Raw genomic sequence first — 288,358 nt, 5'->3', positions numbered from 1 at the left:
TAACCGGTTTCTGCTTCGTCCCGCTGCAACAGTTCGGCCCAAACAGACTCCTCAACTCTGCGTTGTGTTGTGTTTTTAAGAAGACAAGGAGTCTCTGATCGATTGTTGCCACTTTATTTCCTGAATGGAAACAACGGTGTTTTATCAGTGGACAGGCTCGCCACACACCACTCCGCACAGCACACTTTAGATGTGAGAGGTAGTGATGGTCCGCTTGAAGCTGACGCTCCGGTGCGTGTGTCAAAAAGATCTTTTCTACAGTCAATGGTTTATATGCTCAGTTGAAAACCATTTTAATACTTGACATAATTTTCAGTATAATTACTATTTTTTTGTGAGAATTCAGTACTTGAGTGCAATTTATTGAATTATTTAGTAATAAATATGAAGTAAAAAGTTTTAATCACAAATGTGATTTTTCCTAAACTAATCCTTGCTTAACACTTCTAACCTGTTACTGTAAAGTTTATAATAAAGTCATAGTAACCTGATATTTAGAATCCCCATTTCCTTTATGCTTATATGTTGTCAAACAATGGCAGTAAAAAACATAGTGTTAAAATAGCTCTAAATAGCATTATTTCTTTAACCTTAAGATTAATCTTGAGAAGAGGTCAAAGGTCAGTTATCGTTATGGGGTCTTGCTATATGTTATGACACAAACATAGCAAAGTTGTAAGTATCATAGTTTCTAGGTTCTAAGGCTTTTTGTCAGTTTAATAGTGAGCTTTACAAGATTGATTTTCGTGCCAAAGGCTGGCTCGCTTATGACCACTAGAGCTGGAAACAAGACCTCAAGCAATTGCTAAGGCTAATTAGCATGGCTAGCATTTTAAAAACATTTGTTAAATGTTGTCATTGCTAACATATAACTGTTTAAAAGCATGGTGAGTAGCGAGAACGCTAAGTTATTGTTAGCTTTGAAAAGAAAAATGTGAAGACGTAATATTAGCATGAGCTATATGCTAATGTTAGTCACCAGATGTTTGCTTGAGTGATTTGCTGCTTTCTAATATCTGTGTTTATTTCCTGGTATACCTATACCTATGTGGTTAGTATACATGCTACATAAAGGCTGACAAAGGCAGTAAGTATAAATGATCATGAATTAAGTGTAAATTACATTGCGGTGAGCTCCATTGCTCCAACCTCAGCCTGTGGAAAGCCAAGTTTTGGAAAATATTTTTCTGAAAGCGGAGTTTACTTGCAAGCCACAACAAGTACTTCATCTTTGGATTGTTTGTACTTGTTTTTCATCTCAACAGCAAAGCCTGAAAATGGCTTGTCGTGGACCCCAACTCCTCGACAGTCCCCTGGACTTCGCTGCAGGTACTTTTAACATTTCTTCAGTTATTTTAAGAGTCACTAAATGACTGTAATAATTTAATAAGGTCCAGTGTGAATGTCACGTTTTAATGTTATCAAAATATGTGTATTCCAAGATTTTTCCCCGTAAATTGTTTGTATGCTTTAAATTTTCTGGGAGAGGTGTATAAATTATTAACTGTATGAATTTGAAAAAAAGTTGTTACTTTGATTTGAAGGCTTCAAATTTGACACTTTTTTTTTAATGAAATGGTTAAAAATACCTTAATGGACAAAAATTTGTAAAATGCCCCAAAATCAGTCTCTTTGCTAACAGCATCTTCAGGATGTCATGACGTCAGAACACACAGGTGTAAACACACCAGATCCCGGTCTTCTCCTAACATCCTGTTCTTCTCCGGATCAAAGGCTTTATTGAAATAAACTATAACTTTTTCCCTGCTACAAAACGTGATGATAAAAAATAATAAAAATAAAAGAATATAAAAAAGAATATGAAAACAGTAATCATAGTATAGTAGTAATAATGGTATTAAGACCTATCTTATGTTATGGTAATACTTTATAATATATCTTATTATATAGCAGACAGATATATTGTATTACACAGGGATAGCATGTGGTAAAAATATCTCATGTATCTGTCCTTATGGCAGATACAGTCCTTGTGCACATTCCTAATAATGCAGATTTTTTATTTGTTTGCTTTTTGCTTGACCATGGTTTTGAGACATACCTGCACAGCTTTGTGTGTTTGCAATTTTTACTTCTGCCAAGGAGGTTATGTTTTTAGTAACTTTTGCTTGCCTGTTATTTTTTAGTAAACATCATAGCTGAAAAAAATTGAATTAATCCTGATCAAACTTTGTAGGGGTGTAGAGTGGGGTTATGTAAATTTAGCTTACACCCACTTCAAGGTTAACTTTATTATTGGTCAAAAATGAACAAAAATCTTTATAATTTAGAAGCTATGATTCTTAAAAGTGTGGAGTCTGTGGTCAATATATAAAAGTACTGTGTAAAGATTTAAAATATCACATTACATCTGACCTCTCCTTCAAGGTCAAATAAAGTCAAACTTGTGTCATTCAGTCTGACATAAATGTAGCCTAAAATGCTTTTCTCTCATCATCTGCTGAAACTAACAAATGTAGCTCTGTTCCTTTAGCACTCGGTGTTTATTACATTCCTAATGTTATTTTAAACTTGTTTCCTCACATGTCGTCTTGACTACGTGGTTGAACGTCCCGCAGAAGAAGGCCTTCCTGAAGTCATCAGGATCCTGGATGACAGTCTCCCGAGCACCATCTCTTCTGATGAAGAACAGGACACTGATACCCAGCGTGTCAGTAAAGGTGAGTATGGTGAGTATATCCTTCTCTCATCCTCCCCCTCTTCTCACGAAGCTTCTCCTTCAACCTCAGTTCTCACCTCCTCAGCAAAGAGAAGCAGAGAAGACATCTGCACTGAAGAGGTAAGTGCAAAGAGGTGCAAGGTAAGTGATGGCACGTTCTGTGGCCCTTCTACGTCATCAGGTTCTTTTGGTGTCAGACGCTTCTGGGAAAGGCCTTTTAACCTTTCACTTGATGACAGTGACTCTGACTAGGTAATGTTAGAACTTGTTTTTAAACTTTAAACGTTTAAGTTGGCCTTTGCGTCTTGCAGTGTTTGTAAGACACTTTCTTGCTTTGAGGACAGCTTCTTGTAAATATCCTTTACTTTTTAATTAACTTTGTAATGTTTAAGTTAAGCCTTTGTGTCTTGTGATGTTTGTAACACAGCTAACTAAAAATATCTGACTTTTAAAGAATATTAACTAACACATGTGAAATGTATTGTTTTTTTCTTAATATGTGACATTGCCTGTGTTACTGTAAGGTAGTGTTTTAGGTGTTGTTACTTCTATTTTTGTTAATATCACAGGTAACTGTTTAAATGACTTACATATTTTTTCTCAAGCTCTAGCTCACCATGCAGGACAAAGGTAAGTCCGTACATAATGTCAACACAAATGAGTAGAAAAGGTTCAAAAATGATGTCGTGAACTGACTGTAGTCTCTTGTTTATACATAAGGTATAGCCTGTGGCTAAGGGATCAGAGGTAAGGTAAAAACACATAACAGAAGAAAAGTAAATTGAACAAATCAGTGATCTGTGAATTCATCCTTTTGTCTTTGTCTTTTTGTCTTCAGGTGCTTTACACTTGTCCTCTCCCAGCATTCCAGACGGCGCTAACACAGAGAGATGCTCTACCCAGAAGACAGCCTTACCCCAACCCAATGAGAAGGATGGATGACCAAATTACAAACTGGAGAGTAGTGCTGTGTTCCAGCTATGTAAGTTATTGCCTCACATTGGCTACAAACTGTCTTGAAGACTAAATCCTTCCAAAAGCTGGTATAAATCATCGTCCTACAGTACTGTAGGTCTAAGTTTATTTATAGTTATTGTGTATATATGTTGAGTTTAAAATAGCATTTTAACAACATGCTGCAGCTGCCAACAATGGAAATGCTGTTTTGTGTTAAAATTACGTCTTTCTTGTGTTATTGCTTTGCAGGGCAGCTGAGAGTGGACAGAGCTGCACAGAGGACCAAAGATCCACTCTCAGCACTTCATACCTGACTGGCCACAGCACCACCCCTCTTCACCCAGGGTGAGGAGGGTCCTGACCCCGCCTGCACAGAGGGAGTTGTGAACATGCACTTCTGTACCGGTGGGTTTAGGAGCCTCCTCACACACACACACGGATGAAGACTGTCACTGGAAGATGTCTCCATTGCATCAGCAGGACAGGACGTAAGCATTTGTATAATATTACAGTTTGTGATGTTTTATACATGTTTTTATTGCTTCATTTCAAACTAGGAGATATAAAATAAACCAGTTTTCATAATAGTTTCTGTCTCTTTAGTTGTTTTCTTAATAAGTTATTTGGAACATCATTGCAACCTGTCAGCTTTTTATTGATGATTTAGAAAGCTGCTGGTGGCCCGAGTGTGTACAGTGGGGTGTTGTTTTTGTCACATGGTGAAAGTGACCTCGGGGGGAGCAAAAAGAACAACTGAACAATTTTGGGATTCACAGACTTTGGTAATCGTTAAAAAAATGAAGAAAAATTGTTCTGTGTGAACAAGAAGCTCAAATATAAACCTTACTGACACAAATGATCTGCTATCTGTAAGCAGGAAAATGTTTTCATGAGCCTGGGTGAAGCTAATTTGTATGAGTTTAACCTCCTGGTCAAAAACTTTTAGAAGATTAATATGTTCACCCGCTGATTCTTACTTGGCCTGAATGTTTGAATGTTTGCAGTTTCAGGTCCTACTGATCAGTTTTAAGTACTGTAGAAAGTGAGCAGCAATTTAATTGAGTCCTGGGATGTAATGGGACAAAAGGGTAATGTGACAGACACATTAGTTCCCTCGTTTAACAACGTGTAAGCAGACTGCTTTAACCTGCAATTTACTGCATGTTGTTAGGCTGCATGGTACAACCACAGTCTGCTAACCACCCGTGGTGAGCGAAGGTTTTGAGGTCTTGCTCGAGCTACTGATGAAGTTTTATTAATGCTTCCCAACCACATTTCATCTCGATGGTCCAAGGCTTACATCTTTAAGCTCACAAATATACTTCTGTAATTAATCAGTAACCAATTTATTACTTCAAGTTACAGTGTGAGGGACATTGATTAACATAAATTAGATTTAACTGGATTATGTGTTTAGGTCAAGAGACACAGAACTTCATCTTCAAGAGGCTCTTCTTAAATGTCTGATCACGATGTTTGTGTTTGTCTGCAGCATCACTGGAGCAGAGAGGGTATAACACAAGGCCACAGTCATGTGGTATTCTGTCCTGCTATTAAGTGAATAAAATACTGAAAAAACATCTAGACACTAAATACAGTCACTGGCCACTTCATTAGTTACACCTTGCCAGTACTGTTTTGGACCTTCTTTCACCTTCAGAACTGCCTTAATTCATTGTGGCGCAGATTCAACAAAGACCTGGAAACATTCCTCACAGATTTAGTTTCATATTGACATGATAGCATCACACAGTTGCTTCAGATTTGTCGGCTGTGCATCCATGTTGCAAATCTACTGATCCACCACATGCCAAAGATAATCTGCTGGATTGACATCTCTTATAAGATGAGTATACTGTGGTCATAAAACGATGGGCATGGTCAGCAGCACAGCTCAGGGAGGTTGTACCTCTGGAGAGGCCCTATCCTACACCTGAGGTTTTTACCAGTGAAAAGAACTGAGGTTTCCTCACAGTGTTTCCTAGTGTTTAATCAACAAAGGAGAATTTATTCCTTAGACTGTGTAAAATTTCTTTCATGGTTATTCTGCTGCAAAGGTGAGCTCTGAGATGGGCCCAAGCCATGCTTGCTCCTCAGCAGTCTTTATTTAACCTGATATGTCAAACCCAATTATTGTTGAAGACTGCTCTGACTCTGGAGAAGAGTTATGCTTTCTGTTTTTTTAAATGAGCAGTAATGATACTTGTAATAAATGTAGCCTTTATGCAGCTCTGGAGGCCTGGATTGCTGAATTGGACACTTGAAATCCCACCCTTGAAAACCCCGTAGCTGGTCAGGCCCCTGTAGCCGGAGCAGCGGAAGGTGGCGTAGGCCCTGCTAACTGTCTCCCAGCAGGTTATCCTCAGCAGACAGGAAAACATGATGGCTGGGTGACGGTGAGGAGGGAGCATAGTCTTAAACAGAAGCCCTGGTACACCACCACCGTGTTCATGTGTCTAACTGTTTCCTCCACTCGGCGACACACCCGCCAGGGATCAAACTCTGGTAATTGCTGATTCTGTTCTGAGACACATGAAGACAGCAGCAACCATAGTCAATTGTCTTCCAGGGGCCAGAGCAGGCAACACTGAGGGAAATAAAACATGCTGGCTGAGGGTAAACCTGAATTCAGTAAAAGTATAATTCACATCAGCAATAATGACACCCGGTTACATCAATCAGATGTCACTAAAATCAATATTGAATCAGTGTGTAACTTTGCCAAAACAATGTCAGACTCTGTAGTCCCCTCTCCAATCAGACCAGGAGTGTCATGCGGCAAAGCATGTTCTCCTTAAATTGCTGGCTGTGTGACTGGTGTCCAAGAAACGATGTGGGTTTTATAGATAATTGGGAAACTTTCTGGAGGAAACTTGGTCTTGTTGGGAGACAATCCGACTTTGGATGAAGCAGCTCTTATTTCGCAGTGATGTTAAATTGGGGTGAAACGTCATCATAGCAGCTTTGACTGGCAGCTGCGGTCACGGAGAAACTTGCGTATCTCTGTTCGGGAATAGCAGATAGAGCGTAGGCTCTGAGAGGAGGGCCAGCGTTTACGTAGCCAGCGTTTAGTACATATAAAAGTGCAAATGGGAAAAAGGTTTTTGAAATGCAGTTTATTAAATTGGAATTCAAAAATGAATTTACAAATGCAGAATTTATTCTACAATTCATTATTTAAGCACAGAATTCTTTATTTCGATGCGCGTGGCTCTTATGGTCCTCCATACTATAGACCCCAAAGCGCTTTACACTACATTCAGTCATCCACCCATTAACACACATTCACACGCTGGTGATGCCGGGTCTTCTGACCACCACCAGTACGCAACCGGTGTCTTGCTCAAAGACACAACGACCAAGACTGTCGGAGCCGGGGTTCGAACCGGCAACCTTTTGATTACAAGACGAACTGCTAACGCTTAAGATTAGATTAACCTTTACTAGTCCCACACGTGGGAAATTTGTTGTGCCACAGCAGAAAGTGGACAGTGCAAATTTCAAGTATGGAGAAGGATACAAACAGCTCATAATCTAAAGCATATTCCACATTATCTGTCAAACATGATGGAAGCAATGTTATACCATACTGCCTGCTGTGGAATCAGGGCACTGGTTCCCCTCACATGATGTGACTGCTGATAGGAGCAGCGTGATGAATTCAGAAATGTGCAGCGAGTACTGTAATCTGCTCAAACTCAGAGATTTGGCTGATGTTGGTTGATTGGAAAGCATTTAAACAGTGTTACTACATAAGGACCCAAAGTGTACTGCAAAAACAACCCAAAATATCCCAAGGCAAAGAAATGGGATATTCTTAAATGTTCAAACCAATCACATGATCTGAGGCCAACAGAGCTCGCTCTTCAGTTACTAAAAACAAAACTGAAGGCAGAGACACACACACACACACACACACACACACACACACACACACACACACACACACACACACACACAAGCCAAAAAGTCCAGCAGAGCATTTAGACTTCAGTCAGTCACTGACTGCCAAGGATTTTCATCAAAGTTTTAAACACAATGATTTCATTTAAAGTCATATCAGGGTGTCAAAGGTACTTTTGAGCCTCTGAAATTGGGGGACAGTGCATGTCGTGCTGTCGTTTCTGAACGGTTAATGCACTTTGTGAAAGTCCTGGAATTAAAGGAAGAAGTGTGACAGCTTAATAAGGGACATTCCATCTGTTGCTGCTTCCTGTATTTTTGAATGAAACACACCACGAGGTACAGAAAGTGAAACAAAACACATCACTTTTTCTTTCTCTTCGAACCCACGGTCTGCTTTTCACGAAGCATGTTATCACTTTGTCCATTTTTAATTTTTATTTTTGTCGTAAGACAAGCTGAGACCAGCATGAGCACTCTGAACCAGCAGTATGATGAGAAGGTCCGTCCCCTCATCGACCTCATTGACTCTCTCCGCTCTCTCGGTGTAGAGAAGGACCTGGCGCTGCCTGCTATCGCTGTGATTGGAGACCAAAGCTCGGGGAAGAGCTCTGTGTTGGAGGCGCTGTCCGGGGTGGCACTGCCGAGAGGCAGCGGTGAGCTCAGAAACTTTCCGTACATTAGAAGTGTCAAAGTGAAGCAGATAACGGAACTGTATCAAGACTGGCAGAGAGGTGGGGGTGGTGCAGGGCGTGTATCAGGCAGCAAAACACATTCTTTGGGAACTAGCCTGTTCCTTAAAATCTATATTTAATGACTTGATTAATTTAATGACACGCTATTTTACTTTATTTCATTAAAATAACTAGAACAGGGTTTGAACTTTGAGTTGACAATTTCATGACTTTGTTTTGTTATTTTGAATTTTTTTAATGTACATAATGGTACATTTGAACTAAAATTACAAATGTGACAGATTTTCAGCTGAAGTGTTGCTGGTGATCCATAAGAACAAATATCAATTGGATCAAATAAACCATCATTACTAAGATATGAAAACATATGTGTGTGTGCGTGTGTGTGTATGAGTTGTACAGGAAGGAGGTTGGTCTGGGTTTGGGGCCTATTTCTTATAAATTGAAGTTTCAAACAAGTCAAAGGAGGGAAGGAAATGGAGACCACAGAAAAAACTAGTCTGAACCTGCAAACTCGTTAATGCTGAACAAAGTGCAGCTCTGTTTCAAGCTAACCTTGCTCAGTTTCACCTTTGGTAGAGAAACTCCTCTGCTTCAGACTAATGGAAAAGGTTTAGCCTAGGAGTTTTCTGCCAGAAACTTTAAGCTTTCTTTTCAGTTACATTTATGATTTTAGTTTTAGGAATCTAAACTACCTGGTTAGGTTAGGAGCTGCTTGCTGTTAAAGCAGCTCCTCCCTTCTGTCCATGACCTCCCCTCTGTTGTTAAAAACGGTTTATTTTAAAGGGTGAAGCATGGCTGGAAAACAGAATGCTCACAGGAAGCTGATTAGTCCAAATCACTCTGGCTGAAAGCATTTCGGCAAGATGGATTCTGATCTTGCACAAATCAAACCGTCTATCAGAGCATTAGACTCCAACTAGAAAAAAAACAACCTTTTACATATTTGTATCACCAAAATCACGGGAGGCTAAATGTCATAATAGAAAACATCGGAAATCGTTCATTAATTTGTCCAAAAAAGAGACAGAGAAATTGTCTGACACTCAGTGTTTTAAAATGAAGGTATTGTGACAAGATGTCCACTGGAACTGAAGATGACAAAAACAAAGGAAGGAGAGGCGTGGTATGGAAAGATAAGCTACCGCGACTTTGAAGAAAAGATAAAAGAGCCTGCACTCGTCGAGAAAATGATTCGAGAAGGTGAGTCTACATAATTCTTTCATGTCACTACTAAAAACCACGTAAAAGGTGGAAGCACAAAGTAGGCAAGTTAAATGTGTTGCTTGGGCATACGTGACACCATATTCTCTCTTTAGCTCAACTTAAATTGATCGGGAATGAGATGGGGATCAGCAGTGAGCTCATCAGTCTGGAGATTGCCTCCCCGGATGTTCCAGACCTTACTCTCATCGACCTGCCTGGCATTGCCCGGGTGGCTGTAGATGGGCAGTCGGCAGACATTGGTGATAAGGTATGATACCTTAGTCTCCCTCACAACTTTAAGGCCATTTCTTTGGTAGAAATTTCATCCAGTGAAACACAAACCCAGAGTTTGATAGGCATTGGCATGTTAGTGTTAAAAAGGGACAACACTGACACACCAGTGTGACTGCTGGTTTTTGGTATTATATGTATTTATTGTTATGAGTTTGCTACTTTATCTGGACATTCCTGCTTACATCAGTTATTTGGTTGTATTGTTCATAACTGCATTTATGCAATTTATGAAACAATATTTTTAATCTTTATACTTTATTTTGAATGGATACTTTCAGATTAAAACTATAATCCAGACTGCCATCAGTAAACAAGAAACTATCAACCTGGTGGTTGTTCCATGCAACGTGGACATTGCAACTACAGAGGCTTTGAATATGGCTAAGCTGGTGGATCCTGATGGAGAGAGGACTTTGGGTAAGCAAGTGTCTCTCTTAAGTCATTTAGTTTCTTTACTTTGGATTCTGTTTCTGCTGCCAAGTGATTAACATCATATGGATGCAGTGAACTACAAATGCAACACATCAGCCTGGAAGTTGGAGAAGGGCCACAGATAGCTCTTCCACACAGGCAATCACCCCATGCACATTTCCAAAGTTGTGGCCAAATCACTTTAGTACAAGTTGTAGTGGTCATGGCAAAGCCCTGTTGGTAATTCAATAGAAAATTTGGGCAGAAAAGAAAAAGCAGGTATAAAAACTGAGCCTCCAAATTTGACTCAGGTACACTAATATTCAAGAGGAACAAGTTAAAAATAGGACAGCAACTTATTGAGAGAGACTTTCAGAAGGAAATACATGTTTTTTCTATTGGTCATTCCATCTTTAGTCAATACAGGCCTTCTGTTTGACCATCTCTGATTTGCATGAAGATTTTGTGGTCCAAATCTTGAACCTACATTACCGGTCAAAAGTTTTAGGACACCCCACTTTTTCCAATTTATAATTATGAAAAATATTTATTAAAATTATGCAGTTTAATGTCTCATTGCACCCTGAAATTAAAACTAAGTCCAAATATGCAATTGGAGAAGAAATCATGGCATAAATTTATAGACAATCATTTATTCTAAACCGTTGACTCATCAAAGTTCTTTTCCTGAGGTAGTTATGGCATAGTTTGGACTTATGTTTTGGGTCATGATCTTGCTGTAGGATGAACCCCTGACCAACTGGACACATACAAAAGGGCATTGCATGGTACTGAAGAATGCTAAGGTAGCTGTTTTAGTTCAGGGTGCCTCTCAGTCTGTACAAGTCACCGACCCTGGATCCATCAAAACAGCCCCAGACCGTCACACTTCCTCCTCCATGTTTGGCAGGTGATGCCACACACTGTGGAACCATCCTTTCACCTACTCGACGGTGTACAAGGATCCTGCGTGATGAGCAACAGATTTCAAATTTTGATTCATCAATCTATAATACCATCTTCCTGTCTACAGTAGTCCAATGGTGGTGTTTCATGGCCCAGGCAAGCTTCTTTGTCTTATTCTGATGTCTTAGCAAAGTTACACAAGCTATTAACTCTCAGAAACCTGTCCTCAAATTCAGTTGGCTTTGGGTCTGCCAGACCTCTTCCTATCAGAGTTTGCCCCAGTTTCAGAGTGCCTTTTGATGGTGAAGGAAACTGGAATCACTGACACCTTGACATGCTCCAACACTGCTTTTATGCAGACAGAGGGGGTTGTAGGTAATCCAGAAAAGTTGGAACACATGTAGGAATTAGTAGCTTTCAAGGCTTGATCAACTTCCATTGCTGCAGAACAGCTTTAAATTGTTAAACCATTTTGTGTTCCCTAAAAAAGACCTTTTTGTATAATTCTGAAATGTACTTTTTTTCCTTTTTGGCTAACCTTACTCTTTTTTATTATTATTTTTTACCTCTGGCCTTTCTAACCATTCATCGGACCTGAACTACTTGAATTGCAAAAAATACCTGGGAAAATGGGGGTGTTCTAAAACTTTTGACCAATTTGTTAAAAACCTGTTGGATCCACTTACATTAATCACTGCAAAATGATATCTGAGGCAGTGTTTTAACATGTACATCTGAATTACTATTAAAGATAAAAGCATAAATGAATGGAGCGACAGCTATATATAAACCATTTAAAGGTAACATGTCAACTGACAGTAAAATGAAAGAAGGAATGCACTGTTAAATAAACAGTGCATTCCTGATGGATTTTAACTGACTGAGTACAAGCAATCACTGCCAGACAAACATGTCCAGTAATGTGAAACGCTGCATTTATATGTCTCCAAAACATTTCTGACATCCACTGGATTTCTTTTGCAAACATCTGTGATCATGTTAAAGATCCCTTTCCTGCTGAGCAAACAACGTTGGCAACATTTGATGACTGGCACCAAGCTCTGACTGGAGCTTGCAGTGATCAATACAAATTATCAGTCTTCTCATAAGGTGGGGAATCCAACACTATCTCTCTCTGTCAGGTGTCTTGACTAAACCTGACCTGGTGGACAAAGGCACAGAAGAGAACGTGGTTAAAATTGTCCATAATGAAGTCATCCCGCTGAAGAAGGGCTACATGGTGGTCAAATGCAGGGGTCAGAAGGAGATCACAGGGAAGGTTTCACTTTCTGAAGCACTAAAAAATGAGGAAGCCTTCTTCAAAGAGCATGCCCATTTCCAGTAAGTTTGCTCTTTTTGGAAATTATGCAAACAAGTGTTTGTGGTGTGTTAGGCTGTGTTGCTTATACTCTAACCTTTTGTTTGTACTGTAGGACTCTCTTTGATGAGGGCAAGGCCTCTGTTCCTAAACTGGCAGAAAAACTCACTCTTATACTGGTGCATCATATTCAGGTAAGTACTTATTACTGTTTTACCTTTGTAGGTCACTGGGGAGAGCTTTAACCCACTCCAACTTTGATGTGATTTGTCCATGTGATTTGTAGAAATCTCTGCCACGGCTTGATGAGCAGATACATAAGAAACTGGAACAGACTCAGGAAAACCTAAAAAAATTAAGGACTGGACCCCCATCTGATGCAACTCAGAGACAAAAGTTTCTCAGTGATGTGAGTAGAAGTGTAAGCAAAATGAATAAGAGCTTCTGGAAAACACACGTCCTGTTCATTTAATTGAATCTGTTCTATCTTAGCTTGTGTTAGCATTCACACAGGATGCTATCAGTCTGACCAAAGGTGAAGAATTAAAATGTGGATACAACTCCAGCATCTTTTTCACACTCAGAAATAGGTTTGAAGCATGGGAGAAAATCATAAAAGACTCTGCATCATCATGTAAGTTAATTAACCACTTTTTCATTCATCAGTTTTTAAGATTCCCTCTGTTGCTTACAAGCTACTACATAAAGTAACTCTAACATTTAAAGTAAAAAAAAATTACTGTCATTAAAAAAACATATTTTACATCTTCACTTAACTTTCATTGCACTGCAGTCAAAGAGTCTCAGTTTGAGCGCACGTACCGTAGAAGAGAACTGCCATTGTTTGTGAGCTACAGTACTTTTGAGTCCATAATCCAGAAGCAGATCAAACAGCTGGAGGAGCCTGCTATCCAGAGACTCAAGGAAGTGTCAGGCATGTTTTTGTTTTTTTTTCCATAATACTTGAATCTTACTTTGCAGGTAATCTTTCATTTGGTACATTTGACTAACTTATTATCGTTTTATTGCTTTTAGAGGTTGTGAGGAAAGAGCTGTTTGAACTGGCACAAAACAGCTTTGTGGGCTTTCCGAACCTCATCAATACAGCGAAGGTATCGTCTTCTTTATAATGTATTACTGTGCACATATTACTAAACGCTAATGAATATTTATTGATATTTTTTGTGTGATTTAGATGAACATTGAAACCATCAGGAATGAAAGGGAAGAGGAAGCAAAGTCCATTCTGGGGATGCAGTTTAAGATGGAGATGCTTGTTTACACTCAGGACAGCAAATACATCACAGAGATAAAAAATGAAATTGCCAAAAAAGGCCAGCTGTACTTTGGTGGGATGACCTCAAAGGAGATGATGAGACATTTTGAAGCATATTACAATGTAAATGTCACTCAATTGTTTTTTTAATGCTTTTGTTTAAAGCATGTGATTCATTGTATCCACATGTATCCCATTGAAATAGTTGACTTTAGTTTTTTTTTTAACATATTAAGAAAAGCAAACACTGAAACCTCGTAGAGAAAAAAATAATACCTAAAACTTACATATTTTATAATAATAATGGATTGGATTTATATAGTGCTTTTCAAGGCACCCAAAGCGCTTTACAATGCCACTATTCATTCACTCTCGCATTCACACACTGGTGGAGGCAGCTAGAGTTGTAGCCACAGCTGCCCTGGGGCAGACTGACAGAAGCGAGGCTGCCATATCGCGCCATCAGCCCCTCTGGCCAACACCAGTAGGCGGTAGGGTAAAGTGTCTTGCCCAAGGACACAACAACCAGGACAGAGAGTACGGGGATCAAGCCGGTGACCTTCCGGTTACAGATGCGCTTCCCAACCCCCTGAGCCATGGTCACCCATGAATCACACTTTTAGATGCATAAAATAAGATCTATTATTTTATGGTGTGATTAAATATGTCTAGAGTGACCTGAAATATTTTTTGATAACTACATGTAATTTGCAATAAAACCTTAAGGAATTTTTTAATAAGCGAAGTAGAAAATGTCTCAAATTCAGTCCTAAACCAGTGAGCTCTTTAGTACTTCTTATTTTTGTCTTCTCTGCTTACAGATTGCTGGTCAGCGTCTTGCTGACCAGATCCCCCTGGTGATCCGGTATCAGATGCTGCAGGAGTTTGCCAGCGAGCTGCAGAGTAAGATGCTGGACGCATTTTTGGACAAGGAAAGAAAAGAGTACCTGCTTCAAGAGGATAGTGGCACAAAAAATAAAAGAGAAGATCTTAAGATGCGCCTTGAGCGTCTCTCACAAGCTCACATTCTGCTGTCTGACATTCAAAACTTTCAACCAGATTCCTAACCTGGCAGCACAAAGCACGAGGTTGGACCTCACTGCAATCTCTCCAAGTATTACTAGAATTGAAAGGGTTGGGTTTTGCACCTATAGTCATTTATAAGAAAGGAATATTTCTATAAAGGTATCATAAAAAACAGATACTGTTGCACAAAGTAGTCTTAAGTGCTAGAAGAAGAAAAACAGAAAAACAACACACATCCAGAGTTTTCAGATTTCTGCTCAACTGAATCAGATTCTGTGTTTTGGACAGGAATACTTTTTCATTATTATGTGCTCTGTATCTTCACGTGTTTTATCATCTGTTATAGGTTTCCTATTCATCTTCAGTTGTATTAAATACATAAATTAATAAAATGCAGTGAAACAATAAAACTGATGTTTCTGACAGTATTCATTTTTGCTGAGGCTCCACATAACTGCACTGAACCACAGCTGTGTACATACAGATGTCACATTGCTTCTGGACAAAAATCAGGCCATGCAGTCAAAGGAACTCTGTAAACGTCAATAATGTGGTCATGTTCCTAGAATCGATAAACATGAACTAAAAAAAAGTTTGAATTAGCCGTCATCTTTCAAGATAGAGTGTCACATTCCCTCTTGACATCTGATTTTCCTCTAACCTTGACCCATTCCCTTTGTGGCTGGTTGAACCCTTACATGGTGAAACTTAGCTGAAATGTATTACAAACGCTTGTGTGCAGTAATTTATGCGCAACTTTTGAGGACTCTGACCACACTCTAAACTATTTTACAAACGCAAATTTCAAATTTGAATACATAGTGATCCCTCACGCTTTTACAATAGCCCATAAAGGTTAGTATTTAAACTACATAAGCTGCTGCGTTTCTAACACTATTTATTGAAAATTTCTCTCCGTAAATGTAAAGTCAAATAAAACTGGCAAATTAAAGTAAATCTCTACACCACACCAGCCTCTTTTATCCAGTATAGCCTCATAAAATCAGACAGCTGTGACATTAACCAAAAACACCAAGATGTACCAGAATAACAGGAAGAGTATATGTAACCGTATGTCTGACAATGAAAGGTAAAAAGAAAGACTTCCAAGTAAATAACTTGCCCACACCAGCTCCTCTCCCACATGAGAAGTGTAGAAAAGGGGAGAGGCCAAAGGGGTACAGGGTTGAACCAAAGAAGAAGAAAGGGATGAGGAAGGGCTCTAACTTATAATCAACATAACTACAGGCTTAGAAGTCCTAAAAGTAAGGTATACCAGGTACAGCTTGGGTTTCGAACACATTTTGTGTAATTATAACAATATGTCATTTGTGACCTGATTACATTCACCCCTCAAGAATTACATAAAATCCTGAAGAGCACACACACACAAATACAAAAAATATATGTATAAATACACCCACATTAACAAATAACACATGTGATAATAATAATAATACATGTGATGTCAAACAAATTCACATCACATGTACAATGAATTAGATCAGCAACATAACTACCTCCAAAGATTATAAATGATCTGAGACCTGCTCAGCGTCTAGAAAGATCCCAGGACACACTATAGACAAAATGAGGTGCAGTTTACACCACACAAAACAGACTATAATATCTATGGGCATCACCATAAAGCAATCAGACCTCACAGAGGTGCAGACAACTCTGTGATGTGATTTTCCTTTTCCAAAAACAATACCGATTGGCAACATACAGTAATGAACAAATTCACACATCAATAACCGCTGCTCGAACAGGTTCAAGCCCAAGAAGTGTTTCAGGTGGAGCCATTGATTCAATCAAGCGACAAACTGGTTTAACGATTCTACCAAAACGTGTGGTAAGTCCCTGATCCATGTCCACTTTTCAGGTTCAAGAGAATGAAAACTGTGGGACAGGAAAGCAGCAAGGGAGTCTGGGGAGGCCCCATCACCAGCCAACCCACCAAGGTCAGAAGCACCCATCATAGGAGGGGTTTGCTGAATGCTATCTATGCCTGGGTCCGCAGCGGGCTGCTGATGGTCATCACACTCACCAATGCGGGAGATGGAATCCACAGTACAGGCGGCGGTAGCTCCTGCCATTACCAGTGGTGAGGCATACTTGCTGGTGGATGGTGCCTTTCATCTCCATGTCTGACAGCACCTCTCTCAACTTATGATAGTGAGCCATGGCACTCTGCAATACAGAAAGGATGGTCGTCAGTGAGGTGCATACGATGGAGATATTACCATATAACAAAAAAGCCTCACACACAGTTGTGCAAAACTTGACAAAACAATGAAATCTGGGTGGAAAGAGATTAAAGTAGCCTAATGAAAACACCATGGAAAAGAAAAGAAAACATAGATGTCTCCTCTTAATTAAAACAGGCTTTAAAAGACATCAGTTGCTCAACAAAACTCTGGCTCGAAACTACCATTAAGCCAATATCACTGGAAAGAAAATGTGTGCATCTCAGTACTATAATCTCTGCTGAAATTCAGAGATTTGGCTGATGTCAGTTGATTGGAAAGCATTTAAACAGTGTTACTACATAAGGACCCAAAGTGTACTGCAGAAACAACCCAAAATATCCCAAGGCAAAGAAATGGGATATTCTTAAATGTTCAAACCAATCACATGATCTGAGGCCAACAGAGCTCGCTCTTCAGTTACTAAAAACAAAACTGAAGGCAGAGACACACACACACACACACACACACACACACACACACACACACACACACACACACAAGCCCAAAAATCCAGCAGAGCATTTAGACTTCAGTCAGTCACTGACTGTCAAGGATTTTCATCAAAGTTTTAAACACAATGATTTCATTTAAAGTCGTATCAGGGTGTCAAAGGTACTTTTGAGCCTCTGAAATTGGGGGACAGTGCATGAAAATGGCTGTCGTTTCTGAACGGTTAATGCACTTTGTGAAAGTCCTGGAATTAAAGGAAGAAGTGTGACAGCTTAATAAGGGACATTCCATCTGTTGCTGCTTCCTGTATTTTTGAATGAAAAAGACACCACGAGGTGCAGAAAGTGAAACAAAACACATCACTTTTCTTTCTCTTCCAACCCACGGTCTGCTTTTCACAGAACACGTTATCACTTTGTCCATTTTTAATTGTCATTTTGTCGAAAGACAAGCCGAGACCATCATGAGCACTCTGAACCAGCAGTATGATGAGAAGGTCCGTCCCCTCATCGACCTCATTGACTCTCTCCGCTCTCTCGGTGTAGAGAAGGACCTGGCGCTGCCTACTATCGCTGTGATTGGAGACCAAAGCTCGGGGAAGAGCTCTGTGTTGGAGGCGCTGTCCGGGGTGGCACTGCCGAGAGGCAGCGGTGAGTTGTCTTATTTCCAGCTCAGAAACTTTCCGTACATTAGAAGTGTCAAAGTGAAGCATACAGCGGAACTGTATGAGGAATCAAGGCTGGCAGAGATGGGTGGGTGGTGCAGGGCACGGATAAGGCAGCAAAACACATTCTTTGGCGACTAGCCTGTTCCTTAAAATCTATATTTAATGATTTATTAATTTAATGACAGCTTACTCATTTTATTTCAGTAAAATAAGTAAAACACGGTTTGACCTTTGACGTGACCATTCCATGACTTTGTTTTATTTTTTGAATTTTTTGAATGTACTCAATGGGAATTTTAAACTAAAATTACAAATTTGACAGATTTTCAGCTGAAGTGTTGCTGGTGATCCATAGAAACAAACATTGGATCAAAAGATCGATCATGTCTGCGTTATAAAATGTGGCACACAGAAGAAAAACTGACAGACTGTCACATCCTGGGTTGGAGCCAATTCTGTTTCTTCTTTCAGCTAATGGATTTATTGGGGGGTTCTTTTTCTTTGTGTGTGTGTGTGTGTGTTCAGTTCAGTTCAGTTCAATTGTAGAGGAGGGGGGTTGGTCTGGGTTTGGGGGCTATTTTCTTTAAAAAAAAAGTTTCGAACAAGTCAAAGGAGGGAAGGAACTGGAGAGCACAGAAAAAAACTGAAATAGATGGATTCTCCCCTGATCTCGTGAGAATCAAAATGTCTGTCAAAGCAGAGTTACTCAAACATACCATTAGACTCCAACTAGAAAACAAAACCTTGTTTCAATCTCTTACAATTCAGTTAAAATCTGAAATCGTTCATTAATTTGTCCAAAAAAGAGAGAGAGAAATTGTCTGACCCTCAGTGTTTTAAAACACAGGTATTGTGACAAGATGTCCACTGGAACTGAAGATGACAAAAACAAAGGAAGGAGAGGCGTGGTATGGAAAGATAAGCTACCGCGACTTTGAAGAAAAGATAAAAGAGCCTGCAGTCGTCGAGAAAATGATTCGAGAAGGTGAGTCTACATAATTCTTTCATGTCACTACTAAAAACCACGTAAAAGGTGGAAGCACAAAGTAGGCAAGTTAAATGTGTTGCTTGGGCATACGTGACATCATATTCTCTCTTTAGCTCAACTTAAATTGATCGGGAATGAGATGGGGATCAGCAGTGAGCTCATCAGTCTGGAGATTGCCTCCCCGGATGTTCCAGACCTTACTCTCATCGACCTGCCTGGCATTGCCCGGGTGGCTGTAGATGGGCAGTCGGCAGACATTGGTGATAAGGTATGATACCTTAGTCTCCCTCACAATTTTAAGGCCATTTCTTTGGTAGAAATTTCATCCAATGAAACACAAACCCAGAGTTTGATAGGCATTGGCATGTTAGTGTTAAAAAGGGACAACACTGACACACCAGTGTGACTGCTGGTTTTTGGTATTATATGTATTTATTGTTATGAGTTTGCTACTTTATCTGGACATTCCTGCTTACATCAGTTATTTGGTTGTATTGTTCATAACTGCATTTATGCAATTTATGAAATAATATTTTTAATCTTTATACTTTATTTTGAATGGATACTTTCAGATTAAAACTATAATCCAGACTGCCATCAGTAAACAAGAAACTATCAACCTGGTGGTTGTTCCATGCAACGTGGACATTGCAACTACAGAGGCTTTGAATATGGCTAAGCTGGTGGATCCTGATGGAGAGAGGACTTTGGGTAAGCAAGTGTCTCTCTTAAGTCATTTAGTTTCTTTACTTTGGATTCTGTTTCTGCTGCCAAATGATTAACATCATATGGATGCAGTGAACTACAAATGCAACACATCAGCCTGGAAGTTGGAGAAGGGCCACAGATAGCTCTTCCACACAGGCAATCACCCCATGCACATTTCCAAAGTTGTGGCCAAATCGCTTTAGTACAAGTTGTAGTGGTCATGGCAAAGCCCTGTTGGTAATTCAATAGAAAATTTGGGCAGAAAAGAAAAAGCAGGTATAAAAACTGAGCCTCCAAATTTAACTCAGCAGTTTGCCCCAGTTTCTGAGTGCCTTTTCACAGTGAGGGAAACTGTAATCACTGACACCTTGACGTTCTTTGAAATTTCTCCGTACGAAAGACCTACATTTAAGTGTTATGATGGTCTGTCTCTCTTAAATATTAATTGCAATACAGGAGAGGTGGAGGAAGATCTCAGCCTGGGTGTTTATTGTCTTATGTAGTCTGGAAGATGAGTGGATGGTGGGGTGGGTGCAGTTTTCTCTGTGGTGGGGTTGGGTGGACTGTCCCGGGCTCTGTGGGGCCGGGCGGCGCTGCTGCACTGGGCCCCGGTCTGGATGGGCCTGGGCCCCCCTTCCCTGGCGGGTCGCGGAGTGTGGGGGTGCCTACTGGGGTTAGCGGGGGAGCTGGCCCCAGGGAGGGGTCACTTGCCCCTCCCTTCCTTCCCTCCCCATCTCCAGCTGCCTCCCTCTTCCCGCTCCACCACAACCACCCACACATGCAGGGCCTTGGAGTAGGGGTATGTCACCAGGGTGCAGAGGAGGCTACCCCCCCCTCTGTCCCCTTCTGGCTGCCTCTGCCTCAATTTTATCCCACAACTTAGACATTCACATTACTCACACTCTCATTACACATACATATAGGATCTTGGGGGTGGGCACGATACACGGAGTCCAAAGTACCATCAGGGTGTACACCCCACCCCTGGCATCGTTGCCCACCTCTCAATTTTAAATACACGTAGACATTGAGGGCTAGCAGGAGGGACCATGCGCTTACCTGCTGCTCTCTGGCAGGTAGCTCCAAGCCCTCCTGGGTTTTAAATGCACCTTAGAACACACATGCATCAACACTACAATGAGCGGCTGGAGGGAGGTTTGGAGTCTTCTCTCACCCCCGTTCTCTGCGACCTGCTGGAGCGGGGGGGCTAGGAGGAGGAGTTGGCCGTCCGACTGCGGTCTGGAGTGTGGAACCTTCCTGCTGCTGCGGAGTCGGGGCGGTCTGCCTCCCCCCACCGCAGGGAAAAGGGAAACACCACCTGGGTCTGGGTGCAGTTCCCCCCTCCAGGGGCAACGGTACCTAGACCCGGTTTGTAGAGTACGCTTGGGGAGTGTGATCGTGTGTACAGCGTCTCTTTATGTCTGTCTCCACGTTGGTTGAGTGTGGAGTAAGTGCATATGAGAGCATGAGGGTGGGAATGGATGTTTGTATCTGTGTGTGCCTGTATGTCTGTGTCTATATGTCAGGTTGGGTGTCAGGCGCCACCTCTCTGGGGACATCTCAGGCCCTCCAAGGTTTGGAGGCCTATCTCCCCCTACCACCACTTCCCCTGCCAGTGGCGGACCCCCTCAAACATCGGTGCGTTGGTGGTTCTTTGTGTCCGGGGGTGGGCGTCCAGGTACACACCGGCTCACTCCTTGGCGGCCGCTTATCGGGGCCTGGAGCCTGGGGCTCGCTCGGGCCACTTCGGAGGTGGGGTGCCCCCGGCCTCTCGGCCTGGGGCTCGGTCACTCAGGCACAGCTGGCTGCTGGCGGAGCTCACGGGCGCGTCACTGCAACTCCCCCTGGCTTCTGCTCCGCGGGTGCTGAGTGAGCCCTCATCTGGGACAGCTCAGCTCTTTCCGGGACAGTGGCGCGGCTGCCCCTCTGTTGGTCTTCCTTGGTCTCTTGTGTTCTGGGGGCCTCTGGATGTCTGGAGTTTTGATCTCCTCCACACCTGCTTCATGCCCTGGAGGACGGGGCTGTGGCCCCCCCACACCCTCTAGCAGATTATTACATGAAGGAACCTTTTAAAAAACAAAAAACAAGCGCGTCCATGCTCACAGGTGTACACACGGGTGATCACACCCACAAACTACACCCTTTTTGGCTCCTACCTCAAAGCACACTGTGTTCTGTTGATCTTATGTGCTGCACAATAATGTTTAACATTTAGTATTTACTGTCATATTCCCATATATCATTGTGATGTTGTTTATTCTATTACTCTTGTTCTCTTCTGCTTGCTTTCTTTTTTCTTTCTCAGCAGGTGATCCAGGTGATTGATATATGCATTTTTTTTTTCTCTGCCCGTTCTGTTGGTTTATGTTTTTTGCCCTTCTCCCCCGTCCCTCTTCTCAGCTGTTTCTCTTTCCCTCTTTCTTTCTCCCCTTCTTTCCCCCAGTCAAGTCTGTCCCGTATTCAGTAAGTGAAAATAAAATAAACAATAAAAGGTGAATCAAATGGACCATTACGGCAAGGCTGGGATGGTCAATTTGGTAAAGTAAATCCGTTGTGCATCTTTGTTTGCCTTTAGACAACAATTCTGATGGCAAAAGAGCCAAACGGGACAGGCCAAAAATAAAAAAATAAAAAAATAAAAATAAAAATATTAATTGCCTTTTTCAAGCCATTTTTGTAGAGGGGGTTGTAAGTAATCCAGAAAAGTGGGAACAACTGTTTTGGAATGTACATTATTTTTCAGTTTTGGATAACTTTACTTTCTTTTCTTTAACATGTCCTTTCTAAACTTTGTATAGTATTTCAAACTATTTATTGGACTTGAACAACTTGAATTTTCTTCTGCACACTGATATCTGTGGCAATGTTTGAATATGAACATCTCAAAAACTTTTAAAGATAAAAGCATAAATGAATGGAGTGACAGCTTTATTAAACAATTTGAAGGTAACTGACATTAAAATAAAAGAAACAAAACCTTAAATAAACACTGCATTGTTGGTGGATTTTTACTGACTGAGTACAAGCAATCACTGGACAAACATATCCAGTAATGTGAAACGCTGCATTTAAATGTACTTTGTCGAAATGTCTGTACATTTCTGACATCCACTGGATTTCTTCTGCAAACATCTGTGATCATGTTAAAGATCCCTGTCCTGCTGAGCAAACAACGTTGGCAACATTTGATGACTGGCACCAAACTCTGACTGGAGCTTGCAGTGATCAATACAAATTATCAGTCTTCTCATAAGGTGGGGAATCCAACACTATCTCTCTCTGTCAGGTGTCTTGACTAAACCTGACCTGGTGGACAAAGGCACAGAAGAGAACGTGGTTAAAATTGTCCATAATGAAGTCATCCCGCTGAAGAAGGGCTACATGGTGGTCAAATGCAGGGGTCAGAAGGAGATCACAGAGAAGGTTTCACTTTCTGAAGCACTAAAAAACGAGGAAGCCTTCTTCAAAGAGCATGCCCATTTCCAGTAAGTTTGCTCTTTTTGGAAATTATGCAAAGAAGTGTTTGTGGTGTGTTAGGCTGTGTTGCTTATACTCTAACCTTTTGTTTGTGCTGTAGGACTCTCTTTGATGAGGGCAAGGCCTCTGTTCCTAAACTGGCAGAAAAACTCACTCTTGAACTGGTGCATCATATTCAGGTGAATACCTATTACTGTTTTACCTTTGTAGGTCACTGGGGAGAGCTTTAACCCACTCCAACTTTGATGTGATTTGTCCATGTGATTTGTAGAAATCTCTGCCACGGCTTGATGAGCAGACACATAAGAAACTGGAACAGACTCAGGAAAACCTAAAAAAATTAAGGACTGGACCCCCATCTGATGCAACTCAGAGACAAAAGTTTCTCAGTGATGTGAGTAGAAGTGTAAGCAAAATGAATAAGAGCTTCTGGAAAACACACGTCCTGTTCATTTAATTGAATCTGTTCTATCTTAGCTTGTGTTAGCATTCACACAGGATGCTATCAGTCTGACCAAAGGTGAAGAATTAAAATGTGGATACAACTCCAGCATCTTTTTCACACTCAGAAATAGGTTTGAAGCATGGGAGAAAATCATAAAAGACTCTGCATCATCATGTAAGTTAATTAACCACTTTTTCATTCATCAGTTTTTAAGATTCCCTCTGTTGCTTACAAGCTACTACATAAAGTAACTCTAACATTTAAAGTAAAAAAATTACTGTCATTAAAAAAACATATTTTAAATCTTCACTTAACTTTCATTGCACTGCAGTCAAAGAGCACATTCTGAGAGAAGAGTCTCAGTTTGAGCGCACGTACCGTGGAAGAGAACTGCCATTGTTTGTGAGCTACAGTACTTTTGAGTCCATAATCCAGAAGCAGATCAAACAGCTGGAGGAGCCTGCTATCCAGAAACTCAAGGAAGTGTCAGGCATGTTTTTGTTTTCTCAAAATACTTGAATCTTACTTTGCAGGTAATCTTTCATTTGGTACATTTTTTTGACTAACTTATTATCGTTTTATTGCTTTTAGAGGTTGTGAGGAAAGAGCTGTTTGAACTGGCACAAAACAGCTTTGTGGGCTTTCCGAACCTCATCAGTACAGCGAAGGTATCGTCTTCTTTATAATGTATTACTGTGCACATATTACTAAACGTTAATGAATATTTATTGACATTTTTTGTGTGATTTAGATGAACATTGAAACCATCAGGAATGAAAGGGAAGAGGAAGCAAAGCCCATTCTGGGGATGCAGTTTAAGATGGAGATGCTTGTTTACACTCAGGACAGCAAATACATCACAGAGATACAAAATGAAATTTCCAACAAAGGCCGTCTGTACTTTGGTGGGAATACCACAGAGGAGATGATGAGACATTTTGAAGCATATTACAATGTAAATGTCACTCAATTGCTTTTTTAATGCTTTTGTTTGTTTGAAGCATGTGATTCATTGTATCCACATGTATCCCATTGAAATAGTTGACTTTAGTTTTTTTTAACATATTAAGAAAAGCAAACACTGAAACCTCGTAGAGAAAAAAATAATACCTAAAACTTACATCTTTTATATTTAATCACACTTTTAGATCCATAAAATAAGATCTATTATTTTATGGTGTGATTAAATATGTCTAGAGTGATCTGAAATATTTTTTGATAATTACATGTAATTTGCAATAAAACCTTAAGGAATTTTTTAATAAGCAAACTAGAAAATGTTTCAAATTCAGTCCTAAACCAGTGAGCTCTTTAGTACATCTTATTTTTGTCTTCTCTGCTTACAGATTGCTGGTCAGCGTCTTGCTGACCAGATCCCCCTGGTGATCCGGTATCAGATGCTGCAGGAGTTTGCCAGCGAGCTGCAGAGTAAGATGCTGGAAGCATTTACGGACAAGGAAAGAAAAGAGTACCTGCTTCAAGAGGATAGTGGCACAAAAAATAAAAGAGAAGATCTTAAGAAGCGCCTTGAGCGTCTCTCACAAGCTCACATTCTGCTGTCTGAATTCAGTAGGAACACAACTTTAACTGAAGTCAACAACTTCAACTCAATGGAAAATTTTCTACCAAATTTTTAACCTGGCAGCACAAAGCACAAGGTAGAACTGAAGAAGCTTCTCGGATGAGAGGTGAAACGTCTTCGAGCAACTTAAAGAAGTCCAGACACTTTTCTCTGGATGACTGAGAACCTTCACAGACAACACACATCCAGAGTTTTCAGATTTCTGCTCAACTAAATCAGAATCTCTGTTTTGGACGGGAATATTTTTACATTATTATGTACTCTGTGTGTTCATGTGTTGTGTCATCTATTTTTTTCCTATTCATTTTCAGTTGGAGTGTATGAATAAATAAGTAAATACAGTGAAACAATAAGCTGACGTTTCTGACAGTATTCATCTTTGCTGAGGCTCCACATAACTGAACTGAACAACAGCTGTGTACATACAGATGTCACATTGCATATGGACAAAAGTCAGGCCATGGATTCAAATGAACTCTGTAAACCTCAATAATGTGGTCACGGTATTCTCTGATTGTTCCAAAGACAAATAAACATGAACTAGAAAACGTGTGCATTAGTCCTCATCTTCACATTCCCTCTTGACATCTGATTTCTTTACGACTTTGACCCATTGCGATCGTGGCTCAAGAGTTGGGAGTTCGCCTTGTAATTGGAAGGTTGCCGGTTCGAGCCCCTGCTTGGACAGTCTCGGTCGTTGTGTCCTTGGGCAAGACACTTCACCCGTTGCCTACTGGTGGTGGTCAGAGGGCCCGGTGGCGCCAGTGTCCGGCAGCCTCGCCTCTGTCAGTGCGCCCCAGGGTGGCTGTGGCTACAATGTAGCTTGCCATCACCAGTGTGTGAATGTGTGTGTGAATGGGTGGATGACTGGATATGTAAAGCGCTTTGGGGTCCTTAGGGACTAGTAAAACGCTATATAAATACAGGCCATTTACCATTCCATCAATGGCTGGTTGAATCCTTAAAATTGTGTATTCATCACCACCCTTAGCAGCAACAAATGCAATCAAGTTTTGCAACAGCTAACAACAACTCTTTTACAGTGTTGTGGAGCACAGTCATACTCCAAACTCCACTATGGCCAAGATCAAAGAGCTGTCAAAGGACACCAGAAACAAAATTGTAGACCTGCACCAGGCTGGGAAGACTGAATCTGCAATAGGTAAGCAGCTTGGTGTGAAGAAATCAACTGTGGGAGCAAATATTAGAAAATGAAAGATATACAAGACCACTGATAATCTCCCTCGATCTGGCGCTCTACACACGATCACGTGGGGTCAAAATGATCACAAAAACATTGAGCAAAAATCCCAGGACCACACGGGGGGACCTAGTGAATGACCTGCAGCGAGCTGGGACCAAAGTAACAAAGGCTACCATCAGTAACACACTACGCCGCCAGGGACTCAAATCCTGCAGTGCCAGACGTGTCCAGGCCCGTCTGAAGTTTACTAGAGAGCATTTGGATGATCCAGAAGACAATTGGGAGAACATGGTCAACCAAAATAGAAGTTTTTGGTAAAAACTCAAGTTTTCCCATAGATAAATCTGCCCAGCAACAGCCCCAAAACATTGTTGCTCTAGAGGAGATCTGCATGGAGGAATGGGCCAAAATACCAGCAACAGTGTGTGAAAACCTTGTGAAGACTTAGAGAAAACGTTTGACCTCTGTCATTGCCAACAAAAGTATTGAGATGAACTTTTGTTACTTATTTACACCATAATTTGCAAATAAATTCTTTAAAAATCAGACAATGTGATTCTCTGGATTTGTTTCTTTGCTCATTTTGTCTCTCATAGTTGAGGTATACCTGTGATGAAAATTACAGGCCTCTTTCATCTTTTTAAGTGGGAGAACTTGCACAATTTGCGGCCGACTAAATAATTGTTTGCCCCACTGTAAGTGTGACCAATATACACGAAAATAGAAACTCAGGAAGGGGAAAAACACTTTTTCAAACCACTGTGATTCCTCATGTTTTAAATTGGATATTAGATCTGTACACGTTACTTTTTTTTTAATTGTGAAGCATGTTGAAAAACAAACTAAGGCAGACTAGCTGTGTTATTTAAAGACTGCTTGAAAATAATCAGCAGTTTGGTGCATGACAAACAAGTGTCCTGTACTGTGATAGATTTACAGTCTTTTGGCCTGGTGCAGAGTGGTTGTGGTTTCATGGTTTGGTTACATTAAGTGTAGCAGAGATGAATTTGAAGTTAAACTGATGATGCTTACATTCAATCACTGAATCCCACCATTTAACTACAGCATAAGCAGTCAGTGTGTAGAGGATGGAAATAGGCTAGGACGACTCATGAAACATCTGCTTACATCTTTTTTAATTCAGCTGTGTACATCTACACAGAGCAGCAGTAGCCCAGATCAGCCGATCACAGCCTATCAAAAATCTACTGGAGTTCTCAATAGAAAGTTTTTGTGAGTTGTGATTCTTTTCCCTACACTCAGCCATTACAGACAATTTTAGGGTTCCCACACATGCTCAATTCAATTTTAACCCTTTCTGGACTCATTTTCCTGTTTAGAGGAAAAGTCAACCTTCTACAATGTAGGCAACAGAAAACAGAGCTTTTTTTTTTATCCTTCTTTTTCTTTGCTCATGTTTTGCTTACCTAATTCAAGCTGAATACCTATATTAGAATGAAAATTTAGACTAAAATTTTGTTTCCCATCTACAAGGTAACTTTGCACAAAAATCACTAGTAGAAACAAAGAGCTGCTTTTTACTTACTTTGAGTACATTTTTGAACCTGTACTTTTTCACTTGAACCAGTACTTCAGCTTTTGCTCAAGTATTTTTAATACTTGTATATGTACTGAACACCTGGTCAGAGGTGTTCTTTTGCCACCTTTGACCAGTCTACTGTGGTGAAAAGAAAGCTGAACAAGGCTATCGATCAATATCTGTCATTGATTTACGTCTTATAGTAATAGGGTGAGGAGCCTCGTCATTTGGAAGGGACTCAGAGCAGAGTTGCAACTCCTACACATCAAAATAGCCTGTTGAATTGGTTCAAGCATATTTGGGTCCGTTTTGGACACCACATAGATGAGGTGCTTTGGGCATGAGGGGACACACAAGTACACACTGGAGAGATTATGTTTTTGGGCTGGCTTGGGAGTGTCTTGACGTCTCTGTTATGACTTTAAATTTAGTGAAAAAATAATATGAATAAAATCAGTGAGTGTACATTTACAAAGAGTGTATTTTTTTTAAATGATTAACAACTGTTTTTTTCTGCTTCCTGCTTCAGATTGCTGGTGGCCAGGTTGATGGCTGATGGAACCCCACTGGTGATTTATGCTGCAAGAGTCATCCAGCAATCCTACTGCAGAGTGAGATACTGCAGATGCTTCAGGACAAGGAAAAGTTGGAGTTGTTGCTGATGGAGGATTCTGACACTTGCACCAAGAGGGCTGCTCTGCAGTCGCTTCAAGGTTTAGATGTGGAGGCTTTGCAGTTAGCGGTGATGGGAAGATGTATTATATGTACTATAACATGGAGTCTTTTCATTCACATTCATTAAGATAATAAATCTGAGGCCATCAATCCAAAATGTTACATATCTGTTCTTTGCTTAAACAGGAAATAGACCTAATAATAGACCTATAAGAGCTCATAGGTGCTATATATAGGTTATAATATATAGGTTTATGCTTAGATTATTTCCTTGCAGGTACTTAAACTGAATCACATTTTGTTGAAACTGTTTCAACAAAATGCTAGTGCTAACCACGGTGGCACGGTGGTTAGCACTGTTGCCGCACAGCAAGAAGGTCCTGAGTTCAATTCCACCATCAGGTCTTTCTGTGTGGAGTTTGCATGTTCTCCCCGTGTTTGTGTGGGTTCCCTCCGGGTACTCCGGCTTCCTCCCACCGTCCAAAGACATGCAGCTTGTGGGGATAGGTTAATTGGATAATCCAAATTGCCACTAGTGTGCGAATGGTTGTCTGTCCCTGTGTGTTGGCCCTGCGACAGACTGCCGACCTGTCCAGGGTGTACCCCGCCTCGCGCCCTATCTCGCCCAGCTGGGATAGGCTCCAGCGCCCCCCGCGATCCTGAAAAGGATAAGCGGAAGCAAATGGATGGATGGATGTTTAAACTACACATTATCTAAAGTTTAAATAAAGAGTCTTTTTTTGTCTTAATTTACCAGTCCATCTTAATTGTATCTGTAATATTACTTAATTGAACAATCTGACTTCTTTATTTATTTTTTTGAAGAATTAAAATGAATAAATAAACTGATCAGCTCATACTAAACTGCTCTATTTTCTTTTGGCTGAGATATAATGTTTATCTGTTCCAACTCCAAACAAAATTAAGTAAATCACTGAGATTCTATTTATATTATTGTATCTGCTTTCATCTCTCATGCACTTGTTAGATACTGGAAACTTTTTGACTATTCAAACACTTGCGCACTTTAGCTCCCCCTTGTGGTTTTACACAAATTTAAAATACAATATTATCAGGACCTTGGTCTTTCAAAAAAGGTTAACTTGGATTTTGGATTCTGTGAAACCATCACTTTGCATTGATTAGACTGTTTATGTGCCTACTATATGAGAAGCTCAAAAGAAAATATCAGTGCCGTATACCTGCAAAACTGTGGTTCGGGGAAATTTAGCAGCTATTATTATATGTTAGTTTGAGCTAAACTCCTGAGAGTGTGTATTCACGTAGTACCAGATACTGATCCTAAAAAATTGTGGGTTTTTAGGTTTGTTTATTTGCCATCCTTATGTGATGACAGTAGGGGCAAGAAATTATCTGTATTTTTTCTCTACTAAGAAGCACATCTCTGCACTGAAATGTTTTGTCTTTGTCAAATCTGAAGTGGTGTTTGCCCTGCATCAGGCTGGTCAACGCCCCCCCCCTCCTCCGCGCGACCCTGATAACGATAAGCAGAAGAGGGTGGATGGAGATGAAATGTCCACTGTGTGTTTAAATCAAGTGTGAAAAAAACAAAAAAACAAAACACGTACATATCATGCGTGCACATTAGTCCTGCTTCGTGTGGACACTGTGATATGCAGTTTCCTGATGTTCCAAATCACATTTCCCACACAGCTGCTGCAAAAACCAAAGATGTTGTCCCTTTTCAGCTTTAGAAAGTACAACCAATGAGTGATGTATTGATTTGAGGCAGTTCAAGTATTTATTTGAAAATCACCACAGCCATTTAACTTTAAATAGTAGCCTTTGTCAGTCAATTATCAATTACCATTTCATTGATCTGTTATAAATAATACAAAAGCTGGATATGTTTTGTGATTTCCCATTTTGACCCCTCAAGCTGAGCATCATGTCTGCTGACATCAGTTATAGTTTCAACACCATGGGCATGGGCTTCCTTGTTTCCCTCTCCAGAGGACTATAATTCAGAAACGGAACATTGTGCCAAAGTAAATACCTCTGAAACTGATTAAGGTATCAAACTCATCAGCAAAGCATTTACTGAAGTTAGAAATCATGAGCTTCACGGTACTTCTCTCATAGATTTACACACACACATACATCGAGAGAAAAACATGCTCAGGATAAGACTTAAGAATAAGTATTTTTCCTCTTCCGTGGACAGGATGCTGGATGACCCAAATCACTGTGGTTTAGCAACAGGAACTTTGCGTTTTGCCCAGCTTAAGGCTATCTCCCGTGATCTTGCAAGAAGTAGGTTAAAGTAACAGGAGAAATGAAAGAAATGAAACCTAACCGAACTCACTTAATTGCTGATTTAGGAAAAAATAATTTAAGTGAAGAATTGTAATGCCGCTAGGATAGGCTCCAAACCCCCTTATGCAAAAACCTGAAAAGGATAAGCGGAAGAGGATGGATGGATGGACTCTATAGTGCACACTGCACAGTCAATTAACCGCGAGTTAAAGAAAGTATCACTTTAAGAAGAAGCTGCCTCCTCTCTGTATGTTTGAATAAACAATGCGACAACAGATGCCAAGAAACGAAACTTATAGCAAACCCTTTTCCGGGTTAAACCAACAATTTTGATAGAGCAGGTTACAGTTCACACTGTCATTTTTACCTTTTCTACAAAATCATTTTTCAGGAGACAAACATTAGCTACCATGAACTCTTTGAACCAGCAGTATGAGGAAAAGGTCCGTCCCTGCATTGACCTCATTGATAAACTCCGCTCTCTTGGTGTAGAGAAGGACCTGGCGCTGCCTGCTATCGCCGTGATAGGGGACCAAAGCTCGGGGAAGAGCTCTGTGTTGGAGGCGCTGTCCGGGGTGGCACTGCCGAGAGGAGTTGGTAAGAAGACACTTATTTCCAGCTCAGCAAACTCACTGTTCATTAGACTCGTGACAGTCCAGTATATAAGTAATCCTTTCATACCTTACTTAAATAATATACCAAGGGCGTAGATTTGGCATGGACGGAAGGGACACGTCCCCACCAATATCCAGCGGTTATTGAATTGTCCCCACCAATAATTTGATCTCTTTGAGTAAAGAAAAACAAAACCGATAGAAAAAAAAAAGATCTGTCAATGTCTCATTCACCCAGCGGTGCAGAAAGAGTTAAATTACGTTCTCTGCTGGAGTCCTGTGGAACATAGGACTGCCATAATGAATTAATTAAATACACCATTAAATAATTAATTAAATGTGTCAATAATGAATTAAAATTGGAATTAATTAATTAAATAAATAGGTATGACACATGTAATTAATTAATTATTGACACATTTAAATAATTATTTATGTATTTCACATTTTTATTAATTATTGACACATTTAATTAATTATTTAATGATATATTTAATTATTTATGTATTTCACATTTTAATTAATTATTGACACATTTCATTAATTATTTAATGATATATTTATTTATTTCATTTTGGCGCCTGGCTCTCATCTTGAATTAATTTTATCTGTCAGCCTCACCCATCAAACCCAGGGGGCGGGGTTAACGCTGCCCATGCAGCTTCTCTAACATTTCATTGGTTGCCGTGCAAAGTAAGTGAAAACAGGTCGATCCTAGATAATCGATTGCTTGTGTAGACTTGGGGCAGCCAGGTATCCCAGAATGTATTTCAAATCACAGGCAGCAATGGTGGTGCTGTAGTTTTAAAATACCCCGTTTTTCTGTCACCAACTACACTTTTAACAGTGTTTTAGCCGCGAATGTCGCACCGTAATCTTCACATGTCTGGTCAGGTTGTCAACATAGAACATGTTTGCAAAAGTGCTCAGATGTTTTCAGAGATTTCACTAGCTCTGCTAACAGTCAGCATGCAGAGTGCACCCAGGGGGTTACGTTAACCGGTTTGTTTACATATTCCACTCTCCGTGTTCCACATGTTGCATTCACAGATTCTCATTTTCACCGAACGATCGTCTCTTTCCGCCTGGTCTTGTGTCTCTGTGCTTCTGTAACATAAAGAACGAGCTGACATTTTTCTCACGAAACCAGCGATCAGCTCAACAGACCCTCAGTTTACCTGCATGCATCCTCCTCCTCACCTGTCAGCTGTTTAACACCTGCTGCTAATTCAAGAAACACGCCTACGTTACCTGGTGATAGTCACAGTTTAACTGGGCAGCCGGTACTCGATATAAAGCAATGTCAGCGCATTTTTCTGCACAAGATAAGGAAATATAGTATTTTTCCCGAGCGCAGAGCTGCTGGAGCTTGTTTCCTTACAGAGCACTTTATAGGCGAACAGCTTCATCAGCGGCTGATGTCCAATCACCGGCACACAGCTTTGAAACCTCACCTGAGTTTTAGCTCTCAGTGGTTAAACGCTGGACTTCATTCACTCAGGTTCTGTCTGTCGGGTCACGTTTACTTCGCTGTTTTATTTACAACTGAGCAAATCGGTTTGGCTGAGGTTAAAGTTACGTTTCATAACTGCATAGTTTCACAGACCTTTAATGGTTCACTGGCACATGTGTTAGACTGAACTATTCGCTTTTCTTTATCTGGTGTGTTTTGGATTTAACAGTGAATTTTGAGATTAAACTGACTTTTAAAATGTTTTATACAAAGAGGAAAGAGAAGGCGCATTTCCACCGAGAGAAGCAGAGTTTGCAACAGCATGTTCATCATGAAGTCTGCAACCTGGACAGAAATATTATATCATCTATTTTTTAATAGTTATTCAACTGTATTCTAAGCACCAGCTATCTGTTAGAATTTTTAGAGTTTACTTAACTAAAAATAAATGAGGTTAACATATAATTTGTGTGATTTTTTTTCTCTCTCTCTCTTTTCTTTTTTCTTTTCTTTTTTTTTTTGTGCTTTTTCGGTCATGTTATGTTTAACTGTCAAAGTTTTGTTACAAACTATGAAACACATCGTGCAGACTTCTGGATGTTAGAAGAAAACTAATACTGCTCATGAATGAGACTAAAGGCAGGAAAGTGTCCTTTAAAACTAAACATGTTAGTAGGACCTCCCTATTTATATCATAGTTTATGATATAGCACGTGCATTTCAGTAATAGCCTACTGATTTCAGTGTAGTGGTGTCACACAACAGTCACACAGCTCACATGGTCATTATCTGTGATACTCCTTAACTATAATTTATCTAAGTTAACTTCAGTTAACCATTCAGACGGTTCTTTTGCAATGAAAAAGCTGTGTACCGGGGCCTGCGCTTTGTCGGTGGTAATAACAGCTTGCGAGGCGAGCGGGTCTATCCCAGGCTTTGCCGTGAGACTGGGCATCGAAGCACTTTTGCAAAGAGGCTGTATCTTGACAAACCGACCAGACATATGAAGATTAAACCACTACATTCTCGGCTAAAAAAATATTAAAACTGTATTTGGTGACACACAAACAGGGTTTTTCAAAGTTCAGTTCTGTTAGTTTCCACATGCCGGTTGTTGTGTGCTAAAAACAATGGCCACCAGGCCAAAGCAATGGTTTTGACTCGATCAGCGTTAACCCCGCCCCCTGGGTTTGATGGGTGAGGCTGACAGATAAAATTAATTCAAGATGAGAGCCAGGCGCCAGGACTGCCAAAGTGAAATAAATAAATATATCATTAAATAATTAATGAAATGTGTCAATAATTAATTAAAATGTGAAATACATAAATAATTAATTAAATGTGTCAATAATTAATTAATTACATGTGTCATTACTATTTATTTAATTAATTAATTCCAATTTTAATTAATTATTGCCACATTTAATTAATTATTTAATGGTGTATTTAATTAATTCATTATGCGAGGGGGAGAGGAGGATGGCAGCAAAAATAACCTGGATATAAGAAAGTATTTTTCAAAGAAACCTGTAAGTCACTTAAAGTCAAGTTCACTCATAAAATCTGTCCATCATAATAACGTTACAGGCTATGCAAGGCAATACATGCCAACCCTCCCGTTTTTTCTCGGACAATCCCGAATTTCAGTGCCCCTCTTATTACTCTTTCTGGGTTGCAAAATAAACTTTTAAAAACATTTCAGGCGAGAATGTAGCTGTGCAAACTTCAAATATCTGAACCGGGGAGAACAGCAAACTCCCAGCACATCGTTTTAGGCTTTGGCCCACATCAGTCTAAAATTGTATGTAACCATGAATAACGTGTTGCCATGTCCACCAGGAGAGACTGGACCGTATAGATGTAAAACCAATATGCCGGCAGTTTATCTCAGTTAACGAGAGGAGCAGGCCTGTGTTTGGCTCCTTCACATACTGGACATTAAGTTATTGTGTGGGACACCAGTAGTCCATGTCTGTTGCTGTAACAGTAGTTCATGTTTAGAGTAAAACATCCCAGCTCACTGATTTGATCGGGGCAATAGTGCCTAAAATGTTGCATAATTTTGCTGAGAGATCTGTTACTTTGTGGTAATCTTAGATGAGTAGTTTTATGGACAAAAACCACCAGGTCATTCAGTGTTCCCTTAGTGCTAATGTATAACAGATGTTGGTGTACTATAACTGAAGTAATGTTGTTAAGTCCTTAAAGTCATATTATTTTATTGTCATGACTGTATTTTAAGCTATTTTTATTTTTGTATGATATCTGATTTATATGAAATATGGCTGAAGTAAACTAAAGCCTAAAATACTTAGTCAGTCATTTGTTTAATAGTAACTTAACATTATATAATTCACATATAAAACTATAAATTGTAATTTTAAATGGTTTAAAAGCATGTAGAATAGCATATGTATAAGTATATTTCTCCTTTTTTTTAATCAAGAAGCAAAGACGAAAAGGAAAAAAAAAGAAACAGGGCAGGGTTCGGTGGCTGAATCATCCGTCCCCACCAATGCCAAAACCAAATCTACGCCCTTGTAATATACACTACTGGTCAAATGTTTTAGAACACCCTAATTTTTCCAGTTATTTTTTGCAATACAAGTCGTTCAAGTCCGATGAATAGCTTGAAATGGCACAAAGGTTAGAAAGGCCAGAGGTTAAAAAAGTTAATGTTTCCCAAAAATGAAAAAGAAAAAAAGTACATTTCAGAATTATATGTTACTCTGCCGAAACGGTGGGCCAACTCATCTCCCGTGCAACATATTTATTGGCCTTACCAAAAGAAAGTGTCTTTGAGTATAAAATAAAATGGGGGGCGGCTATTTTCATGTCTTTATCTTTATCATTGTGCCACATATACAAAAAGGCCTTTTTCAGGGAACACAAAATGGGTTAACAATTTAAAGATGTTCTGCAGCAATGGAAGTCGATCAAGCCTTGAAAGCTGGTGCTACTAATTCCTACAGGTGTTCCATCTTTTCTGGATTACTTACAATCCCCTCTGTCTGCATAAGGGCAGTGTTGGAACACACTGTGGTACCATACTGTTATAGCCCGTCTCGGGGTGGCCAGACCATAAGGGTGATCCATCCCCGTCTGACCCCAAGCAGCACATCACACAATTAGTACAGTTTGATGGTGATTTATTTACAATGAGTGGATTTAAAACAAAGGAAAGGAGCGGACTATAACTTTGGGGTGGACCTAACGAAAAAACAACAAACAAAAGGAGCCTATCTCAAGGATATATCAAACTTGCCTACTCAAAAGAATTAAACCAAACGACAGGAACTTACCTCCCCAACTAACAAAAACATGAGAAAACTGTAATCAAAGAAAAGGGCAGTCCACCCCTACATGCCCCTGTGTAAAACAAACATCACTAGACAGGTAACATAAAGTCTGCCAGTTAGGATGGGCCGAGGATGAAAGGCTCGCCGTCCATGGCGGTGTCATCAAATACGTTGTCTCCCGGTAGTTAGCCAATCCGCAGGAACTGTCCCCTGGATCCACCAATGACGAGAAGGCACCTACACACTTAAATTTGCATATGAGAAACAACATTACGACAGCAGTCGTTAACACATACCCTCGTGAGCATCAGTTGAACAGTATTGTACTGCAGAGAGTTTATTGTTACAAAAAAAGGTAATTAATAATGGAAGAGAGACAGGCCATCAGTTAAAAATGCACAGAGAAATTGCAAAGAAAGTCAAGGCGTCAGTGACTAGAGTTACCTTCACCATCAAAAGGCACTCAGAAACTGAAAGGATGAGGTCTGGCTCACCCAGCGCACAACTGAATCAGAGGATTTTGGTTTAGCTGTTATATCTGCCAAAGGTGGCGAGTCAAAAGTTTAGAATACGTTTTAGTCTATAAATTGATTCCATTATTTCTTTTTTTTTTAACTGAAGTTGCTTATTTGTAAGATGCTTTCATTTCAGGGTGCAATGAGACATTAAACTGCATCATTTTCAATAAAAACTGGAAAAATTGGGGTGTTCTAAAACTTTTGACCGGTAGTGTATATACATTTGAAATCCCTTACCTTTGTTTAATTGGCGTTATTTCTCTGTTCAAATTCAACTTGTAACAACTTGTTCAAATCAAATCCTTACAGTACTACCTGACCACTGGTCTTATCCTGGCATGGGCTCTGACGTGGTTCTATAGAAGTGCGTTTGAATATATTTGGATAAGCCGAGACAAATGTCGGGCTGGCTGGATAAATTTCAGTTTCTGTTTCTGTTTTCTTAGTTTCTGTTTTCATTCTTGTTGCTTTGAGTCTTGGTCTATTTGAGTTTCTGTTTCTGGGACCTTCACTGTTTCCCTCTCTGTCTTGTTTCATTTTGGTTCCTTTGCCCTCCCTTGTTTCCTTTTCTTTCTCATCTTGTTTATTGAATAATTTCCTCTGTTTATTTTCCAGTTACAGTGTATCTGCAAAGTATTCACAGCACTTCACTTGTTCCACATTTTTGTCATGTTCACTCTTATTCACCTTAGTCTGCACACAACACCCCATAATAACAAAGAAAGAAAAGTTTGCTTGAGATTCAATTTCTACAGACCTCCAAACATGGCCTTCAGATTAGCTCAAGAACAGAAAGTGAAAGTTTCATGGAATGGGTTTAGCTGGCTGAGCAGCTACATGCAAACCTCACATCATCAAGCATAATGTAAAGAGTCAGATGCATGGGTATAAACCACTGGACTCTGGAGTAGTGGAGACGTGTTCTCTTCAGGAAGAATGGTCAAAAATCCCCGTAAATCCAATCTTAAACCTTGTGGAAAGCCTTCCCAGAAGAGTTGAAGCAGCAAAGGGTGGGCCAACATCATGTTTAACCCTATGGATTAAGAATTAGATATTCCTGCAGACACATAAGAAAATGTGTTTGGCAATATAGTATAATGACTGCTTTTTTATGATCTTATCAAATACTCTGGGTATTCACTCAAATCTTTTCCTCTCTGTCTCACCATTCACTCATAAAAAACACAGGTATTGTGACAAGATGTCCACTAGAACTGAAGATGACAAGAAAGAAGAAAGGAGAGGCGTGGTATGGAAAGATAAGCTACCGTGACTATAATGAAGAGCTAAAAAAGCCTTCACTTGTGGAGAAAAAGATTCGGGAAGGTACAGCGTGAAGTATTCTTAAATGTCACTGTTATTGATGGAGGCAGAAGATAGGCCAGCTAAACTTATTGTTCAGGTGTGACTCAAACCAAATCCTCTTTTCAGCACAAGATAAACTGGTGGGGAATGGGACTGGGATCAGCAATGACCTCATCAGTCTGGAGATTGCTTCCCCTGATGTCCCAGATCTGACACTCATCGACCTGCCTGGCATCACCAGAGTGGCTGTCAGTGGACAATCAGAGGACATTGGTGAACAGGTAGCATTTGGTGGTAGAATGCATCAAGTCAGATTAAAATACAGCTCAATTCATCCCTGTCACATGTTTGCTGTTTTACTTTTGATTTTTAGAAAAGCAAGAAAGACCCCATCATAAATATATGCATGATTGCTATCAGTACAGCCCACAGAACACTATCCAAACCACAGCTCAATAATATAATCATATGATATATTTCTCTTGTGAAAAAATGAAAAGTATGGCTGTGATCTTTTATGGGTATTACATTCATTCACAACTTGATTTGAACAATCCTAATTTGGGCACGATTAGTTTGTATAACTTTTTGCAACTATATTTTTCCATTTCGTAGCTTAATATTTGTTACGTTACAAGCTAATACTTTCAGATAAAACGACTGATCCAGAATAACATCAGAAAACAAGAAACCATCAGCTTGGTGGTTGTTCCATGCAACGTGGATATTGCAACCACAGAGGCTTTGAGGATGGCACAGCAGGTGGATCCTGAAGGAGAGAGGACTTTGGGTAACTAGAACTGATTTTAAAAAGTGGCACCTGGCTTATAAGCAAATGTCTCTCTTGGGTCATTGATTCTCTATCCACTGAATAAATATAGTTGCTATGTATGCTTACTGCATACATTTATCATGTTGGTTCTGTTTTCACTGGTGAGGAAACTGTTGAATCTCATTTAATCTTTTTATTAGTTTGTCACAATGTGAGCAATATTTAATGGCTGGCACCAAGCTCTGACTGGAGCTCATTAATGATTATTATCATCATCATTATCCAGCTGCTTTTCTCATAAGGTGGGGAATCCAACACTATATCTCTCTGTCAGGTATCTTGACCAAACCTGACCTGGTGGACAAAGGCACAGAAGAGAACGTGGTTAAAATTGTCCATAATGAAGTCATCCCGCTGAAGAAGGGCTACATGGTGGTCAAATGCAGGGGTCAGAAGGAGATCACAGAGAAGGTTTCACTTTCTGAAGCACTAAAAAATGAGGAAGCCTTCTTCGAAGAGCATGCCCATTTCCAGTAAGTTTGCTCTTTTTGGAAATTATGCAAACAAGTGTTTGTGGTGTGTTAGGCTGTGTTGCTTATACTCTAACCTTTTGTTTGTGCTGTAGGACTCTCTTTGATGAGGGTCAGGCCACTGTTCCTAAACTGGCAGAAAAACTCACTCTTGAACTGGTGCATCATATTCAGGTAAGTACTTATTACTGTTTTACCTTTGTAGGTCACTGGGGAGAGCTTTAACCCACTCCAGCTTTGATGTGATTTGTCCATGTGATTTGTAGAAATCTCTGCCACGGCTTGATGAGCAGATACAAAAGAAACTTAAACAAACTCGGGCAAACCTGGACAAATTAAGCAATGGACCCCCATCTGATGCAATTGAAAGACTTGGTTTCCTCATTGATGTAAGTTCACCAGTTTTTTTAGGAGACAAAAAATTGCCAGCTGCAGGTTTTGCACCTCCTAAACAAAAGTGTAAGAAAAATGAATATGAGCTTCTGGAAACAACATTTCCTGTTCTTTGAAACCGTTCCTTCTTAGAGAGTGTCAGCATTCACACAGGATGCTATCAGTCTCACCAAAGGTGAAGAATTAAAATGTGGATACAAGTCCAGCATCTTTTCCTTACTGAGAGGTCAGTTTGCAGTATGGAGGGAAGCCATAGAGACCTCTGGAACAAATTGTAAGTGAATTTAAAACTTGTTAATTAGTTACCTCTAATATACCTACTGTTAAAAGATGAAATTATTAATTATTAATACTATTTTCCCACCACAACTACAACCATATTATAGTCAACTGGAATATTCAGAGAGAGGTTTCTCAATATGAACGAAAGTACCGTGGAAGAGAGCTCCCAGGGTTTATCAACTACAAGACGTTTGAGGCCATGATCCAGGAGCAGATCAAACAGCTGGAGGAGCCTGCTGTCCAGAAACTCAAAGATGTGTCAGGCATGTTTTTTATGATACCGCAATCATTGAAAGTGATCACAGAACATGTTACTTTGCAGGTATTCTTTCATTTTCTAATTTTTTATATAATTTTCTCTTTTTAGAGCTTGTGAAGAAGGAGCTCTTTGAGTTGGCACAGAGCAGCCTGGTTGGCTTTCCTAACCTCATCAGAACAGCAATGGTAACATCTCCTTTGCTGCTTGTTGTATATTTATTAATAAACACTGATAAATATGTACTGACATCTTCTGTGTGATTTAGCTGAAGATTGAAGACATCAGAACTAAACGGGAAGCTGAAGCAGAGGCCATACTGAGGATGCAGTTTCAGATGGAGATGATCGTTTACACTCAGGACACAACATACAGCCAGATGTTAGCAAAGAGGAAGAGGGAAGACGAAAAGGAGGCTGTAAATTCCCTGGTGAACAATAATAGCAGTGGGGCCACCCTGAAAGAGATGCTGAAACACCTTAAATCCTATTACCAAGTAAATGTTACTGAAACTCTGTTTTTTATGTTTGCATTTAAAAACATGATATAGTACATAAACTCTTGCCATGTCAAAAGATACATCCCACTGAAGTTTTCAATATAAGAGAAAAAGTAGACTCTTTGAAACAGTGACTACAGATAAGCAACAACAAAAAGAAAAGAAGAAAACTAAAACTAAAGCGGAAATTTAGAATGTATACAGTTAAATGAAATGAACACCTGTTATATTTATGACACAGTCACATAAAGCAACAAACAGGAAATTTGGGTTAGAGCCTGAATTTGCTCACTGCCCCAACAAACTCAGCTTGATGGGACAAAAATGGGCCACAAAGTAGAAACAAATCCAGTTTATCTGCCCATAGACATCAGTACAGAAGCAAATCTTTTACTTAGAGATGTTTGGCCTCAGTAACAGTAACAATGTTAGTTTGTTTTTGCCTAATAATTTATTAATACAGAATAAATGTTTTAATGTCTTCTCAAAGCCAGGTCCAAATTCAGGTCTGACAGTATTAGAGACACCAACTATATTTTTGTGATGGCGGCACATGAAGGATTTAGCTTTTTAGCGCATCCCTATTATCTGCTGGGAGGGTGGTTTTAGTCTTTGTTTTATTTTGTTTTAAGAATATTACTCAACTTTATTAAGTCTTAGTCTGGTATGACTTTTTTTCTGTTTTTCTTTAGATGTGAACACAATGTAACCAACTAAGTTGGTTACAAAATATCGAGATGTTCTATGATTTTGTTCACAGCTAATAATTTAATACAAAATAACAACCATGTTCAAATTCTGACATATTACAGACAGTAACAAACAAAAGCTTTTTACGTCCTTATTTCTGTCTTCTCCGCTCACAGATTGCTGGTCAGCGTCTTGCTGACCAGATCCCCCTGGTGATCCGCTATCAGATGCTGCAGCAGTTTGCCAACCAGCTGCAGAGGGAGATGCTGCAGATGCTTCAGGATAAGGAGAGAAAAGAGTCCCTGCTTCAAGAGGACATTGGCACAAAAATTCAAAGGGAACAACTTCAGAACGGCCTTAAACGCCTCTCAAACGGCCGCCTTTTGTTGACTGAGTTTAGTATGAACACATTCAACTTCAGCTCAGCACAAGGGCAAAGCTTAAAACCAGATTTCTAACCTGACAAACAAAATGATGGACGTCACTTCATAGAATCATAGAAATATTTCCCCAGCATTCGCTTTGCAATACATTTTGAGTGCCTTTATTATAGATTGTAATTGTTTTAGTGTGTGTGTAGATATATATATATATATATATATATATATATATATATAATATAACATCTTAAAGGGTCATACGCATGTATGTTGCTGTTGCAGAAGTATATTTTTTGTTTATTAAAAATGTTTTGAGTGTTAGAAATAAAAATCACTGGTAATGGTATGCACTCCATGTGCTATTTTGTTATATTGTGTGTTACAGTTTGTGTATACATTAACGGGGGAAATGAATAACTAAAATAAAGTGAGACATATACTAAAAGGCTGAATTTTTTGAAAGTGACATTTTTTTCTGCAAAAATATGATCAGAATGTATTAAAAGAACATTTCTCAACAACGGATTCATCTTCAAACTGGTACAGCCCCAAAATAAATGAGATTAGTTATACCACTGTACAAAATATGGAAACAGATACCAATTCACAATGACAGGGGGAAATTGGCACGGGGCATTGCCGTCCTGGGAAAAGCAAAGCATATGTTGGATCAGAAAGCACTGCACATTTTATACTGTGCTTTACTACTGCCATATATGAGCTACTGTGTAGAGGTCTGGGGAAACACATACAAAAGTAACACACAAACAATAACTATAATACAGAAAAGGGCCATTAGATTAATAAATAATGTAGGGTACAGGGACCATACAAATGCACTCTTTGTCAAAATGCAAGCTATTAAATTCCAAGACTTGGTGAAGCTTAAAACAGCGCAAATAATGTATAAAGTCAGAAATAAATTGCTTCCCAAAGAAATCTGTAAATTGTTCATAGAAAGAGAAGGTGGGTATAACTTAAGAGGGAAATGGAATTTAAAAATACAAAGTGCTAGAACAACTTTAAGAACTATGTCAATCTCAATTGCAGGAGTTAAATTATGGAACAGTCTAACAGAAGAAATAAAAGACAGTCAAAACATAAAACAGTTTAAAGTAAAATATAAAAACCTAATTTTAAATAAGTATAAGAATGAAGAAAACGGGGTTAACCCAGGACGGTAATGTTGCTGGTAATGGTGTTGCGGTTCTTTTTTGGTTGTTTTTTTGTTTTGTTTTGGTTTGTTGTTTTTCCATAACTTGTGTATCTGCAAATATACACATTCTGTATTTTTCATATGAAAGAAACTATACTGTGGTGGGGCTTGCTAATTTCTTGTTTTTGATATGTATGTTATGTTTTGTTTTACTTCATATGTTTATATGTTTCATATGTTGTTTGTTTAATTTAAGACAAAAAAAAATTAAATGAATGAGAGGTAAAACTTGAGGGGGTAGGGACAAATAAGTAAATACTTCAGCCTACTCCTTTTCAAACAAATAATGGAATGATATTTTGTAATGATTGTGAAGGCACATGTTTGAAATGTTTGAAATAAAAATGAACTGAACTGAACTGAACTGAACAGGCTTGGTATTATTTGCCCTCCACCCTCTAATCTTTGTGCCATCCTTAAAGTTTTTTGGTCATATAAATGAAACTGTTGCCAGAAATTATGGGGAGGATAAAGTTGTTCTGAGCCCCCTTTTTAAAACTATTTTTCTACTCATTAAAACATCAACATGAACTACATAATGTTAATAAAATATGCAGCGAAAGCTAGATAGAAAACAATACCTTAAATCCTGACAAGTGGACTGACCCTCAAATGCCTCAGAGTGGTATATTCCACTGCCTACAGTTCTCTTAATCCTTTACTTTGCAAAGGTGAACTGAAAACCAAGCATGTGTTGGACATTATCCTTAACTTCTACTCAAAAAGAACAAATTGTGTTTACAGCTGTAATCAGTCTGCAGTCTTTGTTACTTTCAATACCTTGAAAACTGAATCTTGTCCTTCAATGCAGTTGCCATACAAAAAACAAGAGACCAACATTTCCTAACGCATGTTTATGTTCATGGTTCCAGGATTTCACACCTGCAGGTCACCCGGCATGTGACCACTAGGTCTCCAGAAAGTCTTCTGCCTTTTTGTTTTCTGCAGCGTAAACTGTTGGCTAACGTTCATCATCACTCAGTTTGACACGCCTTATTAAATGCGTGCTCCGTCACTGAAACGACAGGATGGGCCAGTCTCTCTCTCATCATTTTTACACAGGCACCTGTAACGTACACGAAACTGAGGGAAAACGAAACTTACAGCCAGGCTGACGATTCGAAACTTCTCCGGTTCAGTCCGTCTTCTTCCGACACAACAGCTCACAAGCCACAGCGACTTTGTCACTTTAATTTTAGCTGCATTCATTTGTTCTTTCGAAGAGAAAAGCAATCACCATCATGAGCACTCTGAACCAGCAGTATGAGGAGAAAGTCCGACCCTGCATCGACCTCATTGACTCTCTCCGCTCTCTCGGTGTAGAGAAGGACCTGGCGCTGCCTGCTATCGCCGTGATTGGAGACCAAAGCTCGGGGAAGAGCTCTGTGTTGGAGGCGCTGTCCGGGGTGGCACTGCCGAGAGGCAGCGGTGAGTAAGAAAGAAGCAAATAAGGAATAATTATAAAGGTTCAAATGAAGAAATAAAGAATAATAAGGGATTCTGACGCAGCATTCACAGATTTTTTTAACCACGTCAAAAGACACACCGAGCTGATACATCATACTCCAGTGTAGACTGGGAATAATCAGGGAAATGAATAATCCTGGCTTTTAAAACGTTCACTCTGTTGTGCCTTCACTCAAGGTTCCAATATAGTTGAAACAAACTAGATTTTGCAATACCATCATGCAATGTGTTAGAGGTGGAAATAAAGAGCCACACTACAGCAATGGCCTCATTTACATTTGGAAACATTTATAATTGCTTCTCTTCCCTATTCATACTGTTACCAAATATTAAGATGTGCTGTTGACAGAGTATCAAATAACTCTTGTGCTGTCTGACACAGACTACTGTTTTTCATAATTTCATCAGATTATCTTTAATTTTTTCCCTTTTTTCTTATTCACATTTCATTAATCTAGGCATTGTAACAAGATGCCCTCTTGAACTCAAGATGAAGAGAAAGAAAGAAGGAGAAGAATGGACTGGAAGGATAAGTTACCAGGGCCACGAGGAGGAAATAGAAGATCCTACAACTGTGGATAAAAAGATTGAAGAAGGTACAATATACAAACACATAATTACTAAATCTGGTTGACTGAGCTACCGGATCTTTAAGGTTTCACTGATCAGTCCTGCAATCATTAGTTGTATCATGTTATGTTTGTCTGTTTGTACCTTCAGCTCAAAATGAAATGGCTGGGGTCGGAGTGGGGATCAGCGATGAGCTCATCAGTCTGGAGATCGCTTCCCCTGAGGTCCCGGACCTGACCCTCATCGACCTGCCCGGCATTGCCAGGGTGGCTGTAAAAGGACAGCCAGAGAACATCGGCGATCAGGTATCATAGTTGAGGGTCCCCCTGAAAAACTTCATAGGGACTTCTTTGGTTTTCATAGCACCTTGGGCAAATAACAGGTAAATAAGGCAGATGTGGTTTGCTCCATAAGTCTCTGGACGGTGACATTTTTGTAGTTTTGTCTCTGCACACTAACTACAATGCATAGTAAGTCAAGCATTCAAGTGCAGACTTCATTCAGTTTTAATTCAAGGAGTAAATAAAAGTATTGTTTAATAATTACAATCCCTCATTTTCAACAGTTCAAAAATAACTGGACAAACTAACGTCATTTTAAATATAAGGATTATTTTAATGCAAAGGTGAAAATCTTTTGCAGTCAACGACTGCTTGAATTCTAAAAGTTTGTGTGATTTTAGGTTTAGATGGGTGTTTTCACTTTAAGAATAGGAAGTACCGTAGAAAGAACTACATGCATGGTGTGAATTTATACTTTCAGATAAAAAGACTGATCCAGAAGTTTATCACAAAACAAGAAACCATCAGCTTGGTGGTTGTTCCGTGTAATGTGGACATTGCAACCACAGAGGCTTTGAAAATGGCGCAGCAGGTGGATCCTGAAGGAGAGAGGACTTTGGGTAAAAGGACCCCTTATAGTGTTTCATAAAGCTATAAAACTTCATTCCACAATCATACTGGCTTCTTTTTTGAACATATTTGCAAATTCCAACTCAGTCTTTTAGATGTGACAGGTCTAAGTTCACTTTAAAGTTGTCTTCTCTCTCTCTTTATCTCCCTCTCTCACTCAGGTATCTTGACTAAGCCTGACCTGGTGGACAAAGGCACAGAAGAGAACGTGCTTGAAATTGTCCATAATGAAGTCATCCACCTGAATAAGGGCTACATGATTGTCAGGTGCAGGGGTCAGAAGGAGATCACAGAGAAAGTGTCTCTGACTGAAGCCCTAGAAAAAGAGGAGATGTTCTTCAAAGATCATCCCTATTTCCAGTAAGTTTTTTTGTTTTGTTTTGTTCTTTTTTTGTTGTAGGTTTGTTTGGGTGCGAATCATCTAGTAAAGTACTGAGAACCTGTTTTATTCTTGCTCCAGCACTCTTTACAGTGAAGGCCACGCCACTGTTCCTAAACTAGCTGAAAAACTCACCCTTGAGCTGGTGAATCACATTGAGGTGATTTTTTTTCTGATTTTGCGTTCTTATAACAAACGTCCTGTACAACCAAGTGATTAGCTGTAAGGTGTGTGACCCTGCCGTTTGATTTACAGAGATCTCTGCCAAGACTGGAAGAGCAGATAGAGGATAAACTTGCTCAGACTCAGGCAGAGCTGGACAGATATGGTAATGGACCTCCTTCTGATATGGCTGAGAGACTCATCTTCCTCATCGATGTGAGCTTCCTTACCACCCATAACATTTATGTGACTACGTTCATTTCCTTGCATTTCTGCTTAACAAACATCAAATACCTCTAACACGTGTGTGCTGCAGAAAGTGACCGCATTCACTCACGATGCCATCAACCTGACTTCAGGAGAGGAGCTCAACTGTGGAGAGAGCTTGAATGTTTTTTCTACTCTCAGGCGAGAGTTTGGGAAGTGGAATGCCCACCTGGACCGCTCTGGACAAAACTGTGAGTCTTTTTATTTTTACTGAGCTGGTGTATAGCAGTCCATTTTCACATCTCTGATGTATACCATTCGTGTTGCAGTTAACAGGAAAATTGAAAAAGAGGTGGAGGTATATGAAGACAAGTACCGTGGAAGAGAACTACCAGGCTTTATCAACTACAAGACCTTTGAGGTCATGGTGAAGGAGCAGATCAAACAGCTGGAAGAACCAGCTGTCAAGAAACTCAAGGACATAGCAGGTGATGTTACAGTCTAGGCAGTACATATTGGATAATTACTCACTTTTTGTCCTAGTTTTGTGATTTTCTGAGTAGATGCTACATTGAATACCCATCCAGTGAGTTTTGATGCATTTGGCTAAATTTGAGCACACAGAATGCTTTTACATACCTCTGAATTTAGCCTGCTGCTTCAGACAGATATGAGATGGTCATTAAAGAGCAGCGTGTCAAATTCACAGTATACAGGTTCAGGCAAAAGTAGAGGCACTGCTGTGTTTTAACGGATTAGGTGGTGAACTTGAGACATTTCTATATAGAATGACTTTTGTTTCATAGCTTAATAAAACTTTGTTCCATAGATCTAATGGCTTATTTCCACGTGTTTTTACAAAATGTAGATGTTTGCCAGATTTGGAATAAGCGGTCGTGTATGCCTTCAATCTGAAAAGTGATCTCCACGGTTATAAAAACATTTTTCTTCACTGTTCAATGTTTTTAGTGCTGTCTATGTTTAACACTTACACTTACTACATTTTCTTGGTTTTGGCAAAGCAACTGACTTTGATATCTTGCACTTTTGCTTGTTGGACCTCTTTTTCTTTTTAATAATCCTCTCTCTAAAACTGAGGTTTGGCTGAAACTGAAACTATTGAAGTAGCCTGGATTACACAATAGATTTACCCAGAAATATGCTGCACCCATGATGCGATCACTTCAAGTTCTGTGGTTTTATTGTTTATATCTGTTTTCTCTAGATGCTATTAAAAGGGTGTTCCTACAGCTGGCCCAGAGAAGCTTCACTGGATTTCCTAACCTAATAAAAACAGCCAAGGTAGCAATCGTCTGAGTTTGCCTCTGTTTTACTGTTTAATCGTTATCAGCATTATGTCAAAGTATCATTTTTGTCATTTTAAGAAATGTTCAGACTGACTGAAAGTCTTTTTCCAGGCAAAGATCGAAGCCATTAAGCAGGATAAAGAGGCCACTGCTGAATCAATGCTAAGAACTCAGTTCAAGATGGAGCTGCTGGTGTACTCCCAGGACAGGACATACAGCAACAGCTTGAGTGAAAGCAAGCAAGAAGATGATGAGGAGGAACAACACAATCACAGAGGCAAGCTGCGGACACCTGTGTACACCAAGGATAACCATGCTACACTTCAGGAACTGATGCTACACCTTAAATCATATTACAAAGTAAGTTTACTTTATGTTTAGTGGAAAAATATATGGACAAAATCAGTGAGTGTTTACACAGAGGCTATTTTTGGAATTATTCATAACTGTCTTTTCTACTTCCTCTTTCAGATTGCTGGGCAGCGTCTGGCTGATCAAATCCCACTGGTGATCCGCTACCACATGCTGCAAGAGGCTGCCATCCAGCTGCAGAGGGAGATGCTGCAGATGCTTCAAGACAAGGAAAAGTTGGAGTTCTTGCTGAAGGAGGATTCTGACATTGGCACCAAGAGGGCTGCTCTGCAGAATCGCTTCACACGCCTCATGAAGGCCCGTGCATACCTGGTCGAGTTCTAGATGTGAATGCTCTGCAGTCAGTGGTGCCAGGTGATGGGAGACCGTTTATATGTACACATGTAGTGTAACATGTAGCACTCCATCCTAAATTATGTCTTTTAGGGCTTAAGGGCTCTGTAAACTCTCTGGTTTACTAGTGTGAGTAAATTCTACTAAAGTGCTTTTTGTTCTTGTTTAAATGATTTTGACATCACATCACATAACTTTGTTTAAATAAAGAGGGTTTTTTTCTAACTTGACCTTTCTGATTATATTTTAAGTGTCAGATACTTAATGACGCGTTCTAATTTCTGAGAATTCTATTCATTAAAAAACCATAACAAATCAAACTGAACTGCTTCGGTTTGGCTGAGATGTTGAATTCATCAGTTTTAACTCAAAACCTGAGTAAATAACTGGGGTGGCTGTGACTCAGGAGGCAGAGCAGGTAAGTTGCTTAAAAGTGCTTTGATTGTTCAGTAGAAAAACGAGATAAGAACCAGTCCATTACCTTTACACTTTGTAACTACTTAAATTACTTTAGCTCCCTCTTGTGGTTTCCCACAGTAAATTAAAAACAGCAAAACAAATAGTTATATTATAATTTTCGGATTATAATATTATTATTATTTAAGTTGAAGTAATCAGTTCTGTTTTACATAAATATACATCAACAATGTTAATATGAATCTAAAATTTGGTGAATAAATTAAACAAAGCAGCTGTGGACAAGTCAGCTTTATTCAAAATACATTTTAAAAAAGTATCAGAGACAACAAAATCAATTAAAATCAAGTTGTTTTAAATTCAGGATCTCCACATATTCACTCTCCGTTCTCTGCAGGGCTCTCCTGACTGTTGTCGTCATTGTCTGATTTCTCATCGTCTAGAAAACAGAAAGTTGATCAGCGAGGTGAGGTGACACCAAATGTGCTAAGATGCACACTTTAACAGCTACTTAAAACAAAAAGCACTCACTCTCAAGGGTCTGCTGAAGCTCCTGTATGGTACTGAGCAGCACATGGAACTGCTTCTTCCGCAACTCCAACTGAGTGGAACAAAAGCAAGATTTTAACAAGTAGGAATTTTTACTGCTAACTAAAAAAATATTCAAAGTTAAAACTAAAGCGTTTAAGAGATATTTTGGTTTTACCTTGGCATCCACATTCTCCTTAATGTGAGACAGCTGTTGGAGTTCTTTATCAAGCGCCTCAAGCTGCCTGCAAAGAACAAAGTAAAACTGAGCTCATAGCCAGATCATCACAAAAGCTGAAAGCACATACAGTTGTGGTCAAACGTTTGGAAAGAACATAATATCATGGCTCTCGAGTTTCCCGTTATTTCTACAACTCTGATTTTTCTCTGATAGAGTAATTGGATCAGATACTTCTTTGTCACAAAAAACATTCATGAAGTTTGGTTCTTTTATAACTATATTATGGGTTAACAGAAAAAAGTGATCACGTCTGCTGGGTCAAAAATATACATACAGCAGTGCTAATATTTGGTTACATGTCCCTTAGCTATTTTCACTGCAATTGGACGCTTTAGGTAGCCATCCACAAACTTCTGGTTGAATCTTTGACCACTCCTCTTGACAGAATTGGTGCAGTTCAGTTACATTTAATGGCTTTCTGACATTGTTTGTTCAGCATTGTCCACATGTTTTCAATGGGGTTTAAGTCAGGACTTTGGGAAGGCCATTCTAAAACCCTTGTTCTAGCCTGATTTAGCCATTCCTTTTACCACTTGTGATGTGTGTTTGGGGTCATTGTCCTGGAACACTCAACTGCGCCCAAGACCCAAACTTTGGGCTGATGATTTTAGGTTATGTTGAAGAATTTCAAGGTAATCTTCCTTCTTCATTATCCCATTTACTCTCTGTAAAGCACCAGTTCCATTGGCAACAAAACAGCCCCACAGCATAATACTACCACCACCATGCTTGATGGTAGGCATGGTGTTCTTGGGGTTAAAGGCCTCACCTTTTCTACTCCAAACATATTGCTGGGCATTGTGGCCAAAAAGCTTGATTTTTTTTTCGTCTGACCACAGAACTTTCCTCCAGAAGGTCTTATCTTTGTCCATCAGCAGCAAACTTCAGTTGAGCCTTAAGGTGCCGCTTTTGGAGCAAGGGCTTCCTTCTTGCACGGGAGCCTCTCAGTCCATGGAGATGCAAAACACGTTTGACTGTGGACAATGACACCTGTGTTCCAGAAGCTTCTAATTCTTGGCAGATATGCTTTTTGGTGATTCTCGGTTGACTCTTCCTCCTCCTGACCAATTTTCTCTCAGCAGCAGATGGTAGCTTGTGTTTTCTTCCTGATCGTGGCAGTGACAAAACAGTGCCATGCACTTTACACTTACAAACAACTGTTTGCACTGTTGCTCTTGGGACCTGCAGCTGCTTTGAAATGGCCCCAAGTGACTTTCCTGACTTGTTCAAGTCAATAATTCTCTTTTTCAGATCCATGCTGAGCGCCTTTGACTTCCCCATTGTACCATTTGTGGGCGTTTGTATCCAATGAGCCCTCTTTAACTGGCCTCAGAGAAGTCACCAGCTGTAGTCACTCATAATCACTCACAAGAAGTTAAGAGGTCATGCTATGAAGCTCCTTTCACTGACAACATTCTAAGTCACCAAAATTGCTAATTCATGTTGCTGTATGTATATTTTTGACCCAGCAGACGTGATCACTTTTTTCTGTTAACCCATAATATAGTCATAAGAGAACCAAACTTCATGAATGTTTTTTGTGACAAAGAAGTATCTGTTCCAATCACTCTGTAGGAGAAAAATCAGAGTTGTAGAATTAACGGGAAAGAGAGCCATGATATTATGTTCTTTCCAAGTGTATGTCAACTTTTGACCACAACTGTAAATTCGATGCATTTAATTTAATGCAAAGATCTGACTAACCAGAAGGCAAGGACTGACTTACTTTAGTGTTTCATGTCGGTCTGGGTGCTGCTGGATAACCTTAGCTAGAGCATCATACTCTGGAAAAAGTATGGAAAGAGAGAAGTTGGACAAGTTACATCTTATATACATAATGTACTGGTGAGCGAAACAGAGTTTTGTGAAGTAATAGAAGAATTTTAAGGTAATTTTATATTGTAATGGGAGCCAATGAAGTTCCTTCATCACTGGGGTAAAGTGGTCAAATTTCCACACACCAATTAAGACAGTAGCCGCTGCATTTTGAATCATCTAAAGACATCCTGATGATTGCAATAATCTGACAAACTTGACATGAACACATGGATCAAACACATAAGTCATTTTGAGATAAGAATTTTCTAACATTTGATATATTTTTAAGTAATAGAAAGAAGTTCTAGTAACCTCACTCATGTGGTTATCAAAACTGAAACCACCAAGATGATGCCAAGGTCCCTGATTTGCTCACTCTGTTTCAGAGAAACTATTTTTATGTCCCAGACTTTTGGGACCAACAAAAAGTGTTTTGGTTTGGGCTCTGTTCCGTTCTAAAAAGCTTTGAGACATCCAGCAGTTAATATCATCAACATAGCTCATTAGTTTTTTGCGAACAGACGTTAGATCGTCAGAGGAAAGTGATAAGTACAAACGTGTATCATCCGCATAACAATTGTAGGCTTTATTATGGTTCTTTAAGACAGCACCAAGTGGGAGCATGTAAAAGTTAAATAGTAATGGACCAAGGATAGACTCTTGAGGAACCTCTGATTGATCTAAAACTGCTAACTGAAACATTAAACTTCTACCCTTTAGATATGATGAGAGCCAATCAAGAGCTTGACCTGTTAAACCAACTTTGTCCTGAAGCCTATGAATTAGAATCTCATGGTCAACTGTGTTCAAAGCAGCAGTGAGATCAAGAAAAACTAAAACTTTCAGGGAATCATTATTGATCCTCGAGTCATTGATGACTTTAGTAAGAGCTGTTGCTGTGCCATGACTGGTTCTCAACCTTGATTAGTACTTATAAAAACTATGATTTGAAAGGTATTTATTCAGTTGTTTGTAAACTTTTTCTTCCAAATGCTTTGCTGAAGAATGAAAGATTACAATTAAGGCTAGAATTATTAATGATCAATGGAGCCAGGTTTTTTTCTCTCGAGTAGCAGTGTGATTACAGCACATTTAAGGGAAACGGTGAAACACACATTTAAATAGTTTGGTGGGGATAGGGTCAAGTAAATAGGTGTAAGGCTTTAACTGATGTCAAGATCTTTAGAATTTACAGGTGAGAATTGACAACAGCTGGAGGTATAGCTTGTAGAAGGGGTACATAACAAAACGTGAGTCTTTTGTCAATAGGACAGCTGACTGAATAGCTTTCTTACCTTGGCGATTCTTTCGTATCCTCTTTGCCCTCTGAATTTCTTTTTTGCATTCTGCTATCTTCTCATGTGCAGATGTAATGTTTTGTTCTGTAGTATGGGGACAAATTAACGAGTTGGAAAAGCAGGTAATACAAAATGTGACTTGTAAACAGTTGCGAAGATAAATGGACAGTCTCACAAAACCCAGTCCTACCAATGTTGGAGTAGATTTTCTCATAATTCTCCATTTCCCGAAGATTCATGTCGTAAACCATCAACGTCTTCCCCATGGAAAATTCACACTGAGCCAGAATGCCCAGCATCCTCTGATACTGTGTGAATCTGAACAGAATTACAGCACTTTTTATGACTCAGACCAAATTCTTCTAGGCGATTTTAGAGAAATGCGTGGCAACCGAGTTGGGTATGTAGAGCTCGCTTACCCTTCCTCCGGGGTCCCGGGAGAGTTGCACCATTTCGTGAAACTCTTCAGGAGCAAATTGATTCGGCGGTCATCTCCGGCTCCATCACCGTCAATGAGAAGGCGTTTCCGAATAACTTCATCTGGAATACGGGCGAAATAACAGCCATTCAGGTACAGCAGGTAACGCGAATACACCGGCTAACAAGGCTACTTGATGTTAGCTGTATCCAAAATAACCCACGTCTCCATGCACAACTGGTTCGTTTTTGACGGGTATGGGTATGTGCCTGGGTATAGTAGTATTTCTAAAGGTTTAGATAATTGTTACTACTCATAGGTGGTATGACTAGCTAATATAAATGAAGAGAACGGTTACTTACCATCTGTAACAGCCCCCATGTTTGTGCTGCGGCTTTGCAAAACTTTATTGAGCAGCAGGAAGTGGACAGTCTCCTGCTCTTCTTCTGGGGTTTAGTCCTCGGTTGGCAAGCTAGTTTGAAAAATTACTTCCACCAACCGGACTGGAGTGGGCAAAAATAGGTGCCATTGGATATTTTTATGAGACAAGTGAAACCTTTAGTTGGAAAAAAAAATGCAGAGCGTTTTCTTTTTGATAAAACTTTATATGATGAGTTTTTTTTTAACTTTGGGAAGAGCAGAACAACACGGAAGTATATTGTTAAAACCATGTTTTGGTGATGACATGATGACTGATGACATTTATAGAGTGTCTTAATTTGTGTCATGAACCATCGCACTAAACTGATTTTTTTTTTTTCTTCAAACAGACGTATAACTTTCTTATATGTTTTGGAATAATATCTGCAAAGTGCTATAAGTGTGATCTATTTTTCTTTTTTTTTTTTTCAACATTATGTTTATTAAAGTTTTACATATATACATATATAAAGTACATACACAAACAAATTTACACAATAAACGAAACACAAGGTACATTCAATGAAAGCACTTGAGTCCATGAGACCTCTGACAGATTTTAAAGAATAACTTTCAGATTGCAGCATATGGTTGTAGTCCTGTACAGGAAATAGCTAGGCTGTCCCTGTCTCACACAGTAAACCAGATAGATCTTTATTCCCAATATACTGGATGTAGCGCCCCCAAATTTTCTGGAAAATTTCTTGTTTATCTTTTAGAGTATATGTAATTTTCTCTAATGGTAAACATAAAGACAATTCTTTGAACCAATGTGAAATACTTGGTTTGCCAAGACTCCTCCAAGTTAGAGCTATCACTCTCTTTGCTTGTAGTATTCCCATGTTTATGAAGATTTTTTCAAAATGATTTATGTTACACCCTACAGGATATAATCCCAGTAGGAAAAGTTTGGGATCCATCACAAGTTTAATTGACAAAATCTCCTTTATCATTGCTCTAACCTCTTCCCAAAACTCCTTTATTTTTGGACATGACCATAAACAGTGGAGCAATGTGATCTATTTTTCTTAATTAGCTTGCATATAATACTGTGCGAAACTCCTAAACCACCCCTCATTTATTTATATTGTGCTGGAGAAATGAGAAGTAGCTACAGTTGTTTATTGAAATGTGTGCAAACATCCATGGAAATATATTATATAAGGCAAACACTGAGTTTTACAACGCCAATTCCAATTTTACAATTGCAGTTGGCTTGTCTGTCAGTGTATGATTGCCTTTATTCTTCAAGATAGCCTGAACTCTCTAAGGTAAGGTTTCCTCTGAATTTCTTTGAGCAGTCTTCAGGAATAGTTCTCCAGGTTTCTTCAGAGCTCTTCTTTGGATGTTGGCTTCCTTTCTTTCTGTTCTCTGTCCAAATGATATCACACTGTGTCAATAATGTTGAGGTATGGACTCTGGGGAGGCCAGTGTATGACATGGTGTTTCATTTTGTGTTTTTCTATCCAGGTATACTTTTACTGCACTGAAAGTGTGTTTGGGATCAATGTCATGCCGGAGAAAAAAAAGTTGTTTGTCAATCAGACCCTTTCCATATGGTGGTGCATGGTGAATCAAAATTTGACAGTACTTTTATGTATTCATATTTCCCTCGGTTTTAACAAGATTCTTGACACCACAGGCTGAAATGCAGCCCCAAACCATAACATTCTCCAATGTGTTTTACTGATGGCTGTAGGCACTCGCTGTTTTAACTCTCTCCTGGCCTCCTCCATACATAGTGATGATTTGAACCAAAATTTCAACTTTGGGTTCATGACTCCATAATATCCGTGCCACTACTTTTTCAATTCAGTTCTTGTGTAATTTGGCATATATCGTCTTGTGTCAGGTCTTTGCATTTTTTCCTATTTCTGCAGAATATGTCTCTTATCTAGTTCTCTCTACTTTTTTAAGGACACTGCACGTTTTGACACCCTGCAGCCATGTTCAAATTCCCAGGGACTCTTATTTGGGCAGGTAGTTTGAAGCATTCGCTGATATGAAAACTGCAAATAGAATCATCAATCAAACCTTGTAATAAAAAAGTCCTTTAAGAGTGTTCTGACTTTGCACCGAAACTAGGTTTTAACCCCCCCCACCATTGCTTCTGTTATAGATTTTAGTTCAGGATTCTTTCATTCCCATATAATAGTTATCTCTGTTTTTGCCCGCAATTATTAGTTAATCGATTTAAATCGTTTAAATCGAATTAAACATATGTTTGGTGAACGTGTTGTAGTATTTTTTTATTTATTAATTCTTTTAAATTGCACATGTTAATTGTAATGATTTCCCCTATCACATATCTCCCAGGCTTCATGCAATTGTAAATACTGCATTTAACAGGGGGAATAAAATAAAAATAATAAAGAAATAAATTTAAATAAATAAATAAATAAAATCTCCTGGTGAAGAAGTTCGGCGGTGCCATGCAGTCATTGGTCAGTTCGCGCTTGCGTCGTGGCGCGGTGACGTTTTTCTCTGTCCCAGAATGCAGTCTGGTAAACAGACATGGAAGCACCAGGTGAAGACCTCCACAGAGGCTGAGCACTAAACTCGCTCTTTTCCACCGTCTTCTGTCTCCTTCACCCTGTGCATCCAGTTGATATATATCAGCCAGGTGTCAGACTTACGTCTACAGGATCCAGAGCCTTGGTAAGAGTGAAGTTGTTGTCGATATGTGACCGCGGCTAATGACTTCTGCTGGGCTGTCAGGCTGCTGTCAGCTTCCTCGCTGGCGCTAGTCATGGCTGGCTAACGTTAGCCAGCTAGCAGGCTAACGTTAGCCATCAGTGTTGTTTAGTAACGTTTGTACCAGTCACAGACCCACACTAGATTGAGCTTAATGTCATGACACAACGGCTTATAGACATTTGGTCTGTTTTCAAATACCGTATTTCCGGTGAAGGTTAATGTTGTCTTTTTTTATTCAAAAAAATAACCACGATAGTGTAATTAGTGTCGAGTAGAAGTGGCAGCATTTCTAGCCAATACGAATTCTGGTTCCTGTGTTCTCTCTTATCTATGTGTCAGAGTTGCACCTGTCTGCCAATGACAACAACTGTTTTTCTAAAGAAGTGACATAATGCTATGTTCTTCCACTCATGGCCTTTAACATACTCATTTCATAAAGTCAAAACCACAACCGAACTAAGGCTAAGCTACGGGTACTGGTATGTTTATATTCCGTAAGAATGTTATTAACATTGTTCTTAACCGGTATAGGCCTTTTCAGTGAATCTATATAAAGGTGGAAATCCAGCATAACCAGTTCCCCAATCCAATCATTGTGATAATTGGATCATATCTTTTCTGTCTGAATCTCATTTTATTTCTCATGTTTTTATGTAGCTTTTGTTATTTAGCCACCCAGTTGAGAAAGATAAAACAACAAAAAAGAATAAATAAATTAAGCAGATAACACAACAGATGACATCGGCTGCTGCCACCGTAAACATAATCTTACATGCTGGTCAGAAGTCAGTGTTACTGATGTTCAGATGATATATTAGTGTATTCTAGGCAATTTTTCTGATATAATGACAAACATGCCCGTATTAATACTGTGACACCGTAGAGGCCAACGGCTATAATGGTGGCACTAGCTCTTTGCCACTTTATCAGTGTTGGCATTTATGACAAAGATGTGAGAATTGTCTGTTAGTATTGTTTGACAGCACATGCATACAGAATCAAATATAATACTAATATTTTAGTTCTGCTGAAACTTTTCCCTTCTGCATTGTCACAAGTCAGAATTTTTGTTGCTGTCGAAAGGTTAAATAGCATGTTCCACAGACACCCATATGCAAGCGTTTACATAATACTCTGTAATTGTTTCCCACTCTAACTTATTGAAAGTTAACAGGAAAGTATTGACTTCTAGATGTCTATACATATAGATAGATAGTCTATATGTATTACATGTTGTCGAATGTGAGAATAGCGCAGATAGTACTGTGGTGAATTTTCACTGAGTGACTGTGTCCTCAATCTTCCAGCCAGGCAGCTTGTTCACCTAAACCACACTAACTATTAACAATTAATAATCTTCTGCTGTGAGCTAGCTGTGAGAAGAGAAAACACTGGACAGTCTCCTGACCTGACTCTCTGAACATTTTCCAGACTTGATGTGTGAAAATAGTTTCGGACTGCCACTTTTGCAGCAGTAAGATTCTTATTTTTCTTTCTGCTTTTGCTAAAAGTTGTTGTGTATATTAGCAATACACTTTTTTAACGTGTAGCACCAGTAAATCCTGGAATTCAGGTCGCCGGCAGTGAATTTATTTTGATTTCATGCTCATCATAACAGATTTTTGACATTAGATAACTTAAACTTAAGATGTGTGGTTTAGTTTTGACGGTATTTAGGTTGTAAGTTTTAAAGGGTTGCAAAGCAACATTTGACTAACAAATGTAAAGTTGGTGGTACCATATGGTACAGTACACCACTGAATAAACAGCAATATGCCTTAAATGTATGAAGACAACAAAAAATATAAAAATGTCTGCATGTCTTTAAAATGGATTCCTGTAGATGTATGTGTTTCTTTATGTTGACTAAGTTGATGGATGGTAAATGAACTGGTTCTTGTATAGCACTTTTCTACTCATCTGAGGACTCAAAGCGCTTTACACAACTTGTGCATTCACCCATTCGCTATAAAGCACATTTTTCTAAGTGCTTTATAGCTAACATTCACACATTCATACTCCGATGGATGCATCAGAGTGCAATTTGGGGTTAGTATCTTGCCCAGTGATATTTGGCATGCAGACTAGGGGAAGCCAGGAATCGAACCACCAACCTTCCAATCAGTAGATGACCTGCTCTACCACCTGAGCTACAGCCACCCCATTGATCAGTAAGGGGACAGGAATGAAAGTGTTTTTTTACACATAATTCAAAAATTCCACCTACTAACTATAGAAAGGAAAAGGTGTGGTATAGTTACATCTTCCCTCAATGCATGTCTGTGTATGTCTCCAGATTTCCTATCCAGTGTGTGTGTGCCAGCCAGGAATCACCCAAACTGATGTGGATCATCTGATTGAGTTTAAAGATAAATTCCTTGTTTCTTGTTTTGCCAAGGTAAGATCTTGCTGCTGTTCATTTCAAAACTGTATTGACATGTGGTGGGTTTTTTATGTTTCCTCATAGCTGCAGAATAATCATACCTAGTCATGTAGTACTTCCATTACACCGAATACAGTTTCTATTGTAAAGTATTCAGTATCAAGGAAGTGTTCAATTACAGCATCAGTGAGTTGCATCTGAGGATATGCTTTATACTACTTGTTGTATTGGGCTTTAAGATTAGGTTTTTCTTTTTACTATATGTGTATGAATTGTTTGAATTTAAAAAAAAAAGGCCAACAGTGCAGCTGCCCCTCAGTAAGTATCAAGGAAATTACAGAAATTGTGTAATTTCAAGACTTCTATGTTGGACTACCTAATGTTACACAGGTCTTCGTTACTACAGCATCTGTTCTCTGTATGTTGCTTAAAAGATCCAACATCAGCTGGCTGATCCAGCGTCCGCTAATCTGCTTTGTTCTGTTCTTTGAACTCACAATAGATTTTGATTAGACTCACTGGATTAAATCATCTGAGATGATTACACGCTTCTGCTGTGTTTGACCAAGTGGCAAATTTTGGGCTAGAAAATGAATCCAACATGGATGTGCTAGATAAATAAATGGCCATTTGAGACTGGCCCCAAAAGCAAGTCAATCTTTACAGGCTGTTATGTTAAAATGTCCAAGTAAATGACGGTAAGACATCTTTATAGCCTGGTACAAATAAACAGTTTATGCCTCATAGACAGGTAAGCCTCTTTCATAATGCATGGTCACTTTGATTGGCAGGTGTGTGGTGCAGCCTAATCTAGACGTTTGTGGTTCAGTTTTGGTGAGTGAAATTCTAGTGTTTTATTAGTCTTTTACTTAGTAGTAATAAGCAGATATCTCTGTCTGTGTGCTCCATCTGTACAGCAGGGCTGTTCCTCGTAATACCAGTAAAAATCTTCATATGACAAAAAAGAAAAAAAAGGTGTCAAAACATCAGCAATATAGCAACACCATGCATTTGCATCCTCCAGCGTGCACTATAACAAAGAAAGGCCAGGCCTATCTGAGAGTGAGAACTGTATATCCGTCTCTGATGGTGATTTTAGTCCAGATAGTTACAATCTATATGTCAGGAAAAGCAAACAGTGGATGAGGATTACTGATGTAGCTATGTTGTAGCTGGTACAAGGTCTCTTGGTGACAATATTGGTCAGGCTCTTGATGCTTTACAAGGTTAAGTTAATTGAGTTATTGTTAAATGAAGGTATTAAGCAGTTATTTTATGATTTAAATTTTCTTTTGGCTAGCTTTGGTTTACATTTGGACTAGAGTGCTACTGTTGCTGGCACCTTGTTTCAACATATTAGCACTTCAATTAGGCAGTCTGTCATCAGTGACAGTAACTCATTAAAAAAGGGTGGAAAGTACTCTTTGTTTCATTTAAAAAACAATAATAATAATAATGGCACTGTGTGCAAACGGCAGTAATTAAAAAGAAAAAAGTATTCAGTATTTTCTTTACAATGTCATAAATATTATCTCAGATTTCCTGGAAGTATTCTGAAATAATACTGAGTCCAGCTAGCATTAGCTGATAACTTATCACTTTACCCTTTCATTCACCTATGGGAGTTTCTGTCTCTAAAAACAATAATGACATCATGATTGCTTGTTCCATCTTTATATACAGTCTTACAGTCTGGACATGGGTATTGATTCTGAAAACGAAGATAAACTCAACAAAAGCTTGATGCGACTTGAGGACCAGTGGGAGTGTTCAATTTTTCACCTTACTAGAGCAAAATCTTCTGTGAGAGGGCAATCTGGAATTAACTAAGAGTATTTACTTAAAGGTGATTTCATAAAAACGGCAAGAACATGAGGAGGGGGTCAAACTGATATTGTTTTTTGTTTTTAAATGTGCTTACAGAGCAAAGTAAAGCATAAGGTAGCCAAGTAGAGTAGAAATGTCTGCTGTGAATCACGGTGTAAAACTGAAAGGGACAGGAAAAAAAAATCTTAAAGAACATAAAACTAGGGAAGACCAGCTGGGCTGGACTAGGCTCCAGTTGAAGAGTTGGCTCTCTACCAAAATATCAATCACCATATACTGGAGTGTATAGAAAGGGGAATCTCTTCTTCCAAGCCACAGGAAAGATGCAGCAGTTGTGACCTCTTTCAGGTACAGTAAGCTTGACGTTCTTGTGTGTGTCAGAGGCATGTTGTCACTACCTTTGTGATGTTATTGCTTTTACTCAGCTACTAACATATGGTGCTAATAAGTTACATATGCAAATTATTTCCTCTCCAGTGAAGCAGTAGTTCTCTAAAATTAATGAGTGAGGGTACGTGAAAGGATGACGGTAATCACACAGTCCTCCTCCTCTTGAAATGCTCTTGTTATGATCAGTGCACTAATTGTTAACTGGTTCCTCCCACAAGAATGTCACAGCTATGCTGGGCAGAGTTCCTGAAACTACACTATTGCGATCATTTTGCTTTGACCTTACAGATATGATGCTATGGCAATAAAGGCAACAGATGTTTTGAAGAAATGAAAAATCTGAGGGCATGTCAAATAACTATATCCAGTTAAAACATTAAACCAACTGGCATCAAGGTTGTTAAATTGACATTATTGTAGTTTCAGTGTTAAAAAATGCTCTTCATCACAGTGTTTGAGCACACACACAGCCAGCACATTCAGGATGATGTTTTTAATTTGCATTTAAATGCATGATGGTAAAATTGGACTTTCAAACAGATTTTTGAGATCACAATTTACTAATACTGTTTTTTTTTCCTTCCTTTGTTTGCTCATTTTGTCTTTTCTTTTATTTATTACCATTTTGTGCTAAAAGCAAAGAGAAGTTTTAAATGTACTTGAACTATTTAAGCTCTTCATCACACCGTGTGATCACCTGATTTATTTGACGCAGCAGAAACCAATCAGCATTTGGTAGGTGATAGCAGTCAGGAAGACTGACACCAGTTGATACTGATGTTCATCTGATAATATCAGTGCATTCCTACACTAAACTCTGTACTCGAGAGGGCCAAGGCTTTTTGGAGTACTTGCCAAATTGGAGTAAGAATTTCAGGTAGAGGGGTAAAATGGGTACACAGAGTCCAACACTGCATGATTAATATTAAAGATTAAACACCACAACAGATGAGATGTGCCATTTATAAGTAATTTCAGTCAGTGTGTTACACCGTCTTTATAAGACATCTGTACTTTTCTAGGTTTTGTTTCTGGCAAGAATGTAAAAGGATCCCAGTTCTAGTTTTGTTTCTTTTTTCTCTCTCCTTGTTCAGCTTTACTTAGGCGAGCACATGCTGTCTGGGTAGAATGAGAAATGTTTCATTTTGAAAGTGAAAGTAAACTTGGTAGATTATAACAGACTTTGTAAATCTGAAATGCTTAGAAATTAAAAGGTTTGTGCATGTCATTCAAAAATCTCTGAAGTCTTGCATTAATACATCTTAGACACGTGTTTAATAGTAACATGACCCTGTTTTTATTTTAAATGGAATCTAATGTAACTGACCGTAATCCTTTTATACAAAGTCAATATCTCTAAATGTATTTCTCTCATATTTTTCAAAATATTGGGAAGCTAATGCATACATTCTAAACATAAAGTCATTATAATATAGTATTTCACTCATAAGTCACCAGTAGAAAGTCTATATATTGATATCAGCTTTATGGCTCATACATTTAAGATGTTAAAGCTCACATTTTCTTAGTATGGGAAGAAAACAAAGAATCAATAATAAATTATAAATATGTTATGGTCAGTCATCTTCTAATGTCACACCCACAATTACTAAAAAAGTATTTAGTATATCTTACAACTGTTTATATGGAGTCAAATCTCAAAAGCGATCCTTATTAACTAATAACTTGTGCATTAAATTAGTATTATTACTGTTGTTGTTCATTTATAATCAATCACAAATTTGCCTCAAAGCACTGTATTTGATCGTTATTCTTAAGTATAGTTTACAATTATTAAATGTAATTTACATTTCTAAATGATACCTAGCGAGTAAGCCACAGCCAAGGGAACCAGCAACCTTCAGCTGAATCGCCAGCCGGCCTATTTATTCGACGTTAAACAGTATGTTGTGTAAGCTTTGTACTTGTAACGTCAAGTTACCACACAGGGCGATTTTTTTTTTCTGAGAGGCGGGTTTGCTGAAAACAACACGCGTATGCCCGTGTCAATCAGTATAAAGTCCTCCTATCCCGAGCTCTACCAGCGCTGACTCTCGTGTTGTTACATTGTAGCGGAAAGAATGTCGGAAAGGGCCGAGGATGACGTCAGGGGGGAGCAGCGCCGAGCGGCCAGGCAGCAGCTGAAGCAGCAGCAGATCCAGCGGGGAGAAGGCTCCACAGCAATGGCGACTGTTGCAGAGCGGAGATCGTTGCCTAGTCCAGAAATAATGCTGGGACAGCCTTGGAGCAGCTGGGTCGACGCCGCCAAACTCCACGGCAACGACGGTGAGTTCCCCAGCGTGCCGTATGTTTGCGAGGAAGCGAGGTAGAGCGCGACAGTTGCCAGTCCTGTCTTTTTTTTTTTTTTTTTTTTTTTTTTGGCCGAGTGCATGCAGTTTTCGGTTGAATATGAAGAAACGCTATTGGTAGCAACAGCACGGGCAGGGAAGCAAGTGCAACTATTCATTTGTGTGTTTCGGATCGCCTCATTTTTTAGGTGCTGAATCGGAGGAAAGTTTTAAAGACTTCGGGAAAAATCGAGAAGCCATGCGTTTGTGCAGAGAAGGTGAGTGTTTTTTTTCCCTCTAGGGCCAAAGGTGTATTTTGGTTATGGGGGTTAACACGCATACATACATTCACTCACGCTAACATGGATTCAAACACTTTACTCGTGTCGTTCTGCAAAACTTATAGTAAAACAAGCGCACCCGGATATAATCAGTCAGACGTGTCGGTAATTCATGTGGTGACATTTGCACATGAACCTAAAATAACTTAACGATTAGCAACTTGGACTTGCTGACTAAAGTGATAATGCGTATTTCATTGGATGGTGTGTTTAAAGGGCTTTGTTTCGCATCCATATTTCTCCCATTTTGCAAAACTTCCATGTTTCACATCTCTCCCCTTACCTTAAGACATTGATGTTTGTTGCTAAGAGAAATGCAAGTATAAAGAAGTTAAAAAGTTACTTCATAGGCATAGCTCTGATTTTTCAAAACAAAAGCCAGCATAATAATGTTAAACTACTGCTGTTAAAAGAGCAAGTTGGACTTTTTGTACAATATATTTAAGTTAAAATGTTAAGTTGTGTTTTTGCTTACTTCAGTTTAACAACCAACATATGATGTTAACCAATGGTAATAGTTTTACTGTTTATTAAGAAAAATACTCAAAAATATTTATTTATTATTTATTGGCCTTTTAAACCACCAACCAGTATGCATGAGCTATTCATGTATGAAACATATAAAACCCTGAATAGGATAAAAACAATCAACCAGGCTACACTGATCTTGATATGACTGTTGTTCTGCTAGTAGGTGTGGTTCCAGGGTTAAAACATAGTAGGTTTAACTAATAAACTCTTAAAGGACAATTGTAAAATCATGTCAGAGGGCATCATCTTAAACAGCAGCTAAAACTCAATGTACAACACACACATTGCCTGGCTTCTGAGCTAGAGAGAGGTGTTTCAAAGCAGTTTGTACTGCAGTTTTATTTTTGGAAACACCTCGATTAGCTTCAGCTGATTGGGCCTGCTGGCAGGCCTTGATTTAGAATGAATTTCATCACAAAGGTAAATTGTTATAAAAGTAAAATTGCATTTTGTTTACTTAAGACTAATGTGATGCTTAAGTTTCTAAGCTGAAATATAACACGCCAGACCTCAAGATTGAAATAAGGATGAGTCTGCTGGCGAAATGAAGTGAGGACTAACCTGTTCATTTGAGGCACAAGTAAATCAAGTGATGAATCAACTTTGTCACTGTGGTGATTGTAAGCTTAGCTTGTCCTATGAAAGGCGTTATGCCGAGCTAATGATGTACATTGTCTTGAGTTATTAATTAGGCAGTCTACTTAAAAGTGTATACCTATGGATAGGACATGTTTGTTCTTGTGTTTTATACATTTCACCACGATGTAGTTACTTTCTAAAAAGGAATTTTATCTCCTGCTGACGGAGAAACAAGCAGGGCATGTCATGTATGACCTTGCTGTTAAGGAGCAGTTACTGCAGTAGGTAGGCCAACAAGATTAAAATGCATTCTTTTGTTTAAGCTTCTTTTCAGAACTAAATGTGGACTAAAAATAATAATCTCTGTTTTGAAATTGTTTTTACATGGATCATTTTAGGGCTGCTCAATTAATCGAATTTTAATCACGATTACGATCTGGGCTTTCAACGATCAATAAAAATGACTGAGCCGATTATTAGCCCCTCCCTAATTTATCCGCGACACCTTAAAGGCCGGTCCGTGAAAATATTGTCGGGCATAAACCGGTCCGTGGCGCAAAAAAGGTTGGAGACCGCTGATTAAGAGGACCCGAGGGAAGCTCGGAAAGCTAAGCAGAAGTTATTTGGAGAGTGACTGCCGTTGGTTGAAAAGAGAGTTTAAAAAAAAAAACTTCAGTGGTGTTGCACACTATTTTATATTATTTTTTTAAAGTCATTGTTAACCCTTTAAAGCCGGTCAGAGCAGCACGCTCCGTTTTGCGTAACTATTTTTAAATCCCTGTAGAACCTGAACCGTGTAAGCTAGCGCAATAATTTGTTTTGCATATGAAACCGGAGGAGTTGTACTTGCATCTGATGCCATCAGCTTGTCCTCGGTCATGGTTTCGTTCCACATATAGCTTTGCAAAAATTGCATAAAAAGCGCTTGCAGGAACAAAAACATAATATTCCAGAAACACGCTTTGCCGTTCCTATCAGCTGTTCGTAACACTTCCCACAGTGAAATGATGCACATGCTGTTTTCTTTGCAAATTTGCATCATAGGATTGTTTTTTGTTTTTCCTGCAGTATATAAAAATTGCTGTATCTCCAAAATAAAACTATGAAGACACTCAAAATAAATTTCCTATGGTGGGAAACTATTTTTTGCAACTTTATTGTATTTAAAGTTTTGAGGGATAAACCTCTTAAATTTCTCCAAGTAGAAATATATGTAAACAAAACAAAAGCGATTTTCAATTTTTTTTGTAGTTTATTGCACTTTTTTGCAATTTATGTAATTACTATGGACTTAATGCATACATATTATTAAAATATGGGCTATAACAGTTGTATTGATGTATAGCAACTTGAAATGCTCCCACAAATGGCACTACAGCATGTAAAAAAAATAATATAAGCTCTGGTGGACTTGGTTCTATAGTAGGTCTTAAAGGGTTAAATAAATATCGTCAAATAATCGTGATCTCAATTTCAGTGAAAATAATCGTGATTATCATTTTTGCCATAATCGAGCAGCCCTAGATCATTTTGGTCAAGAGAAAACGGTGCTAATCAAGCAAAAACCACAAGAAGCTCCTTTAGACATCAACACCATCAATAATTCTCCGGCCAGCTATGAATCATTCGCTGTGGTGTGCTTAATCATCAAAAGAATTTAACAGGGTTCTGACCTAGGTGATTCACATTGTGAAGGCACAAATGTTAAATTTTAGTAGTTCGCATTCTCATCGTTGTTGTTAAAGCATTGATCGACATATTGGATGGACAGTATTTTTAAGTCATTTCACATACGGCTATGACGTAACCTATAAAAGTGGCAATTGCTGGTGCCAGCATTCGAATTTGCATGTGATGGGTTGTTATTTGCCTTGCGGTCGTGCCCTCTTGTTTTATATGTGGCGCAAGCCATGATGGTGACAGATAAGATAGCTCGGACGTTTTTCCCTCCTTGGGTCAAACATATTTGTCTGTCAAGTTTTTCCACTTATTTGAACATTTCCTCAAATCTATACTAATAGTTTCAGAAGTGTCCATCCAGGAATTTGCTAAAATCTGCGATTTCCTATATTGAGGCGATGATGATTATTCTGTCACTGATAAATTCAAAAACTGGAGTGAAAAAGTGCCCAGAAACACATTGGCCTGTTTACTACTGTCAAATCTTCCAATCACTGTAATTGTTGACTGCATCAGTTTGACGTGCAGTTACATTTCTCAGGAAGTGATCATCAGGAAACGGTGTAGTTTACATCATGACATTGAAGATTTAAGACAGAAGTATAAATTCATCTTAAGGCCCAGTGTTTGAGCCCTCACAGACTGATGATGTTACCTGTTTAGTGGTTGTGTGCGAGAGGTTGGGCACTCAAAATGGTATATACAGGAATAGGACGGCAGGTTTGGGCTTACCATGTGATATTACATTGATGGCTCAAAAACATATTTGTTGTTTGGGGCATTTTATGTTACACTGTTTATTTTCTGCATGGCCAAGGCTGAGCCATTCATGTGAATTGAACATCTTCTCGGCAGTAGCTTTAAGAAGTACTAATTCACTTGCTTTTGACAAGCAGCAACAAAAACGAACACAGTATGAACAGATGACGAATAGATGAACACATTATATAGCATTTGGTTCATGTTAGCGTTTTTTCCTCTTTCCTTCCTTTGTTTATTTACTTTTTTAATGTTTTCAGGCTTTCCCCCTTAACCCGCAGTTTAACGTCACAACACTATGAACTGTGGGTAATTCCCTATGGGAGTGTTTGCAGAAATGCAGTGTGAGCATAAAGGGCTCACAAAACCTGAGAGAGCCCTTGTGTGTTTGAGAGTTTAACAGTGGGACAGCCCTAAGGCCTCACTGTCTTAGTAGTAATGCACTTTGAAGTCACACTTTGAATGAGTGTGGAGATTGGCGGTTCAGCCTCTCTTCGTTTTTGGCACATTACTTTGTCCCACACTTGTGTCATCATTGCCTATCCAACTTTATTTGGTTTTCCTCCTTATGTGTTGAATAAAGGAGGGGGTTTATTGCAGACTGCTTCACAGAGGACTTATCTAATATTGCCTTTTGTGTGTGTGTGTGTGTGGTCAGCAGTGTCCTATGTGCTTGATGCTATGATGCTCACATGTGTTGGGCAGATAAGGGAATAGTTTGAGTAGGAAAATGAAGTAAGTCGTATGCTTGGTTAGCTACCCCTTAAACCGAGTTGAACTCTTACGGGAGATAGTTAGATGCTGCTCTCGATCGCTGTCAACAAAACACAAAATGATAGATTATGTCTCGGAAAATTTCTGTCCTGTGTAGAGTTCATGAAACTTGGAGAATCAGCGCCAACGTGCAATGGAGCGGTGTTGATGGTACGAGACGTAGGACACCACTAAGTCACTGTATCTTTTCATCTGTCAACCATTTAGAACATTTTTCTGCATAAAGGACAGAGACAGAATGCTCATCTGAAATTCAAGGATGCGGGGTCAGTTGACATTTCGCTGTCATGAAACATGTCTTTATCATGTTGCGGCGTCTGTCAGTGACTGTTGTTTGTGTCATGGGGCTCATCAACACATGCTGCTCGTGGCAGAAGTCTGTCTTCATAGAAAGCCTGTGTGTGCGCGTGCGTCTGGTAGGGGTATTACAAGTGGATGACTACATCGCTCTGCCATGACTCACCACCAGATTCCTTCTGTGGCGTTACTGCCATTCTACCACACGCAGATGAATAACATGCACGCACACAGATTATAAGAATGTATGGTACTAGATGACTGATGAATTCATCATTCTGTCACGCTGTTGATAAATTTTACAGTGGCACTGTCACAGTCAGGGAAGCTGGGAAATGTAGTGACACTGTCAGCCACAGGTCAGATGCAGCCAGCATGTGCGCTACTCATCGGCAGCCAGAGCTGCTACGATTGCACCTAGCTCGTTCATCACTGCCACGGATGAGGATGCTGAAATTAACTGGACTCTCATTCTCTTCCCCTGCCTCGTGCTCTCAGGCTCTCTTTTCCTCCTCCTTCAAGCGTATGTCCTTTGCTCACTGCCTCTTTGTCTCGCAGAGGCCTCAGACGGCTTCTCTGTTCGTTTACTGCGACTTTGTTCCCGTTTTGCGCTCTTTTCCTTTTGTCTTAAATTCACCGTTCTGTCTTATTTCTTGTCTACATTGACTTTCTTTCTCTCTGTCTTTAACACCTCATGTTTGAAAAAGAAGAAAATGGAGGTTGAGACGAGGGCAGACACAGTGGCGTTAGACCACTTTTGAAGTCGGACAGTTTTAGCAGTAAAGGCCATTTAGTGCTATGGCACTGAATGTGGAGTAGCAAAGCTGTATAGCATGTCTACTTTCATAGTTGAGCATCCCATTAGAAAAATACTAATGAAAAATACTGCACGTGAACTGCTGCAGCAGTTTGGAAACGAGTCTTGTTTGACCTTGCTATTGATCCAGTGAGGAAATGTGGTTGGATGCTGCAGTTCCTGTCCTGTTTCAGTAGATTTGAGAGAAAGGCGTTTTTAATGAAAAATACACAGGAAGTTATTGATTTGGCAAATATGTTTGCTCTCTCATTATATCTGCAATTTGCTACTTGGATAAGCAAATTGGGTAGAGACAGAATAGAATTAAAGTAGATGCGTTGAACATAGAAGTTGCCTACGCTAGCATTTAGCTATTGTTTTGATGGCTTGTTCTTTTGCAACTGGCATAGTGAATACTCCATGTCACATTTTACCACTCGTAATTCACATGCCTTTGTCCATTAAGTGAAGATATTTTCCTTCCTCTTTGTAGCAAGCAGATACTTTGAAAGCAAGTCTTTTTGGTCCATTGCTGTTGAAGGAGACACTTGGCAAAATAGCTTCAGACAATTGAAACACATTAAGTAGCATTGGACTTGTCAATTCATCCACACACGATTGCCTCTGACCTCCTTGAGAGAGAATCTGCCAGGTACATCTTTTATACGGTCTTTGCTTAATGGCCCTCATCCCTTCAAGACTTGGCCAGTGATGTTTGGAGAACCCTTGATGGTCCTGGCGGAGTACATATTGAACAGGGGCTCCACTTCTCTGCTCTTGTATCCTCTCCTCTTCTCATCTCATCATAACGCCCCAGGCAATCTCTTAATTAGCCTCCTTAATTAGGTGGTTTCTGGTTCTCTCCGCCAGAGTAAATTTTGATCACATTCTGCTGAGAAACAGCACTTCCCTCTGATTCGCCTTGGAGTGCCTTTAAAGCGTGAGGTTTGTCATTGGGCAGAGGTTCTCCAGCTGAAGACACCTTTGCATTCTTGCTTTTTATGGTTTTCTTTGTATTTGCCTATTTACTATTGGGAAATTCTTGTTTTTACAGTTTTATCCAGGGAGAAATGCATCATGATCCATGATGTTGTGTGCGTCAGCATTTTAATTTTAACCCTATACTGTCATCTTCATGGAAATATGACCTGACTTTAGGGATCAGGTTTCACAAGGTGGTAACCTACATGACTAGTTTAGTTAAGCTGCATTTTAAGCATTTCTGTACACCTGGGACTGCCAGCTTTTACATCTTGAAAAACACCATAAATAACTCCATTTAGTCTGCCCAACTGCAAAAGTAATTCATTCTTTATAGGTTAATTTCATAATTACTTTTACCAATTAAATCAATCAATTAAATATTAAAGCCATGTTTGACAGAGAAAACCTCAAACAAGCGTTGCGACCTGGGCGAGATTCAGAATTTCATTTGGACCTTTTGCAAAACTGCCCCTTCTCAGAATATCTGGTAGTTTCCCTTGGTAGCTCAGAGTGTGGCATTCCAAAAGGCAGACTTTCTTTGTTTCTTAATAACAACATAGAAAGCACTAAGGAGATGGCACCCACCTTATTAAACCTGATTCCTTAGTGATATCTCCTAATTATTGAGTCAGAAATGTCGCACGCTCTAAGCCAGTCCTGGGTTTGTTTATATCTTGGAAAGGCAACCTTTGGATTGGTGCTTATCACCAGTACTTGTTCTCCATGGTGAATAAGGGCTCATAAGTGATCTATATTTACAAATCACTCCTGGGTTGCATGTGTACTTGGCCAAACTGCTTTCCTGAGCTTGTTAATTTTTTTAAAATTCCTATTATGGATTGTGTTACAAATTTATTTTGTCTAAGCTGTTGAACAAGAGCACAGTTTCTGAACTTTGCCTCTGTAAACCACCACAGTGGATTTCTAATAAAGTAGCACTGTGTGATATATTGTGCAGGCTCTTGCTACAGCAGTGCTTTACATAGTTCATCTATTTCAAAGGTTCAAAAGAAATTGGACAGTTAACTGATATGCAGTTTCGTGGCCAGGTGTGGCCTGTTGTTTCATTTTAAATTAAGAAGATAAAAGGCCAGGAGTTGTTTTCAAGTGTTAAATTAGCATTTAGTAGTTCATGAGTATTCTGACCAGCGAGGCGTCATTTAGGAATGAATGTTGATAAGATTTTGTTCACACCTGCTTCAGTCTTTATCGGTTTCAGTTTTCTGTGTGCAGAAAAAGTAGGTTTACACAGGTTTTTATTATCTCAGTCACTAAACCAATACTGCCTCCTACTGTCTGTACTGGAGGACATTGAGGGTACAAAGGACCCCCTGACTGTTAAAGGCCAAACAGAGCAGTTTCTTCAGGTCACTGCCTTCAATGCAGATTAGTAGAACACAAGCCACTGCACACAGCCTCAGCATGGAAAGTATGTAGCTCCAGAAGCACCTCAACTCTGGCTACTTTATAGGTTCTCTCACTGACTGGCTGAAAAGCAGATATTGACTTTAATGTATTATTTATAATCTGAAAATGTTAGAATTATGTTAGTTTGTCCACTGAACTTTGAGACCGTGAAATGTAGGAGCTATGTAAAAGAATATCTACCATTGCTAAATGGGTGGGGCAGTATTTTGTACCACTTGAATTTAACTTGAGTCTACATTTATGACTCTGTGATTGCTAAATTTCCTTTTCTGCTAGGATGGAGTAGAAAAGGACAATTCTGAAAAGTATGGCCTTGTTCACACATTTATGGATCCTACTGTATGTGTTGGGCAATAATTCAGAATTGCTGTTAGGGCTCAGCCAAGAATGCATTTTCTTGTGGTCTGCTGCGTTTGTCTATTTACCCCTCGGCCCACTCCCCAACAAATGCACATTAAATATAAAACAAAGTAAGCAGTTGATGTTTGGTTGCACATTGAACAGTGTGTATTTTGCAGAGTCTGCTGCCAACTGTGGCATCGGTCACGCTTTTATTTATTCTCCTTGAGTTGAGCCCCATCTGCTTCTATCTTCCCGTTTACAGACATGTCCATATTTGGCCAGTGTCCCGCACAGGACGACTTCTACCTGGTGATGTGCAGCCACTGTGGTCAGGTAGTCAAGCCACAAGCCTTTCAAGCACACTTTGGTAAGTGATACACACGCACACACACGCCTTGATGTATCTATATATTCAGTTATTTTTCATGCAGCTGGGGTGCAGAGCTAGATTTCCTAGATTCACGTAGTAGCAATAATCCACTACAACAATGAGGTGGCTGTTACTGCAGATACTCAGCAAGGTTTGGGAATAAAAAATTGGGGGGACTCTATATCCATACCCCCCCATACCAAGAGTAATGTGATGTTTCTTTGATTAACACATTCCTAGTAGTGCTTCTTCTTTCTGTGTACCCCCCCCCCCCCACCCCCCCCCCCACCCAGTTTTCTACTCCACTCCACTCAGTAGCCTATTTATTTACTGTTTGTGTGTTATAAATTCTTGTGTTAATATTTGATAGGTCTCTCTCAAGTCTTTCCAGTAGTGGGCTGTTTTAACAGATACAGCTCAGTTAAGATTTCTAGTACTGTTAAGACATTAAACTGGGAATGTTTCAATGGCCACTAAATAGGGCTGCTCAATTAATCGAATTTTAATCACGATTACGATCTGGGCTTTCAACGATCATTAAAAATGACTGAGCCGATTATTAGCCCCTCCCTAATTTATCCGCGACACCTTAAAGGCTGGTCCGTGAAAATATTGTCGGGCATAAACCGGTCCGTGGCGCAAAAAAGGTTGGAGACCGCTGATTAAGAGGACCCGAGGGAAGCTCGGAAAGCTAAGCAGAAGTTATTTGGAGAGTGACTGCCGTTGGTTGAAAAGAGAGTTTAAAAAAAAAAAACTTCAGTGGTGTTGCACACTATTTTATATTATTTTTTTAAAGTCATTGTTAACCCTTTAAAGCCGGTCAGAGCAGCACGCTCTGTTTTGCGTAACTATTTTTAAATCCCTGTAGAACCTGAACCGTGTAAGCTAGCGCAATAATTTGTTTTGCATATGAAACCGGAGGAGTTGTACTTACATCTGATGCCATCAGCTTGTCCTCGGTCACGGTTTCGTTCCACATATAGCTTTGCAAAAATTGCATAAAAAGCGCTTGCAGGAACAAAAACATAATATTCCAGAAACACGCTTTGCCGTTCCTATCAGCTGTTCGTAACACTTCCCACAGTGAAATGATGCACCTGCTGTTTTCTTTGCAAATTTGCATCATAGGATTGTTTTTTGTTTTTCCTGCAGTATATAAAAACTGTATTTCCAAAATAAAACTATGAAGACACTCAAAATAAATTTCCTTTGGTGGGAAACTATTTTTTGCAACTTTATTGTATTTAAAGTTTTGAGGGATAAGCCTCTTAAATTTCTCCAAGTAGAAATATATGTAAACAAAACAAAAGCGATTTTCAATTTTTTTTGTAGTTTATTGCACTTTTTTGCAATTTATGTAATTACTATGGACTTAATGCATACATATTATTAAAATATGGGCTATAACAGTTGTATTGATGTATAGCAACTTGAAATGCTCCCACAAATGGCACTACAGCATGTAAAAAAAATAATATAAGCTCTGGTGGACTTGGTTCTATAGTAGGTCTTAAAGGGTTAAATAAATATCGTCAAATAATCGTGATCTCAATTTCAGTGAAAATAATCGTGATTATCATTTTTGCCATAATCGAGCAGCCCTACCACTAAATACCTGGAAGTGCCTGTTCTCTGAAGTGCAGCAGCAATTACACTTATCAAGGTCAACCACAAGAGGGAGGTATAGCAGCACGTGGCTTCTAGGGTAAAACTGTCCTTGGAACTGTGTGAACATCACTCAGAGACTTCTCCATCATTGTTAAACAGTATAGATATATGGGTGTCTCTGAAATACAGCCTCTATTTTGAGGTGTCAGGGGGTTTTGAAGGAACTGTAGATAAACACTGGATGGCAGTACCAAGTGTAGAGTAAAACAATCATTATCAGAACATGTGGCTTTACTCCATATACAGGGGTTGCATTGTTAATGCAGACTGTGCTCTGCTTGGTCCGTGGTGTAGAAGCACCCAGAGATTTACAGTGATTTCATCATGTTTCTTGATATTTGTTTCTTCAGCTGTTTGCTGCTGCTGATTCTTTGTGTGAACAGATTGTCTGTAGTGTGTTTATCATAATGAATGCACCAGTCTCTTTTTCGTCTTTTGCAACATCTTTAAGTTCTGTTCTCAAAATCAGGCGGTGAAGCTAAACCCAAAGATTCCCCATCACAGTAAATCTTCCGATTTGAGCCGCTGGATGCAAATAATTACTTTTTTTTTAAAGAAGCTTTTAAACTATGCAATATCAAAATTATTTTAAAAAAAACAAGTTTCACTTAATGAACTTATTGCATCAGCTATAACCACACAGTCTAAATCTAAGTGAAACTCTGTAGCCATGTATGTGTGGCCATACAGAGCAGCAGTGCTCTTGCTGTGTTTTACCCCATGTCCTCTCTGTGATGTCATTATGGGAGGACCCGTGCAGCGTTAACGTGGGGAAAAGGCACTGATCTCAGCACCATTGAGATGGTCTCAATATGATATTAGCGTGCTTCTTTGAGCCCATCTGTCTCCCTTTAGGTGTCTGTGCTTCTCGGCTGAGGCTGAGCCCAGCAAGGGTGACACTCACCACGGAACGGGAAGCTGCTGCTTTGCTTGGCGTTTTATGCATTTGTTTATGAACTTGTCTAACAAAGACTCCTCAGAGATCGAGACATACAGAATTTTACACTCAGTGTCTTGAGCTCAAATGGTAAAAGAAGGGAACCACGGTGGATTTGAGTTTCTGGTTAACTCAAGGTTTTAGTTTTACCTTTTTTTTTTTTCTTTTCTTTTCTTTTCTTTTTTTTTAAATAGGTTACACTTTGTCTTTACTTAAACATGATGTCTGTGGAGTTTGTAGTACGGCCATTACACTTCTTGATTTTCTTTCTTTTTTTCACTTCTGCAGGCTGGGATTCCCCCATGCCACTGAGCCAGCTGTTTGATAATATGAAACATGATATTAAGGCTCCTCCTATGTCTTGTGTCTGTCTGTCCTTTTTTTTTTTTTTTTTTTTCCCTTACCTTTTTTCCTCCCCTACATCAGTTATGACTACCATTGGTGCTGCTGTTGGCTTTCGTTGTTTTGTAGACAGAGCACCACTGTCTCACTTGGATATCTTGTTGTGAGTTTGTGTGCAGAGGTTCGCTGTTGACTGGGACAGGACAAGACAGTGAGAGGAAGTGGGAGGGAGGCAGTGAAAGAAAAGCTTTTGGGTTGTTTGGCTTCTTAGAAGTGGGAGGGGAAAATATCTGGAGTGTAGGTTGAATGGATGTGCGGGAGAGGCCCCTAGGTGTGGAGAGGGCACGCTTAAAAGCACTTTTTTCCCTTTTCTTTCAGAAAGCAGAAGTTTAACAGTTAGGTGTGTGTGTGTGTGTGTGTGTGTGTGTGTGTGTGTGTGTGTGTGTGCGCGCGCGCGCGCGCGCGTTCTTGAGGAATATAGCTGAAGGCAAATGGGAGTGGTACCTTTTTTGAGCATTCGTATTCTTTGTAGCCACTCCACTTTTTTTTGTTACCTGTGACAGTGAGTTTTGTCCCACAACCCACTCCCCAGCTTTACCATATAGTTAGCTATAATCACACAAAATGGGACTAAATCAAAAGACTGTTGAGAGGTGAGTGCACACATAAGCAGATTTGGGGCAGAGGGTCTAGGTGACCATACTTAGCAGAAGACCTTTCATGTTATTTTTTTATTTTTTTATTTTTTGACCATTTAAGAAGCTTTGAAAAAAAGTTAAAATACTTTTTCCTATAATCCTGGTGGTTTTCCTTTGGCCAAAACCTCTTTCGTGGAGGTGCCTGTTTTTATTTATTTATTAATCATGCAGGAAAAACACTGGTGACATTAGCCAGCTGACACAGATTCTTGGTAGAAAATTACTAATGCTTCTGGTGCTGATGCACCTTTTATCTCTCATTTCTTTTAAGCATGCAGTTATTTTCTGTCCTGTCTTTCGTTGCTGCTTCTCAGAGCTGACTATGAGTGTTTAGTCAAATGTTTATTTGCCGTCTCTCTTCTGAAATTCTCGTTAGTCACCTTTGTATTTAGTATTTAGTATTTATTTATTTATTGTCATTGTCAAGAACAATGAAATTGCGTTTGGGGCTTCCATACAACCCAAAAAAAAAAAAAAAAAGAAAAGAAGAAAATAATAAATACCCCTTAAAACCCAAGTGTACATATTTAACCCAGTGTGACTCCAATGCAATAAGACAATCCTTAGCAATAATGTTCGTAGAAATTCAGACAAAGACCTGAGAAACATGACAAAATACAACAATGCAACCCATTCAATATTATTGTACTGTGAGATATGATATCAGATATGATAGTTATCTATTTAAGAAAGAGGGGGGGGGCAGGAGGGGGAAGAGAATAAAGATATGATGCACCAATGCAGACCAGTTCATTGCTATTAAGAAGTTGGATATGGTTATTGTCCGTGAGAGGGGGGCAGAGAGTTCAGGAGCCTCACAGCCTGTGGATACAGGCTGTTGGCCAGTCTGGATGTTCTGGCCTGTATAGACCTGTACCTTCTCCCTGAGGGCAGCAGATGGAAAAGGTGGCGCGCAGGGTGATGTTGGTCCCGCAGGATACTGTGCACCCTCCTCAGACAGCGAGTGGGGAAGATATTACTGATCTCTGGCAGACTTGTCTGTCTTGTTCCTCTGTATATCCTTCAGTTTTGCTCACATGCAGCTTCCAGCAGGAGATTCTCTCCATGTCAGATGTTTCCTCACTGCTGAAAATTCTCAGTTTGGTTTAGGTGAGGGAGCTCCCTGGATTGAGCGTGATCGAGGCAGGGCGTATGACACCCACGCTCACGTCTGTCAGTCTCTCTTTCTCTACATGTAATCAGAGCAGCAGGAGTGTATGTCGGTCTGTGTCACCCAGAGCGCCCACTATTTCTGTTAGAGAGCTGCTGCTTTTGCCAAGATTCAGATCTCTCTGCTTCATGCTTCCAGTCATTTCTGAATTAAAACAAAAAATCCTTCATGATGTTTTTGTCTATCTTTTTCTTTTTAATTGTTTATGCAGTGGCAACTAATCAACCTTAAACTATGAAGTGCTTGTGTAGTGGTGACATTGGGACAGCAGCTTTTGTTGTACGCTGTTACTAAAAATAGGATGTGATGTGAGCCTTTTTTGAAAGTAGATCTGTAATTGTCTTGTGTAAATGTGTAATTGGTGTGATTTGTGTTCACACAGAGTTTGTTCATTTTAGAAAGCAGTGTGCTTAAAGACAGCTAGTTTTGGATTTAAGCAGATGAGCATTTCCCCCCCCTCCAAGTTCTATTTTTGTCTTTCCATCCACAACTAAGCATCACTCTAACCTTTTCTGCTGTCTTACTGACTTTCATCAGTTTGCACAGCAGCTGTTATAAGAAGCTCAGGCAAGAAAGAAAGCTCTTGACCTGTTGGCCAGTTCTATTTCAAGATGCAGCGCATGAATCACCAATACTGCTTATTAGCTGTTCAGCTAACATGCTCACAGCTGTTAGAGGGAGATTTTTAATGTTTCCATTTCTCTCTCTCTTTTTTTTTTTATATGAGTCACAACTATGTTTAGTCCTATAGTAGTGTTGGATTATAATTAGTGTGTTAACTATTATGTTTTAATGCCTTTCTGGTTTGTTTGTTATCATTTTAGAGAGAAGACACAGTTCGGCTAGCAAACCAGCGTCCACCTTGCCGTTTCCTGCGTCTGCCAGGAACCGGAGCAGCGGCAGTGGGATTGGGCCCGGGGTGGGCTCGGTGTCCGTAGCTGCAGTGGCTACCGGAGGCATCCTTGGTCGACCTTCAGCTGCTAGCTCAAGCTTACCCTCCTCTTCATCGTCGTCCTCCAATCCCAAACTTGTCAAACCAGCCAAAGAGAAGCTGCCAGGCGTTCAGCGAAGACCCCCCTTTGCCCCCTTCAGGATGAACCAGCCAGAAAAGATGTAAGTTTCACTCTGCACAGGTGCAGGGTTGTTACAACCACATTTCTGGCAGACATACTAAAGTCTAATTTAAAAAAAACTATTTTGAAATGGAGACTACTTGTAATAGTTTTTGTAGCAATACTAGTACTTGAAAATAAGGTACTACTGCTTATTGATGGTTTATGTGGCAGTCAGAGCTATTTGCCTTTACTGCTTGTTTCTCGGTAGAAATCTGATTCAGTCATTTATACGCGAGTGTTGATTTTGACCTTTTTCTTCTTTTGAAGGTGTTTTATATATAGCGGAACATTAGTAGTGATTGTCCTCGCAGGGCCATCCATATGTCCACATCTGTCTCTTACCATACGCTTGTCACTGGCTCACTGTTTCTAACTCTCAGCTTCCTCCTCACCACCCTTTTCATCGCTGTCATCTTCTCTTCCAGCCTTCCAGCTGTCAAGATGGACAAGATGCATCCGAAGCCGGACACGCCAGCTAAGCCGGCGCAAGCTCCATCTGCCCCCGCCACCACCTCATCCTCCTCTACATCCTCCTCTAGCACCACTGTGAGCTCCAACACTACCGCCATCACGACCTCCTCATCAGCCCTAAAAGCAGGCCTTAACTGTCCCTCCATACCAAAGCCTCCATTACTGGCCCCAGGCCAGATTCCCAATGGCAAGGGCCACCTCACTGTCCTCTCGGAGAAGAAGCAGGACAGCAGCAGTGCGAGTAGCAGACGTCACGTTAACAAGAAAGTCACAGGTCAGCTGGAATGTGGAACGAGGGGGGACTAGTTACATTTTGTCATTTTTTCAGAGTATTTAAAAGTCTCATACAGCATTACATGCTTAGCCTGAATGTTTTTGTTTTTTATAACCTTGCTTTTTAATCTATTAGACGAACCTCCCATTAGGTTCCTATTTTATTGCCTATGAAAGAGTGTAACTAGCAGACATCATTTCAGAATGTTGTCAGCAGCTTAAACAAAATGTCCCATACATTATCTTAGAGGGGAAAGGCTTATGTAATGTTAATGTTTTGCATAACACAACTTGTCCCAAATTATGAAGGTAACAAATGTTTTTCTCCTCCCCCTTTGCTCTGCCATCAGAACGTGAGTTTAATCCAGATATCCACTGTGGCGTTATAGATGTGACATCTCGAAAACCCTGCACAAGATCCCTAACATGCAAGGTAACAAAGTCCCTGCTTTGCATGCTGCAACTGAGCTGTATAAATGCATTTTATTTTTAAAGAGAATTGGGCTGGTAATGCTCAGCAGTCTTTCTTGTTGTCAGCAATGAGGATCAAAGCAAGATGATCTAACGTGTTCTTGACATACTTGTGGAGGCAGCAAGCTTCAAACCTCTGGGTGAGCGTTTCCCACGGCAGCCACAGGCTGACAATTGAGGGCCGGTGTTTCTAGGACACATGCTGTCAGCTCAGATGGTTTGCCACAAAGAGGAGCACAGCGTAACTCTGAGGAGCCTGTAATGATGAACTCTACTGTGAAATATAGGAAACTACAATGTCTGTGTTTAATGAAACTGCAAAATGCCGTCACTCGTTGTGTTTTAATATAAGTGGAGCACTTTGGCATACAGTTCAATTATGTCGTATTATTCTATTTAATGTGTAGAATATTACCAAAGTTATTATTTGCATTTCAAAGGATGGTTGTGATTGATTGTAATTGATGTTGTAAAAATTTGTTAGAGCCAGAGCTGCCAAGTATAAACAGCAATAAAAAAGGAAATTAAGAGCGGTTCTAAGGAGAACTCTCTCTCCAGCTCTTACCATAATGAAAATTCTATTGACTTTGTCTCAACAGACACATTCCTTAAGCCAGCGGAGAGCGGTGCCAGGGCGGAGGAAGCGCTTTGACACATTGCTGGCAGAGCACAAGAACAGAACAAGGGAGCGGGAGAGGGAGCGAGAACTCCACCAAAATCATTCCCAGCAAAACCCCCCTCTCAGGGACCCACACCCCTCTTCCCACCTCACTTCTGGCCATGATGCCCACCAGGTGGCTCATGGAAACGGCCCAGCCCTTGATGCCACTAAGCCTTTGCCAATTGGAAAGCCCAAATTTCACAGCCCTGGTCTTCCACGGTAATTGCTGTGCCACACTTTGATTTTTTGCTGTGCTTGTATTGTGTCTGTGTGTAGCTTTGCTCACACAGGCTTAAAACAGACAGTTTTAATTTGATTCAGCTTTGATGAATATGGTGAAAGTGACTGGGCACAATTTCTCTCCATTAGACTAAACAGCAGTCACGGAGGTGGTATTTCTGGAGACTCTGCAGCAGTCCACGAGTCGCTACACCATCCCCAAACGACCCCCGATGGCTTTTCTAGACCATCCAGTGATGAGGGAGAGAATGAGGAGCGTGAGGACAATGCTGAGAAACTGGACTGTCACTATTCAGGTTATCATCCACGACCGGCAGCTGTAAGTGCACTTCATCTGCTGTTACCCCCAAGGAACTTTCCTTTTTTTATTACACTGGTCAAGCCATTAAAGATTACAGTTCTCATCTGTTCTTCCCTTCTATTCCCAGTACTGTACTTTTGGGAGTCGACTGTTTGGGAGAGGCTATTATTCCTTTGACCGGCGATGGGACAAAGTGCGATGTACCCTCACCACAATGATGGAAAAGCATGTCAACTCCCAAATGTGGAAGTAAGTCAGTCTTGGACTCGTCCTTTTTTCTTTTTTTTTCTTTTTTTTTTTAAATTTATGAGTCAAGTTAATAATTGGCTAATTTCTGATATTCTTTGCTTCAGGAAAATCCCCTTAGCCTTGGAGAACTCCTCCTCTGTTGCACCCACCTATAGGACAAGCACAAATTCCCACTGTAGCACTCCCTCTTCAGGCTTCCTGGGCCCTCCTGCCACCTTGCCGCAGACTCCTTACAGCCAATCCTACGAGGGCAAGTCAGTGCTCTCCTATGGGACCACCTTAAATGCCCGCAGCTCGCCGCAGGGTGGGGCTGAGCACCCGGCCTATGGCACCACACAAGCCCGACAAGTGTCTTCGTCGCCGCAGATGCCTTCAGCCCACTTGTCCTCATCCTCTTCTTCTTCAGCTCCTTCCCTAACCTCAGGCCGGGTGCCTAAGTCCCGTTCCTCTGGCAGCAGCACTACCAAATCGTCATCATCTTTTAAGCCCAAGGAGAGCTCGTCTGGCTCCTCCATAACCGTCATCCCCAACGCCACCAGTGGAGGAAGCACTGGAGCCAACAATACCAGTAGCGGCGCTAGCTTCAGCTCGGGGAAGAAGAGGAAGAACAGTTCTATCCTCTCTTCATCCCATGGCTCCACTGAATCTTCCTCTTCCAATGCCAACTTCTCTTCCTCCTCTTTTAAGAAGAACTGTGCAAATGTCGGCAGCTCAGGGAGCACCTACCACCACAGCTCATTAGGTCCTTCGTCCTCATCGTCATCCTCCTCCCATAGTGGGGTTCACAGTGTGGGGCTTAACTGTGGGCCTACTGTGCGAACAAACTCCCTTAGCCTCAAGGCCGAGCTCTCTGGCAGTTCCGCCGGTGGCTCCTCTGGGCCACCAGCACGAGGTCCTCCCTCGGGCAGCCCTGCAGAGTCCATCAAGCGTATGAGCGTGGTAATGAACAGCAGTGACTCAACACTTTCATTGGGACCTTTTGTCCACCACCAATCCTCATCTGACCACCACACCAGCTTTAGTCACCACTCCTCAGACGGGCGCCTGGAGGCCAAGAAGCGCAAAAGCTCTTCTGCCTCCAGTGGCGTAAATAGCGGAGGTGGGGAAGGTGGGCTCGGAGTAGGAGGTGGGGGGCCAGGACCAGGTAGACCCAAAGTGGCCAAGTCACCTGCCATTAACAACATCCATGGGAAGCATGGGCGGAGTATACCAGGGACACCGGGTCTACCCAACAACTCTCATTTACATCAGGTTGGTTTTTGAGACACATTCAGGATGTGTTTTCGTTTTCACTGATTGCATCTTGTGAAAGATTTCGTTTCTTTCTCAGTTCACTGCACTTAAAATTTGGGGATGTGGGTCATCTTAGGATAAGGATGGATATTATTAAGATTTTAAGGATACTACATTAAACCATGATTACAGTTCCACATTTTTCAGATATATATTAGGTCACGGCAATTTTCTTATTCTGAACACAGACTAATAAAAGTGTAGTGTATTACTTCAAAATAAATGAATAAAGTATGACTATGAACACCTCACAGTTCTGAGCTATCATGCACATAAACTGCATCCTCCAAGCAAAGTGCCCAAGTGGTATTCAGCCATAATCCTTTTTAAAAAAAACAAAAACTTTTTTCTTTTGTTTTTCATGTGAATTATCAAAATGAATGAAATGAAATATTAAAGAACCTGAAGGGCTGATATAAACTGAGTAAAGATGAGGAAATGAGGTATTCATAGTATTTGATATATAATGCCAAAACTATCAGGTGATAAGACATTTCTGATTACATTCAATGATCTTGACTGACATTTGAATCTCCCGATTTAAAAAAAAAAAAAAAAAAAAAGACAAAGAAATAATTCTTGCTAGAAATTAAAGCCTCATCTTAAACTGCAAAACTAGTTTATGGACTGATGACTTTACAGCCATTTTAAGATTATGTTTTTCTCCTCTCCTTTTCCAGCCAAAGGCTCGTCCCTGACAGTGGTGTCCGGCTTCAGTGTATGAAACTGGCAGGCGGGCGGGAAATAATCCAGAGTGGTCCGCATACTGCTCTGGAATGCATGAGGCCTTCTGAAATCAAATCCACATTACTCTCAGCTTCCCACAATCCTCAGGGTGGAGATAATTTGGACTGCCCAATGATGTATATGTGGTCCTTACCGTTTCTCCCAAAGCCATGTGTGTGTGAGGTGCGGGCAGGGGGAACTGAATGGGGGATAGCGTGGAGCGCCAGGGATCTAATGCGCAAGCCAAGGATCCCCCCCCACGCCACTGTTGTCCCAGTATTCTGAGAGGTCTTCCTGTTTGGTCGGAGGAACAATTGCAACAGCCATCGGTCTCTTATCCTGTAGTTCAAAGGTCATTGGGTTCAGGTTAAGGGCTGCTGCAACAAGCCGTCATGACACTGAGCAACTGGGGAGACAACGAGCAGATCTCTTCCGTGTTTGTTTAAAAAAAGAAAAAGGAAAAAAAAAAGACTGTGTGAGAGTGTGTGTGTGTGTGTGTGTGTGTGCTTATGTGTGTATGAGTAATGTTTTTTCTCATGTCAAATTCTGCTGGACTACTGGAATTTCCAACTTAATTACACCCCCAGCGCCTGATCTCAGAAGCCTTGCAAGCAAAGCAGTAGGAGAAGCAAACTGTTACTTGCAAAAACCTTAAGAAAAATACACACAATCACCTTGTTTCACTTCTTGTTAGTGTGATTCTCCCTGGTGACATGTTGAGTTACCTCGGGTAACATGCAGTAGCCTGAGACGAGCCCGTAGGGATGATCTGGTCACTTCTTTTATTACCCGGAATAATTATGCAAGTGTTACCTTTCTATGATTTCTTATGATCTTTTTACACTGAACTACAATGGGGCTTTGTAGACCTGGTGAAGACGGTTGTGCTTTTAAATGTGAAAAGGACACCTGATGTGCCCATTCGATTGGATCTTTTGTCAGAGAGGGAGAGCTCGGTCTCGAGGAAGCCTGTTAATTTTCGGAATCTTTTCAGCGTGCAAAATGATAGCCACAGTAGACCTACCCCCAACTGTGAACAGCACTAAATAACTACTTTCTCCACAGGCACTGCTTTAGTTGTCCACAAAGCAAGCCAAAAAGCTGCTATCAGCTTTGCCAACTACTTTTATTTTTTATTATTTTTTTTTTTAAGTAAAAGGTGGGCAGTCTTGCTTATGAAGCGGTGATGGCGCATTTGTGGATTGAAGAAAATCTGTGCAAGCTGTATAACTATAGCCACAAGTTACTTACACCGCTGAGTGAATTCCACAGCTGTATGTGGGCAGATGTGAATTGTATTTTATTTTATTTTTTAAACATAGGGAATCAGGTATGGTACGTCTTAACTGGAGCAAACTTGCACGTCACCTGTCTTCTGTGGGTATGATTGTCCCTCCTGTGTGTAACCACTACCCAAGCTCTGGACGTTACAGTTTGAATGCCTCGCAGTAACACTATGTTCAGAAGAGATTTGTCACAGTAGACGAGGCATTGTACTCTTGTTCCGCTGTCAAAATAGTCTTAAATCAGGCAATACTTGCCCCACTCGTTGGGAAATAGCTTAGGTCAAGAGGTCTCGGGGACGAGCGTTACAGTGTGAGATTCATGGAGATGGCTTCACTGGATATAGATCTTAGATCTTTTGGCAACACCTGTTTTATGGAACCTCCACTGATGTCAATTAGTGTGGAAAACCTAGTAGACTTTTTTTTTTTAAAAATCTTCAGTTAGCTTTTTTTTTCTTGTAGCCTATGTATCAAACAAGTATTGAAGTATCCCTATTTGAGAAAACATATTTTGTTAACAAATTGTACATAGTTCAAATATGTATTTTTGCACAGGCATTTTTTTTGTACACGCAGAATTTTTGGTACAATTTTGAAAAATCATTATTTATTTAGTAAAAAACAAAAAACAAAAAAAAGAAAGTCAGAGAACATGACTATTTGAAGTGGTTCACTGCCAAGTCTATATAATGCAATATGCCTATATGTGGAAGCTGAAGCATCTCATGAATCGTGTACTGGGATCCTTTAGGGAAAGAAGTGTTGTCACTGTAGCATGTGTCAGTATGACAGGAAACCTTTATTCACTTTTCAAGGTCTCAATCACATGTGCTTTTACAACACATTTTATGTTGCCTACGAATTAATAAAATAAGTTACTCTGTGACCCAATTAGCCTGTGATTCTGCGATGTCGTGCAGGCTCGAAGCTGTGCCCCCGCTGTCTAACCATCTTTTGTGGACTCTTCAGTCGTAACACTTTGTAAACCTTAAACACATTTCATGATTGAAACATGTTCTTTTATTCCGAAAAAAAAGAAAATAGGCTGAAGGGACTTCAGAAATTATTGCAAGGAATAGGAACATTTTTACGGTCCAACTGCTCGCGTCGTTGTTGCCAAACGAGTAATTTGAATCACAGCTTTTAAAGAACGCGTTGAGCAGCTCTTAAAAGAAATATCAAATTAAGAAAGTGCCTGAATTTGTTTCATCCCAACTGTTTGAGGACAGTATTCGTTGGGTTGTTTTTCCCCTTACTTGAATGTTCAAAGTATTTAGGGGATTTGGCTTTAAGTCTGCCTCTGAACCCTAAATGTAGTGGAACTTGAGCTTGTCAGCTGCCCATTGCGAAACACTTGTTCTGTTTTTGTTTTCCATTGAGATTTTCTTAGCATCGGTGTGTGGCCTAAGCCCCCTCCGGGTTATTAGGGTTTGTATTTAAAAACTTCACTCAAGTGTTTTGTTTACCCTCAATCTCTACTGACATCTCGACTTTGTTTCCAGTACAAGGAAACATTACGAGGATGTTTTCTTTCTTAGCACCGTAGACTTGGAATGTGAAAGTGAGAGAAAATACAGCTTGTCTGGGAAGAAAAAAATAAAACCACCATTCATACTATGTAAAAGCGTGTATAGTTTTTTTTTTTGGTTTTGTTTTTGGGGTATACATTATCAGAATCATTTTCAGCTGGACTTATGTATTGGCTGCTATGTAATTCATGAACAAAACATAGGTTAGAATTAATATTTAAAGTAAAGATTGTATAGTATATTTGTTTTGTAACAAGTTTCTGTAAATAAAATAATTTATACTGCTATTTATAAGAAACGATGTGTCTGCCTCTTTCTTAAAACAAACAGGTGATGCAATGTCAACAGTTAAACAAGTTTTATTTACACAACTGAAGAGTTACTTTGACAAACAAAAGGTCTCAGTATGCCAAAAAAGAATAATACAAGCCCCTTGCTTTAATGAAGATGGCGGCCTCCGTGGTTACATGTTAATAACTCTTGACAGCTTCTGGACTCTGTTGAGAAGCAAGTCGCCCTTCTTGATGGTCTCCTGGTACTGCCAGTTTTTGCTATCCGGTCTGCATGCAAGAACAGGACAAAATTTTAGTGCTCTGGGAATTACTCGAAGTATTGTGGTTTCGATGATAGTTTCATTACCTGTTAGTTTCCACAATTTCATTAACTTTGTCAATTTTACAGTGGAGGCGGCCAGCAGCTATGAATCGGGACAGTTCCCTGTGGGAAGGAGATGGGCATATGTTGCGTTAGCCAGGACCAAAAAAAACCCAACACCAGCATTCCCTAAAATCTGAACAGGGAATTTGGACAACTTTATTTTGACAAATGTTTTCTGTGAATTATTTAGGAACTTAATGGTGACACAAATGTCCAAGAAATACTACAACAACCAACTGCTGCCCTGTAGCTTCATCATATGTAACAGGCATTAGGAGCAAGAATCGCCCCCCAACAGGAAACATAGCATTAACTCCCACATTTATGCTGATAACACCCAGTTTTACATGATGATCATCGGCCTATAGACTCCTAATTATATTCTTGAGCAGAAGTAATTCTGATTTAGTAAGTTTCCAATGTACCATCCTGATAACTGTTCTAGACAGATGGTCCAGTTTGAATGTAACAATTTATAGCACAAGTTATTCCAAGACACTAAACCTCATCTATATACATATACATCTTTTCAAGCATGTATATTATGTGATATGTACTTTGCTTTCTGTTTACAGTGTAATTTGTGCTTACTTTATATTTACGTGTTCAAAATAAAACAATCAAAGCATACCAAGAAAAATAAATTTGCACACTCAAAGACCGACAGTTAAGTTTTTCAGTGTTGCCTTCTTGGATGTATTGGCACTCAATAATATTTTCCAAATCTTGCAGAGTTACATAGTATATGCACAGGTGTTTAAAAACAAACAAACTCACTGGTCAATGAACTCTGTGCTGACACCAAATGCCTCAGCCATGTATCCCAAAGTAAGAGATCGGTAGGACTCTAGCAGCTGGCTGTAAGCCTGAATCCTCATCTCCCTCACGTAGTAGCGGTAGTGTGGGGCAAAGAGCCAGTCCTTCTTCATCTCCTGCTCCACCGTGGCTGTGGCACAAAGTTTCACATTTAATATTTATGTTTTCAGAATATGGCAAAGCACCAACACAAGCATAGATAATGGCTGTAAGTACAGTCTCTTCACATTCAGATGTTTTTCTTGAGAATACACACACAACAACAACAACAACAACAACAAAAACCTCACCCAGGGACTGGAAGAAGACTGAGTAACGGCACTCGTAGAGTGAGAAAAGGTACTGGCGAACAGAGGGCAGACTGTGGAGCACCTCCAAGATCTCTGCTCCCTTTATAACCTACAGAGAAACATATTTAGTACATTTACCAGCAGACATGTTGCCAAGTTACACATCTTGTGAGCAGACACGAGTCTCTCTCCTACCTTTTCACGGAGGTCAGGCCTCTTGAGAGCAATCATGCAAACATAAACGGTGTAGGTAACAAACGTCTTGTAGTCCATGAGTTCGTAGGAAGTGAAGGTGGAGACTGTGTCGAGGAAGAGCTCAGCAGCTTGCTTGAAATCCCTGATGGCCACACAGTACAGGCCCTGGTAAACCTTCAGACGATTTCTCCTGTCCCAGTCTCCCCCCTCCTCGATAAGGCTGCGGTGAACAGAGATGCACAGACAGATGAGTATTAAATAGAAAAGGAAAAAAAAAAAAGTGCTGACAGATTTGTTTCAGAACAAAGCTTTAAGAGCCTTTACCTCTTGGCTTTCTCCGAGTTGCGTGTGATGAGATCACTATCCATATAAAAGAGGCCAATCCTCAGGAGGTAGAAGACGATGTCTAGTCTGTGACCCAGAGCCACAGTTTTGTCATAAGTCTTCCTGAATGCAGTTAGGGCGCCCTCCTGTGGTGACATCAGATAAGATCAGGCAATAGCCAATCTTACTTTTTGTACATATAACTTTGAAGTGGCAACTGTGATAACCTTCATGCAAACAGCTCTAAGAGAATAAAGGGAAAACAAAATTAAAAACTCATTTCCAGCAATTTAACTGCTGTAAACTTAGTGTTGACATCAAAGGGAATTGTCAACCCCTTTGCTGTGATATCTGGGAACTCCAAGGAGCAGCTATTGTTGGAAAAATTCTGAAAACTAAACTTTATTCAATATGTTTCACCCAAAACACTTAGAAGCAGATATGTGTTGTAGAGTGTTAAAACTAAAAAGATATTCCAACATGCACAGGCATTAACAGTGTTCATTTTCCTACCTGGAAACTTGAATATTCTGACTGCTCTGAAAACATACCTTGTCTCCAATTCTGATGAGATACTCTGCCTTGGCCATCATAGCGTCTCGGATCTCACTCTCTCCCAGGTTCTTCTCTGCATCCTCCAGCACATCATCCAGGCGCTTCAGCTCCTCCTCGTTGGCCTTTTTCATTTTACTCAGCAGGTCACTATCCAGTTGCCACTTCAGCTCCTTGCACAGACTCTCGTAATACGGCGCCATATCTGAAACACAGAAAGCAGGTGGTGTAAAACGTGAAACATCGCTAACTTATGTGACTGGAGTTTTAGAACTTTTATGCTATTTGTGGCTTTTTTGCTGCACTTTTTGAAACTTATTCTTTTTAAACTGTATTGCTTATTGCACTGTAGAGGCTGGTGAGAAACAGTATTTCATTTCAGGCTGGGTAACACCATACGAAAATGACAATAAACGTCTTGAGTCTTAACACGCAGCGTACACCTTTTACGTCTCATATTAACGAACCGGGAAAGGATTTTAACATGACATCGCAAAGGTTGTCACCTTAGCTTAAGGGAAATGTAAAGGCTTAAAATACTGCATAGTGAATGTAAACTCTCTAACTTGGTAATGCTATGCAAAATAGACTACACAGTGAGTTCCACAGTTGACGTCTTCTGTTATCGTTAGCTAGCATGCTAACTTTCCTGCGCTGCCCGTCATTTATTATAAGTTAACATTTTATACATGAGTCACATCTATGGAGCATTTATGTGCCCGGTGTCTTGATGAAGAGACAAAATCGTGCACTGTGAGACTCGTGTTTCCAATGAAACATCTTTTACTGGATGAAATGCTAACTCACTGTTAGCTTTGATAGCGTCCATGAGCTCCGTCTTCACTTTAGCATCCTGTCGGTGACCGTCCATTGTGAGCAGGAACTTCAGCTGTGCTATCCTCAGGTCGGGGTTCTTGGGAAGACCCTCTTCCTCTAGATTCTCTAACGGCATTTTCGGGCTAAATTATATAAACAAATGAACAAACTCAAGCCTTTATTTGAGTAGACAAAGCCTACAACGACTCGCCTTTACGCTAGTGAACGATGACTACGGAAAACACTGGACTCTGCTGTTTCCGCCGCAGCAGCTTTCAGCAAAGGGAGAAAAGAGCGGAGACAGACTGAAAGCTAACAAGAGACTTAGAGAAGTGCTGCCCCCTGTTGGAGATTAGTGTGAACAACGCCACTGTTATTGTGCGATTCGTTAATAATATATCTAAATATTAAAGCTATATACACACCATTCTTGAAAGTACTGACCATTTTCATCACTGTATTCACAGTTTTGCTCTCACTGTAAACAAAATCCAAGTCAAAGTCAAAGTCAGCTTTATTTAAAAAAAAAACGTGTACAGATCATCCACAGGAATTTTAAATTGCAATGCTCCCACAGCCCTCAGTGTACACTAAAACAACATAAAGATAAAAAGATAAAAATAAAATAAAAGTCTAAAGCGGGTGCAATAGGTGTCCTGGAGGGAGGGAAAAGAAACACCTACGATCCTCTCCGCTGCTCTCACTTCTTGTTTTATCAGCATGTGTAGCTTCCACAAACAGGAAGGGACACAGTGTAAACGTGAAGGGGTGTGTTGTCAAGTTATATTACTTGTTAAGGCAAATATCTAATCAGCAACAGCTCAAGATGGAAGAAAGGTGATTTAAGTGACTTTGGTCTTGTTCGTGCCAGACATGGCCAGACATGGAGAATGGCCAGACTTGTTCACGCTGATAAAGAATCAGAATCGTGTTTATTGGCAAAGTATATGTGCAGACACATACAGGGAATTTGGTTCCGGTAGATGGTGGCTCTTAAGCACAGCAATGTAAATCACACACACGCACGCACGCACGCACGCACACACACACACATACGTGTCTATATATACACATTACACATACATACACAAAGCTGTGTAAACCAACTATAAATAACGAATCTAAACTTATATACATAAAATACAGAAATGAATGAGGTGGAATGAATACTACAAAATGTACATAAGGTGCAGCTGCAGTCTGGCAGTGGGAGCAGTGTGACAGGTCAACTGTTAAGAAAGAAAGAAACTGTTCCTGTGTCGGGTGGTCCTGGTCTGCAGGCTTCTGTACCGTCTGCCAGAGGGCAGCAGATCAAAAAGTCTGTGTGCAGGGTGTGAGGGGTCTGTGATGATTTTCCCTGCCCGTTTCCTGGTTCTTGAGAGGTACAGATCCTGGATGGAGGGCAGGGGCGTGCCGATGATCCTTTCTGCTGCCCGTACAGTCTGCTGCAGTCTGCTCCTGTCCTGTTTAGTGGCTGCTCCATACCAGACTGTGATGGAGGAGCACAGGCCAGACTCAATGACCGCAGTGTAGAACTGGATCAGCAGCTCCTGTGGAAGACTGTACTTCCCCAGTTGTCTCAGGAAGTACATCCTCTGCTGGGTCTTTTTGAGGATGGAGTTGATGTTGGTCTCCCACTTCAGGTCCTGGGAGATGGTTGTACCCAGGAACTTGAAGGTCTTCGCAGTTGACACAGGGCTGTATGATATGGTGAGGGGGAGCAGAGTTGAGGGATGTCTCCTGAAGTCCGCTGTCATCTCTACAGTCTTAAGAGTGTTCAGCTCCAGATTGTGCTGACTGCACCAGAGTACCAGCCGCTCAACTTCCTGCCGGTATGCAGACTCATCACCATCTTGAATGAGGCCAATGACAGTGGGGTCATCTGCAAACTTTAGGAGTTTGACAGCCGAGTTCTTGGAGGTGCAGTCGTTAGTGTAGGGGGAGAACAGTAGTGGTGAGAGGACACATCCTTGAGGGGCACCAATACTGAGGGACCGGGTTTCAGAGGTGATCTCCCCCAGCCTCACTTGTTGCTTTCTGTCTGTCAGGAAGCTGGTGATCTACTGACAGATAGCTGGTGACACGCTGAGCTGGGAGAGTTTGGAGGAGAGAAGTTCAGGCACAATGGTGTTAAAAGCCGAACTAAAGTCCACAAACAGGACCCTGGCATAAGTTCCCGGGCGGTCAAGGTGTTGCAGGATGTAATGCAGCCCCATGTTCACTGCATCATCCACCGACCTGTTTGCCCGGTAGGCAAACTGCAGAGGGTCCAGCTGGTGGCCTGTAATGTCTTTCAGATGGGCTAACACCAGTCGTTCGAAGGATTTCATGACCACAGACGTCAAGGCGACAGGTCTGTAGTCATTCAGTCCTGTGATGGTGGGTTTCTTGGGAACAGGGATGATGGTGGAGCGTTTGAAGCAGGAGGGAACTTCACACAGCTCCAGGGATCTGTTGAAGATGCGAGTAAAGATGGGAGCCAGCCGTTCAGTACAGGTTTTGAGGCAGGAGGGTGAGACGCCGTCTGGTCCGGGGGCTTTCCTGGGCTTCTGTTTCTGGAATAGTCGGCTCACATCCTGAGTGTGTATTCTGAGTTTCAGGGAGGAGGAAAGGGGGGTGAGAGGTGTGGTGGAGGTCGTTGAGTCTGGATTGGAGTGGGTGGTGGTGGTCGTTGAGTCTGGATTGGGGAGGGTGGGGGTGGTCGTTGAGTCTTGATTGGGGAGGGTGGTGGAGGTCGTTAGGTCTGGATTGGGGAGGGTGGGGGTGGTCTTTGAGACTGGATTGGGGAGGGGCAGGGTGAAGGGGGGAGAGGTGGAAGTTGTGTTGGAGGTCAATGTCTGAAGCAATGTCCCTGGGGAGGGGAGGGTGGGGTGTGGGAGTCTGTCCGTCTCAAACCTGCAATAGAAAGTGTTTAACTCGTTGGCCAGGTCTTTGTTTGCTTCAATAGTGGGTGGGGGGCGTCTGTAGCTGGTGATTTCCTGCAGGCCCCTCCACACTGACACAGGGTCGTTGGCTGGGAGCCGTTCTTCCAGCTTCTGGGAGTAGATGCTTTTAGCTGCTTTGATCTCCTTGGTCAGTGTGTTCCTGGCTTGCTTGTACAGGGCCCTGTCACCACTTCTGTAGGCGTCCTCCTTGCCCTTACGAAGATGTTGGAGTTAAGGAGTGAACCATGGTTTATTGTTGTTGTATGTGCAAAAGGTCTTTGTTGGCACACACACGTCTTCACAGAAACTGATGTATGATGTCACAGTGTCCGTGAGCTCATCTAGGTTCTCAGATGCAGCTTCAAAAACAGTCCAATCAGTGGAGTCAAAACAATCCTGCAGTTCCTGCTTTGCTGCGTTAGTCCACTTCTTCACAGTTTTGACTACAGGCTTGGCACGTTTGAGTTTTTGCCTATAAACTGGAATAAGATGGACCATGCAGTGATCAGAATGTCCCAAAGCTGCCCGGGGCACAGAGCGATAGGCATCTTTTAGAGTGGTGTAGCAGTGATCCAGTATGATGTTGTCCCTGGTGGGGCAGTCTATATGCTGTCTGTATTTAGGGAGTCCGTAGTTTAGGTTTGCTCTGTTAAAATCCCCAAGAATAATTGTAAAGGAATCCGGGAATTTCCTCTCCAGGGTAGTAATCTGGGGCCTGTTCTTCGTACCTCGCTAAGTAAGTTAGCTGGATTAGATTGTTGACGATTTTGCGTGATCCTGGATCGTTCGGTTCCCCGAAGCTCATCCGGGACTTGCTGTCATAGCAACAGAGCCGTAAGCGTAAACCTGCTCGGGAGCAGGTTTACTTTATGTAAACAGGATTAGATCGCGGCCACGCAGGTATGTCCGCTTCATTTATACGAAAGCAACAGCGATATTCCACCACTGTTTCACCATAAATAAATAACATCAATGTAACTAAAGATAATGCAGCACTTGATCCTTTTATTGATGTCACACAGATACATACAGGTCATTTCCTAAAAAAGGGAAATGTACTATTAACATTCTATTACATGTATGTGATTATTACAGATGTAATTCATATTTCAGAGTAGTAATTGTAAATTACTTCGTGTAATCAAGATGAGAGACCACGGCTATAAAAGCGAAGGTGGATTTGGGAAGCCTGTCGCAGCCATGTCCTGTCCGTATACGCGAGCCACCCATTGCGGAAGGTGCAAGATTGATAAGGAGAGTCCTCAGAATTCAGCGTATATTGCGGGATAGACAGGATCCTTTAGCTCAGCGCGACAGTGTGCTCATTGAGAGATATCGATATTCCCGTGAGGGTATTATTTACTTAACCAACTTGTTGACGAGGGGGTGCAGGACCACCACCTGTCTTTTTTTCCTCTGCCCTTTTCTTGGTTGCTGTTATGAACAAACTAACAGAGTATTACAGGCCAGTATTACCTTGCCAAGAGACGAAAAGCAATCTAAGAGATAAATATTACCATTCTGTAGAATACTCCTGTATTCCACTTTTACTTGTTCCCATGTTCTTGTGGGTCCTGTTGTGGCTCTAATGTGAAAGGGGATATAATCTAACATATTATAATATAATATAATGCCATATGATATTGGACAATATAGTGTCATATGATAGATCTACCCTACCGCCTACTGGTGTTGGCCAGAGGGGCCGATGGCGCGATATGGCAGCCTGGCTACAACCGTAGCTGCCTCCACCAGTGTGTGAATGTGGGAGTGAATGAATAGTGGTATCGTACAGCGCTTTGGGTGCCTTGGAAAGCGCTATATAAACCCAATCCATTATTATTATTATTATTAAATTACCTACGAGTTTGATTTGTCAGCAACTTTCTGCCAGCCCTCTCTCCTTGCTTTTGCAGCCTTTGCAGTGTTCTCTTGCGTTTTAATTAAACTCTGAAACTCCTGAAATCCCTCACTCATGAGTTCTTGCTCTGCTGCCGGAAAATACCGTGCACGCCCCTTCGACATTTTCGCCGACCAATCAGCGGGTTGCCGATCAATGTTTCTACTATCGATGCGTAGCCCCTTTTACGACACCCAGTGATGTCACATTACTGCGTCCAGCTGTACTAATCGTCAACAGCAGGTGTGTTCGGGGAACCGGATTAGCGAGCTCACGGTTAGCGCGATGGTTTGGTCTTGGATGTGTCATTTGATCTTGGATGTAGTAAGCGACGTACGAAGAACAGGCCCCTGGTCAGCCAGCTCGCACAGTGCGTTGTTTGCGTTGGCCTGTGGAGGGATGTAAACTCCGACCAGCATGAAGGAAGAAAACTCCCGCGGTGAATAAAAAGGTTTACAGTTGATGAAAAAACTTTCCAAGTGTGGGCTGCAGTGTTTCTGTAACACTGTGACATCAGTACACCAACCTTCATTAATGTAGAAGCAGACTCCACCACCCTTTGTTTTCCCTGAGAGCTCTGTTTCGCGGTCCGCCCGGTGAAGTTGGAAGCCCGGCAGATTTAAGACAGCGTCTGGGACTCGCTCACTGAGCCAGGTTTCAGTGAAGCAGAGGGCAGCAGAGCGTGCAAAGTCCTTGTTAGTCCGGTTTAAGAGCAGTAATTCGTCGACTTTGTTTGGAAGAGAGCGGAGATTCGCGAGGTGAATGGAGGGGAGTGCCGTGCGGAATCCTCGCCAACGTAGTTTCACCAGCGCGACTCCCCCGTCTACGTCTTCTCCAGGAGCCACAGAGAGCTGCTGCACCTCCAACTAAAATCTCCAAAAAACTTTCCAGGTTTGTGAAAAATGGATAAGAACTATAGTGAGATGACTGCCTGATGTTTAGCAGTTGATCTCTGGAGAAAGTGATGTGGTCTGAGTGACCAAAAGCGCAGAAAATAAACAGCATCTCAAATAACTACTCATTTCAACCAAGGTATGTGGAAGAGCTTAACAGTATGCACACTACACATACTGAAGTTTAAACACCACACGGGGTGCCACTCCAGTCAACTTAGAACAGGAAATCACCTGGTCTTGATTTCTGCTTCAATATTCAGATAGTAGGCTCAAAATCTGGTGTAAACAACATAGAAAAGTGCATTTGGAGATGGGCAGGATCCCTTAGTAACAAAAGTGAAAAAAAGAGAAAAAAGAAAAACAAGGGATCTAAAATTAAACCTTGAGGGACACCCCAGTTAATTCTATAGCTGTTGTATGATTGATCCTCCATACGAAGAATTCTTAATTAGTGAAACATCATAAAGTGAGCCTTCCTTTCACTACTACGTTTTCTCTGAAGCGCTCCTTTTCTCCAACTTTGCTGTTGGCTAAACTAGTGGCATTTAAGAGCATAGTGTTTGGGCATATGGAAAATTGCATAATGATATTATGCCATTACCTGATGATTACTTAATACTGTATCTTAGAATTGTAATGGAAGCCCATTATGCAGGTTAGTTGTTGTCAGAGATGGGCAGTAACGCGTTACTGCCGATTACTTAAGTAATCCGATTACTCTTTTCAAGTAACGAGTAAAGTAAGGGATTATTATTGAAAAAATGACTCTGCGGTGGTTGGATGCATCAGCAGGGATGATGAGACAGAGTACCGGGCTGTGGTCGACTCCTTTGTCACGTGGTGTGAGCAGAATCATCTGCAGCTCAACGTGGCAAAGACCAAGGAACTGATCGTGGACTTCAGGAAGACCAGGAAACACTTGACCCCTGTTTCAATCCAGGGGGTCAGTGTTGACATTGTGGAGGACTATAAATACCTTGGAGTACACATTGACAATAAACTGGACTGGGCTAAAAACACCACAGCACTTTACAGGAAGGGCCAGAGTCGTCTCTATTTTTTGAGGCGACTGAGGTCCTTCAACATATGCCAGAAAATGCTGAGGATTTTCTATGAGTCTGTTGTGGCCAGTGCAATCCTCTATGCTGTTGCATGCTGGGGGAGCAGGCTGAGGGTCGCAGATGCCAACAGACTCAATAAACTAATCTGTAAGGCCAGCAATGTTGTGGGGATGGAGCTGGACTCCCTCAAGGTGGTGTCGGAGAGGCGGATGCTGTCCAAGATAAAGACAATGTTGGATAACACCTCCCACCCACTCCATGACATGTTGGTCAGTCACAGGAGCTCGTTCAGTGAGAGACTGAGATTACCAAAAAGCACCACTGAACGACACAGGAAATCTTTCCTGCCTGTGGCCATCTCCCTGTACAACGCATCCACTTAACACACTGTTTGCTGCTATAACTACACGTTTCTTTTTCAGCTATTTATTTATGAGTGACTTATGTATGTATGTATATATATGTATATATTGTACTATTCTTAGTTAGTGTATTGTCTGTCTTGTCTTAATGTTGGTTTATAATGGAGCACTGTAACAAAAAATAATTTCCCCCAGGGATCAATAAAGTATTCCGATTCTGATTGAAAAAATGGTAATTAGATTACCGTTACTTTTCCGTAGGAACGCTGCGTTACTGCGTTACTAAAACCGTGATTTTTTTTGTGTGAATGTCGCATGACAGTGACGTAAGCAATTGCAACGTTCCTGACAACAGCTGTGTGCAGATCAACAATGGATAATATATCGAGTGCGGGAGAGAGTATGAGCGTGCAGCGTTTAAAGTGTGGAAGTACTGACCTTACTTTAAGTTTGATTCCATAAAAAGTGACAAAAACATTAGCGTCCATTAGCATTGTGCGTGGGAAGAAAACATTTTTTTACAGCGAAAAAAATCCCCTAAACTTCCAAGCAAGCACCGAGTGCGCTACGATGTAATGGGGAATTCACAGAAAAACTCGTGGATTCTTCAACTGACCTCTGCGGCACACCTGCACCAGGGTAAACCTCCGCCTACCTCACTCCTGCTTTACAGGTGAAAATAGAGCAAAAGGACCGCTAGTCTTTGACTTTATTTATTTTGTGCTGTGTTTTACTTGCATCTATTTGCTTGATTCATAAAGTTAAAAGACTAAAACTAATAAAACAAGTTTTAAAAAGGGACTTTTCCATTTGATTACATTTTGTATGATGGATTATGTAGAAAAAGTAGAATTGGGCTGAAAGATCTATCGCTTTATCACCTATTCAGGTTGTAAATAGTGTTTTTAAAAAGTAACTAAGTAATTAATTACCTTTGGAAATAAGTAATCAGTAAAGTAACGGGATTACTTTTTTTGGGGAAGTAATCCGTAATTAGTTACTGATTACTTTTTTCAAGTAACTTGACCAACACTGGTTGTTGTTAGTTGTAAAGAAACGTGGGCCAAGAAAAAACTTCGTACAGGATCTGATTGCACAACAGTCACCTTTATGGACAAACAGAAAATAGCAGAAGCAACTAAAAAGCAAAAACTGAAGTTGGAAGATTCCAAATTTTGGGAATTGTAACATTGTTTAATGTCATTGTGAGTCATTTATTTGCAAAGCATGTTTTTTTCCACAGTCATTCAATCTTGTCCTGAAAGAAAAATTGTTTTTTCCCTCATGTTTTTTGCTGTAGCTATACGTGGTCCTCATCACAACCTGGTCTCTGTTCTCGTTTCCTCTGCAAAGGATTTCCCACAGACGGTGATGGCTTTAAACTCCTCTGAGATCTCCAGCAGGGTCTTGCCTTTAGTCTCAGGCAAAAGGAAGAAGGTATAAAGACTACCCAGCATGCAGGCAGAGGCAAACAGCACAAATAAGTACGAGCTGAGAGCATCCTGGGAAAGAAACGACATTCATAATTTCAGCACAACATATAGATCCCTGTGGGTGTTATAGTGTAATGCGCTGCTTATTTTCAGTTTGGTCGTACGTACAATGAGGAATGGAAAGACCAGGCCCATCACTGCAAACATAAACCACCCCTGCAGCCCTGTGAGGACGAGTGATGCCATTCGATTAGACTGAATGAAGAGCTCACTGTTGAGCGTTGGTGTGGCTCCTCCTGTGAGAATCAGAGAAAGAACAGGGAATTGACCTTGTTATCTTTGCATATAGACACGTTTTCCATAACTGCTACAGGTGTGATGTACTGGATACTAAAAACGTTACGCTACATACAGTATGTATAAGTGCTTTATGCTTACCAGGTCCTCCACAAAAGAACATGATGAAGACAACCATCAAACTCACAGTAATGTATGGAACCCAGTAGCTGGAATCCTGTGTGAAAGACAGTTTTCAATGCATATATTTGATTTTGCATCAGATTAATTTCTATATTTCTGCCTTTTATCATCACAGCAGTGATAGCTTATACACATTTTCCCCTTTATGAAACAGGTCATCTTCAGTCATATTGCCAATATTGTTACTAGTGTACTTTCCAGTGAAGGCTACACAGACAGTTGTTGTCCCAACCGTCACAGACATGTACACCTCCAGATGCAGGAAGAGGCCTACCTGTATCATGAAGGACCCCACTCACCAAGCACACACACTCTTTGTCCTGCTCCCCTCAGGCAGGAGGCTGAGGAGCATTAAATGCAAAATACTAGACAGAAACAGCTTCATTCCAGAAGCTGTGAGACTTCTCAATGCATAAATGGACAAGAACTGTTATACTACTGATACTTTACTGACACCATCACTTTATTAATGCTGGTCATCATGCCCTCTTGCTGCTAAAATGTTTATACCTATATTTCTATATTTATACTCCATACTGGTACTCAGGTTGTTGCACTCTACTTATATTGTATTATTTCATTACTTGCTATTTGTTAGTTTCTTCGTTATTCTGTTTCTTTTCCCTTCTATGGATAACCGGGACCGTGTGTACGTAATTTCATTCCACCTCATGTAAACGTGTTGCAAATGAAAAGAAAACTTCCTTGATCCTTGATCTTGACGAGTAGAAACGGTGTCATCTGTGATTTTCCAGTCTTTAGGTTTTGTTTAGGTGCCTCTCCTGTGTTCCGTGTTATGCCCACTCTGTGCCTTCCTGTGCCAACGTTTCAGGTCTCTGTGTTCATGTATTTCCTGTTTTACTTTGAAAGTCCGTGTTTTATGTCAGTGTATTCTGTTTTGCTTCCTCCCTGTCTCATCACTTCTAATTAGGTTCAGCTGTATCTCCCTCCTATTCAATTTAATTCAATTCAATTTTTTTTATATTGCACCAAATTACAACAACAGTCAACTCAAGGAACATCCTGTTTGCATTTCCATCGTTACCTTGTGTGTATTTATTGTGTGTACTTCCCTTTGTCCCTTGTTGGTCCGTCTGCTTGTTTTCTTCCATGTTGCTTCTGTATTTCTTCTGTCAGCTTTACCCGCGTTTCCTGGTCTCTCTTTTCTGGCCTGTGGTTTCCACCCTCAGGTTATATGTTTATGCATAGTTTTTCCCAGTTTAGGTTTTGCTTAGTTTTCTCTGTTCCACCTGTTTGTAGTTTTTGTTCAGCTGTCCATAAAGGCTCGTTTTTTGTTATCATCCACCCTCGTCTCAGTTTGCCTGCACTTGGGTCCTCAGTCTCTTCACACACCTGACATTTGTTGTCTTTAACAAATCAACTGTTTTTGTTTTGCTTTCTTTACATTGCTTTTACTTTTATTAATATTATGTTGCCCACCACTGGTAATGGTTTACCTTCAGGTTGAGTGTGACAGTGACAAAAATCCAGCAAGCAGACATGACACCGTAACCGCCGAACAGCAATGGTCTTCTCCCTGTGAGGTCAATGAGAAGACCCTGAAATTGAGGAAGGGAGAAAATAATGACAGACTTGTCATAAGAAGATTGTCTCTAATAGTAGAAATGAAAGGATGTATACACTTAAAATGCTCATTTACACAGATGAGCTCAGGCACAGACTGAGTGTTTGCTTACACAGGTGAGCGAGGTGAGAATTTCAGCCACTCCAAGACCGAGAGTGATATAGCGGATCTTCTTCTTTGGTATACCTGCCTCCAGGAAGATGTCATAAGTAAAGGTACTAATCTGGGAAGAAAAGAGGCACTATTAGGCTATAAACAGTCAGCATGAAATCTGATTTATATTTTAGTCTATTCTGTTGATAGAAACTTGATATGGAAGGAACAATGAAGTCTCATATATACAGATATCAATAGATATATTGATCTGTAGTTATACAGATATGTCATGTATGCATGTGCGTGAACCTCCAAAAGTCACAAAATTGTTGTAATGTATCATTTTGCAATTTAGCAATCCTATATCATATATCATATTGTATCATATGGTATTATACTAATACTATATGGTATTGTTCATACTGTAGAAATGCCCGACAGCTGGTTGCAACAGTAGATGGTGGAGATGGTGATGACCTGCCATCGGACAGTCCTGTCTCTCAGCAGCTGCAGAAGGCTCACTGGTGGGGCTGCTTCAATGGCTGCCTGCTCAGTCAACATCTCATCCATTTCTTGTTGGTAGTCACCTTGGCCCCACAGACTCTGGAGAGCTGAAACCAGAAAATCCCAAATCACGGAGGGGATAAGAACTGAAAAATGTGCAACTTTGCTCAAATACAAAACACGCAGGGACTGATTGACTTGTAATTTCACAAGACTATCATTTATCTTTAACTAGTATGTGTTTGTAGAACATTTTCATAAACATCTGGGGTCGTGTTTGATACATAAACTGCGCAAAGCTACTAACCTTTTTTGCATGCCTTATCATCACCTTTCTCTATGAGTAAATATCTTGGCGTCTCAGGAAAAAAAGGCAACATCACAATCTGAACAAAGGAGAAAAGTGCAGCGACACTAAGGAGAATGTCCCACGTGTCCTCGCGGCCAAGGATCTCGCTGAAAAATCAAAATGAAATGTTGTGTTTAATTTGTAATCTATTGTCATAATATGCTGCAGTAGCTTTTGACAATGGGTTAAAGCCCATTTTTCTTTTTCATATCAACTTCAGGTGCTTACCTCAACCCAAACGTCTGCCCAGACACTTTCCCGAGTGACAAAAAAGTGGCTAAGGTCAGAGTCACTATCCCTCTTATCTTTCTGGGTGAAATCTCCCCAAGATATATTAAGTGAGTGTTCATTCCCAAGCCTGCAGGTCACATAAAGCAAGCATGGTGAGTATAGGTGGTGAAAACATATTAATAAGGAGTCTGTAGAATATGGCAACTTACCTGCTGAGTAACCAAACAGAAATCTTGCCACAATGATCATTTCGAAAGAGTTGACATTTTTACTTGTCAGCATGAATCCTGCTGCAAGAACAGCAATGAAGCTGTTGCAGATCATTGCCTTTTTTCTGAAGAAGGAAAGCTCATGACTTCAGGTCTCCGTAGGCTATACAGCTTGGTACAACATCTGTCTTCATACTCACCTTCCCAGCAAGTCGGAGATAAATTTGACACTGATGGCACCGAAGAGTCCCCCGACAGCAAACATGGAAACAATAAGAGACCAGATCATTGTGACCGTCTGCGGATGTGGAGGCTCTCCGTATCTGTCATACCAGCTGCTGTTGATGAAGCGCTGGATGTACTGTGGAGATAGATCTAAACTGTTATTAAATGTGATCCAGATAATCGAGACAGAATGGAGAAGAAATGATAAAGGCGACGTGTCTCACCGGCGAAGGAGAACTCAGTCCAGTGATATGGAAGCCGACCTGAAAGCTTCCTCCTAATCCCAAAACAAGGATGAGGAATAGAGCGTTGCCATGGGTCTGAAGTAAAGGAGAGAAATCCGATGAATCACTTTTATAAATGTGTTTACTATCACCTGTAAAGATGCTGCCTATATTTTTAAAGTCACAGTCAAACTTTTGGAGAATGGGTATTAACAAAGATTTCAAACATGTTTAAATGAGTGAGAAAATCTAGATTTTAAAATTGGATTTACTGATTTTTTTTTTAAACACAAGTTGTGAATAAAACAAAGATTAGATTAGACTTAAGTTTACCCTGTCTGATTCATAAACCGTAACTGTTTCATTTCTAGCTGTGTCTGAAAGTTCACAGAAAAACAATAATAATCACCTTTTTTGAATCTTTTCATGATCACACTTCAGTCATAGATTGTAATCATGTAAATTTGAGCTCAGTGTCATGTTAGCTGTACCAGCGAAATGGTTTAATAACTGAGAGAGTAGTGTGACTCAGCTGAAACTGTGGTTTAGATAACTCTCCTGAGTTCAGGAAATAAAAAAAAATTGTAAAAAATAAATAAATACAATTTAAAAAGAAAATTATCCGCATTACGCATAAAATTAGACATGTGCAATGTGACAGATTTGTCACGAAACATTTTAACAGAAACGTAAATTTTTTTATACATTTATATATAAATATTATATTTAAAATCCACATGTACATATTTACAATACATGTATTAACTTTTATGGCGCAAATATAGGAAAAATCTTACCAGCTGCTGAAACAAAGTTTCCATTCTCTTGATACACGGACCTTAACAGCACATATGTCCTAACAGTGGGGACACAGTTCAGTGTTTCACCCTGCTTATTATTAACTTTTCAGAAATAAAGTAACTTGGTGTCATCACACCACCCTGACAATCACTGGATCATTTCTAACTTGCAGCTATTTCAGACTGAAAACAATATAAACTGAATGAGTTCACAGTCACACGCAAGCTAATGTATAGATTTAACCATAATGTCAAATAAGGACATTATCAGTACATTTTGTGCACAACACTGGTGCTGCATATGTTTTTATAAGTGATTCGTCCTTGTGGTAGGACTCGACTTAAGCGGTCAAAGAAGTGCAGGAGACTGATGCTGCCCAGTGTAGCAAGTGATTTATTCACCATTTTGTGGCCCAAACAATATTTACAAAAAAACAAATAAGAAACTCAACTCTATAATTAACTCAGTTCAAATAAACATAACTGAACTTAAATCAACAGAAATTAAGGTCAAACTGCACACAGCTACACTGACCTGACCCTTTCTCCTCTGAAACACTTCAGAGTTCTTCTGCTTAAATAGTCCACTTAACCAAACAATTTCTCCTCTGGACTATTCCATTCAGTAGGTAGGTAAGATGAACATGATTATATTCAAACCTCTACTACTCCTCTTTACTGGCAACATAAACTCTGGTGTAATCAATACATATTACAACAATAAATCTATCTCTTCATAAACCCTCTAAAATCAACTTTATTAAATTATAAGAGTTCTTCCCCTTCTGCACTTGGTCTCTTCCTGTGACCTCAAATGAACCCAGAAGGTATAAAGCAGGAAGTAAAACTACATTTCCTCCTTTTGTTTCTGCAAGACAGGTAGGTAAGGTAAGTTCTAAACAATACAAATTAACAGTTGAAATAAAGAACATGTTAACTTAACAAACTTGTATGAATTGATTTAAACCAAGATGTTATATTATATAATCTGTAAAAGTGCAAAACATAAACAAACCCGGGATAGTAGATGTTTGCCTATCCGGTTGTTCAGTCTGACATCACTAGCCGTGTCTGGGTCTAAACTCCGCTGCAGGTCCATATATCAAACGATCACTGTGGCATTACTGAGAGTTGAAAAACTGTCTAAAGTCTTTCATCTTTAATAAAATGATCAGCGTTCTGCTCTACCAGGTGTAACAATTGAGTTTAACATCCAGGCATCCATGAAAACAGAATTTATGACATTTAACGGAGTTAGAAGTTAGCAGGGAGTTAGCTCGCTAGCTTCTATCTAAATACAATATAGCATGTCCTGACTGCGGGGTTTTGGAAACAAATTAAAACGTACTGAAGGAAACGGTTTCCAAGGCCTAATCCGTGGATCGACTTCCTTCGAGGCGTGGACGTCTATCAGCAGAGAATGTCCCTTAGTCTGTAACACAGCCAAATATATTCTCAAGTAATATTCAAGCATGCCATTCAGCGTGTTAGTACGAGCTCGGGAGCAGCTTGGGAGAACAAGAAAACAGAGACTGCTTCAGGTTGTCTTCCCAAATTGACTCAACTTTATTCACAAGTACAACAGTTTATATAGAGGGTAAAATTCATGAGACAGCAGATTATCAGTTTAAACCAGTACAGACCAAGATAAGGGAGCGTCTTCCTGCCCTTGGGTGAAGAAGCATCCTTTGTGTAGTTTATTAGTTCAGCTACAATTGTGATTATCTCAGCGACATATTTTCAAGGCACAAAACAAAGAGTTCTTTCATTAGTGAAATCTGAAACAAACCATTTGGCCTTCAACAGGCGTCTAAAAGATTAAGAAACTAATGTAGCTGAGGGAGTGATCTCTGTGGTATTTCAACCTTGTACCAGCCTGTGATTCTCACACATCAATTCTTGGGTCAAAGAGAAAAATAACTAAAACAAAGGGGCCTTATTGAATGACAGAGTTTTCCTGCATAATGTCACTATAAAACAATATCCAGTAAATGCTACCATGGTACTAAAATACCTAACACGTACAGCTCTGTTATCACTTCCAGCATAAATGAAGACAGAAAACTAAACAGCAGTGACGTTTGTAGGGTTACTGAAGTTGGGCTAGCTGGTATATAATGATGTGCTACGTGACTGCTAGCGACACAGCTATGTTAGCATAATATAAACAAGCTAACTTTTTTTCCCACTCGATAAAAGTTAACGTGAGTGTTGTTGGTGGTCAGAAACAAATGTAATCGCATGGCAGGATGCTGTAAAAGGACCAAACTTCAGCCAGGAGAACAACTGAGATAATCCATCCACAATACGAGGTTAGTCATTCATATACTGCTGCATGGGCTGGGCTGTAGTTAGATCCTAAGGTTTTAAAAACTGAGCTTAAATAAATGATTAGCAGTAATAAAAGCCGAGGGAGGTCAACAGTGATCACTGACTGTTTTAGGAGCTTTTTGAGATCAAATAGAAGAAAATACATAACATTAAACATGTTAACAACACAAAAGCCATATTAAACGCAGACTACTTTAGACCCGGAAGTAGGATTCGTCGCGTCATCACTGAACAACCGGATTGCAGATTACATGTGAAATATGGTTAACTCAAAGCAAGAATGTTAACTAAGAATGTAGACAAATGGTCTTCTCACCCACTTTGTCACAGTCCTATTGCCAGTAGCTTGATTTGTTTTTCTCTCTGTTCCTGTTTCTTCTTATTCTTCTTATTTAAATCACGTGGAAAGATAAACTCTATTATTATCAGACCAGCAGAGTTTAGACGTAGACTAAGAACTGTGGCTGTCTATGAACATTTGAAAAAGGAATACACTCAATAAATTAAAGCAAACACTGCTAGCTATGATTTGCACTGGAAAAACTGTTGAATCTTCATCCTATAGAAGAAGAAACTACTTTTTTTTTTTTTTTTTTTGGCCTGTCCCGTTTGGCTCTTTTGCCATCAGAATTGTTGTCTAAAGGCAAACAAAGATGCACAACGGATTTACTTTACCAAATTGACCATCCCAGCCTTGCCGTAATGGTCCATTTGATTCACCTTTTATTGTTTATTTTATTTTCACTTACTGAATACGGGACAGACTTGACTGGGGGAAAGAAGGGGAGAAAGAAAGAAAGAGGGAAAGAGAAACAGCTGAGAAGAGGGACGGGGGAGAAGGGCAAAAAACATAAACCAACAGAATGGGTAGAGAAAAAAAATGCATATATCAATCACCTGCTGAGAAAGAAAAAAAGAAAACAAGCAGAAGAGAACAAGAGTAATAGAATAAACAACATCACAATGATATATGGGAATATGACAGTAAATACTAAATATTAAACATTATTGTGCAGCACATAAGATCAACAGAACACAGTGTGCTTTGAGGTAGGAGCCAAAAAGGGTGTAGTTTGTGGGTGTGATCACCCGTGTGTACACCTGTAAGCATGGACGCGCTTGTTTTTTTTTTTGTTTTTTTTAAAGGTTCCTTCATGTAATAATCTGCTAGAGGGTGTGGGGGGGGCCCACAGCCCCGTCCTCCAGGGCATGAAGCAGGTGTGGAGGAGATCAAAACTCCAGACATCCAGAGGCCCCCAGAATACAAGAGACCAAGGAAGACCAACAGAGGGGCAGCTGCGCCACTGTCCCAGAAAGAGCTGAGCTGTCCCAGATGAGGGTTCACTCAGCAGCCGCGGAGCAGAAGCCAGGGGGAGTTGCAGTGACGCGCCCGTGAGCTCCGCCGGCAGCCAGCCGTGCCTGAGTGACCGAGCCCCAGGCCGAGAGGCCGGGGGCACCCCACCTCCGAAGTGGCCCGAGCGAGCCCCAGGCTCCAGGCCCCGATAAGCGGCCGCCAAGGAGTGAGCCGGTGTGTACCTGGACGCCCATCCCCGGACACAAAGAACCACCAACGCACCGATGTCTGAGGGAGTCCGCCACTGGCAGGGGAAGTGGTGGTAGGGGGAGATAGGCCTCCAAACCTTGGAGGGCCTGAGATGTCCCCAGAGAGGTGGCGCCTGACACCCAACCTGACATATAGACACAGACATACAGGCACACACAGATACAAACATTCATTCCCACCCTCATGCTCTCATATGCACTTACTCCACACTCAACCAACGTGGAGACAGACATAAAGAGACGCTGTACACACGATCACACTCCCCAAGCGTACTCTACGAACCGGGTCTAGGTACCCTTGCCCCTGGAGGGGGGAACTGCACCCAGACCCAGGTGGTGTTACACTTTTCCCTGCAGTGGGGGGAGGCAGACCGCCCCGACTCTGCAGCAGCAGGAAGGCCCCACACTCCAGACCGCAGTCGGACGGCCAACTAAGAAGAAACTTCTTGTAATAATAACAGGCCACCATGGCAGGTAGCGTTGCGTAATTTTGACACAATCCCAAAGAGATCCGTATATCCTCCTAGAATCAATGCTGGGAGCTTTTACTTGTTAGTTACATGTGTACACCACTACACTATGGAGCAAATGTTGAATCTCCAGCTTATACTTAAGCAGTTTGTATTTTTCATTTTAAAATCTACAGTTTTGTGTCAACTAACAAGCAGATTTGTCATCTGCATTTACATTTTAAAAAATCCAGGTAGCCAAAATGTGCAAAATATTCTTTAAGGCAGGCTGACATTGTGACCGACATGTTGGTTTTCTATTAGTTTGCAGTGTCTCACACTTTCATAGTCAGACTCAGCCACTCAATCTATTATGCCTGATTTCAAAGCACCAATATGGCTACTTCATGATGTCCATCCTTTATGTATGGTCTACAGCTGGCATAAGAATACTTCAGTGACATTACCTGTCACAATAGTTGCATGGTGGTGGCTGTAGCTCAGGTGGTAGAGCGGTCGCCTGCTAATCTGAAGCTTGGTGGTGCGATCCCTCCAGTCTGCATGCCAAATATCCTTGAGCATGATAGCTACCCCAAGCTGGGGCCTGTTCTTCGTACGTCGCTTACTACATCCAAGATCAAATGACACATCCAAGACCAAACCATCGCGCTAACCGTGAGCTCGCTAATCTGGTTCCCCGAACACGCCTGCTGTTGACGATTAGTACAGCTGGACGCAGTAATGTGACATCACTGGGTGTCGTAAGAGGGGCTATGCATCGATAGTAGAAACATTGATCGGCAACCCGCTGATTGGTCGGCGAAAATGTCGAAGGGGCGTGCTCGGTATTTTCCGGCAGCAGAGCAAGAACTCATGAGTGAGGGATTTCAGGAGTTTCAGAGTTTAATTAAAACGCAAGAGAACACTGCAAAGGCTGCAAAAGCAAGGAGAGAGGGCTGGCAGAAAGTTGCTGACAAATCAAACTCGTAGGTAATTTAATAATAATACTAATAATAATGGATTGGGTTCATATAGCGCTTTCCAAGGCACCCAAAGCGCTTTACGATACCACTATTCATTCACTCCCACATTCACACACTGGTGGAGGCAGCTACGGTTGTAGCCAGGCTGCCATATCGCGCCATCGGCCCCTCTGGCCAACACCAGTAGGCGGTAGGGTAGATCTATCATATGACACTATATTGTCCAATATCATATGGCATTATATTATATTATAATATGTTATATTATATCCCCTTTCACATTAGAGCCACAACAGGACCCACAAGAACATGGGAACAAGTAAAAGTGGAATACAGGAGTATTCTACAGAATGGTAATATTTATCTCTTAGATTGCTTTTCGTCTCTTGGCAAGGTAATACTGGCCTGTAATACTCTGTTAGTTTGTTCATAACAGCAACCAAGAAAAGGGCAGAGGAAAAAAAGACAGGTGGTGGTCCTGCACCCCCTCGTCAACAAGTTGGTTAAGTAAATAATACCCTCACGGGAATATCGATATCTCTCAATGAGCACACTGTCGCGCTGAGCTAAAGGATCCTGTCTATCCCGCAATATACGCTGAATTCTGAGGACTCTCCTTATCAATCTTGCACCTTCCGCAATGGGTTGGTCGCGTATACGGACAGGACATGGCTGCGACAGGCTTCCCAAATCCACCTTCGCTTTTATAGCCGTGGTCTCTCATCTTGATTACACGAAGTAATTTACAATTACTACTCTGAAATATGAATTACATCTGTAATAATCACATACATGTAATAGAATGTTAATAGTTCATTTCCCTTTTTTAGGAAATGACCTGTATGTATCTGTGTGACATCAATAAAAGGATCAAGTGCTGCATTATCTTTAGTTACATTGATGTTATTTATTTATGGTGAAACAGTGGTGGAATATCGCTGTTGCTTTCGTATAAATGAAGCGGACATACCTGCGTGGCCGCGATCTAATCCTGTTTACATAAAGTAAACCTGCTCCCGAGCAGGTTTACGCTTACGGCTCTGTTGCTATGACAGCAAGTCCCGGATGAGCTTCGGGGAACCGAACGATCCGGGATCACGCGAAATCGTCAACAATCTAATCCAGCTAACTTACTTAGCGCGGTACGAAGAACAGGCCCCAGGTCTCCAATGCTTCTATCAGATGATAAATAGCAAGAGTTTAGAAAAAGTGCTTTTGTGAATGAGGCAAGTCCATTTACCACTACCATTTGGATTTTAATGAAATACTCCATCATGGACTATTGAAACAAGACGCTGCAGCTCATTACATGAATAGATTCTTTAGTTATTTAGCAAAAGATTTTGGAGATTAGTGTGAACAACGCCACTGTTATTGTGCGATTTGTTAATAATATATCTAAATATTAAAGCTATATACACACCATTCTTGAAAGTACTGACCATTTTCATCACTGTATTCACAGTTTTGCTCTCACTGTAATCAAAGTCAAAGTCAGCTTTATTTAAAAAAAAAAAAAAAACGTGTACAGATCATCCACAGGAATTTTAAATTGCAATGCTCCCACGGCCCTCAGTGTACACTAAAACATAAAGATAAAAAGATAAAAATAAAATAAAAGTCTAAAGCGGGTGCAATAGGTGTCCTGGAGGGAGGGAAAAGAAACACCTACGATCCTCTCCGCTGCTCTCACTTCTCGTTTTATCAGCATGTGTAGCTTCCACAAACAGGAAGGGACACAGTGTAAACGTGAAGAGGTGTGTTGTCAAGTTATATTACTTGTTAAGGCAAATATCTAATCAGCAACAGCTCAAGATGGAAGAAAGGTGATTTAAGTGACTTTGGTCTTGTTTGTGCCACACATCAGAGGAGAATGGCCAGACTTGTTCAAGCTGATAAACAAGCAACAGCATCTCAAATAACTACTCATTTCAACCAAGGTATGTGGAAGAGCTTAACACTATGCACACTACACATACTGAAGTTTAAACACCACACAGGGTGCCACTCCAGTCAACTTGGAACAGGAAATACCCTGGTCTTGATTTCTGCTTCAACATTCAGATAGTAGGCTCAAAATCTGGTGTAAACAACATAGAAATGTGCATTTGGACATGGGCAGGACCCCTTAGTAACAAAAGAGCATTGTTTTAATGCCACAACCTACCTGCAAAATGGTACTGACCATGTCCATCCCTTTACGATCAGTGTACCCATCTTCTGATGGTTGTATCCAGAATCATCTCAAACTGAACATGACAGTCACCAGATCAGGCCAACAGAGCACCTTTGGGGTTTAGTGAAACATCATAAAGTGAGCCTTCCTTTCACTACGACGTTTTCTCTGAAGCGCTCCTTTTCTCCAACTTTGCTTTTGGCTAAACTAGTGGCATTTAAGAGCATAAAAGAAGAACTTTATGCATGTTCTCATTACTAGGATATGTATTTATGTTGGTGTTTGGGCATATAGAAAATTGCATAATGATATTATGCCATTACCTGATGATTACTTAATACTGCATCTTAGAATTGTAATGGAAGCCCATTATGCAGGTTAGTTGTTGTTAGTTGTAAAGAAACGTGGGCCAAGAAAAAACTTCGTACAGGATCTGATTGCACAACAGTCACCATTTATGGACAAACAGAAAATAGCAGAAGCAACTAAAAAGCAAAAACTGAAGTTGGAAAGATTCCAAATTTTGGGAATTGTAACATTGTTTAATGTCATTGTGAGTCATTTATTTGCAAAGCACGTTTTTTCCACAGTCATTCAATCTTGTCCTGAAAGAAAAATTGTTTTTTTCCTCATGTTTTTTGCTGTAGCTATACGTGGTCCTCATCACAACCTGGTCTCTGTTCTCGTTTCTTCTGCAAAGGATTTCCCACAGACAGTGATGGCTTTAAACTCCTCTGAGATCTCCAGCAGGGTCTTGCCTTTAGTCTCAGGCAAAAGGAAGAAGGTATAAAGACTACCCAGCATGCAGGCAGAGGCAAACAGCACAAATAAGTACGAGCTGAGAGCATCCTGGGAAAGAAACGACATTCACAATTTCAGCACAACATATAGATCCCTGTGGGTGTTATAGTGTAATGCGCTGCTTATTTTCAGTTTGGTCGTACGTACAATGAGGAATGGAAAGACCAGGCCCATCACTGCAAACATAAACCACCGCTGCAGCCCTGTGAGGACGAGTGATGCCATTCGATTAGACTGAATGAAGAGCTCACTGTTGAGCGTTGGTGTGGCTCCTCCTGTGAGAATCAGAGAAAGAACAGGGAATTGACCTTGTTATCTTTGCATATAGACACGTTTTCCATAACTGCTACAGGTGTGATGTACTGGATACTAAAAACGTTACGCTACATACAGTATGTATAAGTGCTTTATGCTTACCAGGTCCTCCACAAAAGAACATGATGAAGACAACCATCAAACTCACAGTAATGTATGGAACCCAGTAGCTGGAATCCTGTGTGAAAGACCGTTTTAAATGCATATATTTGATTTTGCATCAGATTAATTTCTATATTTCTGCCTTTTATCATCACAGCAGTGATAGCTTATACACATTTTCCCCTTTATGAAACAGGTCATCTTCAGTCATATTGGCAATATTGTTACTAGTGTACTTTCCAGTGAAGGCTACACAGACAGTTGTTGTCCCAACCGTCACAGACATGTACACCTCCAGATGCAGGAAGAGGCCTACCTGTATCATGAAGGACCCCACTCACCAAGCACACACACTCTTTGTCCTGCTCCCCTCAGGCAGGAGGCTGAGGAGCATTAAATGCAAAACTACTAGACAGAAACAGCTTCATTCCAGAAGCTGTGAGACTTCTCAATGCATAAATGGACAAGAACTGTTATACTACTGATACTTTACTGACACCATCACTTTATTAATGCTGGTCATCATGCCCTCTTGCTGCTAAAATGTTTATACCTATATTTCTATATTTATACTCCATACTGGTACTCAGGTTGTTGCACTCTACTTATATTGTATTATTTCATTACTTGCTATTTGTTAGTTTCTTCGTTATTCTGTTTCTTTTCCCTTCTATGGATAACCGGGACCGTGTGTACGTAATTTCATTCCACCTCATGTAAACGTGTTGCAAATGAAAAGAAAACTTCCTTGATCCTTGATCTTGACGAGTAGAAACGGTGTCATCTGTGATTTTCCAGTCTTTAGGTTTTGTTTATGTGCCTCTCCTGTGTTCCGTGCTATGCCCACTCTGTGCCTTCCTGTGCCAACGTTTCAGGTCTCTGTGTTCATGTATTTCCTGTTTTACTTTGAAAGTCCGTGTTTTATGTCAGTGTATTCTGTTTTGCTTCCTCCCTGTCTCATCACTTCTAATTAGGTTCAGCTGTATCTCCCTCCTATTCAATTTAATTCAATTCAATTTTTTTTATATTGCACCAAATTACAACAACAGTCAACTCAAGGAACATCCTGTTTGCATTTCCATCGTTACCTTGTGTGTATTTATTGTGTGTGCTTCCCTTTGTCCCTTGTTGGTCCGTCTGCTTGTTTTCTTCCATGTTGCTTCTGTATTTCTTCCGTCAGCTTTACCCGCGTTTCCTGGTCTCTCTTTTCTGGCCTGTGGTTTCCACCCTCAGGTTATATGTTTATGCATAGTTTTTCCCAGTTTAGGTTTTGCTTAGTTTTCTCTGTTCCACCTGTTTGTAGTTTTTGTTCAGCTGTCCATAAAGGCTCGTTTTTTGTTATCATCCACCCTCGTCTCCGTTTGCCTGCACTTGGGTCCTCAGTCTCTTCACACACCTGACATTTGTTGTCTTTAACAAATCAACTGTTTTTGTTTTGCTTTCTTTACATTGCTTTTACTTTTATTAATATTATGTTGCCCACCACTGGTAATGGTTTACCTTCAGGTTGAGTGTGACAGTGACAAAAATCCAGCAAGCAGACATGACACCGTAACCGCCGAACAGCAATGGTCTTCTCCCTGTGAGGTCAATGAGAAGACCCTGAAATTGAGGAAGGGAGAAAATAATGACAGACTTGTCATAAGAAGATTGTCTCTAATAGTAGAAATGAAAGGATGTATACACTTAAAATGCTCATTTACACAGATGAGCTCAGGCACAGACTGAGTGTTTGCTTACACAGGTGAGCAAGGTGAGAATTTCAGCCACTCCAAGACCGAGAGTGATATAGCGGATCTTCTTCTTTGGTATACCTGCCTCCAGGAAGATGTCATAAGTAAAGGTACTAATCTGGGAAGAAAAGAGGCACTATTAGGCTATAAACAGTCAGCATGAAATCTGATTTATATTTTAGTCTATTCTGTTGATAGAAACTTGATATGGAAGGAACAATGAAGTCTCATATATACAGATATCAATAGATATATTGATCTGTAGTTATACAGATATGTCATGTATGCATGTGCGTGAACCTCCAAAAGTCACAAAATTGTTGTAATGTATCATTTTGCAATTTAGCAATCCTATATCATATATCATATTGTATCATATGGTATTATACTAATACTATATGGTATTGTTCATACTGTAGACATGCCCGACAGCTGGTTGCAACAGTAGATGGTGGAGATGGTGATGACCTGCCATCGGACAGTCCTGTCTCTCAGCAGCTGCAGAAGGCTCACTGGTGGGGCTGCTTCAATGGCTGCCTGCTCAGTCAACATCTCATCCATTTCTTGTTGGTAGTCACCTTGGCCCCACAGACTCTGGAGAGCTGAAACCAGAAAATCCCAAATCACGGAGGGGATAAGAACTGAAAAATGTGCAACTTTGCTCAAATACAAAACACGCAGGGACTGATTGACTTGTAATTTCACAAGACTATCATTTATCTTTAACTAGTATGTGTTTGTAGAACATTTTCATAAACATCTGGGGTCGTGTTTGATACATAAACTGCGCAAAGCTACTAACCTTTTTTGCATGCCTTATCATCACCTTTCTCTATGAGTAAATATCTTGGCGTCTCAGGAAAAAAAGGCAACATCACAATCTGAACAAAGGAGAAAAGTGCAGCGACACTAAGGAGAATGTCCCACGTGTCCTCGCGGCCAAGGATCTCGCTGAAAAATCAAAATGAAATGTTGTGTTTAATTTGTAATCTATTGTCATAATATGCTGCAGTAGCTTTTGACAATGGGTTAAAGCCCATTTTTCTTTTTCATATCAACTTCAGGTGCTTACCTCAACCCAAACGTCTGCCCAGACACTTTCCCGAGTGACAAAAAAGTGGCTAAGGTCAGAGTCACTATCCCTCTTATCTTTCTGGGTGAAATCTCCCCAAGATATATTAAGTGAGTGTTCATTCCCAAGCCTGCAGGTCACATAAAGCAAGCATGGTGAGTATAGGTGGTGAAAACATATTAATAAGGAGTCTGTAGAATATGGCAACTTACCTGCTGAGTAACCAAACAGAAATCTTGCCACAATGATCATTTCGAAAGAGTTGACATTTTTACTTGTCAGCATGAATCCTGCTGCAAGAACAGCAATGAAGCTGTTGCAGATCATTGCCTTTTTTCTGAAGAAGGAAAGCTCATGACTTCAGGTCTCCGTAGGCTATACAGCTTGGTACAACATCTGTCTTCATACTCACCTTCCCAGCAAGTCGGAGATAAATTTGACACTGATGGCACCGAAGAGTCCCCCGACAGCAAACATGGAAACAATAAGAGACCAGATCATTGTGACCGTCTGCGGATGTGGAGGCTCTCCGTATCTGTCATACCAGCTGCTGTTGATGAAGCGCTGGATGTACTGTGGAGATAGATCTAAACTGTTATTAAATGTGATCCAGATAATCGAGACAGAATGGAGAAGAAATGATAAAGGCGACGTGTCTCACCGGCGAAGGAGAACTCAGTCCAGTGATATGGAAGCCGACCTGAAAGCTTCCTCCTAATCCCAAAACAAGGATGAGGAATAGAGCGTTGCCATGGGTCTGAAGTAAAGGAGAGAAATCCGATGAATCACTTTTATAAATGTGTTTACTATCACCTGTAAAGATGCTGCCTATATTTTTAAAGTCACAGTCAAACTTTTGGAGAATGGGTATTAACAAAGATTTCAAACATGTTTAAATGAGTGAGAAAATCTAGATTTTAAAATTGGATTTACTGATTTTTTTTTTAAACACAAGTTGTGAATAAAACAAAGATTAGATTAGACTTAAGTTTACCCTGTCTGATTCATAAACTGTAACTGTTTCATTTCTAGCTGTGTCTGAAAGTTCACAGAAAAACAATAATAATCACCTTTTTTGAATCTTTTCATGATCACACTTCAGTCATAGATTGTAATCATGTAAATTTGAGCTCAGTGTCATGTTAGCTGTACCAGCGAAATGGTTTAATAATTGAGAGAGTAGTGTGACTCAGCTGAAATTGTGGTTTAGATAACTCCCCTGAGTTCAGGAAATAAAAAAAATTGTAAAAAATAAATAAATACAATTTAAAAAGAAAATTATCCGCATTACGCATAAAATTAGACATGTGCAATGTGACAGATTTGTCACGAAACATTTTAACAGAAACGTAAATTTTTTTATACATTTATATATAAATATTATATTTAAAATCCACATGTACATATTTACAATACATGTATTAACTTTTATGGCGCAAATATAGGAAAAATCTTACCAGCTGCTGAAACAAAGTTTCCATTCTCTTGATACACGGACCTTAACAGCACATATGTCCTAACAGTGGGGACACAGTTCAGTGTTTCACCCTGCTTATTATTAACTTTTCAGAAATAAAGTAACTTGGTGTCATCACACCACCCTGACAATCACTGGATCATTTCTAACTTGCAGCTATTTCAGACTGAAAACAATATAAACTGAATGAGTTCACAGTCACACGCAAGCTAATGTATAGATTTAACCATAATGTCAAATAAGGACATTATCAGTACATTTTGTGCACAACACTGGTGCTGCATATGTTTTTATAAGTGATTCGTCCTTGTGGTAGGACTCGACTTAAGCGGTCAAAGAAGTGCAGGAGACTGATGCTGCCCAGTGTAGCAAGTGATTTATTCACCATTTTGTGGCCCAAACAATATTTACAAAAAAACAAATAAGAAACTCAACTCTATAATTAACTCAGTTCAAATAAACATAACTGAACTTAAATCAACAGAAATTAAGGTCAAACTGCACACAGCTACACTGACCTGAACCTTTCTCCTCTGAAACACTTCAGAGTTCTTCTGCTTAAATAGTCCACTTAACCAAACAATTTCTCCTCTGGACTATTCCATTCAGTAGGTAGGTAAGATGAACATGATTATATTCAAACCTCTACTACTCCTCTTTACTGGCAACATAAACTCTGGTGTAATCAATACATATTACAACAATAAATCTATCTCTTCATAAACCCTCTAAAATCAACTTTATTAAATTATAAGAGTTCTTCCCCTTCTGCACTTGGTCTCTTCCTGTGACCTCAAATGAACCCAGAAGGTATAAAGCAGGAAGTAAAACTACATTTCCTCCTTTTGTTTCTGCAAGACAGGTAGGTAAGGTAAGTTCTAAACAATACAAATTAACAGTTGAAATAAAGAACATGTTAACTTAACAAACTTGTATGAATTGATTTAAACCAAGATGTTATATTATATAATCTGTAAAAGTGCAAAACATAAACAAACCCGGGATAGTAGATGTTTGCCTATCCGGTTGTTCAGTCTGACATCACTAGCCGTGTCTGGGTCTAAACTCCGCTGCAGGTCCATATATCAAACGATCACTGTGGCATTACTGAGAGTTGAAAAACTGTCTAAAGTCTTTCATCTTTAATAAAATGATCAGCGTTCTGCTCTACCAGGTGTAACAATTGAGTTTAACATCCAGGCATCCATGAAAACGGAATTTATGACATTTAACGGAGTTAGAAGTTAGCAGGGAGTTAGCTCGCTAGCTTCTATCTAAATACAATATAGCATGTCCTGACTGCGGGGTTTTGGAAACAAATTAAAACGTACTGAAGGAAACGGTTTCCAAGGCCTAATCCGTGGATCGACTTCCTTCGAGGCGTGGACGTCTATCAGCAGAGAATGTACCTTCACCTATCAGCAGAGAATGTCCCTTAGTCTGTAACACAGCCAAATATATTCTCAAGTAATATTCAAGCATGCCATTCAGCGTGTTAGTACGAGCTCGGGAGCAGCTTGGGAGAACAAGAAAACAGACTGCTTCAGGTTGTCTTCCCAAATTGACTCAACTTTATTCACAAGTACAACAGTTTATATAGAGGGTAAAATTCATGAGACAGCAGATTATCAGTTTAAACCAGTACAGACCAAGATAAGGGAGCGTCTTCCTGCCCTTGGGTGAAGAAGCATCCTTTGTGTAGTTTATTAGTTCAGCTACAATTGTGATTATCTCAGCGACATATTTTCAAGGCACAAAACAAAGAGTTCTTTCATTAGTGAAATCTGAAACAAACCATTTGGCCTTCAACAGGCGTCTAAAAGATTAAGAAACTAATGTAGCTGAGGGAGTGATCTCTGTGGTATTTCAACCTTGTACCAGCCTGTGATTCTCACACATCAATTCTTGGGTCAAAGAGAAAAATAACTAAAACAAAGGGGCCTTATTGAATGACAGAGTTTTCCTGCATAATGTCACTATAAAACAATATCCAGTAAATGCTACCATGGTACTAAAATACCTAACACGTACAGCTCTGTTATCACTTCCAGCATAAATGAAGACAGAAAACTAAACAGCAGTGACGTTTGTAGGGTTACTGAAGTTGGGCTAGCTGGTATATAATGATGTGCTACGTGACTGCTAGCGACACAGCTATGTTAGCATAATATAAACAAGCTAACTTTTTTTCCCACTCGATAAAAGTTAACGTGAGTGTTGTTGGTGGTCAGAAACAAATGTAATCGCATGGCAGGATGCTGTAAAAGGACCAAACTTCAGCCAGGAGAACAACTGAGATAATCCATCCACAATACGAGGTTAGTCATTCATATACTGCTGCATGGGCTGGGCTGTAGTTAGATCCTAAGGTTTTAAAAACTGAGCTTAAATAAATGATTAGCAGTAATAAAAGCCGAGGGAGGTCAACAGTGATCACTGACTGTTTTAGGAGCTTTTTGAGATCAAATAGAAGAAAATACATAACATTAAACATGTTAACAACACAAAAGCCATATTAAACGCAGACTACTTTAGACCCGGAAGTAGGATTCGTCGCGTCATCACTGAACAACCGGATTGCAGATTACATGTGAAATATGGTTAACTCAAAGCAAGAATGTTAACTAAGAATGTAGACAAATGGTCTTCTCACCCACTTTGTCACAGTCCTATTGCCAGTAGCTTGATTTGTTTTTCTCTCTGTTCCTGTTTCTTCTTATTCTTCTTATTTAAATCACGTGGAAAGATAAACTCTATTATTATCAGACCAGCAGAGTTTAGACGTAGACTAAGAACTGTGGCTGTCTATGAACATTTGAAAAAGGAATACACTCAATAAATTAAAGCAAACACTGCTAGCTATGATTTGCACTGGAAAAACTGTTGAATCTTCATCCTATAGAAGAAGAAACTACTTTTTTTTTTTTTTTTTTTGGCCTGTCCCGTTTGGCTCTTTTGCCATCAGAATTGTTGTCTAAAGGCAAACAAAGATGCACAACGGATTTACTTTACCAAATTGACCATCCCAGCCTTGCCGTAATGGTCCATTTGATTCACCTTTTATTGTTTATTTTATTTTCACTTACTGAATACGGGACAGACTTGACTGGGGGAAAGAAGGGGAGAAAGAAAGAAAGAGGGAAAGAGAAACAGCTGAGAAGAGGGACGGGGGAGAAGGGCAAAAAACAAAAACCAACAGAATGGGTAGAGAAAAAAAATGCATATATCAATCACCTGCTGAGAAAGAAAAAAAGAAAACAAGCAGAAGAGAACAAGAGTAATAGAATAAACAACATCACAATGATATATGGGAATATGACAGTAAATACTAAATATTAAACATTATTGTGCAGCACATAAGATCAACAGAACACAGTGTGCTTTGAGGTAGGAGCCAAAAAGGGTGTAGTTTGTGGGTGTGATCACCCGTGTGTACACCTGTAAGCATGGACGCGCTTGTTTTTTTTTTTGTTTTTTTTAAAGGTTCCTTCATGTAATAATCTGCTAGAGGGTGTGGGGGGGGCCCACAGCCCCGTCCTCCAGGGCATGAAGCAGGTGTGGAGGAGATCAAAACTCCAGACATCCAGAGGCCCCCAGAATACAAGAGACCAAGGAAGACCAACAGAGGGGCAGCTGCGCCACTGTCCCAGAAAGAGCTGAGCTGTCCCAGATGAGGGTTCACTCAGCAGCCGCGGAGCAGAAGCCAGGGGGAGTTGCAGTGACGCGCCCGTGAGCTCCGCCGGCAGCCAGCCGTGCCTGAGTGACCGAGCCCCAGGCCGAGAGGCCGGGGGCACCCCACCTCCGAAGTGGCCCGAGCGAGCCCCAGGCTCCAGGCCCCGATAAGCGGCCGCCAAGGAGTGAGCCGGTGTGTACCTGGACGCCCATCCCCGGACACAAAGAACCACCAACGCACCGATGTCTGAGGGAGTCCGCCACTGGCAGGGGAAGTGGTGGTAGGGGGAGATAGGCCTCCAAACCTTGGAGGGCCTGAGATGTCCCCAGAGAGGTGGCGCCTGACACCCAACCTGACATATAGACACAGACATACAGGCACACACAGATACAAACATTCATTCCCACCCTCATGCTCTCATATGCACTTACTCCACACTCAACCAACGTGGAGACAGACATAAAGAGACGCTGTACACACGATCACACTCCCCAAGCGTACTCTACGAACCGGGTCTAGGTACCCTTGCCCCTGGAGGGGGGAACTGCACCCAGACCCAGGTGGTGTTACACTTTTCCCTGCAGTGGGGGGAGGCAGACCGCCCCGACTCTGCAGCAGCAGGAAGGCCCCACACTCCAGACCGCAGTCGGACGGCCAACTAAGAAGAAACTTCTTGTAATAATAACAGGCCACCATGGCAGGTAGCGTTGCGTAATTTTGACACAATCCCAAAGAGATCCGTATATCCTCCTAGAATCAATGCTGGGAGCTTTTACTTGTTAGTTACATGTGTACACCACTACACTATGGAGCAAATGTTGAATCTCCAGCTTATACTTAAGCAGTTTGTATTTTTCATTTTAAAATCTACAGTTTTGTGTCAACTAACAAGCAGATTTGTCATCTGCATTTACATTTTAAAAAATCCAGGTAGCCAAAATGTGCAAAATATTCTTTAAGGCAGGCTGACATTGTGACCGACATGTTGGTTTTCTATTAGTTTGCAGTGTCTCACACTTTCATAGTCAGACTCAGCCACTCAATCTATTATGCCTGATTTCAAAGCACCAATATGGCTACTTCATGATGTCCATCCTTTATGTATGGTCTACAGCTGGCATAAGAATACTTCAGTGACATTACCTGTCACAATAGTTGCATGGTGGTGGCTGTAGCTCAGGTGGTAGAGCGGTCGCCTGCTAATCTGAAGCTTGGTGGTGCGATCCCTCCAGTCTGCATGCCAAATATCCTTGAGCATGATAGCTACCCCAAGCTGGGGCCTGTTCTTCGTACGTCGCTTACTACATCCAAGATCAAATGACACATCCAAGACCAAACCATCGCGCTAACCGTGAGCTCGCTAATCCGGTTCCCCGAACACGCCTGCTGTTGACGATTAGTACAGCTGGACGCAGTAATGTGACATCACTGGGTGTCGTAAAAGGGGCTATGCATCGATAGTAGAAACATTGATCGGCAACCCGCTGATTGGTCGGCGAAAATGTCGAAGGGGCGTGCTCGGTATTTTCCGGCAGCAGAGCAAGAACTCATGAGTGAGGGATTTCAGGAGTTTCAGAGTTTAATTAAAACGCAAGAGAACACTGCAAAGGCTGCAGAAGCAAGGAGAGAGGGCTGGCAGAAAGTTGCTGACAAATCAAACTCGTAGGTAATTTAATAATAATACTAATAATAATGGATTGGGTTCATATAGCGCTTTCCAAGGCACCCAAAGCGCTTTACGATACCACTATTCATTCACTCCCACATTCACACACTGGTGGAGGCAGCTACGGTTGTAGCCAGGCTGCCATATCGCGCCATCGGCCCCTCTGGCCAACACCAGTAGGCGGTAGGGTAGATCTATCATATGACACTATATTGTCCAATATCATATGGCATTATATTATATTATAATATGTTATATTATATCCCCTTTCACATTAGAGCCACAACAGGACCCACAAGAACATGGGAACAAGTAAAAGTGGAATACAGGAGTATTCTACAGAATGGTAATATTTATCTCTTAGATTGCTTTTCGTCTCTTGGCAAGGTAATACTGGCCTGTAATACTCTGTTAGTTTGTTCATAACAGCAACCAAGAAAAGGGCAGAGGAAAAAAAGACAGGTGGTGGTCCTGCACCCCCTCGTCAACAAGTTGGTTAAGTAAATAATACCCTCACGGGAATATCGATATCTCTCAATGAGCACACTGTCGCGCTGAGCTAAAGGATCCTGTCTGTCCCGCAATATACGCTGAATTCTGAGGACTCTCCTTATCAATCTTGCACCTTCCGCAATGGGTTGGTCGCGTATACGGACAGGACATGGCTGCGACAGGCTTCCCAAATCCACCTTCGCTTTTATAGCCGTGGTCTCTCATCTTGATTACACGAAGTAATTTACAATTACTACTCTGAAATATGAATTACATCTGTAATAATCACATACATGTAATAGAATGTTAATAGTTCATTTCCCTTTTTTAGGAAATGACCTGTATGTATCTGTGTGACATCAATAAAAGGATCAAGTGCTGCATTATCTTTAGTTACATTGATGTTATTTATTTATGGTGAAACAGTGGTGGAATATCGCTGTTGCTTTCGTATAAATGAAGCGGACATACCTGCGTGGCCGCGATCTAATCCTGTTTACATAAAGTAAACCTGCTCCCGAGCAGGTTTACGCTTACGGCTCTGTTGCTATGACAGCAAGTCCCGGATGAGCTTCGGGGAACCGAACGATCCGGGATCACGCGAAATCGTCAACAATCTAATCCAGCTAACTTACTTAGCGCGGTACGAAGAACAGGCCCCAGGTCTCCAATGCTTCTATCAGATGATAAATAGCAAGAGTTTAGAAAAAGTGCTTTTGTGAATGAGGCAAGTCCATTTACCACTACCATTTGGATTTTAATGAAATACTCCATCATGGACTATTGAAACAAGACGCTGCAGCTCATTACATGAATAGATTCTTTAGTTATTTAGCAAAAGATTTTGGAGATTAGTGTGAACAACGCCACTGTTATTGTGCGATTTGTTAATAATATATCTAAATATTAAAGCTATATACACACCATTCTTGAAAGTACTGACCATTTTCATCACTGTATTCACAGTTTTGCTCTCACTGTAATCAAAGTCAAAGTCAGCTTTATTTAAAAAAAAAAAAAAACGTGTACAGATCATCCACAGGAATTTTAAATTGCAATGCTCCCACGGCCCTCAGTGTACACTAAAACAACATAAAGATAAAAAGATAAAAATAAAATAAAAGTCTAAAGCGGGTGCAATAGGTGTCCTGGAGGGAGGGAAAAGAAACACCTACGATCCTCTCCGCTGCTCTCACTTCTCGTTTTATCAGCATGTGTAGCTTCCTCAAACAGGAAGGGACACAGTGTAAACGTGAAGAGGTGTGTTGTCAAGTTATATTACTTGTTAAGGCAAATATCTAATCAGCAACAGCTCAAGATGGAAGAAAGGTGATTTAAGTGACTTTGGTCTTGTTCGTGCCACACATCAGAGGAGAATAGCCAGACTTGTTCAAGCTGATAAACAAGCAACAGCATCTCAAATAACTACTCATTTCAACCAAGGTATGTGGAAGAGCTTAACACTATGCACACTACACATACTGAAGTTTAAACACCACACAGGGTGCCACTCCAGTCAACTTGGAACAGGAAATACCCTGGTCTTGATTTCTGCTTCAACATTCAGATAGTAGGCTCAAAATCTGGTGTAAACAACATAGAAATGTGCATTTGGACATGGGCAGGACCCCTTAGTAACAAAAGAGCATTGTTTTAATGCCACAACCTACCTGCAAAATGGTACTGACCATGTCCATCCCTTTACGATCAGTGTACCCATCTTCTGATGGTTGTTTCCAGAATCATCTCAAACTGAACATGACAGTCACCAGATCAGGCCAACAGAGCACCTTTGGGGTTTAGTGAAACATCATAAAGTGAGCCTTCCTTTCACTACGACGTTTTCTCTGAAGCGCTCCTTTTCTCCAACTTTGCTTTTGGCTAAACTAGTGGCATTTAAGAGCATAAAAGAAGAACTTTATGCATGTTCTCATTACTAGGATATGTATTTATGTTGGTGTTTGGGCATATGGAAAATTGCATAATGATATTATGCCATTACCTGATGATTACTTAATACTGCATCTTAGAATTGTAATGGAAGCCCATTATGCAGGTTAGTTGTTGTTAGTTGTAAAGAAACGTGGGCCAAGAAAAAACTTCGTACAGGATCTGATTGCACAACAGTCACCTTTATGGACAAACAGAAAATAGCAGAAGCAACTAAAAAGCAAAAACTGAAGTTGGAAAGATTCCAAATTTTGGGAATTGTAACATTGTTTAATGTCATTGTGAGTCATTTATTTGCAAAGCACGTTTTTTCCACAGTCATTCAATCTTGTCCTGAAAGAAAAATTGTTTTTTCCCTCATGTTTTTTGCTGTAGCTATACGTGGTCCTCATCACAACCTGGTCTCTGTTCTCGTTTCTTCTGCAAAGGATTTCCCACAGACAGTGATGGCTTTAAACTCCTCTGAGATCTCCAGCAGGGTCTTGCCTTTAGTCTCAGGCAAAAGGAAGAAGGTATAAAGACTACCCAGCATGCAGACAGAGGCAAACAGCACAAATAAGTACGAGCTGAGAGCATCCTGGGAAAGAAACGACATTCATAATTTCAGCACAACATATAGATCCCTGTGGGTGTTATAGTGTAATGCGCTGCTTATTTTCAGTTTGGTCGTACGTACAATGAGGAATGGAAAGACCAGGCCCATCACTGCAAACATAAACCACCGCTGCAGCCCTGTGAGGACGAGTGATGCCATTCGATTAGACTGAATGAAGAGCTCACTGTTGAGCGTTGGTGTGGCTCCTCCTGTGAGAATCAGAGAAAGAACAGGGAATTGACCTTGTTATCTTTGCATATAGACACGTTTTCCATAACCGCTACAGGTGTGATGTACTGGATACTAAAAACGTTAAGCTACATATGTATAAGTGCTTTACCCTTACCAGGTCCTCCACAAAAGAACACGATGAAGACAACCATCAAACTCACAGTAATGTATGGAACCCAGTAGCTGGAATCCTGTGTGAAAGACAGTTTTAAATGCATATATTTGATTTTGCATCAGATTAATTTCTATATTTCTGCCTTTTATCATCACAGCAGTGATAGCTTATACACATTTTCCCCTTTATGAAACAGGTCATCTTCAGTCATATTGGCAATATTGTTACTAGTGTACTTTCCAGTGAAGGCTACACAGACAGTTGTTGTCCCAACCGTCACAGACATGTACACCTCCAGATGCAGGAAGAGGCCTACCTGTATCATGAAGGACCCCACTCACCAAGCACACACACTCTTTGTCCTGCTCCCCTCAGGCAGGAGGCTGAGGAGCATTAAATGCAAAACTACTAGACAGAGAAACAGCTTCATTCCAGAAGCTGTGAGACTTCTCAATGCATAAATGGACAAGAACTGTTATACTACTGATACTTTACTGACACCATCACTTTATTAATGCTGGTCATCATGCCCTCTTGCTGCTAAAATGTTTATACCTATATTTCTATATTTATACTCCATACTGGTACTCAGGTTGTTGCACTCTACTTATATTGTATTATTTCATTACTTGCTATTTGTTAGTTTCTTCGTTATTCTGTTTCTTTTCCCTTCTATGGATAACCGGGACCGTGTGTACGTAATTTCATTCCACCTCATGTAAACGTGTTGCAAATGAAAAGAAAACTTCCTTGATCCTTGATCTTGACGAGTAGAAACGGTGTCATCTGTGATTTTCCAGTCTTTAGGTTTTGTTTAGGTGCCTCTCCTGTGTTCCGTGTTATGCCCACTCTGTGCCTTCCTGTGCCAACGTTTCAGGTCTCTGTGTTCATGTATTTCCTGTTTTACTTTGAAAGTCCGTGTTTTATGTCAGTGTATTCTGTTTTGCTTCCTCCCTGTCTCATCACTTCTAATTAGGTTCAGCTGTATCTCCCTCCTATTCAATTTAATTCAATTCAATTTTTTTTATATTGCACCAAATTACAACAACAGTCAACTCAAGGAACATCCTGTTTGCATTTCCATCGTTACCTTGTGTGTATTTATTGTGTGTGCTTCCCTTTGTCCCTTGTTGGTCCGTCTGCTTGTTTTCTTCCATGTTGCTTCTGTATTTCTTCCGTCAGCTTTACCCGCGTTTCCTGGTCTCTCTTTTCTGGCCTGTGGTTTCCACCCTCAGGTTATATGTTTATGCATAGTTTTTCCCAGTTTAGGTTTTGCTTAGTTTTCTCTGTTCCACCTGTTTGTAGTTTTTGTTCAGCTGTCCATAAAGGCTCGTTTTTTGTTATCATCCACCCTCGTCTCCGTTTGCCTGCACTTGGGTCCTCAGTCTCTTCACACACCTGACATTTGTTGTCTTTAACAAATCAACTGTTTTTGTTTTGCTTTCTTTACATTGCTTTTACTTTTATTAATATTATGTTGCCCACCACTGGTAATGGTTTACCTTCAGGTTGAGTGTGACAGTGACAAAAATCCAGCAAGCAGACATGACACCGTAACCGCCGAACAGCAATGGTCTTCTCCCTGTGAGGTCAATGAGAAGACCCTGAAATTGAGGAAGGGAGAAAATAATGACAGACTTGTCATAAGAAGATTGTCTCTAATAGTAGAAATGAAAGGATGTATACACTTAAAATGCTCATTTACACAGATGAGCTCAGGCACAGACTGAGTGTTTGCTTACACAGGTGAGCGAGGTGAGAATTTCAGCCACTCCAAGACCGAGAGTGATATAGCGGATCTTCTTCTTTGGTATACCTGCCTCCAGGAAGATGTCATAAGTAAAGGTACTAATCTGGGAAGAAAAGAGGCACTATTAGGCTATAAACAGTCAGCATGAAATCTGATTTATATTTTAGTCTATTCTGTTGATAGAAACTTGATATGGAAGGAACAATGAAGTCTCATATATACAGATATCAATAGATATATTGATCTGTAGTTATACAGATATGTCATGTATGCATGTGCGTGAACCTCCAAAAGTCACAAAATTGTTGTAATGTTGTATCATTCTGCAATTTAGCAATCCTATATCATATATCATATTGTATCATATGGTATTATACTAATACTATATGGTATTGTTCATACTGTAGAAATGCCCGACAGCTGGTTGCAACAGTAGATGGTGGAGATGGTGATGACCTGCCATCGGACAGTCCTGTCTCTCAGCAGCTGCAGAAGGCTCACTGGTGGGGCTGCTTCAATGGCTGCCTGCTCAGTCAACATCTCATCCATTTCTTGTTGGTAGTCACCTTGGCCCCACAGACTCTGGAGAGCTGAAACCAGAAAATCCCAAATCACGGAGGGGATAAGAACTGAAAAATGTGCAACTTTGCTCAAATACAAAACACGCAGGGACTGATTGACTTGTAATTTCACAAGACTATCATTTATCTTTAACTAGTATGTGTTTGTAGAACATTTTCATAAACATCTGGGGTCGTGTTTGATACATAAACTGCGCAAAGCTACTAACCTTTTTTGCATGCCTTATCATCACCTTTCTCTATGAGTAAATATCTTGGCGTCTCAGGAAAAAAAGGCAACATCACAATCTGAACAAAGGAGAAAAGTGCAGCGACACTAAGGAGAATGTCCCACGTGTCCTCGCGGCCAAGGATCTCGCTGAAAAATCAAAATGAAATGTTGTGTTTAATTTGTAATCTATTGTCATAATATGCTGCAGTAGCTTTTGACAATGGGTTAAAGCCCATTTTTCTTTTTCATATCAACTTCAGGTGCTTACCTCAACCCAAACGCCCATCCAGACACTTTCCCGAGTGACGTAAAAGTGGCTGAGGTCAGAGTCACTATCCCTCTTATCTTTCTGGGTGAAATCTCCCCAAGATATATTAAGTGAGTGTTCATTCCCAAGCCTGCAGGTCACATAAAGCAAGCATGGTGAGTATAGGTGGTGAAAACATATTAATAAGGAGTCTGTAGAATATGGCAACTTACCTGCTGAGTAACCAAACAGAAATCTTGCCACAATGATCATTTCGAAAGAGTTGACATTTTTACTTGTCAGCATGAATCCTGCTGCAAGAACAGCAATGAAGCTGTTGCAGATCATTGCCTTTTTTCTGAAGAAGGAAAGCTCATGACTTCAGGTCTCCGTAGGCTATACAGCTTGGTACAACATCTGTCTTCATACTCACCTTCCCAGCAAGTCTGAGATAAATTTGACACTGATGGCACCGAAGAGTCCCCCGACAGCAAACATGGAAACAATAAGAGACCAGATCATTGTGACCGTCTGCGGATGTGGAGGCTCTCCGTATCTGTCATACCAGCTGTTGTTGATGAAGCGCTGGATGTACTGTGGAGATAGATCTAAACTGTTATTAAATGTGATCCAGATAATCGAGACAGAATGGAGAAGAAATGATAAAGGCGACGTGTCTCACCGGCGAAGGAGAACTCAGTCCAGTGATATGGAAGCCGACCTGAAAGCTTCCTCCTAATCCCAAAACAAGGATGAGGAATAGAGCGTTGCCATGGGTCTGAAGTAAAGGAGAGAAATCCGATGAATCACTTTTATAAATGTGTTTACTATCACCTGTAAAGATGCTGCCTATATTTTTAAAGTCACAGTCAAACTTTTGGAGAATGGGTATTAACAAAGATTTCAAACATGTTTAACCCTTGTATGGTGTTCGGGTCTGTGAGACCCGTGTTCAGTTTTTTTTCAAAAGAAAAATTAAACAATTAATTATTTTTTCACGTGTAAATGTGTTGTGTCTTTCCACTCACTCCACTTGATTATAACTGATTTATTTATAACATTTTATATAAAAGAAAAACGAGAAGCACATTAATTCATAAATGTGATCTAACAAAGGTAAAGGGAAAAAATTAACCATGTTTGCTGTTCATATGTCTTGTAATTGGGATGAAGTAAACATCTGTTGAGTAATTTAACATAAAATTGTTTGATAGTGTTAATTTGGAAAGCCAAAACTCTAGCGGGTCCACCAGACCCATGAACACTGGCTGAGTAACAAAAATACGAACACCACACAAGGGTTAAATGAGTGAGAAAATCTAGATTTTAAAATTGGATTTACTGATTTTTTTTTAAACACAAGTTGTGAATAAAACAAAGATTAGATTAGACTTAAGTTTACCCTGTCTGATTCATAAACTGTAACTGTTTCATTTCTAGCTGTGTCTGAAAGTTCACAGAAAAACAATAATAATCACCTTTTTTGAATCTTTTCATGATCACACCTCAGTCATAGATTGTAATCATGTAAATTTGAGCTCAGTGTCATGTTAGCTGTACCAGCGAAATGGTTTAATAACTGAGAGAGTAGTGTGACTCAGCTGAAACTGTGGTTTAGATAACTCCCCTGAGTTCAGGAACTAAAAATAAGCCACTCTGATTTTGTAAAAAATAAATAAATACAATTTAAAAAGAAAATTATCCGCATTACGCATAAAATTAGACATGTGCAATGTGACAGATTTGTCACGAAACATTTTAACAGAAACGTGAAAAGAATATTTAAATTATATTTAAAATCCACATGTACATATTTACAATACATGTACATACAATACATTAACTTTTATGGCGCAAATATAGGAAAAATCTTACCAGCTGCTGAAACAAAGTTTCCATTCTCTTGATACACGGACCTTAACAGCACATATGTCCTAACAGTGGGGATACAGTTCAGTGTTTCACCCTGCTTATTATTAACTTTTCAGAAATAAAGTAACTTGGTGTCATCACAAGGACATTATCAGTACATATTTGTACACAACACTGGTGCTGCATATGTTTTTATAAGTGATTCGTCCTATTGCCAGTAGCTTGATTTATGTTTTTCTCTCTGTTCCTGTTTCTTCTTATTCTTCTTATTTAAATCACGTGGAAAGATAAACTCTATTATTATCAGGCCAGCAGAGTTTAGACGTAGACTAAGAACTGTGGCTGTCTATGAACATTTGAAAAAGGAATACACTCAATAAATTAATTAATTCTTAATTCTCATTTAAACTTGCAAAAAAACAAACAAACTCCCCAAAAAAGCCATCAGTGCAATCCAGCTATTATGCAATATAGTATCATGGCTCCAGCAATAAGTCATCCAATACTTTTCTCAGTCCAATGAGGCACAAATGATTGAAAGATGCACCACAAAGTCTTACATAATGTTCAAACATGTTTTGTTCTGTTGGTCACTGTTACGTCCCTCTGCAGCCCCTAATCTCTTCAGTGGGTTCAGCTGTTGCTAATTGACCACACCTAGTCAGGTGTGGATAAAAGGATACCTGTGATGCCGTGATTTTGTTTCCACAGTTTTCTTTAGACATGTCAATTTGTGGCAAACTTGCTATCAGGCTTGGCTGGGTTTGTACACCTCAGAGTGTATATATAATATAACCTCAAAGGGACTATTTTGTTAAAAAAGAAACTTCAGCTGCTTTGACAATAGGAGACAATTAGGATAAAAGTAGTTTGTTTGTTTGTTTTTTTTGAAGAAAGAAGAGCCATATACAGCAACAGCTCTTGGTGTTATGGCAGTGTGTTAAGTGCAGCAAGCATAATAGCATCCAGACTATTTTGTCCTTTTCTTATATGTTTTGTCCTTTTTTTCTGTTTCTGATTGAAGACAGTGATCAGATTGTTTTCACACGTGGCTCTGCTGCCACCAACAGATCAAGAATTGAGGCATTTTTATGCATGATACTTTTGACCACATGCTTTATAACCAAGATGGACATGACCTCCTGGTCTGAAAAAAAAAACCTTCCTTTGGTCGCAATTTATAGAAGTCTATTATAAAACACCAACCTCATTTTGGCTGCTCCCTTATTCACAAGTGGTCGCCACAGTTAGTAGCTCCCCATACTTAATTTGGCAGATTTGAATGATGGATGCCCTTCCTGACACAACCCTAGGTATATTTGTCTTATTCTGGGGTTAGATTGGGGATCTTTCGTCTGTTGGTCAAATGTGTAAGTTGTTAAAATGTCAATTATGGTTCCATGTTGAGTAAAGTACATGATAAAACAGGATATGCTCCAGGGTTTGTGATCGACATGTTGCTATTCATACTGTATGTCTGTGATTTTTCTAAACTTTATATGCCACGTAAAGATCAAGAGAAACTTATTCATGCATTCATCACTTCAAGACTAGATTATTGTAACTCTCTTTACTTGGGCCTCCAATCTTCCCTCCTTCATCGATTGCAGTTGGTCCAAAATGCTGCAGCATGTCTCTTAACTGGCACTAGAAGGTATGAATCTAATTGTTTACTTATAAAATCCTAAATAATATGGCACCTGATTACTTTGGGGATCTCCTCTGTCTGTTCGCCTAAGAAAGCACTAAGATCATCGGGTCAACTGCTCTTAGTGCAACCTAGGTCTCGGCTGAAGACCAGAGGACACCGTGCCTGTGCTGCCGCACCCAAATTATGGAATAATCTTCCTCTTGACATTCGGGCATCAGATTCTATTCAATCTTTTAAATCATGTCTAAAAACGTACGTGTTTAACCTGGCATTCAAGGCGAATTAGTGTAATTTTCATCTGGCTCTGCATTTATATTATGTAATTACTTTATATCTGTAATTTAGATTTTATATTGTGATTTTATCTGTATCATGGTTTTACTGGAAAGCACTTTAGTGTACTTTGGTCTTTAAATGTGCGATACAAATAAATTTGATATGATATGATATGAGATCCCGTTTCAAGAAATGAGGCTTCATGATTGAAGGATTTATATTAATTAATTAATTACTTAATTTATTTGTTTTTACATTAGACATTCTTTTAGTCCCTGAATCAGCCCAGGTTAAACAAATAGCTCTTTCTGTATTACTGATCTACTACATCACATGCACATTTATTACACTAATTCATTAAAAATAAATAATTAAAACTGGAAATGAAAAACACATAATTTATTCAATGCTATAAATGAAATGAATTGACATTTAATGAATGTATTATATAGTTAATAAAATAATTATTTCAATTTTTTATTAATTAATAACACATTAGATGGATTATTTGATGACATATTTATTGAATTCATTTTGGCACTCGTGGCTCTCCATGCTTATTAGTTTACAGCCATAAGGACTTTTATTGATTTGGATGCATCCTTCTTCCTTTGGTTCCTTTTAGCTTTAGTGAGAAGTTTTAAGAACAACACAGGTTGTGATGTCCGTTTATATGATGTGACCTCCATAATGGATTTTGTTAATAGTCCTAATAAAAATCTAACATGTCACAATGTTTTGTGACTCTTCATCAGAACCTGAAGCTGTTTAAAACCAGTGGTGAATCTGCCCGACTGAGCTAATTTCCCTAAATATTTTATGTGACTGATATTAAATTTGGCGGCCACTGATCCATTGACATTGTCATTAAAAAAAAATTACAGATGAATTAGCTAACACAGCAACAACCAAAAGCACAGAGCGAGCAACTACTCTTTTTAACATGATATAAATATGATATGTTGATTTTATTATTATTAGTATTTCTAACCCGTTTTGAACAGAAAAAAATCAGAATAACCTTCTACACATTTTATTGGGCAAGATTTCATTTTTTATTCATACATTTTCATCACTGTCCTTGTTCTTATTATTGCAGGCAGAGCAAATCAAATTGAATTCCTGGCCTGTGAGTTTTCCTCACCTCCGTTGGGCTCTTTGAGTGGCTGTGTATGGCTGGTTATGATGATGTACATAACAAGTGTCTTCTTCCTTATCACAAACCAACAGCTGCTAGCAGCCACGGGGTCTTCATTAGCTGTTAATAACACTCTGCCCACAGTTCAGCACTCTGGTGGTCCACGTTGTGATTGGCAGTATCCTGGCTGGGCTGATCATTCTGAAACGATACCATGCTGTGCTTTGATAACAACGAGGGAGGAGTAATTAAACAACTAATTGGAGCAATCTTTGTTAACATTTCTTACTTGCAGAGCTATTTTGAAATATTCACGTCAGCAGGTGGCGATATTAGCTTTCTGCTGGGAGGCAGTAACTCGACGGAGCATGCACACCAACCCAGTGCAGTTACTGTAGCCCAGAGCAAACAGGACAAATGAACTAAATCTGGTTTTCATAGATGCTTAAATTGAGGTAAATAAAGGCTTTACATATCTATTATCATTTATTGTCATTATAGTTAATTAGTAAATAAATATTTCAGACATTTTTGACCCATTGATCAGAGAGAATTCACTGTTCATCAGCACATGTCAAATTCTCCACTTGCAACTGTTTCCTCTGTGTCTGATTGTTTCTGAGATGTGTGGAGTTCAAAACGTAGCTTGGCCACTTAGCGATACAGTGTGCCTCTTTTGATGTTTTGACCGTGGTGTTTTTGCCTATAACTTCATTGAAATTCAAAATGGTTAATTCACATACATCCGTCTTATTCATATTACGTATCTAATGGGGAAAAAAGAAGAGAAAGCTTTTCATGGTTTACACTTAAGCATTAACTATTAAGTAAATCCTCCTCCAGCAGAGCAACAATGCAAATTGAAGAAGGGGTGAAATGAGGGCCATCGTTCAGCCATCACTCTGCCTGGCAACACTGAGCTCACAGACAGTACTGCAAGTCAGAGTAGAGTGAACACAGCTGCATGTGTTACAGATTAAATGAATCATTGTCTTATAAGTCTCAAGATTTTGGGACAAGCTGGTTTCTCCAGGTTTGTTCTGTCTGAGTCATGTGGGTAGATTTATTAACCTCCTAGGACCCTCCGTCCACATATGTGGACATCGCATTCTTGGTTATTTAGAACCAAATCCTCAATTTTGCTCTACAAGGGCCTGATATCCACTTACGAGGACATTATACTGCTACTGTTCTATTGAAATTTTAAACGAATATCCTCATTTGTGGCTCTCATTTATCTTAGAAACAAATATTGGGCAAAAAAAAAAAATCCGGTACTTCTTTGTTTTTACATTCATCGGGCCCCAATCAGCCCAAATATCAAAGAGAAATTAAAAATGCATGCCGTGGAAGAGTTCGGGTCGTAGGAGGTTAAATGACACAATGCTTTTTAGTGCATGGCCTGAACAAAAAACATTCCACCTGATTAAACTGACCATTGTGTGTGAAGATTATCTAATTTTTCTAAGTGGAAGAGAATGAGGAGCGGATGACAGGGGAATTAGCAGGTCATACCGATACCAGTCTCTCGCTTTACCGAAGGACAGCTTCAGTTCGTGTTAACAAAACCTGCTCAACAACTGTGTACAAGAAGCTTTTCACTTTACAAATAGTGTCAGACTGCAGTTGTAACACTTGCTTGCTCTGTCCTTGCAATAAGGTCATTAACAATAAAAAACCCCCCACATAGTTTGTTGTTCATAGTCAAGCACATTGATGGACTTTTAATGTGCAGTAATCGACTTTCTTTTAATGCATACAATGGCAGTGAATGTATTGCATAGTGGAAAATATGGGAAATTTTGATGGATGTTGTGTCTGCATTAATTAAATGAAAAATGTATTTCTATTTAACGTTTATTCAACTTATTTTTATATTTGCTAATCTAATGTCATTGTATTTTTCTTTTATAATGATGATAAAGAACCCTGAATCTTGTATCCAGTTTACACCTGAGGTTGTCCAGATCGGCCATTTCTGCGATAAAATCTGCAATGTCGGCAGAGACTTGCCACCAGACTACACATTTAGAGGATAGTTTAAAAAGCACATTTTGCGGTGAACCACTCTGGACTGCCTTCCCCTTCATGGTCTCGTCCCACTGGTGGAGCGAGCTCATCAGCTAGTATTTATTTCGCCAACTGCCATTTACATGCAGTGCGTAGAAAGCGGCAGTGTTTGTCTGAAAAGGGGCTTTCCTAGCTCCAAGACCACCTATGCTTCAGATACAGCTGAAGGCCTAATCAGTCTATCCATCATCTGGGCTAAACAGAGACAGAAAAAGATGTGGGTAATAGGAAAATGAAGAGAGAAAGGGCAGTGAAGAGATGAACACAAGCATTGAGCTTAAATTGTGTTGATGCAGGATGCATTAAGTGTTGCTTTCAGAGGGAACTTCCTACAGGTGGCATGCAGATGGGATCCCTCCTGGGAATTATGCTTCTTAATGAGTCACAGTGGTGAAAACGGGTAGAGTGAGCCGATACCATGAACTCATTGGCAGTGCAGCACTAAAATACCCAGCATGCTGTTCTCCATTATGGCGGGGTTCCCCTCCGAGCTGTTGGATCTGCAGATTAATCCAAACCTGGCAGCATTTCACTGCGCCACGTGTCATACTAAGCAAACACTGAAAATGAAAGATTATTTTGTCTCACTGTGGCTGAATGACAACAATAAGGCCTAATGACGGCCCCCACAGAGGCCTTTTATGGGCTCTAATTAATAATACAGTGCGTGTCATGAGTCCTATTTACAGCGCTCTTTAAAAACTTGCCGTCAAGTCTATTAGCACAAGGAATTAGTTTGAGAAGTGAAGGCAATCCGGGTATAAAGTCTTGACCAGCCACACTTGAAGCCAGTGGAAAGGACAAAGGTCACACAGCCTTAAGTGGGTGAGAATGAAGTCTGAGATTAGCGGGTTTAGTCAAGGTCTACAAGTCTAATGCTGGCCTGTGACACTTTGGAGCTCCTTAAATTAGAGGAGCAAGGAACTTGTTGGAGATAATTCAATTTGGGTGTGGTAGCCATGTTTTCTTGGTGAGTAGAGCAGAGAAAAGACAGATGGACAGCAGGGTTACTGTCACATGATATTAGCACATCCACTTTGTGAGAGAAGTGACCCTGTCACACAGGAGAGTGAGGCTAAACAGAAACGACTGCGAGAGTCATAGATCAGGGTAGAAATGTGCTGTAGAATAATCATAGAAAAGACAGTATGCATCAGCAGTGGCCTCCCCCACCATCGCGACGGTCTCTCACACTATATTGCTAAAACCACTAATAAATGCCCAGGGGAACAGGAGTCCACAGAGCACTGATGTGGTGTCCAGACTCACTAAATCCTAATTCTGAGTATTACAACACACCACAGGCCAACCCAAAAAGTCCTAACTAATCCAGAGCTGTGGCATGAAGGGGACAGGCAGGTGGTTTTAATGTGGCTGATCTGTTTAAAAGCTACTACGGTCTCAGAATACGGGGATTCACAATCCACTGGACAAGAAAAAAAACTTCCCGAACAACATAACAAATCTTCTAAACTTGAAGATCTGCCACGGGTGATTTTCAGTCACTTGAGAAAGTGATTTTTGGCACAGTGATAACTGTATTTATGCATTCTTTCCACACTAATTGAACACACATGATAGAGCTGTAGGAGAGTAGCTGGCTGGTAAGGCCTCAGTCAGACTTGTCACGCGTCTTCTATTCAGCAAGGCCAGTGAACATGTGTGCGTATGTGTATATGCGTTGGAGTTTGTATCTACTTGCGTGCCAGCGATAGCGAGCTGGTTGCGTGTGCATGTGCGATAGCACGTTGGCATTCTTCATTTGTAAATAACTGAATCAAGCTATTTTAGTTTGCTCAGAGTGCAGCTGTAATTTGCAGCCATTCTGCTCTTAAGGACCGGTAATTACAGCTTTTAGAGTCTCCTAAAACAACTCCAACTGTTTCAACCCATGACAGCCATGCATGTGAGCCTTCACACACACACACACGCACACGCGCGCGCACGTGCACGTCTGGCTGTTAATGAAACTGTTGCATTTTCTAAATGAAGTGGCTTTCAAGGCACAAATACAACATGAGGACTACTAGGATGCATGTATTACAAGGGCACTTTTTTTTTCTTGTTAAACCTTTATCGAGCATTTTGTAAATTTACTGTGTGGCAGACAAAAAAAGAAGAGTAGAGCTGGGATTAGACAGAAATTTGTACTCCTTTTCAAACAGGGCATTTGTAGCCCCAGATGTTATTAATCCAAGTTTGTATGTAATAACTGAAATGTACACCTGCTCAAACAAAATAAGAGGGTAAATAGAAATGCTTTTCATCCACATGATCTGGAGAACATTATTGTTCAACACTGACAATGTCAGTCATGATCACGAAACGATTAAACCTCTTCTTCCTGACACCTAGTTCGACTATCACCAGACTGTAACTTCTTTGTACAGCGAAGACACCTAACCGCTCATGGCTCTAAATTACACGCTTGGCTGACAATATGACTGTCACAACTGGAAGCATCCAAACCACTCGAGGATTATCTCCCCACCATCCGCTATCTTGAATACGGCACAGCGCGGGAAGCATATGGCTGCAATCTGTGGCACCCTTCAGTGTACGGCTTCCATTTGCTTTTAATTAAACACTTGGAGACTCCCCCCCCACACACATACACACACACACACACACACACACACACACGGGTGAGGGACTAATAAAGAAACAAACTAATATGGGCAAGCAGTGATGATGTAAGGGAAGCTCGTGTTTCAAGAGCAATAATATTCACGTTATTGAAGGCAGACCAAAGACTCTGACTCTCACTGTATGTCTCAGTACCTTTTAAGTAAAAGGATTTGAGTGACAGACACCCCAATGATATACAGTCTGCAACATGAAAGCTTAAAGCAGCAAAGTCCATATTTACTGGCCAGGCCATCAGCAGCAGTCAGACATAATGTGACTCATATTTTTGCAGCTGGCTTTGCGGTATAATGACAGACTAATTCAGATCCATTCCTTCCCGTCAATGAGTTATCTGCACATCCCCAAGTAAACATGAAAGCTGGGCTACACGCCTTAGTGGCTGAGTTCAGGTGAGGCAAACATACTAATGTGACCATTATGCCAACAACATTAGAGCTTCAATGGCTCCAAGTCAGGAGACTGGCATTTGCACACCTTGTTCCAAGTGTGTATGTGTGTGTGTGTGAGGGGAGGGGTGGGATTATGGGGCTAGCAGCAGTAATCCCCAGACCACATGGACATTATCAGTCCAATTTACAGTATGACTTTGCTTAACACTTTCCAATACCACCTGCTCTACTGTACAAATAATTAACCTTTCTGTGCATGTCTTGTTGTTTCTATTACCATTTTAAATCTTTTCTCTTTAGTCAGAGTATTCAAAAAGTAAAATACTTTTGACATTGCAGATTTGTTTTGAATTTAAGTGGACTTAAGATGAAATAAAAACTGTCAGAGCATCCATCAAGATGTTGCCAGGAAATCTAACGAACAGGTTTTCAAGCATGGCTGAAGAATCTTACTTGGCTTGAGTCAGCAAGTTTCCCTCCTTAGTACCATTTCTCTGGAGGTGGCCACAGTTGGAGGGGGGGTGTAATTGGAAGTCCCCCCGTAGTGCTCATTAGCAAGCAAATATACATCATCTGATATGTCCTCCAAATTGCTCATTTCATGTAGCACATTGTGTTCCTCTGCTTGGTAATTCATGAGGTATGGCACTAGTTACCTTAACAAAGTACAAAAACAAACACAAAGTAAAGTAAAATCCATCCATCTTCTTCCATTTATCCAATTCAGAGTGGAAGGGGGCTTATTCCAGTTGCCATAGGCCAAGAGGCAAGGTAACCCTAGGCTGATCTGTCTCTGTGTGCTCTCTAACTGAAAACCATTCACAAGCCCACAATCTCTGGGTCTTCAGCCAGCTATAAGAAGAATTTAGCTTAGTATTCTTACTACAAACATCATGGCAAAAATGAGGAGACACAGAAAGAGGAAGGCAAAGGGAATGATACAAAGCATGAGGGTGTAAAGAGTATATTGTGGACTGGCTTTCAGTTGGTAAGAGAGCTTTACACAGGATGTACGATGGATGTCGAGTTGGCCTTGCCTTTGGATTAATAAAATATTAGCCAGTGAACCATATCTCGCGTTGTCGCAGTTGTTTGATGTTCGGCTGCTAGTGATTGCTTACCGTATTTTCACGACCATAAGGCGCACTTAAAAGTCTTAGATTTTCTTCAAAAAGTGCGGCGCGCCCTATAGCGCGGTGCGCCCTATGTGTTGTAAGGAGGACGTAGTAGAGAACACCATGAGAACGTTAAAGGGTGAAGTGTGGGCGTTGATCGTATATACCGGGACAATCGCACATACCTGTATAAAAGAACAGGTATGTGCATTATGCAGGACATCGTTGTTTTAACAACCCTGAAAATGGCAAAGAGACACGCTTATGAAGCACAGTTTAAACTGAAGGCCATCAGCTACGCGGAGGAACATGGAAATCGAGCAGCGGCGAGAGAATTTAAGATTAACGAATCGATGGTTCGCAAATGGAGGAAGCTGGAAAACAAGCTCCGGCAGGTCAAGAAAACGCAGCTGAGTTTCCGCGGACATAAGGCGAGGTGGTTCGAGTTGGAGGAAAGACTCGAGCGGTGGATCATCGAGCAAAGAGCGAGCGGGAGAAGCGTTTCGACGGTCACCATTCGGCTAAAAGCAGTTTCACTTTCACTTTTTATGAAACTGTGCCATTTTTCCATCCGGACCAGGACTACGGTAGCGCAGCAACTTCCAGCGGATTATAAGGAAAAGCTGGCCATCTTCCGCTTCTACTGCAGCAAACACATCGGCGACAAAAACATCCAGCCCAGCCACATCACAAACATGGACGAGGTCCCGCTCACTTTTGACATCCCGGTGAGTCACACTGTGGAGAAGAAGGGGACCAGCACGGTAGCGATACGCACAACGGGGTATGAAAAGTCTTCTTTTACTGTTGTGCTTGGCTGCCATGCTAATGGACAGAAACTGCCGCCTATGGTGATTTTTAAGAGAAAGACTTTGCCTAAAGAGAAGTTTCCAGCAGAAATCATCATTAAGGCAAATGAAAAGGGCTGGATGGATGAGGAAATGATGAAAGACTGGCTGAGGGAGGTGTATGTAAGGAGACCAGGTGGTTTTTTCCACGCATCACCATCGCTGTTGATCTGTGACTCTATGCGTGCCCATCTCACAGCCGATGTGAAAAAACTTGTGAAGCAAATGAACTGTGAGCTTGCTGTCATTCCGGGAGGCCTGACAAAGGAACTCCAACCGCTGGACATCGGTGTGAACCGCCCGTTCAAAGTAAGGCTGCGAGCGAGCGGCCTGGGAGCGATGGATGACCGATGGAGACCACAGTTTCACCAAGAGTGGAAGGCAGCGCCGGGCGAGTTACGCCACAATTTGCCAATGGATTGTAGATGCTTGGGCTAACATGTCTGCTGGCACTGTTGTTCGAGCTTTCGCAAAAGCCGGCATCATTTCCGAGGAGCCGCACGGCACGGAAAGTGACTCTGACGGTGAAGACCAGGGCTGCCCAATCCCAGTCCTCGAGAGCTACCGTCCTGCAGCTTTTAGATGCATCCCTACTCCAACACAGCTGAATCAAATGAATGGCTTGTTATCAGGCCTTTGCCAAACACGATGGCATGCTGAAGAGGTAATCAAACCATTTGATTCAGCTGTGTTGGAGTAGGGATGCATCTAAAAGCTGCAGGACGGTAGCTCTCGAGGACCGGGATTGGGCACCCCTGGTGAAGACAGTGAACCTGGCATGTTCAGTGGCGTGTCTAGAAAATTTTTGTTGGGGGGGCCAGGTAGGGGCACAGATTTGGAGAAGGGTGGCAGATTTAATTGGCAGATAATGTTTAAAAAAAAAATTCTACCAACCCTTAACCATAATTCAATAATCCTATAAACCTAATAACCAAATGCACTTTTAACTCTTATTAGAATGAGATTTTAACCACTACGGTGCAAAGTTTTTAGATACTGCGTTGATAAAGTACAAGAGATACAATCAGTGCTTTGTCAGTGTTTACTCAGCATTCAAGGACAGCAATATTTGCATAGTATTTTTACTGATATATAGTGCACATATGTTTTGGGCAAAAACATTTTTGAAAATTAAAATACGAACATTTGTAACAAACAATTGACAAATTAGCCAATGCCAATGCAAAACTTTATCTGCCTGTTAAAAAAAGAAGATAATCTTCTCACAAACTGGTGTTTGATTTTGAAACAGGAAAAAAGTGGGGAAACAACTGAAAAGACTAACATTTGAATAAAACCTGAAAGTAGAGCTGGGCGATAGAACGATAACGATATGTATCGCGATATAACTTTTACTCGATAGAGAAATTAAGCTATCGCGATAGACCTCGCCGCTCTTGTCCTCTAAAAAAAAAAAATTTAAAAAAAAAAAAAAAAAAAGGTCAGCCAATCCAAATTCAGTAGCGCAGAGCCGAACCAATCACAGCCGCAGCGTCACGTCGCGTGACTTGTTACGTACAGCACAAGTGCCAAGCCGCACGTGTGTTTGTTTGGGAAGCAGCCAGCGCATAATGGAGGAAATGAGTGTGCCGACTAGAAAAATCAACCGAGCGTGACTGAAGAGAAAACAGATGATGGTTCCAATGCCGAAGAGATTGTCGAACGGAAGAGCCAAAGAAGTTCCGTAGTGTGAAGGTATTTCGGCTATTTCAAGTCTGACAAAAAACAGAGTAGCGTGCACTGTAAATTGTGCCGAAAGCAAGTCTGGAAATACAATAAACTGGTGCATGCGTCACACTGTGCGCCGCGTTATTGTTTCGGTGAAATGAATTTCTACAATACTGTTACTGTTAATTCTACTCTCTGCAGTGTTTAAATGCTTACATATACACACAGTTACTGTCCCTCCACACATACGACTCGGTTCTGCTTCTATGCCCCAGCTTTGTTTACTTTTTCCCACCGAGGCTTCTAGACTTCTGATTGGCCAACATTTCTGCACGGTTAGGAATCTAGCGCCACCTGCTGCTTTGGCATGTTCATAGCAGCGTTTTCCTTCATTTCTGCCTTTATGTGTGGACGGGATTATTTTTTAAAACGAAAACGGAAAATCTCCGTTTTCAAAAATACCCGTGTACGTGTGGACGTAGCCTCAGTCTCTGACTGGAAGCGCTAATTCGTCATTCGGCTTTTGTCAGACTAAAGTAACTGTTAAAACTGTTTGAAAAGCTAAGCTATACAACAAGGAGAGATTGAGAATTTCCTTTTAGTTCTCAGTTTATTTGATATTGACAAAAGTTAGTCAGTTTTGTCTATTCTTCTGTAAAACAAACTAAGATTTATTTTTAGAATTAATATTTTGTTTCCAAGTGGAATTGACAATTTAGTCTGTTTCGTTTGTTCTATTTTGAAACTTAAACGCTTTAGCGGCTGCCTTTTGTGTAGTTTGCAATATTTGCCTTTATTTATCTGAAAAAGTCTCATGTTCCTTAAGTACATCTACCCTGTTGAACTTATTATGGGAAATAAATATTTAAAAACAAGCTGCTGATTATTTCACATTTTACTTGTGAGCAACGGCACATTTAAATCTTACAAATATAGTTATTTGGCTTATATCGTGATAGATATCGTTATCGCCTGAAATGAAAAAAACATATCGTGATATGAAAAAATCTCATATCGCCCAGCTCTACCTGAAAGCAAGTAAATACTTTCTATGCTGCCTTATCGTAAACTTTGGTAATATTGATAAAGAACAACACTGGCTGATGATAAAATACAGTCAGCTGGCATGGTGACACTGCCAGTATTAACCTGCAGGGCTGGACTGGGACAAAAAAATTGGGCATTTTTACTACAGACCGACCCACCAGGTAGTAAAGCCATAAAGACTTTGACTGAAAACAAACCCTGTTGTGACAGTGATGTACAGTCTTGTTGGTATATGTATGATTTCTATACATTTTACGTCAGATAAAAACTTTGGTTGTAAGATTTAGATAATTATTTAATAAAAACTAGGTATTTTAAATGAGAATAAGAAAGAAAAGTATTTCTTTGTGCCCACCTTTCCCTGTTAATGCCCTACCTGGCCCCCTGGCAAAACTTTGCTAGACCCGCCCCTGCACAGTTACCAGCTGTCAGCTACATAAAAAAGGATCCTGGTGTTATTTGTCTCTCAGAAACCGTTCATAACTTCCCTTCAACTCATTCATGTCACCTAAAAGGTAAACCTGTTTCTCCATCACCTGTTCAGCTCTGATGGTTCAGTAAGGACATCTCCTGGTTTCATCTTCATGTTTCCCTCTCACCACATATCTAAACAGACATCATGACCAGCAGCTTTACAGCTGTGGCTCCAGCAAACATCAGCTGATACTAGAAATTAATATTAAATACATTCTAACAACAGCTGATCAAGCTTAAACGTGCTGCTGTTGTTTAGCGCAACATCTGCTGGTTTCCTCTTTCTGGCGCAAAGTGGGCGATAAACAAGAGAGAAAAGCCGATCAGCTGATCATTGATCAGTTTAATGATTGAAGTAGCAACAGGAGAGGCAGGGGGAGAGAATGAGAGGAGAAGCAGCAGCTGTGCCGCATAACGACAGAATAAATCCAGCTTTGTGTCTTTTTTCCATTCTAGCTAAAGTCCGGGACAAACTGCGTCTCTTCTCAGCTCAATACGAAACGTGTAATATTTTCTCTGAATGAGGGACCATTCCATTTTTTTAAGGAGCCGTTGGCAACTCTACTAACTAACCTTATGAATAAAATAAAGTTCACTATCAGTAACATCATAGCACCCACCCAGCTGTATAAAAACTCCGTCAAACTGGCTAGAACGCAGTATGAGTTATTGCAACTGACAGTAAAAAGTCAGCAACATGAAAATAAACTCCACCTAAACTTGGTTTATATCTGACCCAGATAGACTGCAGGTCATAACTTCTTACCTGAAGTTCAGTTCACCTGACACTCGGACTGGTGGCTGCTTCGGGTCTCTCCTCCTGCCTCCCCTTCCCTCATCCACCTGTTGCCTCTGTGGAAGCCCCGTCATAGCCACCACCAAACAACGGAGTTATTTCTACACATCGACCTGCATCTGGCCAATCCACCACCTCTCATTGTTCATGCCATTACAAAAAAAATAAAAAATAAGTCACTGGGGATATTCCCGGTATGCCCGATGGCCAGTCCAGCTATGTTAACCTGCAACCAAATCTGCAGCTCCATACAGCAATGTTACGACTTAGATTATATCTTATAACTCATAACTCTTATGTTAGCTGCCCTCAGTAGCATACTGTCTGAAATATTCGACGGCTGCAATAATTCTTTAAGTGTTATTTTTTCCTTGGGATTCTAATTTCACCGAAGTTTACTAAACTCAACAAACTTGATATTACTTACCGGGACATTTATTCTGTCCTCATTTTCTTTCACCGAAAAATTGTTTCCTGCAGTGCCGTCTTTCGCGCTTGGCTCTCCTACCTTTGCAAACGTGATGCACATAGCGCAGAAGCGATGCTGCATTCACTTACACTCGGATATCTGAGCGTCACCGTGAAAACATAATCGGACATTTGATATTTGATTGAATTTTATTGTTTTGCCTTTGGGGTGGCCAGTCTGGTTTGGGGGGTGGCCTGTGCCCCCCCAGGCCACCCCGCTGGACACGCCATTGGGCATGTTTGATGGAGATTTAGCGCAGCTGTTCAATTCAGACACAGAGGATGAGGACTTCGATGGGTTTGATTGATGATAAAAATGTGAGTACCAAACTTTGTTTTGCGCCTGCTTTATTTTTAAATACGCACACTTGTATGCTTGTGTGTTGTTGATGATGACGATTACCGGCAATAGAAATGTGAGTAAGGTACCGAATTCAGGTTTGCTCCCGCTTTATTTTTAAATACGCATACGGTACTTGTATGCGCCCTATGGTCCAGTGCGCCTTATGTGTGTGTTAAATACAGTAAGGGCACACATAACTGAGACTGCGCCTTTTAGCACAGTGCGCCTTATGGTCGTGAAAATACGGTACTAGCCAAGTTTTTAATCCTGAGCTAAATTAGCCCATTTCAACAAGTGCCTTTGATGATGCTAGCAGACTTGCTACATTGGTACACCTGGTACATCTGCTCCTGTTGGCTATCTTGTAGAGCCGTACCTTGGCTTCTAAAGATGTGTTTGCTATCAACTTGCACTGCTGTCCTTCATGTCCTTCAACATGGTAAACTTTGAATAATGTTTTATTGGCTATAATGTTAAACTATTTCAGTATGTTCTGATGTTAATAAGATACCAGGGAATGATTGGCCCTAGAAATGGCCCACATGTGCAGCTTTCTTTTGGGCTCTGAATCAGGGCGAGTCGGGCTGCCTCAACATGGCCACAGGTTCACATAATATGGGCCAGATGTCAGGTGCATTGTGACATTTGGGCCATATTTGCCCCTGAATGAGACGCAGATGTCATATGTATTCCAAATTAGACACAAGTGTGTCTGGTTGAGACTGAATATGCAGCTCACCCTCACAGAAATGTAATTAAATGTCAGTGTCTTAGGCATCATGAAAACCAGCTTTTAATTTGGCCAATTTCAGGAACAACAATGTCTCAGCCACCCCATTAGCATGGGTAACAAAGAATATTTGTAGCATCACCAGGTTTCAATAACTAAATCCCTAGACCTTTGTCAGCAGTTTCCAACTTGTGCAAGCTGATACAATAAACCAGAAATGCAGTGGCATCTGTTTCCAGGACAATGGACCTCTGTGTGTTTGAATATGAGTGCATACACTGTCGAACAATTCATCTGAGGATGACTCTAACTGGCTTCTACAGCCCACTGTCATTCATTTATTTATTAAACAGATGGACAAAGTGACTCTTTTGCGCACTTCCCCTATCTCTGGAGAGAAATACAGGTCACTCAGTGAAACTCACTGAAGTACTCTTTTATTCCAAATGCAGGACCAGGTCAGCCAAATAACACATGCATAACGTTGTTTTGGTCATTTTTCTATCTCTACATTATAGATATTTAATACATAAATGACTCCAGCTATACAAATATAAAAATATGTGAGGCTTCATTTACAACCATATGTACACTGACTTCATTAACTTAAGTGAAATTATTAATTCTTTTATCTATTTACATACTATTAAACTGAATTCAATAGTACATTATATCCTATATCTAAATCACATTGCATGAAAAAGCAAAACTATACCAATCTGGTAGTGTACACTCGTTTGCTGCGTGGAAATTAAGTTTAAAAAAAAAAATTGCACCTCAGCTTTTGATAAACATTGGGACTTGACAAAACTGCACATGTAACTGTTCGCCTTAATAATCAGGAGTTATTGTGAAAAGTTAAAAAAAAGGGGAAAAAAACATGCAAACACTTGTTTTCTTTACTGTTAACTGACTGTAATTCATCACTGACTTTCAATTACATCATAATCAATGATGGAGTAGGTGATTTTGTTTTTGTTCCAGATGGAGAATTTTAGTGTACACAAGGTGAACAACAGCCCTTTTCAGACATGGGATATATGTAACATTGCTAGCTTCATGAATTTGTTTAAGTCAGAGGGTTCTGTCATTCAGATGTAAGTCCATTTTACATAAATGTTCTCATGGCTTCACTCAAAGCACTGAAGGAAGGAGACTGTCCTCATGTCATATATACGTAGTAAAATCTTTAAAACTTTCTGTCTGTAATCAGCTCTCATTTAATAAATATATATATGTCTGCCAGGTCGATTTGTAGTCATGGGAATACATCCACACATTTTTGTAAACAGATTAGACACTTTATAAACTGTAGCCTAAAAACTATAACAGGTCATTTGTCTAAAGTCTACAAGGTCATCATCCCTGTCTCCACGTTAAAGATAATTTATTGTAATTTAAAAACCAAGTGCCACAAAAATCTTGCAGCTAACTTACTGCAGGTATGTAATATGCTCAGAAGAAAGACTTCCATAAACAGCTGGAAGCAAACTAACTTGTTTACATTGCTTTTTAATAATGTTTTCTGAACAGGTCAGAATGGGTTAAAGTCATCATTCACAGTCTATCTTCAGTACGGTATGTTAAGATTATATATACATGAAGTCACTGGTCCATGAGGTATGCACTGACCAGCATTGGTGCTTAAATGTGGAAAATGCAGGATATTAAAACTTTTTCCGGTGTGTGGGGGAAAAGGTCAGTTTATTGTGTTTAAGTTTTTTAAAAAAGGAATGGGTTTGTGGCTTCCTTGAACAGAGTGAGACCATGAGACACCTACTGAGAACTGGTGTCTGATTTGCCAGTTACTGGCTTTTTAACTTCCAAAATAATCATGTCCGTTAGTGAGCTTAACAACTCAGAGCAGACACACATAATCCCTACTATTGTCCAAGCCAATCCATTAATATTACGGCATACTTTCAAACTTATCCAGTGCTTTGTAAGATTGGCACTGCTGAAGTAACATGTTCAGATGTTGCTCGATTAAAGGTAAGGAATGCATGTCTGAAAAGGGCTAAAAAGTTATATAATGAGCAAATGTCAAGTTATTAAGAGATAATGCAGTTCTTGCTTTTTCTGCGTTTGCGGGTGTGTAACTGCCCACTACGGTTGGGTCCTCCCATTCCTGCGTTGTTATACTTGTGGACCAGCTCCTGGTTGCTGAGGTAGCGCAGCTGGATGGGCCTGGGTATCGGTTCACCCAAGAAGTAACCTTCATCCTCTGATTCTGAGGATGATGAGCAAGTGGAGCACCAGTCATCGTCATCATAATCATCCCAGGAGTACTGATTCAAGCCAGTGCGTCTGTTGGCCCCAGGGTTTTGTAGACTCAGGTCTGAAGTGGTCCTGGGGCACTGCCTGAAGAGTTGGGGCTGGTATCTTCCCCCTCCTCCTCTTCCACCAAACTGGTCCCTTGCACTCCTTGGTGGCGGGAAACAGTCATAATCCTCTCGGACATGTAGCTGTGGTCTTTCTTGAGGCCTTTGTCTTTGCTCTGCCACCAAGTGGAGAGCGTTTTCTGAACGAGAACGACGGGATCTCCGAGAGCGGTGATGGTGGTGCCTACGCCTCTGTGGAGTCTCTTCTGGGGCATCTATCCGGATACTGGCTCCCCTTCCTCCACCTCCACCACCACCTCCACCCACCCTGCGCTCACTAATGGGAGGCAAGCGTGAAGCGTTGGCGTTGCTCACCAAACTAAGCCCATCTTCCTCCTGAAAGGTGAAGCCAGGTGGTAAACGAGTAATGCCCATACCCATGCCAGAAGGGTCACAGTACTGCATCTGGTATTGAGTGGGTCTGCGAGGGTTCATTTCCATATAGGACTGACCAGCAGTGAGACTGTGAATAGACTCAGAGCTGCGAAACTGCCCTGAGGAGTTGAGGGTGTCCACATGACTTTTCTCAGACACATTCATTCCAGAGTCTTTGCTCAGGTCCGGCATAGAGAACCGTGAAAGGTGCTCCTGACGCTTTCCCCCAGCATCTGAGTTGCCTGTAAGGAAACAGAGTAGAATTTGGAGAAATGACTGCCTTTTACTCACTGTCACTTTAGCTTGAGGAAACATCTTAATATGCAACAACATGCAAACACCAAACAGAAACTGTAAGTCAAACCAAGATCTAGTGAGTACTACTACCACACCAACCTGTAGCATTGGAGAGAGCCAGAGACTCCATGGATCCTCTTGGGGTCTGCTCTAACGGGGTCAGTTGCTCTGTCAAGTTAAGTGCATTTATTGGATTCCTGCTCCTTGCTGTTTGTTGGGTAGTTGCTGAAGGCCCCGCATCTCTGTCCCTCTGAAAACCGTGCAAACTAATCGAACGCTTGTCTGAGGAGAAGCCATTGTGTTTTTGAGTGCAGTGGGACACCTCAGTGAAGCTCTTTTGGGTCCTCAGTTTGGATGGATAGTACTCTTCTGGAGCTTGCTGTTGGAACCACGTCTCATTCAGAGAGTGGCCTTTCATGGCTGAAATAGGCGGTCGCTTTAAACCTCCATTCTCCTGGATCCTGTAATCCTGCTGTTGATTATTCTGTCCAGAGCAGGTGGGGTTATAGACACTTCTGACATTGCACTGGCTAAGAAGCTGGAGAGGTGTGGGATTAGCAGTTGGATCAGATTGGGATTCATAAGTGTAACCATCGCCTGCTTGCTCCTGGTTCTGCCAGGAAGGTGGCTCACGAGTCAAACTGGGTGTTTGGCTGGACAGACTCAGAAGATCCATTTGTAAAGATAGTGGGTCCACTTCCCCTGAACATCTTTCAGTCTGCACCCCGCCTCCCCCTCCATTCTTTGCTGTTTTAGAGCTGCGTCTGGACTCTCTAGTGGAGCGAGCACTTTGAAAGGCCGAATCAGAAGAGTCGGAGCCATTAGGCTCTTCCCCTAGACTGCATGAGCGGGAGCAGAAGATCTGACCTTGCTTGGGCAGGAAAGGCCGACCCAGCAGAGAGCGTTTACAGCGTGCACAGCAGAAGCAGCCTTCTGTAGCATGCCAGTGCTGCCCGTCATACGTCATCTGGCCTTGATCAATACCTGCAGGAAAGATAAACACATAAATGACAGATACTCATACACATGTATTCAAAGGGCATAACATTTAAAAATTTAATTTAAACCAGCTGTGTTGTGTAAAATTGCAGCATACTGCAAGTAGCTTATACAGTAAGAAAATGGAAAATTGAGCTAGAGGCGGCAACTTTGCTGTGTTTCAGGGTAAACTCATTATGACGCTCGCCCAGCATTGTATAAACACATAGCATTTTGAGAATGTTTCCAGTTGTTGCAGGGGAAAAGAAAACCAGCTATTTGCTAATGACTGCCATCTGGATTGAGAGTGCTTTCTGGTGGTTTTCATTTGTAATCAGTTTTATTTTTGAGGCCAAATACTTTTCTGTATCCTGTCTGACTAATAATTACAGCGCAAATCTGTAGAGAAATATGTGCCAAAAATCACACCTGGGCATCCTGTCCTGGGAAACACACACGTACGTGTGCAGTTACACATGCATGCACATGAGCACAAACTCGAAGACAGAAAAATTGCTTATAGGAATGTTTCCAGCTGAAAAATCCCCCATTTTCTTCTCTCGCTGGGGTTGTCTCTACACTTATCTGGCACTTTATGCCTTTATAAACTTAAAAAAACAAAAATAGCAACCAAAAACTGGCCCATAATTTGAAAAGTCACGTGATAGTCATCCCTTTGCCCTATGTTGAGTTCCACACTGCATGATGTATATTGTATACAGTTCTGTGCTTTGTAAAGGTAAGTCTGTGGTGTTCAGTTTTGCACCCCTGCCACAAATATTCTGAACTTTATTCCATGAAAAAATGCTGAAAACAAGACCACAGTCATGCTACTGTAACTCTTTTCTTCTCTGTGCAAACTTGCATCTGAATCCTCTTATATATAAATTATGTATTTGGAACTTTAATAACCTTTCAGCAACCAATTCTTTGCATGAGCTTCTAGTCATTAATGCAGTCTATATGAACAGTGATGGAAACAATAGAGGGAAGTGATGGATGATGGGGAGTGAGGCAGCATACCAATATGTTCCCCGCAGGAATCGCAGTACTCTGCATACAGGGACTCGAAGCAGGAACAGCAGTAGGGCCGTCCCTCCTTCATGATGTAACGCTGACCCCCCAGCACCGTCTCGCACTCAAAACAGCAAAAGTGCTTCATATGCCAGTGACGGCCCTCTGCCTCGGTGCACTCATCTGCAAAGATGATCTAAGAACAAAGACATAAGAAAGAGTATCGTTTATTGAAAGTCCATAGAGATAAAACCTCAGTTGGGTTATTACTGCGTGCTGAATGACAGGACAAAGACTGCTTGCCCTCCCACTCCATACCATTTTCTCCTCTGCAGCTTGGCGCTCTTAGATCATTCTTTGTCGCCAGTTCGTGTAGGAGGCTAATGTGTGTGAGGAACTGAAATCTTGGTGGTGCATTTGCTTTTAATTACGCTGCTGTTAAACCGCTGGGATGCATTTAAGTGCCAAAAGAGTCCTTGTCCCCATTTGCAGAGTAAGAGTCGGCGTTAATGGGCTGGGAGATCAGGATATTGAAACTCAACCCCTTTAAACTGGATAAACCTCAGCAGACATTAAACTGTGACGGAGTGTGCTGTGAACTCGTAAGCGTCGTATGACAGCAATTTGGTGTGTATATAGGCATGTGTAAGTGCAGAGTGCATGTGTGTAAACACTATAAATAGCCCTGCTGGCACAGTTACAGGCACAGCTTGTCCAAGGGGGTGACGTGTACCTATTAAGACATGACCATCCGCGTGTAGCCTTGTGTGTCTGCGTGTGATGTGCGTTTACCTCATCGCAGGCAGTGCAGCGTGGCTTCAGCCTCTCGGCGTGGTGCCGGCCGCAGTAGATCTTTCCATCCTGGTAGAAATAAATGAGGTCCACCAACAGCTCGTTGCACATGCTGCACACGAAGCACGCAGGGTGCCACCACACACCGTGACCTGCCCGGGATGCGAACACAGCGATGTCTCCGCCGTTTATCTGGCCTCCACACTAAACAGAAAATGAAATGAAACAACTGAATGATTGCTGGGTTTATTTGTCACAATTTACCAGCTTTCTCTTACTGCACTGTTTCGTTTCTTATTTAAAAAGTGTCTAAACCTCAAAGTACAGAATTGAGTGAAACGCTTCTTTGATACAATAATGTAAAATCTTTGCATGTGAAAAAAAAAAAAAAAAAAACACCCCGTGAGACTCATGTGTCATGATCCAGCAAGAAGTCACATGGCTCAAATTAGTTTTTCAAAGCATAAGGAAAGCTGAAAGTCCATGCCTGCAGAGCTTTTTTTTTTTTTTTAATGAGCAGACAGGCCAGCATCCTGATTTGTTGTATGGCATCACTGATTGCTTAATGTAAAGTAATTCCTGTTAAAACGGTTCATTGGAAACAGGACATAAGACAGTCTAATCCAATTTGCTCCATTTAGAGGGATGGAATTACAATCTAATCTGACAGGAAGTGAAAAACTGTAAAATTGATTTAAATCTGGGATGAAGTCCATTTATTGGACCTTTAGTCAAACTTACTGGAGCATCAGAGGATAAGGGCCGCAATTCCAACCACTGTCATCATCACTTAATATCACCCGTTACTTAATTGATAATACAATTGATAGATTGGTCTACAAAAAGTTACAGTCAAGTAATACATATACTAAAGCAGAAGTTAATAGCTGTAAATTGGTTGTTCTGTCCAATCAATGGCTGGAAAAGACAGTTTAGCCTCACAAAAGACACCAGAAACCATTCTGTTAACTGAAAATGTTTCACGGATTAAACAGTCACATCAGCGCTACAGAAGATGCAACAAATAAAGAGATTTCCATGAACTTAAAGTCCACCTTCTATTGGATCTCTAATAAGGTCAGGCTAGTGCTGATACCAATCGAACATGCCGGATCAGTAAATCTCTGTCTGTAACACAATTATGCAAGTCGAAAAGGCTGCGAGCACAAAGGTGTGTTCAGGAGGTGGGAACCAGAGAGATAAAGAATTTGAAGGGCTGGTGGAGGACACTGGTGGGACAAACGATAGATTTATTAACGGAGAGATATGTAGGGAAGATTAAAAAAAGTGTGATAGAGGCATGGAGGTGTACAATCAGAGAAGACGGGAAGATAAACGAGCAGCAGCACCAGTAAGACGAGAGGAAAGGTCAGGCAGGCAAAGCAGATTTAGAGGGGTGGGAAGGTGGAGACGGAGGTAGAGTTGCAATCAGGTTATCTAACTGGCACAAAGCCTAGAGCTGCAAGAAACCAAAGAGAGGGGGGGAGAATTCAATCAATACAAACTCTCCCAACAATCCACTCCCTCGTGTGTGTGTGTGTGTGTGTGTGTCTGCTAACTGGATAAGAAACATGAGCTATAAAGCAGCTGTACACCCGGAGCACCAGCACAGCACTGAGTATCTCCACCTTGTTTGAGCTTGTTGTAAATAAAATGACAAACGGCCAGTGGATGCATTAAGTGTGTGTGTTTATTGTTAAACGGGAATTCCATTCAGCTCCAAACTTCCATTATATAAGAGTACAAACACTAAGCATCTAGAGAATTTAGAGCAGTCTAACTCAACTATAATGAACTCAGCTGTATTTCAGAATTTTTATAGTTGGTGAGGCATAAAAAAAAGAAAATAAAGTGCGGGCACCATACCCACACACATCACTTTAAGAGTTTGAAGTGAGACAAGGTCACAATAGTAATTTAACTGCATCTCCCTCATTTATATACGTCAACATTAAACCCTGCTGACATGCCAGCAGGTCGTTCCATATGTCTGCCACATCACTCACTTCTGTCACTTCTCTGTCCACATAGAAATGACATTTATAAAAAAAATAAATCAATAAATAACACGGAGGTCAAATGTATATTTTATGCTTTCGACATTTCTTTCAGCTACCTGTTCGCAGATCGCCCCCATCATCGTCACGGGGAGTGGGCGGACGTTGCCCCGACCCAGGTTTTCGCGCTTCCGCTGGTTACTGAAGAGCTTCAGCTCTCGCTTCTCCTCATCATCCAGACTGTTACAGTAGCGCACCTGGATGAAGATCACATGCCCATGAAACCACGAGAACATGAACTGGAGCGGTGACAGAAAATGGATGGATGGATGAATGAATACTACTTAAAGTGAATAGAAGTAGTTTTTTTTTAAGATTTCAATATCTGTATAATGTTTGCCAGGTCAGTGACTGATCCCAGAGTTGAATTAACTGTCATCATGTTTTTGTCATTGCTAAGAAGTGCTGATATTGTGCTCTGCTTTTGCTGGGTGCAAATTGTGAATCAGGATTAACCAGGAACCACGTCACCAAACGAATAACTGGCTCTCAGATCGCAGCTGACGAAACGACTGACCAATCAGATTAGTAGGTGGAATTAAGAACCCACCCACTACCTGACCACAAATTGGTTCTGTGAAGTCCCACTTAATAAAGTGAAAAGAAATAACAGCTCAGGCTGACTGTTATCCTAAACTAAGGTGGGAAACAGAGCCGACCTTCACGGGGATCCTGTCTTTTAATCTCTTCAAACAAACTGTGGTAATAATTTATTCATGTAACCAACTTTAATAGGCAGCGATAAACACTTCCCTATCTCACCCATTAGGGAGACAGACTCCATTTTTAAAGCATCTGTCTTCTCCCCGCTCCCCCTCTTATCTCTGTATTGCCCTGAAGGAGGTGAGGTGATGGATGGATGGATGGATGGATGGATGCATGGAAGGTGGTGGGGGAGGGCATCTGTTTGGACTCACCTCATTGTCGTGGGGCGGGAGCTGATTGAGCAGCTGTTTGATCCTGTATTTCTCCCCTGGGCTGTTCACGTAGGGCACCTTGTCCTCAGGCAGGGAGCTGTAGTACTGATGAACCTGAGGGAGAGACGGAGAACATTTGGACTGAGGGGCTGTTTTCATTACCAGGTAAGTGCTCAAATATTCTGCAGTAAGTGACTTCTTTCTTTTGTTGTTGTACCATCTACAAAAACTGAGAAATTTCAGCCTTTATTTGATATTGTTTTGATTTTATCATTTCAGGGCTAAAAAGGTAAAACTGTGCAAGGACCAAAGTATCAAGATCTGCCACTGGGAGTCAGTCTCTCTCTCTCTCTCACACACACACACACACTTTGATTTATGGCCCACCAGTAGAGACTTAATGGAACCCCACCTCTCCATCTCTGCACACTGACAAGGGAATGCATTACTGACCTGTCACAATTACACACACACACACACACACACACACACACACACACACACACACACAAGAAAACGAAATAGTGTTCAACACGTATGCCCCCAGCAATGCAAGCGTGTGGCAGCAGATTAATGCTAATCTGGACATTTCAAATTACTTGGACATTCTTTACATCACCACAGCAGACAATGAGTGTCATTTCTGTGTTATTTATTACACTCTTTTTATTACACTGTAATGAGGGGGGGCTGGGGTATAACTGAGGTCAGGCAGTTATATATGAATGTGACTGGCGAGGGGGGCAAATGAAGAAAGCCACAGGGTTTTTAAAGAGAGGTTTGAGGATAGATGAAAAAGAGAGAACGGGTGAGAGGTGGAGGAGGAGACATGAGAGGGAAAAAGTTAAAAAGATGTGAGTGTAGAGGAAGATATCTTTGTGTGCGGAGAGACGCAAAAATGGGCAAAATGTACACAGAGGACTTTATGAGAGAGACAGCATGTGTGATCGATGCTTGCTGACAAGATCACGTCTCTCTTGATGGCCTACAGGTCATCAAGATGGCGCCGAGTATGGCAGCCTCGTCGCGAGCTCCCCCAAGCAACGGCTTTCTTCTGTGTTTAATTTTACTTTTCCTTTATTTTTTCACGAGCAGCACTTGTCTCCTTGTGTACGACTGACAAACCTTACTGGACATAAAAGACGGTCTTTCTTATAACTTTCCGGAGTTCAAGTTTTGCAACACGGACGCTCCGTTTGCAGACCCCCCATTCATCTCACCTGAGACGCCTTTGTTCTCTGGCCCTGGAGGCCGCAAACGCCGACGCAGAGGGAGAAGATCTGGCGTTCTGGTTCGACTGAGACGGCGCACTTACAGACCACCGTTACCCAGTTTATTACTGGCTAATATGCAGTCTCTGGAGAACAAGCTGTGCGAGCTTCGGGCACGGATCTCATTCCAGCGAGAGATGCGGGACTGCTGCGTGATCTGCCTCACAGAAACCTGGCTATCGGACAAAGTACCGGACTCCGCAATACAACTGCCGGGGTTCTCTGTGCACCGCGCGGACAGGTCACAGGATCTTACTGGGAAAAGCAGAGGCGGTGGTGTGTGTTTCATGATCAACAACAGCTGGTGTGATTATGCGAACGTGCACCCGGTCAAATCCTTCTGCTCACCGGACCTGGAGTACCTGATGATTAAGTGCCGGCCATTCTGGCTACCGAGGGAATTTACAGCAGTGATTATTACGGCCGTTTACATTCCCCCACAAGCCGACACTGACCGTGCACTCAGGGAACTGTACAGCGCGATCAGCAGTGAGGAAACCGCACACCCAGAGGCAGCGTTTATCACAGCCGGAGACTTTAATAAGGGAAACCTGAAGAAAGTCTCACCAAAACTCCATCAACATATCCTTTTCAACACACGTGGAAACCGGCAACTCGACCACTGTTACACCTCTTTCCGGGATGCGTACAAAGCCCTCCCCCGCGCCCCATTCGGCCAATCAGATCACTGCTCCATCCTGCTCCTGCCCGCCTACAGGCAGAAGCTGAAACAGGAAGCTCCAACCCGGAGGGCGGTGCACTGTTGGACGGACCAATCGGAGTCTGCGCTGCGGGACTGTTTTGATCACGCGGACTGGGAAATGTTTCACGTGGCCGCCAGAGACATTGATGAATACACAGACTCAGTCTGTGGATTTATCAGGAAATGCGTGGAAGATGTCGTCCCATCCAGAACAGTCAAATCCTTCCCAAATCAAAAACCCTGGATTAACGGAGATGTTCGCGCGGCACGGAACACATCGGACTACAAACACGCACATTACCAACTCCGGAAGACGATCAAAGCAGCCAAACGTGAGTACAGGGACAGGGTGGAACAACAGTTTGACAACCCTCGGAGTATGTGGCAGGGACTAAACACGATCACAGACTTTAGAGGGAAAACCAGCACACCGCAGACCACGGCCTCTCTGTGTGAGGATCTAAACGTATTCTACGCTAGATTCGACACAGCGAACACCATGAGACCGGACAGTGTGCGCACCGCGGATGACGTCAGTGCGCACACTGTGTCTGAGGAGGATGTGCGGAAGTGCTTCAGGAAGGTGAACGCACGCAAAGCTACTGGTCCGGACGGGATTCCCGGCCGCGTCCTCAGGTCATGCGCGGCTCAGCTGGCTGGAGTGTTCACGCACATCTTCAACCTTTCCCTCTCTCTGTCTGTAGTCCCAGCCTGCTTCAAAATGGCCACCATCGTCCCTGTACCCAAATCCTCCACCATCTCCTCATTGAACGACTGGCGACCTGTAGCCCTGACCCCCATCGTAAGCAAATGCTTCGAGAAGCTGGTCAGGGACTTCATCTGCTCTGCACTACCCGACTCACTGGACCCTCTACAGTTTGCATACCGCCACAACAGGTCCACTGATGATGCCATAGCCCTGACACTACACACTGCCCTGTCACACCTGGAGAAGAGAGACACGTATGTGAGGATGCTGTTTGTAGATTACAGCTCAGCATTCAATACCATCGTTCCCTCGAAGCTGGACAGGAAACTGCAGGATCTAGGACTGAGCAGCTCCCTCTGCAGCTGGATCCTTAGCTTCCTGTCTGACAGACGCCAGGTGGTCAGACTGGGCAGCATCACCTCATCCCCCATCACACTGAACACTGGTGCTCCACAGGGGTGTGTACTGAGCCCTCTCCTGTACTCACTCTACACCTACGACTGCACAGCCACTAACAGCTCCAACATCATTGTGAAGTTTGCGGACGACACTACAGTGGTGGGTCTTATCACCAACGGTGATGAGACGGCTTACAGGGAGGAGGTCAGCGCCCTGACCCACTGGTGTCAAGACAACCATCTCACCCTCAACGTCGCAAAGACAAAGGAGTTGATAGTGGACTTCCGGAGGTGCAGAGAAGTACACACCCCCATCACCATCAACGGCGCTGCTGTGGAGAGAGTGAGCAGCTTCCGGTTCCTTGGCGTACACCTGGCTGAGGATCTTACGTGGTCAGTACACACAAACAAAACAGTGAAGAAGGCCCAGCAGCGCCTCTTCTTTCTCAGGAGACTGAAAAGATTCGGCATGAGCCCCCGCATCCTCAGGACCTTCTATCACTGTGCCATTGAGAGCATCCTCACTGGATGCATCACCACCTGGTATGGCAACAGCACCGCCTACAACTGCAAAGCTCTCCAGCGAGTAGTGCGGTGCTCTGAACGGATAATTGGAGGTGAGCTTCCCTCCCTCCAAGACATCTACAGGAAGCGGTGCCTGAGGAAAGCGGGGAGGATCATCAAGGACTCCAGTCACCCCAGCCATAAACTGTTCAGACTGCTTCCATCAGGAAGGAGGTTCTGCAGCATCCGGTCCCGTACCAGCAGACTGAGAGACAGCTTTTTCCATCAGGCCATCAGACTGCTGAACACGTCATAGACACCTCAGCTTCACTACTGGAACTTTAACATTATGCACTCCACACTGTATATAAATGCCACTTGTTTTGCACATATTCAACTCTGTATATTTTATATATTTTATTATTATTATTATTATTATTTTATTTTTTTACTATTTAATTTGTAAAAATGTGTGTATACACACACACACACACACACACACACACGTAGGAAAATATTTAGTATACACATCCAGAAATGCATACACTATTATATATTGTACATATATTTATTAGTTTCAGGTTGGCCATTCTTGTATTTTGCTCGTTTGTGTTGTTGTGTTTGCACATCTCTGTTGCTTGTGGGGCTCGCACACAAGAATTTCACTCGCATGTGCTGTGCCAGTGTGCCTGCACATGTGATGTGACAATAAAAGTGATTTGATTTGATTTGATTTGAATGGATTTACCGACTAGCCTTGTCCTTGGCAATAACACAGTCTGATGAGACGGCTTACAGGGAGGAGGTCAGCGCCCTGACCCACTGGTGTCAAGACAACCATCTCACCCTCAACGTCGCAAAGACAAAGGAGTTGATAGTGGACTTCCGGAGGTGCAGAGAAGTACACACCCCCATCACCATCAACGGCGCTGCTGTGGAGAGAGTGAGCAGCTTCCGGTTCCTTGGCGTACACCTGGCTGAGGATCTTACGTGGTCAGTACACACAAACAAAACAGTGAAGAAGGCCCAGCAGCGCCTCTTCTTTCTCAGGAGACTGAAAAGATTCGGCATGAGCCCCCGCATCCTCAGGACCTTCTATCACTGTGCCATTGAGAGCATCCTCACTGGATGCATCACCACCTGGTATGGCAACAGCACCGCCTACAACTGCAAAGCTCTCCAGCGAGTAGTGCGGTGCTCTGAACGGATAATTGGAGGTGAGCTTCCCTCCCTCCAAGACATCTACAGGAAGCGGTGCCTGAGGAAAGCGGGGAGGATCATCAAGGACTCCAGTCACCCCAGCCATAAACTGTTCAGACTGCTTCCATCAGGAAGGAGGTTCTGCAGCATCCGGTCCCGTACCAGCAGACTGAGAGACAGCTTTTTCCATCAGGCCATCAGACTGCTGAACACGTCATAGACACCTCAGCTTCACTACTGGAACTTTAACATTATGCACTCCACACTGTATATAAATGCCACTTGTTTTGCACATATTCAACTCTGTATATTTTATATATTTTATTATTATTATTATTATTATTTTATTTTTTTACTATTTAATTTGTAAAAATGTGTGTATACACACACACACACACACACACACACACACACACGTAGGAAAATATTTAGTATACACATCCAGAAATGCATACACTATTATATATTGTACATATATTTATTAGTTTCAGGTTGGCCATTCTTGTATTTTGCTCGTTTGTGTTGTTGTGTTTGCACATCTCTGTTGCTTGTGGGGCTCGCACACAAGAATTTCACTCGCATGTGCTGTGCCAGTGTGCCTGCACATGTGATGTGACAATAAAAGTGATTTGATTTGATTTGATTTGAATGGATTTACCGACTAGCCTTGTCCTTGGCAATAACACAGTCTGCCACACAAAAACAGATTAACGCAGACGTGCATCAGTGTGTAAACACCCGAATCAAAACTGAGCAGCTTTCGAAAACTCTCTTTAAAGGTGCGGCATCACATCCAGCATCAAAGACGATCTTCATTTCCTTGAAGTATCCACTTGTACAAGCGTATTTGTTACTGGGATGAATTTATAGCAGGAGACTCTTTGCTGTAAATGTAACCCAATTCCTTCTGCTCTGCTTTTGTTGGCTGTCTGCTTGCGTTGGCAATGGACACGAGATCTGTGCTCAGGAGCACAATTTAGGACGGGCATTGAGGGTGGGGTGGAATCTCTGGATAGTCCCGAAACGACCGACTGTGGTCAAGTGCCGATATATTACACAGCACTGACAAACAAAAAAGACAAACTCGTGATGCACGCACACACCCACTGTTAATGATAAATTACAAAACATGCTTCCAAGAACAGCAGGGTTACAATCTGGAGGTGAAAGGCACACTGCCCTGAGGAAAAGATCTAAAGAAAGATACACACACGTACACGCATGCATACGCACGACACACACAAATATTCCAGAGCGAGCTAGAAGAAGCAGCTTGCGATAATAACTGTAATCGAAAACAGACGGAAGTAAAGACAGGGCAGAATTTCAAACTGTACTGAAGGGAGTGTTTTTTAAGGCTGAAGCAAATGGTAGGACTTACAGATGAGTGACAAGAGAGATTGCTTCACACAGCTGGTTTCTATTGCTGTTAATGGCCAGGCAGGCAGGGGAAAAAGACACCACCAGGCACCAGTTCTGACATTCTCACAACAAGCCACTTTGCAGCGGTTAGTAGACACAGATATTATATAGCTGAGAAAATACTGGTAGCTATAGTCAAACACTGCGGAGGAAAAAAAGGGTGTTTTTACTGTGAAGAGAGAGGATTTAACAGCAGTTTTCATTCATTTCCCTCCTGTTCTCACGTCTTTGCTGACATGTGTGAATGCCCATGGTGCAAAACTGTGCCAAACACCGCTAACATATGACACCTAAACACAAAGCAGAAGTGATGTTTATAGGAATATTACTAGCTTTAAAGATACGTGATCATGATCCATGAAGTAATAGAATTTGGACAGCAGGGTGGCACTAAATTTAATTTTTAGAATCGCAGCCATCTATCGATGTCAAATTCAGCAAATATCAATCTCGCTGTGGTGCAACAAAGGTAAAGCGAGGAAGGTAATTCAAGTCATTAGTCCTCTTCATCCTCCAGGGACTATGGATTTTTACACATTTTCTGTCAAATACCCAACTAGCTTTTACATCCACTGACCCATCATTTACTCGTCCTTCACGGCTGCTGGCTGCAATCAAGTCAGAGGCTGATGGTTTTATTGTTCTTGATCTCAGATCGGAATGAGTCCAATTGCCCTCTGGTCTATTTTGGAAAAGGTCAAACTGCCCTCGCTTCTTTCTCTACCTGGCGCTTTTCTATTTAATTCATCTACTTCAAGGCTCTCGGCCCATGTTAGAACCTGACAGAGATACAAGTTTGCATGAAAAACCTAAAATTGAATTTCTATATAGACATGGCACATGGAATTGATGCCTAGCAGAGTTTCAATATTAGACTGCAGCTCTTACACATGAAGAAAACGCTTATCTCTCACAGACCACTGCTAGTTATCATTCTTGCCCTTGACAAACGGTAACTTGGCAACATCCAATAAATCTATTTTAAACGATGAAGAGGAGAGAGCGAGGCGACTAGCGAGGGAGGAAAATGGCCCAATAACATGTCAAACGCACAGAATAATGGCTCCATTTGTTGCTAAAGATTCTTTTGCCGTGTCTGCATTTCAGCACCCTGATAGTGGAAAGTAGAGCTGACGGCACTGTTTGGTTGACAGAAACAATCCCAAGTTATCCCTCAGACACACCTGACTGACCCCAGTCCTGCTTAGAAATGTCTCATTACAGAATAGCAGTACATCACTTGAGGCTGAACAGGAGACAGATACAGTTCTGCGGTTCAAAGCAGGAAGACTCTTGATCTGCAGTTTTTAACCTGAAGTTTTAGCTTTATGTCCACTCTCCTGAAAAAAGTCACACCAGGCCTCCACAGCTTGAATGATTTGTCATGTCAGGGTTGGAAGACAGAAACTGCTACAGCTTCTGGCACATTTCATGTGCTGCCTGCTGCTAGGTTAAAGCTAGAAGTGATTCAGTTTAACAGTCTAATATTCTTTCCATTCTGATGATCAAGTCAATCAAGTATTAAAAAAACAATCCTGAATCTCTTCTCTAGGCTGTTTAGCATTCTGGTCTTGCCATACTAATCAGCCCAGTCCTCTTTATTTCCTGAATGTTCCCGAGGTTATATTTTCACCAAATGAGAACCTAAGTGACTACGGAGTTGTAAGCATGATCCTGGAGAGGGATGAATAATAGCTGGTCTCAGTCCTTTGAGGTCGAAACAGTGTGCCAACAATGTACTGACCAGCTCAGCTCATCAACAAAATGAAACCGGCTTCAATAAACGTTGTTATTGTCCCATAAAGCTGGAAACCCTCCCACGTGTGCGCACCTGCAGTTAAGTGAAGTATTGTAATAGAGGATTTTCTGCACGGGTCCATTTTATGTGCTTATGTATTAACGCAGGCTTAGCTTTGTGGTTGTGAGGGCAATGTAACCTACTGTAAACATGTTTGCAGGGAGAAGGAATTGGAGATTAATTTAACTGCTGGAAGCACATAATCCTTGTTATCCATTAGCTGGGAGAAGGTGCAGTCAGCATGTAATATATGTCGACACATGGCGACATGCAGGTCTAAACGAATAGTTGGAATTTGTATTAGATTTCTGATTATTGTACTAAAAGTGTGTTATATATTTGAACTAACACCTGGCTGTGCATATCTCTGAAAGACTAAGCTTTAACCCATGATCATATTTTACAACACCAAGCCTTATCCTAATTCACTGTATAAACTTACACTGCTCAACTGCCACTACAGTGTATGGTGAAATCGGAGCTTTTGAAAGGGCGCTGTAATGTGATCCCACGTCTTCCGTCATTTCATTCACGTTCAAGCTTTAATTAGCCTCTGTGTTGTATTCTCTACACTGGAGGAAACGAAAAAGCTGTGGATTCAAATGCTCAACAATTAATTTCTTACAAAAACTTCAGCTTCACATGATAAAAAAAAATAGATGAAAGGATTGGACCGGTACACACAATTACACATATTTTACAAAAAAGGTGACAAGAGAAGTGATAAGATGGCGTTACTAACAAGACTGAAATGCTGGAAGACCGTGTGCTCCATAGCAGAATAAGACTAAACATACCTGTTCAGGTTTGAGACCCGGTGGAACCCAGGCGTACTCCTCCAAGGCACAGCCTGAGTCATCATCCGAGGTTGAGTTCCTCTGGAAGTCGTACATCAGTTTGGTGACCGTCTTCTCCATCTCTACGGGCATGGCTGTCACTGCATGCTCCTCACGACGACACTTACAGTGTACACAGATCTTCCTGCCGGTGACAAACAAACCCCCCCCCCATCTGTCAGTTCAATGTCACATGTGTGCTTACATGTGCAAATTAAGGACAGATATAATGGTCTAGGAAAAAAGCAATCGTCTAAATGGTAGCTTTAAAGTCTGGTTCATAGTTTGGGCAGTGTTGTGCATCTAAACCTCATGATATCCCTGATCATTATTAAACAAGTTCTGTGTTTGATAGAGTGATGTATAAAGAAGAACAAGAGGTCACATGGTGTGAGCCTCTAGCATCCATCATTAATAATCGAAAATAAACCATTAAAAAAAATCTTTTCTTTCAAAATTAGTCCAAGAAACACAAACTCGAAGTCTGTGAAACAACTTTTCCCCCTCCACAGGCACTCTTATTCATCTCAGTTGAAATGTCGAGGATTCCCACTGTGGGTTCCCCAGTAAAAGAGGGTGCCACAAATGCAATGCTCATCACTCGTCTGCGGTATGAAGATCTACTGTCAAGCGTGCCTTGGAAATAAGCCGAATACAGCCATCGACAGTGATGGAAAACAGCACTACACAAACACAATACACAGGCACTTTGCTATGTACAAGGTTAGCGAGAACCACTTGCAGATGCTTTGCGAGGACAGTGCCCCACCCCCATTAGCCAAAGGGATCCACCCATCTATAACAGGGAAAGCAATCTGTGTGAGAATTCCCACAGAAAACTTAGATGCAAGAGCAAGGTCAAATTAAGGCACTAGGGGGTCTATAATCATTTGAGCTGCTCTTTCCTATAATTTTCCTAACCCAAGTTAGAATATCGCCCCTTCATTTCCATAAAATAATTCATCACCAATCACAGTACCACTGTCTGATTTTAGCTTCAACACCAAATACAGCTCATTTAATCATTACAGGATTGAAATTAAGCTTATAAAGAATGATTCTGGGTTTGACTGCTCACCTGTCTTGTTGATTTAAAAGCCCATAACATCATTGCTGTTCATCAAAGTAAAGCTGTATTTTTGCAGACACCTCAGCTTGTAACTGTGCTACTATTGGAGTCAGCTGTGTATGAGATGGCTCAGAAAAGGATCGCAATATATGGGTTCAATACTTGAGTGCATGGGCCAAAATGAAAATGTAGCCCAACACTACCAGGTCTGCATTCTGATGCAAAGCATAGAGACAGTGCAACCATACAGATCGCCGTGTCCTTGACAGCTCTAAACCCTGCAAATAGAAACTGGGTGGGCAACGAGGTCACATCCCACTAACCCTTGCTGCCGCTCAGGCGGCCAAACCGGTGAGACAATCCCATTACCTTCTCAGAGGGATGCTGGCTTGTCTGAGAGACAGCCCTATGGAGGAGCTTAGGGGCAGTCAGGACACTGTAACACATCCTCAGCCATCCAAGGTGTCAGTCTATCCGAACAAATGAATGCAAAGTAGTCTGCAATATCTGGCTTCTTGTGAATCAGTTCTTGCAGTGTGATATATTCAGCGTGTAACTGCTCGATATTTCTTGCAGACTTAATTTTTAAACCTTACGGTACTTGTTGAACCTGTTCCCACTATAATGACTACTGAGCAATTAGGTCTGATTGGAATTTCAATCTAGGTACATGTGCAGAGTCAATCCTATTTTCAAACACTGCCACTGGATATGTCCGTAAGCCTTTCTTAACTTTGCTCTGTACTGTAGCTGTGGACTCTTGAGTCTGTTGAGCTCACCGATGGGTGATGGGTGCAGGGCTGCGAAGCTAAGACTCAGTCACAATAACAGTTGGCACTGTCCCAGCGTTTGTGTCAACTACCTGTTAACGTAAAGTGCTCTGAGCCAAACGGCTATAATGCTTCATCGTGTCTCTCCCTGAAAAAAAGCACTTCTTGTCCAAGGGTTTAGCCTTAGTTAACAAAGCTCAAAATCCAATTTGACTTAGCAGTGATTGATTTGAGTGATGAGATAGACAATGAAACACATGGAGCTCACTTTATTTAGTTCGAGCAAAACGTCTTACTGGCATGCCACAACTAGCCACATGCCTGTAATATATGTATATATACATAGCTGAAGATGGATGAGAGATTATTTAGCGACAGGCAGAAGCCTAAAAAGCTCATGCTTTGAGCTCCAGCTAAAGAAGGACCTCTAAACTTCTGTTGTCATTGTGCAAGGGCAGCCACAGACTTCACACACTCACTACATAAATATTAAGAAAATGCCTGAAGTGGGCAAATATCCCTGTCATGAATATTGATGACCATGATAAACAGAACAGATGTAGATGAAGTCATCAATGAGCTGTCAAGCAGGCAGACTGGGAGAAGGGTGCTTAGCAAATCCCAGTCCCAAGAGGATGATGCCATAGCCGGAGGCAAAGCAGCTTGCCTCAGTACAGCCCAGCACTTTCACAGTTATTACTGATTTAAAGATGATTTGCTGGATGGGAACAGAATCTCATGAATCTATGAGAACATACACAATCACAATGAAAATGGTCAAAGCACAAGGTGGATCCACCACACGAGATAAAGCACATATGAACACTTAAAGGCAGGTATTTGGGCTAAGAAGGATGAAACCTGAAAGAAAGCCTCTTCACACCACACCTTTCATGTGTCCACTCAGAAGGAGGTGACCCACATCTGTACAGATGTGGGTCAGAGAGACTTCAGAGAGACCTTCCTCCAAACACGTCCTGATTTTCTCAAATCAGAAAAAGCAGAGAGTCTGTAGACCTTGAGGGTCCGTTTCCCCTGCTTTCCCCATGATTTACATTCTTCATGGACATGCCTGGGATTTCCCCTCAACTGAAACGTAATCCCCGAGCTTCCCCGTGTAAGCTACATGAGTTCAATTAAATCAGATTTAGAAACTCTGGTAAAACAAGTCAAGCGCATCACTGACGCCTCATAAATGACTGAGATATAGGGAAGGAAGTAAAGAGGCTTGTTATTTTTTTCAAATGTGACTGGGCTTCTTTTTTTTGTCCCCTGGGAGAGCTGATATATCATTGGTCAATCGGAGTGAGGGTTTTATCAAGCCCATGGGGTGGTTGGGATATGTTTGTGGTTCGCAATGATGTCAGTGGACAATGGTTCTTATTTCAAGTTAATTATAATCATTATTCACCGCTGCAAGATGAGCACCGTATCCCAGGTAACGGGTAATTTTAATACGTAACTAGGGTCTACTGGGCTGCTCTACAATTGCGTACAGTTGTTTTAACTGTTGTCAATCAGTGCAGCAAGCTCTTTAGCAAGCACAGTCTCACAGTTTAATGAAACAGGCTGTAAGATTAAGTTGAATATCTGAAGACAAAACAAAAGTGGGCTCAATGAATTTATTTATTTTATTGATTTTAGAAGCCTGAAATGTGGGGTTAGGCTCTAGTGCTGATTTAAAGGTGATTAAGTTTTAGGAAGGTAAGTTAGGTACTAAAAAAAACCCCATCTGATAAAGAGCAATTCACAGAAGTGCGTCTTTTGAGCAGAAGTCGTCATTTTCTCCCGAAACCACTGCAGCTTTTCCATGGTATCAGAAGGTCAGATTAAAATCTCATCTTTAAATGCAAGCTCTACACAAAAAGCAGAGGTTGCATGATAAGAAGGGAGAGCGGAGAGGACAGGACAGCTGGGCGCAAGGACACTCCAAGTGTTTTTTTTGTCCCCCCCCCTCTTCTTCTGCTTTTGTTTTCTTTGGAACAAGAAGCGGAAGAAGATAGTCTTTTGTCTTTAACGGCCTCTTGTTAAGCAAATGCAAGCTTTCCGGCAGTAATATTTGAAGATAAATTTTAAAGGCGCTTTGAGAAACAGCCCTGCTTTCACAAATTATAGCTATACAAGCTACACAAGCAAACAAAGTCGTACCTATGGTCTACATTTTCGACTTCAGAGCTATTAAGAGTTAATCACAGGCAAACACGACTGAGGTGTCTCTGGCATAACCCAGGCTTGATAAAGGCATTTTCCATGTGTGGCCAATTAGCAAGAACCTGCTGCAACATGCTGCTGATGGCCAAGATTAGGCCCGCACCCACCTGTCATGGCCACTTATAGATTAGCCTGCTCTTTTGAACTAGGCCCTGGTCTACACTAATGGGCAACATTATTTTACAGCATGTTCAACAAAAAAAAAACCCCAAAAAACTATTATGTTGGCACTGAATTTTGACAGTGTGAGCTGATTTTTTAGTAGATGATTGACAAGTTAACACAGCAAGGGCACTTTGAATTGTCACAAGCAGCAAGAGCACCTGCAAAACCAGCTGTCAAAGTCTGTAATGGCCAAAGTTTGAAAACATAACTCAAGGGATCTTGGATATTTTAACAGTTGTATTATGGGAAATGTAGGCCATCATATTGGACCTGAGTTGGTCCAATATGAAACGGAAGGATAAAAGGAGACTGTGTTTGCATAACATCACACTGGGACACTTTTTTACTATACATGAGATAGGCTCACATTACTCAATGTGAATTCTCAATAAATTGACAATACTTTCGATGGGATGGGAGGTCATGGAAGGGTCAAACTTGCATCAATACAGATGTTGTTTTGGAAGCACTCTGGTGACAGGTCGTTAGTCATTCTCTTTCAGTTCCCAACACACATTAAATGGCCTTGATACACTCTCAGAGAAAGTACAATATTGCTGTTATATCACGCTGACTTTTCTTTCAAAGCACCAGTGAGGAAAAGGCAGGAACCAATGAGCATCCGAATCACCACACCCCCAAAAGACAGTTGTGTATGTCAGAAATGATGTTGGACAGGCGTTTAGGTTCCTGTCAGTCTGCTCTCGGACCAGAGGTGCACAGCGATCCTGCAGCCAGCTGCCACACATTATTCCACATTATTCATTGTCGCCCATTCATGTGCTAATCCAGCGGCGCTTTTCACTGCTAAAAGTAAGTAAGTAATAAGTAAACTATTTTAACAGATCAATTAATCTGCATTGAGTTGTGTAATGCAAAGCCACAAAGACGTACAGTCAGCAGCAAACTTCAGGAGAAAAAACGACATAAATAATCAGACAAAGAAAAATACAGATCCTTCTTTAATGCAAACTGTCGAGAAGAAAATACTAATTTGCAGACCTTTACTCGGGCAGACTATTGTCTGTTGTGTCAGTTCAAAATACAATCCATATGTCACACAGCTACACGGTCCACAGCACACATTACTGGTCGGACCAGTGCGCTACAGGAGGTGGGGTGGGGGATATAAACCAGGGAGAACACGTCCACAGAGAGAAAGTTCAGCAATCTGCATTCAAGTGTTATTTACAATCGAAAAAAACACCCACTTGTGAAACAGAAGAGTGCAACACCCTATAAAAATCTTGTAGAGGGTTCAACTTGTTTATACATTTAAAGAAAAAAAAAAAAAGGCAGTGTGCTTTAACAGTCCTGCGATTATTTTACGCATAAATTCAAATCAGGATTAAGCCAGACAGGACTAAAAGTTCACGACCAGACTGGTGGCGCATTCCCCAATCAATCGAGCCTTTAAAGTCCCCGTCTCCGTTTGCGCTTTTACACAAGAGCTACCAAACAATAACACAAACACTATCAATAATGTGCCCCTTACCTTCTTACAAACTGCAACCGAGAGAAGCCATTACCGTGACCTCGGAGGCTTTGGTGTTGCGGGTTTTAAAATACGCGTTCCTCATTGCAGAATTTGTCACACAACTCCAACTCCAACAGCTTCGCCACGAAAACACGCCACTCTCGCCCGCTGCGTGATCCGCACCCCTCTGCTACATTTATCCCGGCCGTTTAAAAGCCTTTTGTCAACCCTCTCCTCTTCGCAAATACACTCTGGGGGGAGGGGGGGGGGGGGCTCTGCAAACGAGGAAAAGCCCCAACGAAGAGCCAGTATGAAGTGCGTAAAAGCGGATTCCTCTTTTCAGTATGTCCAGTAAGTGCGCAAATTCCACCAGAGGGAGAAAAAAAACAGATTTTGTCGCTCAACGAGAATAACAGAGCTCTCCTTTGGCAGTAACGTTAAACACTGCTGCCGAGTCTCAGAGAAGATCGGCGCGGACTTTCGGTGCGTAAAAGCCCAGAGCGCTCCAAGAGCTCTGCTTTCTGCTGACAGAGCCACACAGCAGCAGCGCTTTAATCCTCCCCCCGTTTGTCAAGTGCGCTTAGATTAATAGCTCGATTCCGGTTTACCCTTTCAAAATAGAAGCATGGCGTCAAAAGTTTGGTTCACTGGTCGATCTATTATTTTCTTCCTCGTTTGTGTTTATAGCATTTATTTACGCATATTCAGTTTTATTTACTGAAACGCTGTTTCTTCTCTTTTTGACATCAAATTAAAGTCCGTTGCAGTGCAAATGATTCTGTGAAAAGAAGGCCAATGGACCTTAAGTTCTTATTTATAATAACATAACTAAAAATAAAAGTTTGCATGTAATTATGAAACCCACCGATAGCATGGGGGGCATCTACTTTAGTTTTTTCCCTCTTCTTTGTCAATTCATACCGTCCGTGATGAATGAGTAATGAGTATACAAATTTACTATTTTGTTCAGATATTGAGTAGCAAATATATTTGTTCTTCATGTAAACGTCATCACTTTTAGCATTTTATTTTCACATTTTGTTTCAAATTACAGCACAATGTCAACTTTCTATTTGAAGGCAGATTTGTTCACTTCCTGTGTTATTGTGGGCCCTCTCTGGTCTCCTTTCATGTGGCGCGCGCGCGCGCACACACGCACTTTTCTCCTCTGTCCTGCATGCTAATATGCCAGTGTGATGTCAGTAAGTCAGCATCCCTACACTAGTGTAATTAGCAGCATGAATGACTGGTGGTCTGGCAGGATTTGCATGTGAATCAAACCACTTGCCTGACTCAGTTGCTGGGGGCAAAAGAGAGACAGAAAGGGAGGCAGGAAAGAGAACAGCAGCAGGACGCTGACTTGGTCATGCAAGGACATGAGCGCTCATCCAGAGAGAGAGAGGCAGATAAGCTCTCTTTAACATGAGAAACAGACGTTAGCTGAAACAAAAGGACAAAAGACTTAGAGAGCAATGAAAATCCACTGTATGAAAAATGAATTTAGAGATCTTTAAGAGTTTCATGTCACACGTGAACATTTTGTTCCCTTAAAAAAAAAAAAAAAAGATCTAGCTCACCAAAATACAGTGGACAATTGTTTGACGGTGTGTGTCTGTGTGTTCATAGTGCTGTGGCCTGAGACAGTGACCTCAGTCAGTACGCACACACATGCTAAAGTTCTCCGCTAATATGTCTCCTGCTGTAGCCAATAGTTCTCTAATTAGGCACGAATAATCCAAGCAGGTATCGTGTTGTGTTTTGAACCCACACAAAAAAAATGCAGCTTGCTAACCAAGTTATCTACAGTTAGCACTCAACCAGTCTTGTCAGAGTTCAAAACGAGTGGGTGATGTCATGATGCCTACATTCATCTTTTATATACAGGCTATGACAAACATTTGCAAAAGTTCTCAAAACATCCTGTGTTGTACTTTCTGTTACAGTAGGCATCTGCACAAGAACATCTGCCACGATGGCACTCACCCTCTCTCTTACACACACAAACATGGTAAATGAGAGATGAGGTGAAAAAAAAAAAAAAAGGTTTATAAAAGCCTGCGCAGACATTGTTGCTGATCCTTTCAGATGTGGAGGATGAATCTTGCAGCATTGCGTCTATAACTCCTTTAGAAATCTAAGAATACTACCGTAGTAACAGCTCAGGCTGTACTCACAAGCACTCCATAAGATTTTATAAGCCCTAAACGACTGTGTCCTGTACTCGTAACAATCAGGTTACGGGTCAGCTGGCTCGGGCCCAGCCGCTTTCCTCGATCAGTCATTCCCTTTTTCCTAATAAACTGCTCCCAGACCTGCAGTGAGCTGTTTCAAATGCCACAAGAGGACTGAATAAAAGTGTAGGGGCCAGCTTAAGGGACATACCACAGATAGCATTGCCTGCATAGGCTGTTGGCATGCACAGAGAGCCTTTGCTTGGTAATTTTAGACAGTGAGCCAAACGGGTTTACTCCCTTCCTTCCTAAGTATGCATATTGTGTTTTTTTGTCTTTATCAAAGCACAGGATGAGCAAAACTGTAAATACATTAACCCCTGGGCTGGGTGCATATCTGAAATTTGTAAGAAAGTTTTACTGGCTCAAAGGATCTTATCCTACAAGAACATTAGTCAGGTCTTACCAGAAGGAAGGAACTGATTTATATAATGTCTGATATGGTCAAAAGGCATTCCTGATAAATCAGTGTCTTTATCTAGATTTGAAACATAGCCAAGATCCCAACATGGCCTCTGCATCTTTACTTCTCATCTGCTTTTTTAGGAACACTAGTCTCCTCTCCTTTCATGTGGCAAATGCTGATGGCTATCACCGTAGAGTCAACACACGAGGCAGCTGGGACTCAACCCAACAGCTGATAGCTCTGACATGCTGGGAGGGAGGTAGAGAACCAACTTCCCATATAGCCTCACTTCCCACCACTGCAGAAGGTTTCTTAAGTAAGTCACCAACTAATGTAAAAGCCCATTCACGGTCTGTGAGTGGTCACAAGGGTCCACGTGAAGTAATTTCGTTAACGGCCTTAATTCGCAGGGGTGCCCTTGGTTCCCTGCGTGGACGCCATTGTGCAGTTCCATACTGTCTAGACTACAAAATATGTCAAGTGCACATGTAACACAAAAGTGAACTGCACTATTATACTGTCAATCACATGTACTCTGTAATTTTTTTTACTTTACTTCTTTACGGTCTGTATCTTTATAACAAATGCATAAACACAAGCACGCAGCATTAACCCAGTCTGAGTTACTAAATGTGTTTCCCCTCTCATTAAGACCAGGTCATAACCTGAATAAAGCTAAAGTTATTTTAAAGTTTATAAAGTATATATATTACATTTCTTTCTGAAAATAATCTGTTTATAATAATCTCTATTGCTACAGTTTAAAAAAAATATTTTAAATTATCTTTCTTACTTGTTCTGTCGCTATATTTATTCTATTGCGTTGACAAGTAAATTTCCCAAGAGGGGGGGTCAATAAAACTCTTATCTGTCTGCTACAGTTAGCTCAATATTAGAAGCAGCTTTATAACACCAAAAGTTTGGTGCTGCTAGATCTCCAGTCAGGCAGTTTGAAAGAACAGTTTCAATGAGATGATGAAAAGGCTGGCAGTCACACGACAAACTGGTTAATTTAAGGAACACTGCTGTTATCTATACACTGTATATAAAAGATGGACAAAGACACTGAGCTGTCACCCACTGGTTAGCCACGCTCTGCTGCGAACCCTCTGATGAACGAGGGGTAGATCTAACTGAAAAACTGAGAGACACAATGTGGTCACATGGTCTGGACTTACCAATCATAAGGTAGGCCCACCCTAAACATTATGTCCTGTTCAACAGGACCTGAAATGAGTGACTGAGACAATGAACGGACTAGAAAAGCATTTACTGAGGCCACAGATCCAGGAAGCCAAAGCGAAGTGTCGCCATAGACTTCTTTATCAAACAGAAAAGCTCCCCTCCTCCACAGGAGTGGACGCTTCAGTGGACATTTATATCAGGATTCATATTACGCAATTGTAAAGTCTCCTTTTTACTGCAGACTGTCAAATATCACACTTTGCAACAGCAGGATTTTAACTCCGCCTCCCTGTGTAACTGTTCGGATCAGCTATACACACTTTAGATGTGGTGACACTCTCCTTGAACTGGTGACTTTCAAGTGTAACCCAGTCTAAAAGAAAACCAGGAGCAGACAGGGGTTAATTTTTAATTCTTGCACTTGGTTACATATTAACAAATGAAGCATCCCTGGAGAGTGCATGGCACTTTGGAGACGATGTGGAAATTGTTGTCAAGCAATCCAGATAATCCTGGTAAGCTGAGGACTGCTTTCAATCTTTATTTTTGTTTGCTTACATCCCCCCACGCTACATTAGGGGTGTAATGATTCATGGGAACACTTGGACTCTGTTAGAAAAGAAGAGGAAAGAGAGGCCAGTGAGTATAAAAGGTTCAGTGGGCTGATATTCAGTTAGAGCACATCGACCTCCCTTTTTCCAGGGGCTATCAGTACTTTGGCCCAACTACTCTGCCTAGAAAGCAGATTTAGTGACACACAGCACTGGGCCCAGCAGCTCCTCTGTACCCTTGTTCCCAGCAGATAAGTGGCCATTATTCATCCCGTGTTGAACATTAACTGGATTAATTCTGCACGAGTTGAGGGGTGAAATTGTATTTGTCCGAAGGGAGGGAAATGGCTAGGAAATGAGGAGAGCAGCCAGCTTGGCTGAAATTCTAATTAGCTCGAGGGTTCGTTAGCACACAAACTCTACTCCTGCTGCAGAAGCCTTGCTGATACAGAGGCCTGTGTAAGCCATTAAGCCGCAGAAGGAAAACGGAGAGAGACTGAAAGAAAGAAAAAAGACAGGAGGGAGGGAAAAGACTGAATATGGACACTCAGCTTCACGCATAAAGGCCCAGGGCAAGGAGATGACCTTAGAGAGTTACTTTTCAAGGGGACTGGAAACTATTTTTGCTACTCCTGCCCCACTTACTCAAAGGCACTTCAGCACAGAAGAAAAAAAGAAAACAACCACCAAACCCTCCACCTCTATCCAACTGATCTATCCATCAGGCCATCAATCTCCACTCTAGCCAACCCTCTCCAGGACGATGTGGCTCAGTTTCCAGCTAGCTGTGCCCAGCGACGACAGTTTGTCATTGAGCATTTCTCACTCATAATCCACATGTGGAGTTTGATTCAAAACATAATTAGGTCACGCTGTGGTATGAAAAAAAAGCAGTCGGGGAAAGAGTAGTAAAAAAAAAATAAAATACTGTAGTGTATCCAGTGGGATATGACAAATGGGTAAGGAGAGGCAATATAAATACATTTTGATATGAGGGGAAATATAGAAGGATTTGTGAGAGGGCGTGTCTGCTCAGTCTTCCCGTCTGCGTCGAATACCACAATGTTGCAAAATAATGCATAAAGGTCTCATTTCTCTCTCAGCAGCACATAAAGCCACAACTCCACAGATGATGAACCTGCGACTCCATGAATGAACCACCCACCTCCAGTAGGCCCACATCCACAACCCCGCAGCAGTTTCTCTGACTCAGCACTCTCAGTCTCCACTGATGTTCCAGCTCGCCACCTTGTCATCATGTTCACGAGAAGCATAGGTGTCAGTACTGATCAGCCCACACACTCCACACAACAAAGCTGCCAATCTCTAGAGACATGTGATTAAAATAAATAAATAAATAAACCTAACTAAAATTAATAGAAATGTGTTAAGTATGAGGTCACAATCATGAACAAGGAGGTGGAGAATGAGGAGACTGTAAAATGCCTTTGTGATTCAGACATATTCTGTGCACTTTCTCCAGAACCCTTCTGTCATGGTTTAAGCTCAGACTTTTAGTTAAATAAATCCAACACTCAGTTATGAAAAGCTCAAATATTTAACTTCGGAGGACTTGTGGGTAGAGTAGTGACAGACAGGATAAGTCTATCAAACGGAGCTCAGCCCGAGGGCATTAAATCCATTCTGAAGTACACTTGGAAAATGTACACAAAACCGGACGCTGAGCTTATGCAAAACTGTGCCACGAGTTTAGTTTGTAACTTGTTTTCCACACAACTCATGTGACTGGAAAGAAGAGTATTCTTTTAACTCTATTACGAACTGTGTCTGCGTGTTCCCATCAGGAAACCAGACTCTGTTTCTGTGCACAGTTTGTGGTAAAAATAATTAACGGCAACAAAAATGCTTCAGCATGGGTCATGATAGTCATGTGGGAATACACCTTGAGGTTGGGTTTGCTGCACTTATACTGTCTCCGACTTTAAGATGCAACATAATTGTGGTGGGAGGAGTAGCACTGTTCGGCATTGTTCAAGGCTCTTTAGTCTTTCCACGCAAAGCATTTAATTGGCAACTGAAGCTTGAAGGACGACTTTGTTTCACATACATACACACACACACACACGGACCTATGAAACGCAGACATACCCAAACAATACATTTAGAGGCTGTTAGATGAATCAGTAAAACGGATGGGAAAACTATATTTATGGGGCTTTAAAAGGTATCAGGGAAAATATGGAACTAGAGGCAGAGCATGTTGTTCAAAAGTCACGGAAAAGTTTTCAAATCCATTTCTAATTTGTCTGTTATTTCCAGCTTCGCCGTCAGACTGAGAACAGTGATATAGGACCTTGTCAACTATAAGCAACTTATTGAAAGAAGTTTTTTTTAGAAACTTATTCAAAATCTATTGGAGAAAATGACAAAATGACAAGACTAGGAGATTAGATTATGTCTATATGAGCTTGTTTGGTATATTAAATAATAAACATCTGAATCTAAAAGAAGATCAGACACTGAAAGCCTGTAGTGAGTGACCAAAGTCATATTTGAGCCATTTAATCTCCCTCAGTTCATCCCGTTACCATGTTTACCTTACGGGAATGAATGAATAGTAGATTTCAATCACATACACAACACGCCACTCAGTCAATACAGCCGCCGCAGCCCTATCCCCACATGGTCCCAAAGGCCTGTGGACGTTATGGATTGGAGGAGAAATTGCCATTTCCAGGACGTGACAGACTTGCTGTGTGTTTCATCACGGGGGTCGATGAAAACGGTGAGTTTGAAGTGTTATTGACCGATTGCTGCTGAGAGCTGAGATTGTAGGCAACAAACACATACACGCAAGGACAGACAAAGCTGCAGGAGAAGGCTCAGGAGGGATGAGTCACAGCAAACAGCACACACGCACACAGACAGACAAATCCCATTAAAGAACTTTTATCAAGCGGAGGTCAAACCTTCCAATTGAGCGCGTCTCTGAGTAAATGCAGACCTTCTACTACATTTTAAGATGTACTGCAGGCGTCTTCTGAATGCCGGGTCTGAGTAATTATTTTTACTCATAAAAAGGTAGTCATGTTGGAGTCTCTGCCCACTTGTAGCTTTCTCTTCACCTAGTTCACTCCCCTCTTACAGCTGCTCCCCTTCGTTACCCTTTTAAAGCATCATTAAGAATATGTGAAAGAGAGCATTACCCCAAGAGAAAAATCATCCCGGTCTGCTGCCGTTTATGCCAGACCTGGCCCCGCTGCTTGAGCCGCTGTTTATTTAAACTGTGAACCTCCATGCCAGGTGTGTGTGAAAGGAAAAGTGCAAGCGTATGTCTGTGTGTGTGTTTAAGTGTGTGAGAGAGGGAGCATGTGCACGGCAGTGGCAAAGAGGAGGGAGCGGTTTCACACAAAACGCAGCGTCTCGCCCTCGGATTTCATTCACACCTTTCTTAACACGCGTTTCACAGCATTTTTATTCGCCCCGCGGGCTCCTGGTCCTGCAGGCCACAGACGGGCCTCTGTGTAGCCCGACTGGGGCCGCAGTGATCAGCCACAGGGAAGCCGAAAACAGACTTCTTACCCCCACTGTGGAGCTCCAGACACAATAATATTAATAATAATGTCCTTCTGCTGACCTGCATCTGACATCACAGCTTGGTTCGGGCATGTTCACATACTCGCACACAAACACAGACATTCACACATGAGCAATTGTATGCATGTATAGCGATTTCCATTCAGACTAAGGTGATTTCAGACACACACGCACACACACAAGGAAACAGTAATGTTAGTGTGTGATTAGTTAGAACTGTCCCAGGCAGGAGCAAAGGATAAGAAGAGCTGAGAATCAATGAAGTCAGTGTTTAAAAACTGCTGACTGAATGAGAGGAGGAAGAGGACTATATAAGCCTTCAAGTATTCAGACATGAAGACAAGGACTCACTAAAGATAGACACTTATATATGTGTGAAATAAGAACACAAACAAAGAAAAGAGAGCTGGCCATGTGTAATTTGTTGTCCTTAATGAGGCATTCTGTTGCTTTCAGTATTATTTGTGTGTTTGGCTCTAAGCGGCAACCATGAACATACCGAAATGACAATAAAGCTCCCTCTGTGTGTGTGTGCGTGCGTGTGTGAAGAACCTCTAAACAGAAAGACGGCACGAGAGGACAGGAAGAAAAACAGCCAAAGGCTGGTTTGAGTTAAAGGAATGACAAATCAGTGCTCATCAGCATTACATCTGCTAGTTTTCATACAGGCTTAGGAATGACCAGTAGAGTGGCTCTTAAATCACTTCCTCAAAGTTAAAAATATCAAATCTTCTTCATGACACAATGAACAGGTTATCACTGCATATTATCCTTTGGTTTTGGGGGGGGGGGGTTGAGTCTGTTGATGGGCTCAACATGTGTTGCTGGCAATGGTTGCACATAAATACCTTTGACTGGAGAGAAACACACAAAGACACAGTCACACACTGTGTGTGTGTGTGTGTGTGTGTGTGTGTGTGTGTGTGTGTGTGTGTGCCAAAAAACACATGTGCGACATTTCTTTACACTCCCATACTCACAACCATGCAAACAATTGTATCAGTCTTTACAAGCTACCGCTTTCCACAAAAATCAAGCAAAGCCCTCAGTCACTGGTAGTGTAACAGAGAGTGACATACTAATCTGTAAAAAGGCACAGTCGATATCCGCCATGTCTAATCACATCACAGCGCTGCAGCTCAAGTGTGTTCGGTGCCTGTTCTGACTTCCGTCTGGTATCTGGGGCAGCATACCAGCCAGTAGAATAAACTCCGGACAAGAAAGGCTGCTGTGTATATATATATGTGTGTGTATGTGTGCAAGCGCATGTGTCACGATGTGTGTGTGTATCTGCATGCCAAGACTGTGCCAGCCACAAGACTGATTCTGGCGTCAGAATGAATCACATTCAGTCTGCTCTTCCATCCCAGCAACACACCAAGCGGCTCTCAGAGTGAGAGAGACACAGAGGGAGAGAGAGGGATCATAAAAAGAGATCATAAAACCAACATCAATGGGTGATAGACCGAGCGAGAGGGGGAAACATAAAAGGGAAAGGCAGGAGGCTTGTGAGACAAAGCTTGAGAGGGAAACACAATGAGGAGGAGAAGGCACACAGCGGGGAGGAGGAGCACATGGTAACACCAAGCCCATCCATCTGCAGCCAAACCTCATGCCAATACATTTACGAATACTCTGGAATTAACCTATAACCCTGACTGTATGCAAGCATTAGAACAGAGTGTCAGGGAGAACTGTTTATGTATCATGACCACTGGTCACAAGCTATTGCAGCAACACCAATAATTGGGCAGAACCTCCTGCAGTCCCATTTAGTTGCACATGTCTATCTGTTCCCACCTACATTTAAATTACCATCATTTTGTGGCAAGACTAATGTATTCTGTTTGCTGTGTTTATAGAAGATTACCTCGCAGACCCCAATTAAATCTGAGCACCACAACATGCAGGCATATTTTGCTCTACCAAAATTCTGCCGGCTTCAGTCTGCATTTACCGTAAGCTGGCTACATTTTTTTTTACATGGTTTTAAAACAAAAAACAACACGTCCAAATATCAGGTGTTTCTGCTTGCTTCAGCAAATACCTGTGTCCATATTAAACAATCAAAAGCAGGTAAGGCACAAAATGCATAAGACTTGCCAGACAAGCAAGTCAGCCACACAAACGCAAAAGGATCATAACGTTTTTTTTTATTTTTTACATTTGGATTTTTGAAATACTTAATTTCACAAAACTAATTTAAAATTAATGTTATGTGTAGAGAGATGTGAAGCTATAAACCTTTGGGAGGAGAATCAAGGGGAGGTAAACCAGAAAAGGTCTGGGTGGAGATCATTACAAAAAAAGTAACAAACATTCACCTTTTGCAAGATGTGGTTTCACTGACAAAATCTTCACATTGCCACCCTTTATTTGCTCAGCATCTACTCTTAATACCCACTGGATAAAATATCATCTTCACAGAGTGGAAAAAGAAACATATCAAGAAGCTCCAATACATTTGGTGTGGTATGAATGTCGTGTATATCGTGTCTGCTTTACTGAATATTAGCGTCTGTAACTGAAACAGCTTACTATAAGCTGTCTGCGGTGTTTATACTCATTTACTGTCAGTCTTTCTAAGCTGATTTAGTGTTTAGCAGCTGCCGCTTCTTCATATTCAGATGCTTTTTTTAAAAAATGTAAGAGTTTCTCTTTTTTTAATTCTTTTTTTATGAAATCAAAGTGCTGTTATTTGAGTTATCCTGATTTAATGAGAAAAAGTCACATTACTAAAGCTAGTCATTCAATTTTAGCTCTGTTTGCAGGTACTAATAACGCCTTTCTAGTCTTGGAGATACAGACGTAAATCTAAATTTACTTGGCTTTGTGTGGGCTCGAGATGGCAGAAGGTAGGTTTCCAGCCTCGAGGATCAACCTCTTGACACAGAAACATTGAGAAAAGCTCATGAGCTGTTTTGCATTTAGCTGCTTGTCCATCTGATCCCCTGATCTTACTGAGAGATCAGCGTGCCGTTTATCTATTGTGAACTTTATTGATTACGAATAAAAAAATCAAGGTGAGAGTTTGAACGGACACAGCGGGGAGTCAGACAGTCGCTTTCTCAAACAATATTCAATCAATACATGGGATGAGTCAGCTGGATTTACTGAAAATAATCACAAGCCTCCCCGGATCTTAATTGGAAAATGAATAGACGCATGTGTAGTCATAAACAATAGCTCATGAAAATGTCTCCCGTGGTGGGACGCCGATATGAGCGAGAGCAGAGTTTTCTGATGACACAGCACAGATCTCGGGGTGCAGACAGAACAGCGTGAACAACACATGAACCCCATCACATCTGGGACACATTTGGTGCCCATGTGCAATGTATTACATATTTCTGGAAATCAAGCCACGCTCAAGCCTGTAATCTGTTGATGGGATTTTATTCCCGTTGTTCATGGTTTTGTCTTTTGCGACTTCAGCATTGTAAGAAAAGTTTTTTGTTTTTTCCTGAAGGGAGCTGACAAAAAGTGATTGAGGGGTGCGGAGAAAAGTACAGACTTTCAGCTGAAATAATTTAAATTTGTCTGCTAAAGAGAAACAATGCTACAATGTCAGCGTAGCTGTTTTACCACTGGGCTTTCTTCACTGCTGTAAATGAGTATTTTAGAGCAGAAGGGTGAAATTTATCACCCTCACGTTGGGCATGCTGGGCAAACTTTAGTGTTCCTGTGTCACCCTGAAAGCTCTGATCATCAACTTGAGGATTTCTGGACAACTTGACAGTGAGCTGACTGAAACCTACGACACAGGAGAAGGACAATGAATTGAATTCTTTGCAGAGATGGTTGGACTGTGCTTTTAGCCTGTTAAAACTGAAACCTGCCATCATGTGATGGTTAGACTGGAAGTGGAGGACACAACCAGCAGCCCAAACCCCCCCAGAAAAAACAAAAACGTTGCATTTATGCATTCTTTTATATTTAAAACGTTCCATTTGTGGTGGCGCATGAGTAATCAGGGGGCTGGGGGGTGGGGGACGGGTGGTCTAGAATGCCATGAGCTTACAGTTACAGTTTTACGCTAGATAAAAAAGAAAAACAATGAAAAACTCTGCAGAGGGATCAAATTCGTTATGCTAGTTTGCAGTGAGTCGGCACTGGTGATTCTTTATGCATCTCTACAGGAAAAAGTCACAATTTCTTCACATTAATGAGTACTTTCGAATTCGGTGCTGTTAGCAATGAGCAACAACAGCATGAATCCAAAACTGTCTGATTCTACCACTGACCCAAAGCCACATTAAATCCTAACAGGCAGCACACAAACCAACAAAGACATAAGGATATGGCTTTAATAAACCTAGTTAACGTGAAGCTTTAAGATGGTGTGCACAGCTCCCTGACATTAGGGAAAACCTCATCTCTTTAAAGCCAGCACCCTACTGGTGGCTTGCTACCGTGACCAGTGGCTTTCTAGGCAGAATGCTAAGCAGCTGAGCGGTTGTACGGCTACTGGCCAAGCAGCCGCTTGTTAGGTCTGTGAGGTTAGACAGCCACATCTGGTCTGCCGGCACTCAGAGCTCCACCATGGTCTGCTATTCAGCCAAACCTCAGAGGTCAGGGACACAACCAGGGATTGGGTGTGTACATATCACAACGTTTGTGTGTGTGTGCTCCTTACCCTTCCACGGATCACACAGAAATTGGAACTAAAAGTAAATTTGAAGCAGTTGTGCTCCACCATGAATAAATATAAGGTTCTCCTTCACATGTCAGATTAAAAGGTACCCACTTATCTCGCTCTTCTTTTTGGAAGGACTGGCATTCATGTGGGCTTGGCTGAAGTAGAGGAGAGTAAAAAGGAACAGGCAGGCACTGATGCAGAACAAACGCTAAATAACAGAAACACTTTTGCGTTTCATCTAGGTACGATTTTACTGATCCCGTCCTTGAGCTTTTCCCAACCCCAACCACAAACCGACATCATACATTTCTCGCAATGAAAGACACCAGCGAGCAATAGCTTCACTTTGCCAACCTTCAATCTTTCGGTGCCCTTTTTTAGTATTTGACTTACTGTATGTCTCTTTTCCAGTGCACACATAATACGACCAGTAAACCTACTTATCCAATACAAGTTTCTTGCTTCTATAGAAGTAGACAATAAGCTATTCAATATATATTCTTTATCAGCTGACGACTGCAGTTTAGAACTGTCACCAGAAATTTCCAAACATTTTCCCAATTTTGTGTAATAAATAAAGCAGCTCAATTGGATTTCCACATACAGATGCATGCTTGCACATGCTTGTCATACAGTCACGAGAAAATGTGGGCATAATTCCCTCAGAATGAGCTTACATTATGATGCTGGGGCACAGCTTTAGTTGTGGATGCTGGTGTCAGGGGAACTGCAGCTGCGAAACAGCGCAGGACCACAAAGAAAGAATATGATTAAAGTGCAAATGCGAGTATAACGTTTGTTTGAGCAGTCAGCACTTTACAGTATAATGGTGCTTTGCTGCAGCTCATTTGGCCACTAATCAGCACATACCATCTCTGTGCTGAACTGTACTAACGCACCACGGCTCGCCTAAGCAGAGATGATCTGAAAAAGACATTGTGGAAACAAACTGTACAAAGCAGCAGACTAAAGGCCAGGATTACGGCTTTAAAAAGAAGGGGAGGGTATTTTTAGAATGACAAGATAGCTACCAGCTACCAGAATTGGACTGTAGATACTGTGAACAATTAAGCTGGGAAGCAGGTGGTGGCTAATGTGTCACATACAGGCAGATGTTAAATGTGGCATCAAAGGATATAAGCAGAGGATGGGAGGAGCTATTGCGTGTCCCTTGGTGAAGTCAACAAAGAAGTTAACAGGAAGGATGAATAATGTTTGCAAAAACCGAAGGGCTAATCCTCAACTGGTAGCAGTGAAAGAGTTTTTGTCATGGTTGGGTATCAGTTCTGTATTTATTTATTTTTATTCTGAAGTGGTGCCTGATCAAAAGGAGCTCCAGGTAACTGCACCTTTGTTTAGTGTGGAATGTGACAGATTTGGGTTAAATAAGAGTTTTAGAGGGGGAAGATATACGCCAGCCAAAGGGCATGTTTGTGCCTGCAGGTACAAATGAGAGTAATGGCCTCAACGTGATTGCGAGTGGATTCGTAAGAATTCCGAAGGGAGGAGACAAAGATAGCGAGCGCAGTCGAATAAATGATCAGATACAACTGGGAAGTGGAGATTCACATCAACGTGGTTCCATCTCAGCGTCTTCCATCATGCAAGAACCAGAGCACATGCGTGCACTCACACACACACGCTCTCACTTCCAATATAACGACTTGAGGCCAAACATGAAAACACGTGTTCTGGGGGAGTCTTAAAGTGTGTCACGTTTTCCTCGTGTTGCGTGGACATCTGCGATGTTCCCTCAATAACTTAGGACAGATGAATGACAAATTCCCCACTAATAGGAGGATGTCCTTGTGCATGTCTTCATTAATATGTGGAGGAACTTTGTGGACCAAATTCCATCTAACTGTACTATTTAGATTAATTAATAGCGTGGATCTGTTCCCAATTATCTTCACATGGTTGTTGATGGGGCTCGACAGCCACATGCAGCGCTGCGCAGGGGAGCTGTGGTCTGTTCTCATTAAAACAGAGTTTGGGCCATGAAGCATCTTTTTTTTCCTCCATGATGTTCGCATCCCCCAACAAATCAACAGTCTTTAAAAAAACGAAAAGGAAAAAAGGCCAGCTCAAAGCGCATCATCCAGGAAATGTCTCTTTCTGCTGTAGTATGATGTTGTTGAAGTCTGGTGTGTAGACATATAGAGGAAGGGGGATGTCAGAAACCACCAAGTTAGAGGTCATTGTCCAAGATCAAAAGGACCCACCCAGCCCCCAAATCTCCTGACTTCATGTGCCGATTTACGAGAGGCAGAAAGACCATTAAAACTTCCAGCAGCAACTCCTGGTTGGCTGGATAGATGGGCAGAGGGCTGGTCACTAGAGGAGACGAAACTAAAAGCTTTCCAGCGACTAGCACAGATTCGAAGCAAAGGGGGGGCCATTTTTGACTTCTGGCAGGAGGATGGGGGTTAAAGACCATGACTGTCGCCTGCACGTGAGGGTGTTTGTGTGTAAGTAATAGAGGAACAGCTATAAAACTTTGCCAGTGTGTGAAACTGCATACAGAAACAGGAAGAGGAAACAGAAAGAGAAGTAACACTTTGAACTTTATTTTAAAAATCAGCTGCTTTCATTACACAGTAGTGGGTGCATTAAGATAACAGTCTTTCAAAGTACTGGGGGGGCTGGGGGTGTCTTATCTGCGGTCAGGGACTTGCAGGAGACTGTGGGAACATTCAGGGGTGGTCTGGGTTTTCCAGAGAGTGAAATCTACCATCCGAGACGTAATAATTGTCTCACAACCTAACTGTGTGAGTTATAGGTTAGTGATAGACCAGGCTGCCAGTCCAGAGGGAGGTGATTCACGTATACTGTGGAAGTGCCATTATAAACAGTGCTGTGCATGAACTTGCTGAAAAGAGAGCGTTCATTTAGCTTAACCATGTTTTCAATGAACGGTGAAATGGATGAATGGTGTACGCAACTAAAGAATGTAACGTGAGCCGACTTTGCTCTCACGAGAGTCGACTGATGTCATGGCATGCTTTGTTGGCATGGTTGGTGCTAGGAGCGGTTTAGACAAGCGATACTGCTGAAGCCAGCCTACGTGACCATTAGCGGGATTTTTATGAATGAATAGAGAGTAGGGCTGGGCTATATCATACCGTTCACGGCAATACCGGTGTAATGATGGGCAACGATAAGAAAATGAAATATCACGATAGAATATGGGTAAAACGCGCATGCGCAGTGCCTTTGTTTACATAAGCACATGGCGGCGATGCAGAATGAGAAGAGCGAAAGTGGATCGTCGAAGGAAACGGATGAACCAGAACTGGTTTGTAAAAATGCTGCAACTTCAGTGGTGTGGAACTGGTTTGGCTTTCATCCGTCAGATACACAACAAAGCACTAGTTTTGGTAGCGAATGCTGGCGGGCCGTCGTTATTACCGCGTTGTTTGGAAAATACGGCACACTTAAAATCAATCCTTTGATTTTTCTGAAAATCGACAGTGCCCCTTATAATCCCGTGTGCCTTATGTGTGAATTCTGGTTGTGTTTACTGACCTCGAAACGATTTTATGTACACGGCGCTCGAAAATCTGTCAAATGTTTTAGTACGACTTTGCTAAGCTACGAAGCCGCACCGCTTGATGGATTGTTGGAGTATTACGGCTATCGTAGGCAGGAGCCTCGCGGAGTGATACGTACTATGCTTCAACACAATATTACCGTATTGTGTGTGTATAACCTCTTTTTAAGTTTTGTGGATATTATACATGGTTATGCTGAGGATATGTCGGCCAATTTCCACTGGAAATGCCTTTTGGTTAAACTGTCAGCAAGGAATTTGCATTTGCACTGTTAATTTTTTATATAACTTTAATGCATTTAAAAAAGCTGCTTGTTTACGTGAAAATACATTGATGTTTGTTTTTTTGCACTAATAAAGTTGTGGAGTTGTAAAGTATTTTGTCTAGTGTTAATTATATCGTCAGTTATATCGTTATCGCAAATTTTCAAATGTATATCGTGATAAATATTTTTGGTCATATCGCCCTGCTCTAATAGAGAGCTAATTCAGATTAATTCAGGAACATTTTTAGTGCAAATTGTACCTGTTGGATCTGAAAAAAACAACAGCAACACACACACATTACGAGAATCTGAGGTGTCATATTGAGCTGAAGCTTTTGGTCAATCTATTTTAGTGAAAAATTCCTAGAGAACTGAATTTTACTGTTCGGTTTTATGGGGCAGTTAAAAACACTTAATACTCCTTATTTTCTTTTAAAAGTAATCCCTTTTTGATTGCATCAATAGTCTGCAAGGGAGAGTGGGAGGAGATTCTACTGGGAAAGAATAGCTTAAAAAAAAAAGAAAACACTGTTAAACCAACAAAGAAACCTTTAGAAAACCCTGAAATGAATTCACTTTTGGGACTATGAACTTCAGAATGTTGGGTTTGGAAATGTGAGTGTGAGCTAGTTCAGTTTAAACACTGAGACAGTTTTTGCAAAACTAACATAAAGATTTCACACACAGATTCATTTACACAATCTATAAACCACAACCGACACACACACACACACTCATTGGGTTTTCGTACAGAATATGCATTCACATGTTTATTGCTTGATTGTGATTGGGGGTGCGTGTAACTTCCCTGGGCTCAGCCAGATCTGCGCTAAGCAGTTATGTGCTAATTAAGGTCTGGCCAGGAGTGGAGGGCTGGTGATAAGGCCCGTCTCTGGCCTGGTTACATACACCCACACACTTTTGGGAACAGTCTTTCCTCTAGAAACCTATACTGAAAAAGGACAATCTTGACAAGACACAAATGAACAACTACAGGCCGATCTCAAATCTCCCGTTTTTAAGTAAGATCATTGAAAAAGCAGTTTCTCAACAGCTCAGTTACTTCTTAAAACAGAATAATTGCTACGATGCCTTCCAGTCAGGTTTTAGACAGAACCACAGCACTGAAACCGCTCTGACCAAAGTGTTTAATGACATATGTCTGAATACAGACAGTGGAAAAATGTCAGTCCTAGTTTTACTGGATCTCAGTGCAGCATTTGATACAGTTGACCACAACATATTACTCAAACGACTGGAGAACTGGACAGGTCTTTCAGGAACTGTACTAAACTGGTTCAAAACATACGTAGAAAACAGGAAATACTTTGTATCAATAGGTAACTTCACATCTGAGCAGACAAGTATCACATGTGGAGTTCCCCAAGGTTCCATCTTGGGACCCCTTCTGTTTAACATTTACATGCTCCCACTGGCACAGATTATAAAGAACAACAAAATAAACTACCACAGCTATGCAGATGACACACAAATATATATCACAATGTCACCAGGAGACCGAGGCCCTGTACAGGCTCTTGGTAAATGCATTGAGGAAATCAATGACTGGTTGTGCCACAATTTTCTCCAGCTAAACAAAAACAAAACTGAGGTAATAGTCTTTGGCGCCAAAGAAAAACGATTACAGGTCACCAGAGAACTTCAATCTATACATCTAAAAACCACAAACCAGGCGAGAAATTTGGGTGTAGTGATGGATGCAGACTTAAACTTAGAAAAACACATTAAGACAATAACAAAGTCAGCTTACTATCACCTCAAGAATATATCAAGGATAAAAGATCTGATGTCTCAACAGGACCTGGAAAAACTAGTCCATGCATTCATCTTTAGTAGGCTTGATTACTGTAACAGCATCTTTACAGGTCTACCTAAAAAATCAGTCAGACAACTACAGCTCATTCAGAACTCTGCTGCTCGAGTCCTCACTAAGACCAAAAAAGTGGACCACATCAGTCCAGCTCTGAGGTCCTTACACTGGCTGCCTGTCCGTCAGAGAATAGACTTTAAAGTTCTGATGCTGGCCTATAAAGCTCTGAATGGTTTAGGACCAAAATACATCAATGACCTCCTGACCCAGTATGAACCATCCAGATCCCTCAGGTCATCTGGATCCGGTCTTTTATCAGTTCCCAGAGTCAGAACCAGACACGGAGAAGCTGCATTCAGCTTTTATGCTCCTTATATCTGGAACAAACTCCCAGAAAGCCTCAGATCAGCTGAAACACTCAGTTTATTTAAATCCAGGTTGAAGACTCACCTGTTCTCAGCTGCATTTGAATAAAGCACCAAATCCACACTTTTAAGCTTAAATTTCAAAACTTACATTTAACTACTGATTTTATCTACTGTTCTGATTTTATCTGTTTTGATTTTATATACTGTTGTTTGTTTGTTTGTTTGTTTGTTTGTTAATTAGTTAGTTTATTTGCTTGTTTTAATCAATTTTAAATCATGCTTTTTATTTGTTCTTGTTTCTAATGTCTCTGTAAAGCACTTTGAATCACCTTGTTGTTGAATTGTGCTATACAAATAAACTTGCCTTGCCTTGCCTTGCCTTGCCTAGAACCACCGTTTCAGTAGCATTCACTGATTATCAAGCAGGTTTCAACTGATTACTGAGAATTTGCCATATGGGAGCCAGACGGGGAATTCCTGTCAGGTTATAGAAACCAAAAAGGAAAGAAAGTCTATGATAATGTTGCATTAACCTGTTAGGCTAAACTGTTAAACAACACTGACCTGCTGCCTAAATCCTATAGCAGGCCAAAACACACAGCTGTTCTTCCCGTGTCTCTCCATAACCATAAATGGAGCATTCGATAAGTAAGGGTTGGGCTACAATGGCGTTAAAACAATTTCGAGTCACACATGCTGTTGCAGAGGCAGTAAATCAATTAAAAAGTTTTTTCACAAAAAAAAAAATGCACATCTTTCAATAGTTGCACCCACGCATGCATCTTTTGGTTTCCTCATCTTCCATGAGCTAAACTATATCATTCCCTGCTTTTCGGCCCATTCCTCCGCTCCGCATTCCTTTGTATTTGATCACAGCTGATGTTTATCTCTCACTCCATTCTTCTCCTTCACAAATCAAACACAAGTCTACATACAAACTCTTACTGAATAAGAGACGTGGCAAAAACCTTAGCAGTTCATTGTGACAACTCAGCAGTCCACGCTATGCCTGGGTGAATGTCTGTTTTCAATGCGGCATTCCTCTCTGTAAAGATTAGGCAAAACACAGCAGTGGAGACATGGATCACAGATTGTTAGGAATTCATGTCTAAACCATTAGTGGCTAAATTTCATAAAAGATATTAAGAAAGAAGGCAAGGCTAACAGAAGTAAAGCACAATGCCCCAAAGATAAGATATGAAGCAGAGAAAAGAGCAACTCAGTGACTGAGAAACATGTTACGGAGTACTGTATGTGGGCTGGTTCACTGGAAGGATGACTTGTTTGGAACAAGACCAATCTACAGGCTACATGTCTGTATGAAACTGAGCCAAAATACACACACACACAGCACTCCAGTGACCTCCACCACCCTGAACATGATAAGCCAGGACACGCTCCAGTTCTAACTGTGTGTGTTTATCTATATAACTGAAAGAATGAAAGCGTGAGGGAACACACACACACACGAGCCATTGAGTTTTAGGATCCGTGCGTGTGTGTGTGTGTGTGTGTGTGTGTGTGTGTGTGTGTGTGTGTGTGTGTGTGTGTGTGTGTGTGTGTGTGTGTGTGTGTGTGAGAGAGAGAGAGCACATGGTTAACTTACAGTTTTTGTTATAATAAGCAGGAGGAAAGCCCCTGTAGATAAACTGGCCACAGTGGAGTACAAACCAGCTGAGCTGCAGTGTGTGGACAAACAGAGCTACTGTAAACTCTACTGCCTTACTTAAAGTCACAACCAAGGGGCTCGCCCTAAAGAAATTATAACAAATATGTTTTTTTGTTAACTGCAATACCAGTGTGATACCAGACCTATGTGCAATCTGAATGCAGTCACTTACAATGATGCATCTAGAATTCTTAAATCTTAAATCCCCTCAACGTTTTACAAACCACAACTTTCCTCTTTTGGTTCACCCCGATGTCCCTGGTACTGTAAATTGTTTTTAGCTAGAGCTAGCATGCCAAAGTATAGCGATTTACACATTTGCATAACAAGAAAAAGAAATATCTCCGGTTCAACCTCAGGAGGAGACACAAATCACTTTGGGAGCCTGCATCAGGAAGGCATGCAAAACTACCCACTGTGGTGACCCCTTGTGAATAAGGCAATAGCCAAAAGCAGCTTGGCAGAAAAAAGTCTATCCTACCTGCACAGCACCAGATAGAAGACTATAACTATACATGTGCAACATCAAGACTGTGGGGCGGGATTCTCATTTGCACTGGAAAGTTTATTTTAAAATGTGAGCATGGGCACAGAGAAGAGATGCTGTGGACAGCCACGGACAAAGGAAAGAGAGAGTATGAGAGATCCATCCCATCGTCCCTGTCCTACTTTCCCTTACAGCTCTCCTTCTCTCTCTCTCCCATTTCTGGTCTTCTGGGAAAGATCAGTGAAAAAAAGAAAAAAGAAAAAAAAAATAGTTTGTCAGCAAAGTTCAGGCTATACTGTACATCCAGTGCTGTTTCCTCCTAATTCAAAGCTTCCCCTCTGGAACGCTGACAGTAGAGGAGGAGCAGAAATCCATTTTACACTGCAGGGAAAAATTCATAGTGCTTGGATCCATAAACAAGTAAGAATGCAAATAGTGCACACATCCACTATAAAAATTTTATTTTTGGGAGGGAAAAATTCCTTTACATGACAAAGAATGCCAGATGACTTCTGCCATTTGACGGGTGAATGAGTGGTTTCAACTGCCTACCTCTAAATAGGGGCATTGCACAATCAAGAAGACAGGTAACCACATGCAGATGCTGGTAGAAAAGGTCACCAGAGCTTTGTTGATATTAGCCTACATCTCGATCTTTGCAGGTGAAACACACTGCAAGTCAAAGCACCCTGAATATCATTAAAAAAAAAAAAAAATCAACAATCTGTTTTATTTCTGGTCATGCTTTCATTTGTTACATCACTGCCAGGCAACACAACAATAAATAGAAAGGGACATGAGGTGATGCCTGCACTTCAGAGAATAAGTCAAGCTCTGCTGTTTTTTGGATTGTGCTGCCTTGACTGTTCTGGTCAGTTTTAACACACAAACAATAAAACTGTGCAGTGGTTTCAATCACTCTTTGTCACGAGGCAGCTTCCCCCCACTGATGCCCATTGTAGAAGTCTGCTCAACCTTTTGCGTGTAGACACGTGTACAAGTGGCACAGACCGTTTGTCAATGCTGCACAAACAATGCATCTTCAGTATGCAGAGAAGACAATGACTAAATAGCAGACTGACATATCATTGTGTACTGGTGACAGCACTGGTAACCGCAGGACAGCAGGACTTGTTTACTGCAGAGGAGGAATTTACCAATCTTCTTGACTTCAATTGCTCACTGTGTGCATGTGTTTCTGTGGAGAACCGCAGTGCCTTGTGCATTACCTTCCTGTCATACCGAACAATGGGTTGTTTTACAAAAACCACACTCCTGCCTCCTTGGATCTGGGTGGAGAGACAGAAACGGAGCGGAGGTAAAAATGTCTGTGATGGAGACATTACGGGTGGAGAGATCATCTGTCATACATTTCAGTGTGTATATGTGCATGTACTTTGCACTTAGCTCTGTGTGTGTGTGTGTGTGTGTGTGTGTGTGTGTGTGTGTGTGTGTGTGTGTTCGTTCGTTCTCCTGGCATGATTGAGCGGGCCCCTTGGCCGTGCCAAGGCTGCGGTATTCTCCAGCCAGCAGCAGAGGCAGAGGAGCACAGATACTTCATTATGGCCTCATTCATCACCCCTGGGACAGCTTGGCAATGCTCTCAGTTCCCCTCCTTCTCCTCCTCCTTCTCCTCCTGCCTCCCTCTAACCTCACCTCTCTACTTGCAGCTGTACAGGTCCCTCGCTCAGCATCTCCTATACATCTTTCACCTCACCTCCCTCTCTTAGCACACACTCCCTCTGTGCTTCTCCTCCTTCTTTCCCCTGGCCTGGCACTACTTTCTCTTATTGTTGCTTCGCTCCAGTGTTTCCCCTCTCTCGCTTTACTTACCTTTGTTTAACCTTCACTCAATACCCTCTTACAAGTTTTTAATTAACTCTCTCTAATCCTCTGTGTCCCTCTGTCTTAAACCTTCCTCCCATGCATTCATTAACTGCCTTTCTGGATTTGTCTCCTTTTCCCCCTCAACTCAGGTCATTTTTCATTCTTCTTACTCCTCCTCCTATAACGACTCTGCGTTGTTGTTTGCTGAATTAGCCAAGTGTAGAAGCTACTACATTTTCACCTTCTCTCAGTGATCACAGTTTGACAGTAGAAATATCTGGAGAACCACTGATGTATAATGCTGTGTGTATAAGTAAACAGTCTGGCGCTTTGCAAAAAAAACACAATTTGCTTCTTTTTTTCCAAGAGAAGAAGGAAGAAGATTGATGCAATGATATGTGCCTCAAGCACAGAGCATTGGGAGCCTATTAGCCTTGCTTACCATATGGACTGAAAGCACAGGGAATCAATGGCTCTCAAAAATAAATTAAATAAGAAATAAACAAAAAGACTCCTAGCAGCACATATGAATGTGGTCTACAATCCAGACAGCAGGACGTTTCTGTGCCACTGCTATATAAGGTATAAGGTTGACAGGTTGTTGTTATGTTACCACGGAAATGCAAAACGATGAAAATGACGTGGTCATTATACTTAAGCTCCATCAATTACACTTTTTTTTCACCAATACTGATCAAACCCATCAATCAATTGTTAGGAAACCTACGCAAACAAACACAATAAGACTCTAAAAGTCAGCACTCTGAAGCAACAGTCAGATTTTTAATTTGGCTGTGACTCTTCAAATCAAGCCTTCACTTATCCATGGAGCAACATGTGCTCTGCTTGTGGTTAACTGATGAGAGAAGCTCAAATCTGAGGTTGAGTGAGTGTTACCGGTCGAGCCTTTCCTGCTAAAGAATGTGGACTTGTAAGTAACCTGTATGTGACGTAGATCCAGTGTTGTGGGAATTGACGGACTCTTATACTGACAGCCACTGTGTAATGAAAGCCAACAGGGTTACAATACAGTAAGTTACTACAATCACAAATAAAGTATTTAGATGTGCTTCAGTTATCTACATGTGAAAAAGTTTACAAAGTTCGCGAGTATATTAATTGTTGTAGATAACATCTGAATCTAGTTCTGACAACTGGCAAAATTATGATTAATGAGCAGCCCTAAAACTAGAGATGCACCGATCAATCAGCCAGGGACTGGAATCAGCCGATTTCCAACATTTTTGGCCAAGACCAGCGACTGGCTGGTTAGCCTCACACGTGTCTGATTATAGGCCAGTCCATTTTATGCATGTAAAACACATGCACGACAGCAAGTCTATCATTTTGCTAACTATTCAACCTTAGGTTCCTACCCTTTTTGGCTAACGCTAAATTTAAGTGCTTTAAAATTGAACTGGGGACAAATAATTGAGTAAAGAAACCTCCCAATCATGTCATTACAGTCACAGTGATTCTGCACAGAACTGCTGAACAGATTGATTAGCTACAATTTGTCATCCAGCTACTAGATATTTTTCTGCCCTGCACTAGTATTCATACATTTACCTTTATACACTGATTTAATAAACAAGGTATGCACAAACTAGGAAGGCTCAGACGTGGTTGTCGGCAAATTTTATTTTATATTATTAAATTTGGAAAAGAGAGAGAGAGGTTCCATTCTCTCTAGCGAGTGCTGAGGGCCAATAGACTATGGAGCTCAGTGAAACAAGAATGCCATAGGTATCAATCTCCCTATTCAGGTATCAATCTCCCTATTCAGGTATCAATCTCCCTATTCGGGTTGTAGAAACGAAGCAAACAGCCATAGTATCCAAAGAGTTAAGCTACTGGTCAGTGTAGGCAGCAGTTAGGCTTTAAAGTTTTTTCAACCCCCCCCCCAAAAAAAAAGATAAAAATACACATACAGCACAGAATCTACCAGAATCTACTGATTGGCTCTCACACAACTTTTCCTAACCCCAATAATGTGAGTATACATTGCATTTTTTGTGTGTGGGTGTGTTTAGACTATAAGAGTGGGGCGCCTACCTGCTATCCCATATGGTTGGCATTCAGCCTAATTAAAGCATTTGTTGGCCCACAAACTGGGTGTATTACCAGAAGTGCTCCTCTAAGTCCTGTATTTATGGCAACTTGGCATTAAAATAGACAAGGATAAAAGGAGACTGGAGAAAACTCTGATTTCTGTGCATGTTGCCATAGAGACGGGAGAAAAGTTCCCAGGCAACACAGCAGCTAACCAGCAATGCCAACTTACATGCTCACATTATGACTGTAAATCGTTCCACTGCGTTTTAACATGTGATTTCACTGTTAATCATCTTTTAGTTGACTTTGAGTCATGAAGATGTATTTTAATGAGGCATATCACACCAAAAAATCATTTTGAACCAAATAGCCAAAATAATGACGCTTTGTTGAAAGATTAACAGATGTACCCTTACCCAACTCACTTTTGCCACCTATGACACTGATCATACTGACACTTATATAGCCTACAGTAGACTCCTCAACAGTGTTTTCCACTCTCTAAAGAGACAGAGCACATATAAGTGCTGCCCACACCAGAGGGGAAAACAATTCATGACTCTCCATTGACTTTGCATAGCGTGAAAGTGCTTCCTTGTCAGTTCTGTCTGCCAACAAAAAAATAAAATAAATAGAAAACATAAAAAACCCTGATAACTGTCCAAAAGCTGCAGTTCAGTAAGATGGATTACCAACAGGGTAAAGAATCCAGGAGTAAGATTTTATAAAGTGTAAAACTGAGCCTTTTATAGGCCAAGTGGATAACAGTGCAATAAGACATGAGGTATCAGCAGGAGGAATGGAAAAACTGTGGGATCCTGACCATATAACATCCTGTCTATAAAAAGATGTACATAGCTTCTGGGTCTGAAAAGTAAACGCAGTGTGTAAATGGCTTAAACCTGCATTCGCTCAAATGGAGCAACTCCAAACAATGCAAAAGAGAAGTCTGGTTGGACAAAAATCTATGACAAGACTCTTGGCTCTCTCGATCGGTGACTTCAATAAACATTTTCCTGAGGAGTTTATGGTCTCAGTCATTGGTTTGAAGTCTCTGAATACACCATGATGTTCATTTTTTTAATTGTAGTCCAGCTTTAGCATCAAAGATAAGGACAAAACAGGGTATGCTTTAGCATGGGGCTAACTTGTGATTGACAAGTTGCTGCTGTATAAGATTAAATTACATTTTCATTCTGAAATTAGGACCGAACCCAGTAGAAACATTTACAATATCACATGTGAAATGAAATGTGGTACTGGTGAATTGTTATACCCCTAACATATATGTTAAGCTAAAGCTTTTCTACAGCTAATGAGCTGATGAACTAACTAAAGTAAGCAAGCTAGTGTAGCTTTGTTAGCTTGCTAACACATAGGCCTATTTGTTAGCTTGCTAACATAGCTAATGATTTTCTAACAACTTAGACATATGGTGTAAAAAGAAAAATCTTTGACATGACAAAAATCTAAGGTCTTTAGCCAACCCAGTGCCTTCATTATATTTGGAATTGGGCAGAAATGCTTTTTATTCAACTCTCAATTTCATATAGGCATATTTGTTTTTGCCTACCAGTGGCCATGAGTTTCAGAGTACACCCCATGTTTGGGACTAGGTAAGGGTGACCCAAACAGAAGACATATGACAGTAGAAACGTAATACATCATCATGAGCCTGCTGGTTGAGGTCAATATGGAGAAGCCGTCCTCAAACTTCCCAGGTGGGAATTGCTTACAGTAAATAGTGAAACTGAATGCACTGGGAAAAACAGAAAAACTGCTATGAACACAGCTGTAATAAGGAGCTGTGATTCAGTTCATTATTATTCTCCATCAAAACTTTAATGAACTGTAAGAGAGCCAGCACTTCCTCAGCCTGCTGTGAAACCAGAAATAGCTCTGTTTAGTGTGGCACATGGAGCAGATGGATCAAAAACAAAGAATTTCCACTGCCAAATTTTCCACCATGAAACTACTTCCAGAGACAGAGGTGGTGTGTTGTAGTTTGTTGTGTTGTGACAGGGCACTTTATTCCTTATATGATAAGAATACAGAGCGTCAACAAGAGTCAAAAATCAAACGAGTTTGCCCTTACTACTGCAACTGGGCTGTGTATGTGTCACTTTCCCCTATTAAATCCTGCAGGAGATCTAAAGCTAATGCACATCCCACAAAAGCCCAATCCATCACTTCTCTTTTAATGAACACTCAACAGAACTGGAAGAGGTCCTCAGCCACTTTCAAACCATGCCAAGAGATGGTGAACGATGATGTGTAAAAAACAAACATCTGGAGCATCTTTGATCACTGACGAGTCTACATAGGAGAGCAAAGGAAGGAGGCAAAAACGGATAAAGAGAGTCAAGTGTTAACATATTTCTCCCTTTCTGTGTCTTATTGAGGACAGAAATTAATAAAGTGTGACGCAAAGATCTCCAAAAATAAGCAAAAACAAATTTCCTCCCTTGTCAGCAGAAATTTTCTGAGAGATAAAGTTCAACTAGAGTATGCTATGTGTCTCCATTCCTCACTCAAGTTATCTTGCACCTCACAGCAACCTCTTATGCTGCAAAACACTGCTGCTATAAGACCACATTTTTTAGTCTGGGCTGTGTTTACCAAAAATGTCTTCTGCCGCGAGCCTTCAACAAAGCTCTATTGTTCCATCCAGGTCTCAGCATGACAATGACTTGATTTCCATGAGATTTTTATGGTAACTGACTTATTCTCTGTAACCTAATCAAGGCTTTAGGCGTACATTTTTTTTTACAAAAAAAAAACAGTGGGTGAAAGTATGGAGCATTATTAAAGACAGGTGGTTTGGCTGCCACATGACAAGCGGGTCACAATCCTTGTATAGATCCACTACACAGAGAATACAGGCACACACACACTATCACTGTCTGCTCACTTTACTAATCTTTTACAGTTTCATGGATTGTGTCGTGTTTTTCCCCCTTCTCCCTTAGTTGACTACCTCTATCCATTTATGCCCGTGAGACTCTATATCTGTCTCCTTGCCTGTCCATCTCTCTCACTCACAACACTCCTCCCCCTAATCTCTCCTATCGCACTCTTGTGAAGTAGGGGTGGAGGCAGACTCTTGTGTTTTGATTGATGGGTCCTGAGTGCAGACATCTCCCTGTGGTCAACCTTATCAGTGGCTGAGCTTGGCAGAGCATAGTGGCAGCAAGCCTGTTCAGGACGCACTCTTTGTCTCCAGAGCTTTGTGTACACACATGCGTGTGCATATTCAAACACATCCAAGACCAGGCCAGTGTGATAAAAAGTCTAAGTACACAGAGAATTCTAATTGCAATCAGTTGTTTAATTAGGCTACTGCAGATATAATTTTTAAATTAAAATGACCCCATTTACTCTCTTCCCTTCATCCCCCTGCAAGGAGTGGTAAATGTGACATGACCCAGTTACCCAATTTCTCTGCCGTTTCATTCAACTACCATCATACTGGCTCTAATTTAGCCAAACTGAGAGCGAGCATCTGGCTATGTCTCCTATGTGTCTGATGTAGTCCAGTACTGGACGGAGATAAAGTACTGCACATGAGGAAACTCTGTTTCTTCTAGGTACAAAGTCGCCTTGTATCTCGTGCCTTTTCATCTGCTATTAAATTATATTCTTCGTCCAGCTGTTTGAGGCGCATAGAGCCTGACAAGTACAAGCACATTTTTGCTGCGCTGGCAGCAGGATGGGAATGTTTATCATTTCATTTTTGCACAAATTATAGTGAATGTTTGTGCAAAAAGAGTCATGGAGAAGAAGAAGAAGATGAAAAATATGAGTTCTGGCAGCCTCACTCTTCATGTATTGACATCAGCATTTCAGAATTTTGATCTTTCACCTGCCACAAAGTCACACAGCTACTAGTTAGAACAGCACAGATATTCACAGCGCCTAGAGGACGAATCCTACAGGATTTTGTGATGTGTTGGAGGATGAACTATGACAGCTACACTTTCCATGTACTGAACATGGCAAAAATTATACCTGCTACACAGTATCATTGTTATTTTGACCACACAAACATGGCTGCGGATTCTTGATCTTATTTATTAACATGCATCTCGTTTCACGGCTGTGACGGTGCTACATCGCCAGGAGAAGACGGACATGTGAGGAATGATGTGGGAGGTGAAATTTCACAGCTAAAATCCAAAGTGTTAAAAAGGTGGGCCTTCAAAATAATGCAACCAAAATTCCATCATTTATAAATTTGATGTTGTGATTAGTAAAAATGATGTTTTCTCTAGTGCTATTACATTTAGAGTGTATAGATGTGTTTACGTATTCAGACTATAAAACATAATTAGGAGTTAGATCAATGCAAGTAAGATCAATGTAACTCTAAGTTGATACACCACTGCGAGCCAACTCCCTGATATTGATTGGTTCATGGTGCACAAATGCAGGCAGCAGGACCGGCAGCAGGAGGAAGGATGGGGGATGTGGGTGTGGGGACCGCTCACTCATCAAATCAATTGCCACACTCACCGCCTGAGGAGCATCTAAAGATCTGCTTTCAGAATTTAATCCATTTATCCCCCTGTTTTGCATGCCCCTCCGATCATCCCTGACCCCTTACATTAGTCTTCCTTCCAGTTTAGTGAGTTAAGCAGATTCTACTCTTCCACTGCAGAGAAACCTTGTAGTGAGGGATGTTTTTGTCTTGAGGTCCGGAAACAAGTGGTAATAGGATGACAGGAGAGGAACTGTCAATAAATCCATTTTAATTCTCCTGATGATATGATTTTGCTCAATATTTTTTAAATAGCTCTAGTCTCTGTGGACCGTTGCTCACAGGCCAGGTGAAGATACTGTCGGCTCCCTGGAGCACAGGAAGTTGCTTTTTATCCAAGCCCCTCTTTCTCTTCCCCTTCATTCCCCCCTCCATGTTAGTCTTTTACCAGCCTCTCACACGAAGGTGCCATCAACAGAGCTGGCAGCACGTCTGTGTGGAATGCACTTTGGCAATTTACGGACACACTCACACGGTCAATAAAGGCTGGTGAGCCGACCCCGGATCTTGCACATGTAAACTGTTCTTAAACTTGTCACATCTGACTCGATTTGAGTCAGAGCACAGCCCAGAGGAGCGCTCAGCGTTGTGTGGTAGAATATCATAGCACTGACATATATAGGCATCTACTGACGCAGTCAAACACAGACACTGGCACATGCATATCTAAAGATAAGGAGCCACACACACATACATACAGGCTTTGGAGACAATGGTGTGGATGCTGCTTGGACCTAGGAGCCTAATTTAGGTGTCCAGATTAAAAATAAAACAGGGTAGGCATGTCGCACAGCTGTGAGATGCTGGGAGCTTTGTGTGCTGTCAGCCAATCTAAATCACAACAGCTGAGATGACAAGGTGCTGATTCTCAACTGCCTTTCCTTCTTCTCCATTCTGTCGTTCACTTTTGATTCCTCCATTCCTCTAATTCAATCCATCCCACCACCTTTAACCATTTTTACTCTTTCTCCCCTGACACACATGTTTTTCCCCCTTGTTTAAAGATGAAGCAACCCACTTCTGACAGCTTCACTGGCAGCCCAACAAAGCAGCACTCGAGGGAACGGAAAAGACAAGACTGAAGTGACGTTTTTAACTCAGCCGTCATTACTCTGTGATAATGCACTGCTAAGAAAAAGAGAACGTACATCACAGAGATGCAAATGCACACCAACTTGCTGGCAGAGTCACTTAACGTTACGCATGCTTTTGGAAGCACAGACATGTGCAGATGTAAACCTACAGAAGCACATCACAGACTGGCCAGATAGTTGTGGTATGCGCACACACTCCTAAAAATTAAAACATTCCTTCAAATCTATATTGTTAAGACAAGCCTTAAGAAAACTAATCAATCATCAAGGGGGTTGGCTATTCAAAAAAAAAAAAAGGGGGAGGTGTCAAAAATGCCCAATTTACACCACCCAGGGGAAAAATCTTGACACCATGCCAAAGACAACTCGTCTCCGCAAATCAGCTCAAGGAAAAAGGATGACAATGTTTAAAAGTTACTCACCGCTTCCTGCCCTCCCCCCTGGCTGTGCTGGGAATGAGGTGGAAGGGGGGAAGAAACACACTAACCGACAGACAATCTCAGGAGGGGGCAAAGAGAGCCGCAGCAGGGCAGAAGCCTGAAGCAAACACTTTCAGCGGCACTTCTTAATTGAAAAAATCTGTTTTCATTGCTCTGTGATCAGTGAGTATGTGGGGGAGGGAGGGAGGGAGAGAGAGAGAGAGGATCGCCTTGAGCTGGGGTGATGAGGAGATGAGCTTGCAGATGGTCAGCAGGGTGAGGGCAGTATGTGTGTGAGTAAAGCAAAAGAGGAAGTGACAGAACGAGAGTTTTTCAACAGACGGATGCAATCAGGGCTGACCACCAAGCTGGTTGCTGAGAGGGCAAACAGTCCACAACATTAACCCCACCCACGGCCTGACAGCAGCAGTCAGCGTTTTTCCTAAGCTCATTCCCCACTTACACTTAACCCATAAATGCTCTGGCAGTTTTCTTTTGCTGACATCATGCGATAATGGGATGTAGAGTTGATGCATGAGGATTCAGAAGACCAAGCAGGATTTCAAACTTTAGACTAAAACTTTGGTGCAAACAAAAGCAACATTCCTGGTTGGAGTATGCACATTCTGTTATTTTTCAGAGAGTTAGAAAGTACAAGTGAAGATTAAAGTCAGTTGAGAGTTGATGGATGAGCAAAGTGACACAACGTGTGGGTAAGAGTTAACATGTTATTGGTAGTTCTTATTTTCATAGAAGAACACATTCCAGAATAAAAACAAAAATAATAAGTAGTCAACCATTTTTATTTAATGCTTGACATGGAGTTCTGCAGCTGTTTTGATTTCATCCCTAAATGTCTATGACTTTTCACCACATATGGTTTGAAAAAAAAAAAGCCATCCATCCATCCATCATCTGCTGCTTATCTTGGTCTGGGTCATGAGGGCCAACAGTCTAAGCAGCTCAGACCTCCCTCTCTCTATCTCCTCCAGTGGCACACCAATGTGCTCCCAAATCAGCTGAGAGGTGTAATCTCTCCCGTATGTCCTGGATTTACCCCAGGGCCTGCTCATGGCTGGAACACTGGAACACCTCACCAATGAAGCTCCCAGGTGGCATCCTAGTCAGATACCTCAACAACATCAGTTGGCTAAATTAGCATGTGGAAGAGTAGCTGCTCTACTCCGAGCCTCTCCTAAACGACCGAGCTCCTCACCCTTCAGAGGAAACTCATTTCCACTGCTTGCAATCTCACTCTGTCACCACCCGGAGCTTGTGTTCACAGGTGAGGGCAGGAACTTAGATTGACCAGTAACTCAGTGTCACTTTCACACTTGAGTCCCCTGCTGCAAAGAGATGTGTCATAGACAAGTTGCACTCATCGGTGCAGACCGACTCAGACTGATTGCAACCTGCTGGTGATCTGTCTGCATTTGCAAAGTAGTGACAGTTATTTGCAAATGTTCGCCAATCTGTTTGGTGTGATTGCAGACAGTCTGAGTAGGACCCCAACTGCTCTGAGATAGATTGTGTCCCACCAGACAAGCTGTACAAATCGACTTGTGATCAAAAGGGGTCACCGCAACTTCTTGCAATCTGTCTCAGACAAAAGACAAAAAAAAATTCTCTGCAATCACCAGACTTCCCCCCCCTGTCACTGGAAGGTATGACTGCACGATTACGGTAAATATTTAGTAACGACAGGAGAAAGTTGGCTTAGACTGGAACACGTAGAAATGTCTAGCTGAGCTCTGTTTCAATGCATCGTACCACACCTCCCAGTACCTCTACAGCACCGGCGTTAACAAATTATACACAGTTTAAACTAAAGTATACAACTGTCAGATTTCCCTTTTACCTCATTTTTATGTTGGAAAATTTTTTGGCCAATAGCAGTGACAAATGTTAAAGTATTCTTTTAGTTAAGAGCGCTTTTTTATGCCAACATTGGGTTTATGGGATTATTTATGGGATTATTGTATGAATTCGATGAAAGATTGGTCTTCTTGAACTAACAGGCGACAAATTTGACTCCAGCTAACTGGAAAATGTTCCGAATTTATGTGGCAGCACATGAATGTATGAAGCCTGTGTGTTCTGTCTTTTCCACACAGCAGCTTAATATTTTGACCCTGAAGATGTGGATATTACACTTTAAGGATGCAGCATGACTGAGCACCAGTGTTCAACTGTATTAAATTTTAATGCCAATTAGATGGTCGCAGCTGTACAAGGACTGATCTTTAAGTTTATAGTAAGTAGAGTATTAATGTAGTAGTCCCTGTTCAGCAGTTAATCAGTCTGCTCTGCCTCCTCTATATCCACAGGGGCAGCAGTCTATGGAAACATCTGCTAGAGCACTTTCAAAAAAAGCCCTCTGCTGTCAAAGTTGCACTAATGTTCATTCAGTGAGCAACGGATAACTTAAATCAGCCCGAGCTGACTGCGTCCTTGTAATGGGTCTCGGGATGCCGATTCCTAAACCAACCAAAGCCCAAAATGGCTGACTCTTAAGGGAGGTAACCCCCATTCCTCCCTGCCAGTCATATGTCAAATAAATACAGGAAGAGAAACGGTGCAGTGAGAGTGAGCACAGGAAAGCAGGATCTCTCTGCACCGGTGTGAGCTTGAGGTTTCTGGCACACTCAGCAACTGTGATGTGGGCAGGATGTCATCACTTCTTCAGTGGCGCTCACACTGTGCACCTACTGTTCTCAGAAGTGTGGAACTGCTAGATTCACAGCTGTAAATCTAGAGGGATTTCAGGAGAACAAGCAGGACCGCAGCCAAGAGAGGAGGCTCCTGTCCGCACCTGACAACAAAGGCTTGTTCTGTGTCCTGAGTACATGCACAGGTTTTCTCCTTACATTTACACATCAAACACAGACAGAAACACGGATTAAACATGACAGCCCCCCCAAAAAAGACGGTCATACAGGAACAATTATGATAACAAGATTACAGTCACCAGCTTTAAAAACACACAATTTCTGGCAACATCTGCATAGATTAAAGCAGTTCTAGGCAACAAATCACCACATCTTATGTTTTCTTTCTGGCTACTATGGAAACTGATCTGCTGCAGTCCACATCACTCAAATCTGGTGCAAAAGCCTCCCATCATGCTCAAAATATTCTGAGAATCCGCCTGCTGTGCCAGGCACAATTGGTCCCATTTGTGCAGAAGAAAATAGCAGCAACAAGCAGGAAAAGGGCATCCCCTGACTACACTGCAAGAGCTCTGCTGAGACAAAAGAAAGCCCTCACACCTCACTTTCCTAACGACCGACCTAATGCTTTTAAAAAATTAGACCATTTGTCATGGTTGAAAAGAAGCTGTGGGTGAAGAGAGCCTGAGGTGAGTCCAGGAAAATGTAGAGAAAAAAATCTCCTCTTCCCTCCATCTACACACAGTGAGGATAAGTCATCGACTCATCCCCCTCTTCCCTTGAGGAACAAATGAAGTTATCAATCAACCCCACAGTCCCACAGAGACAAGGAAATGAGGGCCAGAGACATGAAGAGAGCAAAGCTGAGGTGGCCAAAAACACTGCAAAATAAAAGTTGATTGTTTTAAGAAGCAAGCCTGCAGCATTGTAGCAGAGAGCTGTACTAAACGCTCATTATGTACAGATCAATTATGTGTGTGATTTGCAGTTATTCATATTCCAGCGTTCTCTCAATACACAGTAAGTTATTGCTATAAAAGATTTTTTGTTTTATCAATTTAAAACGATCTATATATGAAACAGTTCTCATCTATACAACATATTTTTTTAAAAAGGAGGATATCAGAAAGTAAAAAATAAATAAATATGGAAATATTAGTTTTACAAGGAAATAAAACAAAACAAAAATCCAAAAACAACTGATTCTTAATCTTACGTAAGGATGTATAGTATATACAGTAATTCTACGGTGCTGTAAATGAGACTTTTTTTCTTTTATTTTTTGATGTCTAAGATACAGACACATGCCTTGCACACAAGATAAATGGGCAAGGCACATCTGCTAATAGAACAAAGTAATTGCAGACTCCATCTATCCATCCATCGCCTATCCCAGCTGCCATGGGTTGACAGGCCCTGGACATGTTACCAATGTGCTGCCGGGTTAAAAGAGAGAATTTAGAGTCATTAACTAACCTAAATCCTAACCATATCTTTGGAGTATGGGAGGAAGCTGGAGTACCCACTGAGAACCTATGTAGATGTAACATGCTGTTTTCTTGAGCCCTAATTGTAGAATCTAGAAACAAATTTCTCTGAAAACTTGAACGCTGCTCCGAACAAATGCAGAGGAAGAAAAAAAGTAAAACTAAAAGAAAGTACAATACAATCAGTTGACACGCTCAGCTTTCTGAATCAGTTTGATCAAGACCCCTTCATCTAGCTTGCAATGATAGGAAAACATACAATCTGACTGATCAAACAGTGTCTGCAAAACAGAGTAATCAGACTGGAAAAGTAAGTGGACACTTTAGATTATTCCTTTACAATAAATCTGAATCATTCTATAGAATAGAGCCATTTTATTATATCAATATTTTAAATAACATGCCTTATTTAGGAATTTCATGAAACACTGCTTTCATTTACTTGCCAAATCATTTAAATCTGAGAAGACACTAAAAACTTTATTTATAGGGAGGACCACCAATGCGAGTTTCTCTTTTGACCTCATCTCCTTAATTTGATCATTTGATTCCAAGTAGCTCTTGGAGCTGCTGTTAGCACAGACGTTTACAGACATAGACACATTTTGAGTTAATAATGCAAAATCCTTGGAAACTCCAAAAAGCTGCACCCACTCCACTAGTTTAATGCAGTGTACCCATTTCAACAGTCAAGTAGTTTTCATGCTAAAATCAGATTGATCAGCATTAAAATGACTGTGAACAACGAGAACAGAATCTCAGCCATCTCGCGAAATGCTCAGGTGCAAGACGATTTCCTGATACAAAGTTTCACGTTTCAACGAGTGAAGCCTTAGAGAGTGTGAGCTGTGATCCAGACACTTTTCAAGGCCACGCTTATCGCGTGCAGCCACAAAAAGCCCTGGAATTTGCCTTGTGATCTGGTATGTCCACACAGCTCAGCAGTGAACTCATCTCATGATGTCTAGTTGTCAGCTCATTCTGCTCTTTAGCTCGACTGCTTCTTCCTCTCACACAGTGTGCCTGGTGATGAGGGGAGTGGTGAGACCAAAGACCACTAACTGACAATTAGGCAAAAACTATATGGATGGAAAAGATGGAGTGGGCCCGTACAGAGAGAGAAGATGATAATGACCGAAATAGCCGTGCCTTTGTTTTAAGGAGAATACAAACTTGAGTGATGAGGAGAGAAGAAAATAAATGGACTGTGCTGCTGGGAGAGCAGTCAAGAGAGTGAAATGGAGAGAGAGAGGGAGAGAGGGGGATGAGAAAGAGGAGTTAGCACCCTTTCTTTTCTTCTTTCTGGCCTGGCAGTCAGCCTTTTGGCAGAATGTTTGGTATCCATTGCATATGGGTAACCCTGCAGAGAAAGAAAGACACACACGCACACACACACAAATACAGGGAGCAAAGTCAAAGCATCACCGCAAACTTTGAGGGGATTTTCGAGGCAGGGTGCTTCCCCCCCCCCATTCTTTAACTCTGAGGCTAACCGAGAAGCCAAGATTGGCCCTTATTAGACAGAATAATTTTCACAGCTGTTTCCGATCTGTTTGTGCTTCACGTGGACTGGGAACATGAGGAGGAGAGAGGAATGGAAAAGCGAGGAAATAAAAGGGAAGGAAGGGAGTGAGAAAGGAAAGAGAGAAGCACCGGCGAGAGATGCTGTCTTATTCTGCGATAATAAGTCAGCAGCCATAACCTCGTGCAAACAGTCTTCTAGGAATTGACAATGTCCTTGCTGAGCTCTTGAGAGCCTGCTACTTAGACTGATGCTTGGATTTCACAACATCCAGCTGTTTTACTTGCACAAGTAAAGCCCATGAAAATTCCTGCTTACGACGCACATGCACTCTGAAACACATTCTTATGGGAATGAGCTCAAGGACATCAAGGCATTAAGTTCACAGGGGGCCTCGTTTCCTCCGTGTCTTCTTCTCTTTCTTTTCATCTTTTAATTTGTTCATCTTATTCCATCAATGGATATCAGAAATCTCTTGGGAATAGTGGACGCACAGATATTTATTCACAGCAAATTCACTAAAATGGAATTCTGTAGTCTCCTCAGTTAGTTGACTGAATATTAACTATTCAGTCAATCAGTCAATTTGTAGCCGGGTACACACAAGGTAATAGCATGTTCGTAGTATTTGATAGAGCTGTCAGCCAAACTAACAGGAAACAGCACATTACCCCAAAAAGCAAAAATCAGCTGTCAGTGCAGTGGCAAAGGCTAGCTACACTGAACTGGATGAAATAATTTTCAGAAGTTAAAGAGATTTATTAAAACACATTCAAATTTTAATTGGTTTATATAGCAATTTAAGAAATGTATCAGGATGCAAAAGAACGTTTCCCAGTTATTTCCCTCATTTAAAGGGAAATGAAGGAAGTGATGTAGCTAAATGCCAGTTGAGCTACGCTCTTAAAATACGAGTTCTTTTCGCTTCTGGGGGTCATTCCTCTGGTACAGCACATTTTCCAGCACACAAGGAAACTGCTCTGTAACTGAAAATTTTGGACAATCCAAAGCAAAAGCACCACTGCAGTGATGAGCAGAGGAATGACTTTAATTTAAAGATGTGTAACTCTCAGGATGCATGCTATGCTTCTAGCAGAATTTGATCCTGTTTCAGCTTCTACTGCATCCGATCTAATTAAAAAACACACATATATATACAATTAGCAAACTGCAGTGTGCAGCAGAGGTTCATTCATTGATCATTATTTCAGATTAATTTAAATAATCTTCCAGATGTTTCAAACACCATTTTTCCGATGTTTGCCTGAAATTACACATTTGGTCTCATACTAGCTTTCAAATGCAGCCTCCAAACTTTAAGAAAACCCAACCCTTTCCCAAAAATGTTTATTTAATACATCTCATTACGCAAATATTTCCCATGAATGTACAAGAAAGGACATATAAAGGGTTGATTTCATTGTTAATAGCTTGTTTTGTATTAAGTTTTTTAGAAGTGTGACAAGACTTTCAACTTTGGATCTTTTCAAGTTGCGTGACCAAGCAGATGAGTCTTCTAAGAGAATATTTACAAACAGATCAAATATGCTGAAGTGGACTGAGGAGGTGAAGCTAGTTACAGAAAGTATCATCTGTTAAATGTTTAATGATTTGTTTGGTGAATCAGTTTCCAGTCAGGGTTATGACAGCATCCGCCATGCACGGCAGGGGAACTCAAGGGAGGTCCTGAGGAAATTAAACTAACTGTGAAAAATTTCCTTTAAACTTACCATAACTACAGATTTTACATACAAAAGTTTACAGTCATCATGAACATAAATGTCAAAGTAATTTTAGACTTTTAAGAATGTCTTTGGTTCTTTTTTCAGGGCGGAATGATTAAGCAAGATACATATTTAATGTATTAATACATAGTTCTAATCCACAAAAATTCACTTAAGGACATATACACATATGGAAGGGTATGTATATGTATATATTGGGATGTTCAGGAACAATTTTGTTAAATGTCCTTTAGCAAGGTGCACTAGAGGTGACTGGATGCTTTTGGTAGTCATCAACAAGTTTTTGGCATTATTCTGGGGTTCATCTAAACTGGTTAGTTTCCTTTGAACTGAGCCCATAAATTTTTAATACGGTTGAGATTGAAAATTTAGAAAAGCATTCCAAAAGCTTAAGCCTGCTTTATCAATTCCAAAACCAGTTTTGTGTATGTGGGACCACTCTCCTGTAGGAACATCCAGTTGGAGAATTTGTAGGTAGTCCTCCTTCATTATTCCATCCAGCAAAACAACCCCAGCCCCAGCTCTGGGGCAGAACAGCCGCAGCATGATGCTACCACCACCATGCTTGACAGTCCATACACTATTCTTAGGTTAGAAAGCCTTACTCCTCTAAACATACCTCTTGTCACTGTTGCTAGCGCAATCTTATCATTGTCCGACCATAAAGCTTTTTTCTAAAGGCAATTTGCTCGTCTATGTGGGAAGCTGCAAATTTTAGTCAAGCTTTAAGACGTCAATTTTTAAGTAGGGGCTTCTGCCTTGGCCAACACCCCATACAATACCCTAGTCCATAGCGATGTAAAACTCACTTCATTGTGGACAACCACGCTGGTGTTCCAGCACTTCATGGATGACGTGAGTCCTGGTGGCTCCTGTTTTTTTCTGAATATATTAAAACAGTTTTCTCTCATCTGAGGGTGACAGCTTGAGTCTTCTTCCAGAAATTGGGAGAAACATCGAAATAACTTGTACTCGTGTATCATTGTTTTATGATCTTGGAATATGTAATTGTTTAGAAATGGATCGAAGAGAACTTTACAGCATACGAACCTAAAATTCTTCTTTTTAGAGCAAAAGGAAAGTCAGAGGAACACAGTGACGATCAGACTGATCAAAACAATGAGTGCTCTCATTTTAATGCTGCAAAAAGAAACTACCAGCTGTAGTCAATCATGATCACTAACAATAAGTTAATAGGCCTCATGGTTCATATTAAAGAACCTTATAGAACAACATATTAAAAGAGCAAGTCTCTGTATATACTTAAGACTGTATGTATACTTTTTACCATGTGTGGATCAGAGAAAGGCCAAAATAAATTTAAGCTTGTGCACCCAATTCTTCTTTTTAAAGTCATTAAGGATGTATGCTGTATAATCATTGTGTGTTTGTGTTTCCATTTGTCATGGTGATGCACACACAAGTAGTCACCACTTACTGGATAATGTCAGAGTGATGTAGGCACCAAACTTTCAACCGAACCACAAATTTTAAAACAGATTCTCTACAAGACAGTTGTGCTTGTGTCATCTGTGCACAGCGTGTTCATCTGCACAGCTGTGGTTCTGTGTGGGAGAGATGATGCCTTTGTTTATCACCACAGCCACAACTGTGGCCGAAAGCCGCATGCCATGCAAATCCTAAAAATGAGCCCTCTCTCACTTTAGACCTCAGAGGGGTAAAATATTGGGTGGAAACCTCTCAATAACCAGATCCAAGCATAACACTGCAAAGTTAAACCTCTCACCATACACACAACATGTGCCTTGCGCTCCAGTATCATTAAAAAGCCATCTCCATGCTCTGTCTCTCCTGCACCCAAACAAATGCAATCAGAAATTGAGAACAGGGTGGAGGAGCAAAAACATTTCCACAAGATGGAGGCGCTCCCTTTGTGGGGACTGTGGCTTCACAATATGGGACTTCTGGAGTGCTTCCAAAAGAGGCGCGTGGCCCTCTGCTCTGACAACAGCTGAGGCCCTGAGCCCCGCCACGCACAAGGACGTACACACACACACAGTCTCTAGAGATCAGCTCCGTGTGACACACTGACACACTGACACAATCAATCAGTTGATATCGCTTCTATTGACAGTCCCCAGAAGACTCCTTCTGTTGATCTTCCGTTGATGTGTCACACTTGCTTTTGTCTCTCTATCCTACTTCACTCGTCCGTTTCCTTGTTCCTTCTTTCAGCCTCAAGTCTGACCTTTAAGTCCATATCCATTTTCTTTCTGCGCTTTCATCCCGTACTCCTGTCTCTGTCCCTATCACCACCATCATTCTTTTCATTTCTATCGCCATTTGAAGAAAATACCACAAATAACCAGACACCTCTCACCCCCTCCCCACAAGAATTCAGTGATCCTAGCCCCTAAATGAATCAGACAACACAAAATGATTCCTTCCTTTTGGGGGATAAATCAAGGGATGGGGAGGGGCATCATTGCACAAAAGCTCATGCATATTTCATATCTACTATGATACACTTTCTGGTCCATGCATAATGTAGTCACAGTTTAAGGATGAGTGCTGCAAGGTGGGGGTTTAAGACAGGGAAATGAAATGGAAAATAAGACAGCAGCGGCAAATGGTCGATCACTCCCTAATTGTAGCAAAGCAGACAAAAACCTCAACATTCCCACTTAAAGTCTGCCTCCAAGCCATTTGTCAGAACAAAGATTAATTTGAAGCTTTTCTAAATGCAAGTGTGTGTCACATTTCCATTTTTTTTCCTTTTAGGAATGAATATGTTTCACGTGAACAACACTTCAATGCTGAATTATCTCAAAAAACCTCTTGCTTGGATTATAATAAAGCCCATCAAGACAGTCATGCTATTGCTCAGGCTATTTTAATATCTCCACTGTATTGAGTTATAGATCACAAATAATAAAATAAGATGCTAATCACTTCAGCTTGCATGATCGTGTGACTTCTCGTGTTTCTTGCTTGTTGAATTCATCATTTCGCTCTAGTGCAAGAAAAATTGTTTTAGAGCTGACACTGTTTTTGTAACTAACAGGATGTAATGTGTTGTAATAAAATGAAATCCTTTGAGGGGGGGAGGTAAGAAGCACAATGTCAAATTCCCCAAGCAGTAACTGAAGCACGTTTTCGGCTGATGCAGCTCCAGTCAGCCATGTGTCATATCAGCATCTGTGTGAGGAAGCTAAGCTACTGGTCCCATCAGTGAACATCCTCTATTCTGACACTTAGTAAGAAGACTGAGAAAAAAGGGTCAACAACTTCACTGTGACAAAGGAAATCCCTCCTCATTAATGGATTTAACATAAAGCTGTTAAAGTGCCTAATTCCTGTACTTTATGAGTGGATGTACATTTAGACAGGAAATGCATTCAAAGTAAAGACGGTCTTAAGATAGTCTTAAACGCAGATGGAGACAGGACAATAAGCTTCATGGTAACGGCCTGTTTAACGAGGCCTGGTGTTGGTTTTCCTCTGTTTTATAGCCTTACTTTTCCTGCTTTTCCTCAATGAATTCTGCCTCATTTGCCGTTTTCATATTTCCCCGACCTTCTCCATCCTCTCTTTCTTACTCTGTCTGGGATTGTCGATGGTTGAGGGAGTCATTTTAGAAAACCTCTTCTTTCCCCTCTCTAAAGTCTCATTTTTCAACCCAGATGCACAACGCATCGAGAAATACTGGAGATGCGTTTCCATCTGCCACATGGGATGTTCGCAGTCCAATTTTCATCAAACAGATGTCATATATCAACCTCTCTCTGAGGACGCTACACTAAAACAGCAAGCAAGGAAGGAACCAGAGAGAGAGAGAAAAACAAAACAAGGAACAAAGGAATGATCGGGAAAGCCTTTTAGAAGCAGCAGGCAGCAGAATATCAGACCCCACATGCTACAATGCATGCACACAGACAATCCCACTGAACAATGGTGAGGATGTGGTTACCACAGCATTGTGCATTAAACATTCACAAGATCTTTGACTCTACTTTTCCTCTCCTTCATTTCTTCTACCATCAAGATTTTCTCTCCTAAACAATAAAGGAAGTAATTGGTGGTGAACTCGCTTTTCCATTGAGACTTCCCATTGTGCCTTTGCTTTCAGGCTAAAATGCACCATAAAGGTTGTCAGATGGGCTCATTATGATTTGTTGGTGCTGTGCAGAAGTCATCAGTCATAAAGAAAAGACGGGAGGTAGCTGGCAGTATGGCTAGATGGTGATTAGATAAATTGGTAGATTAATGGGCAGATAAATGACCCCGATACATCTGGTGTTAACATAAACTAGTGCCAATTATAGTAACTCACTAATTAGACGAAACCCATGAAATCTGGTTGTAAATGTTTTCTAAAAATGCTGATGAAACATTATTAAAATAAGATTGATGTGCAGTCTGAGATACATCTGTAAGTACAGTATATTTAAAGTCATTTTACAATGCAGCCTGCTAAACATAAGTTATAAATAGAGAAAAACAAAAAACAAAAAAAACAGTCCATCACAGTGCTTTGAGAGAAGTCGTGAATTGCCAACATTATAGTCACATAAAAACTGTTTTGCACGTCTGCTGTTTAGGATAATCACTATCTTAAGGCTTGATTATATTTCCATGTCATGCCGCAGGTCAGCTACAGTCGGCTCGAGTTCAAGTGATGTAAACTTCATCATCAGGCAGTGAGAGCATACGTTTGTGTGTCTCCCTGTTTTTTGGGACCACGCAGACTGATTGTGGAAAATTTTACTTCACAGCTCACCAACGACGCATTGCACGCCAAGTGCTGGATGTCAACCAGACATCAAAGAAGTAAAGCAAAAACGCCAAGTTGACTATTGGGTCTCCAGCTGTCCATATCAATAACAGAGTATAACCATAGTTTCAATTAGGGGTATTAGCATGCTATGCTAACATTTGATAATTGACACTACTAAAGCACAACTGAGGTAGACATTTTAATCATAAAACTAGGTTTTCAAAAACGTACAAAGTTCAGCTAATTCTTTAAGCTACGTTGTCTGTGGACCCTATGCATGTCTTCATAGTTCTGTGGCAAACCCATTCAAGAGTTTTAAAAATATTTTAAACTAAACCAAACTAGTGGACAAGCCTGATCAACAGATCAAATAACACCCCATTTCCTTTGAGCCTTGCCACTTTGATTATTTCAAAAGTCTTCCCCATCACACAAAATTAATATAATTACAGCAGCATTAAATAAAAAACTCAATTTTCTCCCTGTATGTGTAAAATCTAACATAATGTACAAGAGTAGATTGTGCTCTGGTTTTCCACTAGACTAAATGTAATGAATGTATGCAAATACGGTCCGGACACATTAACTGTAAACTAACAAAACAGATGATTAATGGATGGGTGAGTGGATCTTATGGTTTACACCACATGACCAATCTTCCTCTTGCTACTCAGATGTACCAACCAACTGTTACAATCACCATTTGAGCACCACTCCTTTGGGTGACGGGTCCAGCAGCATCTGATGTCCTCAAACCCCCCTAACTCTAACACATCTTTTAACATTTAATTTTAAAATAGCGAAGAACTAAACACTCAACTATGTAATTACACTAGATGTCTTTCTGAAGGTACTGTAACGAAATTTAAAGTAGTGCTTAAGTGCTTAAGTTATCTTGTTAACACCATGTGCCAACACAATGCAAAGCAACTACCTAGACTTCACTCCCACAGAGGCCAATTGTCTGGTTAGTAGTGTTACACCCTCACTACGCACAGTGCTGGACTCTGTAGCTCCTCTTGGAGGGAAAATAAAAAATAAAAAAAATTGAGAGGTGACTGTCTGGTGACTCCTTGGTACCAATCACAAATGGCATGCATTAAAGCAGATAACATGAGAGTATGGAAGGAAATGGTATTGCACTCATTTAGAAGATCTTCATTTGGCCTGTTGCTCTATGTCAAAGCCCTCTGTAAAACTAAGCCATCTTTAAGATGTAGCAAATTTCATTTTTTGTGTAAATATGAAGTCAGTAGCCCCTGTTGATGTAAACATGGAGTTCCACAGGGTTTTGAGCTGGTACCAATATATTTTTACATTATGCATCCTTCCATATTATTAGAAAACATCCAAACATTTTAATTGATGTGCTGATGATACCCAGTGTTAATGATCTATTAAGTCAGATGACACAAAACATTTAGATACAGGCAGGCAAAAAAAAAGTCATTATATTTCACCCTAAAAATCTCTGAAATATGGTGTCTAACCAGAGGTCTAAATCCTTCTCACATGGAAAGTCTTGATTATTTAGGCCCCATCAAATCTTATAGACCTCACAGTATAGTATTATCCTCAAAGAGCCTGTCACTCTCTGACTCCAGGCTGGCTTGAGGCTGTTAGTTGTAAATCTAATATTTGGATGAAAATGTTTTCAGATTTTAGAACCTGAATAATGTTCTTGATAAGGCCCATGTCTCAAATGTAGCATAAATTACATACTGTGAAAATTACTAAGTACTGACATAAAAGACATCAGTTATGCATAGTCATTATGAGAAATAGATTGAATAGATGCTGTTTTCAAGGACACAATCTAAAGTTAAAAAGCAAAACGTGGCTTGGCCTAATCTGTCACCTAAAGCTAATTCAAGTCTGAACTCATTTATTTCAAATGCACATCAGAATCTCAACTGACTTGACAACTAGTTAGGGGAACTGTCTGTCAATATATAACAATAACTATAATTTCTGCTTTCCCTCTCCCCCTCCCAGGGTTTCCCTCCGTCCTTCCTTTTATCCTTCCCGTTCTCCCTGCCTGTCTGCTGGTGTCCTATCTGTGTCCAGGCTTTTCTGTTCATGGTTCAGGGCTTCTGTCTGACTAAGATGATTCCCTTGTGGCGCCATGAAGCGAGACAGAGAGGGGAGGGGAAAAAAATCTCATTAAAAAAGGGATCATCTGCTGTCAGCTACCAGCCCGGCCCCAGCCAGCCTCGGACACAGAAAAAATACAAATGGCCAGAAAGACCCACCAGTAATTTGGAGTGGTGCCATCTTGCACACTGCTTTGTGTCAGCTGTGTATTGAACAGAACAGTTTCTTAAGGAAGAAAGACTGAGAACACTCGTGCAGCAATGGAATATAAGATAATCACTTCAGAGAAATAATCATCTAATATTTGTTTACGTTTTGTTTTGGTTTCTAAATATGCAAAAACACTTTAGAAGTAGTTAGCAAAACCAAAAGAGAGCAGCTTTACCAGGCTATAGACAGCCACCATGAGGTATTTCTTTTGAAACACCAAAACCTAAAAGAAGAGCGCCACAAGAAAATAAGGTGGTAAATTAAAAGATTTTCTTCTGTGACAAGCAATAAAGAGAGATGTAATTGCTTAATTTAAAGAACTGGCTTCAATTGGATGCTTGGTTAGCTCCAATTGAAAATTGGATAACAGAACAAAGAAAAGAGCAGCAGTAATTGTATCAGTCTCACAAATAATGATAGTCATTATCTTTTAATAAACTTATTGATCAAGGCTTAGAAACCTTTTACAAATCTAACTAGAATATGAAGGACAGAAAGAACCCAGCAGCAGAAACATCAGCTTTTTCAGAGCATTTGAAAGTAAATAACAGCTGTACCCAAATGAAGCATCATGGGTATCGTCAATTTTTCATTTAAGACTGGAAAACAGGCACACAGACATCCGCTCTCGCTGCCTGATGACAAAATTTATGTCACTTTTGTATACATTTCTCTCGTTTTGTATACATCCCTCTTCACTGTATATATTTCTCCTGCATGCTATGTATTCCTGCTGTCGACCATTTATATTTTATTCCAGCACAGTTGGTGTGGAGCACCCACAATTTCATTGTACATTTACAGTGGTACATTTTTATAACATCTTTGCAGTTTAAATTAATTGCTCTTCACTCAAACTAAAAAAAGGAAGTTTGGTAAAGTCAGACTGCAAAAAAACTTCCTAACTGGTTAAAAAAAGTGTTACATTTGTCTTCGTGTTATAATTGTAGAAGAAAGGAACTTCTTCAAATCAAAAAATAATCCAAATGTGCCTTGCTGCCCTATTTTTCCTAATGATACTATCCATGCCACTTGCATTGCAAATTTCACCTGAGATGGTTTCCTCATCACAAAAAAATACCCCCATTCAAATTCAGCACTCATTAGCTAAAATGAAAGTTAGAGGGGTTTTTTGCACTACAAAGGTTGAAACCATGAACATGTAAATCAATGCAAAAATGAAAAGAGGAGCTCAAAAGAAAAAAAAAAAAAGAGAGAGAGAAAAGGAGAGAAAAAGGAACTGCTCTACTAATAACATGTACTGGTGGTGCAATAGGTCAATTTACACCACCTGGGTACAAAGCAAATATCCTAATACAATTTTTTTCCTGCCCATCTCATTCCCACCTCATTCGCTCTTCTTTCTTATAGAAAGAAGAAGCTCTTAAGGGCTTAACCTGCCGCTGCACCCTCTCAAGCTCATCCAGGGATGATTTGACCCGTTTCCCTGATGTTTTCGAGTAAAGCATTATTAATTCCACCTCAAATCCCCTACTGCTCCTCCTTGTTGATTCAATCAGAGAAGATGTTCTAATAAAGTAACTATGTAATTTGGCCAAGGCTAGGTATTCACAGATGCTATGTTTTGATTCCAGACTACATCGCAATTCTTTCCAATTTCCTACTGTACGCTGCACATAGCTCCAGTCAGGTCTGAGTGGTAAATGAATCCTGTGTGGCTCATTAAATCCAATCAAGTGGATTAATGCTAGTTGATCAGGACAGCTAACCAGCACCTTCCCTTAGAAACAGCTCTCAAACAGCAGAGCAAATAATATTAGCAGTTTGGAAAGAGAGAGCTGGAACAAAGGTCAGACAGGTTTCGCTGTGTCTATGTGTCTGTGTGTGTGTGTGTGTATGCACCATATGGAGAACAAATTAGACACGGCACAAATCATTAGACAGTCTAGTGTGTTGAACAGGTCTGGCCTTGGATGCTTCCCCAGCTGTGGGATTTGAACAATGCTGAGAGGAACTGTCCACACTTGCCAGGAGTGTACGACTGTCGTGTGAAGGAAGGATGTTCTGTTCAGCGTTTTACGAATGGGACACATCTTTTACTTTCACCTCTGTCATCCTTAATATATCGACAAGCAAAGCCTGGAAAAAAAAGGTCTTAACAATCCTCTGCCTCAAATAATTTCTGTCTTCCCATGGAAACATATACCAAAATAGGACATTAGGCAAGAATTTGTGAATGAGAAAGTTCAAACAGCCAACAGTGCACATCCCACGCAGCAGCTCCGGACATCATCCTGTGCTTTCATCCACAAACCACGACTCAGCTTCAACCGTTTTACCATTGCAGAGCTAAAAGCTATCTTCCTAAAGAAAAAAAAGACTGACGCTGTCGCAATTCAAACCTATTTAGGGACAAAACTGCAGTGAAGTGGGATGATTCACACCAAAAAAGCCTGTCAGAAATATCACTGAGAATAGTCAAAGAACGTGACGTAGAAATGGAAAAAGAGAGAACAGAAGCAGAGTGGGCGTAAAAATATACTGAGGTGAAGAGAGGAAATCACATTTTTCAGTATGACGAGAAGAAAAAGAACAAACATGCCTCATCAAACCCACTGAGATCAATATTATATTTAATATACATACATGCGAGTGTGTAAGATATGAAGTGACGTGTGGATGTTGCTCATTGTGAGCCACATAGCTCAGCCAACTTCTCAGCTCCCTTATCTCCTCTCGATGGAAACATCGTTCTCTTTAAACATAATTCGCTGAGCACAAAGTATGAAAACCACAGAAACACGTATTACCCGACTCCTCCCAAAGATAACAAATTTTACAAAAAAAAAAAAAAAAAAAAAAAAGGGGGGGGGGGGGTGATGATGAATTCTTGTAGTCTCTGCTGGTCACCTGAGAACTCCACAGTGACCACGAGACTTTTCCCAGTCAAGAAATGGTCTCACAACCTCGTGTAAAAACTAGATTTGTTTTACACTATGATTTTGTACAGATTAAACAAAATGGGTTAATTTGTGATCTTTAAAAGGATTGTAGGTTGATTTGTTTACTTCTGGACAAGGCTGGTGCTAAGCAACAGGGCTGCTGGCAATAGCAAAAAAAAAAAAAAAAAAGAAAGAAGAAAAAAGCTGTGTGTGTTCTGAGTTTCAGCTAGAGTCCTTCATCTGCTCTATTGCTGGGTAGCTAAAAAGTCAAGCGTCTTGTTTCCAGCGTGAAAGATGAACCATAGCAAGTCTCACAGTGGCTAGTATGCAGCTGCCTAGCTTACTGTGGTGAAGCTATGATAATGCTAGATAGATTAGAACTGGTTTGTTAGCCAAGATTAGTGGGCCAAGACTCTCAAGGGGCTGATTGTTGGCGCCAGACAAATGAACTTAATCAAAAACCTGTAGCAATATATATTTGAAAAAAAGACGTTAGTTACTGTAATTAGGGCAACATCAAGACGGCAGAGTTAGCGTCCCAAACACAACACATACAATAGGTTTGTTATACATGCAGTAGAAGATCCCTCCATAGCTCACCGAGGGCCACTGCCTAATATCATCTGTTGTAGAGTTCAAAAGTGTTAAATGTTTTGGTGTTAATAGTCTTCTTGCAAAAGTAGAGTTAATTTTACTCTAAGCAGAGTCACATTCTTTTAATGTAACTCTGAGGTGTAAAATGATAGTAGTTAAAATCGAGTGTTAAAAATGAGTGTTTCTCTGTCAAATCTGGAGGTGTTACAATGGAAACATTAACTCTTGACCTCTTAACTCTGAACTCCTACAGGGGCTATGACACCAACAGAGTAAATTCACAGACTCCGCCCCCAGCACGGCTCCAATCGAAGCTGAAGTGAAGCCGTTTCAGAACATTTTGCTCTACATATTTGAGTTGTTTGCCATGCTTGGTAAGTCATTTTTTCAAAGATTGTTTCAATTATTATTATGAGCTTTTACTTCTGTGGCTCTTTGGAGTTGAGACAAAGCTGTGTGAAAGGCATTAGCCATGTTGCTCGCTGATAGCATAATATTCTGTTTTAGCTAGCTGAAAGGTATTGTTTGCGGGCAAATACCACAGCCTTGAAAAAAAGCTTGCATGTGAATTTTCAGTCAAACTTTTGGTCAAATACACCTAAAACAATGTCTAGAATGTGAAATGTTGGTATAATGGTGCTACTTGAAGCCTGAAAACGATCGCCCATAAAAAAAAACGAGCAAACAGCAGTAGCAGACGTCCTGACTGGGTTCTACGTTAGCATAGATCCCTCCAGAGTTTTGTGCACACGGTTTAAGTAAAAATTAAAAAGGCTGAGGTTTTACCTTTAGTTCAGTATTACCTGTTGCCTGTGTCCTTGTCTTTTGGGAAAATACTTTACACAAGTAATAAGAGGATTCCTTTTTTTTTTTTTTTTTTAACTGTGCTGCAATTGTTTACTGGATTATTTGTGCCATTAATTAGTGTCAACCAATTTTTATTCAATCTCCACACAGGATATGCTTGTGAAGATGGAATATGGGGGAGAGCAGAAGTGCGTTGAAGTTCCACAAAGGGATGAATGAAGGACATGCATATTGTATTGAAGAAATAAGTGATGAGAATGCTGTTATTTGCATTTACCAGCTCACCTATGTCAGACCTTTTGATAAACAAAATTCTAATGAAAGCGAGAACATGTACACTGTTACATCTTTCAGAAAATGTTTTGAAATTGTGTTTCACAGTTCAGAATAAATGTTTTTCAAAAACCATTGCATCTTTTTAGTAAATGTTTATTTCCAAAAGAAATTTCTAGAAGGTCAGAACAGTAAAATTCCCGCTTTTTAGAATGGATTAGAAGATAACTCTTACGTAGTTAAACTAAAATACTCTTTGAGAGTTAATATATAAACTCTTAACACCAAGTGTTAAATTATCAACTCCAGACAGATTTGGTGTTTAACACTAAATCAGAGTTAACGTACCAACTCTCCAAAAAGAGTTAAATTAACACTCTCTGGTGTGGACCCATATAGACACTTTAATAGTGTTGAAATCAAATCCGACAGTGTTAATTTGGACATGCTGGATTTGCTGTGTACAAAAATATTTCACAAACACAATTAAGCTTTAAATGGGACACAAAGCAAAAAAAGGGGAAGAAAAACTTGTCTAAACTTTTATTTCAAATGGAAATCAACACAAAGGAGTTCCAAGGCTGGAACAACAAATGACAAAAATAATGAATTCACTTCTCATTTCTTCAGGCTGGTCTTAGAATGAATAGAATGAATTTCAATCAGCTTCATGAACTGCAATGCATGCCGACATCCGTAAGTGGAACTATTCTGAAATATGATCGTGACATGTACCCATAAGGCAAGCGGACCCAAAACTGGTCTCCCCTCTCTGCCAATCTAACCTTTGGTCTGAAATAAGTCCCACATGTGTACCTTTAGCAGGAGCATGACCCTATTAACCTCAAACAAGGCCTGTGTTAGGTTGTGCTAATGACAATCCCCACCCCACTCCCTCCTAACTTGTCTGGCTCATGATGGCTGACTGACAGTCATGCCCTGCACACACAAACAAACACACCTCATTACTGGGAATGGGGACACAAACACACACTGGACCTGTGGAGGCTGGTTATGTGTTGATAAGGAGGAGGTCAAACAACAGATGGCAGCCTGAGGATTAGTCCAACTCTGTCACAGTCAACTTCTAGTTAAACACAGTAGAAGCAAAGGCACACGCGCGCACACACACACACCTAAACTGCTCAATTTTTTGTAGCTAAATGTTTAAGTAGATTTACAGTGGGGCAAAAAAGTATTTAGTCAGCCACCGATTGTGCAAGTTCCCCCACTTAAAATGATGACAGAGGTCAGTAATTTGCACCAGAGGTACACTTCAACTGTGAGAGACAGAATGTGAAAAAAAAATCTATGAATTCACATGGTAGGATTTGTAAAGAATTTATTCGTAAATTAGGGTGGAAAATAAGTATTTGGTCACCTCAAACAAGGAAAATCTCTGGCTCTCACAGACCTGTAACGTCTTCTGTAAGAAGCTTTTCTGTCCCCCACTCGTTACCTGTATGAATGGAACCTGTTTGAACTCATCATCTGTATAAAAGACACCTGTCCACAGCCTCAAACAGTCAGACTCCAAACTCCGCCATGGCCAAGACCAAGGAGCTTTCGAAGGACACCAGGAAAAGTATTGTAGACCTGCACCAGACTGGGAAGAGTGAATCTACAATAGGCAAGCAGCTTGGTGTGAAAAAAATCAACTGTGGGAGCAATCATCAGAAAATGGAAGACATACAAGACCACTGATAATCTCCCTCGATCTGGGGCTCCACGCAAGATCTCATCCCGTGGGGTCAAAATGATCATGAGAACGGTGAGCAAAGATCCCAGAACCACACGGGGGGACCTGGTGAATGACCTGCAGAGAGCTGGGACCAAAGTAACAAAGGTCACCATCAGTAACACACTACAACGGCAGGGAATCAAATCCCACAGTGCCAGACGTGTTCCGCTGCTGAAGCCAGTGCATGTCCAGGCCCGTCTGAAGTTTGCCAGAGAGCACATGGATGATACAGCAGAGGATTGGGAGAATGTCATGTGGTCAGATGAAACCAAAGTAGAACTTTTTGGTATAAACTCAACTCATCGTGTTTGGAGGAAGAAGAATACTGAGTTGCATCCCAAGAACACCATACCTACTGTGAAGCATGGGGGTGTAAACATCATGCTATGGGGCTGTTTTTCTGCCAAGGGGACAGGACGACTGATCCGTGGTAAGGACAGAATGAATGGGGCCATGTATCGTGAGATTTTGAGCCAAAACCTCCTTCCATCAGTGAGAACTTTGAAGATGAAACGAGGCAGGGTCTTCCAACATGACAATGATCCAAAACACACCACCCGGGCAACAAAGGAGTGGCTCCGTAAGAAGCATTTGAAAGTCCTGGAGTGGCCTAGCCAGTCTCCAGACCTCAACCCCATAGAAAATCTGTGGCGGGAGTTGAAAGTCCATGTTGCTCGGCGACAGCCCCAAAACATCACTGCTCTCGAGAAGATCTGCATGGAGGAATGGGCCAAAATACCAGCTACTGTGTGTGCAAACCTGGTAAAGACCTATAGTAAACGTTTGACCTCTGTTATTGCCAACAAAGGTTATGTTACAAAGTATTGAGTTGTATTTTTGTTATTGACCAAATACTTATTTTCCACCCTGATTTACGAATAAATTCTTTACAAATCCTACCATGTGGATTCATGGATTTTTTTTTCCCCATTCTGTCTCTCACAGTTGAAGTGTACCTCTGGTGCAAATTACTGACCTCTGTCATCATTTTAGGTGGGGGAACTTGCACAATCAGTGGCTGACTAAATACGTTTTTGCCCCACTGTAAATATAGTAGAGTTAAGATGATTCCCCATGTCACACGAGGCCAGGGGCCGTAACACTGTTAAACTGTTACTATTCAATTCAGTTTTATTTATATAGTGTCAAATCACAACAGTAGTTACCATATAAAGTACCTTAAGGCAAGGTAAAGACCCTACAATAACACAGAAAAAAACCTAAACAATCAGACGATCTCCGTTGAGCAAGCACTTGATGACAGTGGGGAGGAAAAACTACTTTTTAACATTAAGAAACCTCTGGCAGAACCAGGCTCAGAGATGGGCACCCAACTGCCGTCCCCAAATTTTTGTGGACTAACGGCAAAATACGGCAAAATACTTCTTTTTTTTTTTTTATTTCAAAATACTTCCTTTTAGTTTTGCAGATGCCTGATGTGCCTCTCCTTCCAAAAACTTAGAAAAAACCCAGATGTGGACAAAAACTTCCCACAGTAAGAACACAGTAAGAACACAGTCTCACACAGCGAAAGTGATAAATGAAGAAAGACGAGTTCCATTTAATCAGCACCACAAAGCGTTCTGGGAAATGAATTGAATTTGACATTTGTTGTTATAAATCTATCCATTTCTGGTATTATGCAACTATGAAGGGTGCTGACTAAAAGCTGAGCACTGTTAAAACAACCCAATGTGGCACAGATGTGGCTGCTAAAGAAAAAACACCATTTCACTGATTATGAAACTAACACTTCCAAGAAACGGCATAGTCAGAAGCCCCTGACAGCACAAGTGATGCTCGACACGACGTGTGCAGGCAATGATGTCTTTCTTGTTGTGCAACACTGACTGTAAACTCTTAAGGCCAAGTACGCTCATGCTCCAGAGGAACCGCCAAATCCACCAAGTGCTCTGTCGATGCTTCGCATCTGTCAGGCAGCTATCATTAAAGTGGCTTCCACTTTCACTGAGGCTTGTGAAACTCAGTATCAGCCAAAATTATGGCTGCAGTTTGATTTAAAGCTGGGAATCACCAGACAGTATTATTTCAACCCTGCTTCTTTTTAGTGACATGCATTTTGTGACACGCTGAGTTTTGCTGTAACATATATTGCGATTTATCCCCTTGTTGTTCTCATGGACCAAGAGTCATTCAGACTGATGGCAGGATGTTGCCAATTGGTCTGCATTTTATTTATTTATCTGCAAATGTTCCACAGTCTCTCTGAGAGTGATTGCAGTCCGTCCAAGTCAACCTACCTGCAAGCAGTTGCAGCCTATCTTCTATCAGGCGAATGTGCAATGGCTTTCCAATCAAAGTGGTCACGAGTATTGCAACTTGGTCCTATGCTGTATCAATTTTTTCTCCCCACCGCTAGTTTGAATTGAAGTGACGGCCATTTTCACAAAAACTGCCCATCTGCTCTTACTTTAAAGGGAAACCTCCATTTCCAGTTTGTGTCACACCTTTTCCAGTTGTACTGCTGCTTAGTTAGTAGTTAGTATTTGCAGACAACCGTGAAAAACTACAGGCAGCCGTGGCAATCAGCTAGCAACCAAAGCAGTCAAGGGAAGGTTTATGGCCCAGAAACCACTGGGAACCACTGACAACTAGTTGGGAAATACACATTTCTCTTTAGCAATCACTGATCCTATCGCATCCAATACAACAGACAACTCTCAATGTGCACATGACATCATGTGAGAAACCTCAATAAATAAAGTGTTTCAGACACACTAAAAAAATAAAAATAAACTCGTCTTCACCTGTTATGACCTGCTGGAGCTCACAGGTGTCAGCTAACTAAAATCTGATTGTTGCACCAGGCAGGCAGTGAGGTAAGAGCAAACAAAATGTGTATGGCTCTGTGCGTGTGTGTCCAGTGTAGGTCTGTTATGTTTGCCTCATCCACACACCCTTCTGTTGTCCTACATCATTAATCAGGCTCAACAGGGGGGATTGTCTCTTTGCTAATAACATGCACCACTAGCTCCTAAGATAACTCAAATGAGTCTTCTTACACACACCCTCCCAAAACAGTTACAGCAGGAAAAGCTCCGTCACTCAGTTGCACACACAAAAAGAAGTTGAATTTGAAGATAATTAACCAATTAGTTGATTTTTGACTTACTCTGTTTACACATAAACAAATGAGTTGGACTGATCTTCTTAAACATGCAAATTCTGTCAAAAAAGCAAATATCCACATTTATCTATATCTTTTTACTTTTTTAAGAAAAAACGAGCCAATAACCTATGATAGTCATATTTAGTCGTTATTCTGATTGAATAATGAGATTGCTTATTACTGCGCCCGCAGTATGTGATGCATCTCTATTGATCTAATGTAATGCGTCCAATAATTAGTACAAATAACTGTCACGCACTCAGATATTAAACAGAAATGTAAGCAACTTGCGAGCAAACACAGTGGAATGCTAATGTGCCAAAAGTTCACAAACAAGACACAAAGAACTGCACACTCACATCAACCAGTCTTCTTGTGCTTGAGATTCATTATTCAGGGACTTCTCGAGCACAGCTTGTCTGAGTTAGAGCATCTGGAACTCAAACAGGCCAGACGTGGAGCTGAAACTGAGCGAACAGTCCTCTCCAGCCTGTCTAAAGTACCTTTAACTCCATCTTCATGCAACCACAAATAGCAAGACGTACCTGCTTACCTAAAGGAAGAGAGAGGCACAAATAGAAAGGCAATCTGACACTCTGGCACCCTAACAGGGTACCCAGTCTGTTGCAGGGCTAACACATATACACAGACAACCAGTCGCACTCATATTCACTCCCAAATTCACACCTATAGGCAATTTAGAGTTTCCAATTAACCTAACCCCACTAACTGCATGTCTTTGAACTGTGGAAGGAAGCCAGAATACCCGGGGAGAACCCACGCAAACACAGGAAGAACCTAGAAAGACCCTGGCCTGATGGTGGAATTGAACTCAGGATCTTGCTGTGAGGCAAGAGTGCTAACCACTCTGCCACTGCGCTGCCCTCACTTTATACTTTTTACTTTATATAGGGCTTCCTGACCAATGTCTATGCACATTAAGCATTTTACCCGACATCCACAGCTAACCTGACATGCTTGTCTTTGCTCTGTTGGAGGAAGACAGGGCATCCGGAGGAGACCCATGTAGACACAGGTGGAACATACAACATAACAGTAATTAATAGATATAACCCCCCCTACACACACACAGGCAGACACACACGCCTAATTAAATGGCCTTTGGCTTTATTCTCACGCGACACACCGACTTTGTGGTTTTTTTTGGGGTGGTTTTTGTAAAGACACCAATTTGGTCCTCTGTTGCTTTCCATTCCAGCTTGAACTGTAGTCAGTATGGAACATGAGATTTCAGCTGAACACCATCTGGCATAAACGGAGACACGCTTCCTGGCTCAGGTGTCAAGCTATTAAATATTACAAGCTTAAAGTCTGTATAGTCCATTCTTCGTATGGCTGGGAGCACGAGCAGGCACGTGTGGCGGTGCTAACGAGAAAAAAAAAACAAAAAACAAAACACAGGTGCACGGAGTTCTGCGTGGGCTACACAATCTAAGACATCCCTCGAGTTAAAGTGTCTGGCATTTAGCACCTGCTCTCTCACACACACAGTACCACCCCACTTAGATGTGTCTTTCTAAACATACACACACCTGCGCACACTGTCTGCATTCGACCTGTTATGGGAATCAAATATCAATTAAGGGAATACAGGGGAAGAAAGAAGCTTCCTATTACCCCCTCCGATAAACACCAAACATTCACACACACACACACACACACACACACACACACACACACACACACACATTAAAAACGAAACATTTTAAACAATTTTTAAAATGACCAAAAACAGGTGAAAAGGGGTGACAAACCAGACCTGGAAACAACTGTGGCGTCATTACACAAACTTGTCACAGATGCAGATCAAACACAGGCTCATAAAAGGCTGGAAATGGTTTTAGAATACATTAAAAGATAAACAAACAAATAAAGTCAAGAGTCTCATAAGCCAACCAGATGGAAGATAAAATGTGGCATTTAAAAAAAAAAAAATATATATATACACACACAGGCTAAAGCAGTGTGAGCTTTGTGTTCCCACATGACAGGAGACAGGACTTTCCATACACTGCGGGTTATCCAATCTGTCTCCCTCCTGTTTCACCACCAGCGCTCCAGGCAAACAATTTACATTTTACTCTCAATGTGCTTGCACGCCGTTCATTATATCGCCATTAGCTTCTGCTCAGCGAGGACATTAAAGCCGCTGTAATGAGGAAGAAGAAGTTTGGCTTAAACAGATAAATAAATAAACACATAGATAAATAAAGAGGAGACGGGGAATGGTCTCGTCAGAATCAAACGAGAAACAAATTACACCCCAAGACCACTTATAAATATTGGAGTCTTTGATCCCCACACCAAATGAGCGATTCAGTCTGTGGGGGAAATGATGAGTGTGTGTGTGTGTGATGTGATGTGTGCCACAGGCAACATAATGTTAGAGGGGGGTTGAATTCAGGCGAAGTTAAGCTCATTGTTTAAGAATGCAGAGATATACAGCGCACATCACAGCCTTTCTGACAAAGCAAGGCCAGTCAGCTTTACCGGGCTAAACTGCTGACTCTCTGTAAACGTGTAACCTGATGATGCCATGCTGGAGAGAGATGTAAGAAGCGTTGATGCTGCTCACAGTGTATGTTAGCTTTCGCCTCCAGGTTCCCATTGAGTCAAGAAAATACAGTAGACTACCAGCACTAATATATTGCAGTAATACTTGGTAACTTTTGATGCTATAAATTCCTGACCAACTTTCAGTTGAATAAAATGTGCAACTAACTCATGTGCAGACAACCTGGACCCCTGCAGATGAGTCTGGATAGAAGTTCAAAAGAAAGTCTTTAGCTAAATGGATTACAGCCCAAACTGCTTTCTTTTCCTTCCTGATATCCATTATTGTCATTAAGCACAGCTCATGTATTACTCCACAATGATTACCTCCAGTGCCAGCTTTAATCATAGCAATGGCATAGCTAAAATTATACACTTTGTGGTACAAAGTTACTAACAACTGAACCCACACACACACACACACACACACACACACTCTCTCTCTCTCTCTCTCTTGGAACTTTGCCTTTGTAGCCATTATTCCAAGAATCACTTGACAGTTTGTAATATTCGAAATGTGTGACAATACTTTCAAATTTAAATAGACAACCAGAATGCTGAGCTTTTGGCATTAAAGGTCTGATCTAGACCCTGTAAATGCTGCAATAGTAAGACATGTTTAATGAAGGCAACTAGCTAGTGCATGGTTGAAACTGAGATATGGCCAGCTGTTATCAGTTTCAAGCTAATGACACGTTCTTAAAATCTTTAACAATGCATAATGGAGAAAATGAGTAATGCCCAACTTTACAGAGGGTTAATTTACCTCATGAGACTCTGCACAGCTAGAAAAGTGTCTCAATGGACTTTGGAAAGAAAAAAGAAAACATGTCTACAGTACATTACTGAAACAAGCAAGCTACTTTTACTACAGTGCCATCTGTGGCATGGATGCTGTACTGAGCCAATCTTCTAAGACACGCTAGCCTTTGGACAGACCATAACGGAAGTTCAACAGTAAAAATGAATCGGTAGTTGTGCATTTTATAACAAAGAGACATGTTTTCTATGCTTTAATTTATCTGAACACTTGCTCAAATAAATTTGGACCCACAGTCCCTCCATACCTGCAGGCCAAGGATCTTTGATGGAAATAAGACTACTTGTGGTCTGAGCCTTGTGGATGCTATCAGGCACCATCGTGCCTGTCTGTCTGCACGCTGGTTGGTCTGAGATGTGCCCTGTGGTGTGGGAAAACCCCAGCTTGGTGGATTAGATGAGAGAAAAGGGGATTTGCTGGTTAAAAGCTGACCTTTGACATGCATACAACGGCCTTTTGATTCAGCACATCAGCTCATTCTGTTTTCCGCCTCTGGACTTTGCAGTCACTCTGTCACATTCACTGTCAAGCCTTAACAGGATAACATGGGTTTATTATGTGACAGAAGGCAGTTGGGACTGTGCAGACTGTCTAAGTGTTACAGCACAATACTTTGCATACGCTGGACAGACACTAAAACCGCAACACTATTCATGGAGAGAGTCAAAGGTGAGTCTGCGGGCACTTCTGATCACATTTGCAGGTGCATATTTGGCTTTTAATTTTATAAAACCTATTTGGCCATGCATGTTTCCAGTGTTGGATATCCTAATCACAGTCAAAGCTAATTTGAACTCTTTCAACATCACATTCAAAAATTGTTGGAGTCTGTGTGCTGGTCACAACTACAAGAGTATCAGGTTGAGAAATAAATCGCAGAGGGACTTTACAAGGGAAGGCTACATTGCTGGTGAGTTACTTGGCTCTCTGGTTTCACAAGATTTTCAAATAATACAAATACCTCCACAACTCAAGCACTCTTGGGGCCACACCACTCCACAAAAGTCTGTTTTTTATTCTTTTGATGCATCTGTTCCACGTTTCATGGTGAGGGAGTTAACCAAATGTCACTGGCAAAAGTTTTTGATACTGATAACCTTAAATAACTTAGTTAAGGTAACCATTTAAAATGAGGGGCCAGTTTCATAGTGACTTTTCATCTTTGCAAACACGTTGTAGCTAAATTTGACATTTGATTAAAATAAAGAACAGAAAACTCTTCATGCTCTTCTTTGGGAGGTTTTTGAAACAGTATTCAGATCATGCTGCTTAACATTTCATTCAACTGTGACCAAGATCATACATAAAAAGAAACATTTTTTTTTAAACCCACTCAAAAAATCTGACGTCAAATGAGCAACACTAGCCTCTTCATTTCCAGGTTTTTTTTTCCCCTTCTCCCATGTCTGCTTACCGCCCATATTCACTGGTCCTCCTATTGTCTTATTGATAATACACAACTTATCTGGCTTGTTGTCAAGGCAGCAGCAAACTTAGAGCACATTCATCATTGCCTTGGCAACTGGTCAACCTGCACAAATAAACTCGGTCAGATGAGTGATAAAGATTGCTGGAGAAGAGAAAAAGAATGAGTCTAACCTTCAAATATGCAGAGCTCTTGGCGGTTAAGCTAGAGAAACAGAACCATTTTGCAAAATAAGGGTGATGATGGCCTCAATCAAATCACAAAGATAACTTTGTCAGGTGTCTCCATTACCAGTTCTCATTTCTATCCATCTTAATCCAAGTGATTCAATGTCTTTGTCTTTCGTTAGCGCCCACGCTGTTTTTTTGCAACACACAGCCTTATAGGAGAACGTAAAGCTACTTCACATCCACATGTCTGAACTGGCTAAAACATGTACCATGCAAGTGAAATGCACTTAAATTCAACCTGAGTAATTTGTCACATATCATCAGCCTATCCATTTACCTTTTCCAGATCATGTCTCTCCACTCTGTACCTAAACAGTAACACAAAGCATTTAAGAAAAAAGCACTTTGGTATACAGAAAAGTTCCTTGTTGATTGCAAAGTATAAAGAAAAGAGTCAGATGTGAGGGCGTCTGTCCGACAGCTTAAACTGAGCTGAACTTGGGTCATGCAAAAGGACAATGATCCTAATCACATCAGCATATGTTAAAGAGAAAGGCTGAAAAAGAAAATAATTAAAGTTTTGCAGTTGCCCAGTCAAACTCCAGATCTCAACCTGACTGAAATGCTGTGGTGACGCCTTAAGAGAGCTGTGCATAAACAAATTCCTGCAAAACTCAATGAACAAGATTGTAAAGAAGAGTGGGCCAAAGTTTCTCCACAACAATATGAGATTGATAAAGTCATACAGAATAAGATCACTTTGTGTTATCGCTGCTAAAGGTGCTTCTACGAGCTACTGAATTATAGGGTGTATGTAGTTTTTTCGCATACACCCTATAACTAACAACTAATTTTGGGCAACTGCAAAAACAAACAAGCCAAAAAAATTACAGCCACTCAAATACTGACTGTCTCTCTTATAACAGCAGCAGGGACACACACATCTTAAAGCATCTGCTGCAAACACAACAAAGCACCTTTGGAGTCCACGCCTTGACACCTCAGAGCTATTCTTGTACTATCTGATGGACCAGGTAGTACTAGAGTATCCTAGATGATCCAGATCCAAATATTTCAACTGAGGTTCTTATTTAAAAAAAAAAAAAAAAAAAGAGCACATACAAATAAATAAAACTAATAAGAATAATCAATAAATAACCATCAGATTCTTAAATATAGTTATTGACACCAGTTTTTGACTAAAACACCATAGGAATGAATACGGACCTGCCAGCTATAGCAGAATGTTTCCAAACACTTTGTCAATACCAAAATGCCCCCAAAATTTACAACCACAGCCACAAAAATAAAATGTTATCCATTTGCTGGTGTGTGTGAGTTCTAATGTTTCGGTGAGGCAGTGCTACTTCTGGCCTTTATCAGAGGTAGCTGGCCATGCCTCAGAGCTGTCTTCGACTTTTTTCTGCCCCCTCTCCATTCTGACTGCACTCAGATCAGTTGATAGATACCTGTACAGTTTGGCAATGAGAGCCAGCCTACTCTCTCATCCATGAAATATAGGCTTCACTTAAGAGCCTCTCTGCTATTAATACTCTCTCTCTCTCTCTCACACACACACACACACACACACACACACACACACAGGCTTAAGAAAATGCCAGATACACAACAGACAAAGTCCATGAACCAGCAGAACAGTAGCAGAGCATTACAGCTCATCCAGCATGCCTATTAGATTCAGCATTGACTCACGCAAACCTGCAAGCAGAACGAAGACGACACCTCGCCCACTCTTCAGATGACGACAAATTACACACAGAGACAGACGTGGGAAGGGAAAAGAAACAAAGATGAAGAGTGAAAGGGGCTTTGGAGGAATAGAAGACAAAGGGTCAAAGCTGTGGCGATGTGTGCAATTCATCCAAAACGTTAGAATTTCCTTTTTCAGCTAACAAACTTGGTCAAAGTGACGCATCGACATGGTCCAAACTCAGTCCTTTTTGATAGAGAGGTTATCCGGTTCCTTTCTTGACTAATAGATGACACTCAATTCTCTTAGGTCCACATGCCACTTAAGCCAACCAATATTGAGGGGGCTGGCTGAATCAATAAACCAATCAAATAATTTAACAATGCAGAGTCATCAAGCTTCTGTTTTGCAATTAAGACAAACAAGGCTTTGTGTTCCACTGGGATTTGGGGGTCTGTAAAAAACAGGACAAGTAATTAAAGTAATGGGAACGTCAAAAGGAAACTGTCACCCTTTCCTAACATATGAGTTTTCCCCAATAAAATAATGATCCACACCACGCCAGTGTCTTCTAGTGCTGCAGGTGTGAAGCTTTGCTATTATGGAAAAATCTCTCATCTCTGATATTCCAGTTAACACATTAGTCAATGAGGATTTCAACTTGGATGAATCCATGTTGCGCTTGTACAATGCTGTCCTCTGTTGGCTGCAAAAAAAAACCAAAAAACCCAAAACCAAAGAACATTTTATCCCCTCCAAATCACCACAGCTGAGGAAGTATTCCAAAGACAAGAAATGCCTGTAGGATTGTGTGTTCAAATTGTGGTGTTAGCACAGCTCCTTAAGGCTTTTCCCTTCCACACCCAGCCCGAATGAGAACAGGTGGCTAGACGGTGAGAACTGAGGAGGGGGGGAATAAAACAAGAGGAGAGAATCAAAGAAGGCTTTGAAGTGGAGCACTGTGTAAACCTCTGCAGCGGTCTGGCAGTCTTTAAACTGCAGAGATGAGGAGATGCATGAATGGAAGGATGCCAGGACTGAGAGAGGAGGCCACAAGATGAAGGGTTAATGAGCTGAGGTGACGCAGTGATAAGTGGCACTATGAGACAGAATGACTACAGGTGTATGAGCAGGAAACAAGCAATGGAAACTATTGACTGGGGTAAGTATAAGCTAATTACCCTTGCATTTTATTTTAGAGGCAGAACAAGGTGACATTATACTACTGTCAATCTTTCATTTTCCACCAGTCTCACCTTCCCTGTCAGTCTAACCACCCACCTATTCCTGAACTGAGAAATCAGTTTACTGATGAACTGATGGTCAAAGAATTTGTTTTTCGGCTTCAATGACTTATCAGTCCTTTAAAAGACAAATTAAGAAACTATTTGCAGTCTCTAGGAGCTTTTTATTTATTTCAGTTCTTAGTCATGTTTGCTGTATGGGTACAAGGCTGCAGGGAGGGTTAAGGCAGTCTGAATAGAGATATGCATAAAGTCAGTCCTGATGACTTTAGTGTCTCCCCCTTTTTCAGTTTAAGTTACACTAAATGAACATATATCAAAGGTTGCCACAGGATCAAATGCAAGTTTGTCATGGATTCCCCTTCCACTTATTCTGTAGGTATCCACACTAACTTGGATTAGTACAAAATATTGTACAGTCATAGCTGACAGACAGTTACACTTGTTGACCTGCTGGCTTTATTCTCAATGACAGTTCAAAGGCAGCTCAACACACAAAGCCTTTAAGGTATGGATCACCACCAGGGCGAACGCCAGGATGAATGAACATGACTAGAATGTAAATCAAGGGGAGTTGCCAATGTGTGTTAATGTTGGAAAAGTTAAAGCAAGAGAGAGCTGAAGGCTTATCAGGATGTTGGGCCAAAAGCCAAACTTGTATATGGCAATTATCATAATGAGTTAATGTCATACCTCAGGAATAGACGGGGAACTGTTAAGAATTTGGAAACCTTTTGAAAAGAATTAACAAGCTGACGGCATGAATTAAAAGACAATTGAGCCAATCAACCAGTAAACAAAGTGGTTAATACAGTTCAGTGTCTATTAGACATGTTTGCCCCCTGCTGGTCAGTTTATTTTCACCACATAAACAAGAAAACAATTTTAAAAAGTGCTTTTTAGATCATACTGATATGTGGTATATGAATATACTGGTCTTTACAGTTTTGCTTTTTAAGAATGTTGAAATTTAAAACCATTTTAAAATTGTTAATAAATTGTGTTATATGACATTTGTTACACCCCCCCACACACACACACACACACACACACACACACACACACACACACACACACACACACACACACACAGAGTGATTATATAATATGTTATATTAAACTATTTGAAACTTGGCATGTGAATACTGTAAACTGCAGGCACACCGTTTTTTAATCATTGAATCTACTTTTACTTGTACGTAGTCTGTCAGTAAACGACTACAGCTCTAATGATAGAGAATTACAAAAGCCAATTATGCAAGCACAGAGTTTAGAAACCCAACTCAGGGGGTCCTGTTACACTTCCAGAACCCACCTGGTGGATGATATGACGCCGCCTGCTGACCTACACCCATCCTTCTCTTAGGGATCAAATTGATCTGTTGGTGAATGCACCACAAGCTGCATCTAAACCAGATGTGAGGCTCCGTCCTCACAGATTCTACAAATGAGTCCCAAACCAAAAGAAAAAAAAAAAAGAAGAAATCCAGTATAATGCCAGTCCATCACAGTGGATGAGATCAGTCGATACTATTGTGTCGGGAAAAAGAAGTAATAAACGTGTTCGTGTATTTTCTGCAACAATGTGCACAATCAGTATTAGAAAGCAGGGAATATGTTAGAATCGTGTGCTTGTTTCAAACAAACAGTCCTTTACCCATGCTTATCATTAAAATTCCCAAATGCAGAAGGGAAGGCATAGTACGGGAATTTTGCTCAAGCCTATAATCTCAGCCTGGCTGTTCAATTTTGATTCAAGGATATCATTGGAATTCAACAGGCAACCACCAGCCCTGCAGGAAATCAGCCGACGACATGTGTAGGCCATCCTCATTTCCGTGACCAACATACGTAATCCCCATCTAGACCAGCCTGTTACAGTCAATTATGGGGTGATTTGGATAAAGAGGAATATGAGGAGAAATGGCAGGGGGAAAGGAGCGAGGGACAAAGCCAGCAGTTAATGAAAGCAGAGAAATAGGAAGGGTTGACTTTAGCCCGACACCGTCCGAAAACCTAAAGGTCAAACTATGATTGATATCACGGAGTCAAAGCTCCCTAGGCTTGCATTATCTGTAAACATCAGGCATAGAGCCAAAGTTCCTGCAGGTTTGTGAAAATAAAACCCCTTCAAAATAAACCGCCAAAGGGCAGAAACAAAACATGCCATTCACACATTAAAAAGCCAAGTTTATTAGTAAAGTATTTTGCTTCCTGACCCATATGAATGCTATTAGGAGACGCTGCTGACGCATTCTGCATCCAAACAAGCCCTGAAAAGGAGAAAACACAGCAGGTCAGGGAATGTTTTCATCCCTGGAAACTATCAAGCAAAGATGCTTACCATCTACATGCCAATACACTGACACAGCTTTGGTGATAAATCTAAAGTTTCCATTATCTGGCACCGGCCACCGCTGGCTTCCTTCTCCCTTCCCCCTCACCTAAAACTGAGTCTTCTTCAGTGCTGCAACAGCCAGAACCCATTCAAATGGCCGGGCACCCTGACAGTTTTATTTGCCAGATCGTCTTGTTAACACAGTGAATTGAGGGGCCCAGCCTGTGTTATGCAGATCACACCAGGTTACCGAGGGGACAGACGTCAGCAAGCCATTCAGGGCCGGGTTAAAACTCAACCGTGATCCCTCTTATTCTCCTGCAAACATCATCTCTCCTCCTTCCTCTGTCCTTTTCTGCTTCTCTCTTTATCTGCTCAGAACTGCTTTTAGCCAGCTGAAGTTTCAGCCAAAGCTTCGCTGCACACAAGGGCAGGCTTTGTCCAGCGCCAGTCAGCTCTGGCAAAACCTGAACTAAACCTACTGCCTTAAATTAAGTTTTATGTTATGCTGCTGGAGGAAATGAAAAACTGCTAATGGCAAGATCTCATTGGATTTGCAGTCTGATTCATGCCTGGACTGACTCAAGGCTTCAAAAACAGGTTAAAAACAGGTTAAGCGACAGTAACTTTTCAGGTGTGAAAACACACTGGCGTCATGCAGAAGAGTCATGTGATCCGGCGGGTCAGACAGCACGTTCACACTCAGGGTTAATGTTAATAAGGCTGGTAATGAGTCTCATTAGTACAAAGAAAATCAATCAAGCCAAAGGCAAGTATTAAATATTTAGCAGGAACATGTTGAGCGAAGAGAATCCGCTCCTATCACTAACCTACCCAGAGCAGCCAACTTGACTTACTCTGTTACACATGGACACTAACACACAAGCAGCCAGCAAACCGAAACTCTTTCATGTGTCCATTTTGTATCCACATCAGGACAGCAACTTCAAAGATCCCAAAAGACGTTTAGATGTCCTGGACCTTCCACTGAACCTTTAACATTAAGCAGACCGGAACCATTTGGTTTACTTTGGTCTGTCTATGTTTTTATTTTTGTGCACAGGTCTCTCCAGAAAAAGAGCTCTCAATCTCAGCAAGATAAATGAAGTATCAATAATAATTATTATGATCGCATTTGAGTAAAACAACAGCTATAGCATATTCTCAAAGGGATTGCCTCCTCACTTTAGCACAAATAGCTCATTTCTATAAAAATGTGGAAATGGAAGAGATTTAACCAGACCCCTTACTCCATTCAAAATTTTAACAGGACATTCAGCCATGATCCTTCCTCTTCTACTCCTCTTAATATTCTTATAAAAAACATATCCCAATATTTCAGACTGTATTTGGGAAAGATAATAATCAGAGGGGGCATTTACCCTCAGATTTAGAATGGTATTTTTTGCTACTTTATCAAATGGCAAATAACACAATATAAGAACAAGGGATAGACAATATAATACACAATGATAGACAATATAAGGGCAGGGATAGCTCAGTAGGTAGAGTGGTTGCCCCATGATCAGAAGGTCAGGGGTTCGACTCCACTGAATGGATACCCTGAGGTACCCCTGAGCAAGGTATCGTCCCTACACACTGCTCCCCGGGCGCTGCATTGGTGGCTGCCCACTGCTTCACTGGGTGAATGGGTTAAATGCAGAGGAGTAATTTCCCTACGGACTAACACATACACAATACATTTAGAGGATTAAATGGCAAAGAAAATGTCAATGCTGAAATTCTCTTTTCAATACATACATTTATCAGCGTTTTAAATTTATATTAAGAAATATGGCAGCAACACAAAGAGAGCAACTACCTGAAATCCCAATAACTCCCAAGACTAATCCTAAATTATCCCAGATAAGAAATCAAGCTCGTCATCAAATTTAAATTCAGCTTAAAGAAAAGACTAAGAGTACAACAGTGTTTTAAGTTGAGTCCATCAGCAAAGCATGAACCTTCAGCATACATGGATATATGAACCAAAATGTCACGGCAGATCATCCAGTAGGGTGGATATTACCACATAATCTATTACAAATGTGTGTTGTTTTTGTCAAACAGCTACTGTGACCAGAGCATACAGTAAGTGTACACACATGCACGCACACATTTCCCCCCTTCTCATTCCTATCTCTGACCCAAGGGTCACTTTAAGTCCACTGCATTGCAAAACATTACAACTACGCCTTAAAAAAAGGATAATAATTTTTTTTAAGCATGAAAACCCATTAAGTTTGGCCTGGTATGGAAGTAGGACATTCCTTAAGAAGTTACCCTGTCTTTTTCTCTGTTTAGCCTCAGACACAAAGACTTGCTGGAGCAATAAAACAGCCTTTTGCCTCAGCACACAGTCGTGTTCCTGCAGGCAGTCTGTGTCCACTGACTTTTTTATTCCAGCTTGGTGGGGGTAGAGGGTGGGGAGTGGGTTGACTTTTTATTGTGGGACTGCACAGACGAGCAATTAAAGGCTGCATTCCTGAGGCTGCCGTTGCCTCTGTATAGTTACCGGCAAAGGAGACTGGATGGTCTTTATGGCTCAGAAACTCCCAGCCTATTGTGGATTCCTATCAAACAGACAAAACACTTCATAAATCCACGCTCTCTGAATGAAATGTCTCCGACCCAGCTGACTTTTGTTTTACCAAAACACTGCAGTGAGTTATTATGTCTTTTTGATGCGTTCTACATCTGTGAGAAAAATGGTACTAAAATAGTTCTAACATGCTGCAGAACAAGGTCATACTTTATAGGCTGCACAGGTGTAAAAACACAAACCTCTCAGTGTTACTGAACTTATAGTTTGGAACTTCTCTTCTCCATGTAAGCCTTACTAGGGGGCGGGGTCAGGCAGCCTATTCTTTTCCAATGCTCACAGCATCTCCACAGTTGCACAAGCACAGTCACCGGCATTCACACTCTAACCCAATCCTCCCGTACTCCACAGCAGGATTACGTCTTCCAACAATATGCAGTTTGTTTCGCAGCATAAGCACATTTATACCCTCACAGTTGTGACAGCGTGACTGCAGAAGCAGCAGGCTTGAATCCTTCCTGCTGCATGAATGGTCTCTACTGTAAAACTATTATCCTGGAGCACACAGGGGCACAACAATTGTTTCCTCACAGTATGATGCATGGCTGACTCTATTCAACAGCCCAAGAGTTTGGAACAGTTCTTGAAGAAGAAATCACAGTGTTAAGAACGGCTGCTTTGCCAAACTGGGTGCAGGAGCACAGCAAATGACTCTCGCTTTAACCCTTTTCGATGAATGAATGAATTCAGTGACTTGTAAAGATGTAAAAAACAAAAGAAACATTGGACCTTCCCCCATCACTGGTGTGATATGGATCGCTCACCCATCTGGGTGAACAAGTGCTGTACCTCCATTTGTGCAGGGCAAAGCCAGGACACTGCTCTCCACAGGTGACACAGGGCTGTCCTCTCTGAGTCTCATCTGCAGGGTTCTACAGAAAGAAACACAGGTCACAATAGCAGGTCCCCTAAACTCCTCACTGCATGGGGCTTTAAATGACTGTCGTTAATTAGCTGGTAATTTAGACTATTTAACGCATTGAACGCATTGCATTTTTACAGTGTAACACTATTTTAAATGACGTCCCTAATATGACTTAAAAACACATGGGGGGGTATTTGTAATGGAAATATGTGTGTGCGCTTCAGAATTCGCTCAGAAAGCAACTGTGCGCAACAGAAAACATCATCATGCTGACTGTGCTGTTGTGTCACATCTTGAGTTACATATCTCGACAGCTCAGATTATACTGGATCTCCTTAGCAACAGGGCAGAGCAGATACAGAGAAGAAAACCACACAACAAACACGAGCATACCGCGTGCAGTGGGAGCTGAAGCAGCGCTATGGAAACCTAACTTTATCCTGCCAACTTACCGATCTGCTGGGATCTCTTCTCTTGGAGCTGCGACTGAACATGACCGCTTGAACCCAGAAGAGCAGATGTACAGTCGTGCGCTATAGAGACAAACTGAGCACAGAGAAAACTCGGGATTAAAAATAACAATAATAATTTTAAAAAATACCCCTCAAGATTTGTCTAAAAGTGCGCAGAGCGCTGGCGGCTGTCCTGCCCTATTAACCTCCTTCATTAATGAATGAAGCCTCGCTGTTCCGGGTAACAGCTCCACCCTGTTTATCCACAGCCAATGGAAATCTGGCAGTGTGGGGGGTTTTTTCTTCTTCTATTGGACAAAAAAAGAAATAAAGAAAGCAGGTTATTACAAAATTTTGTTAAAAGTGGTGATTAATTAATCAATTTGTTGTGTTTTACTTAAAAGCTAACAGCAAACTTGGGCTGAAAGTTGAGCAAGTTTTAAAAGTCACATATTTTTAAAAGAGAGAGAGAGATGTCCACTTATTACAGTGGATGGGTACAAATAACAGAATTATCGCTGAGGAAATACATGTTCCTGTTTCTTGTTTTTCCTCTATTAGAATGAATTAATGATAGCACTTTGGTCCAAAATGGAAAAAGAAAAAAGCGAGTAAATAATGCAGTCTTTCTTTTACTTTACCACAAACCTGCACTGAGCTCTCCTCTGTGCCTTCCTCTCTTTGGTCTGACAGCGTTGACTCTCCAACAATCGCCCTCCATTTATCACCAGAGAAAAGGCTTTTTAACATCAGTGTAAGACTGATCTGACTCACAGGCAGCTTTTATGCTGCTCTGACAGCCAACTTAAAGTTCAGGGATGCAACAGTAATGTGTGATGGTTGCCGTGCACCGTTTTGGTCGTTTATATTAGACGTAATGGGGTTCCTTTTTCTTTTCTTTTTTTTCTTTTTAAATGAAGTGGTAAGATTGCACAAATGTCACTGCTGACTAATACAGCTCCACGGTCAGTTTAGAGACTTGCAGTCGTACTGCTGCGGTGCACAGCTTAAGAAAAGGAGGCTGAATTTCGACATCTGTTTAGACTGTTTGAAAAAGCGTCTCTTGTCAGATTGGGTTTTGGCTGATAAGAACGAAGACAGACAACCCTGCAGGTGTTGTTTCCTTTAAAGAGGATGAAACAAGGAGCAGACAGACAAACTGGGAGATGTCTGCTTGTCTAAGGACAGAATCACAACCTTGAGATAATCAGATGTAGCAATGGATGAAGGCAAAAAGCATCAATAGTCAAACGATGGCAGTGTGAAAGAATAACAGAGAAACAGGAAAATGAATCCACATTTGCTCACAAAACAGACAATTACCTTTCAAGATTCAGGTTAGCTCACCTTTGCTCGGGGTCATCATTTGAATGACCTTTTAGCTACACGAAATTCTTCAGTGTTTTGTTGCCTGAGCACATGGGGAAGAAAATGTGTGATTCTTTGATTGTGATTCTTCATTGTTGCATACAGTAGAGTGCAAAGGCCTTTAGCCATCTTTCATTTCTTTATATTGCATCAGGAAAATGGGAAATGAGTGCAATGATTTATTGAAACATCTGCAAATATGCATTGAGTTTGTAGAATTCTGATTCTCTTGTAATTTCCTGAAGTATTCTTCAGGAATAGTTCTCCAGATGTCTTGAAGGATATTCAAAGCTCTTCTTTGCATGTTGGCTGCCTTTTGTTATATTCTCCATCAAGATGATCTCAAACTGCTTCAGTAATGTTTAGATCTGAGCTCTGGGGAGGCCACTCACCGACTGTTCCATTGTGCTTTCCTATCCAGGTATGTTTTTTCTGCATTGGCGGTGTTTGGGAACAATGGCATGCTGAACGCTGGCCATGCATGCAGACACTTTGCAGATGGCATTGCATGGTGGATCAAATATTGAAGCTACTTTTCTGTATTCATAAGTCCATCATTTTTGACAAGATTCCCAAACCATGAAAAAGCCTCCACCATGTTTTATAGATAGCTGTAGACACTCACTGTCCATCTCTCCTGACCTACTCCATATATATTGATGATGATTCAAACCAAAAATTTCAGATTTGGATTTATCACTCCATAAATCCTGTTACCAATGATTTTCTGTCCAGTTTTGTCTCCCTGCTTCCGTTCATTAAGCCATTTTTCCACTCAGACCATTTGTGAGTGGCTGCTAACAACAAAGTACTTAAAGATGCAATTTAAAAAATGCACACTTTGCCAAATTGTCTGTTATGACACAACATTGGTTCATACCTTGAGTTAGGTGCCTTTTTGTGCTTGAATGATTCCTAGGTCAGTGTTAAGTTGTTCAATGATTAAAAAAAACAAACTTATTTTGAAAATAAGCACTGAAAATGAGTGAAAAAGAAGGAGAACTATTAGTCATGACCACTATAAAATTAAACAAAGCCTGGCTGCTAAGAAGGAAAAAGAAATGAGGAGTACCTCAAGATTTTTGAGCATTTTCTGAAACATATTTACTGCATGCAACAAATACAATTTGTGAACATGCAGGAGCCTGCTCAGATAAATAACTTGGTGACAGAAGAGAAAAAGAGAAAGCATCTGTGGCAGTATAGTAATAGGAATACAAAGGAAGGGGAACAGGCAAGAAACTGCAAGGAACATATTCCAACTACAGTAACAATGCAGAACAGTAGATGTAAAATGGATTAGATTACAAAACAATGTAATCTGTAGAAGAACACCTAGGCAGTTTTGTTTTCTTCATTTTAATCATAATTTTTTTTTACTGTAGTATATTATTGCACAAGCTGGGATAGACTCCAGCGCCCCCCGCAACCCTGAAAAGGATAGGCGGGAGCAAATGGATGGATGGATATTATTGTACATAGTAGATCTATTCTATTTTTCTATTGAAAATGCTTTTTCAAGTGCTTTGATAATGTTTCAAAAAATGTGGCAAGGCAGTTGAGGAAAAAGTGTAACACATAACGCCAGTGTATCTGGGTATCCAAATTATTTGTGCGTGCATGCCGGGCCTCAGGCTTACTGCTAAGCCTCAGTTCAAAGTCAGCCCAGATTACCTTTAGGAATGATGATGATAATGATGGTGAGGGAAGCTGACCCTGGGGACTCATGACTTTAAAATTCCCCTCATTAACTCTCAGGTTAAGAGTCTAAACAAGCTTGGCAGAATCAAAAACAGCTTTCATGCTATTTCCAGGAGCAATGCAAGAACTAGGTGGCAGTCAAGAAAAGCTCCTTTTTTGGTTGCATGCTAAACAGGGTAAAGTGAGTTTTTTTTATACAGTGAACTGCTGCTGCCACACGCTCAGATCTTCTAATTAGGTCAATTTTTGCTTGTATTTTTTCACCATGTAGCCTGTGAACCTTTGACCTACAGAAGTCTGACAGAGCTGATTTTGAGTCATTGTTCGCAAGCTTTTGGAAATGCCGTTCAAAGGTTCTGAGAAAGTCTAATACAGCAGCTTAGATCACACATATAATCCTTGTGGGAAGGTCTGTGAGACAAGGGTGCAAAAAACAGTCATATAAAGGTATGGAGGCTACACAGACTGATCGCAGTATGAGTATGTAAATGTGTAAATGTTCGTTTATTCATTTCCCCAACAGTGGAAAAATCTGATATATACTGTGTCAGTTTGCGGACTTATTGTTGGAACACTTGTATCAAATATTGCCCGTTCTCTGTCTCCACCTATCCCTAACTATCTTGGTAACGCACTTGCAGACTAATCAAAAGGCATTTTAGAGGAAAGAGAAACCTCTAGCACCTCTGTGGTTTTCTTCAGTCAGCGATAAAAGTGCTCATTCTTCAAGGGAAACATACCTGATGAGTGCTGTGGATCACTGAACCTGGAGATAAGAAGAAAAATAACAAGAACTTGTATTCAGCCTGAGATAACACGCTGCTGGAGTCTGAGTAGATGTTAATAAGAAATGATATCAAATAAAGGCTGTAAAGATTAAAAGTGTATTAGTGTGTCATTGTAAAATCCAGTCATTTAATCAGATATGACATCTTGGATGAAAACCTGGAAACAGTGGCAGATCCAGTCTTCCAGCTAAACATATCTTGTTTTTTTTTTTTAAATCTTTATGTTAAATGCATTTTTACCATACCTGAGAAATTCATCCTGGCTTCTAGGAGCGATGAAACTCGGAGCAGGATTTCATTTGTCTAAATCTGCCGAGGAGAGAAGGCTTCTCCGTAAGTGTTTTCTTTCCTTTTCTGGAATATCTGATGCAACGGAGACCTGCTGACATGCTGCAGTCATGATAGCAACGCTGTTAGACTTTTTTAAAAAGGGGAAACACAGAGTTCTCCAACTGACCCCAGGGCTGTTTGCACATCTACACCTGAATCACGTAGTTACGTTTAGACAAGCCTTGTGGAGCTGCTGAGAGCTCCTCTCTCCACCAAACTGACTTCTCTCTCTTTCCTTTTCACACTTTTCCCCATCTCCTACTAAACAGCTGCTCTGAAGCAGCATTTCACTCAGCCTGCTGACAGACATTTGAAGAGTCAGCCTCAGAGTGACTGGCCAGCTCCTGTTGCTATGGCTCACCTGGGAATACCAACACAAACATTAAGAAAAACTAGAACACGGAGGCTGGTGCAAGGTGGTCAGTGCTGCATACTCATGCCTCCACACAGTTGGCACTTCATTCCTTGCTCCATTTAATATTAATATCAGGTTACGTACGTACTGTCTGCTGAATACAATCAAGCAAATATTTTATGTGCAGCTTTCCACATGGAACTGAGCTTTGTGGACCTGGTTTAGACAGTGTTAAACATAAGGCCCGGGGGACAGAACGAGACTGGCAAAGACTAGAATCCAGTCCACTGGAGGGCTCTGGAGACTCTGAACTTTAACTGTATTCATTAGTTTTACAGTTTTTCCTAGAAATAAAGAACCAGACTCTTTCTGTTTATATTGCCCGATGTGCATCTGCTCAAGAGGCCAAGTTCCTCTGTGCTCCCTTTGAAATGAAGAATATTTGCTTATAAAATTTAGATTTTGTTTCATTTTGTTATGGACAGAAAATGTCTGACAATGACTGGATGTGAGTCTAAACTGGCACTGCAGTTTAGGGATCTGCCAACTATAAACATTCATCTTTTCCTTCTGCTGAAAACTTGGTGAATTAGATTTATTTTGGAGGACCAGTGCTGACACTTGGTAAATGACCCGATCATTCACAATTATGAAGATAGACAGAGGTTGGATTAGCTTCCACGCTTGCCCGGTTAAAAGTCCGACTGCTACAACGATGGCATAAAATGTGTTACCATATAAATCAGAAGTGCTACGGAGCGAGAATCTTATGGTGCAAACATTAACCAGACTATCATCTTCCCATGATTTTTTTATTTTTTTTTTTATGGCGGGTATTAAAATCGGACGACACGTGAAGGACAAACTGGAGTGAAAATGATATATAAGTGCAAAAAGCAGACAGACAAGTGCACCCCAGGCATTTTATTACCCACCAATCTTTGCTTCATCTGCTCTCATACATAAATCATCCTTTTCACGCGGCACCACCAAACTGTGCTTATACAATTTATGCAAATATGACACACATAAATAAACGCACTCATAAAACAACAAACGCTTGGCGAGATGCTTCATTTTATGGCAATACTGTGCTGTGATTCATAGTCGTTTATGATCGAGGCTTATGTACATTCACAAGAAAAGAAAATAATAAATATTTGCATATAAAACAAAGAATATATATGAAGACAATAATACACTTTTATATGTCTGATAAAAATGCAGCAGGTATGCAACAAATAATAATAAGATAAATACAGTTAAATACAAGAATCCCTTCTTTTATGACACCTGAGAACTGCATTCTGACATTCGCAGTGAGAAGAGCACCTGTCAGTAAGACACAACACGTCTTCTTCCCTGTGTCTTTTGTACTTGTTTGGCGGCAGATTAAAACTGCACTGAATTCCCTTTTGGCTGAATGTGCACATTTTTATATAAGGCACTGAAACAGCACCATATGGAGCAGCTTACATGCACAAATAAGGCTTCTTAATCAGATGTAGCTGCATGATGTACCACACAGAACAAACAGAATACAAGGACAGCTCACAATACTGCACATCAGTGGCTTCATAGATACAAAACCCAGACTTTTTACACAAAATAAGAAGTACCCTGATATCTTCACACAGAACAACAAGTCAGGTTGATCTAAACAGGAGCAGATGAGTATGCACAGTTTCGATAGACTCTTCAAAACAAAGATGGAATAAAAGAATGTGAGGTACAGGAGGTAATGGTTTGCAAGCAGCATCTGGACAGAAATCAGGGCCTGCAGGGCCTGTGAGCTCAGCAGTCTGAAGGGTGTCTCCAGGGATGGACCATCACATTATATAGATCTCCGGAATAACTGCTAGGATTTTATAGGCCTGAGGTGAAGTCTCCCCCCCCCTTCTCTCTCTTATGAAATTCTTTCAAGTTGCTCCAGATAAGATAACCTGCTTGTTTTGTAAGATCTAAAAGCTAATGGCTCTCCCCAGCCACTGCACACTACTTGAGAGATATGCAGGAACACAGAGAATCTGATGTTTGGTCCATTTAACTCAACCATTTTTATAACCTATACCTTTACTAAACTTTCAGCATCTCCAGGATAGCGGTAAAAATACATGGCACTAACACCTGACCTGTATTGCACCTGACCCTGGTACTCATCATCTGATGAGGCTGTAACTCAGTTCGAAAGATGCACTCTCCTCTTCCCTGCATACGTGCTTGATGACCTAAACCTACAATTAATAGATGAAGTAGTTGTTGATGATTTTGACAAAAATCAAACAACATCTCACTGAGGCGGCGAAATTTGGACTTTGACAGGATGTAGAAAAAAGTTGAAGTAGCTGTACATAGAGTCTGATGTACTTACTGCAAGAGATCATCTCATCACACAAAAGGAGGAACATGAACACCTCCGTTCAGTGGCCAACATAATGGCCATCTACACATGCGTCTACAAACTCTGAAGCTATAAAAAAAAGGCCGATAGCTTGGAGACACCTCGCTGCATGAGAACCACAGGTCTGGTGAGCATCACAATAACATTACTGGATTAAATACAACTTTAATAATAGTTATTTAAAAAAAACTACCCACCAACAACAGCAACTACAACAAAAATGGCTGTAACAGAATTACTGTGGCGTAATGACAGTATTAAAAAGTTAAACAGGCAAATGCCAAAATACAAAGCGCATTACTTTGGTAAAAATCTCACAAAAAGGCAACTGTGTGGTGTTATTGCCTGATGCACGGTGTGGTGCTTTGGAAAACAAAACACTTAAATTACATTACAGTATAAAAAATAAATGGCACAGTACAATAAATAATAAATTTTATCCATCTCTTTACAGTATTTACATCATTTTAAATTACGCTAAAAACACACAGGAGGAAAAAGAGGTTGTTTGGAACGGTTTGAACTCAAAGTTGGCTGTAGCACCAAGGAGGGACATGTTCACACAATGAGCACCTGAACACAACACTGCAGATCAAAGAAAGAGAGACAGAAGACATGAGCCACGAAAGCCAATTACCCTGCAGAGTAGCAGTACATCAAAAAATGCATTCGGTGAGCGCAAAAGCAGATTATAGTTCTGTTTTTTGACAGAAAATTTTTCATATTTACATATTGTTATCCATGTTTACCTCACCTGTTTGATGGCTTTGTGTTCATTCCACTGTTATGGGCAGACTGTGACCAGAGGACGGTATACATTTACCACAATAGCCTCCACACATTCCTGACACTCTGCTGCCATCCTGTGGACACGAGAATAATAACATGGGTACTGTGACTATCTGCTGTTTCAAGAATTTGAGGATAGGTACAAAAGAAGCTGAGTGAATCCTTCTCTTTAAAGTTTTGCTTTTCTTGTTAATGATTTTAGGAATCTTTGTAGAAAAGATCCTGACGCGTAAATTTAAATGCACCCTGAAATGTGTTGTTTTTGGGGTTTTTTTAAAAGACCAACCAATGTCTGAGGCCCACCAAGCAGGTTTGTTTCTAAAGGTTGGCAAACAGCCTCTTAGAAACAAGCGAGAAATGTGAGCTAACAGAATTTCACTAGCGTAGGTAACAGAAGCAGGCAACTTAATAGTAGTTTCATGCAAACATCTAGAAGCAAATCGGAAACTGCATTAGAAGAGTGCTCCAAATTCACTATCCCATGACATGAAAGCCAAAGCGCCTAGTAAGCGCTTTGTCTGATTTTCACTGGAGTGTTGTCTTCATCCCGCTGTCCCAACAAGGCTTTATCTAAACTGCCTGGAGTGCCCAAAGGAGGGCCAGCTGGCTTTGGATGTCAGACTCCGAACACTTGTTGGCATCTCTACTTCCTCCTATTTTTGCCCTGCCAAAAAGCACTCTCCAGCCTGATCTCCATTTCAAAAAGTGGAGGGTGGTTGTAGGGGGCACTTGAGAGAGAGCAGCTGCCCAATAAAGGTTCTCTTTCAGCAAGGAGCTCTGAACACCGAACCTCCTTTGGAGCTATGTCTGCTTAATCTGCAGCCTGTGCAAACACAAAGCAAGTATGTGAATTAATCCTCTGGGCATGTATGTGATGTTTTACCTGTGATTTTTTTATCGTCTTCACTACAAAGGTGCCCTGGGACATCCAAGAGGTGTCGTCAGCTAGCCTGAGCCCTGTTCCTGACAGGTTGATCTTAAAGCGGCCCTAAAAGGACAGATGGATGGAGAAAGGACAGAAATGCGAGTAAATCTTGCTCTCTGCTTCAATACAGAGACCTTTAAGTGCCTGATGTGCAGTGAGCTACAGAAAAATAAAGAAGCACAACATCACAGAGTAGGAAAGGGGTTTATTATTATTAAAAATATATATTTGACTGCAAATGAATTGTATTATTTACATAAAAGACAACTTATCATATAGATTAGATATTAGATTATAAGAAAAGCAGTCCTTGGTCAGCTGAGCAGTTTATTTGACATTTTATTTATCTATTTTTTGCCACAGTTTGGCTTTTCTTGATATGAAAAGCAAAATAATTATAATAGATGTCGTCATCCTCACCTGCGGACAAGGAACGGCACTGTAGCAGTCTCCAGCTGTACCAAATGGAACACTCTTGCCTTGGTGGGTAAACGCAAACTGCCAGTCTGTAGCTATAGATCAAGATAAAGCAACAAAGTGATCTCGTAAAAGGTCTCTCTAGGCATTAGTCGCTATAGTAGCTCGAATGAACCTTAATAATCGTGACTTGCATCTGCCATGGTGAGCAAATCTTATGCTATTTACCTATAAATCCAGCCTGCGTTTCAGGCTGAGCCAAACTCATATCAGTATAATTCCATCTAGTTAGAGCAGTTTCATTTAATCCCCTCAAGCCTTGTAATTATGTGTTCCTTAAATGGACCTTAAAGACATCTTGAGCCCATTAACCCTCGTGAGCATGAACATAATTAAATGCCAAAGGAAGTTCTCATTTTGAAGTAATGTGGAGTTAACATTTTGCACAGGATGCTGTGAGACTGTGGGCAACTTACTGATGATGTTCATCTTGCTGAGGTCCAGGCGGACTTTGGAGAAGGTGGTGATGCCAGCGGCACTGTAGTCTCTTCGACAGTCGCAATCTTCTCTTCTAGAGCCATTGGCTGGACACTGGGTGGGGTCATTGAGCCTGGGAAAACACACGTTTGCCAAATAAGCTTGACATCTTAACTTTACACTTCCATGGAATTTCTTCATTTACAGAGAACATAACACTGCCAGGAGTCAGGTGGAGTTTTTGTAATGAAAATGGCTTTTTATTGTTATCCTCCTGTTTACCTGAAGCCAAAGATCTCTGAAAAATTCTCCCCTTCACCCGTCGCCAAGGTGATGTACTCCCGCGGAGCCTCTGTCTGCATTCCAGCACAGAAGACCTGAGGAGGAAGAAAAAGCAGCAGAGGAGCAAGAGGGTAAGTAAAGGAGGGAGACCAGAGGTGGGGCAAAGGGAAAGGCATAGAAGTGATAGGAAGATACAGGAAGATTTGTCAAAGTACAAACAAGGTGCAGAGGGGAGGAAAGAAATAAAAATAACACTCGTAAGGAGTTGAAAAAAACGACAAGAAGAGAAATGTTAAAATGAACAATTAAAACCCCCTAAATCCTGCAAGAGCTTGTGGATATTTTGGCAAATGATAGTATGTAATGGTCAGACAAAAAGACAGATTTCCTGTGTTACATGAAAAGTACTACATCTATTTGCAACCTCATATACAAGCCTCAGTGGCTGAAAAGTACCTAAAGATTTTAGTGAGAATTCATTTTAAGCAGCCGGCACAGTTAAGTGTGCACGTGAGGAGATCAAAGATGTGAGCAGTGTAGAGGAGCATTCTTTGATCCTCAAATCGGACCTTCTTAGCTTCCACTCAAGGAAAATAAGCAGAAAGCAGGTTTGATGCACTTTTGCTCTGGCTTCACTTTCCACACCTGGGAGCCAAGTCCATCTTAATATACATAATATGACAGAAACTTTTCCCAGTAGGATCTCTCCTCAAGACATGCTGGAACACCTTCATTTAACTAATATAAAGGTGTATATATTTGGTATATAAAGCTTTTTTAAGATCTTTGTCTTCTGTAAAACACAATGACTAAACCAGAACTGTTTGGGAGGCTCCTTTTTCATGACGCTGGGGCAGAGGACACAGTGCAGGCGACTGACAATATGAGTGGAGATTTTGGCTGTGAGCTGAGTGCGAGCGTTATCGGGATGACTAGACGAGATGCACCATAACCTGGCTTCAAACTGTTCTTGACGGAGTCAAAACTACACTGATAAACACAGCCAACAGAGAGAGATGCACTGAAAGACACAACTGGGGGGATGTGGAGGAGACGGATATGCATATATGGGTGTGGTGGTGGGGGTTTCTGCTCAGGTGCAGAAGTAGAGGTGGGGCAGAGAGGTTCAGGCAGCAGCGTCACGTAGGACTTATGAGCACAGGCAGCCACACACTTACAAATCATCTGGGCCTTCCTAAGCAGCACAAGGCTGGGACCTTGAGCTCTCTCACACACGGAGAGCTAACTCAGGAGGGAAGACCTTCAGGATAATTTGCGTGGGCTCTGGGGCACTGCGCTGGTTAAGGAGCTCGCAGCCTTGTATATTTTACTGTGTGTGAGCACCTTAACTACGTAAAGCTTAATAATCAAAGAAAAATCTTTTCTGTTTGGTGAAATGCTCACCGATTATGTGTCCTTTCATTTGAACAAGCAAATATGTTTTAAATAGTTTGTCACTTCCTATTTTATATGTTAGCAAGCAAGAAATAAAGTCCTGAGTTGTGTCAGTATCATCATTTTATCTACTGATTCGTTGCACTTTAAGGGATTTGTTTGGTACATGATATTCTAAAAGATTTGGAGAATCCACAAAAATCCCTGTACGGACAGGGTCTGAATTATTTAGTTTGGATAGAGGAAATGGAATAATTAACATAAAAAAACATAAAATAACGGGTAAGATATTAGAAATATTTCAAGAGCAACCTACTTTTCAGCTGCGTTTTCCCCATTATTAATCAAATCAGCTGTGGCCTCACACTGTGCTTTGAGCATTTGTGGTGTAATAAGCTGATATTATCTTACCTTGAGTGTTTTGCCTTGTATGCTGAGAAAATGCTCACTGTCTGGCATGGGGCCATTCATGGTCTGGATCTCTTGACAGCTAGAAGGCAAACGGCCTTGGAGAAACACAAGAAGAAATAAATATATGTTCTGTGGGGATACGGGCTCGCACGGTGCACAAATGTGCAAATGTTGGCAGTCACATCAAGTGGGGCAAATCTCTTTATCGAACCAAAGAAAATGAAACACCCCTCACACTTTGACGTCCCACGGTACCGTGGGGAAGCAAACAGGCTAAACAGTAAATCTTTGATGTTTGCTTCGGCTCATAAATATTTCACTAAAGGCCAGATTTCTGAAATGACTAGGTCGTGTTGAGCCATTCCTTGGATTTTGTCTAATCCTAGTAGTCTTGACCTTTGTTAAAAGAAAGGAGTTTTATCTCAGCACTCACAGTTTGGATTCCTGCAGACCTTTTTGGCTTCTGGCATTACATCTGGGGAACACCCGTCACTTTTCTGACCACCGGCTGATACACACTGCACCGTCCTCGCCGTCACTCCATCTCCGCAAGTCACTGAACACTGAAAGGAAGCAACTTATCATAACAGTCCGAAGGTAATTCTTGCAGGTGAAAGTCTGTCAGAAATTCTGTGTTTGATGTTTATAGTATATGGTTAAGCTCATTAGGTTTTCTAGTTCATTTGTTATTAGAGTCCCCTTGTGTCCCTGTTAAGTCTCCCTTGCCCTTCAAGTGTTTCATGTCTGTTATGTTGTCAAGTTCATGTAGTCATGTCTGCGTTTCATTAGGTTTCCTATTTTATTTTCTAAGAGGTTCTGTGTTAAGTTTACATGTTTAGAGTTCAGTCAGTGTGTTTCCTGTTTTACTTTGAAGGTCCGTGTCTCATGTCAGCGTTTCTAGTTTTGCTTCCCTTGTCTCGTCCAGCCTGATTACTCCCAGCTGTGCTCTCCTTCTGTGTCTCATTCCCTCGTTATCCCTCAGTGTATTTAAGCCCTGTGTTTCTCTTCGTCAGTGTTGTAGTTGCCCTCATGGCTGTGTTTCCCTATGTGTCAGTTTATCCATGACCCAGTTTAATTTTGTTATTTTTCGTGCCATTCTGCAATAAAGCAGCTTTTTGAGTTTAATTCCTGCGTGGTGAGCTTTGCGTTTGGGTCCTTCTCCTGCCTGCACACAGCCGAAACATGACATTCTGTCTTCGAAGTGTCACTTTTTTTAAAAAAATGGACACGATTCATTCGACCAGGGTTTAAGCTCAATGCTGAAACACTAGTTGAAGACAAGATTTTTCACATACAATCAGCCAACTGCTACTGTTTTAATGTCAAAGAAAGCCATGAATCATCACTAAAAAAGAGAGTAAATATATTTTGGATTAATTCTATTAAAAAAATAAATTATATATATATAAAATTTAAAGTCAATAGTCATGCCTGGCGAGGTGAAAAACAGTCCATTTTATCATGCATTTAGGATTGACATCAATCTGCCTTTGATATACTGATAAATCGCTATATCCCATTTAGGCAGTCCAGACTCACTCACCGGTCCCCAGATTCCAACCCTCCACTCTTGCAGCAGAGGGCACGGGCCCAGATTACAAGGCATGTAGCTCTCAGGAGGGGTCCCAGGGCAGTTGGACAAAGACTGATGGCCATACTCATAGTTGTCATTCTCCACATGCACCTCACTGCATGAGATCAGACGCTGGCGGTAGCCCTGGCCACAGCTGGCTGAGCACTGGAGGATAGCATAAATCACCGGCATGAAAAAAAGAGAACAGTGTACTTTCCATCATGTGCGCGTCATTGGACTGAAAGGTGGTGATTTGCATGCTCATTCTGAAGAGCAAAGCATTACCAATTTAACTCAAACACAACTTTTACAATTAAGACCTGAAGACAAAAAAATGATCTAGATGTCTGCTTGTTTGACTCTCACCTCAGTCCATTCCCCTGTAATCCAGATGAATTCGCAAGCGTGGGTGTTGCAGCTTTCTATTTCTGGGGGTCTGATCTGGTTCACGCAGTACATCTCGTGGACCTCCCGCTGGTTGTGGTCCACGCACTTCAAGGCTCGTTGTCGCCGACCCGATCCGCACGACTTAGTACACTGTAGAGGAGACAAGACAGGAAACAATCTTTCACAGAGAGTACAAATAGAAAAAGAGCGGTACTATTGGAAACTCTGTGGCACTGCCAAATTAAAGTTGCAATATACAATGCACACACAGCAAGGAAGCTCCAGTTCAAGCAAAGCATGCATTCAGTCATTAAGCACTGCTTTGGGCTATACAGATGTTAAGAGGAGGGGAAAACACAGTGCTCACGTCCCGTGCCAACAGCATGTCTGATCATAGATGAAGTTTCAACACCTAGACCCTTGGCCCAAAAAAAGAGCTTTTTTCTTACTGTCAGACAACAATCATCTTCTTATTTTGAAAGTAAAACTTGAAGCATGGTACCCATTCATCCCATTCTTTTATAACAGCCCATTAGATCAGACCTAATATAAATGATGTATATTTTCTAAACAGAGCTGCTTTAGCGCAGATCAGCAGCACAGCTTAATATATCTCTGAGGAGATTTGTGGTATACAAGGCTGGAAAGAGAGACAGATATCTATGATCAGGGTGTAACAATCTAATAGTAAGTGCAGAATTGCGTGATCAGCCCCTGACCTATACTAGATAAATTTCCATTTCAAAGATTGGAAAAGCAAAATGGGCACAATAAAAACCAGTTAGCACCATTTCGTGCCATTGCACAAGTCACCGTGGCAAGTATTAAAAGCATAAGAGCAGCAGAATGAGGTGACTGGGATTAATTTGTTGGTTTTTTTTAATCATGTACTGTAATAATGCCTTGTAAAGGGGCTTATGTGCTGGTTCAGATATTACAACACTCAAGTTTGCAAGAGTCATAAAGATTTATCAAAGGTCCAGAAAGGCTTCCACATGTGTCAGAAACACTCAGCAGTCAACCAGCAGGTCTTTTTCACTCTTAATATCTTTAACTTTGTCAAACAACCGAATTACCTTAATCTGTCATAGCGAGTTGTGCTGTCCTGAGAGGTACTCAGGTTTTAGGTAGCCAAAGATACTATATTTCATTCTGAGATGTACCGGGACAGGATACTGTGTCCTGTCCTTGTAAGAAATACTGCCTGTGTGAGATGTAACTATCTTATGTGTGGGTACAGTGTAAGTGTCTAAAACACGGTAATACTTCCTAGTTGAAATGTTTTAACTGCCTCCAGCTGTTAAATGGGACACCCAGGCAGGGACCCCCGAGCACTTCTGCAGAGTGATTGGACTCTTCTTTCAGAAAGGCATTTCATGTTGTTTAGTGACGCACATTCACCATCACATTAGCAAAGTGAAGAAGGAGCTCCTGGTGCATTTCCCGTTCTAATAAACAGCAAACATGTGCAGACTCTATCCTGCAGAAAATAGCTGATCATTACTTTGCACCAAATAAAAATGGTTAATATTAAAGGGACAGCTCACCCCAAAATCATTTAGTTATTTTTTCTCTGTTGCTCTTCATCTATCCAAACTGACCGAAGCAGAGAAGGAAGAAAATAGTTCCTAAATAAAAGCTTACAGCAAAAGTTGATTTTTTTTTTATATCCAAAAGAAAGGTAACATTTCCACCCTGGAGATCTCCAACTCCATCTCTTAGCAGTAAAGAGTACATTTCCCTCCTGGCACTAATAATGGGGCAAGTAACAGGCAGATCTGTGTAAATGAGAATCATTACAACTCACTGAATTCTCAACCAATTTTCAAGCGCTTTTGTTTGAGTATAGATTAGAATAACCATCTGACTGGTTATTGGATCCTCAGTGCCAATTAACAGTTTTGCCAAACTGAATACTTTTTGCGTCGTCTTTGAGTTTAAGTAAATAGACTAATTCGCTAATGAGAGGAACTTGAGTTATTTTGGGGTAGGGGAAAAAAGGGGATTGCCTGATTTTCATCTGCCTCTTCTGCTCCCCTCCCCTTTGGCCTCCTGACAGGCAGCTGTGCCTCCTACAGAAGCAGAGACTCTCATCCTTGCCCAGATATGTCAGAGCAAATTCATCCGCGGCACTAGAACTACTTGTTTAAGCATGCAGATTACAGTGTTTGTTTGTGCAGACTTCTACTGGCTTACCGGTTGCCAGTCCTCCTCTCTCCACCGGTAGCGAGAGGGACAGTCGGTGACCCGGCAGCTCTGGCTGGACGCTGGTCGGGAGCGCTGGGGACAGCCGGTCTCCTGCGAGCTCCGTTGGTCTTCAAACTGGCAGAACACCTCCCGCTGCTGGATGCCATCGCCGCAGGACGCTGAACACTAAAGACAGGGCAGGTAAGAGCTTTGCAATGAAATCATTCAATCTGTGTTAGTAGTTATCCATTGTAATATATTTTTATATAGAAGACTCATAACTGATTTAGTCTAAAGTATTTATTTATGGGGAATGCTTTTGCCAAAATGACTATGTTATTCATTTGTAATGTCAGGTAGATGCTTTTATAACAATGATAATAAAAGACTATGCAAATTACATTTTAATGATAAAAGCAACCAAGCGTCTGTGTAAACGTTCAAGCTGTATCAGATCAATGCCAGTTCTACAGATATGTAAAGAATCAAAGTTGAAGTCTGGAAAGTGGTTTGGCACATCTGTGTTTAATCTAGAGCAGCATGTTTGAAATGAAAGCGTGTCCTTTCTGCTGACATACAGAGCACATCGTGTCGAGGGTAAAATGAATGAGACTGGGAGGTGGGGGGATGCCTGTCGTTTTCTGCCCTTAACCTTAACTGAAACGTAAAACAACTGTCTTATTTTGACTGTTTGAGATATATTTGTAAGACGATATCTTACACTAACCAATTTTTGTCTCCTTTCAGACAGACCGCACTTCACTGATATAAATGTAATGCTCCTGGATCACATAACGCCTATGTAATAACAGATGATTTAGAGACAAATAAAGTGATGGAGGTGTAAGGCAGTTTGTGTTCTGGAGCTCAACCTATAAAGATGCATCTACTACAGGCATATTTATGTGTCCATTTATTTGTAACTCAGTGAAGCAGCTGAACTTTGAGGCACTCCAGTGTGCTGTGCTGTGCTTGACTAAGAGCCTCGAGTGGAGTATCATTTTCTCCTTGCGTCATGCTCCACAGCTGTTTAGAGGGGGACGCACATCCTCTCTGACATGTAAGATGTTTCTGTGTGCTCAGTCCACTCCTATTGAGAGAAAAGGTGTTGAAAGGCAACGACCAGGTGCACTTTGTTGAGTTTGTTTGGCGTGATGATGCGAGTGTATTGCCTCGAGTAGCACATTCAAAAGACCAACATGTGGTTCCCATTGGTGAGGCAAAAAATAAAATTTAAAAAAAGAAAAAGAAGGGAAAGAGGGCATGGAAGAAAACGTGGGAGAGGGGATGAATGGAGACAGAGAGGAGAGGAAGTTGAGGACCACAGAAAAAGAAGCTATAGAGATGAAAGGGGTAGATTTACACTGGCTCTAATTCAAATACAAAGGAAGGGGTGCACATCCATCCTGCTGCCCAACTTGGTGGACGGCGGTACCGTAGCACCAGCGTACACCACCTCAGACTCTGGCTCCACCCTGGCAAACCACCATGTGATGTTTAAAAGCAATCACGCCTCAGTTAGTGGCTTAGCATTGTCCATGAAGGCAGTCAGGTTCAGCTGTGGCCTGTTTCACACATATGGATATACTTGCCTGTAAGCCTGTAAGTATTAAAGTGGGGCTACGAGGGAGAAACAAATCCAACATGTCTGGCACCGTGAGAACAAATAGCTGAGAAGTGTTTAATGGCTGGGTCAGAGAGTCCTACCTCCCCCCAGTTGCCAGTTTTCCACTTAGGACATCGTCCACCTCTGCAGCGGCGCCGCTCGCTGGGTTTGGACGACGCGTGCTGGCAGTACTCCTCTGGGACAGGACGTCCTGACCGGGTCACACAGCTCACTTTGCGGGATTTGAAGCCTCTTCCACAGGAGGCTGAGCACTGCAAGATGGAAATAAGGAGGCCAATAAGAAGCAGAAGTATGTTTTAACCTAAAGCAGAAAGCGTAAAAAGTGACACATTTCAAAACAATGAAACTCAGATTAATAATTTCCTTTTTATTGTTTTTATTGAGGGGGTATTTTGTTGATATCAAGTTTAACTGTAATTGATTATTCAGCATTAAAAATGGGATTTAATAAACAAGAAATGAAGAAAAAATCTCATTAGTATTTGTGAACTCGTGGGCCCTATTTGTCACTCACAAAAAAAGGAGGTGAGACCCGATTACATGGGGAGAGGTGGTCCAATGGTAAAGCGTGCCTGATCATCCCGGCAGCAGTTTGTTTCACCTCCGGGTTCACCGCGTTACTGAAAAGCTAACTCAGTGTGACAGGCAGACTCACACACACACAGCAGCACTAAGGGAGGAGTGAGTTGGGCTGGACTGTGCTTGGATAATCAAAGGGGGCGTTGCATGTGGGGATGGATGGGAAGCGACAGGCTCAGAGTTGAACGAGTACGTGGCCCAGCATGTGGCTCTGTCCTGATCAGCAAGGGACTGTACCAGACAGGAACAAGCTGTGACCCCTCGCCTCATTCAACGAGGTGAAAAGGTAGGAAGCCTTGTAAAAGGAGGGACGACTAAAGTGCTTGTTCCCCTTTATAAACGCAGGCATGCCAGTGCATTTTGTAATGTACTTAATTTATCGTAATTGTCTTGCAGGTAAATTGTTTATACAATCAATAAAGACAAACGTGAGTCATATCGACACAGTGTGGTTATTTTAAGGAGACATATTACTATTATAGCATATATTACTATTTTTCATATATTGGTGTAAAATAACTGACAGTGCTGATGTATAAACATAGCTGAGAAGATGATTTCCACCCATGAAATTTAGTGGCAGATCTTTGGTCTACACACTGTGGAATGGCATCTATCTGCCCTCCACCAATGTCACATTATTTTGTTTGGCTTTTGTCTTTTATTTCATTTTTCTAAATCTAGATCACGAGTAATTTCCCACAAGTCTGTCTGTGCTGAAGGGATGAATCAGGATGGGGCCCCTCACTAGATCAAATGTGACCTTTGACCTGCCAATGCACCACTGAATAGTCTTGCTGACGCCACCTTTTATTCAAGTCACTGTCAAAGGCCCCCACAATGGTCCACTGTCATTAACCCGCATTAGACCAGAGCAGAGGGGCCTGCCAGAAAGGGGGCAAAGGGCGCTAGCAACTCCATAGCCGAGCTTCCCCGAAAAAGCCTCAGCGTGCATTAAGAGTGAATGAGCACAGTAAATGCAATGGGAAGTACGCTGAGGCATTGTCCCGCAGGACTGAGATTTACCTTAATGGAAACAGCTTTGAACTCTTGACACATGGTGAGAACATACTCGCTGACAGAGGTCATCAGAAGCCCTGAGCGCATAAAACAACAAGGGTAACGCTCGTGAAAAGAGGACTTCTTTATAACCTATTTGCAAGCGTTCTTTTCTCATTTTTTAACCTAAAGCACTAAACAATAAAAGCCACTTCCTTTGCATGAACACACTGCAATTATCAAAAAGCTTGGGCTGGTGAAATCCTAATATGGGGGTTAGCAGCAGGAGTATAGTGTTGCAAGCACTGATGCTATTAGCATTAATGAATGTTGCTAAAGGCTGGCGCAGGGATCAGTTACTGCAATTTCAGCATTTCATTTATTTTTAAAGCCAGTCAGTGCAAATCACCAGCAAGTTTTAAGTCGTGTCTTTCCCTCAATTTAAAGCGACCTCGGTGTGGTCGCTGTATGTGATGTAAACCTTTTTATTCAGGCAAGAATGAAAAAAAGCCTTCGATAGTACCTCTACTTCACTTTAATTGTAACCTTTTCTGCAAATGAACAGAAATCCAACAAATCTGTAAAAAAAAATTAAATATTGACATAACATTATAATGAATGAACAATAAATACAAGTAATTACATAAATATACAGAAATATTCTTGAAACATAGACTAATACTGCCATTTGTGAATAAGAGACATACATTATACTTATTTCAAGAGCCTGTTGATATAGTGTTTGTGTTATACTGCTATTCTGCGACAAGAGGTTGACTGCTTAGACTGACAAATGAAACTGGAGGGGATTATGATACAATTCACTATTGTGTTCCACTTTCACTGATTCAACCTAGATTTGGTTTTGTGCTGCCTTACAGTCACACGTGGGAGTCATTACAAGTAAAAGTTCTCATTAGTAAATGACGTGTGGTAAAAATGTACTCACTGCTGTGTTAACAGGCCCTTAAAATAAGGTGTGATGTTGGTACAGACATTTATGACCAAGAGAAGTCAACTGGGTGGGCTTCAGGCAAAGTTGACCCTAACCACAGATTCTGGATCAGTTTGAACCGTCCTCACAGTAATGTTAAGCGTTACGGGGCAGGAGATGACACGCGCTACAGATCTGTGTTTAGGGCCAGCATCTGCGCAGGGTAGCATCGATAACTCATGCTTAATCTTAGCCAGCCAAAATCCCTCCAGTGCAAGGGAGAGCAAGATACGGCAGGGGGGGCAATCATAACAGAGACTGAGGTAGACACATTAGGTTGGCTCAGAGTAAGAGCTCTGAATACAAAACACCATTAACTTCCCCTGTGGTCACAGGTATTACATGTTTCAAAGCATGACATTTAACAGCCCGTTCTCTTAAAGTTGAGACAGTCAAAGACAATTCAAACATTATTTCATCAGATCTGTGATACACTTTGCATTTAGCTGATCAATCAGATCAGTGCAAACTGCTCATGGAAAAAAAAAAAAGTACAGAAGAGGCAACGTGCCACAATAAACACCTAACCAACCAAAAAAATTTAAAGGTTCTCTTTTTGAAAAAATATTTATATCTCATATCTCCCTTGTTTGGAAAAAGCACCACTGTTATGCAGGTCATCATTGTTTAATGGCTAGTTGAGTTGTGTTTTGTTCCAAGTGAGGTATTGTTGAGCATAGCATATATAGCAACTCCAAGTACTTACTGTACAAAGCAAACATTAACTAACATAATATAAATACACTCATATTAAGCACCTTTGAAGGATTTAAAACTACTGTTTTGGCCACACTAAGGAATTCTGGGTGCAAACCCAAAACTGGAATACAAAGGCTATCCGGCCTAACTACCACAAACTCGTCGGAAAGAGACACTTTATTTTACAGTGGCAGTACAGCCACTGTTCGCTGGTGTTTACTACTGATACTGGACGTTTCAGGCACTTTTGACTTGACGTATGTCTCCTTCACTGTCATTGTCATTACGGGACAACAGCGTTGTTGCTTTCAGGGGGGTAGATACATAAACTGTAAAATAAAGTGTCTAAATAAGATTAGTAACTTCTCTACATGTGCCTTAAAACAAATTGAATTCCTAATATAATAGCCATTTCATAGATGCATATAGTACAAAGATGTATATATAGTTTACAGCCCATATACAGTCAATATGTAAGGTGGTGCCTTTTACGTTCTTAACAGAACATCGACTATATCATGTAGCACCTCATACGTGGAGATCGTGGGCCATTCTTTGGATAATAAAAGAACAAGGCAGCATATTGTATATTCCTGATATACAAAAACATTCATCAGTATTTGCATATGAACAATGATTGGCTAAATGTGCGAATACAAAGAGCTAAGACACCAAATAAGACACTTTTTTAAAGTTAATACTATTTACAAGAGATAAAAAGGAAAACATCTCTCAATAAATTATCTTTTAAAAACAATATTTTACAAAACTAACTTTGATTGTGATACAACGTAATCCTGAATTATTAAAATAAAAAGAAGAGAAAACTAGTACGAGGCTCAACAACAGTTTTCTAACTACTCATGAAAAAAACTCTTACGGTCACAGCTGTCACTGAAGTATTATTTTTTTGTGTGTCGTACTTTTTTGGCATATTAAGCACATGTTTGCCATTCAAGTGCAACAGAAATGAATCTTTCCAAATGTCTTGAGGAAAAACTGACTGAGCAGTTGCCGGCTGCAGAGAGGGAGCAGTAAGTGGAGGGGGTTAAAGGTAAAAAGCTGGAGAAGCTGGAGTGTGACATCTCCAGTGTAAAAGCACCACAGTCAACCTGCCTCTTTAAAACTGTTTGTGAAAGAGTAAGACTACATGCATTTGAACATATGTGAGGTTAAAAAAACCAACAATAAAAAACGGTTATAGAGTATTTGGTTTTGGGTTTTTTTTATGAGCGTACCGAGGTCCATGGGTCTGTGCTCCAGTGGGGGTTAGACGGGCATGGCTGAGTATTGCACTGCTCACGATCTGGGGGCTTGTCATGGATCTCGCAGCTCAGATCATTGAAACGCTCGCCGTTTGGACGCTGACACACCACCAGCCTTGTCTTTATCCCACCTCCGCATGGCTTCGTGCACTGAGGACGGCACACAGAGAGGTCGCATTTTATAGATGCAAGTTTGTGGATTAAAAAAAAAAGGAGCTGACCGCCATGTTTTCATGTCAAAATATGCCTGTCTTATGTGAGACTACTTTAGTGTGTCCTTCTTACCTCTCCCCAGCTGCCATACACCCACTGTGGACATGGCCCCGATTCGCAGGATCTTTGCTCGCTGGGTCGGCTGCGATCTTCACAGCTGTTGGCAGGGTAGCCGTTCTCATCCTGGCACACTACCACACGCCGCTGGAAGCCTCCTGCACATGTGCTGGAGCACTGTTTTTGTGTTTTTTTAACAGAGATAAGAGGGCACAAAAATAGTTCCTCATTATTCAGGTGTAAAAGAGTTTAGTGGGTATTTTATGCTTCGTTTAAATGCAGCGATTAGCAAACATATTCTCAGCCTCGCGGTAATTAATCAGTGCACATACAGTATGTGTAATATGAGGTGTATATGATGTGAACACAAAGCCCACACAAAATTCTGACAACGCAGAGACGTCACATGCGACATGGCTAAACTTCTCTGCTTCTAAAATAACGTTCTGAGGAAGGAAGCGTGACCAGAAATATCTTAAATCCTTCCCAGAGTTATTTAAAGGTCACGGCTATTTTTTGTCAAAGATTATCAGTAACCCAGTTAAAACAACAAAGAAAAAAAAACTGCAGGAACAATACAGAGAAGGAGCTCAGTGGGACAGGATAGCCTGGGGCATTTAGGTCACAATGTCCTTCGGTGCTATTTCTAAAGATCTCATCCTAAAAAGAATGAAGGGCCTAAAGAACAGAGTCCAACTTTTGAGCTTTTATTCAGGACTGTGTGACATTACACAATGTTTCTTAAACCCTACCCTGCAGCTCCAAAGCACAGATAATATATAGGTACGACTTTGATTTAGGGCGCCTTAAAAGAATAGTCCAAATTATCCTCACTCTGCCCTTGCTGTAAGAAGAGCATAGATCTATATAGGAAGTTTTTATGGTTGATATTTAAGTAGAATTTGAAGATTGTTAGCTTAGATTAGCACAAAGGTAACAAAGTCTGCCAACCTTTTACTTATTGAAGTGATTGGTCCCACAAGATTAATGCAACATCTTAAATATCACACCCCTGAGGTCTGTTGACCAGCATGATGTTGTGTTTAGGAAGCCTCACCGCGCCCCAGGGTCCAGTCCGCCATTGGTGGGATTGGCTACGTGGCAGGTTCCTGGTGCTGGTGTTTGGTGAGGACGGAGGTCGGGAATCACTGGAGCGGGACGGGCACTGAGACATGGCACAGTCCTGCTCTGTGGCAGGACGGTCGTCTGGGTCACACTCACTAGCGTTCACTTCTTGGTCACTGAAGTTGACGCACAGCACTTGTCGCGTCGTCTTTCCCTGGCCACAGGTGACTGAGCACTGACAGCACAAACACATGGAGAGGGTGAAGAAATGAAAAGGAAAGGTAAATGCAAATATACACAAATCCAACTGGCATAAAAAGGAAAGCTGACTTTCTTTGATAGCAGATTCTTGACATTTCTGTTCATTGTGACCTGCTGGTGGTCAAACCAGACTTGATGAACAGAACCATGTCAGATACAAAAAGATGTCATCTTCATGCTACCAAAGAGCTAACCCAGACTTAACCTGGTGTTAAGGTTACAGCAAAACTTACAGTATCACTCTAAATGACCCAAGTAGACATTTTTTAGAAAAATAACACAAGGCAGATCTTCCACCAAATGCTAATGGTGTCTCCAATCTTGCTCCTCCCTAGCAGAGTCCATTCAGTGTCTCGCGTGATCCATTTCACTTATGCAACAGCAGTTCATAAAAAACATGACCTATCCAGAGGTTTACATGACTCTGTCACGATGTTTCATGTTATTACAGATACTGTAACATGGTTCTGCATGCATTAAGTTGATGTATATACTGTGACGCTACATCGAGCTGTACTGTGCTGCAAGCTGCACTGGCTGGAGAGCAGTCACAAAAATCTCTCAGTTTGGATTTTTCTGTAACAGCGAGCCAGAAAAAGATGATTTGCTTTGGGTTTATAAATCTGCCGTTGTCAATCTTCTGTTCATGTGTGTGTGTAAACATGGGATAGGCCTCTGAAATTTTTAGTGGCCTTGGGATGATTTAGGATATTTATTTTCAGGGGGTCAATGAGTGTCTTTGGCTTGGCAGTACATGTGTGGGTGTGCATGGTTGTGTGCTTGTGTGTGTTGTGTATGTGTATGGTGACCAGACCTGCAGTCTGCCTGAACTGTATCGCTAAGGCTCTGATGAGAAACATCTGTAAACAAAACTGGAGCCCCTCACTACAGCCCCTTGCATCTCCCAGCTCAAGAACTTCATTCCTGATTCCTCTCTCTCTCTCTCACACACACACACACACACACACACACACACACACACACACACACACACACACACACACACACACACTCTCTCTCCTCCTATAACTTCACTGCAGCCCTCCTCCAGTCTAACATCCACGCATTCCAGCTGCCACCCTGTCTCCACATCCTGGCTGGCTAACACATTAACATCTGCATAGCGTGTGCAGATACTGGCTGTCAGGGTTAAAATGAGTCTACAGTGAACAATGGAGCAAACATGGAGGGGGGAGAAACACATCTGGATGGCAAATATTGATGACACAATGTAGGTTAATCTGTCACTATAAGGAAATAATTATTTTGTCAGCAGAAAAGCTCTTTTGCAAGTTCTTAATTATTTGAATTATTTGAGTCAGTCAATCATATACACATGTTGGTCTTCTTACCACTGTCCATTCCAGCACTTTCCACTGTCCACATGCCACGACTGTGCACACTTCCCTTGAAGGAGGCTTTGGTAGGTGGGCGCATGCCGACTCGTCGGCCACGCCGCCCTGGTCGTCACGGCAACTCACATAGCGCATCCGTGTCCCTTTGCCACAGCTGGCGCTACACTGTTTTGCGGGAGAGAAAGATTAAGAAACCGGAAACCAACCAAATGAGAAAAGCAGATAAAAAGTAAAATAAACAAAAAATGTGACAGCACTGCCAACCTGGGTCCAGGAACCAAATCGCCACTGGGTTTTGTGGCCCGGGTGGGAAGGGACTTTGGTCCCTGGGGGAACAGGGTGGCTGCTGGGACACTGGGCTATTTCACAGTCCTGTGGAAGAAGAGACACATACACCCATTCATGCAGTGATTAGCAAAATGAATATACTGTAACAACATCTGTCCCTGACAACAAAATACCATGAATATCAGAGATAGCTTTTCTGACATGGGACAGTCGTGAGCAACTTAAACTATATTCCTTCGGCTCTACGTTTGAGAGTAGTTATGCTTCCCATCGACCCTTTCCCCTCAACTTACCAAAACAACATTAACAGGGTCCGCCCCGTCAGTTCAAACTATGGATTGTGGCAGTAAGCCACTCAGCATAAAGCCCTGATCCCTGTCATAACAGGTCATAGTGGAGTGGTATTCAGGGCTCCAATGCCTATGCTGGCGTGGTTGTAAACTCCACCCCTAATCCACCCCCTTGTCCCGCACCTTCCGCCTTTCCCTCTTTCCCCTCCATATGCCCTCTGGTGCCCTCTGACCCCGTGTCTTTAGGAATGAGTGCTGGATCAGGTCGCACAGACTTGGGCTACACATTCAGCATGCAGCCTCCAAAAAGAAACAAAGTAACAGGAAGCTCTCCACATGCTTCCTGTTGTACTTGCATTTGCATGCATCAATAGAATATTAACAAATATATACTACAAGAAATCCAAGACATGAACAACCTTGTACTAAAACCTCCCTCCATCTATCAGTCTCTCTCATCCTATGCCCTGGTGCAGGGTGGTGGTGGGACTAGTGGCCTGGTGGCCCACTTCATGGCTGGCTGGTTAGAATCACAACGAGGTGGGGCGACTGCTTCAGGGTCACTGGTCACCGGTCTCTGCTGGTCCAAGCACCGGAATTGCGAGCTGCTGTGACTAGAGGGGGGCCTCATCCTGAGTCTGCATGCTAAGCGCTCTGAAATGGGTTTACGCCATACGCTGACCAAACAAACCTCTCATTCAGTTCAAAATATTGCAAGTTTCTGTCGGGGTTTCTGTGCAAGTTGTGTGCAAAGTTCACCATATACACACACACAAACAATTGGCAAGAAAATTAACCTGGGTGAGTGTCATTTCCCAACATCGTATGATGTAGACTGACATAACCCTCTGTCAGTCTACAACATGGGTAAGTGGAGGAGAAGCACGGCTTTGAACTAGCCTACTTTAAATACTGGTAATTATTTATTTGAAGCATGTCCTCTGTGATATAGCTGTGATTTCTGATTTATTTATGGCTGCCACAAATACAGGATGTTTTGACACAAAACATGCGTGAAAATCAAACTGGGGGTAAATAACTGTGCACTCGTGGTGCTGGAATCATTGGAAAGTTAAGTGGTAACGAGACAGAGAAATTGCAAGGTAGTGCTTCTTCAGGTCCGAAAAAATAATGCTTGTAAGTTGGAAAAAATTAGTTAATACATCCTTCAGTCCAACCACTTTCTAAAACATTCATCCATGGAGGGAACTAACTGGAGCCTATCCCAGCTGCATATCGTAGGAGGCAGCAGGGATAGGCTCTTATGATATGTTTGCTAGATAATAGAAGGTCATCAGTCTATCACAGGGTTAATATGGAAAGACAGACAACCAGTCACCCTCACATTTACATCTAAGGTCAGTTTAGATCATCTCTGTATCATGCATGTCTATGGACTGAGTTAGAAAGCCAAAGTACCTGGAGAAAATGCACAGAAAGGACCCAGCTGGCTGGTGGACTCCAACCCCAAACCATCTTACTGCATTTTTTTAAAAGGAGCTTATATTAGTTGATGGTTTCCATAATAAGCAAATTCCCATTGTATGCTGAGGTAAGAGCAGGGTAGGTAAACTTTGCTGTTTTAAGCTGCAGGTTTGGTCAAACAGTGGGCTGATGTTCCTGTCTATGCTTCTATAAGCATAAAGAACTGTTTGTATTTAACCCAGTCTGATTATGTCTGGGAAAGTTGGTTTAGAAATTCAACAAATCTTTTAAAGATTGTGCATTGGGGGTTTGTAAAAATTAGAGATGGACCGATCCGATATTACGTATCGGTATCGGTCCGATACTGACCTAAATTACTGGATCGGATATCGGAGAAAAATAAAAAATGTAATCCGATCCATTAAATATCACGAAAGCACCTCACAAAACTTGCAACACGCCGTAACTCACCTCAGAACGTTAGCACGTCGGAGCAGTATGCATCACGTGATAGAGCGGCTGTGGCATGCGGGACCTGTCGGTGGTCTGGATAGCATTTGGAGCTTCGCTAGCAACCCGGCATTTCATCTCCGACAAAGTTATCCCCGAGAGAAGTAAAGCAAGTGTGTAAGTCCATCTCTGAATGTTTGTAAAGCATTCCTGCGTTAAGCTTAACAAGCGACTGCCTCTCCTGCTGCTACTTCAATGGTGAAACTGCTTAACGATCAGCTGATCGGCTTTTCTGTCCGAGTCCGTGTCTCTAGTTTGCTTTTGGCCCACTTTGCACCAGAAAGAGGAAACCTATGGGCTCAAAATGTGGTCATAAATATTTTGTACTTGTAAAAAAGATTTGTATGTGTAAAAAAGATTTGTGTGTGCGTAAAAAAGATTTGTATGTGTAAAAAGAATTTGCGTGTGCGTAAAAAAGATTTGTATGTGTAAAAAAGATTTGTATGTGTAAAAAAGATTTGTGTGTGTAAAAAGAATTTGCGTGTGCGTAAAAAAGATTTGTATGTGTAAAAAAGATTTGTGTGTGCGTAAAAAAGATTTGTGTGTGGACTTAGAAAAAAAACCCCTGCAAGTTACAAGTATGGATTTTTGACCCTATTTTTCTTCCCTTCATCTGATTGGTCAATGTCATGTCAATCACAAATGTAACAATCCAATCAGAGAACAGATGGGTTTGGCTGTCGAGGGGCGCTTTTTTTGAACTGCAGGTCTTTGAAGGGAATAAATGCCCTTTTACATGCCAACCCAGCGTTTTCCTTCATCACCACGAAGGAAAACAGTCTGTGGTTGTCCGAGTTTGGTGATTTTTATGTCACAGGTCTACGTGTTTAATACAGGGACTTCCACAGCCTTTTCAACAGCGCTGCGGACCGCGGGGTGGGGGCGGGCAGTGTTTTGGAAATGACAGTCTTCATTACAAAGCTTTCTTCGTTATGAATTAGCATACATGTTTTTATTGAACATTTGAAGAACTAGCAAAAAAAACAAACTCTTGTAGAGGACATAAAGTCAGAGATAGAAAAGACAAGGAGCAGGTGCATCTAGTACAGGTAGAGCAGCTGCAAAAACCCACAGAGCCCAGCAGCCAGCGTAACAAATTCTGGATCCTTTGCTTTTAGTTAGCAGTTAGCATTAGCAGCGTATCCTGCATCCGATGTGAAAGGACTTTTATGCTGCGCACTGTGACTCACAGTAATGGTCCTGGGTCAGCCCTGACTTTGTGTTAAACTAATCCTAAAGTAATAATGTTATTTCTAACCACTGATATACCACAACTTTTTCCTTTCAACAGCTACTGAAAGTTAGGGGACCTAGCTGCTATCGGATATTTATATAGCGATCCTCCAGCTTCAAACGGTATCACCCTTCAAGGACCTGCAGTTCAAAAAAGCGCCCCTCTGACAGCCTAACCCATCTGTTCTCTGATTGGATTGTTACATGTGTGATTGACATGACATTGACCAATCAGATGAAGGGTAGAAAAATAGGGTCAAAAATCCGTACTTGTAACTTGCAGGGGTTTTTTTTCTAAGTCCACACACAAATCTTTTTTACACATACAAATCTTTTTTACGCACACACAAATCTTTTTTACGCACACACAAATCTTTTTTACACATACAAATCTTTTTTACGCACACACAAATTCTTTTTACACATACAAATCTTTTTTACACATACAAATCTTTTTTACGCACACACAAATTCTTTTTACACATACAAATCTTTTTTACGCACACACAAATCTTTTTTACACATACAAATCTTTTTTACAAGTACAAAATATTTATGACCACATTTTGAGCCCATAGAAACCAGCGGCTGAACAACAGCAGCACGTTTAAGCTTGATCAGCTGTTGTTAGAATGTATTTAATATTACTTTCTACACCAGGATCTTTTTCTACGTAGCTGACGCTGGTAACTGTGCAGGGGCGGATCTAGCAAAGTTTAGCCAGGGGGGCCGATAGGGCATTAACAGGGAAAAGGGGGCACAAAGACATACTTTTCTTTCTTATTCTCATTTAAAATGTCTAGCTTTTAATAAATAATTATCTGACACCCAAAGTTTTAATTTGATGTAAAATGAATAGAAGTCAATTACTGTATATAGTAACTATTAAGTCTAATATATATACCCTAGTAAGCTATAGTACTTTTTCCTTTGGGAAGGTACCATCTGTGCAGTCTGCAATTTTGTTGAAGAAAGATGTTGAATCTATTTAATATTTCTTGAAAAATAATTGATTTCTGTGCATTTTTTTTCACACTGCATCAAATTAAGGTTGATTACGTCGATTAAGCATCATGAGGTGGAGCGTGAGGGGTGGTTCCCTATTTTTTATTTATTTATTTTTGTTGTTGCTGGGAGTTGGAACCCTATTAGTTAGGTTGCTTAATATTTATGCTAAGTACTCTTTAAAATACCAGAATAGGGAGAATGGTGTAGGTTTAAGTTTATTAGATTGATCAGTATTGCTGAACTATGAAATATTTTTTTTTGCATACAGGTATAACAGAATAGCTTTAGTGTAGTTGTTGTTTTAAACTTGAGTATGAACTTATACAAAATGCAGCAAGATATTTAAAAAACAGTTTTGTTGATTAAAAAACACTATATCGGATTCATATCGGTATCGGCAGATATCCAAATTTATGATATCGGTATCGGACATAAAAAAGTGGTATCGTGCCATCTCTAGTAAAAATTACAGAGAAAAACTCGAATTTAGTGCAGTCTCGCAAGTGTTTGTGCATGTCACCTCCTTCTCATGTGCCCCAGGCTTAACGCAATCATTGCTTCTGCCAAACATTTCAAGTGTCAGCTAGATGACACAAGTGAAATTGTTTTCAAGAGAAACATATTAGGGATTCTGTCTCAGAGTTTTGTCTTTATGGTGGGATAGTGAGGCTGGTAAACTTCCCTCTGCATTTGGAGCAGGCGGGACAGCTTTTATTGAGACCAGGTGGAAATGAAATGCCAGGTTTTTTGTGTACATTTTCAGTACAAGCGTGCATCTTCTTCCTTCACACTCAACCACGGAGCAAAAAAAATGCTCTCAGAGTGAGGAGATGATAAGCAGATTGTGGGGGAAAAGAAAGGACGATAAGACCTCTTACCTGGGTGTCAGTGGGTCGCGTGGCTGCGTTACATTCGGTGTCGTCCATGACGGCACCATAAGAGCCCACCACGCACTTCACTGCTCGCATCTGGTAGCCTGGCCCACAAGAGGTAGTGCACTGGGTTCAAAGAGAGAAAAAAGAAACAAAGGAGGCGTGATGGGAAAACATTTGCAACAGTCAGCCAAAAAGAAAACTGAGAAAAAGACAAGAAAGGCAAGCAAAAAACAGATGTTTTGTTGGAGCCACCAGAGCAACCCCTGCACACATGAGTATATAGAGCATATAGAAAAAATGTTAGCTCACTTTAGAAAAAGGTCTTCTAACAAAAATCATACATGAGGATATTTATATACATTGGACTGGCCGCTTTCCCACTGCAGCTCAGTCAGAGGGTACTATCCCGCGCTTTCTTCTGGCTCACTGCCTTCAGTGAAACGGGGTCAAACTTGTGTGGCGGCAACTTCAGCTACCATTTGATCATGCTTCATTAAACCACTTCAAATATACCTTAAAATGTGCACATCCTCTGACGAGGGGCACAAAATAGCTCGCATTTTTGGGTGTTCTGTTCTGCACACGTACACAAATGAGAATGGGTGCGCACACAGATATATAACGGGCTTTCTGGGAACACTGCTATGAAGACTGTCCATTGCTTTTGTATCTTCATTTTCATGACATGTCCTGTGACTCTAAACAGCAGAGAGTTCAGTGCTAAATAACGAGCGTAGCTTGTCTGTGTATCCACCCGATGATTTACATTAGAGACCAATTCATCAGAGAAGTAATAGCAAATTTCTCTTGCTGAGCTGTGACCCATCAACTGGGTAGACTTTCATATTGCATGTATGCAAGTATGAAAGCAGTGGCTCTAAATCTATATATACAGCATACTCTTTTAAATGCCTTGGAAAAAAAGATCTGCTATAGAACTATAAAAATTATTCAACCAAACTGATTGATTAAAGATAGATTATGTCTTCTTTAAATGAAAAGATTTACTCATGTCAGTATGCAAATAAAATTTTCCATTTTACATGGAACCCTTGAGATAGATAGAACCAACCACAGTCAGTTACCATATCTTCCTTTATATTTAGCTCGTCTTTTTTCCTGTCTGCCGTCCCTCACTACCAACCAGTTGTGGCAGATGGCCGCCCCTCACTGAGCTTGGTCCTGTCGGAGGGTCTTTTTTTCCTGTTAAAAGGGAGTTTTTCCTTCCCAGTGTCGCCAAGTGCTTGCTCATAGGGAGTCGTCTGATTGTTGGGGTTTACTTTCTATAATGACCTGATAAATGACCCGACTTCTTACAGCTTTGAACAAAAACAATCGAGCACTGTGTACTGAATGCTGCACAAATCATAAATACAGGGGTGACTCACCTGTCCCCAAGGTCCAACCTGCCAAGCGGCACACTCCTGCTGTTGGCACGTCTGCACTGACTCAGGTTTAGACGACCCACAAAAGCGATCATGTAGATGGTCCTCACCAAACTGACACCACGTCTGGCGATGCTTGTAGCCTTTACCACATGTCACAAGGCACTAAAAAAATAAATAAATAAATGTTACAGGTTATAACGCCATGAATTGCGTACATAGTTAATCGCTAAATTAGTACAAGAAATGAGCAGTTACAAGTATTCAGATTCATGATAGAGGAAGTTCTCTTGGTTTTATGTAAAGCAGTATATGCACATTAGAAAGCCCCTAGCCGCAAAAACAAAAAAAGTGTGAGTGTGTTTATTTATGTGCGAGTACAGTCCATATGTATGTTCTGGCAACACCACACGGGAGATCTGAAAAATTCCCGGAATGCAGCCCACAGCTTTGCAAGCTCCTTGCTCTACGATGTGTAAACTGTGCAGCAGTTTAAGAACGATTTCACCCTGCAATCACCTCTTACCCAACACTCATTTGGAGTGGAAGGAGGGGAGTAACTCTCCTAAAGCTGAGACATTCACAATCAGCACTGGGATTTGACATTTGACCCAGATCACCGCTGCTTTAATACTCCAGCATTTACAAAGAAGTCTGTTATTCTTTACGTTGAGTAGCCCTAGACACATACTCGTCTAAAAATCTCACAAACAAATCACTGAGCGAGTTGAAAACCTGCACAGAAACACAAAAACACATACATCTGCAGCTTGAAAAGGTGTCCACTTTAACTACTTAGGTAAAAGTCTTATTTTCTTCACTTGAAACTGTCGGCCCCAGAGCAAGCCACCAAAGGTGCAGAGAGTGCAGCGCACATACCCCTGGGGTCTTATTTTCTTCTAAACGCAAAGACAATACAGTAATTGCTAAACTGACCTCAGACCAGTCTCCAGTCTTCCACTGCGGACAGAGGAATTCATTGCAGGGTTGGACGGTCAGCTTGTCCCTTTGACTGCATTTGCTCTCATCGCCACCAGCCTCAGCTGCCTTTCGACACACTGCCCCTCGACGGCGGGTTCCTCCACCGCAGCTCTTGGAGCACTGCAGCACAAACATTTGAGCATCAGCAAGTGTAAACACATACACAACCCGAGATAAACTTGGACAAACATCTGGTCAGTGCAGACAAACAAATCCCCAGACTTCCAACAGAGTTCGTACCTCCGACCAGGATGAGTACTCCCAACCACCCGGGTTACAGTCTCCGTGACAGCCTTCCTTGTCATCAGGTTTGCGCTGACCGCTACAGTAGCGGTCATCAACCTTCTGGGTCTTGCCGTCTGCACGGTTGATTTTAGCACAGTATATTTCCAGGGTACGATATCCTTGGCCGCACTGGGCTGTACACTCACTTTTTCGAGCAACGTGCCATCTGCGTAAAGAACAAGTGGGTAAATCTTTGCACTGCAAAGACCAAATAAAGTGTCAGTCAGATGGATCAAATGGTTTAGAGTGATGATGCAAACCTAAGTTCACATTCAGTGTTGCATGGCTCAGTGATGACAGCAGGTCTCGCTGTGCCGTGGCACCTCTGGTCTGACACCACCACCCTGTCCGATTCTCTGCTACAGAGAATCTTCCGCTTGCGCTCTCCTGTGAGGGTACAAATATTGAGGTTCTAAGTGACAGCCACTCTAAAACATCTTGGCAACACACTATAACAAAAAATAAATCAAACATGAGTCAAAATGGCAAAGGAAATTGAAGAAAAGCTGTGTCATTTAAATAAAGAGATCTGTTTTATAACTAATAAGAAATTTACAAAGATGTAAACAGAATCTCAAGCTTGAGTTACAATCTCGGGTTTCATAACTTTATCCTGAGATGAAAGTGACTTTTTACTGCCCGACCTGCAAGTAGTTATCTGGGTTGATGCACCATCTGGCTCAAGTAAAATATGGCTCATCGTCGGGAGTGCAATAAATGCCAGCGTGAAAAGTGTGTACACCTCACTTTGGCTTTTGTGTAAAATTACAGCACGATATGAACCTTAATGTGGCAATAGATCAGCACCTCATGTTACCAAGTTTTGCAGCTGAACGCTATGAGAGCTTAATGTGTTATATGCTAGATGTTTATCCTGCTGTGAACTGTGGAGTTATTGGTTTCCCTTCAGTTGCTGAAGCAGGGTGGTGTCAAAAAGTGGAGAAAGGCATTCTTAAACAGAAAAAAAATTGACTTGTAACACACATAACAGGTTTTCGAGTTTGCTTGCAATCTTCCTCCGCACACCCACGTACTCTGACCTCTCCACAGTCATGCCAAGCAGATGTGCCACGGCATAGTGTAAAACTGATATTTAATCACTTGTACAAAGGCTAAATGCCTACAATGACCATGTTTAATGGTAACTACAGCATCCTCCATCTCCTGGGTCTCCTGCTCAGCATTTTCTAAATGTTCTTCTTCCTTCATTCCATCTCCATCCCATCTCATTTTTACTCTGACCACACAGTTTATCATTCACCTTTCCCATCATCTCACCCTGCAAACCACATGTGCCTCCCCCTCACCTTGGCACAGACGACTACACTCCTGCCAGGGCCCATAAGCATCCCAGAAGAACTGTTGAGGCTTATCCTCTATGGGAATGTTAAAGGAATACCTGACATCTGGGTTGTAAAGGTTCCCCACAGAAAGCACCTGGGAAAAAGCAGGCAATGTGATATACATTACACAACCTTACAATTGTAAATTTGAAAGATCAAGTCTGTAGAAGGATTTATGATTCTGCATTCCTCTCTTCTATTAAATCACCATCTTCTATCTTCACATCTCCTGCAAAAGATACCAAATTGTCATGATAAGGACAGCTTACCTGGATAACGATCTCCTCTTCTATGCGGTCAGTACAGTTGATCCTCTCAATGACATGGTCGGAACCGCTGTACTCGATGATGGCATTTCCTACTTTGATTTCCCTTTTGAACATGCTAACCACAAACTCCCCGTTAAGCAGGAACTCTCCGCGGCTATTTGATATGGCTACAGGGAGGCAGAAACAGTTAGTTGGCTTCATCACACTGAAAAGAGTTTGTGTAAACTCAAGCTAGTTTTGATTTATTAGCTGATTTAAAAAAAAAATATGCATAAAGGTGAATTAATTTGTGCAAATCACTGTTTATGGCAGGAACCTGCACAAACATGAACTTATTTCTGCGCGCAGCAGAGCAGCTTAGAAAACACAGTGGCTTAAAATGTTCATTTACAGTAAGGCACACACAGTGGGTAACAGTAAAGCCTTATTGGGCTAAAATAATCCTCTGTTCCCGAAGAAGTCCCATCCAGGGGCACCCTGTTCTGTTCAACAGTCAGTCTTCTGCACTCGTTCACCCTAATGCGATTATGGAGCAAATTTCCTGCCTTTACTTTCCTCGCCATTTCACACATTACACTAATATGGTTGTGGAGAGTGGCATTTATTGCACACGCACACAGACAAAAAAAACAATCAATCCGCTTTGGGTTGTCCCAATATATAGAAACACTGAAACACACAGTTAAGGATGACACTATGTTCAGAAGTTTGCATCAAGGACATGCACACAATAAAAACAACACACGAGCACAAAAAACATGAGTAGGTCAGTGGTACGAACAGGCTGAGACAGAGCCTTAGAGCAAGTACTAAAGCTTTTAAACTAAGGGACCTTGCTGGATTGGTACCCGCAGGCATTTAATGGATTTGTATGCATAGTATTTGCAAAATCTACGGCAGTTATGCAGTGCCCGGCTTTACACTGAAGGCTGAACGCTGTCCTTCTCATAAACACTCAAGCACATCTCATAAACACACATCTTTTTAACAGCGCATTCCTCCAGAAATGACTTCAAACAGCACGACTGGAAATGTAAAAATACAATCGAAGTATTAACAATTGTTGGCTGTCTTACCGAGGTAGTTGTCATCCTCCGGTTTCCCTGAGTAACTGTGTTGACGCACATCTATGTTTGTAGCACCACTTGGTATTCGCACCACTTCGTTATAGCCTGCAAATACATATGCAGCGCATTAGCGCACCCAGGTCTGTAAATGCACTAACAAGTGAACCCATCCATCGATGCTTTTCTGCTGAGGTGTGTAAGCAATATAATAACTGCCACAACAGCTATTACCATTTATATGTACTGAAATGGAGACTGATGGGGGTAATAAAAGAGGTTGTTACTCACCATAGCGTACAATGTTGAAGGTGCCTGCTACAGTTTTGCAGGAAGAGTTATCGCCTCCACATACGCCACATTTGTCCCTCCTGGCTTTAGAGTTGAGTACGTGATCACAGCCCGCCTGCTGCTCAGTACGGGAAGTAGGAAATACACAATAAGAAAATTAAGGATTTTTAATTAAAGGACTTTATTAGAAAATCACTAAATCATAGCAAATATGTAATTGATTCTTTTGAGACACATTTTAGCTTAACTTTAGTGCATCTATGAATATAAAAATCCCATTGTCTGAGCTGGAATATATTGAAAACTGTGCGTGGTTTGGAGATCACGCGTTATGTTAGTAATGTAGGTGCTTACTATTTTATCCACTAAACACTGTTACTGTTCAAGAATGGTCCCTGCTCTGCTATTATTACAAATAACCATGAACCGCTGCTGCTAAATGAACAGAATTAGAAAGCTCACTCTGCACAGGCCCTGGACACAGATGTCGTTGGTATCGGGTCCACATGGCGTGCCGTCAATGACCCTGTCCCTGAGCTGATAGTAGGCTGTGCTGCCTGCAACCCTGCAGAACAGCTTACATCTGTCCTTCATCAGAACTGACACAGGAGATAGAATACAGATAATTATTTCATGGTGACTCAAATAAATGCAAAGCTTACATTATGGCTGTTATTCATGAAGTAAGTATTAAGATGCCACTGTGATGTGAAAAAAACTATTCTCACTTCCGCTGTACTTGGGCACCCAGCGAACATTTGGAGGTAGACCGTTGATGTTAAAGTGCCTGCCGTCAAAAGCAGCACACTGTTCCTCCCTGAAGTCCTTCTTCTGCTTGGAGCAGGGCTCAGAGTTGCAGGAACGAAACTTCATCCGGCGACCAACACAGTACGTTCCTCCATTTCTGGGCCTGAGAGTGAAAACGTGGGATAAAAGCAGTAAAACCGAATCATTCCCTTGTGTTAAGCACCTTTTCTCAGAGGACACTTATCAGTTTATCAATTTCCCTCTCTTTGCTCAGCCTGTTGTTAGTTTTTAATTTCCAACTTATCCACACGCTCTACTCTTTTCTATTCGTCCATTATTCAGGAAGACTGACTGATCTCCATATTTACCAGGAAACAATCCTGTAAGATATGCCATCAGAGAGCCTGTTTTGATGAGCATTAGCTATGGAAAGAATTCCCTTAAGGAGGTTTGATCTATGGAACACTGACTTTGGAGACAAGGTCCAATAGGCATGCGTGACTACAAAGGAACGGGCTGCTCACACGGGTCGGTTGCATTCGCGCATGGCAATCTTTATGCCTCCGCCGCATGTCCGCGAACAGGTGCCAAAAGGACTCCAGACTCCCCACGCTCCCTCAACAGGTGAGGCATCGTGCTCTTTGGCTATACACAGCCCATGTTTGCAGTGCTGCAAGAGAGGAACAAAGGGGAAAAGTAAAGGAGAGATGAGTGAAGAGAAGATAACAAAAAGAAATGCCAACACATCCATCTGCTCTTCTGTGCTTTAAAGCTAATCTGGGAGAAATTTGGAACTGGGGAAAAAAAAATTCACAACTGTGTCTGGCTGGAGAGAGGACAAGAAAATGTCACCTTTACAGTCAATAAATATATCTCAGCTCCAAACAGAAGGATCATTTTATACTGTTAAAAAAACAGACTTCATTTTAGTCATTAGTGTGGTGTGCGCTGGCATGACAAGAGATGAGACAAACACCAAAAGGTTTCAGCTTGTCTGTGTGTGTGAGTGTACATGTTTAGACAGAAAATTGGCATGCTACTATTCTTGTGGGGACCAACAGGGACTTATGGGGACAACATGCCTGTCCCCACAAGTTTTAATGCATTTTTGAGGCTCAAAATGTGGTTTTAGTGTTAGGATTACAATAAAGTTATGGTGAGGTTTACGCTAAGGCTTAGGGTTAGACATTCGATTTTGATGGTAGGGTTAGGGTAAGTTGCTAGGGAAACCATTATGTCAATTAGATGTACTCACTAAGATATGAAAACAAGTGTGTGCCTGTGTGTGTGTGCATCTGCAGGTCTTGGGACCTGGAGGTGTAGTTCGGCTGGTCCATGGTGCTTTCATGTCTCAGTCTTAGTGACAGGAAGCAGGAAGTCAGTGCAAAAGTTCTCATTATAAGCTCAGGCAGAGTAAGCATCATTCATAGCTTTCCACCACTCATTTACTAGTAACAAGAGTTTACATGTGTCAGTGGAAACTTGACTTTTGGCAAGTCTTGTTTTGTCATTTTGCACAACAAATTATCGTCCATTATGTTGAGATAACCTGCCAGTGTTTCCCTCAAATATTACAAATGACATAAGAAAACATTTAATAAATCCAACTAAAAAGGAATATTTAAAACCAACAATAGCAAGATTTTTCTTTTTACTTTTTTTGGTATACTGAAAAAAGGAAATTGGGTGTTTGTTACATTAAAAACAAAATTACATGTTTAAATTAACTTGTAATTTAAACACAATAATTACATGCTTCTATGAACGTAATTAAATCATGAAGGATCTGTACGAAATTCAACAACTTAATTTGTCCTTGTTGAGAGGACATGATACAATCTAGTAAGAGTGGTTAGTTGCTGAACTCATGAAATTCACAAGATCGCACGAGATGTCAAACTGTAGGAAAATCACTGGCGTTATAAGAGGCAGACAACTACGACACACCACATGCATGCTATTGCTATTTATTGTGGATTAACCTGTCAAGGACAAAAACGTACAAAAAAATTCTGCATCAAGCCTTGAAATCATAGCTTTCCTACTTTTGTTAAGTCTGGATTGGTGGCATGGTGGTTAGTGCTGTTGCTTCACAGTAAGAAGATCCTGGGTTCAAATCCACAATCTGGCTAGTTTGCACTGGTTTCTCTCGGGGTATTCTGGTTTCTTCCCACAGTTAAAAGTCGTGCAGTTGGTAGAGTTAGGTTAATTGATGATTCTAAATTACCTGTCAATGTAAGTGCAAATGGTTGTTTGTGACAGACTTGTGAGTTTTCTAGGGTGTACCCTGCCTAACAATTCAGGGTTATTTCCCAGCCCCCTGCAACCAGGATAAAGATAGGATGTTAGTTGTTGTAGATCCATTAAATTTTTATGTTAACCAGACTCTAGACTTTGTTGAACATTATGTAATATGAAGACAACATGTAGTATTTAAATGAGCAAGTAGTATTGGGGTAAATGTTATTTAATAGTGTTGAAATACAATGACAAAATTGTGAAGGATTAAAATATTCCAAGAGCTCAACTTACTTCATCTAAACATGTTTCAATCGTGTTTTATGAACACAAAATGCACAAGTTTATTGAATATGAAAAAGTTGTGTTGATTGAACACAATTGTTTAAGTTTCTGCCAAAGCAAAACATTTGTGTGCAACCAATGTCCACTATTGAATCGAGTAAATCCAACATGGCCTTTTTTTCAGTGTATAACGTCCCCTCTTCCTGGCCACCAACACTAGGCAATGCTAAGGTTCATGGACTTTTTTTCTTGTGGTGGGCTTAAATCGCCACCTTCAGCCGAACTGAAGTGATTAAAATATGGCATTCCACCCCTTACTTAATTATCCCCAAGCTTCCGGCTTAATTAAAATCAGTTCAAGGGTCTTCTCCTTTACCATTTACACACTAATGCATTACACTATCAGCATTACTCTTACCTTTCCAGGTGAACAGTCGGTGCCATCTGCCCACGGCATGTGCTGAGTCCTGCAGCCCCGCTGGGCGCCCTCTGGACTTGTGCACCATAGTCTTCGACACTGGGTCTGAGAACACACGAACACACACACACACACACACACACATTAAGAGTCAATGCTGGGATTCCAGGAAAAAAAATAAACTAAAAGAACAAGCTATGGCTCATAAATGTCATGTTTATTTCCCTGACTGTAAACAACTCCATTAATATACAGCATGGACTCAAGCCAGCAGACTTCCAATTTAGCACATTCTATCAAACAATATGCCTCCCTACACTAAATTTGCTGCATCAACAATTTCATTTGCCAGGTATTTCTAAGCCTGCGTGACCTTTTAGACTGAGTGAAAACCACAAGCCAAGAAACTATAGTGTCACATATTTAAAGACATTTCTGTATTATTAAACTGAAATGTCACTTTTTTAACTTAAATTCAAATTAAATCTGGCTTCACTTTGCTTGTGTTTCAGAAGAGAACATGTTAAACGTGGCAAGTGACTTTAAAGGCTTCAGAGTCATCCGAGAACCTCTGCTGCACTGAATCTCAACTCCCTCCGCTCCCCTCTGAGACCCCCACGTGCAACATGACAGTTCAGATTTGCACACCGAGTCCGCTTACCATATAAGGGCACACCTGCGTTCCCGGCCCAAATATCAATTCACACTGTTTATTGACATTGTATATCCGCCCGGGCAGCTGCTGCGAGAGAGCGTACGGTCTAGAAACGGGCTCATCGAGCAAGCACTCACCATATCCTGTGCTATTAAGAAATAAAAATAAAATGACTTAAAGAAAAGGGATAAAAACAAGAGAAACAAACAGACAGAAAGCACACTCAGTACAGCTGGAGTGGTTATTTTTCTGCACAAAAACATCTTGAAAAACGTCTTGTGTTGAACTAGCTATATGTGGTAAGTGGTGGGGAACTCAGGAAGTCAAGGATGGAGGGATACTATGCATTGCTTTGGAGGTACGTCATTAAATATTATTACTCCAAGAGTTCTGGGTCTTTCTCAGTGTGTACGAGAGACGAGACCAGAGGGTGCAACAGCCCTGAGAAATGATGACAGTTTGACTGTGGCTACCAATGCACTGTGTGTGTTGGCGTGTGTGTGTTTGTGTAAACCTGCACAGTTATTAAAGAATATTTAGCCAGGTTTTAGGGGGTCATTTTTGCTACGTTTTCCCAGTTCTATTCCCCATGCATGTTTGGAACAATGATGAAGACAACAGTATGACATACTCAAGGAACTCTGTGATGTACTTCCTGCTACACTTGGACCACATCCAAGGGTTTGTGTTGTAATTAAGTGTGGGAGCCATCACATGTTGTTGAATCTTTACTCCATCCTCCTTACACTTGTTACTGTCATCGTGAGGCATGTTGAACCTGGAAGAATAGAGGAAAAAAACATGTTCAGGCATAAAAAAAAAAAAAAAGCTATTTATATTAACAAGCAACAAATAGAGCATTTTCAAATGTCCCCACTAGCTGTACTTCCATGGCCCTGCATGGCTCTGTTTTGCCAGTGTGGTTATTGCTTCTTGGCAGGACGTCAACTTCTTGATATGTTTTATTGTGCTTCACAAAGTGGCAGTGACAAATAGCAATTTGTGTTGTGTTTGACTGTACTTCATTTCTTCAGCAACATCTAAACAGCAATTCTATTTTTCTACTGTCACCATCTTATTGGCTTTGGGAAACTCATTCAAGGTTGCTATACAAAATAATGCACAGCATTTGTATTGCCTGCCTGTGGCAAGACTGGATAGAAAGATATTAAATTATATGAAAACTGAGAGAAGAATAAGTGAAGCATTCAAGCTCCTGCAGGGTAAACAAATGTGCTCCCGGTCGATGGTGGACAGGTACGGCATCACACTCCTTGTTGCTAAGCTGTCCGCCTACAACACCGAGCTTTGTCGCAAATCAGTCATCAAGCATGCTGCCCCAGCCTGATGCAGATAAACATGCAACCCAATAATAAGAAAAGGAGCATTTGTTTGAGATGAGGACTATTAAAGTCTGTAACAGTCTCCAGAGTAGAACGCTTACTCAGGACTTTGGACAGTGGAGAGTTTGCTGAAGGGCAAAGGAAACCAAGAAGTGGTTTAAATTCAATTCTGAGAATCCAGGTTACAGATTTTTTTGCTCTCAAAATGAAAAGCAAGGATACATTTTTTTATCCAGATGTGCAGAATTTATGGTATCAGCTGTTATAAATTCCTAGAAAGTGTTCTGAAGCTCTAGTGATGTGTAACTAAGAACAAAACCAAGTATTTATGACTGATGAAAAAACAAATCAGTGGAAAAATGTCAGCTGCTCTTACACATGTCCAAGTTCGTGGGCAATGGTGAATGCAGTACTGAGTCCATTGTCCTCACTGATGCTGCAGCTCCTGTAGGGATCACACACGGTCCCCAACTCTGCAAGTCCTGAATAAGAAGAAGCTCAGTTCATTTTCTTTTGTATTTATTTAATGTACATTTCTACTATAATTTGTATCACTCTGTTACAAAAAAAAGAAAAAGAACAAATATGCATTTACCTAAGGTGTCACACTTATCCCTCGCTCTACAGATGTCCTGCCTGTGGTGAAAACAAAGATAATTGATCTCGGTCATTGTTAGTCTACATTTTAGAATTTTGTCAGGATCCCTCTACATTTTTGGTTCACGGAATATTTGCATTTTGAAAAATGAAAGCTTCCACAATTCCTCTTGCACCTGGTGATTAGGATGGCAGTGTCGTGATGGGAGTGGTGGTTATCATCCAGGACGTTCTGACTCTGCTGCCAGATGCAGAAGTTCTTTAAAGTGGTCTGTGCATTAAATGAAATAACTGGACCATCCTGAGAAGGACACAGAAAAAATAATAAATTATAGGAACGTGCACCATGTTGTGGCGTGGAAGCAAATTAAGTATTCTTACCAGCTCGTTGTTTATTATAACTAACTTTACAATCACAATGTTAATCAGGTTTCCAATGCTGGGGTCCTTGTATATGGAAGACACCTGAAAAAAACAACAAAGACACAAAACGTGACCTCAAACCTAAAGAGAAAATCAATGTTTAAATTAAGTTGAGCCAGATTGGATGTGACATTGTATATTTAGTGCTAGTGGTTTTATGGGCTGCTTACTTGCAGTTTCAAGCAAGTACCAGAGATTTTGTTTGATTGAAGGATCAGCATGATAACAGCTTGAGCCCCTGTGGACAAGTCAGCCTTTCCCCAGACTAGAATATGGGTCATCGCTGCCTCCCCAGGACTTTCAGTTCAGCCCCAGATGCAGGCGGAAACTGGTGTTTGAAGTGGTCGAGAGTATGCAGTAGAGCTGGGCGATATATCGAGTTTTAAAAAAAATCGATATATTTTTATACGAGATATAAGATGTGACAATATCTTTTATATCGATATAGTCTATGTTACGTTAAAGCTATACTTGTGGAGCCGCAAGTTTGCCTCTCTTTCGTCCACTTTTGTCTTTACGCAACGTTACTCGGCCTCGCCCCTCCTTCACTGAATACAACTCCCCCTCCTCCCCCATCGCTTCACCTGCAGGAAGCGACAAGACGGACACGGCAAATCTCCGTTAATGAGCTACTGCGCATCGACCCGTGCGTGGGGCTGGACGCCGTCAACGTGTTAGCTAGCTAACCACGCTAACGAGCTAACCACGCTAACGCCATGCAGCCCAGAGGCGCTGCACAGCCTAAAATCCTTTCATTTTCTCAAAAGTTGACAGCGCGCCTTATGTATGAATTCTGGTTGTGCTTGATGGCTGCGAACCGATTTTATGTGGTACACAGCGCTCAGCAATCTGTCAAAAAAATGTTTTAGTACGACTTTGGTAAGCTACGGAGCTGCACCGCTTGATGGACTGTCAGAGCATTACGGCTACCGAGGAGCCTCGCGGAGTGATACGTACTGTGCTTCAACGTAATATTACCCTACTGTGTATAAGGACCATAAATGGCACCTGTTAAGAGACGTGGTTACGAAGAGGATTTCAAACTCAATGCTGTCAGTCACAGAGTAGAAGTTGGGAACAGAGCAGCTGTGAAATCTGTCTTTGTTATTGTGCTCAGCATCTTTTAGTTTACATTTTGACTGCACAATTGTGAGCTTTTTGTTATGCACAAAAACAACATTGTTTTCTTTTATTTATGGAGCATTATTATTTAATAAATGCTCATAATTTATTTTTGAGTAAATTTTATGTACATCTATGCTCTATGTTAATAAAAGTGCCTGTGTGACATCTGGGACACAGCTTTGACTAAGAACTCTCTTTTTGTTCTTACTTTATGGCTTTAAAAAAAAAAAATCGAGATATATATCTTATATCGCCATCTAGGTAAAAAATATCGAGATATGAATTTTGGGTCATATCGCCCAGCCCTAGTATGCAGCCTAAGTAACATACCTGAGCCTATTTTTTAACATTCATCAAAGCTGTCAGGCAGGCTATCCCTCAAGCTGCCCTCTCTTCCCCCGAGCCGTTTGAAAATGTTGTTTACCCCTGCCCTAAGGTGCCCTTTTACCTCCCTCAACTCTCCTCCAAAGGCTGACTGACTTGCAGCACAAACAGCAAAGAGGAACACGTGTGTACATTTAGTGCATCAGTGTGCACGAAGATGTCCTACTCTGTCCATATCTGCGCAAAAGATTTCTACCAACCAAACATAGAGATCAGAACTTACTATAGACATTAACGTGAGTATGTAGTGCTGTAGGTTGCTGCCGTGATGCTCCACCATTTTGCTGTCGGCCACCAGCATAACTTCAACAAAGCGCGGGTAGGAGAGGAAGCGCTTTGATCTCCTGTGAGGTCCTGAGTCACCGCTGCTATCATTTGACGGTCTAGCGCTAGCACTGCCATGCTGTGATCTGAGCAAAGCATTGCTGGCCAGGCCAGCGCTCAGTGACTCCAGGTCATTGAATACACCAGTACTGACCACAGGGACTGCTTTAATCACAGTGCTGACCCCAGCCGCTGGCCTTCTTTTCACCTTGTGTCTCTTATGTCTGTGTTTGTGTCCTAGAATGAGAAGCCAAAAGAAATGGAGCAAATGTAAATATACAAGAGTGCAGGCCTGAGAAGACTGGAAGCATATTCGCTCAAACAAGGCAAGGAATAATTCATTCTTTGTCAAGAAGATGTGTTTGCTATTAAGCTGAAGTCACGTTTAACTTTTAAATGATGGAGCTATATGAGATCTGGAAGTGGATATTGTCAAAATAAGCTCCCCCCTCCACTGAAAAGAGTTTGCTGACAAATGAACATTGCCTGAAGTGCCTTTTTTTTCTCTCAGAAAAGGGAGGAAAAGAGGGCAAAGAGTTCAGGCAAGGTAAACCTGGAACCCAGCCATAAAAAGAGTACACAAATTGCTGTGCACACATCAAACGAGAACAATCCAACAACTGGGAAGCATTTTTCTTTAACTCTGGAAAGGTTTTATGTCCTTAGATAACATCTGCTGAACTGCTGAGTCTTTTTGTTTTCAGATCATCCTTACTAGACCATTACCAATGTGTCACCATTTATGAGGGATGATTAATGAAGAGTGCTAAAGATCAATTTGCCGTTCCTAAACACCCGCAAGAAAGAAATGTAATCCATGTATATTTTTTTCACATTCAACTGAGAAGTATTTTGTAAAATATCATGTTAAAAGTCTTTTCTTGTATGATATGTTTACAGCATCCTTAGCTCCATCTTTGTTTGTATAGTTAAAAACTGTAGTCTGTTGGAGTGGCTAGTAACAGCTTCTTTTTGGTATGTCACATTGGATAAACTGAAGGCTACCACTGGATAACTTTCATACACCACTCTAACAAAAAACACATTTGCATGAGCGGTCATAGTCAGCTCACTGCAGTCAATCAGGGATCAATCTGTGTGCAAGCTGAAGGCTGGTCAAATGCAACAGCCAAAGAAGTTTGAAGCCTTTTGGCATTTTATGCAGTGTGAATGATTAAATATTAAATTCATATTTTGTCCCTGCCCGTTTTCTAATTCCTTATTGTCTTTTATCTTCTTTTTTTTTTTTTTTACTGATTTTGATCAAATCAAAAGTACATTGTTTGTGTGTGTGTGTTGTGTCTCCATTCTCAGTTCAAAATAAAAAGAATGGTCTACAGATTCAATAGCACTTTGTGCAAGGCTGAATGAATCGTGTCCAGAATAGCGTTTAGTCTCATTTATGTCACTTGAGGCTAAAATGAAAACACAAACAATCACTCAAATGGAGTGAGAGCAAGCATCTTCAGAAGGATCTCCAGCACACAAAGACAAATGATTTCCATATTTATTGCTTTTAGTTTTGATTATTTTACCGTTTCAAGTTGCCATCACTTATGTAAAAATTTACACTACATCTTCATGGAAGTAGGTCTACCAACTTTCTTATCAAAGGAGCAGAGGAAGTACAAGAGTCAACAGGAAGTTCAGCCAGTAAACTGAGATGAGGCGATATAAGTGTGAGCTTCCAAATGATTCTTCTTGTGCGAGAGCTGGAAAACCTCCTCATTACTGTACTGCAGCTGTGGGTACTGCACTGTGCAGGCTATAGCATGACATGCAAGCCAGGATAGTTTCATACTATACTTTAATCTTGTCATTACATCTCTGACTGTAGCCTATTTATGGCAGAATGTATTTTTTATTTAGATATAGAACTTTAATTACTTTAATATTTAATCAGTTGCATTATTAGTTTGATGGTGGGGTTTTTTTTCTAACCCTAACCCTGCCATTCGGGTTCACTTTAACTCTTTATGGTCATTGCACAGTCATACTTTCTACAGTACTACAATAAAATTTAAGTACTGTTCCACATTGGTGCCAAAAGAAATTCAAGCTGTAATTGCAATAAATAATATATGTACAAAATATATACAGTCATTTATGAGTCCAGGCATTCCTTCGGTTCCCAAAATCAACCCAACACTGAGGCATCACTGAAAGTTAAAAACAGTACAGCTCCAATAAAAATAATTCACTAAAAAAAAGAGGATTTACAAGGTTTAGTGACGTTAGAAGTTAGCAGGAAGTTATGTTGCTAGTTCCAATCTAGAAATGATGAGCCAGATTCTTATTAAGGTAGTTTTTAAAAAAAAAAAAAAACCTAAATGTTCAAACTCTGCTGTCTATGGAGGACTAAAGAGCAGTGACATATAAACTATGCAGTGGTTAGCTACACAGCTATGGTTATGCTAATATAAATACATTAGCATGAAGGATGAGGGATACATTTTTCCTCAGTAAAGGTTTATGTTGAGGGTGCTCGATGGTAGAGACACATACCATCACATGGCAGGAAAAAGACATGGAAACAGACCAAACTTCAGCTAACAGAGATTCTGAGAAGTTCCCATTCAAAAGACAAGGTTAGCTACTAATATATACCTGTGTGGTTTGGATTAGGTGTGATCTTCAGTATCAACACTGAAATCTTAGTCTACTTTGTCTCCTCTCCTCTGCTCGCTGCCTCACAAAGTGTATGTGTTTGTGCATGTGTGCACAATCCCCCTGTCAAACTGAGTATTCCCAGCTAGCATTAATTTGTCATAAAACTTCAACCGCCTGACAAGCACAGGAGGAAAAGCTTGGACCCATTTTTGCTGTCAGAAATGAACTATTCTTCTTCAGTGCGCCACAACGATATAGTTTTATGTATGGAATTCAACTCCATACAATAAGAAAAAAAAAGCAAATGAAAGGAAAAAGAGGCCCCTCCCACCAATTGAAAAGTTGTGCTTGCATTAACCAGATAAGCAGCATATCATCCTAGAGGGCCTTAGTACAATTACTGTAATAGCTCACTGACTATTATATAATTGGTTCCTGTTACAGCTGATAGTGGAGACTTTAAATTTGAGTGATTATATCTGCGCAAACCAATTTAAAGGTCCCATGTACATAGTGGCACACAAATGTCAAAATTGCCTAATCACTCTGTCCCCTGTCGCACTAAAGCACTAAGATGTGCATTAACCAATTACATCTAACCAATATATACTGTTTCTAGACACTGGGAGGTCCATGCTCAGCAGCAGAAGTATGCCGTTTTGATAGAAAGAGGACACTGGGTGAGGGTTTACTAGAGCAGATATTTAGGTCAGCTGACTGGTCAAACACAGCACCTCAGTAGCAAGGTCTGGATCTGATGTTTTAGGTACAGAGCCGTGTCTGTTATATATCCTAATGGCATACATGCTTACTCATCATATAATGTACCGTACCTGAAGTGTCACAAGCTGAGGTCTCCTCAGTGGTCTGTTTCTTCAGTGCACTTTTCCTGTATACAATATGAGGTTTTGTGTGTTCCTCTTCATAGTGTTCTCCTTGATAGCTGTGAAGGGGCTCCACAAAATACTCCCCTTCTGGAGACCTGAAAGTGCCGAGCTGGGTAACAGAGAAGACACATAGGAGTTAGGCTACAGCTATCTATATTCTCTAAGTGCTTATAAAACCAAGGAGAATAATCTATATCTCGAGGATCTTTTAGTATTGAGCTCTGTGCAGATCACATACCAGTTTGTACTTAACGTAGGAATGTAAAAAAATAAGCAAAACACAGACATAGCAGCTTTCAGTGGTAAAAACAAAGTACATTTGCATTCATGTTATAACAGAGGAAAGGTCTAAATGTGAGACCGTTGATGTCTATCAGGAAAACACTAAGACTGTATGTTCTTGGCAAGTATGCTGCAAACCTTGTATGCGTTTGGCATGTTTAGCATGAGTTGGTTAACTTAGAGGTCTAGGATGTTCCAGATAAGATTCGTGGACAGTAAAGCACACATATGGAGAACCATCATGAAAGCTTGAGGGGTAAGGTTGGTATAATGTTTGCTTGCCATATGTTTCTACTCCCAGATAATCAATGGTAAAATATATATATGGTGTATCATAAGGAAAAAATGATTTGGCTATGTGTATTAGTATTTGATGCTGTTTGTTCTGCTTACATTTTGTTTCTATTACTCTGCAAAGGCCTGCACTTGAACTTTTGTCTGGCAAGACAAAAGAGGATCTCACTACAATAAGTTATTTTAGAATGTACTGCAATGAAAGGCAGCATTGCCTGTTTTAGGATGGAGGTTTTGGATAAATAATAATATATGCTTCATAAATGTCAGCTCAGCCCCACAAAAGTTCCCTGCAGAGCAGAGGATTCAAAGCATTTTATGTTTGATTTGTCATTTGGGAACAAAGCTGGCTTATTACTCTTGTCTGTCACCTCACTGTGGTTTATGTATAAACTCCTCTGAGTGCACTTTTCCTCCACTACAAAGCATCACTCATCAGGACTCCCTCTTTAGGAAGCCTGGGAACTGGAACAACTTCGTCTTAAAGACGTCACCGACTACCGGTGGACCAGAAAGAGACACAAATGTGGAGTAAACCTGAGTGCAGTCAGCCGACTTGGGCTCTTTGCAGCAAGCCACAACCGAGATTCTCGGTAAATGATCAGTTACTTACTTTCTGGATGCGCCCCACTACACGATCCTACCACGAATACAATTTTGAACAATTTTCAAAGTTTTATTTATTTTTTCTTAAATCAACTACAGCTTCACTCAAAAGTCTCCAAAACACGTACACAACTTTTTATGCCCTCATGCTGCAGAAGTAAAGTGAATGTAAAATGATCACGCGCACGACGAGTACAACCGCGCGTAAAAACTCACCAGTCCAGAGCACAGACTGATGACTGCGGCGTGCTCTGCATGTGCATTTACTTGTCCTTTGTAAAAGCAGTGCCTTAACTCCGTGTCCTCCTCCTCCTCCTCTCTCTCATCTGCTGCAAAATCCGTTACGTTCTCTCCTCGGGCTACTCCACGTATTGTCACAGTGTAGAGAGGTGCGATAAATCCCGAATCCAACGTCAGGTTGAGGTGATAGTCCTGTCCGAAAGCAGATATCCTGTAGTGGATATTCGGCGAGGCCCAGTGATCCGTGCTATTGCCTGTGCCCTCATCCAAACTTCGCCTTTTCCTTTTGAAGTGCACACTGGTTGGAAACTTGTCACCGGCTTCATTCACTCGCACCGGTGTTACAACCTCATAAGCGCCGATCTCCTCGTTTACTGTGGAATAAAGGTAGAAGAATGTAAATGTGGTTTAAAAAAACAGTCTACTTACATTATAAATCAGTGGGTAAAAAGGTTTAAGGATTATTATTCTATCAAAGTTGTTTCTGTCTTGAAAATCTGTTGTTTTAGTCAGAAAACGATAGTCAGTGAACTTCAGGCATCTAAACGCTGCAAGTCATTCGCTTGACTGAATTCAAAACTCATTCATTCTCTGCCGTCAGTGTTAGAAAACAGCTGCATGAGAAATTTTAAGAAATGCGGGGGTTGTCACAGCAAAATACTTTACCCGTGCTTGAATTCAAAAGCAATGTCCCCGTAGATGCGACTACATTCAAGAAATCAGGGAATAGTAGGAACCCCAAGCCCCAGAAGAGCACATGCATGATTGTCCACGTTCAGAGGAGAGAGCCAGCCTGTATTCCCTTAGTAGTACTGTATTCCTGCGGTAACTCCGGGCTTTCCGCCTCCGGTCCGCCTGCCACATCCAATTTTATTATCCTAGACTCTTGAGTTGATGGTCTCTGGCCGATGAAGTACACTGCTGGGACGTGAGCGCGTCGCGGATTCCCTGACGAACATGCATACTGCAGAGAGGAGTGGGCTGCTCCAACACTCAACTGCGATGGGCTCCGCTTGCCCGTGAACCAACTCTCCCTAGCTTAGAGGGGCGGGATCAGTCTAATATAATATTATCAGTTGTGTTGTTTCAATCTATACCACCTATACTCAGAGAGAGCTGCCCAACTAATCTGACATAACGTGTAGACAACGTGTTGCGCAATCCAGCTGCAAATTTGCATCGTGACACAAAGTGACATACCGACTTTTATTGTTGAGTTAATCACGTTTCAGAGGGGTGGACAGATGCGCAGCAGATCGGTGACTATGACAGTGAGGTGGGGCCCATATAGGAAATGCCTGCCCTGGGGGCAAATGAGATAATCTTAGCTGTATACTTAGAAGTTCACGGGATCACAGAGTGACAAAATTCAAACTGGCAACCGTATACAGCCGTATACAGCCATTGCTTTAGGTCTTAAGTAGGTGATGGAAAAGGTATTGTCTGAGGACAGTGGTAATGGTTTCATTAGGGTAGTCTTGAAAAATCTGGGTCAGTCATCTCTCAGGGAGATATTCCAGAAAGATACTTTAACAAAATTACTCGGGCGTTACTGTAGTGCATAATCTGGATTCTGACATGTACTCAGGTAGATTACTCCATTTAGACTCATTTGATTGAAGGCATCTGTGCATGCTTCCCAGCCCACATAACCTTATGTGGTGATAACTGCTTGCAGCTGGCATATGACTTCACAGCTCATTTGTTGTGTGCAATCAACACACGTGGCCTGGAATGAGGCTATACATGAAACATT

The 288,358-nt window shown here is 41.0% G+C and overlaps 12 protein-coding genes and 1 pseudogene across 17 annotated transcripts; 6 read left to right on the top strand and 7 right to left on the bottom strand.

Moving 5' to 3' along the window:
- Nucleotides 1-5,823: 5,823 nt before the first annotated feature.
- On the top strand, nucleotides 5,824-6,567 carry LOC146631756 (uncharacterized; annotated as a pseudogene).
- A 1,382-nt stretch (nucleotides 6,568-7,949) lies between these two features.
- On the top strand, nucleotides 7,950-14,713 carry LOC146631755 (interferon-induced GTP-binding protein Mx-like). Its single transcript, XM_085353899.1, has 12 exons — nucleotides 7,950-8,196; nucleotides 9,301-9,438; nucleotides 9,555-9,709; nucleotides 10,014-10,152; nucleotides 12,195-12,393; nucleotides 12,486-12,564; nucleotides 12,657-12,779; nucleotides 12,863-13,004; nucleotides 13,164-13,304; nucleotides 13,406-13,482; nucleotides 13,566-13,769; nucleotides 14,468-14,713. The coding sequence occupies exons 1-12, from the start codon at nucleotides 7,950-7,952 to the stop codon at nucleotides 14,711-14,713; spliced, it is 1,890 nt and encodes a 629-aa protein (XP_085210025.1).
- Nucleotides 14,714-17,837: 3,124 nt separating this feature from the next.
- Nucleotides 17,838-25,296, top strand: LOC146631754 (interferon-induced GTP-binding protein Mx-like). The gene is made up of 12 exons (XM_085354835.1): nucleotides 17,838-18,024; nucleotides 18,889-19,026; nucleotides 19,143-19,297; nucleotides 19,602-19,740; nucleotides 23,024-23,222; nucleotides 23,315-23,393; nucleotides 23,486-23,608; nucleotides 23,692-23,833; nucleotides 23,991-24,149; nucleotides 24,251-24,327; nucleotides 24,411-24,614; nucleotides 25,006-25,296. The coding sequence occupies exons 1-12, from the start codon at nucleotides 17,838-17,840 to the stop codon at nucleotides 25,294-25,296; spliced, it is 1,893 nt and encodes a 630-aa protein (XP_085210961.1).
- A 6,048-nt stretch (nucleotides 25,297-31,344) lies between these two features.
- Nucleotides 31,345-42,006, top strand: LOC146631753 (interferon-induced GTP-binding protein Mx-like). The gene is made up of 12 exons (XM_085353898.1): nucleotides 31,345-31,534; nucleotides 38,010-38,147; nucleotides 38,253-38,407; nucleotides 38,778-38,916; nucleotides 39,233-39,431; nucleotides 39,524-39,602; nucleotides 39,695-39,817; nucleotides 39,954-40,095; nucleotides 40,208-40,366; nucleotides 40,471-40,547; nucleotides 40,628-40,855; nucleotides 41,725-42,006. The coding sequence occupies exons 1-12, from the start codon at nucleotides 31,348-31,350 to the stop codon at nucleotides 42,004-42,006; spliced, it is 1,908 nt and encodes a 635-aa protein (XP_085210024.1). The 5' UTR covers nucleotides 31,345-31,347.
- A 2,300-nt stretch (nucleotides 42,007-44,306) lies between these two features.
- On the top strand, nucleotides 44,307-48,873 carry LOC146631752 (interferon-induced GTP-binding protein Mx-like). Its single transcript, XM_085353897.1, has 12 exons — nucleotides 44,307-44,572; nucleotides 45,070-45,207; nucleotides 45,332-45,486; nucleotides 45,944-46,082; nucleotides 46,254-46,452; nucleotides 46,553-46,631; nucleotides 46,727-46,849; nucleotides 46,950-47,091; nucleotides 47,170-47,328; nucleotides 48,066-48,142; nucleotides 48,259-48,507; nucleotides 48,619-48,873. Exons 1-12 carry the CDS (start codon nucleotides 44,386-44,388, stop codon nucleotides 48,841-48,843), a joined length of 1,872 nt encoding a protein of 623 aa, XP_085210023.1. The 5' UTR covers nucleotides 44,307-44,385; the 3' UTR covers nucleotides 48,844-48,873.
- Nucleotides 48,874-49,552: 679 nt separating this feature from the next.
- Nucleotides 49,553-53,983, bottom strand: thoc7 (THO complex 7). Its single transcript, XM_085353896.1, has 8 exons — nucleotides 53,935-53,983; nucleotides 53,574-53,694; nucleotides 53,345-53,472; nucleotides 53,152-53,238; nucleotides 51,765-51,822; nucleotides 49,976-50,042; nucleotides 49,801-49,870; nucleotides 49,553-49,708 (listed from the first exon to the last, which is right to left on the bottom strand). Exons 1-8 carry the CDS (start codon nucleotides 53,951-53,953, stop codon nucleotides 49,647-49,649), a joined length of 612 nt encoding a protein of 203 aa, XP_085210022.1. The 5' UTR covers nucleotides 53,954-53,983; the 3' UTR covers nucleotides 49,553-49,646.
- Nucleotides 53,984-56,504: 2,521 nt separating this feature from the next.
- On the top strand, nucleotides 56,505-85,401 carry atxn7 (ataxin 7). Its single transcript, XM_085353078.1, has 13 exons — nucleotides 56,505-56,650; nucleotides 58,986-59,087; nucleotides 63,363-63,575; nucleotides 63,787-63,855; nucleotides 72,351-72,455; nucleotides 78,099-78,387; nucleotides 78,815-79,134; nucleotides 79,484-79,566; nucleotides 80,204-80,484; nucleotides 80,635-80,824; nucleotides 80,934-81,055; nucleotides 81,160-82,306; nucleotides 83,029-85,401. The coding sequence occupies exons 3-13, from the start codon at nucleotides 63,371-63,373 to the stop codon at nucleotides 83,044-83,046; spliced, it is 2,829 nt and encodes a 942-aa protein (XP_085209204.1). The 5' UTR covers nucleotides 56,505-56,650; nucleotides 58,986-59,087; nucleotides 63,363-63,370; the 3' UTR covers nucleotides 83,047-85,401.
- Nucleotides 85,402-86,267: 866 nt separating this feature from the next.
- psmd6 (proteasome 26S subunit, non-ATPase 6) lies at nucleotides 86,268-89,800 on the bottom strand. The gene is made up of 8 exons (XM_085353895.1): nucleotides 89,531-89,800; nucleotides 88,723-88,928; nucleotides 88,172-88,317; nucleotides 87,848-88,067; nucleotides 87,653-87,761; nucleotides 87,324-87,492; nucleotides 86,529-86,606; nucleotides 86,268-86,449 (listed from the first exon to the last, which is right to left on the bottom strand). Exons 1-8 carry the CDS (start codon nucleotides 89,673-89,675, stop codon nucleotides 86,353-86,355), a joined length of 1,170 nt encoding a protein of 389 aa, XP_085210021.1. The 5' UTR covers nucleotides 89,676-89,800; the 3' UTR covers nucleotides 86,268-86,352.
- Nucleotides 89,801-97,864: 8,064 nt separating this feature from the next.
- Nucleotides 97,865-102,875, bottom strand: LOC146631748 (solute carrier family 2, facilitated glucose transporter member 9-like). 2 transcript variants are annotated; one of them, XM_085353893.1, is made up of 12 exons: nucleotides 102,816-102,875; nucleotides 102,019-102,114; nucleotides 101,770-101,930; nucleotides 101,570-101,694; nucleotides 101,358-101,487; nucleotides 101,088-101,236; nucleotides 100,700-100,887; nucleotides 100,293-100,403; nucleotides 100,053-100,154; nucleotides 98,554-98,629; nucleotides 98,284-98,411; nucleotides 97,865-98,184 (listed from the first exon to the last, which is right to left on the bottom strand). In XM_085353893.1, the coding sequence occupies exons 1-12, from the start codon at nucleotides 102,837-102,839 to the stop codon at nucleotides 97,999-98,001; spliced, it is 1,476 nt and encodes a 491-aa protein (XP_085210019.1). In that variant the 5' UTR covers nucleotides 102,840-102,875; the 3' UTR covers nucleotides 97,865-97,998. The 2 variants fall into 2 exon arrangements, with proteins under 2 accessions (XP_085210019.1, XP_085210020.1); XM_085353894.1 differs by having other exon boundaries at nucleotides 100,754-100,887.
- Nucleotides 102,876-110,850: 7,975 nt separating this feature from the next.
- On the bottom strand, nucleotides 110,851-115,860 carry LOC146631747 (solute carrier family 2, facilitated glucose transporter member 9-like). 2 transcript variants are annotated; one of them, XM_085353890.1, is made up of 12 exons: nucleotides 115,801-115,860; nucleotides 115,005-115,100; nucleotides 114,756-114,916; nucleotides 114,556-114,680; nucleotides 114,344-114,473; nucleotides 114,074-114,222; nucleotides 113,686-113,873; nucleotides 113,279-113,389; nucleotides 113,039-113,140; nucleotides 111,539-111,614; nucleotides 111,269-111,396; nucleotides 110,851-111,169 (listed from the first exon to the last, which is right to left on the bottom strand). In XM_085353890.1, exons 1-12 carry the CDS (start codon nucleotides 115,822-115,824, stop codon nucleotides 110,984-110,986), a joined length of 1,476 nt encoding a protein of 491 aa, XP_085210016.1. In that variant the 5' UTR covers nucleotides 115,825-115,860; the 3' UTR covers nucleotides 110,851-110,983. The 2 variants fall into 2 exon arrangements, with proteins under 2 accessions (XP_085210016.1, XP_085210017.1); XM_085353891.1 differs by having other exon boundaries at nucleotides 113,740-113,873.
- A 7,999-nt stretch (nucleotides 115,861-123,859) lies between these two features.
- On the bottom strand, nucleotides 123,860-129,263 carry LOC146631746 (solute carrier family 2, facilitated glucose transporter member 9-like). Of its 2 annotated transcripts, none has more exons than XM_085353888.1 (12): nucleotides 129,207-129,263; nucleotides 128,014-128,109; nucleotides 127,765-127,925; nucleotides 127,565-127,689; nucleotides 127,353-127,482; nucleotides 127,083-127,231; nucleotides 126,695-126,882; nucleotides 126,285-126,395; nucleotides 126,045-126,146; nucleotides 124,543-124,618; nucleotides 124,278-124,405; nucleotides 123,860-124,178 (listed from the first exon to the last, which is right to left on the bottom strand). In XM_085353888.1, the coding sequence occupies exons 1-12, from the start codon at nucleotides 129,228-129,230 to the stop codon at nucleotides 123,993-123,995; spliced, it is 1,476 nt and encodes a 491-aa protein (XP_085210014.1). In that variant the 5' UTR covers nucleotides 129,231-129,263; the 3' UTR covers nucleotides 123,860-123,992. The 2 variants fall into 2 exon arrangements, with proteins under 2 accessions (XP_085210014.1, XP_085210015.1); XM_085353889.1 differs by having other exon boundaries at nucleotides 126,749-126,882.
- Nucleotides 129,264-146,916: 17,653 nt separating this feature from the next.
- Nucleotides 146,917-237,039, bottom strand: prickle2b (prickle homolog 2b). 2 transcript variants are annotated; one of them, XM_085353886.1, is made up of 9 exons: nucleotides 236,980-237,039; nucleotides 236,470-236,537; nucleotides 162,479-162,662; nucleotides 153,677-153,790; nucleotides 152,819-152,956; nucleotides 150,703-150,906; nucleotides 149,920-150,106; nucleotides 148,018-148,902; nucleotides 146,917-147,863 (listed from the first exon to the last, which is right to left on the bottom strand). In XM_085353886.1, exons 1-9 carry the CDS (start codon nucleotides 237,037-237,039, stop codon nucleotides 146,917-146,919), a joined length of 2,787 nt encoding a protein of 928 aa, XP_085210012.1. The 2 variants fall into 2 exon arrangements, with proteins under 2 accessions (XP_085210012.1, XP_085210013.1); XM_085353887.1 differs by having other exon boundaries at nucleotides 236,470-236,552; nucleotides 236,998-237,039.
- Nucleotides 237,040-244,713: 7,674 nt separating this feature from the next.
- adamts9 (ADAM metallopeptidase with thrombospondin type 1 motif, 9) lies at nucleotides 244,714-287,582 on the bottom strand. 2 transcript variants are annotated; one of them, XM_085353077.1, is made up of 39 exons: nucleotides 287,264-287,582; nucleotides 286,579-286,965; nucleotides 285,127-285,289; nucleotides 281,583-281,920; nucleotides 279,809-279,892; nucleotides 279,604-279,728; nucleotides 279,426-279,466; nucleotides 279,207-279,312; nucleotides 278,119-278,265; nucleotides 277,494-277,635; nucleotides 276,833-276,937; nucleotides 274,416-274,561; nucleotides 273,873-274,054; nucleotides 273,607-273,743; nucleotides 273,145-273,262; nucleotides 272,866-272,961; nucleotides 271,790-271,956; nucleotides 271,485-271,614; nucleotides 270,438-270,564; nucleotides 270,133-270,343; nucleotides 269,848-270,012; nucleotides 268,915-269,076; nucleotides 267,530-267,649; nucleotides 262,162-262,269; nucleotides 261,895-262,062; nucleotides 260,274-260,516; nucleotides 259,232-259,393; nucleotides 258,920-259,096; nucleotides 254,491-254,661; nucleotides 252,793-252,969; nucleotides 250,576-250,746; nucleotides 250,180-250,374; nucleotides 249,070-249,199; nucleotides 248,637-248,731; nucleotides 246,831-246,925; nucleotides 246,548-246,681; nucleotides 246,075-246,166; nucleotides 245,613-245,717; nucleotides 244,714-244,803 (listed from the first exon to the last, which is right to left on the bottom strand). In XM_085353077.1, exons 1-39 carry the CDS (start codon nucleotides 287,363-287,365, stop codon nucleotides 244,714-244,716), a joined length of 5,814 nt encoding a protein of 1,937 aa, XP_085209203.1. In that variant the 5' UTR covers nucleotides 287,366-287,582. The 2 variants fall into 2 exon arrangements, with proteins under 2 accessions (XP_085209203.1, XP_085209201.1); XM_085353075.1 differs by having other exon boundaries at nucleotides 286,579-286,976; nucleotides 287,269-287,582.
- Between the last annotated feature and the right edge of the window lie 776 nt (nucleotides 287,583-288,358).

The sequence above is a fragment of the Diplotaxodon limnothrissa genome, linkage group LG5 (assembly GCF_057381915.1).
Source record: "Diplotaxodon limnothrissa isolate DT_005_m linkage group LG5, D_limnothrissa_male_GT1.1, whole genome shotgun sequence".
Classification (NCBI taxonomy): domain Eukaryota; kingdom Metazoa; phylum Chordata; class Actinopteri; order Cichliformes; family Cichlidae; genus Diplotaxodon; species Diplotaxodon limnothrissa.
Note: the sequence above shows the minus strand (reverse complement) of the source record. Positions and strands in the feature narration are given on the sequence as shown.

What these genes read in the sequence shown, in the direction of transcription:
- atxn7 (XM_085353078.1), top strand. Translation starts at nt 63,371, where the DNA reads ATGTCGGAAAGGGCCGAGGATGACGTCAGGGGGGAGCAGCGCCGAGCG. An exon ending in AGCCTTTCAAGCACACTTTG is followed by an intron (nt 72,456 to 78,098) that starts GTAAGTGATACA and finishes TTATCATTTTAG; the next exon opens with AGAGAAGACACAGTTCGGCT. An exon ending in ATGAACCAGCCAGAAAAGAT is followed by an intron (nt 78,388 to 78,814) that starts GTAAGTTTCACT and finishes CTTCTCTTCCAG; the next exon opens with CCTTCCAGCTGTCAAGATGG.
- psmd6 (XM_085353895.1), bottom strand. Translation starts at nt 89,675, where the DNA reads ATGCCGTTAGAGAATCTAGAGGAAGAGGGTCTTCCCAAGAACCCCGAC. An exon ending in TCATCAGAATTGGAGACAAG is followed by an intron (nt 88,318 to 88,722) that starts GTATGTTTTCAG and finishes ATGTCACCACAG; the next exon opens with GAGGGCGCCCTAACTGCATT. An exon ending in AGTCTTCTTCCAGTCCCTGG is followed by an intron (nt 87,493 to 87,652) that starts GTGAGGTTTTTG and finishes TTTGTGCCACAG; the next exon opens with CCACGGTGGAGCAGGAGATG.
- LOC146631752 (XM_085353897.1), top strand. Translation starts at nt 44,386, where the DNA reads ATGAGCACTCTGAACCAGCAGTATGAGGAGAAAGTCCGACCCTGCATC. An exon ending in GGCACTGCCGAGAGGCAGCG is followed by an intron (nt 44,573 to 45,069) that starts GTGAGTAAGAAA and finishes TCATTAATCTAG; the next exon opens with GCATTGTAACAAGATGCCCT. An exon ending in ACCTAATAAAAACAGCCAAG is followed by an intron (nt 48,143 to 48,258) that starts GTAGCAATCGTC and finishes GTCTTTTTCCAG; the next exon opens with GCAAAGATCGAAGCCATTAA.
- thoc7 (XM_085353896.1), bottom strand. An exon ending in GAAAATCTACTCCAACATTG is followed by an intron (nt 53,239 to 53,344) that starts GTAGGACTGGGT and finishes CCCATACTACAG; the next exon opens with AACAAAACATTACATCTGCA. An exon ending in AGGAGAATGTGGATGCCAAG is followed by an intron (nt 49,871 to 49,975) that starts GTAAAACCAAAA and finishes TGTTCCACTCAG; the next exon opens with TTGGAGTTGCGGAAGAAGCA.
- LOC146631748 (XM_085353893.1), bottom strand. Translation starts at nt 102,839, where the DNA reads ATGGAAACTTTGTTTCAGCAGCTG. An exon ending in AGCTGTCGGGCATTTCTACA is followed by an intron (nt 100,404 to 100,699) that starts GTATGAACAATA and finishes TTTTCTTCCCAG; the next exon opens with ATTAGTACCTTTACTTATGA. An exon ending in TTCTCACCTCGCTCACCTGT is followed by an intron (nt 100,155 to 100,292) that starts GTAAGCAAACAC and finishes CCTCAATTTCAG; the next exon opens with GGTCTTCTCATTGACCTCAC.
- LOC146631754 (XM_085354835.1), top strand. Translation starts at nt 17,838, where the DNA reads ATGAGCACTCTGAACCAGCAGTATGATGAGAAGGTCCGTCCCCTCATC. An exon ending in AAAGAGCATGCCCATTTCCA is followed by an intron (nt 23,223 to 23,314) that starts GTAAGTTTGCTC and finishes TTTGTGCTGTAG; the next exon opens with GACTCTCTTTGATGAGGGCA. An exon ending in ATTTTGAAGCATATTACAAT is followed by an intron (nt 24,615 to 25,005) that starts GTAAATGTCACT and finishes CTCTGCTTACAG; the next exon opens with ATTGCTGGTCAGCGTCTTGC.
- adamts9 (XM_085353075.1), bottom strand. Translation starts at nt 287,365, where the DNA reads ATGCATGTGCTCTTCTGGGGCTTGGGGTTCCTACTATTCCCTGATTTC. An exon ending in GTGTCCAGGGCCTGTGCAGA is followed by an intron (nt 273,263 to 273,606) that starts GTGAGCTTTCTA and finishes CGTACTGAGCAG; the next exon opens with CAGGCGGGCTGTGATCACGT. An exon ending in AGTACTCATCCTGGTCGGAG is followed by an intron (nt 270,013 to 270,132) that starts GTACGAACTCTG and finishes TTTGTGCTGCAG; the next exon opens with TGCTCCAAGAGCTGCGGTGG.
- LOC146631753 (XM_085353898.1), top strand. Translation starts at nt 31,348, where the DNA reads ATGAACTCTTTGAACCAGCAGTATGAGGAAAAGGTCCGTCCCTGCATT. An exon ending in CAGAGGACATTGGTGAACAG is followed by an intron (nt 38,408 to 38,777) that starts GTAGCATTTGGT and finishes TAATACTTTCAG; the next exon opens with ATAAAACGACTGATCCAGAA. An exon ending in GAAACTCAAAGATGTGTCAG is followed by an intron (nt 40,367 to 40,470) that starts GCATGTTTTTTA and finishes TTCTCTTTTTAG; the next exon opens with AGCTTGTGAAGAAGGAGCTC.
- LOC146631746 (XM_085353888.1), bottom strand. Translation starts at nt 129,230, where the DNA reads ATGGAAACTTTGTTTCAGCAGCTG. An exon ending in GGATGGGCGTTTGGGTTGAG is followed by an intron (nt 127,232 to 127,352) that starts GTAAGCACCTGA and finishes TTGATTTTTCAG; the next exon opens with CGAGATCCTTGGCCGCGAGG. An exon ending in AGCTGTCGGGCATTTCTACA is followed by an intron (nt 126,396 to 126,694) that starts GTATGAACAATA and finishes TTTTCTTCCCAG; the next exon opens with ATTAGTACCTTTACTTATGA.
- LOC146631747 (XM_085353890.1), bottom strand. Translation starts at nt 115,824, where the DNA reads ATGGAAACTTTGTTTCAGCAGCTG. An exon ending in TCTGTTTGGTTACTCAGCAG is followed by an intron (nt 114,474 to 114,555) that starts GTAAGTTGCCAT and finishes TGTGACCTGCAG; the next exon opens with GCTTGGGAATGAACACTCAC. An exon ending in TGGTCTTTCCATTCCTCATT is followed by an intron (nt 111,170 to 111,268) that starts GTACGTACGACC and finishes TTTCTTTCCCAG; the next exon opens with GATGCTCTCAGCTCGTACTT.
- LOC146631755 (XM_085353899.1), top strand. Translation starts at nt 7,950, where the DNA reads ATGTTATCACTTTGTCCATTTTTAATTTTTATTTTTGTCGTAAGACAA. An exon ending in GAGACTCAAGGAAGTGTCAG is followed by an intron (nt 13,305 to 13,405) that starts GCATGTTTTTGT and finishes TATTGCTTTTAG; the next exon opens with AGGTTGTGAGGAAAGAGCTG. An exon ending in ACCTCATCAATACAGCGAAG is followed by an intron (nt 13,483 to 13,565) that starts GTATCGTCTTCT and finishes TGTGTGATTTAG; the next exon opens with ATGAACATTGAAACCATCAG.
- prickle2b (XM_085353886.1), bottom strand. Translation starts at nt 237,039, where the DNA reads ATGTTCAGTCGCAGCTCCAAGAGAAGAGATCCCAGCAGATCGGTAAGT. An exon ending in GCTGCACTGCCTGCGATGAG is followed by an intron (nt 150,107 to 150,702) that starts GTAAACGCACAT and finishes CTTTGTTCTTAG; the next exon opens with ATCATCTTTGCAGATGAGTG. An exon ending in TTCCTGCGGGGAACATATTG is followed by an intron (nt 148,903 to 149,919) that starts GTATGCTGCCTC and finishes TCTTTCCTGCAG; the next exon opens with GTATTGATCAAGGCCAGATG.